Consider the following 265,561-nt stretch of genomic DNA (forward strand, 5'->3'; position numbering starts at 1 on the left):
CTGATGATAGGCAAAATTGCCGTCAATGGGATGAGTTGCAATGTAAAAGGCGGACAAAATTGAAAAGGGTGAATACAGGACTGAAGGTGTTATATTTGAATGCGTGCAGTATACAGAATAAGGTGGATGAATCTATAGCACAGTTTGTGGCATGTATGACATTGTGGGCATCACTGAACTGTGGCTGAAAAAAAGTTACAGCTGGGAGATTAACATACAAGGCATTGTATCGAAAGGACAGGCAGGTAGGTAGAGGGGGTGGTGCGACTGTTGGTAAAAAATGAAATCAAATCTTTAGAAAGAGATGACATAGGATCAGAAAGAGTGGAATCCTTTTGGGTAGAGTGGAGAAACTGCAAGGTTAAAAAGATCCTGATGGGAGTTATATACAGACCTCCGAACAGTAGCCAGGATGTGGGCTACAAATTACAATGGGAGATAGAAAGTGTATGTCAAAAGAGCAATGTTACGATAGTCATGGGGGATTTCAATATGCAGATAGATTGGGAAAATCAGGTTGGGGGTAGAGCCCAAGAGAGGGAATTTGTAGAATGTCTACAAGATGGCTTTTTAGAGCAGCTCGTGGTTGAGCCCACCAAGGGATCAGCTATTCTGGATTGGGTGTTGTGCAATGAACCAGAATTGATTAGAGAGGTTAAGGTAAAAAAAACCCTGAGGAGTTTGTGGTCATAATATGATAGAATTCACCCTGCATCTTGAAAAGGAGAAGCTAAGGTCAGATATATTAGTATTACAGTGGAGTAAAGGGAATTACCGAGGCATTAGAGAGTTGTTGACCAGAATTGATTGGAATGGGACACTAGCAGGGATGACAGCAAAGCAGCAATAGCTAGAGTTGTTGGGAGCAATTCGGAAGACGTGGGATAGATACACTTCCAAGAGGACCACAACCTTGTTGAAGGGTTTAGAGGCCTGCATCCATCAATGACTCAGAGAGCTATGTTGGCTGGAGTCAGGGCCTTGTGCTTTGGCTCTTGGTAGGGTCGCCCATGCCAAACAGGTCAAAGGGTAGAGGCCAGACTAAGAGTGATTCAGCTCAGGGCTAACAACCCTGACAGGTCAAAAACATTGTTATGGAAACAGCAGTGAAGAACCCTCCTACGTCTGTGTGTGACGGTTGGGCAGACAGATGGAGGACCTTCACTGCTGCCCTAAACGCCAGCGGCGTAACAGGCAGTAACTATGACACGTACATCCCAAAGGGGAAGAAGTATTCGAAAGGCAGAATGTCACAACTGTGACTAACAAGAGAAGTCAAAGCCAACCTTAAAGCCAAAGAGAGGACATATAATAGAGAAAAAAATTGGTGGGAAGTTAGAGGATTGGGAAGCTTTTAAAAACCAACAGAACACACCTAAAAAAGTCAGATAGAAGGAAAAGATGGAATACAAAGGTAAGCTAGCCAATAATATTAAAGAGGATACCAAAAGTTTCTTCAGATATATAAAGAGTAAAAGAGAGGCAATGGTACTGTTAGGAATCCGGTCTATTCCAGGTTTGGCCAGCAGGAGCTGTCATAGTTCCCTGAAGGATTTTTCAGAACTGATTGGACTCTCTTGTTATTGATCATTGCTGGCACATGTTCCCAATTAACATCTGTGTATTTAAACCCTGCTTCCTGCACCATACTTTACTCAGTTTTAAAATGTGATCTTGTAAGTAGCAGGAGTTTCTGTGGTTTTGTTTGGGGGTCTTTTCTGTATGTGTTTTTAATACCTGCTTACTCCCTGCCATTTCTGGGTCTTATTTGTGCATTAAGATCTTGGATTATTGACTTTGTGTTTGGATTATTGCATTTTTGAGGTGGGCTTGTTGCCTGTTTTTGCTGATTTTATTTATTTTTGGTCTATCTTGGCTAAAAGGAAATAAAACTTGCTTTTGAATCTGTACATCAACTCCTGTCTGCAATTGGGTTCACTCATGATCTCTGGTGATACAGAGGTAGAGTATTGGATTTTCATTTGAGTGACCTGAGTTTGATTCCTGATCAGGCCTTTCCCCTTACACAGAACATAAACAGCACAGGAATAGGCCTATTGGCCCACAATGTTGTGCTGAACCAGCAAAAAGTTTTCTGTTTTAACAAAAAAAAACAGCAAATCATTCTATACATAGTGTCCATATCCCTCCACCTTCCTCATATTCATGTGTCTGTTTAAATGTTTCTTAATGACCTCTACTATATTTGCCTCTACCACTGTACCAGGCTGTTCATTCCAAGCATCCTTTACTTGCTCCTCACATGCCCTTTGGACCTACCCCCTCTTGCATTCAATGCATGCCCTCTGGTATTACACATTCATTTTTAATCTGGGTGGGGGGTGGGGAGAGAAGATATGCCCTGTCTACTCTCTGCTTCATAATCTTATGACCCTCTATCAGATCTCTCCTTGGCCCCTGCTGCTCCAGAGAAAACAATCTAAGTTTGTCCAGCCTCTCGTGCCAGCACATGCCCTCTAAACCACACAGCATTGTGTAAACCTCATGTGCACCCTCTCCGCACCCTTCCTAGCATAGGGTGAGTGGAACTGTATGCAATACTCCAGATATGGCCTAACCAGAATTTTATAAAGTTGTAACATAACCTTGACTAATTAAAGCAAACATTCTGTAAGTTGCTTAACCACCTTACCAACCTATTGAGCTGCTTTGAAGGAGCTATGAACTTGAATCCCATGATCTCTCTCTGCTCAGCAATACTGTTAAGGATCTTGCCCTTAACACTGTACTGTCTCCTTGCATTTGTCCTACTGAAGTGCAACACCTCACATTTATCTGGGTTAAACTCCATCTGCCATTTCTCTGCCCACATCTGCAACTGATCTATATCACAGTGTATTCTTTGCTAGTCTTCTACACTGTTCACAACTACACCAATCTTGGTATCATCTGCAAACTTACTAACCCACCCATCTACACTTTCATCCAGGTGGCCTGTATACATCACAAACTGCAGAGGTCCCAGCACAGATCCCTGCAGAAGACCATGAATTGCAGACTTCCAGCTTGAATAAGTCCCTGCAAATGCTATTACTTCTATGTGCAAACCAGTTCTGAATCCAAATAGTGAACTCGCTGTGGACACCATGTGTCCAAATCTCCTGGCATAGCCTCCCATGAGGGACTTCATTAAACACCTTACTAAAATCCTTGTAGACAACATCCACTGCTCTACATTCATCTATTTCTCTCATCACCTTGTCAAAAAAAACTTGATCAAGTTGGTCAGATACAACTTGCCCCACACAGCCATTCTGGCTCTCTCTAATTAGGCCATATTTTTCCATGGTAAATTTAGGACTACTGTAAAGTGATGCTGGAGAGGAGGTAATTGAGGACATGGAAATGCCAGATGAACTGAATAAGTATTTTGCATCAATCTTCACTGTGGAGGACACTGGCAGTATGCTTGAAGTTTGAGTGTGTTGGGGGCAGAAGGGAATGAAGTTGCTGGGGAAACTAAGATCTGAAGGTAGGTAAATCACCTGGACCAGATGGTCTGCACCCCAGGGTTCTGAAAGAGGTAGCTGAAGAAGTTGTGGAGGCATTAGTAATGATCTTTCAAGAATCAAGGGATTCTGGCATGATTCCAGATGACTGGAATTTACAAGTGTCACTCCACTCAAGAAGGGAGAGAGGCAGAAGAAAGGAAACTATAGGCTGGTTAGTCTGACATTAGTCTGGTTGGGAAGATGTTGGTCGATTGTTAAGGATGAGGTTTTGGGATACTTGGAGGCACATGATAAAATAGGCTGTAGTCAGCATGGTTTCGTCAAGGGAAAATCTTGCCTGACAAATCTGTTGGAATTCTCTGAGGAAGTGATAGGCAAAGGAGATTCAGTGAATATTGTGTACTTGGATTTTCAGAGGGACGTTGACAAGATGCTGCACATGAAGCTGCTTACCAAGATAAGAGCCCATGGTATTACAGGAAAGGGAAGAGCATTGGCTGATTGTCAGGAGGCAGAGTGGGAATAAAGGGAGCCTTTTCTGGTTGGCTGCCAGTGACGATAGTGGCGGTCCACAGGGGTCTGTGTTGGGACCACTTCTTTTTGTTATATGTCGATGATAGATAATGGAATTGATGGCTTTGTGGCCAGGTTTATGGATGATAGGTGGAGGAGCAGGTAGTGTTGAGAAAGTAGAGAGGCTACAGAAGGACTTGGACCAGGAGATTGGGCAAAGAAGTAGCAGATGGAATACAATGTCTGTAAGTGTATGGTCACGCACTTTGGTAGAAGGAATAAAAACAGACTACTAAATGGAGAGAAAATTCAAAAAAAACTGAGATGCAAAGGGACTTGAGAGTCCTCTTGCAGGATTCCCTAAAGGTTAATTTGCAGGTTGAGTCAGTGGTGAGGAAGGCAAATGTGATGTTATTATTCATTTTGAAAAGACTAGATTATAAAAGCGGAGATGGAATGCTGAGACTTCAGGCACTGAGTATTGTGAGCAGTTTTGGGATTCTGAGAAAGGATGCGCTCACAGCGGAGGGGGTTCAAAGGAGGTTCACGAAAATGATTCTGGATTAGAATGCAGGAGGATATCAAAGGTCCAGTTAGCTGGGCAGAAAGGGATTGAAAGGCTTATCATATGAAGAGCATTTGATGGCTCTGGGCCTGGACTCACTGGAATTCAGAATAATGAGGGGGTATTTCATTGAAACCTATCGAATGGTGGAAGGCCTTGGAAAAGTGGATGTGGAGAGGGTGTTTCCTATGGTAGGATAGTCTAAGATCAGAGGAAACATCCTCAAAATAGAGGGACACGCATTTATAATAGAGAGGAGGAGGGATTTCTTTAGCCAGAGCATGGTGAATCTTGTGTCTTTTTTTTTCCACTGTCTTTTGATGTATTTAAGGCAGAGGTTAATAGATTCTTGATTAGTCAGGGTGTGAAAGATTACGTGAAGATGGCAGGAGATTGGAGCTGTGAGGGAAATGGATCAGCCATGATTAAATAGTGGAGCAGACTCAATGGGCCAAATGGCCTAATTCTGCTCCTTTATCTTATGGTCTTCTCCTTACCCTCCATGCAGTGCACGCTACCTCTTGCATTTATGTCATCAGAAAACTTGGAATTTATACATTTGATCTCCTCCCTTAGTTAGGTCACTAATACAACTGAGACTGCACTCCACAGAAACTCCAGTGTGAACACAAGGAATTCTGCAGAAGCGGGAGATCCAGAGGAAGAAACGCACAACGCTGGAGAAACACAGCAGGTCAGGCAACATCTATGGAAAGGTACAAACAGTTGACTTTTCATGCACAGACCCTTCATCAGGACTGGAAAGGAAGGGGAAAGAAGCCAGAATGAGAAGGTGGGGGGAGGGGAAGGAGTACAGCTGGCAACTTTTTTTCTTCCTTGGTTTTCTGTCCATTATCTGATCCTCAGTGCATGTCAACGTTACTTCCTTTCTTATGCCTTTGTGAAGATTTTTTTTTCTAGCTCCAAATACAACCCACTGTCTGGTTCTCTTAGCTGTTTTGCTGGATACAAACCTCAAATTTCAATACTTACCTTTCATAAATCAATATAAAATCTGCCCAACCAAATGCTCTGTAACTAATTCCTTAATAATTAGACCATAGCACTTTTCAACTATTAATGTTGGTCTATTCTGTTTTTTATTCCTCTCTCCTATTAATAACGGAGTTACTTTAGCTTCCTTCCACTTTTGGACACTTTGGTATTCTAGATTGCTGCCTGTGCCAAGTGCCAGTGACAGTAAGAAAAGGATAAGCTGTGGATGAATGCATTGCTGAAGAATTGCTGCAGGGGGCAGGGTTTCAGATTTCTGGATTACTGTATTGGGATCTCTTCTGGCAAAGGTATGCCCTACAAAAAGGATGGGTTACAACAAGGGGGTTCAATCTTGCGGGCAGGTTTGCTGGCAATGTTGGGGAGGGTTTAAACTAATTTGGCAGGGGTATGAGAACCGGAGTGATAGGGCAGTAGATGGGGCAGTTGGTATACAAGTCAATGCAGTGTGTAGTGAGACTGTGAGGAAGGATAGGCAGTTGATAGGGCAAAATTGCAGTCAGTAGGATGGGATGAAATGTGTCTTTAAACTAAGTAGTAGGTTCAACAATTCAATTGTTTGGAAAAGTGAGGATAAAGTAAAGGAGAAGGAGAGTGCAGGAGAAGTTATGAAGTCCCCCAGATAAATAAAAAAGACAAAGCTGGTAAAGGGATAAAAATTTAACTTTTGGTAACATGGGTGCAAAATTGAAAAGGATAATGAATACAGGCCTGAAGGTGTTATATTTGAATGCACACTGTATACAGGATAAGGTCTTGCAGTGCAGTTTCAGATTTGCATGTATGAATCATGGCTGAAAGATTATAATTGGGAGCTTACCAACGAAGGATACACATTGTATCAGAAGGACAAGCAGGGAGGCAAAGGGAGTGCAGTGGTTCTGTTAAAAAATGACATCAAATCCTCAAAGAAGTGATATAGAATTAGGAGACATATAATTCTTGTGGGCAGTGTTAAAAATCTGCAAGGGTAAAAAGACCCTGATGGGTGTTATATACAGGCCTCCAAACAGTAGCCATGGTGTGAGGTGCAAATTACAATGGGAGATAGAAAATGTGTGTAAAAAGGGCAATGTTACAATAGTCATGGTGGATTTCAACATGCAGGTAGATTGGGAAAGCCAGGTAGGTGCTGTATCCCAAAGGAGGGAATTTGTAGAATGCTTATAAGATGGCTTTATAGAGCAGGGATCTCACCAGGGAATCAGCTATTCTGGGTGGGTGTCATGTACTGAACCAGATTTGATTATGGAAAGTAAGGGAAGGGAAAATGTAAGGGAGACAGTGATCATAATATGATAGAATTCACCCTGCAGTTTGAGGGGGAGAAGCTAAAATCAGATGTATCGATATTACAGTGGAGTAAAGGGAAATATAGAGGCATGAGAGAAGCTGGCCAAAATTGATTGGAAGGGGGCACTAGCAGGGAGCAGCAATGGCTGGAGTATCTGGGAGCTATTCTGAAGGTACAGGATAACTGTATCCCAAGAGTGAAGTACTCTAAAGGGAGGATGACACAACTGTGGCTGACAAGGGAGGTCAAAGATAGCATAAAAGCAAAAGAGAGGGTATATAATAGAGTAAAAATTAGTGGTAAGTTAGAGGATGGGGAATCTTTTAAAAACCAACAAAAAAGCAACTAAAGCACAAAGAAAGAAAGGATGAAATATGAAGATAGCTAGCCAATAAAATCAGAGGATACCAAAAGTTTTTTATGATACCTGTATATCAAGTGTAAAAGGGAGGTGTGAGTGGATATTGGGCTACTGGAAAATGATAATGGAGAGGTAGTAATGGCAGGGGTGGGGGGGGGGAGGAAGAACAAGGAAATGGCAGATAAACTGAATAAATATTTTGCATTGGTCTTCATTGTGGAAGACACCAACAGTATGCCAGAAATTTGAGTGCCAATTTACCACAGTGCACTTTACCCTGCTTTTTTGATTTACCAATTTTTCCACTTGACAGAATGCTTTCCAGGAATGCATCCCTTTCAGGAATTGATTCATCCTGCAGTCTAAATGGTACCATTATGCATAGTTCAAAATGTCACCATAGCAACAAGATATGGCAGAGAGAAATGTTGGATGAGTCAGTCTGGAGGAATTGGATGGCTTGTGGCGCTCTCTGTTGCTCATGCGCACAGGCCATGTGTGTGCTCTGACCATCCCAGACCCCAAGGGACATCTGTCAATGACCATGATGCAGGAGGGGTGAAAGATAGGTTCGGTAGGGCGACCAAGCTGCACACACACAGCCCAGTCCAGAATGTTGCCTGCTGCACCGGAACCCACCAGAGCCTCCTGTGTGCATGGAGCCTTCAGGATGTGGGAGTACAGAGAGAATGATTCAGTCTATGGTGCTGGAATGAGAGGCTGGGGGTAGCTTACCAGATAGAAGGCCCCTTATCTCTACCTGGTGGTGCTGTTTCCTGGATGCTGAAGGCACTTGACGTGTGGGTGATCGGCAGCTCCACAGTAATTTCATGTTATTTCTCCACCAACACTCATGCTCTTGTGGGGTTTAAGGGAGCTTCCCCATCTGTATGGGTTCTGGAGGTGTTAATGATGAGGCTCCTGCAGCCTGAAATGGTTCTGGAAATGGAACTAGTGTTCTAGCTGATGATCTGGAGGGTTGTTCCATAAGACGTGTCAATTCTGAGGGCCAGAGTGATGAGGCTTTCAAGGTTGTTGGGCATCTCCTGGAATAGACAGCTTGTCTTTCAAGCCCTCTGAGAGGCCCTGATTGTAAAGGGCCAGCAGCGCTCTAACAGAATCCTGAATTTCTTGGTGTAATCTAGCACTGAGCATGAGCCTTGATGCAGGTGAAGTATCTCATCTGCTGAAGCGAGAATTTAAAGATATGGGTAAATACCCCAGCCAGTTGATCAGCACAGGTCTTTAATACTCGGCCAGGAACCCCATCTGGGCCAGATGCTTTCCATGGGTTCACCCTCCTGAAGGATACTCTCACATCGGCCTCAGAAACAGAAGTCACAGGGTCATCGGGGCTGTGCAAATCCATGAAGGTTCCTCCATGATTTGATGGTCAAAGTGAGCATCAAAGGCATTGAGCTTATTTGGGAGCGAAGCCTTGTTGTCTCCCATGTCGCTTGGTTTCACTTTGTAGGAGGTGATAACATTCAAGCCTTGTCACAGCTGTCGAGCATCCCCCAGTGATTCAAGTTTGGTCTAGAATTGCCACTTCATATGTGAGATGCTTTCCAGAGATTGTACCTGGGCCTCTTGTATCTTGGTCGCCAGACCTGAATCCCACTGATGTGGCCCTCAGCAGATTGTGGATCTCATGGTTCATTCAAGGCTTCTGGTTGGGGAAGACTCTGAATGATTTTGTGGGGGACACGCTCATCTACAACTGTTTTAATAAAGTCCGTGACAACTATGGTGTATTCATTCAGATCCACAGGTGAGTTCTTGAACACGGTCCAGTCCACCAACTTTCAGCGATCTTGCAGCCACTCCTCTTCCTCCCATGACCACCTCTTTGTTGTCCTAATCTCTGGAGCTTTGGTCTCTAGCCTCTGTCTGTGTGCAGGTAGGAGAAGGACAGGTACAGTGGAATGCAAAAGTTTGGGCACTCTTGGTCAAAATTTCTGTTACTGTGAATAGCTAAGTGAGTAAAAGATGACCTGATTTCCAAAAGGCATAAAGATGACACATTTCTTTAATATTTTAAGCAAGATTACTTTTTTATTTCCATCTTTTACAGTTTCAAAATAACAAAAAAGGAAAAGGGCCCGAAGCAAAAGTTTGGGCCCCTGCATGGTCAGTACTTAGTAACACCCCCTTTGGCAAGTATCACAGCTTGTAAATGCTTTTTGTAGCCAGCTAAGAGTCTTTCAATTCTTGTTTGGGGGATTTTCTCCCATTCTTCCTTGCAAAAGGCTTCTAGTTCTGTGAGATTCTTAGGCTGTCTTGCATGCACTACTCTTTTGAGGTCTATCCAGATTTTCGATGGTGTTTAGGTCAGGGGACTGAGGGCCATGGCAAAACCTTCAACTTGCGCCCCTTGAGGTAGTCCATTGTGGATTTTGAGGTGAGTTTATGATCATTATCCTGCTGTAGAAGTCATCCTCTTTTCATCTTCAGCTTTTTTTACAGATGGTGTGATGTTTGCTTCCAGAATTTGCTGGTATTTAATTGAATTCATTCTTCCCTCTACGAGTGAAATGTTCCCCGTGCCACTGGCTGCAACACAAGCCCAAAGCATGATTGATCCACCTCCGTGCTTAACAGTTGGAGAGGTGTTCTTTCCATGAAATTCTGCACCCTTTTTTTTCTACAAACATACCTTTGCTCATTGCGGCCAAAAAGTTCTATTTTAACTTCAGTCCACAGGACTTGTTTTCAAAATGCATCAGGCTTGTTTAGATGTTCCTTTGCAAACTTCTGATGCTGATTTTGTGGTGAGGGCGCAGGAAAAGTTTTCTTCTGATGACTCTTCCATGAAGGTCATATTTGTGCAGGTGTCACTGCACAGTAGAACAGTGCACCACCTCTCCAGAGTCTGCTAAATCTTCCTGAAGGTATTCTGCAGTCAAGTGGGTGTTTTGATTTGCTTTTCTCGCAATCTTGTGAGCAGTTCTCTCAAAGTTTTCTTGTTCTTCCAGACCTCAACCTGACCTCCACTGTTCCTGTTAACTGCCAATTAATTACATTACAGACTGAGGAAATGGCTACCTGAAAACGCTTTGCTATCTTATAGCCTTCTGCTTTGTGGGCATCATTTATTTTAATTTTTAGAGTGCTAGGCAGCTGTTTAGAGGAGCCCTTGGCTGCTGATTGCTGGGACAAGGTTTGAGGAGTCAAGGTATTTATAAAGCTTTGAAATTTGCATCACCTGGCCTTTCCTAACAATGATTGTGAACAAGCCATAGCCCTAACAAGCTAATTAAGGTCTGACACCTTGGTAAAAGTTGTCTGAGAGCTCAAATCTCTTGGGGTGCCCAAACTTTTGCATGGTGCTCCTTTCCTTTTCACTCTAAAATTGTTCAAAACATAATATACTAATCTTGCTTGCAATGTTGGAAAAATTTCATCTTTAAGTTTGACTTTTGGAGATCAGTTCATCTTCTACCTACTTAACTATTCACAGTAACAGAAATTTTGACCGGGGTGCCCAAACTTTTGCATACCACTGTAAGTGATCAGATTTACTGAAATACAGTTTAGGTATGGAATGGTTGGCATTCCTTATTGTAGTGTAACAATGGTTGAGTGGGTTGGGTCCCTGGTGCTACAGGTTATATGCTGATGTTTAGTGGTCAGAGGTTTCTTCAAACAAGCCTGGTTGAAGTCCTTGACAATGATTTAAAATGCATCAGGGTTTCTTATTTGGAGACGACATCATGCATTAGCTCGAGTGTCTGATTAACATCGGCTTGTGGCAGGATGTAAACTGCATTCAGGGGCATTGAGGAGAACTCTTTTGATAAATAGAATGGTTGGCACTTAATCTTTAGGTGTTCCAGGTTGGGGGATCAAGGGTATGACAAAACTGCCATGTCTAAGCACCACAAAGAATTTATCATGAAACACAGACCCCCACCTTTTGCCTTCCCCCAAATCAGCAGTTGTGTCCATTCTATGTATCAGGAAGCCTTTGGGTCTTACCGACACATCCAGCATGTTTGAAGTGAGCCATGTTTCCATGAACCACAGAACACAGCAATTCCTCATTTCCCTCCGATACAGCCATCTTTCCCTTGGGTCCTCAATCTTGTTTTCCAGCAACTGTACATTTGGTATCAAAATATTCAGTAGAGGAAGTTTCATTCCTTTGTGTTTCAGCCTGGCTTGGAGACCTCTCCCCACCTCCCTCTCTTTCCACTGTGGCAATGTACCTTCGTCCATGAAAAGCTGCCATACCTGCATGCTTAAGAGTTGAGTCTGCTGAGTCCTACAAAAGATCATGAAATTGCAAGTTTATCAAGATGGTTCAAAAGGTCATTGCTTAAGGAAAATTACAGGCTGCACATTGCAGTGACAGTAATAGAAGTATATTTAGAAACTTTATAAGCAGCCTGCAACACATCGCCATGGTTCACAGGTTCCATCTTGCTTGACATAAAAGCAGAGTTGCAGAGATGATTCACTAGATTCAGGAATAGTTCCAGAAGACTTAAAAAAAAATTGCAAATGTCATTCCACTCTTCAAGAAGGCAGAGAAGCAGATGAAAGGAAATTATAGGCCAGTTAATCTGACCTCAGTGGTTGGGAAGATGTTGGAGTTGATTGTTAAGAATGTGGTTTCTGGGTACTTGGAGGCACATGATAAAATAGGCCGTAGTCAGCATGGTTTCCTCAAGGGAAAATATTGCCTGACAAATCTGTTGGGATTCTTCGAAGAAATAATAAGCAGGATAGACAAAGGTAAAACAGTTAATGTTATGCACTTGGATTTTCAGAAGGCTTTTGACAAGGTGTCACACATGAGGCTGCTTAATAAGCTATGAGCCCATGGTATTACAGGAAAGCTTCTAGCATGGATAAAGCAGTGGCTGATTGGCAGGAGGCAAAGAGTGGGAATAAATGGAACCATTTCTGATAGTCTGCTGGTGACTAGTGGTATTCCACAGGGGTCTGTGTTGGGACAGATTCTTTTTACATTATATATCAATGATTTGGATGATGAAATTGATGGATTTGTTGCAAAATTTGCAGATCATATGAAAATAGGTGCAGAGTCAGGTAGTTTTGAGGAAGTAGAGAAACTACAGAAGGACTTGAACAGATTCGGAGAATGGGCAAAGAAGTGGCAGATGGAATACAGTGTAGGGAAGTGTATGGTCATACACTTTGGTCAAAGGAGTGAAAGGGGTGGCTATTTTCTAAATGGAGAGAAAATACAAAAATCTGAAGTTCAAAGGGACTTGGGAGTTCTGGTGCAGGATTCTGTAACGGCTAATTTGCAGGTTGATTCTGTGGTGAGGAGACAAATGAATGTTAGCATTCATTTCCAAGAGGTCCAAAATATAAAAGCAAGGATGTAATGTTGAGACTTTATAAAGTACTGGTGAGCCCTCACTTGGATTTATTGTGAGCAGTTTTAGGCCCCTTATCTTAGAAAGGATGTGCTGAAACTGGAGCGGGTTCATGAAATGATTCCCAGTTTGAATGACTTGTCATATGAAGAGCATTTGATGGCTCTGGCCTTGTATTCACTAGAATTCAAAAGAATGAGGGGTAATCTCATTGAAACCTATCAAATGATGAAAAGCCTTGATAGTGGATGTGGAGAGGATGTTTCCTGTGGTGGGAGAGTCTAAGACCAGAGGACACAACCTCAGAATAGAGAGGCGGTCTTTTAGAACGAAGATGAGGAGGAATTTCTTTCACCAGAGTGGTGAATCTGCGGAATTCTTTGCCACAGGCAGCTGTGGAGGCCAAGTCTGTATGTCTATGTAAGGCAGAAGTTGATAGATGAGGGCTGAAGGGATATAGAGAGAAGACTGGAGATTGGGGCTGAGAGGAAAAATAGATCAGCCATCAGGAAGTGGTGGAGCAGACTCAATGGGCCAAATGGCCTAATTCTGCTCCTATATCTTATGGTCTTTTAAATAATAACTTTAATGATAGATTGCAAAAATAACATGCCACGAGGGGCTGCAAAACAAGGTAGCCTCCACCCTGATAGCATGAACATTGATTTCTCCTTCTGATAAAATGTGTATGTATGTATCTTTTTTCTTTCCCCCTCCACTTCCCTCTTTTTCTATTCTCCTCATACCTCTTCTCCCATCTATCATATCTCCCTGATGCCCTTCCTTCCCTTTCTCCCATGGTTCACCTCCTCTCCTTTCGCATTCTTTCTTCACAGAAGGCTGCAGGCAACTGGTTGAGGCTGGCTGGTTCATATGAGTGAACAAGAACTGTGGATGAAAGTAGGGTTTAAATAGGCTGCAGGTGATAAATTGGAAACAAGTGGCAGGTGACTCCTGTTAGCTTGGCGGAGACTAAGAGGAGCCTGCACGTGCAGTCCTGACAGTATTTAAGTGTGCACACATAGGAGCACTGCATGGTGTACTACATACGGCAGTTCTGACTGAAATTAACTATAGTGTTGTGGATTCAGCCAGCTCCATCACAGGTACAGCTCTCCCCACCATGAAAGATATCTAGAAAAAGTGATTATTGTTGTCAAACAGTCACTGGAGAGAAGTAGCTGGTAGAAATTAAGCAGTCTCTTTACGTGATGAAATGAGGCACAGCAGGAATCGTATTGAGACCCTTTCGGAGGAAGAAGCCTGCTTGAACCAACACTGCACAGCATTTTGTGGCTAAAGATCAAAGGACAAATCCAGATTCTCAATATATCCACAATGCTTTGAACTACACACAACCATCACACCTCCCACTTCGCACCCACACCACAGACACTCAAATAAATTTTAAATCAGCATTGTCTGATCTTCCAATTAACTGTAGTTCAAGGTCCATTGTTCAGAGTTGCATTTTAAAATTTAATCTATAGTTCATATTCAAATCTGGAGATTGGTGGCTGAAGTTAATTGATGATGTTATTTGCTATGTGCTAACCCCAAAAATGCCCTAACAACAATGTCCCAGGAAGGGAACATCTATCATTAAGGACCACACACCCCTCCCCACCCCCACCCCCCCCAATCCAGGTCACATCATCTTGGTGCCGTCATTGGCAGGTAGGAGGTACAAGAGACTGAAGACCCAGACCTTAAGGTTCAAAAACAGCTGCTTCTCCAGTGCCATCAGGTTCCTGAACCGAGCTGAAAGACCCTATCAGTACTTCACACTGCACTTCTTTTTCTTTCTCCTCTCTCAACTTGCACTGGCGTTATTGTTTGTTTTGCTGTGCAATTTTGAGCACATGCAAATTATGCTGTGGTTTCTTATTGCCACATGTATAAAATAGAGAATATTTGTTTTGCAAGCCATCCAATTTATCTTTGTTAACTTGTTTGTAATGTACAGTGCTGCTACAATGAAACATTTTCATGGCATTTATACCCTTATATGTATGCCCATGAAAATAAACTTGAAGCTGACTTGAACAGGAGAGGGGGAAGGGGTGACATTGGTGGAGCAGTTACCCTCTGGCCCTGTAGATTGGCTTCACTCCAGCAGGGAGCTTTCAAGATGAATTGGAAAGCATAGCAAGGATGATTTGAACTGTATTGCACAGACATGTTGGCATCAAGCTATGCTTGCTTGGCAGAAGTCCGTTTTTTCTCCCTCTGCTACACTCAGATCTTTGAAAGACTGCTGTTTGTACTGTAATATACACTCAGTATCTATTTTGAGGTACACCTGCGCACACGCTCATTAATCAGCCAATCGTGGCTCCAACTCGATGCATACAGTGGTGCTAGGAAGTTTGCGAGCCCTGTAGAGTTTTCTCTACTTTTGCATAATTATGACCTAAAATGTGATTAGATCTTCACAAGTCTTAAAACTAGATAGAGAACCCAATTAAATAACACAAAAATGTTATACTTGTTAATTTATTTATTGATAAAAATAGTCCAATATTACATGTATTTGTTGGAAAAAGTAAGTGAACCTCTGGGGTAAGTCTTCTACAAAAGCTGTTTGGAATCAGATGTTCCAATCAATGAGATTGGAGGTGTGGGTTGTAGATCTGTTCTGCTCTATTTATTTAAAAAAAAGTCAGGATACTGTCAGAGCCTGCTCTTCTCAAGAAAGATCTGTTCATGTGCACCGTGCCTCAGTCAAAACAACTTTCAGAGGACCTTAGACGAAGAAGAATTGTAGAGACACATGAAGCTGGAAAAGGCTACAAAAGCATTTCTAAAGACCTGAGTGTTCATCAGTCCACAGTATGAGAAATTGTCTACAAATAGAGGAAACTCAGTACTGTTGTTACTCTTCCTAGCAGGAGTGGGCATCCTGCAAAGATCACACCAAGAGCACAATGTGCAATTGTGAAGGAGGTGAAAAAGAACCCAAGGGTGACAGCAAAAGACCTGCAGAAATCTCTAAACCTGCTGAAGTCTCTGTTAATGTGTCCACTGCAAGAAAAACACTGATCAAGAATGGTGTTTCATGCAAGGACACCACAGAGGAAAGCACTTGTCCAAAAGCAAAATATTGCTGCATGTCTCAAGTTTGCAAAGACCACCTGGATGTTCCACAATGCTTCTGGGACAATGTTCTGTGGACAGATGAGACAAAAGGTGGACTTTCTGGCAGAAATGTATATTGCTATGTTAGGAGGGAAAAGGGTACTGCACACCAACACCAAAACCTCATCCCCAACTGTGAAGCATAGCGGAAGGAGCATCTTGGTTTAGGGCTGCTTTGCTGCCTCAGGGCCTGGACAACTTGCAGCCATTGAGGGAACAATGAATTCAAAAGCGTATCAAGACATTTTACAGGAGAATGTCCAGGCAGTCTGTCACCTGAAGCTTAATAGAAGTTGGATAATGCAACAAGACAATGATCCAAAAGATGAGAGTAAATCAATAAAAAAAATGGTTTAAAAAGAAGAAAATTCTCTTTTCCATAGATGCTGCCTTGTCTGCTGAGTTCCTCCAGCATTTTGTGTTTCTCAGACTTCCAGTATCTGCAGATTTTTTTCTTTGTTTTAGAATGGCTAAGTCAAAATCCTGACCTTAATCCTATAGAAATATTGTCGAAGGACCTGAAGCAAGCAGTTCAGGCAAGGAAGCCCATCAACATCCCAGAGCTGAAGCAGTTTTGTGAGGAGGAATGGCCTAAAATTCCTCCAAGCCGCTGTGCAGGACTGATCAATGGTCACCGGAAACATTTGGTTAAAGTTATTGCTTTACAAGGGGATCATACCATTTACTAAAAACAAATATTCACAAACTTTCTCCAACAAATGCATGTCATATTGGATCATTTTCTCAATAAATGAACAAATATAATGTTTTTGTGTGATTTAATTGGGTTCTCCTAATCTAGTTTTAGGACTTGTGTGAAGATCTGATTGCATAAATATGGCCTAAAATGTAGAAATAGGAAAAAATCTGCATGGTTCACAAACTTTCTAGAACCACTGTAAAAGCATGCAGACATGGTCAAGAGTTCAGTTGTTGTTCAGACCAAACATCAGAATTGGGAAGAAATAAGATCTAAGTGACTTTGTGGAATGATTGTTGGTGCCAGACAGGATGGCTTGTGTATCTCAACTGATCATCTTGGATTTTCATGCAAAACAGTCTCTAATGTTTACAGAATGGTGTGAAAAACAAAAATCCAGTGAGTTGCAGTTCTGTGGATGAAAGTGCCTCGTTAATGAGAGAGGTTAGAGGAGAATGGCCAGACTGGTTCAGTTGAAAGGAAGGCGATAGCAACTGAAATAAACATGCATTATAAACAGTGGTATAGAGAAGAACATCTCGGAATGCACAACTCATTGAACCTTGAAGTGGATGGGATACAACAGCGGAAGATCACAAATGTACATTTAATATCCACTTTTAGAAACAGGAGGTAATAATAAAGTGGCCTCTAACTGTAAACTGCAGCATTAGATGAGATTGAGGACACTCAGTTCACATTTGTTGTCATTTAGAAATGCATGCATTAAGAAATGATACAATCTTCCTCCAGAGTGATATCACAAAAAAGACAAACTAAAGACTAACACTGACAGAACCACATAATTATAACATATAGTTACAGCAGTGCAAAGCAATACCATGATTTGATAGAGAGCGGACCATGGGCACGGTTTAAAAAAAAAGTCTCAAAGTTCCGATCGAGTCTGGATAGTCCTGATAGCTGGTGGCAAAAGGGAGAAACTCTTCCTGCCATGAACCTCCAGGCGCCGCCAACTGCCGATGCATTGGAAGTACCCGACCACAGCGGACTGAGTCCGTCTGAAAACTTTGAGCCTCTGACCAGCGCCCGCTCCCCCATACAGCTTCCTGAGCACCATCCTCTGCCGAGCGCTTCGACCCTGCCCCGGTCGTCGAGTAACAAGCAAAGCCGAGGACTCGGGACCTTCTCTGGAGATTCTGGATCGCACAGTAGCAGCGAAGCAGGCATTTCAACTGGAGAAACTTCTGTTCCTCCGTGCTTTCACATTGGTCTCCATCAAATCAGGATTGTGCATGGCACCCTACTTGACAAATAACAGATGTCATTTACCAGAGTAGCCACTGCGTGCTGTGTCGCGCTTCCATCTTCTCCTCCTCAACATCAGATGCTGCATCATGAGTGGGTCTTGAGATTGCCCTTGTCTTCTAACTGGGACAAATGGAAGCCAGCTGAATGCTCAGTCCATGTCACGTCAGGAGAATCAGAATCAGGTTCATTATCACGGATTACATGTTGTGAAACTTGCAGCAGCAGTGCACTGCAAGATATAAAAAGTTACTATAAGTTACAATAAGAAATTTAAATAAAACTGATAAATAAAGCAGAGTGACGTAGTATTCATGAGTTCAGAAATGCTAAAACATTGAGTGTGTGGCTTCAGGCTCCTGTACTTCCTCCTTGATGGTAGCAATGAGAAGAGGGCATGTCCTGGATGGTGAGGGTCCTTAGCGATGGATGCCACCTTCCTGAGACATTGTCTATTGAAGATGTCTTCAATGGTGGGGAGGCTAGTGCCCCATGATGGAGCTGGCTGAATATACAACCCTCTTTTTCCAATGTGTGTTGGACTCCTTACCAAATGGTGATGTACCCAGTCAGAAGGCTCTCCACGGTACATCTGGTCATTTGCTAGTCTTTGGTGGCAGACTAAATCTCCTCAAGCTTCTAATGAAGTATAACTGCTGGTGTGCCACCTTCATCATTCCATCAATATATTGGGCCTGGGATAGACCTTCAGATGTATTGACACTTAGGAAACTGCTCACTCTTTCCACTGCTGACTCCTCGATGAGGACTGGTACAGTATATGTTCACTTGACTTCCTCTTCCTGAAGTCCATCACCAATTTCTTTGTCTTAATGATATTGAATGCAAGGTTGTTGTTGCAACTCCACTCAACCAGCTGATTTATCTCTCTCCTGTACAACTCATCACCATTTGAGATTCTGCCAACATTAGTTGAGTCATTGGCAAATTTATAGATGGCTGTGCGCTCAGTAATACAGTCATAGGTGTACAGAGAAAGTAGAGTAGTAGGCTAAGCATGCGTCCTTGAGGTGCGCTAGTGTTGATTGTCAGCGAGGTAGAGATGTTATTTTTGATTTGCACTGACAGTGGTCTCCCAATGAGCAAGTTAATAATCCAGTTGCAGAGGCCCAGGTTTGAAGTTCGGTGATTAGTACAGAGGGGATGGTGGTGTTGAACACTGAGCTGTAAACTTGAAGTTGTATCTTGGCTTTCTGTTTGACTTCCAAATGTACCAGGAATTTTATCATCTCAGAAGTTCATGAAAATGATCCTGGGTTTGAAAGGCTTGTCATATGAGGAGAGTTTGATGGCTCTGGGTCTCTACTCTCTGGAATTCAGAGGAATCGGGGGGAGGGGAGTCTCATTGAAACATATCGAATATTGAAAGGCCTCAATAGAGTGGATGTGGAGAGGTTGTTGCCTATGGTGGGAGAGTCTAAGACCGGAAGACACAGCCTCAGAATAGAGGGTCATCCTTTTAGAAAGGAGATGAAGAGGAATGTTTTTTTAGCCAGAGAGTGATGAAACTGTGGAATTATTTGCCACAGGCTACTATGGAGGCCAAGTCTTTATGTATATTTAAGGCAGAGGTTGGTAGATTCTTGACTTGTCAGAGCATGAAGGGATATGGGGAGAAGGCAGGAGATTGGGGCTGTGAGGGGAAAATGGATCAGCCATTATAAAATGGAGCAGTATTAATGGGCCAAATGGCCTAATTCTGCTCCAATATCTTGCAGTCTATAATTCCTTGAAAATGGCATCAAAGGTACTCTTGTTAGGGTCATTACAGCACCAGCAACCCAGGCTCAACTTCATGTCTGTCTGTAAGGAGTTTGTACATTCTCCCCATGACCACGTGGGTTTTCTCCCAGTTCTCCTGTTTCTTCCCCATTCTAAGGACGTACAGGTGAATGGGTTTATTGGTTGCATAGTTGTAATTGGGTGGTGCGGACTCATTGTGCTGGAAGGACTTGTTACCATGCTGTAGCTCTTAAGAAAAAATGGTTAGGGCTATATCCCTGGAGTGTTGGAAAATGAGGGAAAATTTTTAGAAGTATACAAAATTGAGGGACGTAGATATGGTAAATGCAAGCAGGCAGTATCCACTGAGTTTGAGAGAGACTAGAACTAGAGGTCATGGGTTAAGGGTGAAATATGAAATATTTAAGGGGAGCTTCTTCATTCAGAGGGTGGTGAGATTGTGGGAATGAGTTGCCAGTTGAAGTGCAGAATGTAGGTTCGATTGCAACGTTTAGGAGAAATTTGGATAGGTACATGGATGGGAGGAGTATGAAGAATTATGGTCCAGGTGCCGCACAATGGGACTCAGCTGATTAAATGACTCAGCATGGACTAAGTGCTCCTATTATTGTGCTATAGGGCTCTGACTCCAACTAAATACCTCCTTCCTAATCCACATTCTTATCCTGTTCACTAGTTTGTAATTATTTACCTGTCTAAACACAACAGTTTCTTCTGATGCTGTCAGTCCTCCCACTTGTCCTACAAGGACAAGATAACATTTGTTCCAAGTCTTCTGACACATAATTTACATAGTTGATAAGGTAGATTTCAATGGTGACCTTGTAATGTTGGAGAAATGTATACAATACACACGTGGCCGAGTGGTTAAGGCATTGGACTAGCTACCTGAAGGTCGTGAGTTGGAGCACTTAATCACACATTGCTTTGCGATGACACCGGTGCCAAGCTGTGTGGGTCCTAATGCCCTTCCCTTGGACAACATTGGTATCGTGGAGAGGGGAGACCTGCAGCATAGGCAATTGCTGGTCTTCCATACAACCTTGCCCAGGCCTGCGCCCTGGAGAGGAAGACTTTTCAGGTGCAGATCTCGCAAGACTAACGGATGCCTTTATTATTATTATTATTATTATTATTATACATCCTGAAATGCTTTATCTTTGCAACCATCCACAAAAACAGTGCCCCCAAAGAATAAATGACAGTTAAATGTTAGAACCCCAAAGTCCTTCCCGCACATAAGTGACAGCAAGCAATAATCCCCCCCTTCCCCCCCACCCACCAGCAAAAAAAAAGCATTATGGTACCCGCCACCAAGTGCACAAACAGCAAAGGCAGACTTGCAGTACTCCAAAGACTTTGCATTTCACCTGGTATTTGACATACCACAGGTTCTCTCTCTCCCTAATAAGGGAGAAAGTGGTGTCTCCGTTTTCATAGCGAGAGGGGAGACATGACAAACAACTTGCTGGTTTATGATGTTAAAAGTCTGTTGTGTTGCTTTTTCCGAGCTTTGTGCTCAAAGATCTCTGGTCTCTGGGCACAAAGCTGGAAATCTTCCGACTCCCTCGATGACACAGCGATCTCCTGCCGTGACACCGACCTTCAATCTGCTCGTCTCCAGAGCCAAGAGATCTCGGTCCTCCGAAGGCAAGCTGAGCTCTTAGGCCAAGTCCATGACATGCTGAATAACAGCCAGTTGTGAAACCCTGAAAGCGGGTCCCATTCCTGCAAAGAACCGTAGTCAGCGTGTAACTCCAGGTCAGGGTCTTCAAAATAACCCAGAAAGGGAAAAGTAGAGATATTAAAGATGGAAATAGAGCGGTTTCCGAAGATGCAAGCAAAGCTGTTGCCGTTAGGCACCATTACTCCTAAGCTCCTCCCCAGATTCTCATGGTTTTAGCTGATTTCCTTAAACCATGTTTGTGAAGAAGGCTTTTGGTACACTTGGCTTCATGGGTCAGATTACTGAGTACAGGAATTAGGATATTGTGTCACAACTACACAGATTTGGAATACTGTGTGTAGCCCTGGTCACCCAGTTTTAAAAAAAGTCATAAGCTGGAAAGCGTATGTCACGTGATCGGCAACAATGAATACCAATCGAATTGGGTTTTATAAACAAATAAACATTTATTAAACTCTGCTCAATATTAAAAAAAATACAGACAAAAATCTTAACCGGAAGTAAACTGCTATGTGGCCATTTAACAAACCGCCACTCAGTACTAGCTCTTAAAGCGATAAATGTGAAAACAGTTCTTAAAGTGGTAAATTCAGACACAGTTCTTAGAATGGTAAATTCAAAAGTCTAAGAGATTTATACAGTCAATTAGGAGAGACTTTCCTGAAGTAAAGAATTCCTCGAAGGCACGACGTTACGCCAATCCCAGCCGGATCCTGCCTTGTCCGCAGGATTCACGATGACGGAAATAAAACGGTTTAAAGGCACTGACCTTTCCCTCTGGATACTAGATACTGCACAGCCTTTTCTGCTGCTTTTAGCAGAGGCCATCTCATGCAGGTCACTCTTTCTTGAACGAATTTAATAATGGTCGATCCTTTCAACCGTCGAACGACTCCTTCAGGTTCCCGTCTTCACTCTCCGATACTACTGAAAAGGTACATCAATAAATCTGTCAGCTATTGGTTAAACTGCTGGCCCAACACTTTTGTACCTTACAATAGAACGTAAAGCTCCGTTTTAAATCAAAACAGCGTCATAAGGCAAATGCGGAGCGGAGTATCTGGCTAACGTTCTAACTGGGAAAACTGCGTCACCCCAGGGGTCCCCTTTTATACCCGTGGTAAACATGTCATCACATGACCTCACATCGGCAGGAAAATTACATCATGTGACCTCCGCAAGACCATTACATCATCCTCATAAGGTACAGTCACAAGATATCCATGAGGGATGTAACAGGTACCAAAAAAATTGACAAAAAATGTCTCTCCTTATAACTCCACAAAGATTCAAAAACAATGTCTCTCCTTTTAACTCAAACTCTCTTGAAGGTACGGTTTGAGTTATAAGGAGAGACTAGATAAGCTGAGGCTTATTTTTCCCCCCTGGAGTGTAGGAGGCCAAGAGTTGACCTTGTAGAGTAGGATTTCCCAACCTTTTTTCATACCATGGACCTCTATCATTAACCAAGGTGTCCATGGATCCTAGGCTGGCAACCCTTGTTTAGAAGGATATAAAATCGTAAAAAAAGGAATTGGGCCATTTGGCCCATTGAGTCTGCTCCACCACATAATCATGGCTGATTCACTTTCTCCCCTAACCCTATTCTCCTCTGTCTCTCTGTAACCTTTGATACTACTACTAATCAAGAACCTATCAAACTCCACTTTAAGTATACTCAGTGACTTGTCCTCCCAAGTTGTCTGTAGCAATGAATTCCAGAGCTTCATCACCCCCTCACTAAAGAAATTCCTCCTCACCTCTGTTCTAAAGGGATGTGACCTCTGGTCAAGTTTCAAAGTACATTTATTATCAAGGAATGTATAAATTATATAACCTTGAGATTTGTTTGCTTGCAAGCAACCACAAAGCAAGAAAAACAAAAGAACCCAATTAAAGGAAAAATATTAAAATAAAAGCCAACACCTGAGGCACAAGAGAAAGAAAACAACAACATTCTGAACGAAATTAAGTCCTTGGATCCAAATCCTGGAGCAGGACCAATGCCTTGTTTATCAGTTCATCATATTTGCAGGTACGGAGCACAGTAGCAGGGCAGTCTTCATAGTCTCAGCGCCATGGAGAGAGGAGCGACCATCGCAGAGAATGAGTGAAATTGGCTCTCACCTCCAATCTGGGCTGGCGTTTACATTGTTTAAACAGCGGATTGTACTTTGCACTAGTACCTGGTTAACTGAGAAGGACTCGGGTCTAGACCATGCCGCCCAAAGACTCTGTCCAGGCCCAGATTTCGCTGCCCAGCCTGAAGCTGCTCTTGTGCTCTTCAGATCAGCTTAGTGCCCAAAGTGATCCAACCTCACACCTGGGCTGGTTGTACAGACATCAGAACTCCATCTGCAATAATTCTGCAACACACCATCTCACCTGATCCACTGAACTCACCTCGTCATTGCTCACCCCCTTCATTGTTTGCAGCAATAATTTAACACAATTTACCTCAGAAAAGGTATCCTTAGTGATGTTTTTAATTGAATTTCTTAACCTTTTAAATAACAGTGAGCTGTCGCACATGTTCAGTGGCACCATCAAAATGAGACTTTCCCACTATTGGAAGTATCCTCTACACGTCCAAGTGAATGGTCAGTCTTTTTTTGCCCTGAGTAGGGGAGTCTAAAACTAGAGGCCATATATTTATGCTGAAAGGGGAAAATGTTAGAGATCCTGAGGGCAACTTTTTCACACAGAGGGTGATGAGTATGTGGAATGAACTGACCTGTTAAAGGCAGAAAAAATTAGTGTTTAAAATGCAGTCGTGGACAGGGATGATATAGAGCCATATGCAGGCAAATAGGACTGGAATAAGTAGACAACTACCTGTAGGTCAGTATGGACGAGCTGGGCCGAATGGTTTCTTTCCATGTTGTATAGTTCTGTGACTCTGTCACTAAATCGGCTCTTGCCCATTTTTTCCGTGTCTACTATTATGTACCCAGTTATACTAAATTCACCCACAACTATTTGGCCCATAGCCTTCAATGTCTTCTCAAATTAAGTGCACATATGGGTACTTCTTAAACATTGTGCTCCGCCACCAATAGGAAGGAGTTATCCGATCTCCATGGGGTCAGAGGTTTTCTAGACGCACATGCAGAAGGCAATGGGAGCAGAGAGAGAATGGGATCAACATCAGAAGTCAAGCCCCAAACGACTGGATGTTGAATTTCATGTATTTTAGGTGAGAGGGAGTAATTTGAAAGGGGATGTGAGGGGCAAGTTTTATTACAGAGAGTGGTGGATGCCTGGAATGCACTGCTTGGGGTGGTGGTAGAAGCAGATATGTTAGACTTTTGAGAGGTGTTTAGATGGCACATGAATTTGAAGAAATTGGAAGAATATGGCCATTGTGTGGGCAGAGGGGATTGGTTCAGTTGGCCATTGGGTTACTAATTTAATCGGCTCGGCACAACATTGTGCGCTGAAGGGCCTGTTCCTGTGCTGTGCAATTCTGTGTTCTAAGAAATTCAGTGACCTCACGAGGCAATCTAAGGTTAGTAAGTGTGCCTACTAGCTACAGCCCTTGCCTCGAGCTCTGTTCAACTCAGCACACTCCTAACACCCAGCTGCCAATAAATTCAGACAATTTGAGGCAACAAAAGCCAGAAAGAGGCAGACACCCCTGTGAACTGTAAGCCAATAGAAGAGATGGTGTTTGCAGTTCCCTGGGTATCAAACTCAAGAGATCAAATGACTGATACCTGCTCCTATTTCTTACTATGCTGATGCCACAATGGATCTGATACTGAAATTCATAAACACAAGGGATCCTGCAGATGATGGAAACAGAGTAACAGACACAAAATGCTGGAGGATGCGGGTCGGGCTGCATCTATGGAGAGGAATAAACAACTGATGTTTCAGACTGAGACCCTTCATCAGTCCCATTAGCGTACTCAAACCCAGTTCTGCATTAAATTCCACCTGCCATTTTTCAGCCCATTTTTCCAGCTGGTCCAGATCCCACGGCAAGCTTTGATGGTCTTCCTCGCTGTCCACTACACCGCCCCCAATCCTAGTGTCATCCACATATCTGCTGATCCAGTTAACCACAATATCTTCCAAATCATTGGTTTAGATGACAAACAACAACAGACCCAGCACCAGATCCCTGCGACACAGCACTAGTCACAGGCCTCCAGTCAGAGAGGCAACATCTACTACCACTCTCTAGCTTCTCCTACAAAGCCGATGTTGAATCCAAATTACTATTTCATCCTGAATGCTGAGCGATTGAAATTTCTGGACCAGCTTCCCATGTAGATTATTATCAAAGGCCTTGCTAAAGTCCATATGGATGATGCCTACTGCCTTTCCTTCATCAACACTTTTGGTAACCTCCACAAAAACCTCTATAAGATTTGTTAGACATGACCTACCCCACACAAAGCCATGTTGACTATCATTAATCAGGCCCTGTCTAACCAAATACTTGTATATCCTGCCCCTTAGAATACCTTCCAATAACCTACCCAATACTGACATCAGGCTCACCAGTTTATTCATAGTCTTTCTTGGAGAATAGAATAACATTAGCTATCCTCCAGTACTCCAGCTCCTCACTCATGGCTAAGGGCATTTTAAGTGACTCTGCCAGGGCCCCTGAGAATTTTGCACTAGCCACCAATAAGGTCTGAGGGAACATCTTGACAGGCCCTCAGAACTTGCCTACTTTAATTTGCCTCAATGCAGCAAGCGCCTCCCCTTCTGTAAACCAACTACCATGTATGACCTCACAACAACAGGAATTCTGCAGATGCTGGAAATTCAAGCAACACACATCAAAGTTGCTGGTGAACGCAGCAGGCCAAGCAGCATCTGTAGGAAGAGGTACAGTCGACGTTTCAGGCCGAGACCCTCGTCAGGACTAACTGAAGGAAGAGTGAGTAAAGGATTTGAAAGTTGGAGGGGGAGGGGGAGATCCAAAATGATAGGAGAGGACAGGAGGGGGAGGATGGAGCCAAGAGCTGGACAGGTGATAGGCAAAAGGGGATACGAGAGGATCATGGGACAGGAGGTCCGGGAAGAAAGACAAGGGGGGGGGGAACCCAGAGGATGGGCAAGAGGTATATTCAGAGGGACAGAGGGAGAAAAAGGAGAGTGAGAGAAAGAATGTGTGCATAAAAATGAGTAACAGATGGGGTACGAGGGGGAGGTGGGGCCTTAGCGGAAGTTAGAGAAGTCGATGTTCATGCCATCAGGTTGGAGGCTACCCAGACGGAATATAAGGTGTTGTTCCTCCAACCTGAGTGTGGCTTCATCTTTACAGTAGAGGAGGCCGTGGATAGACATGTCAGAATGGGAATGGGATGTGGAATTAAAATGTGTGGCCACTGGGAGATCCTGCTTTCTCTGGCGGACAGAGCGTAGGTGTTCAGCAAAGCGGTCTCCCAGTCTGTGTCGGGTCTCGCCAATATATAAAAGGCCACATCGGGAGCACCGGACGCAGTATATCACCCCAGTCGACTCACAGGTGAAGTGTTGCCTCACCTGGAAGGACTGGGGCCCTGAATGGTGGTAAGGGAGGAAGTGTAAGGGCATGTGTAGCACTTGTTCCGCTTACACGGATAAGTGCCAGGAGGGAGATAAGTGGGGAGGGATGGGGGGGACGAATGGACAAGGGAGTTGTGTAGGGAGCGATCCCTGCAGAATGCAGAGAGAGGGGGGGGAGGGAAAGATGTGCTTAGTGGTGGGATCCCGTTGGAGGTAGTGAAAGTTACGGAGAATAATATGTTGGACCCGGAGGCTGGTGGGGTGGTAGGTGAGGACCAGGGGAACCCTATTCCTAGTGGGGTGACGGGAGGATGAAGTGAGAGCAGATGTACGTGAAATGGGGGAGATGTGTTTAAGAGCAGAGTTGATAGTGGAGGAAGGAAAGCCCCTTTATTTAAAAAAGGAAGACTTCTCCCTCGTCCTAGAATGAAAAGCCTCATCCTGAGAGCAGATGCGGCGGAGACCGAGGAATTGCGAGAAGGGGATGGCGTTTTTGCAAGAGACAGGGTGAGAAGAGGAATAGTTCAGATAGCTGTGAGAGTCAGTAGGCTTATAGTAAACATCAGTGGATAAGCTGTCTCCAGAGACAGAGACAGAAAGATCTGGAAAGGGGAGGGAAGTGTCGGAAATGGACCAGGTAAACTTGAGGGCAGGGTGAAAGTTGGAGGCAAAGTTAATAAAGTCAACGGGTTCTGCATGCGTGCAGGAAGCAGCGCCAATGCAGTCGTCGATGTAGCGAAGGAAAAGTGGGGGACAGATACCAAAATAGGCACGGAACATAGATTGTTCCACAAAGCCGACAAAAAGGCTGGCATAGCTAGGACCCATACGGGTGCCCATAGCTACACCTTTAGTTTGGAGGAAGTGGGAGGAGCCAAAGGAGAGATTATTAAGAGTAAGGACTAATTCCGCTAGATGGAGCAGAGTGGTGGTAGAGGGGAACTGATTAGGTCTGGAATCCAAAAAGAAGCATAGAGCTTTGAGACCTTCCTGATGGGGGATGGAAGTATATAAGGACTGGACATCCATGGTGAAAATAAAGCGGTGGGGGCCAGGGAACTTAAAATCATCGAAAAGTTTAAGAGCGTGAGAAGTGTCACGAACATAGGTCGGAAGGGATTGAACAAGGGGTGATAAAACCGTGTTGAGGTATGCAGAAACGAGTTCGGTGGGGCAGGAGCAAGCTGAGACAATAGGTCGGCCAGGACAGGCAGGTTTGTGGATCTTGGGTAGGAGGTAGAAACGGGAAGTGCGGGGTGTGGGAACTATAAGGTTGGTAGCAGTGGATGGGAGATCCCCTGAGCGGATAAAGTCGGTGATGGTGTGGGAGACAATGGCCTGGTGCTCCTTAGTGGGGTCACGATCGAGGGGTAAATAAGAGGAGGTATCCGCGAGTTGTCGCTGTGCCTCGGCAAGGTAGAGGTCAGTACGCCAGACTACAACAGCACCCCCCTTATCGGCGGGTTTAATAATAAGGTTAGGATTAGTGCGGAGGGAGTGGAGAGCAGAGCGTTCTGAAGGAGTGAGGTTGGAATGGGAACAAGGTGCGGTGAAGTCGAGACGATTGATGTCCCGTCGGCAGTTAGCGATAAAGAGATCCAGAGCAGGCAGAAGACCAGAGCGGGGTGTCCATGAAGAAGAGGAGGGTTGAAGACGGGAGAAGGGGTCATCGGTGGGGGTGGAAGAGTCCTTGCCGAAGAAGTAGGCTCGGAGACGGAGACTGCGGAAGAAGAGTTCCGCATCGTGGCGAACATGGAACTCACTGAAGTGTGGGCGAAGTGGGACAAAGGTGAGGCCCTTACTGAGGACAGAGCGTTCTGCCTCCGACAGTTGAAGGTCGGAGGGGATGGTAAAGACCCGGCACGGATGAGAGCTGGGATCAGAGGGGGGAGGGGGGAGGCTGGGGGTGTCAATGGAGAGGGGAGGGTTGGGGTGAGAGGAAGATGGAGCCTCTGAGGACCCAGGAGCTGATGGTGGGATCTGAGGGAGACGGGGTTGCAGAGTCGTGGTGGGGGAAGGGGAGACGGGAGTCACAATAGCAGCACATAAAGACCCGGCCTGGAGTTCAAGGCTGGAGTCGCAGTTGGTGGTTGCGCAATCGCTGTGAAGGTGTCCATGGTCGTTGCTGGAGTCCGGGTTTGGAATATGCCCTGAGGTGTTGGAGCCGGCGAGATCAGTGGCAGAAGCCGCAATCTGGAGCTCATGCCTGCTAGCGTTGGGGCCGGCAGGCTCTGGAGTCCGTAGATGTAGGATCTCGCGATCTTTGCCTAACATGACAAAGTCAAAAAAACGGCGATTGCAGGCATGAATCCGACGGAGGATGAAATAACGGGTAGGACCATTACAGACAGCGAAGAAAGAATGTATGACCTCACTATTGTTTTGCCTCAGTTGTATAGGGTCTGTGTCAGTCTCCCAAGTAAATACAGATGCAAAAAATCCATTTAAGATCTCCCCCATCTCTTTTGGATGCATGCATAGATGACTGTGTTGATCTTCAAGTGAACCAATTTTGTCCCTTGCAATCCTTTTGACCTAAATATACAGTATCTGAAGAAGCCCTTAGGATTCTCCTTCACCTCCTCCACCAGGGCAACCTCCTTTTAGCCCTCCTGATTTCCCTCTTAAGTGTTCTCATGCATTTCTTGTACTCCTCAGCACCTCCTTTGTTCCTTACTGGCTATACCTGCTAAGAACCTCCTTTTTCTTCACCAGGGTCTCAATATCCTTGAAAAACCAAGGTTCCCTAAACTTGTTATTCTTGCTTTGTATTCTGGCAGGAACATACAAATTTCTCAATACTCTCAAATTTTCATATTAGAAGGCCTCAGATTTATCAAGGTGCTTTTGCCAGAAGCCAAGCTGTCCCAATCCATGTCTGCCAGGTCCTTCAGACTTTGAAACAAGTACCCGAACAGTTAATTAGTTAAAAAAAAACAGGTCTATAATGATGGGTGTGGTCTCGGGTAGCTTCGTAAGCATACAAGCAGGACTGAACAGAAAATTGGTAAGTGTTTAGAAATAGGGGTCTCGAGCTGGTTCTGTCATGCAAATATAGGGCTGACAATCAAGAGAAAGGACTTTGTAATAGCTAATGCTGGCACGGAGTGTAATTGTTTGCCTATCTGATGTTTTAATAAATAATATAGCTTTCATCATTATTAAAGTACTGTTGTCTTGCCCACATACCCATTGGCCTCATAATCATAATCATAACCAAGTCTGTTTTCATGGACAATCCAATTGACCACTGGACAAAGTTGTGTTTGAAAATGTTCTGAAAAGCAAAGAGGGAAAGACTTTTACGGGCAGTCCCCAGGTTTCTGACAGTTCGTAACCCAAACTGTTAGCAGGTCAGAAATGAAGAACAAGAGCGCGATCTTGGGCTTCACGTCAAGGCTCTTAGATACGCACATGGATGACAGAAAAATGGATGGCTATGCGGGGGGAAGGCATTAGATTAATCTTGGAATAGGTCAAAAGGTCGGCACAACATCGAAAACTGCAGGGCCTGTACTGTGTTGTACTGTTGTATGTTTTATGCAACATCTTATGGTAGATGGTGCTAGAAACTGCTCTGATGGAAGAGTGAGCAGATGCAGGAAGAGGCCCTCACTTACAGTTAGGAAAAGGGTGATAGAGTTGGAAAATGCCCTGTGCCTACTGCCCTACATCCACATCTGTTGAGTCATCTGCTTCAGTTTCTCTCTCTCTGCACTTAGGCCGTAACTACACATGTGTCACCAAGCCTTGGCCAACTAAAATGGACCCAGCAGAGCAGATGATCTCAGCCCTAAATTTTGTTGGGCAGGTAGGAAAGAGGGTAAGGTCAGTACAACACACTCAAAATGCAGGAGGATCTCAGCAGGCCAGGCAGCATCTATGGAAAAGAGTAAACAGTCGATGTTTTGGGCCGAGACCCTTCGGCAGGACTGGAGAAGAAAGATGAGTTGATTTAAAAGATGGGGGGAGGTGATGGAGAAACACAAGGTGATAGGTGAAACTGGGGGCGTGGGAGGGGTGAAGTAAAAGGTTGGGAAGTTGACTGGTGAAAGAGATACAGGGCTGGAGAAGGGGGAGTCTGATAGGAGAGAACAGAAGGCCACGGAAAAAAGAAAAGGGAGAAGCAGCACTGGAGGGAGGGAGGCTATGGACAGGCAGAGAGATAAAGTGAGAGAGGGAATGGGGAATGATGATGGGGGTGGGGGGCGCCATTACCGGAAGCTCAAGAAATCGATGTTCATGCCATCAGGTTGGAGGCTACCCAGACGGAATACAAGGTGTGTATGTCTATCCACGGCCTCCTCTACTGTCACGATGAAGCCACACTCAGGTTGGAGGAACAACATCTTATATTCCATCTGGGTAGCCTCCAACCTGATGGCATGAACATTAATTTCTTGAATTTCTGGTAATGCTCCCCACCCACTTCTCTATTTCCCATCCCTATTCCCTTTCTCACCTTATCTGCCCATCACCTCCCTCTGGTGCTCCTACCCCTTTTCTTTCTACCATGGCCTTCTATCCTCTCCTATTAGATTTCTCCCTCCTTCAGTCCTGTATCTCTTCACAATCAACTTCCCAGCTCTTTACTTCAACCCCCCCTCCCGGTTTCACCTATCACCTTGTGTTTTTTCCCCTCTTCCCCCCACCCCACCTTTTAAATCAACTCATCTTTTTTTCTCCATCCCTGCTTGAAGGGTCTTGGCCTGAAATGTCGGCTGTACTTTTTTCCATAGATGCTGCCTGGCCTGCTGAGTTCCTCCAGCATTTTCTGTGTGTTGCTTGTGTAAGGGATTTCTTCTTTCATGTTACTTGCTAAGGCTAATAAAATGGCTTCTCTGTAGTGTTATAATAAAGGGGCTTCTTTGTAATGTTAACTGCTGAGATAAGGGGTTCTCTGTAGCAGCATGTTTGGGTTATAATTACTGATAATGGGACTTGTATTCATTTGCTAACCAATTAGGATAGATGTTATTCTTTCTGTCTGTGTGTCTGTAAGTTGTTTATTTGCGCAGGATTCGGCCAGAATGTGCCATGAGGAAGAAGAGAGAAGACGCACCCAAAGAGATGCTGTGACCCGGTGAGCGGGGGCTCGGGACCCAGCAGAGTTCGGAGGAGATCGAATGGTGGAAAGTGGATATTGCGTGAGCTCCAATGATTTATTTGTGCACAGACTGAATAAAGATATAGTGGTGCCTTTTTTATTTTATATTTTGGTTCTCTACTAACCTCATATTTCAAGTAAGAATTATAAAATCTTAATTATTTATCCGCATCCTGTGTATGGCTTGTCATCACAGGGTACTGATTTGAAATGGGACACATCGCACAGCATTCACCCAAACGAGAGTTCTGAGGTTTGGCCAGGCAAGGGGTTATCACCCCAAGATCATGCCGCGAGGCACAGTGAGTGTTACATTTGGATTTCCAGCATCTGCAGATTCTCTCGTTTCTAACATCAGTACAGGATGATTTGGTTGACACGGCGATAAGCCCTGTGCAAACCGAAGTCTGTTGGTCAGGTGGAGGGGAAGTTAAAGTCAATGGAGTCTGGGTTGGCTGAGATGACTCACACAGAGGAACAATTGCTTTCAGTGTGGTAAGACCAGTCCAAACAAGAAGAACCAGTGTCAGTGTTTCCATTGATGGTTCAGTAGCTCTCCACAGATCCAAAATCAGGTGGCAGCCATTACTATGCTCGCTGCTGCTGTTCAGTAGGTCACTACTGACAGCCAGAATTAGGTGGCAGCCATTACAGCTCTTGCTGCCATAATTCAGGAGTAGCTGCCTTCAGCCATGACAGTACCACTCACAGCATCTCCTACATCTTCCTCTATCAGTCTCAGCCACTAATGCCCCAATTCCCTTAGCAGTTTCTGCATCAGAGCAGAGTATTCCTCCACCAGGCAGATAATCTGATGATCCCAATGGCTGCGGGAACTTTATTACTCAGTGTGCGCTGACTTCCAAACCCTAGGCAGGTCAGATGATGCAGTAAAATGGCTCACATGGTGATTCTCTTAAATAGACCTCTACTCAGACTGTTCGATGCTCTACGGGAACAAGCTTTCCACGCAGCCCAGTCCTGCCAACAATTCACAGTTGTCAGGATGCTGAAGTAGGGACCCAATGACAGACCAAGTATTGTGCACACTGTGGTATATCTTTGGTAGCAAATCCAGAGAGGCAACAAAGTCAGCATCAAAGTTCAGGCAGAGATCAAAACTTCCAGAGAAATCCAAAAACCAGAATCGGGAAACAGGCAGGGTCAATATTCAGACAGACAGAGTTCAGATATGAATGCTGGAAAGGCTCAGGAAAACTCACTGGCACCATCTGGCAATAAACAGGTGAAAACACAGGACTAAAATACACTGAGCAGTAAACAGAGAGGCAAATGATAGGTGGAGCACAATGAGACACAAGTGGCAGTAAAACAGGTAATAATGAGAAACAGGTGAGAGACAGAGTACTCAGTAATACAGGGGCCGGAGTAGAGCAGGAGCGGGAACAGGAGCACATGGGGCATGAAAACAAACAAGAACACATGGCAATACAAAACCACAGAATGACGGCTAGGGGGAAAACATACAAAAAGACAAAGTTCAACTGGAGGTACTGACAGTAGTTGAGTTCAAGAGAGTACGGGGTCAGGATGCAGCCCACCAATTCCTGGACCAGCGCCAAGGGAAAGGGACAGTGAGGGATCACGCAGTAAAGTTCTGCACGCTTGCAGTTGAGGCAGGGTAAAATCCTCATCACTGCTTTCCAGCGTGGGCTGAGCGCAAGGGTTTGGCATGAAATTGAAGTCTGGCATATGTCTTGCTGTTGTCGAGGTGCTCTGAAGCAGACTGGAGAGCCAGTGAGATTGTGTCTGTTGTAGACCTGTTCTGGGGATAGGCAAATTGCAATGAAATTCTTTGCTCATGTGAAGCTCATAAACAGTACGCTTGGTAATAATTAATAGAGTTGAGCACAGAACATCAGAATGGTGTAATGATAGCAGTGCAAGCTGAAGAAGTGCAGAAAGAAATGCTAAAGTGAGAAAACAGGAGAAGCAGAATTAAGGGTTCAAGAACGTGGCTTCACCACCGGGACGTGGATGTGAAAGAGGTGATTGTTCAGAAGCCTAATAGCAGTGAGAAGGTGTTCTTGAGAATGGCCATCTGGGCTTTTAAGATCCTGTACCGTTTCCTACAAGATAGAAGAGAGCCAGTACTACTGGTCTTTCTGGCATTATATTTGCAGACAATATCATAGCTACAATCACCTGTTACCCAACCTAGCTCCCACTGACACCTTGAATCATGAATGCCTGTGTGCTGAACATTTTGGATACGTTAGGAAGATGTGGGTGTATTGTCCTGGCTGATAAGAATTTAAACTGAAACAGGAATTGCTGGAAACACTCAGTGCATTGTTGAACGCTGAGCGCTTCCAGCATTTTCAGATTTTATTTGTAAAGCAGGATCAATTTGTTGGAGCTATGGAAGAGCAAGGGGCAGTAGATATTGCAAGAACTTGGCTACTAGCCCCCCAAGCTATGTAGGACACATAAAACAGGAATCTGGAGACACAATGACAATATTGGACCTTGGCTTTGCTTCTCTTTATATTGGGCAAATCAAATTCTCAGTAATCGTGTATAATCAGGAAAATATAATGATGAATTCATGCAGTGTATAAAGATTATTTTCTAGATCTAGCCCTTCACACCCAGAAGACCAAGGCGATCATTTGTGTAGACATGATCTAGGGTTTTATTTCCCCTTGTGGTGCATGATACATTTTGGTAAAATCTTGATAGCACGGTACATAGGTTACAATGGTTAAAGTCCCCAGCGACAATAAAGGCTCCATGTGGATGCAATGTCTGCAGCTTGATAATAGCGGCACTGAGGTCTTTCATGGCTACTTTAGCATTAGTATCCGGTGGTACATAAACTGTGACAGCAATGATACATGTAAACTCTCGTGGTTGATATACTACCTTGAGATTCATTTTCTTGTAGGCATTTACAGGAAAATAAAGAAATACAAAAGAATTTACAAAAGACTATAAATAACAAAGATCAATGTTCAAAATAAGACAAATTTTGCAAATAATAATAAGTAAATAAATAATACTGAGATCATGAGTTGTAGAGTCTTTCAAAGTGAGTCCATAGGTTGTGGAGTCAGTTCAGCATTGAGGTGAGTGATGATATCCAAGCTGGTTCAGAAGCATGAAGATTGTAAGGTGGCTTTATTCAGATTTAAGACCCTGTCACTTTGACAAGCAAGGGTCATGAGCTGGCAATGGTAGATTGGAAATATGCATTAAGCAACATGACTGTAGACGAGCAGTGGTTAATATTTATCTTTTATAAGTACAATGAAAAACCCAACAGAGCATGTGGTCAACCCATGACTATTGGAAACGACTGTATTCTTTAATATTAGATCAAAAGATAAGCTTTATAACATTTCCAAAAAGAAGCAGATATCCTGAACATTGGAAAACTCTATGACACAGCAAAGGAAGACTTGGAACTTAATAAGGAAAGGAAATGCAGAATATTAGAACACTCTCACACGAAACAATAGACTGTAAAAGCTTCTATACTAATGAAAAAGAAATTTATCTGCTAGAGGTGAAGTTCCCTTACAGGCTGAGACAGGAGAAATTATATTGGGAATTAAGGAAGTGATGGAGAAGTTAAGTAAATGTCAAAGGTCAAAGTTCAAAGTTGAAAGTAAAATTTATTATCAGAGTACATACATGTCACCACATACAACCCTGAGATTCTTTTTCTGCGGGCATACTTAGCAAATCTATAGAACAGTAACTGTAAACAGGATCAATGAACAACAAACTGTGCAAATGCAAATATAAGTAAATAGTGTTAAATGATGAGCATAAAATAACAAGATAACATCTATCAATATAACAGAGTCCTTAAATGAGTGTAGCTATCCCCTCTTGTTCAAGAGCCTGAAGGTTGAGGGGTAGTAACTGTTCTTAAACCTGGTGGTGTGAGTCCTGAGGCTCCTGTACCTTCTACCTGATGGCAGCAGTGAGAAAAGAGCATGGCCTGGGTGGTGAGGATCTTTAATGAAAGATGCTGCTTTTCGACAGCAACATTTCATGTAGATGTGCTCAATGGTTGGGAAGGTTTCACCTGTGATTTACTGGGCTGAATCCACTACCTTTTGTAGGATTTTCCGCTCAAAGCCATTGGTGTTCCCATACCAGGCCGTAATACAGTTAGTCAGCACACTTTCCACCACACATCTATAGAAGTTTACCAAGGTTTTCGATGATATGCCGAACCTCCACAGACTCCTGAGGAAGTAGAGGTGCTGTCATGCTTTCTTCGCAATTATATTTATATGATGGGTCCCGGACAGGTCTCTGAGATCGTGGTACCCAGGAATTTAAAGTTACTGACCTTCTCCACCTCTGATCCTCTGACGAGGACTGGCTCATGGACCTCCGGTTTCCGATTCCTGAAGTTTACATTCAGTTCCGTGGTCTTATTGACATTGAGTGAGAGGTTGTTGTTATGACACCACTCAGCCAAACTTTCAGTCTCCCTCCTGCATGCTGATTCAACACCACCTTTGACACAGTGGTGTCATCAGCAAACTTGCATATGGTGTCGCAGGTGTATTTAGCCTCACAGTCATATGTGTAAACCGAGTAGAGCAGGGGCTAAGCACACAGCCCTGTGGTGCACCTGTGCTGATGGAGATTGAGGAGGAGATGTTTTTGTCAATCCAAACTGACTGGGGTCTACAAGTGAGGAAATTCAGGATCCAATTGCACAATGGGATATTGAGGCCCAGGTCTTAGTGTTTGTTGATTTGTTTTGAGGGGATGATGGTGTTAAACGCTGAGCTGTAATCAATAAAGAGCATCCTGATGTATGCATCTTTGCTGTCCTGATGTTCCAGGGTTGTTTGAAGAGCCAACGAGATGGCATCTGCTGTAGGTCTGTTGCTTAGGCAGGCAAATTGGAACGTATCCAAGTCACCACTCAGACAGGAGCTGACATGCTTCAGCACAAGCCTCTCAAAACACTTCATCATTGTGGATGTAAGTCCCACTGGGTGATAATCATTTAGACAGTTTACCATGCTCTTCTTGGGCACTGGTACGATTGAAGCTGGAGTGAGAGGTTGAAGATATCCGTGAATACACCAGCCACTTGGTTGGCACAGGTCTTCAGGACTTGGATAGGAACTCTGTCTGGACCAGATGCTTTCCTTGTATTCACTCTCTTGAAGGCAGCCCATACGTCCTCTTCAGATACTGAGACCAAAGGATCATCAGGAGACGTGGGGGGTGTGCAATGGTTCCTCCCTGTTCTGGTGGTCAAAGCGAGCACAGAGGCATTGAGCTCAGCTGTCCTCTATGTCGCAAGATTTAGCTTTGAAGGAGGTTATGGCATTCAAACCCTGCCACAGCTGTCGAGCGTTCCTCGTTGATTCCAGTCTAGTCCAGAATCTCCACTTCCCCTGAAAAACGGCTTTCCGGAGATCATACCTGCACCTCGAGTAGCATTCTTGATCTCCAAACTTGAATGCCTCTGATCTGGCTCTCAGTAGATTACAGATTTCATTTTTAATCCAGGGCTTCTGATTGGGGAAAAACCCTGAATGATTTTGTGGGGGGACACACATCTACAGCTGTCTTAGTAAAATCAGTAACAACCCTGGTGTAGTCATTTAGGTCCTCAGATGAGTTCTTCGGTCCAGTCCACTGACTCAAAGCAATCCTGTAACCATTTCTCAGCCTCCTGCGACCACCTTTTGGTTGTCTTGATCTCTGGAGCCTTGCTCTTTAGGCTCTGTCTGTATGCGGGTAGTTGGAGTACAGCCAAATGATCCGACTTGCCAAAATGCAGTCTCGTGAAGGAACGATAGGAATTTCTAATCATAGTGTAGCAGTGGTCTAGTGTGTTGGGACCTCTGGCACAACAAGTTACGTGCTGATGATAGTTGGGCGGGGATTTCTTCCAACAGGCCTGGTTAAGGTCGCCGACTATAATTTGAAATGTGTCGGTATGGGTCATTTCTTGTTTACAGACAGCATCGTGTAATTTCGTGAGTGCTTGCTTATAATTGGCCACTGGTGATATGTAAACTGCGGTCAGGATCATGGATGAGAACTCCCGAGGCAAGTAGGATGGTCTTCATTTAATGATTAGTTGTTCTAAGTTAGGGAAACAAGAAGTTGACATGCAGCAATGAGAATTGACTAAAAAGCACACGCTGCCGCCCCTTTCCTTACCAGAGTTGGGTAGCTGCATTTGACGTGTTTGCTGTTAACCAAGTCTCAATGCAACAGACAGTTGAGATCTGCCTCATCTGCCTCTGATACAGCAGCCTTGCCCTGAGATCATCAATCTTATTGTCAAGTGACTGAATATTCACCAACAAGATGGTGGGCAGAGGAGGCGCATTGACCCTTAAAGGCGCTGCACTTAACTGCTCTGCATTTAACCATCGAATGTGAGATCTGAAGATCATTGATGTAATTTCATAGTCCATTCTTAAGAGGAAATTTGCATGATGCAGATTGCAGTGAAAGTAATTCAAAAGGAGTATATTTAAGAGGAAAACTGGTACAATTTCCTGCAGCCTGCAGAGGGTTGCCAATGTACACCAGCGCCATCTTGTCTTGCATCCATCTTCATAGAAGAATACACAGAAAACATATTGCAAGCAGAGGAGAAAAAAATGAGATAAAGATTAAAGAGATTCGCTTTATTTGTCATATATGCATCAAAATAGACAATGAAATGTGTCATTTTGTGTCAAATCAAATCAGTGAGGATTGTGTTGGGCAGTCCGCAAGTTTTGCCACGCTACCAGCACCAACATACCATGCCCACAACTCACTAACCCCAACTGTACATTTTTGGAATGTGTGAGGAAACCAGAACACCCGAAGGAAAAGCATGCGGTCATGGGGAGAATGCACAAGCTCCTTGCAGGCAGTAGCAGGAATTGAACTCTGACCATATACAATGCTGTAAAGCATTGTGCTAACCACTACACTAATGTGCTACCCTAGCACCACAGGTCTATACCTCAGGTCTCGAATGAATATGGAGCCCAATGAAATTAGCATTGGTGAAAATATTAATGCAGGGGAGATTAATAGGACTGAAGGGGAATAAATCCCTAAGCCTGATGACTTAGGTGGAAAATAAAGATTAGCCTTGGCAACCATGCTAGATCCTGAATAATGAATAAACAACAAAGGAATCTGAGCGAATGTAGGGTCCTTTAGGTTATCCGATGTTCATTCCATTAGGTTGTAGACTACCCAGGTGGAATATGAGGTTTGTTTTCTAGTTTGCATTTAGCCTCATGCCAGCAATGGTCGAGGCTGAGTATTGACAGGTCAGTGTGGAAATCTCAGAGTCAGAATCAGGTTTAATATCATCGGCATATAACGTCAAATGTGAGGTAGTGTTAATGGATTCAATGCCCATTCAGAAATCTGATGGCAGAGGGGAAGAAGCTGTTTCTGAATCATTGAGTGTGTGCCTTCAGGCTCCTGTACCTCTTTCCTGATGGTAGCAATGAGAAGAGGGCATATCCTGGGTGATGGGGCTTTTTGAGGCATCACTCCTTGAAGATGTACTGGATACTAGGGAGGCTGACTAAGTTTACAACTCTCTGCAGCTTATTTCAATCCTGTGCCGTAGCACCCCCCACCCAATACCAGACAGTAATGCAGTCAGTTGGAATGCTCTCCACAGTACATCTGCAGAAATTGTGAATGTCTTAGGTGACATACCAAATCTCCTCAAACTCCTAATGGAACATAGCTATTGTTGTGCCTCTTTGTAGCTGCATTGATATGTTGGGTCCAGGTTAGATCCTCAGAGATATTGACACGCAAGAACTTGAAATTGCTCACTCTTTCCACTTTTGATCCCTCTATGAGGACTGGTTTACGTTCCCTCGCCTTCCCCTTTCTGAAGTCCACAATCAGTTCTTCGGTCTTACTGACGTTGAGTGCCAGGTTGTTGCTGTGACACCACTTAACCAGCTGATATACGTATCTCGCTCATGTATGTCCTCTCATCACCATCTGAGATTCTGCCAACAATAGTTGTGTTGTCAGCAGATTTATTGATGGCATTTGAACTGTGCTGGGCCACACAGTCATGGGTGTAGAGAGCAGAGCAGTGGGCTAAGCACACACCCTTGAGGTGCACCAGTGTTGATTGTCAGCGAGGTGGCGATGCTGTTTCCAGTCTGCACAGATTGTTGTCTTCCTGTTAGGAAGTCGATCCAGTTGCAGAGAGAGGTACAGAAGCCCAGGGTGTGGAGCTTTTCGATCAGGACTGTAGGAATGACTGTGTTAAATGCTGAGCTGTAGTCAATAAACAGCATCCAAACATAGGTATTAGTATTTTCTGGGTGATCCAAGGCCACGTGAAGAGCCAATGAGATTGCATCTGCCATGGACCTATTGTGGCGATGGGCAAATTGCAGTGGGTCCAGGTCCTTGCTGAGACAGGAGTTAATTCTAGCCATGACCAACCTTTCAAAGTACTTCTTCACCATAGATGTGAGTGCTACTGGATGATGGTCATTAAGGCAGCTCACACTGCTCTTCTTGGGCACTGGTATGATTGTTGCCCTTTTGAGGCAGGTGGGAACTTCTGACTGAAGCAATCAGATATCAGAATTGTCTTTGAACAGCTCAGCTAGTTGGTTGGTACAGGTTTTCAGAGAACTACCAGGTGCTCCATTGGGACCTGTCGCCTTGCAAGGGTTCACCCTCTTGAAAGACAGCCTGATGTTGACCTCTGAGACTGAGATCACAGGGTCACCAGTTGCTGCAGGGATCCTCATAGCTGTAGTTTTATTCTCCCTTTCTATCGAGCATAAAAGGCATTGAGCTCATCTGGGAGTGAAGCATCACTGACATTCATGATGTTCAGTTTCGCTTTGTAGGAAGTAATGACCTGCAAGTCCTGCCAGAGTTGACGTGCATCCGATTCCACCTCTAACCTCATTCAGAATTTTTCCTTTGTTCTAGAGTTAGCCCTCTGCAAGTTGTACCTGGTTTTCTTGTACAGACCTGGGTTGCCAGACTTGAATGCCACAGCTCTAGCCCTCAGCAGATGACAAACCTCCTGATTCATCCATGGCTTCTGATTTGGGCATGTACGGTAAGTTCTTGCAGGCACGCACTCATCCACACAGGTTTTAATGAAGTCGGTGAGAGTTGTAGCATACTCATTCACACTCGACAATTAATTGCTGAATACAGTCCAGTCCACTGATTCAAAGCAGTGTTATAAGTGCTCCTGTGCTTCCCTTGTCCCTACCTTCTTGGTCCTCACTACTGGTGCTGCAGTCTTCAGTCTCTGCCTATACTCAGGGAGTAGAAGTACAGCTAGGTGATCAGACATTCCAAAGTGTGGGTGTGGGATAGCACGGTAAGCACTCTTGATGGTGGTGTAACAGTGGTTCAGTGTGTTGGTTCCTCTGGTACTACAAGTGATTTGTTGGGAAAAAATACTTGGAGACTTTTTTCAAGCTGACCTGGTTAAATCCCCTAAAATGATGGGGAAGGCCCCAGGATGCACTGTTTCATGCCTGTTGATCCCATTGCTCAGATTATCTAGAGCCTGTTTGACACTGGCCTGAGGTGGGATGTACCCCTCTCCCGCAGCAGGAAAAATGGTCAGCGCTTGATCACAAGATGTTCCCGGTTGGGTGAGCAGGACTGGGACAGCACTGCCACGTTTGTACATCACACAGAGTTAATCATAAAGCATACTCCACCTCCTCTGCCTTTGAAAGATTCAGCAGTCCTATATTGGTAGTGAATTATGAAGCCATCAAGCTGTATTGTCATGTCTGGAATGGCAGGGGACACCTAAGACTGGTGAAACAAAAAACACAACTGGCTCTGATGTCCCTCTGGTACAGCAATCTAGCTCTGAGATCTTCAATTTTATTTACCAGAGACTGTATGTTTGCCAGCAAGATGGTCAGTATTGGGAGTCAAAAGCCATGCTCCCTTAGACACCCTTATAAACCAGAGCAGTGTCCTCTCTTCCACTGTCTTAAAGGGGAACTGTGCCTGTAACCAGAGTCTGTTTGACTTTTGTCGACTTTGAGTAGCGATAATTTTAATCACCTTAAAACGATGTGCAATCCACAGATGTAGCTGTGATTTTCAGCTGTAGCAGTCTTAAACGGGAATATTTCATTCTTTGCATTGGAGCTGCTTGCATGTATTTTCATGTTTAATTTTGCCTGATCCTCTTGAATTTTTCTCAGTATCCTCCTTAGAAATCTTTGTTCACAGGTTCTAATATTTTCACAGATGTTCAGCTAACTGACTTTAGTTTCTTGTTTTCTCATTCCTTCCCTTATTGAATAAAGGAGTGGTATTTGATATCTTTCAATCCAGCCTAAGGAGTTTCAGAAAATTAAGACCAATGCATCAACTCTCTGATTAGCCACTTATTTTCAAAGCCTAGGATGAAATGCATCAGGACCAAACAACTTGTTAGCCCACATTTCCAACAATCTGCATGGTACCACGGCCCTGGGATTGTAATTTTCCCTAAATTCCTTGCCCCATTCAATTCATGAATTACAGAATGTTATATGTACCCCTTCACTTTCTGTAGGACTAACATTCTGATAACCTTTTAAAACAACTGTATGAAGTCTTAGTATCAATGTTTACATTTTTGACTAGCTTTATCTTGTAGTCATTTTCCTTCCTAATGAATCTTCCAGTCATTCTTTGCAGTTTTTCATACCTTCTGATGTGCTACCTCATTTTGATAAGACTTTATTTATCTAACCGCAGATTCCAGTCCATTGGAAGACCACTGTCTCAATGTGTGTCTGTTTGTGTATTTCGAAACATTCTCCTAAATGTCTGCCACTACATCATGATGAACTAATCCCTTTATCTAATTTGTTAGTTCACTTTAGCTTTCATACCCTCAGTGCTACCTTTATTTTAGTTTACAATTTTTTGGACTTGTTTTTCTTTCACTCAAACTGACTTCAAATGCAATCATATTGAAAGGCTGGCTCTGTTTTAGGAGCCAAACTGGATACACTGGATGATGTGGTAGAACAAAGGACCTTATGGAAAATCCTGGCAATCCTGGACAATGATTCTCACCCTCTACATGCCAGAACAGAGGAGCACTTTTAGTAATAGATTGACAACTGTGTTGCTTCAAAGAGTGCTATACGAGGTCATTCTTACCCTCGGCCATTAGGCTCGATAAGGAGTCAACCTATAGCCAGGGAAGTGATGACCCCCTCCTGTTGGACTGTTTGAGGTAATTTATTTTTGAATCTTTCTTACTTCTCTTCTAATGTTTGTATATCTGTGCACTTGTAATGCTACTGTGACACTGTAATTTCCTTTGCAATCAATAAAATATCAATCTCTCAAACTCTAATCTATCTAGACTGTCACTACAAGGGGCACCTTTATCTGAAGTCATTAATCCCATCTGCTTGCTTTAGTAGTAAACAGATCTTTAGTTAACTTTTAGTTATCTGTTATCTTTAGTAAAGTGAAGGCAAGGGAAAGTGCTAGGGGACATGGAGGGACGGTTGTGGAGGGTTGAGTGAAATTGGCAGCCTGTGCATGATCCATATTCCACCATACCATGAATTTTAATGTGTTTAACAGCCTCTTAAATACCACTATCATATCTATTTGCACCACTCCCTCTGGCAGCCTGTACCAGGAAGCTACCACTCTCTGTGTTTTAAAAAAAAACTTGCCCTGCACACCTCCTTTATATTCTACCCTGCTCTTAAGAGGCGTCTACCCACTCCCACCAGAGATTATTATTTCTAATCTTTCTTCATTGGTTGAAGGCTATTTTGAAGTTTAAGAGTCATTCCTCCATTTCCTGTGCTTCGAAGATATAAATAGCCACGTCTCTGTAATGGTTATGAAATCATATTTGTTACTTTTATTTTTGTTCATTATACAGTTTCCACATTTCTGTCCATATTTCATTGGGTTGGGTGTGAATTCCATGCATATTCATATTCAGAATGTTTAGTTTTGTTCTTTTATCATTGTTTGTAACCTCAAGCCTTATCTACTGATTTACTTTTACATTTTTACTCCTTGCCCCTTCTTGTTACATCCAAGTTTAAGGTCCAACAGATTGTAAACAAAACCTAAAAAACTCGCGGATACCTCCTCTTATTTACCCCTCGGTCGTGACCCCACTAAGGAGCACCAGGCCATTGTCTCCCACACCATCACCGACTTTATCCGCTCAGGGGATCTCCCATCCACTGCTACCAACCTTATAGTTCCCACACCTCGCACTTCCCGTTTCTATCTCCTACCCAAGATCCACAAACCTGCCTGTCCTGGCCGACCTATTGTCTCAGCTTGCTCCTGCCCCACCGAACTCGTTTCTGCATACCTCAACACGGTTTTATCCCCCCTTGTTCAATCCCTTCCTACCTATGTTCGTGACACTTCTCACGCTCTTAAACTTTTCGATGATTTTAAGTTCCCTGGCCCCCACCGCTTTAGTTTCACCATGGATGGCCAGTCCCTATATACTTCCATCCCCCATCAGGAAGGTCTCAAAGCTCTACGCTTCTTTTTGGACTCCAGACCTAATCAGTTCCCCTCTACCACCACCCTGCTCCGTCTAGCGGAATTAGTCCTTACTCTTAATAATTTCTCCTTTGGCTCCTCCCACTTCCTCCAAACTAAAGGTGTAGCTATGGGCACCCGTATGGGTCCTAGCTATGCCCGCCTTTTTGTTGGCTTTGTGGAACAATCTATGTTCCGGCAGTGGAGGGACCCAAGTGAAAACCTCCCTGTACATGGACGACGTCACCGTCTTCTGCTCTGATCTGAGGTCAGTTCGCAGGTTGATTGGGACCTGTGAACAGTTAGAGCTGGCGTCGGGGGCCAGGGTCAACCGCACGAAGAGCGAAGCCATACTCTTCGGCAACTGGCCCGACCGATCCAGCGTCCCCTTCACCATCAGGTCTGACCACGTGAAGGTGTTGGGGATCTGGTTCGGAGGGGCTGAGGCGTGCAACAAGAACTGGCAGGAGCGGACTGCCAAGGTGAAACAGAAACTGGAACTGTGGGGAGGGCGCTCCCTGTCGATAATGGGCAAGAACCTGGTCATCAGGTGTGAGGTGCTCTCAGGGCTGCTGTACTTGGCGCAGGTCTGGCCCGTCTCCCGCTCCTACAGCTCGGAAATCACCCGGGCTGTCTTCAGATTCGTCTGGGGATCCAAGATGGAGCGGGTGAGACGGACCGTCATGCACAAGTCCCTGGACAACGGGGGCAAGAACGTCCCCAATGTCGCCCTCACCCTGATGGCCAGCTTCGTGTGTGGCTGCATCAGGTTGTGTGTGGAACCCAGGTATGTGGGCACCAAGTACCACTATGTGCCCAGGTTCTACCTATCGCCCTGGCTACGAAGGATGGGTCTGGCCCCACTCCTGCGCAATGCCCCAGTCAGCTGGTCGTTGCCGGCATACCTGTCCTACGTAGCAAAGTTCTTCCAGGAGAACGCCTTTGACCACAGGGCCATCAGGCAGTGGTCGGCACGTAGTGTCCTGCAGGCACTGCAGGAGAAGGACGTGATGGACACAGTGGGGTGGTTCTCTGAGCAGACTGTCCAGTTCATCTGGCAAAATGCCTCATCACCAGCTCTCACCAACAGGCACCAAGACCTCGCCTGGCTGGCGGTGAGAGGGGCCCTCCTGTACGCCCGGAACGTCGTCTCCGCACCCCGCTGCCCACGGGAGGACTGCAGTGAGGAGGAGTCTGTGACCCACCTCTTTGCACACTGCCAGTTCGCAAAGAGGGTGTGGAGGAGGATGGACGGGCTAGTGTCACGTTTTATCCCCAGCAGCTGCGTAACAGAGGACTCTCTGATCTACGGGCTGTTCCCGGGGACGCACACGGAGACCAACATCCGGTGCTGCTGGCAGACCATCAACTCGGTGAAGGACGCTCTTTGGTCAGCCCGAAACTTGATGGTCTACCAGCACATGGAGATGTCCGTGGGAGAATGCTGCCGACTGGCACACTCTCGGCTGCAGGAGTACGTGCTGAGGGACGCACTGAAACTTGGTGCAGCCACCGCAAGGACCCGGTGGGGAAGGACCACAGTATAGGTTTCTCCACCCGTGGGAGTGGGAGGGGTCGGTGGGCGGGGAGTATACCCCTCAACAATGATATGCTAAACTGAACTACTGGAGCGCCACGTGGGTGGCTATAAATACGGGTATGTACTGACTATAATGGAAACGTATGTAAAGGATGAAAAGTTATTGAATGGTTTATTGTATATATTTATTTTTGAATAAAGTATATTTTGAAAAAAAAAATTCTGTCCCCCACTTTTCCTTCGCTACATCGACGACTGCATTGGCGCTGCTTCCTGCACGCATGCAGAGCTCGTTGACTTTATTAACTTTGCCTCCAACTTTCACCCTGCCCTCAAGTTTATTTGGTCCATTTCCGACACCTCCCTCCCCTTTCTAGATCTTTCTGTCTCTGTCTCTAGAGACAGCTTATCTACTGATGTCTACTATAAGCCTACTGACTCTCACAGCTATCTGGACTATTCCTCTTCTCACCCTGTCTCTTGCAAAAGCGCCTTCTCGCAATTCCTTCTCGCAATTCCTCCGTCTCCGCTGCATCTGCTCTCAGGATGAGGCTTTTCATTCTAGGACGAGGGAGATGTCTTCCTTTTTTAAATAAAGGGGCTTCCCTTCCTCCACTATCAACTCTGCTCTTAAAAGCATCTTCCCCCATTTCACGTACATCTGCTCTCACTCCATCCTCCCATCACCCCACTAGGAATAGGGTTCCCCTGGTCCTCACCTACCACCCCACCAGCCTCCGGGTCCAACATATTATTCTCCGTAACTTCCGCCACCTCCAACGGGATCCCACCACTAAGCACATCTTTCCCTCCCCCCCTCTCTCTGCATTCCGCAGGGATCGCTCCCTACGCGACTCCCTGGTCCATTCGTCCCCCCCCCCCATCCCTCCCCACTGATCTCCCTCCTGGCACTTATCCGTGTAAGTGGAACAAGTGCTACACATGCCCATACACTTTCTCCCTTACCACCATTCAGGGCCCCAAACAGTCCTTCCGGGTGAGGCAACACTTCACCTGTGAGTCGGCTGGGGTGGTATACTGCGTCCGGTGCTCCCGATGTGGCCTTTTATATATTGGCGAGACCCGACGCAGACTGAGAGACCGCTTTGCTGAACACCTACGCTCTGTCCGCCAGAGAAAGCAGGATCTCCCAGTGGCCACACATTTTAATTCCACATCCCATTCCCATTCTGACATGTCTATCCACGGCCTCCTCTGCTGTAAAGATGAAGTCACACTCAGGTTGGAGGAACAACATCTTATATTCCGTCTGGGTAGCCTCCAACCTGATGGCATGAACATCGACATCTCTAACTTCCGCTAATGCCCCACCTCCCCCTCGTACCCCATCTGTTACTTATTTTTATATACACATTCTTTCTCTCACTCTCCTTTTTCTCCCTCTGTCCCTCTGAATATACCCCTTGCCCATCCTCTGGGTCCCCCCCCACCTTTGTCTTTCTTCCCGGACCTCCCGTCCCATTGTCCTCTCGTATCCCTTTTGCCAATCACCTGTCCAGCTCTTGGCTCTATCCCTCCCCCTCCTGTCTTCTCCTATCATTTTGGATCTCCCCCTCCCCCTTCCACTTTCAAATCTCTTACTCACTCTTCCTTCAGTTAGTCCTGACGAAGGGTCTCGGCCTGAAACGTCGACTGTACCTCTTCCGAGAGATGCTGCCTGGCCTGCTGCGTTCACCAGCAACTTTTATGTGTGTTGCTTGAATTTCCAGCATCTGCAGAATTCCTATTGTAAACAAAACCTGCTGTTTAACTTGAAGGCGGTACACAATATACTGTTGCCAAAGTATAAAGACCGTTCATTGGATCAGAGGCATCAGACAAGGAACGAGCCCTTTAGAAGTTGAATCCTGGCATGGTGATGAAGTGACCAAAGAAATTATTTAGGAATTGAAAATAGAACAGATATGAAATTAAAACAGAGAATGTTGGAAGTACTCAGAAGGTCAGATAGCATCTGCAGAGGGAGATCAATTAATTCTATTTATTTTGCAGCATTGACCAGCATTTCCCATTTTTATTTCACTCTTAGCTACTGCAGCCTTCTGAATTATTTTGCTGCTTTCTATAGTTCTTGAAAAGGTCTTCCATCCTAATCAAAAACATCACCATCTTATTTAGATACCTTATAAACAAAAGCAGGCAATATCTATTTAGTTCATTCTGTCTGCCCTGTCATTGAATAAGATCACAACTGATTTTTTTTTTGAAAAATAAGACATAGGAGCAGAATAAGACCATTTAACCCATCGAGGCTGCTCCACTATTCCACCATGGCTGATCCCGGATACCACTCAACCTCCATACAACTCCTTCTCACCATATCCTTTGATGCCCTGAATGAACAGGAAACGACCAACTTCTGCCTTAAATATATGCATAGACTTGGCCTCCACTGCAGTCTATGGCAGAGCATTCCACAGATTATAACTCAGGTCCCCCAGATCCGGCAACATTCTTGCAAATTTTCTCTGTACTCTTTCAACGTTACTTGCATCCTTCCTGTCGGCAGGTGACCAAAGCTGCACACAATACTCCAAATTAGACCTCACCAGTGTCTTGTACAACTTCAACATAACATCCCATCACCTGTACTCAATATGTTGTCCAATGTGCAAGAAGCTTTCCTTACTACCCTATCTATATGTGAAGCCCCTTTCAATGAATCATGGACCTGTATTCCGAAATCCCTTTGTTCTACATCTCTCCCCAGTACACTGTTCAAGACCTACTACCCTCATTGGTCCTCCCAAAGTGCAACACCTCGCACTTGTCAGCATTAAATTTTATCTGGCATTTTTCAGCCCATTTTTCCAGCTGGTCCAGATCCCGCTGCAAGGTTTGGTCGTCTTCCTTGCTCTCCACTACAATCCCAATCTTGATGCCACCTGCAAATCCACTGATCTATTTTATTACATTATCATCCAGATCGTTGATATAGATGAGAAACAACAACAGACCCAGCAGTGATCCCTGTGGCACTCCACTAGTTACAGACAGTCAGAGAGGTAATCATCTGCTACCATTATCTAGCTCCTCCCACAAAGCCAATGTCCAATCCAATTTACTATCTCATCTTGAATGCTGGGCAACTGAACACTCTTGACCAACCTCCCATGCGGGACCTTATCAAAGGCTTTGCTAAAGTCCATGTAGACAACACCCACTGCCTTGCCTTCATCAACTTTCTTGGTAACTTCCTCAAAGAACTCTATAAGATTTATTAGACATTTACTACCACGCACAAAGCCATGCTGACAATCCCTAATCAGTCTATGTCAATCCAAGTTCTCATATAGAATACCTTCCAATAACTTTCCCACTACTGATATCTTAGAAAGGCTGAATATGTTCTAAACGATGAGAAAATTGGAAATGTTGATGTTCAGAGTGACTTGGGCTGCCCTGAATGTTGACATATTGGTGCAACAGGCATCAGGAAGCCAGTGTGATTACCTCTATTGCAAGATGGTTTGAGGACATGAGGAACACTGGAGCCCTGAGTATAATCCTGGTCTTCTTTCCTATCTGCCGGTGAAAATTCAGCCTGTACATTCTTAAGGGAGTGGTCATGATACATGCTGTTTGGAGATTAAGCCTCTGCTCTCTCTAATATTTTTCATTAGAAAAATAAGAGGCGTGGTGAAGTCCACCGCTGGAGTGGATAGATAACGGGCAGCATGAGGAATTTAGATCTTGGAAGCAGAGACTCGAGTTCTGTTTTCTTAAAAAATGTGTACAATACCTATTAGATTAATGTACCTCCTTCAAACATAAATGCCCGAACACATCCTTGCTGATAGGAATCTATTTTGGCATTGCAAGTGATGTCGTTACCTTGCATTTATACAAGTTGTAGATAGCTAATATAAGAAAAAAACAGTTTGAAGTACGATACGCACCAAAATACAGGAGAACTCGGCAGGCCAGGCAGCATCTATGGGAAAGAGTACAATCGACATTTCGGGCCGAGACCCTTCGGCAGGAATCTACTGCGTTCCTCCTGCATTTGGTGTGCATTGCTAGGATTTCCAGCATCTGCAGATTTTCTTTTGTTTTAGATATTTTGTGGCTGTTATTCGCTACATTTAGGAGTTGGTGTATATATATATATATATATATATATATATATATAAATAATGGTGTGTGTGTATGTGCGCGTGTGTGTGTGTGTATATACACACACACAAATAAATAAAATTTATTTTCCTGATATTTATACACGATGGTTGATCTATCTTCTGCAGGCGGTGTGTTTACGTTTATGTGGGAGGTGACGGAGTGATCGGGTACTACTCCGTGTTAATGATATGATGAATGAAACGGCGTTGGCGTCGGGACTGGCTCCTTGATTCGGAATTGGGTGACTGATTTCGAGGAGAACCCACAGACAACAGGCAGCGGCTGGAGAAGCACCCAGGAAGTGAAGGAGAACAGGCGGTGCGGGAGGTGAGTGCAGAGGCTGGGGGAGGGGTCGATGGGGTCTCCTTTGTTATTGCTGATGCTGCGGAATCGGTCTGGAGCCTTCTGCGTTCGGCGGTGCGGAGGGAAGTTTGATTAAGGAATCACACTTGTAGCCTTCACTGAGGTCCTCGTTATCCACCCCTACCCTCCTATCAAACTTACAGCCCGCCCTTCCCCAACTACCCAACCCTCATACCCCGCCCCCCGCCAAGAATCCGGGCAGCTTTCTGTGGAAATGAGAACAAGCGCAGATCCAGAATCCGCTGCGCTCCTCTAACGGGTTGGGACCAGAGGGTGAGCTGAACGAATGTGTCTGAGACTCAATTGCTTGGCCGTTTTCACGTTATTGAACGCCGTGAGCTTCCAGCGAGCCTGAACTTGACCATATCTGCAGCTCTGGTAAGTCCGGCGGGGCTGTTATTGGGCGGGAACATCTACCCCCTTTATAGGCGGCCTTGAGACGGTTCTCTGGATGCTGAGCTGGCAGTAGGGTGGTCACCACGTCGAGGAGCCGTCATCAAGTCGGTCCAGTTGGCCAGGGGTAGCGAGCCCCGGCTTCGGTAAACCAGGGCTTCCAACGAAGGCTACTTGTATGTGTGTGTGTGTGTGTGTGAGAGAGAGAGAGTCTGTGTTAGACACTGTATTAGAACTGGGTGTGCGCGCGTGAAAGAGGGAGAGATTCTCTATACCTGTGTGACGGAGAAAGCGGGGTTCTGTGTAAGAGAGAGGGAGAGGGACTGCATACCCGTGAGGGAGAGAGAGCGCGGGGGAGTGTAGTGTGAAATAGTCTGCAAAACTGTGTGTGTGTGTGTGTGTGTGTGTGTGTGTGTGTGTGTGTGTGTGTGTGTGTGTGTGTGTGTGTGAGAGTGAGTGAGAGAGAGTTCTGTATACCCGTGTGTATGAGAAAGTGAGGGGTGTCTATATACCCGTGTGTGTGTGTGAGAGAGAGAGTGTGAGGTTCTACATAACTGTGTGTGACCGGGGAGAGTGGGGTTCTCTTTGCCAGATGGCCAAGGGCAATAAGCTCCAGCTTCAGAAAACCGGAGCTTCCAACGACGTTACTTCTATGTGAGAGAGGGTCTGTATACCAGAACTGTCTGTTCTGTCATTCAATCATGGCTGATCCTTTTTTTTCCCCTTCTTCAGCTCCACTCCCTGGCCTTCTCCCCAAAACCATTGATACTGTGTCCAATCAAGAACCTGTCAATCTCTGCACACCCAACGACCTGGTCTCCACAGCTGCCTGTGGTAATAAATTCCACAAATTCATCACCCTCTGGCTAAAAAGATTTCTCTGCATCTCTGTTTTAAATGGACACCTGAGACTGGACCCTCTTGCCCTAGACTCCAGCACCATGGGAAACATCCTTTCCACATCTACTCTGTCTAGGCCTTTCAACATTCAAAAGGTTTCGATGAGAACCCCCCTCATCCTTCTGAATTCCAGTAAGTACAGCCTAGACTCATCAAACGTTCCTCAAATGATAACCTTTTCATTTCCAGATCATCCTTGTGAACCTCCTCTGCATCCTCTCTAATGCTAGAACATCTTTTCTTAGATAAGCAGCCCAAAACTATTCACAATACTCAAGGCGAGGCTTCACCAGTGCCTTATAAAGCCTCAGCATCACATCTCTGCTCTTATATTCAAGACCTCTTGAAATGAGTGCTAACATGGCATTTGCTTTCCTCACCACTGACTCAACTTGCAAGTTAACCTTTAGGATGATCTGCACAAGGACTTTCAAGTCCCTCTGCATCTCAGATTTTTGAATTTTCTCCCTGTTTAGAAAATAGTCTGCACAGTTATTTCTTCTACTAAAGTGTATGACCATACATTTTCCAGCATTGCATTTCATTTGCCACTTACTTGCCCATTTTCCTAATCTGCCTAAGTCCTTCTGCAGCCTTCCTGTTTCGTCAAAAACTACCTGCCCCTCCACCAATCTTCATATCATCTGCAAACTTGGCAACAAAGCCATCTATTCCATCATCTATATCATTTATATAGAGCATAAGAAGAAGCGGTCCCAACACCGACCCCTGCGGAACAACACTAGTCACTGGCAGCCAACCAGAAAAAGATCCTTTTATTCCCAGTCGCTGCCTCCTACCAATCAGTCAATGCTCTAACCATGTTAGTAACTTTCCTGTAATACCAATGGCTCTTAACTTGGTAAGCAGCCTCATGTGTGGCACCTTGTCAAAGGTCCTCTGAAAGTCTGGGCCCATTGTTATTTGTCATCTGTATTAATGATCTAGGTGATAATGTGGTAAATTGGATCAGCAAATTTGTGGATGACATTAAGATTAGGGAGTAATGGACAGCAAAGATGCCTAACAAAGTTTGCAATGGGATCTGGACAGCGGGAAAAATGGGCTGAAAATGGCAGGTAAAATTTAATGCAGACAAGCGTTGATGTGTTGCACTAAGGAGTGTGGTAGAATAGAAGGATATAGGAATACAGATTCATAATTCCTTGTAAGTGGTGTCACAGGCAGATAGGATCACAAAGAGAGCTTTTGGCACATTCACCTTTAAAGTCAAAGTATTGAGGACAAGAGTTGGGATGTTGTGTTGAAGTTAGAGAAGACATTGGCGAGGCCAAAGCGGAGTTATAGCCACCTACTGTACCTACAGGAAAGATCCAAAAGATTGAAAAAGTACAGGGAAAATTTAAAGGACATTGGCAGAACTTGAGGACCTGAGTTATAGGAACAGGTTAAACAGGTTAGGACTTTGTTCCCTGGAGTTAGGAAAATGAGGGGTATAGATAGATTGAGACTAGATCTAAAGGTTAAGTGTGAAAAGTGAAAAGTTTAAGGGAACATGAGGGGAATCTTCTTCACTCAGAAGGTGGTGTGAGTGTGGAACAAGTTGCCAGCAGAGACGCTGGTCAGAACATTTAAGAGAAATTTGTATAAATACGTGGATGGGAGTGGCATGGATGGCTATGGTGCAGGTGGGAGTTGATGGGACTAGGCAGGATCACAGTTGGGCACAGACTAAATGGGCCGAAGGGCTTGTTTCTGTGATTAGTCCTCTATCACTGAGTCTAAGATGACTCCCCAGACTCTGCAGCGGTAGTGTGAACTCCTTTAACCAATGACAAAGCAGGCCTTAACCTTCTAGCTGATGACACCAGCACCCATGAATGTCTAATGCAAGGTGGAAGTAAAAGACCATTGTATGCTGCTTGGTATTACTAAACATGATCTGTCGTCATCATGTTTCAACAGGTCTTACACTTAATATGAGAATTAGAAGTTTGCCTTCAAGTCATTAAAGTCACATTGCATGGTATTCCAGGAAAACAGAGACTGGATATTACATATCTGTCTGTGTTTCAGAGTCAAGTATGTGGAACAGCTTGGCGAACTGGTACTTGGGAGTAATATTCCTGATTAAACCTATTATACTTGCAGATGGTTGATAGCTCCTCAGTGCATACAAAATTATCTCTGGGTTATCACTACAAATTTCACAGCTTCATTTTAAATCATTACCTTGTGATAAGGCATTGTTTGAGGAACAGATGGAATCTGCAAACAAAAGGAAATTATTAAGGAGAGCACCAATGGTGAGTTAAAACTAGTGACCAGGAATGATTCCAATTTTTGGCTAAGTATCATGAACACAATCCTTGCTTATCTGTTGAAATGATTGAGGCATCGATGTATTATCGTGTGTGTGTGAGAGAGGGAGGGAGGAGGTCTGTATTAGCGTGTGATGGAGGAAGGCAGGATGTTTGTATTAGCGTGTGAGGGAGCGAGGGAGGAGGACTGTATTAGTGTGTGAGGGAGGGAGGAGGTTTGTATTTGCGTGTGCGTGAGAGGGAGGGAGGAGTTCTGTATTAATGTGTGAGGGAGCGAGGAGCTCTGTATTAATGTGTGAGGGAGGGAGGAGGTCTGTATTAGGGAGGGAGGAGGTCTGTATTAGCATGTGCGTGAGAGGGAGGGAGGAGGTCTGTGTTAGCGAGTGTGTGAGAGGAAGGGAGCAGGTGTGTATTAGCGTGTGAGGGAGGGAGGATGTCTATTAGTCTGTGAGGGAGAGTGCGAGGGAGAGGGTCTGTCTTAGCGTGTGAGGGAGGAGATCTGTATTAGCGTGTGAGGGAGAGAGGAGGTCTGTATTAGCGTGTGATGGAGGAAGGCAGGATGTCTGTATTAGAGTGTGAGGGAGCGAGGGAGGAGGACTGTAGTGTGTGAGGGAGGGAGGAGGTTTGTATTTGCGTGTGCGTGTGAGGGAGGGAGGAGGTCTGTATTAGCGTGTGAGGGAGGGAGGAAGTCTGTATTAGCGAGTGCATGAGAGAGAGGGAGGGAGGAGATCTGTATTAGCGAGTGTGTGAGAGAGAGGGAGGGAGGAGGTCTGTATTAGCGTGTGAGGGAGGGAGGAGGTCTGTATTAGCATGTGCGTGAGAGGGAGGGAGGAGGTCTGTGTTAGCGCGTGTGTGAGATAGGAAGGGAGCAGGTGTGTATTAGCGTGTGAGGGAGGGAGGAAGTCTGTATTAGCGTGTGAGGGACGGAAGATGTCTGTATTAGTGTGCGAGGGAGAGGGTCTGTAGTAGTGTGTGAGGGAGGGAGGAGGTTTCTATTAGCGTGTGAGGGAAGGAGGTCGTCTGTATTAGCGTGTGAGGGAGGGAGGAGGTCTGTATTAGTGAGTGCGTGAGAGAGGGAGGGAGGAGGTCTGTATTAGTGTGTGAGGGAGGCAGGAGGTCTGTATTAGCGTGTGAGGGAGGGAGGAGGTCTGTATTAGCATGTGCGTGAGAGGGAGGGAGGAGGTCTGTGTTAGTGTGTGTGTGAGAGAGGAAGGGAGCAGGTGTGTATTAGCGTGTGAGGGAGGGAGGAGGTCTGTATTAGCGTGTGAGGGAGGGAGGAGGTCTGTATTAGCGTGTGAGGGAGGGAGGAGGTCAGTATCAGCGTGTGAGGGAGGGAGGAGGTCTGTATCAGCGTCTGAGGGAGTGAGGGAGGAGGTCTGTATCAGCGTGTGAGGGAGGGAGGAGGTCTGTATCAGCGTGTGAGGGAGGAGGTCTGTATCAGCGTGTGAGGGAGGAGGTCTGTATCAGTGTGTGAGGGAGGAGGTCTGTATTAGCGTGTGAGGGAGGAGGTCTGTATCAGCGTGTGGGTGAGGGAGGATGTCTGTATCAGCGTGTGAGGGAGTGAGGGAGGAGGTCTGTATTAGCGTGTGAGGGAGTGAGAGAGGAGGTCTGTATCAGCGTGTGGGTGAGGGAGGAGGTCTGTATCAGCATGTGAGAGAGAGGGAGGAGGTCTGTATCAGCATGTGAGGGAGTGAGGGGGAGGTCTGTATCAGCGTGTGAGGGAGGGAGGAGGTCTGTATCAGCGTGTGAGGGAGTGAGGGAGGAGGTGTGTATTAGCCTGTGAGGGAGGGAGGAAGTCTGTATTAGCGTGTGAGGGACGGAAGATGTCTGTATTAGTGTGTGAAGGAAGGAGGAGGTCTGTATTAGCGTGTGAGGGAGGCAGGAGGTCTGTATTAGCATGTGCGTGAGAGGGAGGGAGGAGGTCTGTGTTAGCGTGTGTGTGAGAGAGGAAGGGAGCAGGTGTGTATTAGCGTGTGAGGGAGGGAAGATGTCTGTATTAGTGTGTGAGGGAGTGCGAGGGAGAGGGTCTGTATTAGTGTGTGAGGGAGGGAGGAGGTCTCTATTAGCGTGTGAGGGAAGGAGGTCTGTATTAGCGTGTGAGGGAGGGAGGAGGTCTGTATTAGCGAGTGCGTGAGGGAGGGAGGAGGTCTGTATTAGTGTGTGAGGGAGGGAGGAGGTCTGTATTAGCGTGTGAGGGAGGGAGGAGGTCTGTATTAGCGTGTGAGGGAGGGAGGAGGTCTGTATTAGCATGTGCGTGAGAGGGAGGGAGGAGGTCTGTGTTAGCGTGTGGGTGAGGGAGGAGGTCTGTTTCAGCGTGTGAGGGAGTGAGGGAGGAGGTCTGTATTAGCGTGTGAGGGAGTGAGGGAGGAGGTCTGTATCAGCGTGTGGGTGAGGGAGGAGGTCTGTTCAGCGTGTGAGAGGGAGGGAGGAGGTCTGTATCAGCGTGTGAGGGAGGGAGGAGGTCTATCAGCGTGTGAGGGAGGGAGGAGGTCTGTATCAGCGTGTGAGGGAGGAGGTCTGTATTAGCGTGTGAGGGAGGGAGGAGGTCTGTATTAGCGTGTGGGTGAGGGAGGAGGTCTGTATCAGCGTGTGAGGGAGGAGGTCTGTATCAGCATGTGAGGGAGGAGGTCTGTATTAGCGTGTGAGGGAGTAATGGAGGAGGTCTGTATTAGTGTGTGAGGGAGGGAGGGAGGAGGTCTGTTTTAGCGTGTGAGAGAGGGATGGAGGAGGTTTGTATCAGCGTGGGAGGGAGGGAGAAGGTCTGTATTAGCGTGTGAGGGAGGGAGGGAGGAGGTCTGTTTTAGCATGTGAACATGGGTGGGAGTCAGGAACAGGAAGGGAGCAGTTACTCTATTGGGGGTATTCTATAGGCCCCCTGGTAGCAGCAGAGATACAAAGGAGCATATTGGGAGGCAGATTTTGGAAAGGTGCAAAAATAACAGGGTTGTTATCATGGGTGACTTTAACTTCCCTAATATTGATTGGCACCTGATTAGTTCCAAGGGCTTAAATGGGGCAGAGTTTATTAAGTGTGTCCAGGATGGATTCCTGTCACAGTATGTGGACAGGCCGACTAGAGGGAATGCCATACTAGATCTAATACTAGGTAATGAACCGGGTCAGGTCACAGATCTCTCAGTGGGTGAGCATCTGGGAGACAGTGACCACCGCTCCCTGGCCTTTGGCATTATCATGGAAAAGGACAGAATCAGAGGACAGGAAAATTTTTAATTGGGGAAGGGCAAATTGTGAGGCTATAAGGCTAGGACTTGCAGGTGTGAATTGGGATGATGTTTTTGCAGGGAAATGTACTATGGACATGTGGTCGATGTTTAGAGATCTCTTGCAGGATGTTAGGGATAAATTTGTCCCGGTGAGGAAGATAAAGAATGGTAGGGTGAAGGAACCATGGGTGACTAGTGAGGTGGAAAATCTAGTCAGGTGGAAGAAGGCAGCATACATGAGGTTTAGGAAGCAAGGATCAGATGGGTCTATTGAGGAATATAGGGAAGCAAGAAAGGAGCTTAAGAAGGGGCTGAGAAGAGCAAGAAGGGGGCATGAGAAGGCCTTGGTGAGTAGGGTAAAGGAAAACCCCAAGGCATTCTTCAATTATGTGAAGAAAAAAAAGGATGACGGGGTGAAGGTAGGACCGCTTGGAGATAAAGGTGGGAAGATGTGCCTGGAGGCTGTGGAAGTGAGTGAGGTCCTCAATGAATACTTCTCTTCGTTATTCACCAATGAGAGGGAACTTGATGACGGTGAGGACAATATGAGTGAGGTTGATGTTCTGGAGCATGTTGATATTAAGGGAGAGGAGGTGTTGGAGTTGTTAAAATACATTAGGATGGATAAGTCCCCGGGGCCTGACGGAATATTCCCCAGGCTGCTCCATGAGGCGAGGGAAGAGATTGCTGAGCCTCTGGCTAGGATTTTTATTTCCTCGTTGTCCACGGGAATGGTACCGGAGGATTGGGGGGAGGTGAATGTTGTCCCCTTGTTCAAAAAAGATAGTAGGGATAGTCCGGGTAATTATAGGCCAGTCAGCCGTACGTCTGTGGTGGGAAAGCTGTTGTAAATGATTCTTAGAGATAGGATCTATGGGCATTTAGAGAATCATGGTCTGATCAGGGACAGTCAGCATGGCTTTGTGAAGGGTAGATCGTGTCTAACAAGCCTGATAGAGTTCTTTGAGGAGGTGACCAGGCATATAGATGAGGGTAGTGCAGTAGATATGATCTATATGGATTTCAGTAAGGCATTTGACAAGGTTCCACACGGTAGGCTTATTCAGAAAGTCAGAAGGCATGGGATCCAGGGAAGTTTGGCCAGGTGGATTCAGAATTGGCTTGCCTGCAGAAGGCAGAGGGTCGTGGTAGAGGGAGTACATTCAGATTGGAGGATTGTGACTAGTGGTGTCCCACAAGGATCTGTTCTGGGACCTCTACTTTTCGTGATTTTTATTAACGACCTGGATGTTGGGGTAGAAGGGTAGGTTGGCAAGTTTGCAGATGACACAAAAGTTGGTGGTGTTGTAGATAGTGTATTGTCAAAGATTGCAGAGAGACATTGATAGGATGCAGAAGTGGGCTGAGAAGTGGCAGATGGAGTTCAACCCGGAGAAGTGTGAGGTGGTACACTTTGGAAGGACAAACTCCAAGGCAGAGTATAAAGTAAATGGCAGGATACTTGGTAGTGTGGAGGAGTAGAGGGATCTGGGGGTACATGTCCACAGATCCCTGAAAGTTGCCTGACAAGTGGATAAGGTAGTTAAGAAAGCTTATGGGGTGTTAGCTTTCATAAGTCGAGGGATAGAGTTTAAGAATCGCGATGTAATGATGCAGCTCCATAAAACTCTGGTTAGGCCACACTTGGAGTACTGTGTCCAGTTCTGGTCGCCTCACTATAGGAAGGATGTGGAAGCATTGGAAAAGGTACAGAGGAGATTTACCAGGATGCTGCCAGTTTAGAGAGTATGCATTGTGATCAGAGATTAAGGGAGCTAGGGCTTTACTCTTTGGAGAGAAGGAAGATGAGAGGAGTCATGATAGAGGTGTACAAGATAATAAGAGGAATAGATAGAGTGGATAGCCAGCGCCTCTTCCCCAGAGCACCACTGCTCAATACAAGAGGACATGGCTTTAAGGTAAGGGGTGGGAATTTCAAGGGGGATATTAGAGGAAGGTTTTTTACTCAGAGAGTGGTTGGTGCGTGGAATGCACTGCCTGAGTCAGTGGTGGAGGCAGATACACTTGTGAAGTTTAAGAGCTGACTGGATAGGTATATGGAGGAATTTAAGGTGGGGGCTTATATGGGAGGCAGGGTTTGAGGGTCGTTACAACATTGTGGGCAGAAGGGCCTGTACTGTCCTGTACTATTCTATGTTCTATGTTCTATATGTTCTATGTGGGAGAGGGAGAAAGGAGGTCTGTATTAGCCTGTGAGGAAGGGACGGAGGACATCTCTATTAGCGTGTGCATGAGAGGGAGGGAGGAGGTCTGTATTAGTGAGTGCGTGAGAGGGAGGGAGGAGGTCTGTATCAGCGAGTGTGTGAGAGAGAGAGGGAGGGAGGAGGTCTGTATTAGTGTGTGCGTGAGAGGGAGGGAGGAGTTCTGTATTAGCTTGTGCGTGAGAGGGGAAGGAGGTCTTTTAGCATGTGATGGAGGGAGGGAGGAGGTCGGTTTTAGCGTGTGATGCAGGGAGGGAGGAGGTCGGTTTTAGCGTGTGATGCAGGGAGGGAGGAGGTCTGTATTAGTGTGTGAGGGAGAGAGGAGGTCTGTATTAGCGAGTGTGTGAGGGAGGGAGGAGGTCTGTATTAGCGTGTAGGTGAGAGAGGGAGGGAGGAGGTCTGTATTAGCGTGTGCGTGAGAGAGGGAGTGAGGAGGTCTGTATTAGTGTGTGTGTGAGAGAGGGAGTGAGGAGGTCTGTATTGTGTGAGAGAGGGAGGGAAGAGGTCTGTATTAGCGTTTGTGTGAGGGAGGGAGGAGGTCTGTATTAGCTTGTGCATGAGGGAGGGAGGAGGTCTGTATTAGCGTGTGGGTGAGAGGGAGGGAGGAGGTCTGTACTTACCAGTGCGTGAGAGAGGGAGGGAGGAGGACTGTATTAGCGAGTGTGTGAGGGAGGGAGGAGGTTTGTATTAGCGAGTGTGTGAGGGAGGGAGGAGGACTGTATTAGCGTGTGGGTGAGAGAGGGAGGGAGGAGGTCTGTATTAGCGTGTGGGTGAGAGAGGGAGGGAGGAGGTCTGTATTAGCATGTGTGTGAGAGGGAGGGAGGAGGTCTGTATTAGCGAGTGTGTGAGGGAGGGAGGAGGTCTGTATTAGCGAGTGTGTGAGGGAGGGAGGAGGTCTGTATTAGCATGTGGGTGAGACAGGGAGGGAGGAGGTCTGTATTAGCGTGTGCATGAGAGGGGAAGGAGGTCTTTTAGCATGTGATGGAGGGAGTGAGGAGGTCTGTATTAGCATGCGATGGAGGGAGGAGGTCTGTATTAGTGTGTGAGGGAGGGAGGAGGTCTGTATTTGCGTGTGCATGAGAGAGGAAGGGAGGAGGTCTGTATTAGCATGTGCGTGAATGTGAGAGAGGGAAGAGGTCTGTATTGTGTGAGGGAGGGAGGAGGTCTGTATTTGCGTGTGCATGAGAGAGGGAGGGAGGTCTGTATTAGCGTGTGTGTGAGAGAGGGAGTGAGGAGGTCTGTATTGTGTGAGAGAGAGAGGGAGGAGGTCTGTATTAGCGTGTGTGTGAGGGAGGGAGGAGGTCTGTATTAGCGTGTGTGTGAGAGAGGGAGGGAGGAGGTCTGTATTAGCGTGTGTGTGAGAGGGAGTGAGGAGGTCTGTATTGTGTGAGAGAGAGAGGGAGGAGGTCTGTATTAGCGTGTGTGTGAGGGAGGGAGTGAGGAGGTCTGTATTGTGTGAGAGAGGGAGGGAGGAGGTCTGTATTAGCGTTTGTGTGAGGGAGGGAGGGAGGAGGTCTGTATTGTGTGAGGGAGGGAGGAGGTCTGTATTAGCGTGTGTGTGTGAGAGAGGGAGGGAGGAGGTCTGTATTAGCGTGTGCGTGAGAGAGGGAGGGAGGAGGTCTGTATTAGGCGAGTGTGTGAGAGGGATGGAGGTGGTCTGTATTAGCGTTTGCATGAGAGGGAGGAGGTCTTTATTAGTGTGTGCATGAGTGCGAGAAGAAGGGAAGAGGTCTGTATTAGCGTGTGCGTGAGTGAAAGAGGGAGGGAGGAGGTTCATACCCCTCCCATCCATGTACCTATCGAAACTTCTCTTTAACATTGAAATTGCATCCATCACTCTCGCTAGAAGCTTATTCCACTCTTTCTCCACCCTCTGATTGAAGAAGTTTCCCCACGTGTTCACCTTAAACATTTTACCTTTCAGCTTTAACCCTTGACCTCTAGTTGTAGTATCACCCAATCCCAGTGGGAAAAAGCCTGCTTGCTTGCATTTACCCTTGCTATACCCTTCATAATTTTGTCTACTTCAATCAAATCTCCCCTTAGTTTTCTATGTTCTGGGGAATAAAGTTCTAACCTATTAAATCTTTTCTTCCAACTCATATCCTCCAGACCCAGCAACATCCTAATAAATTTTCTATGCACTCTTTCAATCTTATAAGACCATAAGATATAGGAGCAGAATTAGGCCATTTGGCCCAGTGAGTCTGCTCCACCATTTCATCATGGCTGATCCCCTCAGCCCCCATCTCCTGCCTTTTCCCCATATCTCTTCATGCCCTGACCAATCAAGAACCTATCAATGTCTGCTTTAAATATATATAAAGACTTGGCCTCCACAGCTGCCTGTGGCAACAAATTCCACAGACTCAGCACACTCTGGCTAAAGAAATTCCTCCTCATCTCCATTCTAACTGGAAACCCCTCTATTCTGAGGTTGTATCCTCTGTTCTTAGATTCCCCCACCATAGGAAACATTCTGTCTGCATCCACTCTATCAGGCCTTTCACCACTTGATAGGTTTCATTGAGGTCACCCCTCATGCTTTTGAATTCTAGTGAATACGGGCTCAGAGCCATCAAACACTCTTCATATGACAAGCCATTCAATTCTGGAATCATTTTCCTGAACCTCCTTAAAACCCTCTCCAGTTTCAGTACATTCTTTCTAAGATAAGGGGCCCAAAACTGCTCACAATACTCCAAATGAGGCCTCACCAGTGCTTTATAAAGTCTCAACATCACATCCTTGCTTTTATATTCTAGTCCTCTTGAAATGAATGCTAACACAGCATTTGCCTTTCTCACCACAGACTCAACCTGCAAATTAACCTTTAGGGAATCCTGCACAAGGACTGGCAAGCCCCTTTGCACATCAGATTTTTGTATTTTCTCTCCATTTAGACAATAGTCAAACCTTTCTTTTCTTCTACCAAAATGCATGACCATACACCTCCTGACACTATTCCATCTGCTATTTCTTTGTCATTCTCCTAATCAAAGTCCTTTTGTAGTCTCTCTACATCCTCGAAACTACCTATCTTCATATCGTCTGCTAACTTTGCAACAAAACCATTAATTCCATCATCCAAATCATTGATCATATAATATAAAAAGAATTGGTCACAACACAGACCCCTGTGGAACACCACTAGTCACTGGCAGCCAAACAGAACAGGCTCCCTTTATTCCTACACTTTGCCTCCTGCCAACCAGCCACTGCTTTATCCATGCTAGAATCTTTCCTGTAATACCATGGGCTCATAGCTTGCTATGTCTTCGTCATATGTGACACCTTGTCAAAGGGCTTCTGAAAATCCAAGTACACTACATCAACCAATTCTCCTTTGTCTATCCTGTGTGTTATTTCTTCAAAGAATTCCAACAGATTTGTCAGGCAAGATTTTCCCTTGACGAAACCATGCTGATCACGGCCTATTTTATTATGTGTCTCCAAGTACCCTGAGACCTCATCCTAAATAATCAACTGCAACAGCTTCCCAACCACTGAGATCAGACTAATTGGCCTCTAGTTTCCTTTCTTCTGTCTCTCTCCCTTCTTGAAGTGTGGAGTGACATTTGCAATTTTCCGGTCTTCCAAAACCATTCCAGACTCTAGTGATTCTTGAAAGATTATTCCTAATGCCTCCACAATCTCCTCAGCCACCACTTTCAGCACCCTGGGGTGTACACCATCTGGTCCCAGTGACCAGACTTTCCAAGAACGTTCCCTCTTATTTATGGTAACGTCACACACTTCATGACCCCTGACACCTGGAACTTCCACCATCCTGCTAGTGTCTTCCACAGTGAAGACAGATGCAAAATTCTTATTCTGTTTGTCCCCCATTACTACCTCTCCAGCATCATTTTCCAGCTGTCTGATATCCACTCTCGCATCTCTTTTACACTTCATGTATCTGAAGAAGCTTTTGATATCCTCTTTAATATTATTGGCTAGCTTACCTTTGTATTCTATCTTTACCTTAATGACTTTTTAGTTGCCTTCTGGTTTCTAAAAGATTCCCAATTCTCTATCTTCCCACTAATTTTTGCTCTATTATATGCCCTCTCTTTGGCTTTTATGTTGGCTATGACTTCTCTTGTTAGCCACAGTTGCGTCATCTTGTTTTTACAATACTTCTTCCTCTATGGGATGTATATATCCTGTGCTTTCCTGAAATTCCATCTGTTGCTGCTCTGTTATCATCCCTGTCAGTGTTCTTTTCCAATCAATTCTGCCCAACTCCTCTCTCATGCCTCTGTAATTCCCTTTACTTCACTGCAATACTGATACATCTGACTTTAGCTTTTCCTTCTCAAATTTTAGGGTGAATTCAACCATATTATGATCACTTGCCCCCAAGAGTTATGTTAGCCTAAGTAATCTCTCTAATCAATTCTGGTTCATTGCACAACACCCAATCCAGAATAGCTGATCCCCTAGTGGGCTCAACCACAAGCTGCTCTAAAAAGCCATCTTGTAGGCACTCTAGAAATTCCCCCTCCTGGAATCCAGCACCAACCTGATTTTCCCAATCTACCTGTATATTGAAGTCCCCCATGACTATTGTAACATTGCCCTTTTGGCACGCATTTTCTATCTCCCATTGTAATTTGTAGACCACATTCTTGGAGGTCTTTATACAACACACATCAAGAGTCTTTTTACCCTCACAGTTCCTTAGCTCTATCCACAATGCTTCAACACCTTCTGACCCTCTGTCACCTCTTTCTAATGATTTGATTTCATTTTTTATCAACAGAGCAACACCGCCCCTCTGCTTTCCTGCTTGTCCTTTCGATACAATGTGTATCCTTGGACATTAAGCTCCCAGCTATAATCGTCTTTCAGCCATGATTCAGTGATGCCTACAACATCATACTTGCCAATGTGCAACTGTGCTGCAAGTTCATCTACCTCATTCCGTATACCGCGTGCATTCAAGTACAGCACCTTCTGGCCTGTATTCACCCATTTCGAGTTTATCTGCCTTTTACGTTGCAACTCATCCTGTTGACCGCAACTTTGCCCTATCATCAACAGCCTCTCCTTTCTACACATTGCTTCTGTTTGTAAACCATCTTCAGCACTGTAACCTGCCTTTCCTGCACTACTTCTTGCATTGAAATATATAATATGCAGCTCAAGACATTTGTCTCACCATGCTCAATCTTTTGATTCCTATCTTTGTCTGAGGTCTTACCAACATCTGCCTCCACAATCTCTCCACTAACTGTTTTGGCACTCTTGTTCCTAGTTCCTGCAACTCTAGTTTAAACCCCACTATGCAACATTAACAAACCTTCCCGCTAGCATATTAGTCCCGTTCCAGTTCAGGTGCAAACTGTCCCTTATGTAACAGTCTCCAGTCTGTTCTGACTGAGCACTGCTGTGACATTTTCCCTGATTAGTAATGCCATCCCTCCTCCTTGAATTCCTCCCACTCTGTTACATATAAAACAATGGAACCCCGGAACACTGAGCCGCCAGTCCTGTCCCTCCTGCAACCCAGTCTCACTAATGGCTACAACATCACAATTCCATCTGTTGATCCATCTGCCTTTCCTACAATACTTTTTGCATTGATATACACTGCCTATAAAAAGTATTCACCCCCCTTGAAAGTTTTCATGTTTTATAGTTTTACAACATTGAATCACAGTGGATTTAATTTGGCTTTTTTGACTCTGATTAACAGAAAAAGACTCTTTCGTGTCAAAAGTGAAAACAGATCTCTACAAATTGATCTAAATTAATTACAAATATAAAACACAAAATAATTGATTGCGTAAGTATCCGCCCCCTTTAATTTGACACAGCAGATCATCACTGGTATAGCTAATTGGTTTTAGAAGTCACATTATTAGTTAAATGGAGATCACCTGTGTGAAGTCAAGGTGTTTCAATTGATTGCAGTAAAAATACATCTGTATCTGGAAGGTGCAACTGCTGGTCAGGTTGGCTTGTGGAGAGGTTGGGCTTGAGGAGTGGCAGTTGGTGGCGCTGGCTGTGAGTGGTATGGGGATGTTGGGAAATAATGTAGGTTCAGGTAGGGGAAGGATCTGGAAAAGGAACCACAAATGGAGGGTTCAGGTGAGGGTGGGTTGGCGGGAGAAAGTTGGAAGGAAGTTGAATCCAGTTCTGGAAAGCAGAAAAAGAAACAAAATATTGGAATGATTTCAAATAATAGAGAAATAATAGGGTTGGATATTTTTTAAAGAAAAAAAGAAAACGATTTCAAGGTATTGTTTAAATTTGAACCGGAACAGCCGCCCTCCATCAATCCCATTAAGTTAACTACGGAGCTAAAATCGGCCACAGGTTGTTCTAGCAGTAGGTCTGATTTACTGCTGGAAGCTCTTCAAACTTTATTTCATATTCAAAGTATTGATCTACATGTCCTCTTATGGGTTCCTGTACTGAGCAAATCAGAAACTAAGGGGTCGGTGGGGCTAAGAATGAGGGGATTATGGCAAGACCTCTGGGATAATAGGCATAAGGGGAGACCCCTTTACAAAATACACAAAACTGTTGGATTGATGGGAGAAGGGGGTAAAACAAGAAGGGAAGGAATCGTATAGACTCGACTTAGAATTGGGCACACTATGCTTAATTATTCCTTGTATTTTGTTGGAAAACATCACTCTGGGGTGTGTAGGTGTTGTCATCATTATGAAACAGTTGAACATATTCTTTTACAATGTGAAAAGTACAAGGTTCAAAGAAAGCAAACGCAGGCTGCACTACTATCTTTGAGGTTGTCAGTTTTCTAAGTTATGGAAGAGACTTTAATTCACAATATTGTCTTTCATTATTTAAAAACTGTAGGGCTTTTTGAGGTAATTTAGGTTTCAGTTGATAAAGAACTAGTAGGGGTTTTATTTCCCAACTCTCTACACCACACTCTAGTCCAGTTAGTGGCGGTAATGCACCTTTAAATTGGACTGGCAACAGCCATTGAAAGTCAGAAGAAGGAGGAGGTGATGCAACTGGTGGTGAGTCAGTATCCTGGCAAAAGCTACACCATGAAGATAAAAGAACATTCCAAGTAACTCCATGAAAAGGTTATTGAAAAGCACAAGTCAGTAGATGAATACAAGAAAATTTCCAAGACACTGAATATCCCTTGGAGTACAATTAAGTCAATTATCAAAAAATGGAAGGAATATAATGAAAGCTGTAAATCTGCCTAGAGCAGGCTGTCTAGAGACAACTGCAAGAAGGGGACTAGTGAGGGAGGCTACCAAGAGACCTATGACAACTCTGGAGGAGCAACAAGCTTCAGTGGCTGAGATGGGAGAGACTGCACATACAACAATTGTTGACTGGGTGATTCACCAGTCACAGCTTTATGGGAGAGTGACAAAGAGAAAGCCACTGTTGGGGGGAAAAAAACTCACATGAAATGTTGGGTAGCATTTGCCAGAAGGCATATGGGAGACTCTAAAGTCAGTTGGAAGAAGGTTCTGTGGTCTAATGAAACAAAAATTGGGCTCTTTGGCTGTCAGATTAAATGTGATGTTTGGTGTAAGCCAAACACCACACATCATCAAAAACACACCATCCCTGCCGTGAAGCATGGTGGTGGTCGCATCATGCTGTGGGGATGCTTCACTGCGGCAGGCCCTGGAAGGCTTGTGAAGGTAGAGCGTAAAATGAATGCAGCAAAATGCAAGGAAAACCTGATGCAGTCTGCAAGAGAACTGCGACTTGGGAGAAGATTTGTTTTCCAGCAAGACAATGACCCCAAGCATAAAGACAAAGCTACACAGGAATGGTTTAAAAACAACAAAGTTAATGTCCTGGAGTGGCCAAGTCAGAGTCCAGACCTCAGTCCAATTGAGAATTTATGGTTGGACTTGAAAAGGGCTGTTTTCACTCATGGTCCCCATGCAATCTGACAGAGCTTGAGCAGTTTTGTAATGAAGAATGGGGAAAAATTGCCCAAAAATGTGCAAAGCTGATAGAGACCTATCCACACAGACTCAAGGGTGTAATTGCTGCCAAAGGCACATTTACAAAACACAGACTTGAAGGGGGTGAATGATTATGCAATCAATTATTTTGTGTTTAATAATTGTAATAAATTTAGACCAATTTGTAGAAATTTGTTTTCGCTTTGACACGAAAGAGTCTTTTCTGTTGACTAGTGTCAATAAAGCCAAATTAAGTCCACTGTGATTCCTTTATTAACTTTGCCTCCTCGTTGACTTTATTAACTTTGCCTCCCATTGACTTTATTAACTTTACCTCCAACTTTCACCCTGCCCTCGAGTTTACCTGGTCCATTTCCGACACCTCCCTCCCCTTTCTAGATCTTTCTGTCTCTATCTCTGGAGACAGCTTATCTACTGATGTCTACTATAAGCCTACTGACTCTCACAGCTATCTGGACTATTCCTCTTCTCACCCTGTCTCTTGCAAAAATGCCATCCCCTTCTCGCAATTCCTCCGTCTCTGCCGCATCTGCTCTCAGGATGAGGCTTTTCATTCCAGGACAAGGGAGATGTCTTCCTTTTTTAAAGAAAGGGGCTTCCCTTCCTCCACCATCAACTCTCCTCTCAAATGCATCTCCCCCATTTCACGCACATCTGCTCTCACTCCATCCTCCCGCCACCCCACTAGGCATAGGGTTCCCCTGGTCCTCACCTACCACCCCACCAGCCTCCGGGTCCAACATATTATTCTCCGTAACTTCTGCCACCTTCAACGGGATCCCACCACTAAGCACATCTTTCCCTCCCCGCCTCTCTCTGCATTCCGCAGGGATCGCTCCCTACGCAACTCCCTTGTCCATTGGTCCCCCCCCATCCCTCCCCACTGATCTCCCTCCTGGCACTTATCCGTGTAAGCAGAACAAGTGCTACACATGCCCTTACACTTCCTCGCTTACCACCATTCAGGGCCCCAGACAGTCCTTCCAGGTGAGGCGACACTTCACCTGTGAGTCGGCTGGGGTGATAAACTGCATCTGATGCTCCCGATGTGGCCTTCTATATATTGGCGAGACCCGACGCAGACTGGGAGATCGTTTTGCTGAACACCTACGCTCTGTCTGCCAGAGAAAGCAGGATCTCTCAGTGGCCACACATTTTAATTCCACATTCCATTCCCATTCTGATATGTCTATCCATGGCCTCCTCTACTGTAAAGATGAAGCCACACTCAGGTTGGAGGAACAACACCTTATATTCTGTCTGGGTAGCCTCCAACCTGATGGCATGAACATTGACTTCTCTAACTTCCGCTAATGCCCCACCTCCCCCTCATACCCCATCCGTTATTTATTTTTATACACACATTGTTCTCTCTCTCCCTCTCTCTCCCTCTCTCTCCCTCTCTCTCCCTCTCTCTCCCTCTCTCTCCCTCTCTCTCCCTCTCTCTCCCTCTCTCTCCCTCTCTCTCCCTCTCTCTCCCTCTCTCTCCCTCTCTCTCCCTCTCTCTCCCTCTCTCTCCCCCTCTCTCCCCCTCTCCCCCTTTTTCTCCCTCTGACTATACCCCTTGCCCATCCTCTGGGTTTCTCTCTCTCCCCCTCTCCCCCCCCCCCTTGTCTTTCTCCCCGGACCTCCTGTCCCATGATCCTCTCATATCCCCTTTGCCAATCACCTGTCCAGCTCTTGGCTCCACCCCCACCCCACCTTAGTTTCTGAGCCACAGAGGCAGACTCAATGTCAGAGACTCGACTGCTGTGACTGTCCTCTGTTAGGTCAACACCCCCAACAGCATCCAATGTGGTATACTTGTTGAGGGGGATGGCCATAGGAGTACTCTGCACTGGATTTAAACCCCTTCACTCTCTTGGCATGGCATAATTACCTCTCTATATGCCCTATATACAACTTCTTAACATTGTCTGTTAGAAGCTGCAGTAAGTGTTGAACAAACTTCCAGTAGAAGTGGTAGAGGCAGGTTCGATATTATCATTTAAAGAAAACTTGGATAGGTATATGGACAGGAAAGGAATGGAGGGTTATGGGCTGAGTGCAGGTCGGTGGGACTAGGAGAGAGTAGCTTTCGGCATGGACTAGAAGGGCAGAGATGGCCTGTTCCGTGCTGTAATTGTTATATGGTTATATAAGTCACTTATAAGTCAATAGCATCATAACATTTTAAGTAACATTTGGATATTAAACACACAGCACATATTTTCCCCGTATGAAAATATAAAATCATTGCAACGCACCAATATTGCTGAATCAGTGGGAGCCCTGGGCTTGTTTCCCTGCAACAAGACGGTCCTATCGAGGGGTGATGGGAGACAGTGATACTCGAAGGGGGTTCCTTATGTCCAGTCTATTCCGCAATTTACTTTTCGTTGCATTCATTGCAGAGATATGTTGGAAATGGAAGCAACGTTTTCAGTGCTTTTGTGGCTATCTCAGGATATTTAGCCTTGACTTTGATCCAGAATGCCGGCAGAGATGTTATGTCAAACATACTTTTCAGCCCGCCGTCTTTTGCAAACTCGAGGAGTTGATCTCCTTCTCGCGCTGACATGGATGACGCGTGGGTAATGACCTTGCGTGCGTTCAAGCTCAACAGTGGGTGTGACAGGGAATGAGGAAAGGTGCAGCTGACTCATATCGCCAAATCATATTGTTTCCTCGCGGCCCGGTAGCGCATGCTTTGCGGCCCGGTACCGGTCCGTGGCCCGGTGGTTGGGACCGCTGGTATATGGTGACATGTATGTACTTTGATAATAAATTTACTTTGCAATATGAATAGATTAGTAGGACTGATGGCCCGTATCAGAAGGTTTTGAAACAACCAGTTTGAATAATGGCAGAGTAAAATACTGGAAACATTCAGGAAGTGGTGACAGGGTACTCAAGAAGATAGGGAAATATCAATGTTCACTTCTAAGATGTAAAGTATACCTGATGAAAATAAAACATGGTGAACTAGTGGATGTGCATCTGGATGCTCTGAAGGCCTTTTATAACAAGCTGTGTCAAGTTACAATGTGGAAATACTGGATTGATCAAAGTGGCAAAAACTGAGGATTGGTAATGGAATGAAATGGTCACTTTTTGCTTGGGAGGCTGCAATAGGACTAGTTTGTGGCACTATCTGTTTGCAATTATATCAGTGACATGGTTGAGGAAACTGTGTAGAGGTTTGACAGCTAGGTTGCAGAGTGGGCTGTGAGGAGAATGCACTGAGGCTTCAGAGACATGTAGATGGACAAAGTGAATGGGCAGAGACATGGCAGGAAGAATATAATGTGGAAATATGGCTTTGACAGACATACAAGCAGAGTAGTGCATGTTTGAGAAGGCAAATGAATGGAAGGTATTGATGATTAAGCAGGGCCTGAGAGCTTGTGTATGTGAATCACTGAAAGTTGACATGCAGGTACAGCAAGCAGTTAGGAAGGCAAATAGTTACTAGGCCTTCATTGCAAGATGATTGCAATGGGTAAAGATGTCTTATTCCAGTTACATCAGGACCTATTGAGACTAGACCTGAACTACTGTGTATAAATCTGGTCTCCTTCTCCAAGGAAGCATCTACTTACACAAAAAGGAGTGCATCAAAGCTTGACTAGGTTGATTCCTGGAGTGCAAAGTTTGTCCCGTGAAGAAAGTTTAAACAGATTTATGTGTTTAAAGGAATGGGAGGTGATCTCATTCAATTGTACAAAATTGTTAGGAACTTGACATGGCACATACAGATGTTGTGTTACCCCTGGCTATTGTCTGGAACCGGGAATCACAGTCTTAAAGTAAAGAGTCAGCTATTCAAGCCTGAGGTGAGAATAAAATCCCTCACTCAGGAAGTCACAAATCTTTGGAATTCTCTATCCAAGCAGACTGTGTAGGCTCCATGGCTGAGTATATTCAGGACTGAGATTGACAGGTTTTTGGATATTAAGAGAATCCAGAGAAATGGAGTTAGTGCGGGAAAGTAGTACAGGATAGATCAGCTGTGACCTCATTAAATGACAGAGTGGGCTCAATGAGGTGGATGGCTACCAAAATGTTTGTTTCTTATGCTACATATTCTGTGGTTTACATAGGTCTTTCTTCCACTCTGGTTTTCTCCCTTGCCTCTTTTTGAGCACATTAGTAACTGTATTAGCTTTCTGTTCTTGTCCGATATCAGAAAAACTCTGAAGCTTGGTCATCATCTGTGCAGAGTGTATTACCAAATGCTTCCTCAACCACCAGCTTTTCTGGTTTGTGAGTGAACCACTGATTGCCACAATGGTGTTGATTGTACACTGCTCCTATAAGGCCTGCATTCTATTCTCGCTGGATCTCTTATCTTGGTTGTAAGTCCTCTGATGTCGACGGCCTTCTGTGCTAGTTCTTCTGTTGGGTCTCTTAACTCAATTGAAGATTCCCCTTCATTATTTTTGGTAGCAGTACAACCAAATAAGTTTGCTTTGCAAATTTCTGCTCTTGTTCCATCTACTCATTTCCTCTTCCTCCCCTCCCCTCCCCCCCTTAACCTCCACCCCAGACCACAACTTAGTAGCCTCTGGTTTCCAGAGATGATCCAATGAGTGTTTCAACAACTCAGTGTGGTCCACCATCTCCTCCTCCCCTCCACTTCCCTTTCATGGACCAAAAGGGGTTGGTTCTTGAAACACTGATCCACTCTCCAGCAACCCCCTCCCTCCCCATAAAAACACACTTTCCCCATGTCATCACAGAGGATGCAACGCTTATTCTTTTACCTCCTCCCATTCCACATTATAGGGAACCAAAGAGATTTAGAGTGAAAATAATGTTTGCTTGAGTTTATTTTACAAACGTTTGTATTTGGAACACTGCACTTCCTGCTCATAATGTGATTTCCTTCATGACAGGCAATCATAAATAAATTAGCTGACTACAATGCTGAGCCTCCAGACATGTGCACTTGGGCAGACACCAACTTTAAATTAAAAGAAACATGTACTTCTGTTGTTATTTCTCATCGCATGATTAGATATATTGCATTCTTCAGAATTGAACAATGATTAACAGTTACACTTACCTCTTATTGTTATTAACATTTTCTGGGCTTTGGATCTCTTTGTTTCTTTACTTGCCATCGTTACCTCTCTTTTCCCTTCAGGTTTTAACCTCTCTTGCTTTTCATCCCATCATGACTGTTGTTCCTGCCTATCTTTCACTGTACCTAAAAACTTGACTGATAATAAGTCCTGACAAGTCCTAGTCATTGCTAGTCGTCTCTCTTTACAGATAGAGCAACAGGCTGTCTTGACCACATAAAGAAATCTGAGAGTTTATTATTATAACATGACTTGGATAAGCTGATGAGTCACCCAGAGGCCAGGAACTGCCGTCTGATAATTAGTATTTCAGTTTTAATCTGTAAATCAGAAAATCCTGACGAAGGGTCTCGGCCTGAAACGTCGACTGTACCTCTTCCTATAGGTGCTGCCTGGTCTGCTGCGTTCCAGCAGCATTTTGTGTGTGTTGCTCTTATTTATAGAGCTCTTACTGTGCAGCCAATGTAGTTCAAAGCGCTTCACACTAGGGTAAAGTACAAAACGTGAAAATAAAAGATGCTGTTTGAATGTGGTGTGACAGTTAGGCTCACCTTGTTCGTTGGGCTTGTGCTGTTTACAAAATAACTGATGTAGTTGTCTGTAAATGTTAACTGCGCTTCACCGTATCATTGTTTGCAAAATACCTTCTGTTTTTTCTGAGTTATGCTATATAGAGTTATTTAGAGCTACATCATTGCAAATTTTTTTTTGGCCTTAATTCTCTCTTATTTTCTGTTGTCTTTTAACCACTGCTCTCTTGAGATTTGGAAAGAGGTTACACTTACTTGGGAGCTTAGTGCAAAACAATTCACACAAAATTGTTTTTAAGAAAGAAAATGCTCAAAAGCTGGTTAAAATCCTCTTGACCCTAAACATTAGCAATAAAGTAATGATAAACAACTTGTTAATTTGTTTCAAATATCAGCTAGTGGTGTAGCATGTTATATGGGGAGATTCAGATCACTGTGGGGACATGGTGTGACTTTCCCTCCTTGTAAACACATTGTGTGATGAAAGAGACAGACACAGACAGTTGGTTAGGTGAAAGTAGACAGGGTTAGCTAGTTTTAGCGTACTTAGGCATTTAATCTGCAAGAGAAGAGTGAGTAATGGTTTCTTGCATCAAATGAGATGACCCTGTGGTTTTGGTCAGTACATAGTAGTCATAGTCATACTTTATTAATCCCGGGGGAAATTGGTTTTCGTTACAGTTGCACCATAAATAATAAATAGTAATAGAACCATAGATAGTTAAATAGTAATATGTAAATTATGTCAGTAAATTATGAAATAAGTCCAGGACCAGCCTATTGGCTCAGGGTGTCTGACCCGCCAAGGGAGGAGTTGTAAAGTTCGATGGCCACAGGCAGGAATGACTTCCTATGACGCTCTGTGTTGCATCTCGGTGGAATGAGTCTCTGGCTGAATGTACTCCTGTGCCCACCCAGTACATTATGTAGTGGATGGGAGACATTGACCAAGATGGCATGCAACTTGGACAGCATTCTCTTTTCAGACACCACCGTCAGAGAGTCCAGTTCCATCCCCACAACATCACTGGCCTTACGAATGAGTCTGTTGATTCTGTTGGTGTCTGCCACCCTCAGCCTGCTGCCCCAGCACACAACAGCAAACATGATAGCACTGGCCAGCACAGACTCGTAGAACATCCTCAGCACCGTCCAACAGATGTTAAAGGACCTCAGTCTCCTCAGGAAATAGAGACGGCTCTGACCCTTCTTGTAGACAGCCTCAGTGTTCTTTGACCAGTCCAGTTTATTGTCAATACTTGGGCAATTTTCCACATTGTTGGGTAGATGCCAGTGTTGTAATTGCATTGGTACAGTTTGGCTGCTATAGGCCTAGTTCTGGTTCTTGTCATTTCTTATTATTGTGGATAGAGCTGATTTGGCTAGAGATTGATTTCTGTGATAGTGGGTATCTTGGGAGAGAGCTGAGGTAGATCATTTATTTGGCTATATATATTGGGAATGTATCAGATTTTCTGTGGTGCTCATGGGTGAAGGATGGGGATATTCTTGGAGACACCATTGTTCACAATCATTCGCTGCCAGATGTACGACTGGAGAGTTTTGATCTGTTCTGTTGGTTATAAGAATGGATAGCTCTCTCAGTTGCATGCTTATTCTGGTGTTTACTACAAGCCTAGTCCTGTCCACAGCCCCACTGGGCTGGCACCTCATCATTTGTCCAGCATGGTTTCCTGTTCTTCTCATTGAACCAGAGTTAATTCTCAAGCTAGAGTGATCATGGGCATAAGTCTCCAGGACCACCATGTGATCGACCTTATCTAGAGTACTGTGGCGCTCCATCCTTGCCATTCCCAGCATACTTTGCTCCCACGAGATTTACAAACTTGCTCTCTGCTCCACGTTGACAAATACAGTACTGTGCAAAAGTCTTGGGCACCCTAACTGTAGATATGTGCTAAAGTGCTGTACATAAAGTCAACCACATGGTGGTCCTGGAGTCTCACGCCCAGGTAAGGATGGCATATTTCCTTCCTTTAGTCAACAAAAGCTCCTTATTATTGCTATGTGGCAACTTATTATTGCTGAAACTAGTTACTTGTTCTTTCTTCCAAATTCCAGGTCATTAAGTGAATTTAAATTCTATAGCTTCTGTGCTGAAATTTGAACAATGAAATGTGTAGGGTCATCTCAAAGTGGCATGAAAGTTCAGGAGAGTGCATTCCTGACATTGGCATTGGGGGGCAAAGACTACACCATGATAAGTCAGAGGAACACATGGTTATTTCTGTAACTGTCTTTTGTCTCCCTGTTGCTAATATGAAGGCAGTCAGACGGTGTAATGTATTTTGCATGAAAAGACAAAGTCAATTTCAAAGACATTTCAATACCAATGACAGAGAGCAGGACCTTTAGGAGCACACCTCCTCTTTGGCAGTACTTTGGGATCACTTGCTTTCACTCCAGTTCTGTTATCCTGAAGTGATGATAAAGGCCAGAGATCAGGATGTACAGTCTCTACCATAGTTGGGGCAGCATGTGCTTCGCAGGACAGGTGGGTGGTTTGGGAGGTGCCATGCATCTTCCACCTTTTGTGCTGGGATTGCATGCTCCTGACAAAACTTCAAAGGTTCTTTTCCAGTCTGATGAGTTGTGGCGACTAGATTTGTTCAGTGTTTTTTGTGCTTGGAAGTCTGGTGTTGGGCATTGGAATGTTTCGTTCTGCCCAATAGAACTGGCAGGGAATAATTAGACCCCGATACTGGCCTGGATAAAAAGCCAATATTATAGCGCCATGGAGAGATACAGTCCTGGAACAGGCCCTTTGTACCAAATCCATGCCAACCGTCAACCGCCATTTACAATAATCCAACATTGAAACCCATTGTTATTCTCCCCTCATTCTCACTGACTTTCCCCAGTTTCTACACTTGCACATTAGGGCAGTTAACAGTGGTCAATTAACCTATCTATCTGCATGTATTTGGGAACTGGAGCACAGAGGAATCCCATGCCGTCATATCGAGAAGTTGCAAACTTCACATGGCACCCAATGTGTTGTTGGCTCATTTACCATAGTTTAGAGCTTTCTGAACAGACTTTGATGTTTTCTTTCAATGCTTCGGGGTACCTGCTATTTGTGATGAATGTCTCAGTAGCACATAGGACAACAGGGACCTTGACCCTGCCTTGTGCAGCTGGATCCTGGACTTCCTGTCAGATTGCCGGCAGGTGGTAAGAGTGGGCTCCCTCACCTCCACCCCTCTGACTCTCAATACAGGAGCCCCTCAGGGCTGTGTACTAAGTCCCCTCCTTTACTCCCTGTATACCCATGACTGTGTCGCCACCCACAGCTCTAATCTGGTAATTAAATTTGCCGACGACACTACATTGATTAGCCTAATCTCAAACAATAATGAGGTGCCCTACAGGGAAGAAGTCATCTCTCTGACACAGTGGTGTCAAGAAAACAACCTCTCCCTCAATGCCGCAAAAACAAAGGAGCTGGTTGTGGATTACTGGAGAAATGGAGACGGGCTAACCCCTATTGACATCAATGGATCTGGGGTTGAGAGGGTAAGCAGCTTTAAGTTCCTCAGCATCCACATCACTGAGGACCTCACGTGGTCTGTACACTCCAGCTGTGTGGTGAAAAAGGCACAACAGCACCTCTTTCACCTCAAACGGTTGAGGAAGTTTGGTATGGGCACCCAAATTGTAAGAACTTTCTACAGGGGCAGAATTGAGAGCATCCTGACTGGCTGCATCACTGCCTGATATGGGAACTGTACCTCCCTTAAACACAGGATTCTGCAGAGAGTGGTGTGGACAGCCCAGCGGATCTGTAGTTGTGAACTTCCCACGATTCAGGATGTTTACAAAGACAGGTGTGTAAGAAGGGCCTGATGGACATTGGGGACCCGAATCACCCCAACCCCACAACCTATTCCAGGTGCCACCATCCAGGAAATGGTACCACAGCATAAAAGCCAGGACAAACAGGCTCCAGGACAGCTTCTTCCACCAGGCCATCAGACTGATTAACTCACGCTGATTTGAGTGTATTTCTATGTTACATTGACCGTTCTATTTATTATAAATTACTATGATTGCACATTGCATATTTAGACGGAGATGTAACATAAAGATTTTTACTCCTCATGTATGTGAAAGATGTAAGAAATAAAGTCAATTCAATTCAGCTCAATTCATATCAGAGTCAGGTTTATCATCACTCACATATGTCATGAAGTTGCTTTTTTTGTGGCAGCAGTACAGTGCAATACATAAAATTACTATATGCTTCACCACACATTCACCACTATTTTCCTGCCCCCCCCAGGAAACCTAAATATTTGCCCCATTTTTGTGTATAGATGTCCAATCTATCAAACTGTTTGTAAGACATGCGTTCAAAAGCTGCTACTTTGGCTATTTCTTTGACCCACTCCTGAAATGATGGTCCCCCCAAGTTCCTCCAACCTCTAAGTACAATTTGTCTTCCTACCATTATACTTGTCTGGATCGAACTTTGAGAGTATTTATCCCCAAGGTTTCCGGCCGCTCGACCATGGTTTTCGGTCGGGCGCCGGGCACTCAGAGAGATTCAGCAGGGGGCCCTGGTCGAGTGGTCGGCGACTTGGGCTGGCTCCCACACCGGACTTAGTCTGGTGAGGAGGGTGTGAGGACACCCAGCAGGACTAAAAAAAACAAGACCTGACAAAGGGCGGATGAGCTCCTTGTGAGCCAATGACCATCTTCCGTGGAAGAGATTAAAGCCTCACCACGTATCTACAATCGTATGCTATGCACCTTGTTAGAAGAGACATGATGAACTTGGGCGCTGCACCGTGTGCCTGGACCTGCCCAAGGCCTCCACCTAAGAAAGGGCCAAGCTTGAAGAAACAGCCGTGGCTGAAGGCCAACACGGCCTTGGGCTCGAGTTCGGTGGGGGTTCGAAGGCGGCCAGCGAGAACAAGCTGGAGGAGAGGCTGTACTCAGTGCTCAGTACTCAGTGCTGTCGCAAGATCGAAGAAGATGGAGGTGCATAGCCACCAACCCCGGATTTGCGACGGCACCCACTGACTGACTGACTGATCCCCAAGTAATCCAAGTGTGTCTCTCAAGACCTTCTGTAAACTTTCCTCGTTTTACTTGCGTGGGTCTGGAGAAGTCCAAGAAGATCATAGCATGATTGTTGTCCCAGGAAAACTTGCCCTTGACCCTCTCCGCTCGCAGCACAAAATCTCGATCCTTTGCCCTGAGGAACCTTGCCAGGATAGGCCGAGGCCTATATCCGGTAATAGGTCTAGGGCCCAGCGCTCTGTGTGTGCGTTCTATTTCAAGCTTTTCCTCCTGATCGCCGACAAGCTCCGAGACCAGTTTATCCATGAACGCAATGATATTCTGCCCCTCCTTTCCCTCTGGAATGCCGATGAATTGGAGACTGTTGCGCCGATTACGGTTTCTCCATGTCCTCCAGTTTATCTGTTAGCTGGTCAATATCTGCTTTGCTAGCCAATGGGTTGACTTCTCGTTCCCTATCTGCTGCTTCTAGATAGTTAACCCACTTCTCGACATCTGCAAGCCTGGTTATCAGTGGTGACAGCTTTGACTCCACTAACTATGTAGGTCGGCGTATATCTTCAAGGCCTACCAGGTCATTTTTTCAAAGGAGGTGTTTTTCAAAGCCGCATATATGTCAGCCAAGTTATGACTCACCTCATGTTGGTCTCCCTCAAGTGATGGTCCTCCGCCATTTTGTTCAGAGGCTTTCTGCCCGGAGCACTGCGACCACAAATGCCTCTTAATACCTCCGGAAGCCTTCATTTTAAGTTGTCTTGGCATCTTACATGGACAGTAACACTTTAGAGCTGCAACAGTGATACATTTTTAAAGAATAATTGTATACCACCGGCGTGGAACACTGTTCTAAGCAGCCGTCTCTGTCATTGTATCACATGATTCCCCTTTAAGCATTTTTCAATGTTGACAGCAGCATTTATTTTGAAAATGTATTTTAAGTGAGGAAAAGTTTGCAAATTTGGCATTCCTTTTAGACTCAATTGAAGGCTCTGTCATGATGAGAAGATGATGTCATTGTCAGAATTGTGAAATATGAGGAAAAGAAAAGTGATTATGGGGGGGGGTGTTGGCAAAAGCCACAGTTTGGCAATCTCAGAAGGATCTGTTTATTTCCACTTTTAGCTGTCTTGTCCATTAGCAATTTGTAGTATATAACAATTATTAAAGCATCTTGTGTTAATTCCTTTGAACTAATCTCTCTTATTAGAGTAAGTTTTGATTTCTTAGAGCAATACAGCACTGATACAAGCCCTTCAGCCCAATCAGTCTATGATGATCACGGTCTACCATTTTCTGCATTTGGCCCATATTCCTTGAAGCCCAACCCCTCCATTACCTGTCTAAATGCTTCTTAAATGATTAGTATAGTACCTGCCTTAACCACTTCCTCTGGCAGCTTCCGATATTCACCATCCTATGTATGAAGAGGGTGCCCCTCTAATCCCTTTTTAAGCCTTTACTCCACCCGCAAAAAGCAAGATTTCTAATTCCAATCCCCTTTCTGACATGTTGGTCCATGGCGTCCTCTAGCCATGATGAGGCCACTCTTAGGTTGGAGGAGCAACACCTTATATTCTGTCTGGGTAGCCTTCAACCTGATGGCATGAACATCAATTTCTCCAAACTTCCAGTAGTTTTTCCCTCTTCCCCCCCCCCTTCAAATCCCCACTTGCTCTTCTTTTACCACCTCTCTTCTCATCTGCCTATAACCTCTCCGTGGTGTCCCTTTCTCTCATGGTCCACTCTCCTGACCTATCAGATTCTTTCTTCAGCCCTTTATCTTTCTGACCTTTTACCTCCCAGCTTTTACTTCCTCTTGAAACCCCCACCCATCTGGCTTCACTTATCACCTTCCAGTTTGTCCAACTCCCTCTCCCCCCACCTTCTTATTCTGGCGTCCTCCCCCTTCCTTTCCAGTCCTGATGAAGGGTCTTGGCCCGAAATGTTGACTGTTAGTCATTTCCATGGATGCTGTCTGACCTCCAGCATTTTGTCTGTGTTCCTATAAACCTCTAGGATTTAGGTCATTGCGTACTTCCAGTAAGATGGCGCCATTGCATGCAGCTCCAGTGGGAATCATCAAATATTCTCATTTATGACGACTACAGCTGAAATCCACAGTCACAGCCATGAGTACTTCAGTAAGCAATATTGTTTTAAGATGTTTAAAAAAAAAAATATCGATACTCAAAGTCAACTAACCTTGGTCGGCAGACTCAGGTTGCGAGTGCCGTTCCTCTTTAAGAAAATGGAAGTGGAGGCGCCACGCTGGGCTACAGGTATGATTGAAATGCAGAGTCCTTAGACTTCCACTCTTGACTATGCTGCAGGTGAATGTACCGTCTCTGGAAAATAAAGTTGAAGGCCTCAGAGCAAGATTACTGTACTCGAGGGACATCAGGGGCTGCTGTGCACTTTGCTTCATGGAAACATGGCTATCCCCCACCATTTCAGACACAGCACTGCAGCTCGATGGCTTCATCGTTCTCCACAAAGACAGGACAGCTCAGTCTTTTAAAGGCAGAGGAGGTGAAGTATGCTTTATGATTAAGCTTATCGTGGTGCACAGATGAGGCAGTTCTGCCTCAGTCCTACTCACTCGATGTGGAACTTCTAACAGTCAAATGTCGTCTATTTTATCTGCCGAGGGAGCTTTCTGCCATCATCCTGGTAGCGGTGTACATTCCACCTTGGGCCAACGTCAGGCAGATAAAGGAGTATTGTGTGCAGTTTTGGTCCCCTAATCTGAGGAAAGACATCCTTGCCATAGAGCGAGTACAAAGAAGGTTCACCAGATTGATTCCTGGGATGGCAGGACTTTCATATGAAGAAAAACTGGATGAACTGGGCTTGTACTCGTTGGAATTTAGAAGATTGAGGGGGGATCTGATTGAAACGTATAAGATCCTAAAGGGATTGGACAGGCTAGATGCAGGAAGATTGTTCCCGATGTTGGGGAGGTCCAGAACGAGGGGCCACAGTTTGAGGATAAAGGGGAAGCCTTTTAGGACCGAGATTAGGAAAAACTTCTTACTCCCTCTTAAATATAGCCAATGAACTGGCCTCAACTGTTTCCTGTGGCAGAGAATTCCACAGATTCACCACTCTCTGTGTGAAGAAGTTTTTCCTAATCTCGGTCCAGGTTCTGAATTGCCAGTCTATCTTAGCTAATTCACGTCTCATACCTTCAAAGTTACCCCTCTTCAAGTTTGCAAAAAACCACCTGGATGTTCTACAACACTTCTGGGACAATGTTCTGTGGACAGATGAGGCAAAGTTGAACTTAATGTGTATTTCTGCCAACGCTATGTTTGAAGGAAAAAGGGCACTGCATACCAACAGCAAAACCTCATCCCAACTGTGAAGCATGGTGGAAGGAGCATCATGGTTTAGGGCTGCTTTGCTGCCTCGGGGCCTGAACAACTTGCAATCGTTGAGGGAACAATGAATTCAAAATTGTATGAAGACATTTTACAGGGGAATGTCAGGGTAGCAGTCCATCACCTGAAGCTTAATAGAAGTTGGATGATGCAACAAGACAATGATCTGAAAGACAAGAGTAAATCAACAACAGAATGGTTTAAAAAGAAGAAAATTCGTGTTTTGGAATAGTTGAGTCAAAGTCCTGACCTTACTCCTGTAGAAATGTTATGGAAGGACCAGAAGCAAACAGTTCATGCAAGGAAGCCCACCAACATTCCAGAGTTGAAGCAGTTTTGTAAGGAGGAATGGCCTAAAATTCCTCCAAGCTGATGTGCAGGACTGATCAACAGTTACCGGAAATGGTTGAAATTATTGCTGTACAAGGGGGTCACACCAGTTACTGAAAGTAAAGGTTTATATTCTTTTTCTAACAAGTACATGTAATATTGGATAATTTTTCTCGATAAACAAATGAACAAGTATAATGTATTTGTATTATTTATTTAATTGGGTTCTCTTTATCTAGTTTTAAGACTTGCATGAAGATCTGATCACATTTTAGGTCATATTTATACAGAAATAGAGAAAATTCAGACATACCCAAACCAAAAGCCATGGATGAACCAGGAGACCCGTAGTCTGCTGAGGGCTAGATCTGTAGCATTCACGATCGGTGATCTGGAACTGTACAGAAAGTCCAGGTATGAACTATGGAAGGCTATTTTAAGGGTGGAAAAACAATTTGATTGAGGTTAGAGCTGGAATCATATGCACAACAGCTCTGGTAAGGTTTGCAGGCTATTACTTCCTATAAAGCGAAAGCTAACATCATGAATGGCTGTGATGCTTCACACCCAGATGAGCCTTTTATGCATGCTTTGAAAGAAAGAATAAAACTACACTTTTGTGCGAATCCCTATCCATCTCTGTCTTGGAGGCCGATGTCAGAACATCTTTCAAGGGGGTGAACCCGCGCAAGGTGTCAGGCCCTGATAGTGTACCTGGTAGGGCTCTGAAAACCTGTGCCAACCAACTGTCAGGAGTGTTCAAGAACATCTTCAATCTCTCACTGCTGCAGGTGGAGGTTCCCGTTGGCTTCAAAAGGGCAAACAATCATATCAGTGCGCAAGACGAGCAGGGTGAGCTGCTTCAATGACTATCACACAGTTGCACTCACATCTATTGTGATGAAGTGCTTTGAGAGTTCAGTGTGGCTAGAATTAACCCCTGCTTAAGCAAGGACCTGGACCCACTACAATTTGCCTATCACCACAATAGGTCTACAGCAGACGCAATCTCACTGGCTCTCCACTCGGCCCTGGATGACGTGGACAATAGTAATACCAACATCCAGCTGTTATTTATTGATTACGTCTTAGTGTTCAACACAATCATACTCCTCAATTCTAATCAAAAAGCTCCAAAACTTGGGCCTCTGGGCCTCTAGACCTCCCTCCACAACTGGATCCTTGATGTCCTTTTCAGGAGACCATAGTCAATGTGGATCGGAAATAACATCTCCTTGCTGACCATCGACATTGACATACAGCGAGGATGTGTACTTACTCCATTGCTCTACTCTCTCTACACCAATGATTGTGTGGCTGGGCACAGCTCAAATGCTATGTGTCAATTTGTTGATAACACAACTATTATTGGCGTAATTTCAGATGATAATGAGGAGGCATACAGGAGTGAAGTAGATCAGCTGGTTGAGTGGTATTGTAGCAACAACCTTGCACTCAACATCAATCAGACCAAGGAATTGATTGTGGACTTCAGGAAGTGGAAGTCAAGGGACCAGACGTTAGTCCTCATTGAGGGATTAGAGGTGGAAAGGCTGAATAGTTTCCAGTTTCTGAGTGTCAATATTTCTGAGGATCTAACCTGGACCCAACATATTGATGCAGTTACAAAGAAGGCATAACAGTGACTATATTTCGTTAGTAGCTTAAGGAGGCTTGATATGTCACCAAAGACACTGGCAAATTTCCATGTACCGTGGAGAGCATTCTAACTGGTTATATCACTGTCTGGTATAGAGGGGTCACTGCACAGGATTGGAAAAAGCTGCAGGAAGTTACAACCTCAGCCAGCTCTATCATGAGCTCTAGCCTCTCTGGCATCGAGGGCAACTTCAAAAGGTGATGCCTCAAAAATGACGGCATTCATCATTAAGGACCCCTATCACCTAGGACATGCCGTCTTCTCATTGTTACTTTCAAGGAGGTGGTACAGGAGCCCGAAGATACACACCCTACATTTCAGGAACAGCTTCTTTCCCTCTGTCATCAGATTTCTGAATGGACATTGAACCCATGAACACCACCTCAGTATTCTTCCCTCTCTTTTTGCACTACTTATTTAATTTCACTTTCTTACCTTAAGATAAACTTATTATGATTTATGGTTTTTATTATTATGTTTTGCAACATACTGCTGCTGCAAAACAACAAATTTCATGACATATGCCAGTGATATACCTGATATGCCTGACGCCGGCTCCCTAGGCCTGAGTCAATGTAGTAGTAGTACCTGATACTATATTCTGAGGTCCTTGACGTAACTTTCAAGCTTACCAAGGTGTCTAGCAACATTTTGTAATAAATAGTTATTTTCTGCAACTCACCTTCACTAGATCTTTAGTTCTGTCATATAAGTGTCATTAAGTGTTCATTGTCTGAGAAAACAGGCGTCAAATAATTTAGTTCCTGAGCCATTTCCTTGTTTCTACATATAAGTGACTCTAGGTGACCTTCATTTGATCTTTTCCTTTTTATTTACAGCTTTGTACTTGTTACAGCTATATAGGACCCTGGTCAGATCCCACTTGGAGTACTGTGCTCAGTTCTGGTCGCCTCACTACAGGAAGGATGTGGAAGCCATAGAAAGGGTGCAGAGGAGATTTACGAGGATGTTGCCTGGATTGGGGAGCATGCCTTATGAAAACAGGTTGAGTGAACTCAGCTTTTTCTCCTTGGAGCGACGGAGGATGAGAGCTGACCTGATAGAGGTGTGTAAGATGATGAGAGGCATTGATCGTGTGGATAGTCAGAGGCTTTTTCCCAGGGCTGAAATGGTTGCCACAAGAGGACACAGGTTTAAAGTACTGGGAAGTTGGTAAAGAGGTGATGTCAGGGGTAAGTTTTTTACTCAGAGTGCTGAGTGCATGGAATGGGCTGCCGGCAACGCAGGTGGAGGCGGATACGATAGGGTCTTTTAAGAGACTTTTGGATAGGTACATGGAACTTGGAAAAATAGGGGGCTATAGGTAACCCTAGTAATATCTAAGGTAGGGACATGTTCGGCACAACTTTGTGGGCCTGTATTCTGCTGTAGGTTTTCTATGTTTCTATTTACTTGTAAAAAGCTTTTATAGTCTAGCTTTTATTTTTCTTAGTAGTCTTCTATCACATTGTTTCTTGCCTTTATCAGTTTCTTAGCTGGCCTTTAGCTGGGCTCTGAAATGCACTTATTCCCCCAGACTACTGCTCCTACTAACAACTTTATAAGCTTCCTTTCACTTAGTGCTTGGTGCAGTTGTGACTGAGTCACACGGAGTCTGGAGCTGTGGATAGAAAAGATCTTTATCCAGCATGACAAGCTAGTTTCCTAGGGTTTCTTTGTCTTTGTCTATAATGCACTTATACTTATTAAATGCAAAGATAACAATAAGAAATCAAATTCAGTTTTGATGATTATTATTGCTATCCTCCAAATGCAAACTAGAATAAGAATACCTCATACCCTGTTGTGCAGCCTTCAGCCCAATTGTGTCAACATTGCACTTTCATATTTCCCATGACTACGAGCTCTGTGGTGCAATGGATAGCGTCTGGGAGTCTAGTGATGTGCGATGAAGTAATTCAAAGGCTTAGAGCTGGTGTTTCATCCGGATTCATTTCGGGATGGCACGGTAGCGTAGTGATTAGCACAACACTTCACAGTACCAGTGACCCAGGTTCAATTCCCATACTGTCTGTAAGGAATTTGTATGTTCTCCCCATGACTATGTGGGTTTACTCTGGGTGCTGTGGTTTCCTTCCACAGTCCAAAGCTGTATTGGTTGGTAGGTTAATTGGTTATGTAAATTGTCCTATAATTAGGCTGGAATTAAATTGCAAGATTTCTGGGTGGTGCGGTTCGAAGGCCTGAAAGGGCCTGCTCCATGCAATATCTCAATAAATAAATAAGCATGTTTCTTTCTTACTCCCACCAGTCTACACAGGTTCTCTCTCCCTCTGCTCACTTTTTCCATTTCCCTTTCATTATTTAGATTAATTCCCTCCTTCACCCACCTGGTTCCATCTGTACATCACCCTTGCATCTATCCACCTGGGTTTCTGCTGCCTTGGCCCACTCATCCACTCCCCCAACTGGTTCCATCTGTCCATCATCCCTCTCTGATGGTCCCATTTAATCCACTTTCTCTACGTTGTCTCTTTCTTCCCCTACTTGGCTTGAACTGCCCAACTTTTTAATCTCCTTGTATGTTTCCACCTAATACCCACTCACCTCTCTCTGAACACTCCTATCCCCATTTGTCTCTATCTCTCAATCACCTACCACTTCACCCAGTTCCACCTCTCATCACTTGAGATTCAGTGTCACGCAACACTGCCACTTTGATCTGGCCCATGCCTTCATTAACCAGGTCCAACACTTGCCTTTATTGTATCTTGCCCCCCCTTACACAAGTCATTGGGTTTGTGGGGGTGTGGCCAGGGTTAATTGGGATGTGCCTTGGGTTAGTGGGGGTGCGTCACCAGCTCCTGTCTTTGTATACTGGCTATCTTCTGTCTACACTGTTACTGCTGACACGGAGTCTTGACGTGAAACACTGCCCATTGCTCTTCCTCCATAGGTACTGGTTAACTTGCATTTCCTCCAACGGTTTGTGGTTGTTTTTGCTCCTGTTTCTATTAACTGGCTGTTACTCCTATCCTACATCTCCTGAACAATATAAATCTATTCTGTACCCTCTCCAGCTTGTCAAAATCTTTGCTGTGCCAGGATGACCAAGTGCTTATAGTACTGGCCTTGGCATAAAGCAGAAAGCCAAAGGTGCTTGTAACAAGGATAATATAGAAATTATAGAGAGTTTAACCTGCATTGAGACGGGAAATCAGATTTACTGTAATGATGAAGATGAATTGCTGAAATGCATACTAGATGCTTTGCTAGATCAGTACGTTGATGGATTAACTGGGGGAAAAGGCAGTTTGGATCTTATTATGTGCAAATAAAAAGGATAAATTGTTGTTAAGGGGCCTTTGGGGAAAGAGTGACCATAATATGACAGGATTTTACACTGTGTTTGAAAGTCAGAATTATACTGTACAGAAATGGGCCCTTCAAACCATGTCCATGCTGACAGTTTTGCCCATCTACTCTAATCCTATTTGCCCAATGTTCACCTCTATTTGTGCCATTGATTAATTTACCTTATTTGGAATGCTATGAGAATTAATCTGCAGTGCCTTTAATTTTTAACATTTTTCTGTGCTATAACTGCCTTCCCTCTTTGATTTAGTTTTTGCTGCCTCTTAACTTCACTCACTGCTTTTCAATCTTCTCTTCCTGTTTTAATTTGATCTTTGCTGAATTCTCTTAGAGGACTTCTAGACATTGAAGTATGATCCAGTTGTCAAAGAGGGTATTTTGGTTTGTTGAAGAATAGGGAGGTACCATGGTATGCTGGCCAAAATATCTCCCTCAATGAGCTCTGCCAAAAATCATTCAGATGGTTCTTCTAGTCACCGGTTTAGGCACTTGCAGTGCTTGAATTGAAAACCTTGAACACTTAGAAAGTAAACCATTAACTCCTGAGCACTGCATTTCAACAAGAAGATGGGAAAAAGGTTAAATACTCTATACACTTTTTATAGTCTTTACTTGAGCTGGAAAATTAACAGCATGCATTATGTTTCTGGCATTTCCCCAACATTTTTGATTGCTGTATAATGTCAAGGATTTTCTGTGAGCGTATTTTGTTACTTAAAAGGTGAAACCCATCTCTTGTATTTATTGTCTGTTTGTTCAGAGTTTGTTTATTTTGGAGTAGTAGTGTTCCTACAGTATTCTCCCACCACAATGTATGGTAGGAGATTCTGCAATTGATCCACCCTTTATCGTGCTCTTTCAAGGTTGCTATAGATCTTCCCCAGAACTATATGTCTTTCCATATTTTCAAATATTTTATCAATTCTCTCCATTAGTTTCTGTCTCAACCTTTTCCTGTGGCAAAGTATTCCAAACTGTGTGGCAAGGAACTGCTTCTGAATGATTTTTTCATTGCCAGTGTTTGAAATTACCCCAGTGACATGCAATTCTTTTAATAGAGTTAATGAAGTTAGGGTAACTTTTAAAAATAATTTTTTCCTTTCAAATTTCTTCAGGTGTTCTGTAAAAGGAAAGATGAAAACATAAGTTATTGCTATTGATTATCAAACTTAATTTTAAAACAGAACTTAAATTTTACCTCTGTGTCTTTTGACTGTTATAGAAATTTTCCTTATATCATGCACAATATTTTATCATCTTAACTCGGAGATGGTGGCATTTTCTTCTGTAATTTTAATCTACTTTCTGCAAAGGGGTTCCCAACTCGGAATTAACTTTGGTAGAATCAGAATGAATCCCCCTTCCCTCTTCTTTTACTCCTTCCCTTTTACTCTTACTCTTCACCTGCCCCTGGTGCCCCTCCTTCCCTTTCTCTTCCTCTATCAAGTTCCTCCTTCTTCAGCGCTTTACCTCCCAGTGTCTCACTTCATTCCACCTTCCCCCTCACCTGGTTTCATTTATCACCTTCTAGATTGTACTCTTTCCCTTACCCACATCTTCTTATTCTGACTTATTTCCCCTTCTTTTCCAGTCCTGAAGAAGGCTCTCAGTCTGAAATGCTGACTGTTTATTCATTTCTTTAGAAGCTGTCTGATCTGCTGTGATGCCCCAGCATTTTATTTGTGTTACTCTGGTAGAGTCAGAGTTTTGTATAAGACTATTATAATTATTTTCCTTTCCATCTGCCATCTTTATAAAGTCATACAGCATGGAAACTGGCCTTTGGCCCATCATGTCTATTCCACAAATCAAGTATTTGTCTATACTAATCCCATTATTCAGCATTTGATGAGGCTAGAGTTCACCCAGATGCTTCTTAAATGTGTGAGAGTTCCTCCCTTTGCCACCACCTCAGGCTCTGCATTTCAGACTTCAGCTTCAAAGTTCTTCCCCAGATCCCTGCTAAACCTCTTCTCATCGCAAACCTAAGCCCTTTGGTCTTGGACATGTCTGCCACAGATACAGCATAGAAGCAGACTATTTGGCTCTCTGAGTTTGTGCCAGTCATCAGCTATTTAACTAATACCATATTAATCCCATATTTATTCTCCTTATATTCTTATCTACGAACCGCTGATTCCATCACACGCCTGAGAGGCAGTTTACCTGCACGTTGTTGGGATGAGGGAGGACACTGGATCACCCAGAGGAAACCTATGTGGAGAATGTGCAAACTCTATTCAGCTCCAGAGGTCAGGACTGAACCTGGGTCACTGGCACTGTGAGGTGGTGTCTGTACCAGCTGTGCCCCTCCAAATGCCATGGGGAAAAAATTCCTTACTACTGTACCCTATCCATTGTGCTTCTGCTATCAGTGCTCAAACTCAGATTGTTTATGTATGCTATGGGTTTGTGAAAGAAGTCAGAGAGGATATAACAGAGGCTGTGATTGTCATAGTGATCCAAGCCTTAAAACATGGACCAACCATGACCAACACTTTTCCAGTCTGAGGGCCATCCTGCTGCAAGTTTTTTTTCCAACAAACATCTTGAGATACAACATTGGACAACAGCATCACAAAGGGGCAATAATTCTGTCCGTCAGGGTCGTTTTGGTGAAGTATAATCTTACTGAATGTTTTCAAAATTATACAACCCTAATTGGCCACAAGCCTTTCATAACTCTAATGTGTCACAAATTGAAAACTGTTTTGTATTCTCTTCCTTTCTTGTGACCTGTTTTCTGCACCTACTGTTCAGAGTGTATGTTTTGTGCCATAGAAGGTGGCCATTTGTCCATCTGGTTTGTGCCAGTTTATTAAGAAATCTCATCAACCTCTTAATTCCCTGTAAACTGGTTGTTGTTTATTAGTTGACCCATCATCTGCCCTGATCCTCCTCCATCTATACATGACAGTATTTGACATAGCGATGCCTCGATTTTTGAGAAAATCCCAAGGGATAGTGTAAGTTACAATGCCTACTTAACGTACCAATCAGCACGCACCTGGGACAAAGGTGGAAATGCATGGTCATGGGGAGAATGTGCAAGCTCCACATGGACATGATCCAGCCTGGGTCATTGGAGCTTTGAGGTGGTAACATGACCTGTTACATCAGTGTGCCTTCTCTTTTCAGTAACTTCGTAGGTACTGTATGAGTATTCTAATACAAAACCATGGCTTTAATGCTGTTCTCTTTACTTTGTTATCTTCCATATGCCCCTCGGTTCTCTTTTAAAGAGAAGGATTTCTTGCCCAAACCTTAGTCACATTTTAACTTAAGTGCAATAAATATTTGGACACATTACTGTTTTAAGGGATTGGACACGTTGGATGCAGGAAGCATGTTCCCGCTGATGGTTGAGTCCAGAACCAGAGGCCACAGATTAAGAATAAGGGGTAGGCTATTTAGAACGGAGTTGAGGAAAAACTTTTTCACCCAGAGAGTGGTGGATATGTGGAATGCTCTGCCCCAGAAGGCAGTGGAGGCCAAGTCTCTGGATGCTTTCAAAAAAGAGATGGATAGAGCTCTTAAAGACAGTGGAATCAAAGGTTATCGGGATAAGGCAGGAACAGGATACTGATTGTGGGTGATCAGCCATGATCACAGTGAATGATGGTGCTGGCTCGAAGGGCCGAATGGCCTACCCCTGCGTCTATTGTCTATTGTCTATAAAATAAAAATTTTAAAAGCGTTTTCTTTGGCTTTTGATCTTGATGTGAGAACTTTGTACTTCTGATAAAGTGTGTCTGAGAACACAACATTGTAGCCCGGATATTGAACTTTTTGCTGTTGGACTCCGGCCATATTATTTGCCAAGGGAAATCTCACATGCAATTGTGGTTGTTGTGTACAACCCTCCCTCTGCCAACCCGACATCGGTGTGTAAAACCATTTTCACCGTTGGGCACAGGAGTACATTCAGCCAGAGACTCATTCCACTGGGATGCAGCACTGAGCGTCATGGGAAGTCATTCCTGCCTGTGGCCAACAAACTTTGCAGCTTCTCCCTTGGAGGGTTGGACACCCTGGGCCAATGGGCTGGTCCTGGACTTATTTCCGTCTGGCATGGTTTACATATTATTATTTGATTGTTTGTGGTTTTGTATTGCTATGTTTGTACTCTGTTCTTGGTTGGTGCAGCTGTAACGAAACCCAATTTCCCTTGGGATCAATAAAGTATGTCTACCTATCTATCTATCTATCATTGGTGCTAATTTGGGATATTTTTGCTTAAGAAAGTGCAGCTCAGTGACTAACTTGAGGGACACAGAAAATAAGTTCTCTAGTTGCAGCTGTGATGAGAGGGGGTCGTGTGTTTGTCAGATTTCTCATTTCCTTGCATGACTTTCAACTTAAGATAGTACTTGGTATAACGATACTTCAACTTTTGAGAAAATCCTAGGGGATAGTGTATATGTACATTTGGAAATGCAGGGGCTGGTCAAGGAAAGTCAGCATAGTTATGTGCAGGGGAAATCGGACATTAATTTTTCTTTTTGAGATGACTAAGAAGATCGATGAAGTCAGGGTGGTAGATTTTCTCTGTGTGCACTTGACAAAGTTACGAGGAAGTCATTTGACTAAGTTTTGCAGAGTAGGCTGGACGAGAATGTTAAACTGCACATGATCGTATGTGGACGTTTGTCTAAAGCCGTGGTAGGATATAGATCAGATGGAAAGTTGGACAGATTGTTGGTAGGTGGATTTTTATTCTAACAAGTATAAGGAGTTGCAGTTTGGGAAGTCACGTAGACATTAGGCATATGCACTAAGTGGTAGGGCATCAACAAGAATTGTTGATGATAAGAGTGACCTTGAGTTTCTAATCTACCTTTCCTTGAAAGTGGTCGTGCAAGTGGACAGGGTGGTGAAGAACGTCCGTGGCATGTTTGCCTTTGTAGATTGAGGCTGAGAATATAAGAGTTGGAATGTTATGTTGCAAATAGTGGTTAGATCACACTTGTGCACAGTTCTGGTTGGCATACTATGAGAAGGATATGAATGCACTGAAGAGCGTGAGATTTGCCGTAATGTTGCCTGGACTGGAGGACTTTTGTTATGCGGAATGATTGGATAGGCTGGGCTTGTTTTCCCTGGAGCAGAGGAGGCTCAGGGCTGACCTGATAGAACTACATAAAATTCTAAGAGGCACAGATAAGGAAGAAAATCAGGCAACACACATCAAAGTTGCTGGTGAACACAGCAGGCCAGGCAGCATCTCTAGGAAGAGGTACAGTTGACGTTTCGGGCCGAGACCCTTCGTCAGGACTAACTGAAAGAAGAGCTAGTAAGAGATTTGAGAGTGGGAGGGGGAGATCCAAAATGATAGGAGAAGGCAGGAGGGGGAGGGATGGAGCCAAGAGCTGGATAGGTGATTGGCAAAAGGGATATGAGAGGATCATGGGACAGGAGGCCCAGAGAGAAGGAAAAGGGGGAGTGGGAGAAACCCAGAGGATGAGCAAGGGGTATAGTGAGAGGAACAGAGGAAGAAAAAGGAGAGAGAGAAAAAGAATGTGTGTAAATAAATAAATAAATAACGGATGGGGTACGAGGAGGAGATGGGGCATTAGCGGAAGTTTGAGAAGTCAATGTTCACGCCATCAGGTTGGAGGCTACCCAGATGGAATATAAGGTGTTGTTCCTCCAACCTGAGTGTGGCTTCATCTTTACAGTAGAGGAGGCCGTGGATAGACATGTCAGAATGGGAATGGGATGTGGAATTAAAATGTGTGGCCACTGGGAGATCCTGCTTTCTCTGGCAGACAGAGCGTAGGTGTTCAGCAAAATGATCTCCCAGTCTGCATCGGGTCTCGCCAATATATAGAAGGCCACATCGGGAGCACCGGACGCAGTATATCACCCCAGCCGTCTCACAGGTGAAGTGTCGCCTCACCTGGAAGGACTGTCTGGGGCCCTGAATGGTGGTAAGGGAGGAAGTGTAAGGCCATGTGTAGCACTTGTTCCACTTACAAGTATAAGTGCCAGGGGGGAGATCAGTGGGGAGGGATGGGGGGGACGAATGGACAAGGGAGTCGCATAGCAGAAAGCAGAGAGAGGTGGGGAGGGAAAGATGTGCTTAGAGGTGGGATCCCGTTTGAGGTGGCGGAAGTTACGGAGAATAATATGTTGGGCCCGGAGGCTGGTGGGGTGCTAGGTGAGGACCAGGGGAACCCTATTCTTAGAGGGGTGGCGGGAGGATGGAGTGAGAGCAGATGTACGTGAAATGGGGGAGATGCGTTTGAGGGCAGAGTTGATGTTGGAGGAAGGGAAGCCCCTTTCTTTAAAAAAAGGCGGACATCTCCCTCGTCCTGTAATGAAAAGCCTCATCCTGAGCGCAGATACGGCGGAGATGGAGGAATTGCGAGAAGGGGATGGCATTTTTGCAAGAGACAGGGTGAAAAGAGGAATAGTCCAGATAGCTGTGAGAGTTGGTAGGTTTATAGTAGACATCAGTAGGTAAGCTTTCTCCAGAGATAGAGACAGAAAGATCTAGAAAGGGGAGGGAGGTGTCGGAAATGGACCAGGTAAACTTGAGGGCAGGGTAAAAGTTGGAGGTAAAGTTAATAAAGTCAACGAGCTCAGCATGCGTGCAGGAAGCAGCGCCAATACAGTCGTCGATGTAGTGAAGGAAAGGTGGGGGACAGATACCAGAATAGGTACGGAACATAGATTGTTTCACAAAGCCAACAAAAAAGCAGGCATAGCTCGAACCCATGCGGGTGACCAAAAAAAGGCAGGCATAGCTCGGACCCATGGGGTCACTATACCCCTTGCTCATCCTCTGGGCTTTCCCCCCCCTCCCCCTTTTCCTTCTCCCTGGGCCTCCTGTCCCATGATCCTCTCATATCCCTTTTGCCAATCACCTGTCCAACTCTTGGCTCCATCCCTCCCCCTCCTGCCTTCTCCTATCATTTTGGATCTTCCCTCCCCCTCCCACTTTTAAATCTCTTACTAGCTCTTTCTTCAGTTAGTCCTGACGAAGGGTCTCGGCCTGAAATGTCGACTGTACCTCTTCCTAGAGATGCTGCCTGGCCTGCTGCGTTCACCAGCAACTTTGATGTCTCTTGCTTGAATTTCCAGCATCTGCAGAATTCCTCGTGTTTGCGAGGAAGAAAGTCAGAGTCATTTTCCAATAGTAGGAGTATTAAAACACAAGGGGTATATTTTTAAATTGAGAAGAAAGAGTTTTAAAAGACATTCGAGAAGAATTTTGTTTACACAAAATGGTTGATGACTGGAATCTGCTGTTTCCAGAGGAGATCTTGTAGTCAGATGTAATCACTACTTCAAAAAAAAACAGAGACAGGCAGTTGTATAGGAAAGGTGCAGAAGGATGTGGCCCTAGTGTGGACAAATGGGATTGGTGTAAATGAGAAAAATGGTTGGCATGGATGTGAGGGGCCAAAAGGCCTGTGTCTGTGCAGCACTACTGAGCATTACACAGAGGCTTAACTGAGAAAAGATCTGGGTGTGGGTTGGGTACTGCAGATGTTGGAAATCTAAGGTTATAAAAGAGAAACTAGGAACACTCAGCAGACCGCCTCTAAAGAAAAACAGAGTTAATGTTTCAGGCCCAAAATGTTTCATTGTGACAAAGACTTGAAAAACGAACTCTTTTTCCTCTACTCAACTGCTGAGTGTTTCCAGCATTTTCTGTTCACATGATGAAATTTGTTGTTTTCAATATATGTTGGTCTGCTGCAGCATACATGAATATTTTGTAGTTCTCTTTTAAAAAAAACTCATTTGCATAACTTTAATTTCATGTGTAATTTCATATTTTAAATTATTGTCTAAACAATTTTGCTAAGCATTGAATGGAAGTGAATTAAAAGCAGGTACCTGTCAGGTTCATTTCATTTGAATATTAGAGTGGTTATTTGCGGATATCAGAAAATGTCATTCCTTCAATTTATTGTAGTGTTTTTGTATGTCAGTGCTGGCTTGGCTTGAGTACTTATTAGAGTTCTGATTCTGTTCCTTTTCATTTTTAGTTAATTTATTGCTATACTGTAGTAAAGTATTTCAATGGAAAACACCCAGATTTGCGGTTTATATTTCCAGCATGGATCATGCTCTTTTTGTAGTTTTGTATTTCTGCATAATCTTCAGCTTTCAATTTGGCTCGTATTTTTTTTCTTTTGCACATTGTATAGAGCTTAGTTTGTTGGCCCATATGAGGGACGTAATTTACTTGTCTCCTTGCAATAGGCCTCAGTGGAAGCATGCCTGGACTATTGTGTACCATTTTGGCCTTTCCAGAGAAAAAGTTGAACTTATTGTGGAGCAATGTTCCTCTGGCTAAGGAGCCTAAAGCCAGGGCTCACAGTCTGAGAATGAGGAATCCTTTGTTTAAGATGGAACTGAGGAGAAGTTTCTTCACTCACAGTATGGTAAACCTTTGGATTTCTTCACTGCAGGTTACAGAGGCTTAATCATGGAGTTGATTTGAAACACAGACTTCTGGATATGAAGGGCGCCAAGGAATATGAGGTAGTGCAGGAACATGCTTCTGGAGAAAATGTAATCTTACTCCAGCAATGTTGGGGCATCTTCACCAATGGTTCAACAAGTGAATACTAGGTCACCAAAATGATTTAAGGATATAGTTAAAGTTGTATACCACATTTGGTACATTACTGGATACCAGAAACTCAGTGACAGATGTCTGTAATTTGATTGCTTCTACTCACACCATCTGGCATCCAGACATGAGCTCCAGCTACATGACTTTTCCTTCTAATATCACAAACTCATCAGTGAGCCCTCCTTTCTGGGTAGTCTGCAGGGCTTTCAATTCTACCAAGACTGTTTTCAATCCTTCTTGTCACACTCAGCTATATAGTATTGGGGTGACATTGGTAAGATTTGCTGTGGCATCTTGTATAAGATCTTGGTAGTTTTGGAACTATCGCTGCATTGTAATGGTTAAAGCATCCATCTCAGTTTGCTGTTGATTTGATCTGTGTAGTAGTTCTGTAAACAATTGTCTCCCTGGAACTTGTGCATACATCTTCTCCATGGCAGACACTATTGGTATTAGCTCTCTGCTTAATCTCATGCTGAGCCTTTTGGATCCCCCCGCTTATTTATGAACTCTTGCAATGACATGGCTGTTATTCTGTAATGCCATACAGCCCAAGTTTTGTGTCAGAAGGACTGATAACATATTACACCTGCGGTGGTTCCAGCACATTACTGACTGTATCTTGGTTACCACAGCCTCCCACGTGAGGAGAGCCACCTGTGCTCATGGTGCTCTCACCAGGGCTGGACCTACTCTCACTGTCTTGTGTGGTTGGGCAGGATCCATTGATGTACAGTTTCCTATGGCTCTCTCACTCAGTCTGAAGACTTAATGTAATGGTCTCCAATGTCCACCAGCTGCAGATTCTTTGGTGCCTCCAAAGCTTGTCTGACCAGCCATCTCTTCAGACAAGGCCAACTGCCTCTGGAATGATTCTTGTCTTTTCAGTGACCCATAAAAATGTGTGGTCCCTCATTCTGACTGACACCATCCCATCAATGCCCAGGACCAGTCTGCTGTGCCTCCTACTTGATGCGAGCTGAGCTCTGTCATCCAGTCTACTTTCAACAAAATTCAATCCACACCTTTCCACCACACATCAACATCAAAGCAAGCTGAGTAAAAATGTTGCCTGTAGTGACAGAGAGATATTGAAGGGTATACTCGGCCACTTGGTCAAAATCACAACTGGTCCTTGATAGGATAAGCATCAGGAATTCTTACCACTGTTCCACTAGTACCTTGTATGAATGTTTAACAAATGACAAATCTTCCTGAATAAATCCACTGGGATCCCACATGGAAGTAAGATTGGTAAAGGTCAGGTACAGCACCCAATATTTGCTTCCTGCGTTTTTCTTGGGGTTGCCCCACAGTGAAGATCATGTCCACTGTGCTTCTAGATGAATGATATCCATATAATTTGAACAGCTCTCTGCAAATGGAGAGGAAGTAGTTCAGGGTGGTTCCGAACCTAGAGGCAACAGGGTCTCCAGTGGTGAACTAGTTGATGTGGCGATGTCTTTGGATGTTAAGAGTGTCTTTTATAAAGTGCTTCATAAGGCATGGTTACAACAAAATCAGAGTGTGTGGTATTGAGGCAGCATACAGGAGAGGACTGAGGATTAGTTAAGGAACAGAAAGTAGAATGCAAGAATAAAAGTTGGAAGGAAGTGGCTGGAAGGATCAGTACTGGAGCCCCAGCTGTTCACATTCTGTATTGGGTGGTTTGAATGAGGGGATGAAGGGTGAGATGTACTTTGTTGGTGATGCTACGAATATGGGTAGAAGCATGGGTTGTGAAGAGGATATGGTGAAGCCTCAGGGGGATGCGGATGAATTAAGTGAATGGGTGAGGATGTAGCAGGTGGGATGCACCGTGGGAAAATGTGAGGTAGGAATAACTGTGGTGCATTTTTAAAATAATGTGTAATACCTTGGTAGAGGTTTTACTGCTAAGGTTGTAGGGTGTGTCATGTCTTTCTGTAGAAGCAGTGTTTGGGTTATTGTTAGAGATAACAGGTGCTTAGGAATGTGGGCCATCCAATCAGGAGAGAAGGCTGGGGGAGCGGGTTTTTTTTGCGCCTGATACCGTTGCAAGCCTTTGTCTTTGCTCGGCGGGAGATGAAGAGAGAAGATGCTGGAGAGAGCTGGTCGTAGGATTCGATCTGGTGGGGACCATGATTCGATGGAGTAATGTGCGGGAGTCTACTGAGGATCAGTGAATATGAATTTTGGAAGATTTGAGCTCCAGCCTGTGCACATTTGACTGATTAATTACAATGGACCCTTTTTGTTTTTTCTTTCTTTTTCTTACCAACTCTTTAGTTAAGTTAATATTTATAACTATACTTTAATTGTATGCAGTCTGCGATGTTATTTCCCATTGACAAGCTGTAACAGGGCAGCAAATCACACAGCATTCACACAAACCGGGGCTTGGGTGGGACAGACATCCCAATCTCTAAGATTTGGTGGGACTGGAGTGTCCAGCCTAGATGTATGAGGCTGGAGAATGGTGGGTTTCTCATGCTGAGTTGGGAGACTGCCAGCAAGGGCTAACGAACTGATTCCTAAGATGCCCGGGAAGAAAGAGGGTTCAAATGAAAGGTTAATAAGTGTTTTTGTTCCAAGAGACCTGGAAAGTTATGTGTAGGTACAGTGAGCAGTTAAGGAGGCACTTTAAAGTTCAGAGTAAAGTTATTATCAAAGTATGTATGTCACCATATACCATATTGAGATTCATTTTCTTGCAGGAATTTACAGGAAAATAAAGAAATAAAATAGGGTTTATGAAATTTTCCTCTGCTGGTCTATGTTCTCCAGCTCCTCTGTCCAGTCTCTCTGCCCTTTCATTGGCTGCAATAATAAGAAGGTGCTGTTGTGAAGAAATCAGAAGATTTCAGGACAGTTTTGACTGAAGTTGATGACATTAAAGAGTAATGTCAAAATTTTAAAGGGGTTTGGCAAAGCCTAATAAGGGAGACTTCAAATACGAGGAAATCAGCAGATGCTGGAATTTCAAGGAACACACATAAAAATCGCTTGTGAGCGCAGCGGGCCAGGCAGTATCTATAGGAAGAGGTACATTCAACGTTTCGGGCCAGGACCCTTCATCAGGACTAACTGAAAGAAGAGATAGTAAGAAATTTGAGAGGGGGAGGGGGAGATCCGAAATGATAGGAGAAGACAGGAGGGGGAAAGGATGGAGCTGAGAGCTGGAAAGATGATTGGCAAAAAGGATATGTGTCATGGTCCAGTCCGTGAAGTCCATATTCCGGTTCACGGTCCGGTCCATCGACCCTTGCTCCAGATTTTCCTGTCTACCCTGTTTCTGTTCCTGTTAAGCATTAATTAAGGCAGCTGATGTCTGTTGGGGCTGGCTGCGTAAATACCTTCAGAGACCAGGGCGTGGCAGCTGGATTGTTCTTGTCCTTACTCCTTGTATCCCTTCCTCTGCCCTCTGTTTCCTCGCCTGAAGCCCCGCTTTGTCTTGCTGGTAACTCTCACCTCGCCTGAAGTTCTCGTCTCGCCTTGCTTTGCCAGAAGCATTGCCTTGTCTTGCTGGTAACTCTCGCCTCGTCCTGCCTGCAGTCTTGTCCTGGAGCCACCCTGTACCTAGCTCCCTTCCTGTCCCTTGCCTCCGCCTAGGTAAGCCAGGCTGTCTTGCCGTTACCTGGGGTTGGTTCTGTCCCTTCCTGTTCCATGCCTCTGTCGGGTGGTGATCCACGCCCTGCCCAGGAGGAGCCTGCCTTCAAGCCTGAGGACTCCAGCCTCCTGCCTCCTTCCAAGCCTCGCCTCAGGTCTCTATCCTCTAGCCTCAAGCCTGAAGACTCCTGTCTCCTGCCTCCTACCAAGCCTCACCTCAAGTCTCTAAGACTCCTGCCTGCCAGCCAAGCCTCGTCCTTGCCTAGCTCTGGGGTCCGAGCAGAGGCAAGACCCAGGTACTGGGTCCTTGTCCAGTCTCTGGCTTGGAGTCCAAGCCTGGGCTCCTGGCTCTTTTGTCCAGTCCTGTTCCAGGTTCCTGGGTTTCCTGTCCATGTCCTTGCCATCGCCCTGTATCCTAGTCCTGTCCCTAGTACTTCAGTGTCTGTGTCTTGCACTTGGGTCCGTTCCCAGCCACTGCCTTATGACAATATGAGAGGATCATGGGACAGGAGGCCTAGGGAGAAAGAAAGGGGGAGGGGGGGAAGCCCAGAGGATGGGCAAGGGGTATAGTGAGAGGGACAGAGGGAGAAAAAGGAGAGAGAGAGAAAAATATATAATAATAAAAGATAAATAAGTAACAGATGGGGTACGAGGGGGAGGTGGGGCATTAATGGAAGTTTGAGAAGTCAATGTTCATGCCATCAGGTTGGAGGCTACCCAGACGGAATATAAGGCGTTGTTCCTCCAACCTGAGTGTGGCTTAATGGTTCCAGTTAACTAATTAGTGATGGGGAAGTTCCATTTTTAATTATTTTAGAAAGCATCAGATTTTGGAAAGAAGAGTTGTCTAATTCACCTGATAAAGCAATAGAGATGAATGATGAAAGAATTCTACTGTGCCTGAGATAGACTTTCAAAAGGCATTTTGTAAGGTTCCATATAGTAGACTTGTCATGGTGATCAAAAGCCAGGGTAAGGAAAAATACTTCGCTGTCATTAGAAGCTGTAGTTCAGTTTTTAAACTGGAGGAAAGTGTACAGTTAAGTTCCCCAGTGGTTGGCGGTGGTGCCACTGTATTACACTTTTAATAAATATGTTGAACAGATTCACAAATTTGCAGATGACATAAAACATATGCTGCATTGAACAGTGAGGAATTTGTAGCTGCCTTCATAAATGTTCAGACAGGCTGATAGATAGATGAAATACATGGCTGAGAGATGTGAGGTGTCACATTTTGGGAGGCAGAATTTGAAGAGTCAATATAAAGTACAGGATTCAGTTCTAAAATGGGTAAAAGAGCAGAACCATCTAGGGATCTATGTGAATAGTTTGTTGAAAGGGTGCAATGTAGATTGAAAAGAGTTAAGCAGAATCATGTATGAGAACTAGGAGGCTAATGATGAACATTTATTAAACACTGGCTTAGTCACAATTGGAATAATGTGACATTACTCTATTCTGGGCGGTACTCCATAGGAAGGATGCAAAGACATTAGAGGAGATGTGGGAGACATTTATCAATATGTTTCCAGGGCTCAGGGGCTTTAGTTTCATGAGCATACTAGAAAAGCAGGGGTTGTGGTTCTCCCTGGAACAGAGAAGGTTGTGAGGAAATTAGATATTTAAAATCATGAAGACTATTGACAGAGTAGATAGAGGGGATCTCCCAATGTCTGTGGGGACAAGAATTGGGATCAGAGGAAGGAAGTGATTGGCAGGATCAAAACTGATGTGCAGAAAAAAACATTTTCCCATGGTGAGTTGTTCTGATCTGGATTGTACTGCAAGGAGGAGTAGCATACACAAGGGAATACAAGGCTGTGGGGAAAGGGTTGGAGGGGCCCTGACATGGCTGGACTGCTCTTGCATGGAAGTAGTACATATTCAACCTGTTGAATGGCTTCCCTTTGTGCTGAAAAATCTGCAGTTCTGCTTCTAAAAAAAGCTTTTAACTTTTCTAGGCTGCCATGACACAGAAGTGAAGACATGACACCGTGATTACTGTGAGCAGACTGCTGAGTGATAACCATGAATTGGAAATCAGGTAGGTAGAAGTGAACGTTTGGCTTGTTGAGGTGCTGCTGATGACTCAGTGCCCTTAGTACCAGGTGGGTTCTGAGTTCCCACCATGGTGACCATTTCTCTCAGCCTCTCTCCCCTTTCTGTCTGTTTTCTCTGTACCAACACTCTATTGCCCCCTTCTCTCTTTCTCTCTCACATTGCCATCCACTTCTCTGTGAATCACCATATCTCATGTCCCTTTCCCACTTTGTCTGTGCTGTCTCCATCTCTATGTCTCTTTTCTGTTGATTTCCCTGCCCCAGCCCAATCTCTTTAACTTTCTTTTTCTTTCTATTTCTCTCTTCTCTGATATGCATCTCTCTTTGTAATCATAGGGGACCTTAATTTAAAGATAGTCTGGGGCACATCAATTTAGAGCAAACAAGTTCAAGAAGATGACTTCCAGTAATGTAAGGATAAAGTCATGGAGAGGTACTGCAAAGAAAGAAGTCCTTCAGCTTACTGAGTCTGCCTCAACCATCAAGTATCCAATTTGACATTAATTCTACACCAGCCCATTTGATTCTCCTCACACTCCCATCATGTCACTTCCAAATTCTTCCACTGATCGACACACTAGAGCCCCCTTAACCTGCCAGCCAGCACATTTTTAGGATGCAGTAGGGAATTGGAGCACCTGGAAGAAAGCCATGTGTTCACAGGAAAAATGAATAAACACACAGATGGTACCGGAGGTCAGAACTGAATGCAGTTAACTGGAATTGTGAGGTGGCTGCTGTAATAGCTGTGTCACTATTTTATCCTCTATCAACCTTGGACCACAGGAGAAATTAAATTAAAGATGGTACTAAATCCAGTATAACGATTTGTAAAATTACTAGAAAAAGCAGTTGGACCAAGGATTAGGAGCATTTTGCAACTCAACAAATGATAGCCAAATAATTGATTAATATAAAAGAAAATGGACCAAGAACTAAACAAGAGATAAGTAGTAGAAAAAAGACTGTAAAGGTTTCAATAGGCATGTAAAAAGGAGGAAAAGAACCAGCAAAGACAAATGAGAGCAACACACATCAAAGTTGCTGGTGAACGCAGCAGGTCAGGCAGCACCTATCGGAAGAGGTACAGTCAACGTTTCGGGCCGAGACCCTTCGTCAGGACTAACTGAAAGAAGAGATAGTAAGAGATTTGAGAGGGGGAGGGGGAGATCCGAAATGATAGAAGAGAGGAGGGGGAGGGATCTGGAAAGTTGATTGACAAAAGGAATATGAGAGGATCATAGAACATAGAACATAAAACAGTACAGCACAGTAAAGGCTCACATTGTTGTGCTGACCCTCGAACCCTGCCTCCCAGATAACCCCCCACCTTTAATTCCTCCATATACCTGTCCAGTAGTCTCTTAAATTTCACTAGTGTATCTGCCTCCACCACTGACTCAGGCAGTGCATTCCACTCACCAACCACTCTCCGAGTAAAAACCTTCCTCTAATATCCCCCTTGAACTTCCCACCCTTTACCTTAAAGCCATGTCCCCTTGTATTGAGCAGTGGTGCCCTGGGGAAGAGGCGCTGGCTATCCACTCTATCTATTCCTCTTATTATCTTGTACACCTCTATCACGTCTCCTGTCATCCTCCTTCTCTCCAAAGAGTAAAGCCCTAGCTCCCTTAATCTTTGATCATAATGCATACTCTCTAAACCAGACAGCATCCTGGTAAATCTCCTCTGTACCCTTTCCAATGCTTCCACATCCTTCCTATAGTGAGGTGACTAGAACTGGACACAATACTCCAAGTGTGGCCTAACCAGAGTTTTATAGAGCTGCATCATTACATTGCGACTCTTAAACTCTGTCCCTCGACTTATGAAAGCTAACACCCCATAAGCTTTCTTAACTACCCTATCTACCTGTGAGTTAAGAAAGCTTATGGGGTGTTAGCTTTCATAAGTCATGGATCGGGATGCCCAGGGAGAAAGAAGGGCGGGGGGGGGGAGCCCAGAGGATGGGCAAGGAGTATAGTGAGAGGGACAGAGAAAAAGGAAAGAGAGAGAAAAAAAATTAATAATAATCTGTACCCCAGCCATTATTTATTCATTTATTATTATTATTAATTTATTATTAATTTTTTTCTCTCTCTCTCCTTTCTCCCCCTCCCCCTCCCACTTTCAAATCTCTTACTATCTCTTCTTTCAGTTAGTCCTGACGAAGGGTCTTGGCCCGAAACGTCGACTGTACCTCTTCCTATAGATGCTGCCTGGCCTGCTGTGTTCACCAGCAACTTTGATGTGTGTTGCTTGAAATTCCAGCATCTGCAGAGTTTTCATGTTTGCACTTTTAAAGACAAATGAGAGACACTTTATAAACAAAAGAAATGAGAGAGTAAAATAAATTAATATGAGATTCTGCGGAAGTTGCAAATCCCAGAGGGCTGAATACAAGATGCTGGAGGAACTCAGCAGGTCAGGTGGCAGCTATAGAAATTAATAAACAGTCAGGACTGGAAAGGAAGTAAGAAGCAAAAATAAGTGGTTTGTGTCTTTCTTCATGGGAGAAACAAAAAAAAAAATCCCCCAACAATATATTAAAACTAGGGAATAAAATAATTATTACAAATGAAACCACTTTCTTCCCGGGCGTCTCATGAACTGACCTGTTAGCCCTCGCTGGCAGTCTCCCAATTCAGTGTGAGAAACCCACCGTTCTCTGGCCTTCTATGTCTAGGGTACACACACTCTGGTCCCACCAAATCCATGAGTTTAGGATGTCTCTCCCATCCAAGCCCCGGTTTGTGTGACTGCTGTATGATTTGCTGCCCTGTTACAGCTTGTCGACAGGAAATAACAAACTGCACACTGCATATAATTAAAGGAAGTATATTTATGGTAATAACTTAACTAAAAATTAAGTAAGGAAAAGAAAGAAAAAAAATAAAAAGGGCCCATTATAATTAAACAGTCAAAGTGCACAGGCTGGAGCTCAACTCTTCCAAAAGTCATATTCACTGATCCTCAGTAGACTCCCACACCTTACTCCATCAAATCACGGTCCCCACCGGGTTGAATCCTATGCCCGGTTCTCTCCAGCGTCTTCTCTCTTCATCTCCTGCTGAACAAAGACAAAGGCTCACACCTTCTCTCTTGATTGGATGGCCCACATTCCTTAGCATGTGTTACTTCTAACAATAACCGAAGCACTGCTTCTGCAGAAAGACCATAACATGAAATACCTAACAACGTTAGCAGTGAAACCTTTACCAGGACGTTATACTCTCCCCCCCACCAAAAATAGTCATGTCCTCATGACTTTGAGATAGTTAATCACCCCTTCAGAAATAACACAAAGTTTCAAAGGAATTTAGTGATGTCAGGACCTCCAATCCATGTGTAAATGGCAGTGACATATGTCACTAAGGGAATAGATGCAGCACTCTGTTCCTTCAGTGCAACATAGACCAGCCTATCTGAGGGTTTTCTGACTTTTTGAGACCTCCTTCCCCATCATCTACTTCTTCAGTTTCTGACACTCCCTGGGATCTTTCCTGCCTAGATGGAGAGGCCTCTTCCTGTCCATTACTTGTGCTTCCTGACAACTCAGGACCCCTTGTCACTTGGCTGAGCTATAGTTTAGAGCCCAGTCTCCAGTCATTGTCTGCCGCAAACCTGCCTGCACACTGCTAGTCACCTCCCCATCCTCATTTCACCCGCATCAGTGTGGGAGGTTTGGGAATCTCTTCGTCAATTAATGGGGAGTTTGGAAAGGGTAGCATATACCACAACCCCATTTCCTCATCCTCTGAGTCCGTACCACATTCAGTGGTTAGATCCCTTCAGGATTTTTCATTGCTTGTCCTTCTGTTCTCCCATGTCGCTGCAGAGTCCTCTTACTAGGTGTAGGGTCTTTGTCAGGCTCTGGATCAACATGTACTAGTCCCAGAGGGAGAAGGTGGTTCTGATGGAGAATCTTGACAGGTCCATTCCCATGCTCTGATTTCAACCAGAAAACCGGTATGTTTGGCATCGGACTCTCCACTACATAGGGCATAGCTGCCCAATGGTCAGCCAACTTATGCTTCCCAGGTAGCCCCAAGTCTGTTGAGATCTCAGGCTCTGGGTCAACATGTATCTTTTCTTCCAGTGGTAGGCTCTCTTCCACTCCTCCCCCTCTCCCCTCCTCCCCCTCTCCCCTCCTCCCCCTCTCCCCTCCTCCCCTCCCTCCCCTCCCTCCCCTCCCTCCACTCTTCTCTCCCCCTCCCCTCTCCCCTCCTCTTCCCCCTCCTCTTCCCCCTCCTCTCCCCCCTCCTCTCCCCCCTCCTCTCCCCCCTCCTCTCCCCCCTCCTCTCCCCCCTCCTCTCCCCCCTTTCCCTGCTCCCCCCTCCTACTCCTCCCCTTGCTGTCATTGTGTGCTTTATGACACTGTTCCATTGTTAATCCCAAATTCAACCTGTCCATTTTCAACTGGCCATCCTGTGCCCATGTGTTCTTTATAAACTTGAATGTTATGATTGTTCTTAATAAACACAAACTTGTGTGTGTTCAAAAACTAACACATTGTTTATTTACAGAATTGCTTCAGATTGACCACATCTTACTTGGGACACTGCAGCCCACCAAGAGTGTGTGTGAACCATTCACCAACATCACTTCCAGTTCTGGGTGAACCACCCACATTGCCCACAACTAAAGTTCTTTATTATGTACACACATAATAACACATCTTCACCCTTTAAAGAAAACAAACACAATAGTATTGCATTCCAGCAAAGATATTTATATTAACTTCTATTGTAATGAGCAGATACAGTCCCTTATTTATTCATCCACTTTCAATCTGCCTTGGTGGTGGTTCAATGATCCCTTTTGGACTGCTATTTGTTTCCACAGATGTATAGCTTTCATTTTCTGTGTTCATTCTCTGTTCTTGTTTTTGCTGTGTGGCCATTATTCACTCCATGTGCCTCATAATGGTGCCTTGGACTACATCCATGTGATTAGTGAGTCTTTGCAAAAGTTCCAACTGATTCTGCCTCAATTCACAGAACTCTTTCTGTTGGTTGTGTATCACAGATAGCAACTCCTCCTGTTGGTTTGTGTTGAACTGTTGCTGTAGTTCTGACCTTTGGGTCTGTGTGGTCTCTCCATCTTCCTTGTTATTTTTCCTCTTCAACTTTGGAAAGGATCATGGAGATATTTCTGATTTCCATTCAATTGGAAGTTTTTGAACAGATTTTGAACTAAAGCTGCACATTGTGGAAGCAAGGCTGGCAACTTCCTCATCATGATCACTCTGTTTATCACTGGCATCCTGACAGTCATGCTGGCGTAGACGGTACAGGTGTCTATGGAAGGTGGAGTTCTTGTGCTTCTCTCACATAACCTCTCTAGAGCTCTCATGGATGCCATTACAAGTTTCTGAAGTTACCTCAGGTAAGCATTTGAGCCCCTCAAAGACATCTGTGTACTCTTCCACAAGTGCTGCATGATCACCTTTGGTTTGTGAGGCCACGACGAAAACTCTTTCCACTAGATTGAGCTTTTCACGTGCACTCAGACTGTACTCACTTTTCAACAATCAGTAGCTGTGCCTTTAGGTGCTGTCCCTTGTGCTTGAAGATCACTATACAGCCCCTTTTTACTGGAACATTCTCTCCAGTATAGCCTGTCACTTTTAACTTGGCAAATCTTGGTCTTTTTGAGAGTCATCTAGTCGTTGATAGACAACAGATTCACCTGGGCTCTCAAAATCAAGCTTGACTGGAAATACTGTCTCATTCACAGTCACTGGAACAATCCATTCTTTCTTAACAGCACCAGCAGTTTGTAGAGAATCTACAAAGACTTCCTCCATTTCCTCAGCAGCTGTGTGCACCTTTCTCTTAATAGCCTCAGCTTTGCAGCACCATGCAAAATGATTCTTCTTCCCACAATTATTGCAGGACTTTCCATTCCTTACATGCCTTTGTGATGTGCCTACCTCCACATTTGCTGTTTGAGCCTACCTCTTTGCTTTGTTGTTGCTTTGGGAAATGCCTTGTGCTCTGGCCCTCTGTTTTCGTGGCATGCACTGTTGTTTTCTGCCCTGTGCAGCCCCTTAGCTTGTTCTCGTGTGATCTCCGTTGCTCTACACATATTCACAGCCTTTTCCAGCGTCAAATATTTTTCATTGAGCAAGCTTTCTCTGAGCCCATTATCTTGGATTCCACAAACTATTTTGTCTTTGACTAATGAGTCTTTCAAATCTCCACACTCACAGGACTTACTTAGTGTGTGAAGCTCAGCTAAATATTGGTCAAAGCTAACATCTTGTTTCTGGTCACAGGAAAAGAACTTGTATCTCTCAAACGTGACATTTTTACTTGGGACAAAATACTCCTCATATTTGTCATCAGAGTGTCCAATGTAAAGGCTGTCTCATCAATTTGAAAGCTGTTGTAGATGTCCAAAGCATCTTTGCCAATTACATGCAGAAAGATAAACACTTTACATTTTTCATCCAGCCCTACTCGCCACTAAATATATATTGAACTGCTGTTCGAAATGTTTCCAGTTATCCGTAAGATTGCTGGTAAACTGCAGAGGTGTGGGAGGACTTAGGTTATCTATAACAGAATTTTTTGGGCTTCTTTCACCTGAATCTCTTGGTGAACTTCTGGACACAACATGTGTTGCCTCCTTGGCCGACCTCACTTGCTGTTTCTTTCTTTTCTCCCTTCAGAACTAGCGTCTTAGTTGCTCGCAGTATTCATTTACGCTCTGTGTTTAGACCTCACGCCGACTCCTGTCACCATGTTATGTTTGTTCTGAATAAAGATAAACTTGCATGGGTAAAAAAAACTAACACGTTGTTTATTTACCAAATGGCTTCAGCTCGACCATGTTTTACTCAGGACACTCCAGCCCACCAAGATCATGTGTGACCCACTCATCAGTGTCACTTCCAGTTCTGGGTAAACCATCCTCATTGCACACTGGGAAATGAAGTTTTTTTTATTATGTATACATATAATAACACACTGAACTCATCTAAAATTCTGCTTTCTATACCTTCACTCCCACAATGTTCGGTTTACCCCTGACCTACATTGGGTCCCTATTCAGAAAGCATCCAGTTTAATTCCTGTGTTCACATTTGTCTCTGGCTTCATTCCAATTTTCTATATCACTTCCAGCCCTGTGGGATCCCCACACTTTTCCATTTCTGGTTTCTGGGACATGCCTAATCTCATTGAGTTAGTTGACTGATAATCGTGCAATTGTCTGTGCCTGAATTTGAGACTTTCCTCACTCAGCTCCTCCCTCTGTACCTCTTTAAGGATTTGCCATAAAACCTTCTTGTCACTTGATTTCTGGCTGTTCATCAGTTTGTGTGATTCACTCCCCAAGTGACTTTGTGTGTTTATCTGCATTGGAGATGCTATATAAATGCAAGGTTCTGTATGTGCTGCTGTTTTATGAAGCTACTATTCTTTTTTGATGCGCCGAGGTTCTCCCAGGTTAAAATCTTTTGGGATCCAAGGCATAGTTTTTTAAAAATTTGTTTTCCTTTCCACACCTTGTGGAGCCTTGGATGGCAACCTTGCTGTTTCTTTAGCATTTGTCTGTTTTTTCACGTGGCTGAGTTGCTAGCTCGATGCTCAACTCAGCACGAATCGAAAGCGTGCGAGGAGCTGGCCAGATTCGAACCCTGATCCACGCACCTTGAAGTCCGGTGTGGATGCCACTACACCACCGGCCAGTTACTTTTTTCTGTATGTCAAAGGTTGTTTGTAAATTGGTCCCTCTTTTCCCAGAGGATATGTTAGGATAAATATAGAGAACCTGTTTAACTGCTAAGGATATACAGAATAAACTGAGATAATCTCAGAGCTAAGCATTCAATAAGTCACAAAGCTTCCTTTTTACAACAAGCTGGGTCACTTTCTCAACAGAGAGAGACTTGTTCCTCTCACTGTATGCAAAAGAAATGAGATATGAATCGCTACCCTAAGTCCTGCATACATGGGAAACGCTGTGCTGCTCTGGTATACTTTCTGCCATGGGCTATAGCTGGGAGTTTAAAAGCAATAAATTTTCTGGAATTCTATGAAATTTTACCACAATGTGTCTCTCTGAAGGTTCAAGAACTGAAAATGTAGCCTTTTGTATTTTGTGTGGTGTGGTGAAATAGGGGTGTTACCTTGAGAATTACATGCACTGTTTCATGAGCCAAGGTAATTAAATGGAAGGCTGTCTGGAAAATGAAACTGGGGAGTTTTTAGCATGGGAATTTTACAACTGTTGCAAATTTTGAAGCTTGTGGAATTGCATAGATTAAGCTAAGTTTTGCAGGTACCAGATAGTACTTACTGTATCTAAGCATTTGGAATGTTGCCATTAAAGCAATTTCTTTCCAGGGCAAGTCAAGTTTACTGTTGTATGTGCATGTACTGTAAGATACGGGTACAATGAAAAATTTGCTAGCAGCGGCATTATAGGCATATAAGTACAGACAACACACACAACATAAATTATACAGAAACTATACAAGGCAGTGAAGAAAAAGAGGAAAGACTGACTTCAAAAGTATGACCTTAGTACAAAAAAAGACACAATCAGAGGCAAGTCCATGGCAGTGCAAAAAGAAGTTTGTATTGTACTGTTTTGAGGTAGTGTTGTTCGTTGTAAACAGAATGATCCAAGATGGCTCCAGACATCTTGTTACTGTTACTTTGCAGCTCCAATGGGAATCATCAGATATTCCCATTTAGGGCTTTTCCAGCTGGAACCTCTAGTCACAGCCATAGGTACTTCAATAAGCAATGTTGTTTTAAGAAGTTTAAAAAATCTTTCAATCCTCAAAATCAGTAGACTCCGGACTGCAGACCATCCAGATCTCGAGTGCAGTTTTGCTTCAAGAAAATGCGAATAATGCTGAAACGCAGTGCCCTGAGGCTCCCAATCCCCACCATCCTCCTGGCGAATGGACAGATTCTGGAAAATAAAATTGAAGACTTCAGAGCAAGATTACAGTATTGGGGGATATCAGGGGCTGCTGTGTACTTTGCTTTACAGAGACATGGCTCACCCCCCAGCACTCTGGACACAGCACTACAACCCGAGGGCTTCCACCTTCTGTTGCATTGATTGGACAGTAGCGTTAGTTAAAAGCAGAGGTGGCAGCATTCTCCTTATGATTAACTAATCATGATGTTCAGACATGGCAGTTCTTTCGTGGTTCTGCTCCCCCGAACTGGAACATCTAGGGGACTGGTGTTATCCACTTTATCTGCTAAGGAGTTTTCTGGCATCATCCTGATTGCAGTGTACATCCTACCCCGGCCAGTGTCAGGCTAGCAATGGAGGTGTTGAGCATCATGGTCAGCGGTCACGAAATAGTGCACCCTGATACCTTCACGATCATTGCAGGGGACTTCAACCAGGTTAGCTTGAAGTAGTCTCTAACCAATTACCACCAACTTGTCACCTATGGAACCAGAGGAGGCAAAACCCTTGACCATTGTTATACCACCATCAACTATGCTTACCATGCCATTCTACACCCACACTTTGGAAAGTCTAATCACCTGGCTGTACTTTTACTCCCAGTGTACAGGCAGAGACTAAGGACTGCAATATCAGTGGTGAGGATCAAGAAGGTATAGTCAAGGGAGGTGGAGAAGCACTTACAGGACTGCTTTGAATCAGTGGACTGGACAATATTTAGGGATTCATCTTCAAATCTAAATGAATATGCCACAGTTGTCATCAACTCTATCAAGACCTGAGTGGATGAGTGTGTGCCTTTGAGAACGTAGCAGACATACCCAAACCAAAAGACGTCGATGAACCAAGAAATTTGTATTCTGGGGGCTACCTGTAGTGTCTAAAACTGGTAATCTAGAACTCCACAAGAAGTTTAGGTACGACATACGAAAGGTTATTCTATGAGCTAAAAAGCAATTTGAGTGAAGTTAGAGACAGAATCGGATGTACATCCGCCTGGCAGGGTTTGCAGGTCATTGCTTCCCACAGGACGAAATCTAACCATCATGAATTTCAGGGTTGTATATGGTGGCATATATGTATTTTGATAATAAAATTTATTTTGAACTTCAAACTTTGGCTGTGATGCTTCACTCCCAGATGAGCTCAACGCCTTTTCTGCATGTTTTGAATGCAACAATAAAACCACACCAGTATGAATCCCTGCAGCACCTGGAGGCCTTGCTATATGTGCCTCTGAGGTGCATCGGAAATAACATCTCTTCCTTGCTGACAATCAACACGGGCACCTCAAAGGTCAGTGATAATCAACCTAATTCTGAAAAGATCTTCACTTGTGACTTGCTCTGTAAATTGTTTTTTTTTCAGTTTACCAGCTGATAACTGTCAGCAGGTGCTGCATAGTTCTTCAGTCTAGCCAGAAGAAAATTGAAGGGTTTCACTTGCTTAAGCAGTGAACAGTACAGAGTCCACTCCTGTGACTACTGCATCTGTAAGGTGAGAGGCTGAGCAAAGATTTATAGAGAAGGGAAAAATGGAACTGTAAATGAAGGATGGAAGCTAATTAGATGTGAAAGGCAGAAAACGAATATTGGAACAGAGATAAAAAGGAGTGTGGTTGACCTTAATGGACTTTGAACAATTATAATAAATGTAATCATTAGATCAGCTGAAAGCAGCTTATAAAGAGTCACTGCACTCCAGTGGCTGTGGAGGCAGATATTGTTAAGTTTTATGAAATATGGTTAACAGAATGTCAACTTTATCTCCATGTAAGAGAGAGAGGATGAAAACAGATGGAGTGGTGAGGAAGGATGGTTGATTTTATAAGGAAGGTATGTAGTGTTGGATGGAAAAATATATAATGAAAGAGGGTATTAAGGGATTTAATGTGGATACGTCAGCTAGACTGTCCAAAGTATATCCCACGCTGTTAAAAAAATCAAGGGAGGATATTATGGGAATGAGAGGCATTGATCCTGTGGATAGTCAGAGGCTTTTGCCCAGGGCTGAAATGGTTAACATGAGAGGGGACAGTTTTATGGTGCTTGGAAGTAAGTACAGAGGTGACGTCAGGGATAAGTTTTTTATGCAGAGCGGTGAGTGCGTGGAATGGGCTGCCGACGACAGTGGTGGAAGCAATACGATAGGGTCTTTTAAGAGAGTCCTGGACAGGTACATGGAGCTCAGAAAAATAGAGGGCTATGGGCAACCCTAGGTAATTTCTAAAGTAAGGACATTTTTGGAACAGCATTGTGAGCCGAAGGGCCTGTATTGTGCTGTAGGTTCTCTATGTTTCTATGTTCTGTGCTCTGTGATAAACTAACTTTTTTTCCTTTTGGCTGTGATGTAGTGCCAATGGGTTGCTAATGTTCTAAGTACTGCTTATAAAAGGAGGGTGTAAAATGAGTTACCATGGGCCAGTTATTTAACATTGGGGATAGATAGGTTTTGATTGAGTAAGTCCTGCTTTAATCAGGAACTGTCAACATAAATCGGTGAGCATCACGTCTCTTGAACATGATTATTTTTGAGAAAGAAATGTAGAGATTGCTAAGGACACTGAGATTCATGCAGTCAACATGGATTTTAGCAAAACTTTGACATGGTTTCACATTGTAGGCCAGCCAAAAATTTCAAAGGAGAGTTGTAAATTGGATCTAATTTATACCTATTACCTCCCAGCTTCTTACTTCATCACCCCTCCCCCACCCACCTTCTAGCTTGTACTCCTTCCCCTCCACCCACCTTCCTATTCCGTCATCTTCCCCCTTTCATTCCAGTCCAGGTGAAGGATCTCGGCCCGAAACATCGGCTGCTTATTCTTCTTCATAGATGCTGCCTGACCTGCCTGACCTGGTGTTTCCCAACCTTTTTTTTTGCCCTAAAGCACTTACATACATGCCAGTGCCCTCCTGAAGCACCTTCATACTTCCCACACCCCTCTTAGGCACAATATACTTACTGGTGTCCCTGTAGTGTAAAAGCATGTCGACCATATACTACCATGAAAAAAATGATTCTGCTTTAAGTTTTTATTTGTCTTTAAACCTAGCTTACACAGTACCTATGCACTGTACAGCAGCTTCAATATCAATGTGATCCTTGAGCTTGATGGTTTTTAGCAAGAGTTGAAATATCTGGTTCAAGTTAGGACAGCAAAAACTTTAAGTCCCCATGCATAACAATGCCCAAGTGGTTTCTACTTTTTTGCGGGTATGTGGTTTACTGCACTGAAGCCTCTTTCAACAAGGTAGGAGGATGAAAATGCAATGAAGAGCAGTTTGGCTCTTCTCCAAAGACTAGGAAACTTCATGTGACAGTGTAGTCACATACCACAAAAGCCAACATTTTTGAAAAGCATTTTTTTTCTTCTTCATTTCGATAATTTCTTCTTCATTTTGATAATTTCTTCTTCCAAGCTCTCTTCCTGTCTTTCCACCTTGCAAAGAAATGGGTTAATTACCCAATCCGGAATTTCCAGATCATTTCAATCCTTGAATCAATTCTGAAAATCCTTCTTCAGTGACTGCAGGTGCAAGCAGTACTCTTGTAAATCACCATCTGTGAAAGAGAGTGTCATACTTTCCATGCAGGGAATCTGTGAGAATATTCTTTTCCCACTGTTTTGCTAATGTATTTCCAATTTTCTGAGAAAAGTGGGCACTGCACTTTTTGTCTGGACTAAATTGAAATTCTCATCCTGCAATTTCATATTTAGAATGTTCATTTTGTCATACAGATTGGCTATGCTACATCTCCATGTAAAAGTTCAATCTTGTTTCCCAAGCTCTTGTTGACTTTGAGCAAAAATTCAACCACAGTGTCAAAAAATCAAAGAAATGTTTTAAGTAGCAGCATTTTGACAGCAAACGCATTTCAGTGTGAAGAAGTGAGCATTCGAACTCTTTGTCATTATCTTGGCCTAACTGGTGAAATATTCTGCTATTTAATAGATGAGCTTTAATTTTGTTGATAGCAGATATTAGAAGAGTCATGCTTGAAAAAAGTCGGCGGCTGAGGTTTTTGGCTGCACGATGTTGACAATTAATTACACAATGGATTGCAAAAAGACTTGGAATTTCTTTTTTCATAAATGCACTAAACCAGCATGGCAACCTATCATATATTGTGCTCCATCTGTTGCACAAGAAATTGTGTTCCTAATTGGAATACTTTCATCCTCAATATACGTTTTGAAATTGTTGTAGGTTGATTCTCTGTTGATATTTGGTTTTAACTTTTTACAAAAAAGAATCTCTTTGAACACCTCAAGAGGAATATTCGGGGTTGGCAGGTTCACTGATTGACCCGACTTCACCATTTGGTTCCAGCGAGCGCTGTATCTTTGTGTGACCCGTTTTCCGTAGATATGTAGAGAAAGTTGAGAGGGTGTTCTTGACAACTGTTAAATTACATGAATTTGTTTCGTACCACGAGTTAAGGGGAACTGTTGGACACCCTAGTTGCTAATTTACTCATCCCCAGTATTGTCTGTTTAGTTGATAAGGTTGGATGAGATTGCTGAGTTTCAAACACATTGTGACAACGAGTGCTCACCGCCTCTAGAGCTATGGTTCTTCCTGTGTTCCAGTTTCTTATCCTTTTTGTTTGGAAGTGCCTGCTCTACTAACGGTCGGTCAGGTCTCGTGCCTCAAGTTAGGGTGCCGTTTACTGCTCCCCCCCCCCCCCCCCCAAGAATCTTGAGTGCCCCTGGCGACTTCTGTTGATGAGGCAAAAACTGGCAGTGTGGTTCATAGAAGGAAGAGTTTAAATTACAGATAACTAGTTAGTAGAGCTGGGTTGCAAAGTAGCAAGTGTAATTTTATCCAATGAAGTATGAAGATGTGCATTCTGGGAGATAAATAAGGCAGTATTAAGTAAATAAGAGAATATTGAATGGTGCAGAGGAGCCAAAAGTGTATGGAGGACACATCAGCAGAATCTAAAGATGGGCGAGCAGATGGTTAAAAAGGTTTTTCTTTGTTGTCCGAAGTATAGAGTATAAGCACAGGGAGGTTATGCTGGAAAACTATACAATGCTAGTTGGGTCACAATTTGGGTATTGTCTGCAGTTTGGGGCACTACATTTTGGGAAAGGTGTGATTGCACTGGCTAAGGTGCAGAGGAGATTTAAAAGATGTTGTCAGAACTGGAAATTGTGGATATGAAGAAAGATTGATTGGCTGGGATTACTTTTGGAACAGAGGCTGTGAGAAGATCTCAGTGTAAAATCATGAAGAGTCTGAGTCCACTGTTTCATGTGCCAAGGGGTCTGGATTTAATGTGATTCAGTAGTATGGAGAGGGGAGAATAATTGTCATCCAGAATGTATCAGGAATCTGGAACTCCTTGTATAAGAGGTGGTTGAGGCAGAAAGAAATTGGATGTGTTCTTGAGTTCTTGTGATCTGGAGGCTTGGGGAGTTAATGCTTGAAAGGTGGCATCAGTTGGACAGCTTTTATTATACAATGGTCTGAATGGCTTGTGTTGTAAATTTTCTATGAATCTTGCGTGAATCGAGATTTTCACAAAAATACAACTTTATAACTGACAACAGTCTTGAAGTACAGGTACGTTCACTGTCAGAGTTATAGAGTTACACTGCAAACTGACCCTCTGGTCCACTAATTCCATACTGACCAGAAACTAGTCATTTCATTACAGTAATTCCACATTAACCCCATTTTCTTCTCCTGGCATTCCCATCAGTTCCCCTCATTCCTACCACTCACCCGCACATGCAGGACGGTATACAGTGATCAAATAATAGAAACACAGAAAACCTACAGCACATTACAGGCCCTTCAGCCCATAGCCCTCTATTTTTCTAAGCTCCATGTACCTATCCAAAAGTCTCTTAAAAGACCCTATTGTATCCACTTCCACCACCGCCGCCGGCAGCCCATTCCATGCAATCACCACTCTGTGCGTAAAAAAACTTACCCCTAACATCTCTGTACCTATTTCCACGCAATTTAAAACTGTGCCCTCTCGTGTTAGTCATTTCAGCCCTGGGAAAAAGCCTCTGACTATCCACACAATCAATGCCTCTCATCATCTTATACACCTCTATCAGTTCACCTCTCATTCTCCATTGCTCCAAGGAGAAAAGGCCAAGTTCACTCAGCCTATTCTCATAAGGCATGCTCCTCAATCCTGGCAACTTCCTTGTAAATCTCATCTGCACCCATTCTATGGTTTCCACATCCTTCCAGTAGTGAGGCGACCAGAACTGAGCACAGTACTCCAAGTGGGATCTGACCAGGGTCCTATATAGCTGCAACATTACCTTTCAGCTCCTAAGCTCAATCCCATGGTTGATGAAGGCCAATGCACCGTATGCCTTCTTAACCAGAGTCAACCTGCGCAGCTTTGAGCGTCCTATGGACTCAGACCCCAAGATCCTTCTGATCCTCCACACTGCCAAGAGTCTTACCATTAATACTATATTCTGCCATCATATTTGACCTACCAAAATGAATCACCTCACACTTATCTGGGTTGAACTCCATCTGCCACTCCTCAGCCCAGTTTTGCATCCTATCAATGTCCCGCTGTAGCCTCCACACTATCCACAACACCTCCAGCCTTTGTGTCATTAGCAAATTTACTAACCCATCCCTCCACTTCTTCATCCAGGTCATTTATAAAAATCACGAAAAGTAGGGGTTCCAGAACAGATCCCTAAGGCACATCACTGGTCACCGACCTCCATGCAGAATATGACCCATCTACAACCACCCTTTGCTTTCTGTGGGCAAGGCAATTCTGGATCCACAAAGCAATGTCCTCTTGGATCCCATGCCTCCTTACTTTCTTGATAAGCCTTGCATGGAGTACCTTATCAAGTGCCTTGCTGAAATCAATATACACAGCATCTACTGCTCTACCTTCATCAGTGTGTTTAGTCACATCCTCAAAAAATTCAATCAGACTCATAAGGCATGACCTGCCTTTGACAAAGCCGTGCTGACTATTCCTAATCATATTATGCCTCTCCAAATGTTCATAAATCCTGCCTCTCAGGATCTTCTCCATCAATTTACCAACCACTGAAGTAAGACTCACTGGTCTATCATTTCCTGGGCTATCTACTCCCTTTCTTGAATAAGGGAACAACATCCGCAACCCTCTAGTCCTTCGGAACCTCTCCCGTCCCCATTGAAGATGCAAAGATCATCGCCGGAGGCTCAGCAATCTACTCGCTTGCCTCCCACAGTAGCCTGGGGTACATCTTGTCCTGTCCTGGTGACTTATCCAACTTGATGCTTTCCAAAAGCTCCAGCATATCCTCTTTCTTAATATCTATATGCTCAAGCTTTTCAGTCCGTTGTAAATCATCCTTACAATCGCCAAGATCTTTTTCCGTAATGAATACTGAAGCAAAGTATTCATTAAGTACCTCTGCTGTCTCCACCAGTTCCATACACACTTTTCAACTGTCAAACTTGATTGGTCCTATTCTCTCATGTCTTATCCTCTTGCTCTTCACGTACTTGTAGAATGCCTTGGGGTTTTCCTTAATTCTGCCCGCCAAGGCCTTCTCATGCCCCCTTCTGGCTCTCCTAATTTCATTCTTAGGCTCCTTCCTGCTAGCCTTATAATCTTCTAGATCTCTATCATTACCTAGTTCTTTGAACCTTTCGTAAGCTTTTCTTCTTGACTAGATTTTCAACAGCCTTTGTACACCACGGTTTCTGTACCTTACCATCCTTTCTATGTCTTATTGGAATGTACCTATGCAGAACTCCACATAAATATCCCCTGAACATTTGCCACATTTCTTCTGTAAATTTCCTTGAGAACATCTTTTCCCAATTTATGCTTCCAAGTTCCTGCCTGATAGACTCATATTTCCCCTTACTCCAATTAAACGTTTTCCTAACTTGTCTGTTCCTATCCCTCTCCAATGCGATTGTAAAGGAGATTGTGATCACTATCTCCAAAATGCTCTCCCACTGAGAGATCTGATATCTGTCCAGGTTCATTTCCCAATACCAGATCAAGTACTACCTCTTGTAGGCATATCTACATATTGTGTCAAGAAACCTTCTTGAACACACCTAACAAACTCCACCCCACCTAAACCCCTTGCTCTCGGGAGATGCCAATCAATATTTGGGAAATTAAAATCTCCCACCATGACAACCCTGTTATTATTACATCTTTCCAAAATCTGTCTCCCTATCTACTCCTCGATGTCCCTGTTACTACTGGGTGATCTATATAAAAAAAATCAACCATATCACCTATCATTGGGATGTGGGCGATAGCAGGAAGACATGGGGAAACTTGCCTGGTATGGAGACCATGCAAACTCCACACAAACAGCAATGAGGTTAGAAGCAAACCAGTGGTTGTGAGGCAGCAGCCTCTACAAGCTGCAGTACTGAACACCGCTGGAATTGAAGCTAAGTTCAACACTCTACATTTTGGATTGCCTGTGTGGTTTCACTGAATATCATGGGAACTTCATTGGAAATGGATGAATGGAACAGCAGAAATTAATTTTCCCTTATCTCTTTTGTCTTTTAGATAGTTCTAAGATCATGCAGTATCTGTTAATTTTTGCAAGTCTGATTACAATGGTGATCCTCTTCAACATGACACTGAAGTCAAATCTTCCGTAAGTCTCTCTCAGAGCTTCCTTGGATTACATCTGCCCTCAGACAGGCTGAGAACTGAAGCACGTCAGCCCTACCAGCTGAAGTTGAGGGAATGGACTGAAGAAACTGTGATTGTTCTCAGAACAGAAGACTCTAAGGGGAGATTAAATCAAGCTTTTCATACAAACGTTGTACTTGGGAAGGGTTTTGGTGGAGAGAGTTTTCAAAACTGAATTCAATGATAGTGGATCAAGAGGCGAGATGTGTTTGTTATTCAGAGATTTATGATTGATTGCTGGAAGTATATTAGTAATAATTTACGTATATTAAGAGGGTAAATGGTTGGAAAGAAATATACAGTATGTGTGGGTAGAGGCAAAGAATGCTCCAAGTAACTCAGTCTTTCAAAGAACTGCAACAAGCAGAATGGTCTGAATGGGATAGATAATTCTATGAAGATATGGCATTGGAGTATGTCCATGACATGCTCTGCTCTGACCAGCACAGATGATGGAAACCTCTGTCAGATTTTAACAAAATACCTGCAATCTGTCATTTTAGAGTTTGTAATGAGAAAGGAAGTAATTGCCATCCCTGTCAATGTTTTATGTTTTGCTTCTGATTTTGTTACAATCTCTTTCAAAAAAAAAGAACAGTGAGTGAAAGTTGGTCATTAGACCTCATGAGCTCGCTCCACTATCCAATTAGATCATGGCTGATCTGATCTTGTCCTCCGTTCCATTTTCTTGCCCAATCTTCGTAATTCTTAACTTCCTGATTGATCAAAGACCTGCTTTTGCTCTTGGATATAAACAATGATGATACCTCCAAGCCTCCCTGGGATAGAGAATTCTAATGATTCACAATCCTCCCAGAGGAAAGCAATCCTATTTCACCCTCACTCCAACCCACTCAGCATCTACCCTGCCAAACTGGTGTGTATCAATTTAATCATCCAAACTTTAAAGTATTTGTGATCATTGTTCTAATAATGCAAGTTCTGGATAACAAGAATCACCCTCATAAAACTTCCTCCCACGAAAGTAAGATCATACGAATAAGATCAAAACCACAGCAGGCTCATATTTCATGCTCCATCCCATTGCGATAAAAGTTAATGTTACATTTGCCTTCCTAATTACTGGGTGAATCTGTTGACTAATCTCCTGCGTTCCATCTCCATGGATACCGATGCCCTTCCATACAGCAGCATTCTGCAGTCTTTCACTATTTAAATTGATAAAATCATTTCAGCAAATATTCTCCAGCCCACCCCAATTCAATCATACTCTGTGCATTAATATTTGCTCATTAACCTGTCTATATCAAAGTTCAAAGTAAATTTATTGTCAAAGATCATATGTCACTAGATACTAACCTGAGATTTATTTTATTGCCAGCCTTCACAGTAGAACAACAAAGTACAATAGAATCAATGGAAAAACTACACACAAAGGCTGACAAATAACGAATGTGCAAAAGAAGACAAACTATGCAAGTAGGGAAAAAATAATAGTAATAATAAATAAGTAAATAAATTAGACTGAGAACATGAGTTGTAGAGTCCTTGAAAGTGAGTCCATAGGTTGTGGAATCAGTTCAGTGTTGAGGTGAGTGAAGTTATTCACACTGGTTCAGAAGCCTGATGTTTGTGGGTTAATAACTTCCTGAATCTGGTGTTGTGGGACCTAAGGCTCCTGTACCTCCTCCCTGATGGCAGCAGCAAGACAAGAACATGGCCTGGATAGTGGGGGTCCTTGATGATGGATGCTGCTTCCTTGTAGATGTGCTGAGTGGTGGGGAGGGCTTTTCCTCTGATGGACTGGACTCTATCCATCACTTTTTTGTAGGCTTTTCTGTTCTTAGGCATGGGTGTCTCCCTTCCAGGCCATGATGTGTCCAATTGGGATATAATCCATCGTGCATCTATAGAAGTTTGTCAAAGTTTTAGTTGACATTGTGAACCTGCACTGCTGTGCATTCTTTGTGATGGTACTGATGTGCTGGTCCCGGGACAGATCCTCTGAAATGATAATGCCAACAAATTTAAAGTTACCTCCAATCCCCTAATGAGGACTTTTCACAGGCTCTTTTCATGGACCTTTCATAGGCTCTTCTTTTTCTTTGTGCTCACATCTTGCTACCTACTGTTGAATCATAAGACATAGGAGCAGAATTAAGCCATTTGGCTCATCAAGCCTGTTCCATTGTTCCATCATGGCTGATTTACTTTCCCTCTCAATGCCATTCTCCTGCTTTCTCCCTATAACCTTCAACACCCTTACTAATCAAGAACCTATCAACCTCCACTTTAAATAAACCCAATGACTCAGCCTCCATAGCCATCGGTGGCAAAGAATTCTGCAGGTTGAAGAAATTCCTCCTCATCCCTGTTCTGAAGGGATATCCTTCTATTCTAATCTTGTCCACTATTGGAGACATACACTCCATACCCACTTGATCAAAGCCTTTCAATATCGTCAGTAAACCTGATGATAATACAATTGATCCCATCATTCAGTAATGTAGATTGCAAATGGCTGCGGCTTAGCCTGATCCCTGTAGCAACACATAGTTACATTTGTTATCTGAAATTAACCCATTTACCCGGACACTGTTTTTCTTAAGTTAGCCAAACTTCAATTTATTTGAGTATAGTACATCCAATGCCATGAGTTTTGTGTAGTAACTTTTACATGGTACCTTTTTGAATAGCTTGGTAATCCAAATTAGTTGCACAGTAATTTTCCAGACATTGATCTTAAAAATCATTAAGAATGGATTCACACATTTTCCCAATGACAGATTTCTATGTAGCCGACCAATAATTTACTACTTTCTGCCTCCCTCCTTTCTTGAATAGAAATGCTACATTTGTAGCCTTCCAGTTCCCCTTCTGGAGTCGAAGTAATTGGAATGTCATCATCCAGGCACACCCCATCTCTGCAGCTACTTTTATTATGAACTTTTCATCCAGAACATTTTGTTCAGGGGACTTATCATTCTGGCATCCCATTGATTTGCTGGCACTATTTGCCTCGCTCCACCCTCTCTTTGCCTCCAGTTTTTGACCAGTAGTTAGGTTCTTCTAGAATGAGACAAAATGTTGGCTCAACATCTTTACTAATTTTGTATTTCCAAGTATTAATTCCTGGTCTTTTTTTCTAATAACCACCATTTACATTAACTGTTCTCTTTCTTTTTATATACTTATAATATGCCTGCTTTATGTGTCTTGCACGTTAACTGTCATTAGATGTTACGTATCATGACAACAACCTTTCATTCAATGTTGTCAACAAAACAAAAGAGCTGAACAATAACTTCAGGAAGGGGGTGGTGAACATGCTCCTGTCTAGATCAATAGTGATAGGGTAGAGGGAGAGCTTCAAGTTCCCAGGTGAGAACATAGAACAGTACAGTTCGGCCCACTATGTTGTGCTTTTAACCTACTTCAAGATCAATCTAACTCTTCCCTCCCAAATAGCACTCCAGTTTTCTTTCATCCATGTGCCTATCTAAGAGTCTCTTAAATGTCTCTAACATGTATACCTCTACCACCATCCTTATTTTCCCACAGTCACCTTAAAAATATGCACTCTTGTATTAGCCCTTGCCTCCCTGGAGAAAAAGGTACTGGCTGGTCACTCTATGCCTCTTATCATCTTACCACCTCTATCAACACACCTCTCATCTTACTTCACTTTATTCCCTATTTTTTGTGTACACATTTTACTAGAGTACTGTTCCCTTCTACAACCATTGCCCCTCCTTTCCTTTCTCAATTGTATGGACTAACAGCCTGTCATTGTCCAACCACATTGATGTTTTGGCCAAGAAAGCTCTAGTTGCAATAGTCTCTACTTCTTCAGCAAGCTAAAGAAATTCAGCGCGTTCCTATCAATCCTCACCAATTTTTGATGGACCATAGAAGGCATTCTGACTAGATGCATAATGGCTCTGCATGTAGTCACAAGAAACTGCAGGATTAAGCCTCCCCTCTATGGACTCTGTCCATACTTCTCATTGTTTCTGTAAAATAGCTATTGTAATTAAAGACCCCTCCCATCCTGGACGATCTCTCTACTCCTCTTTCCCATTGGGCAAAAGATGAAAAAGCATGAAAGCACATACCACCAGGCTCAAGGACAGCTTCTATCTAATTGTTATCAGAATTTTGAACTGACCTCTTATACAATAAGATGGCCTCACAATCTACCTTGTTAAAATCTTGCACTTATTCAGTAGCTTTGACACTTTATTCTGCATTGTTATTGATTTACCTTATTCTAGCTCAATGCACTGTGTAATGATTTGATCTTTGTGAACAGTATACAAGCTTTTCATTGTATTTGGTACATGTGACAATAACACTGGACAGCAATTTTTTAAAAAAAAATTGTTGCTTCCTCAAACTTTCTGTGGTTATGATATGCTGCTTGAAGCTGAACACAAATATAACTTCAGACTACTTGTGTCACGTAGGACCTTGGAGAAGCAAGAGATTTACTTTTATTGAATATATTCTTTTTAATTGCATAACACCACTGATGCTATGCCATAGTTCAACTAAACTAAAAATGTTTTGTTGATGATTTTCTTTTGTACTCAGTGTCTGGGGTTTCTCGCTTAAGTATCCAACAATAATCAGCCAGCATTGATAGATACATAGAACATAGAATAGTACAGCACAGTACAGGCCCTTTGGCCCACAATGTTGTGTCGACCCTCAAACCCTGCCTCCCATATAACCCCACACCTTAAATTCCTCCATATACCTGTCTAGTAGTCTCTTAAACTTCACTAGTGTATCTGCCTCCACCACCGACTCAGGCAGTGCATTCCACGCACCAACCACTCTCTGAGTAAAAAACCTTCCTCTAATATCCCCCTTGAACTTCCCACCCCTTACCTTAAAGCCATGTCCTCTTGTATTGAGCAGTGGTGCTCTGGGGAAGAGGCGCTGGCTATCCACTCGATCTATTCCTCTTATTATCTTGTACACCTCTATCATGTCTCCTCTCATCCTCCTTCTCTCCAAAGAGTAAAGCCCTAGCTCCCTTAATCTCTGATCATAATGCATACTCTCTAAACCATGCAGCATCCTGGTAAATCTCCTCTGTACCTTTTCCAATGCTTCCACATCCTTCCTATAGTGAGGCGACCAGAACTGGACACAGTACTCCAAGTGTGGCCTAACCAGAGTTTTATAGAGCTGCATCATTACATCGTGACTCTTAAACTCTATCCCTCGATTTATGAAAGCTAGCACCCCATAAGCTTTCTTATCTACCCTATCCACCTGTGAGGGAACTTTCAGGGATCTGTGGACATGTACCCCCAGATCCCTCTGCTCCTCCACACTACCAAGTATCCTGCCATTTACTTTATACTCTGCCTTGGAGTTTGTCCTTCCAAAGTGTACCACCTCACACTTCTCCAGGTTGAACTCCATCTGCCACTTCTCAGCCCACTTCTGCATCCTATCAATGTCTGTCTGCAATCTTTGACAATCCTCTACACTATCTACAACACCACCAGCCTTTGTGTTGTCTGAAAACTTGCCAACCAACCCTTCTACCTCCACATCCAGGTCATTAATAAAAATCACGAAAAGTAGAGGTCCCAGAACAGATCCTTGTGGGACACCACTAGTCACAATCCTCCAATCTGAATGTACTCCCTCCACCACGACCCTCTGCCTTCTGCAGGCAAGCCAATTCTGAATCCACCTGGCCAAACTTCCCTGGACCTTCTGACTTTCTGAACCTTGTCAAGTACCAATTGCCCTGATACAGTTTTTCCATGACCGCAATGTCCTGGTGAAATCTTTCACCGTGCTCGTCACTGACAGCACCAAGATTTGCAGGGAAGAATTCTGAATGGGAATGCAGAAAATGAATCTTTAGTGACATGTTGCTTTTCATGGTTTTGCATGCTTGAAGCATGTTGCCAACCAGCTGCACATAGTTTGGTGCCCTGTAGTTGCCAAGAAAAGTTTCAACAATACCCTTGAATGCGTTCCATGTGACTTTCTCCAGTCCCACCAGAAGTTCTTCGAATTGCCTATCATTGATGACCTGTCTGATTTATTGATGAACAAAAATGCCTTTCTTAATCTTGGCATCGGTTATTCTAGAAAACGTCTGTCTCAAATATCGAAATCCTTCTCGGAAATTTTTGTGCCTGGTGACAGCAGATTCCATCCTTGCAGTCTTGAACCCAGTAATTCTGCTTTTGCCTTTGACAAACCCAAGTCTCCGACCAGGTCATTTAACAGATTGGGTTATTAGATGAGGCTCACTTGACATAAAGGGTTCACAATCCCACCAGTAACAGTGTCATTTTCCATTCCTGGCTCGTGTATCATGGCATCTTTGCCTGTCTCCTCTAGTCTCCATGTTTCTGGTGGCTTCATGTGACACAGGTCTCATGACTGAAGGGAGATTGGGGTATTCAATGGATTTCCTGTTTAGCAGAGAAACCAGACACACTGGTCAGACAGAAGTAGCAGTCTGTCTCATGATCCTTCTGCTCTCACCATATCATTGGGGCAGTGAACGGCATTGACTTCTGAGAACCTCTGAGCCAAGCTCTAAGATCGGCTGCGTATGTTGCGCAACAAATGTGAGGAGCACTGGCTTTGTCTTGGTTGCCAATTTTACACCCTAAGTAGAGCTTAAAGGCTTTCTTAATAAGTGGAGTCATGTTCCCTCTTGTATACTCGCCACAAATATAACAGGAAGTATCGCAGCTGTTGCAACATTGGTGAGACATCTTGCTACCACAAGTACTCCTGAAAATACAATTTCTTTGTTATAATGAGTACGCACAATAAGCTACGTGCATAGAGCATGCGCATCAACGCGATCGCAAACCGATATACATGTAAACGCAATGCATGGAACAGTGCGCATGATGCTTTTACACCCGCTCTTAAATCTGTCCTGCCATGCAGTATCTGCCCTGACTAAGCATTCCCAGGCAAACTTGGACAAGATAGAAAACTTTTCAGCTTAATTATGGGCAACATTATAATTGACTTGACTTGAATTATGAACTGAAATAAGAAATATAGGCAATTTTTAAAAATGTTGCATTGATAGGGAGATTTCATGGAGATTTTCATGATCAGCAGCCCAAAATCCAAAAGATACACCCGAAGGTATTCAAGAAGCAAAACTTTTGTTGTCCAGTGTAATGGACCAGATTGATCAGATTAGTTTGTTATCATATACACCAGGATGTTAAGAAATTGGTGAAACTCACTGAGTAAATGGTATACATAGTAATAATAAATACAACCATAAATTCAGTGCTGAGCACAAAACAACACAGTATTGCAAACTGAAGAAGTCAAAAAAGAAATCTAAAGTGATGATAACAGAAGAGGTAGAATTAAGGGCTTGAATACGTGGTAGCACCACTGCTAATGTGTGTGAAACAGTTGATTGGTTCAGAAGCCTTCAGCAGAGGGGAAGAAGCTGTTCTTGAATTTGGTCATCGAAGTCTTCAAGCTCCTCAAAGTTAGAAGAGAGAACGTCCAGGGTGGCAGGCATTCTTGCCCGACACTCCTCACCTTCCCGATGCAATGCTCTGTGGAGATGGACCGATGGAAGGAAATGATGTGCCTGTGATGGACTGGGCAGTGTTTAATACTACCTGCAGGTTCTGTCAGTCCAGAGCAAAGCACTTGCCACACCAGGCTGAGATGCAACTCGTCAGGATAACTTTCTATAGCACATCTGTAGAAGCTTGAGAGAATCCTTGTGGGCAAGCTGAATCTTCTCAGATGCCTTAGAAAGTACATGCACTGATGTGCTTTCTTGATCACTGCATCAGTATGGAGAGAGCAGGTGAGGCTGTTGGTAATATAGACACCTAGAATCTTGAAGCTCTCAAACACTTCTGCAGATAATGAGGACAGGGTTGTGTCCACTACCAATCCCCCATCCACCTGTCCAATTCCTTACATCCACACCACGTTCTCACAGTTCCTAATCTTCTGCCCCGCAAACTATTGCTGTAATGTATCGTCAAAATAGTGTACTCTGTGTTTCACTTTGAAACCAAATTTGATTTAATAGTTAGCTAGGAATACACAAGAATACGCCATAAATTTTATTGGAGATATTCTATTTCTCTTGCTGTTATCTGTGGTATTGCTGGTCTATGGCTCTGTGTGGGTCTTTCAAGTTAACTAACAGGCCAATTGTGTATTTTTTTCTCAAGAACACTTGTTAGTGAAACGCTACTGTGACAAGCACATTTTACACTATGTTCTCATTTCTCATTATCCATTGACTTATCTTCCCGGATCTCATATTCATAAGTTGGCCCCAAGCAGAACTTTACATTTTATGGGGGGGACACCAAAAGATCGGGAATATCTACATGTTCTTCTGAAGTCAGTTAACCGTGTGTGGTAGAAACTGGGGTCTGGAGTTTGTCGCAAGAGCAGGAGCCCAAAATATTGGCTCAGTGTTGGCTTGTTTAGACATTGAAAAATTACTTGCAAACTGATATATCTCTGGAAAGGTTCATTGTCAGCAGCTTTAGTGGTACCTGTGTTTTTTGCTATCTGTTGCTGCAGGCATACATCACTAACACTTAAGAAACATAAGAACGTGGAGCAGGAGTCAGCCATCTGTCTCATTGAGCCTGCTCCATTATTCATCAAAATCATGATCTAGCCATGGACCCAGCTGCACCTACCAACCCTTTTACAAAAACCCTTAATTCTCTGCTGTGCAAAAATCTATCTAGCTGCTTTTTAAACATATTTAATGAGGTAGCTTCCACTGCATCCCTGGGCAGAGAATTCCACAGATTCGCTACTTCCTGGGAAAATACCTAGCAAGAATTAAAGAGCTCCCTATCCCTTGGGAGAATTAAAGGGACCTTATTGTAGTCCCTTTATTATGAGAAACACCATCACTTACAGGTTCAATGTATTATAGAGAACTCCAATATTTAATATTTAGACTTCAAGAAAAGCATTTTGCACATGTTGTTAAATGTCTCTTGCCTTGTTTTGATCATTGGTATGAGTTTGGTAAATCCTTAATGTGCTTCTGTGATGCAGCTTATTGCTACCCATTTTTGAGATGGAAGTGCTTCATACTCAATACTGTTGATTTATCCATACTCAATATCCTGTTCCAAATTTCAATATATACTTTTACATAAAAATTCTAAAGCATATAACAGACATTTTCACAACAAGTAATGTTATTCATTAATTAACATTAACACATCAGCAGTTATCCATTTACAAATTTAAAGTAGCTCAGGTGGTTTTAACACAAAGTAGTTACACTTAAAACCTTATAAATGTGCTTTATGGCACTGATGTCCTACATAGAAACAGAGAACATATGTCCTATCACATAACTCCAAGGCATAAACAGCACGGGGTTGATATGCAGTTAAACTTTATCTATACAGTCAGAGCAAACATTCCCAGAATTGGTGCAACAAGAATTAAATAGTCAGGTTCCCTCCACTCTCCTTCATCAAACTTGCATAGGTAAGGTATGGCAGGGATTTTGGGTTTATCTCTAATTCATCAATGCAATCCTTTGACGAAGTAGCTTTCCATTTTCCATTTCTGGTGATTGCAAAGGATATATTTGCTATTTCAGATCTAAACTATTGGACCTTTAAAGTATCCTGAATATCGCTGGCTTTTGTTCTCTAACGCTAATTGACCTCATAGAAGTTGCATTCTATAGTGACAGCTGCCTGTGTGGTAAAGGTAATACGGAGGTCCTCAATTTAGTCCGACTGTCTATGAAGAGATGTCAGTATATTTCCAGCTTGGCATAGTGTGTGGTTTAGATGAAAACTTTGCCACTTACATTCCTGGGTAAGTGTTCCTCTTGCCATTCTGGTTGGTTTTGGGATGCGCAACAGAAGCAGTCCTGGTGAGTCTCCGCAGTTCATGCCTGACATCTGCAGCATATTGGTGAGGAGGTGAAGGTGGAAGGTCAACTGAATTAGATTGAAAGTAGCCAAAAAATGTAGTAGGTACTCAACAGTTCTGGCAATATCTGTGGAACGACAAACAGAATTAACATTATAGATAAGGAAGGGGTGGATAGGACTGAGGCCAGGTTTGCTTGTGAGAGGAGGTACAGGAGATTGTGAGAGAGACTGAAAATGCTTAGATGATAAGAGAAAAATTGGGGAATGTTACAAATAGAAGCAAAATTGGTCAATCCTGGTAGATAAAGTAGGGAATTCAATGTTGAATCCTGAGGACTGAAAGGATCTTGCTGGAAAATGAGATTCTGTTTCTTGATTGTCTGTTGGGTTTTATGTGAGAGGACAAAGCACAAGAAACCATTGGGAGCAGGATGAAGAATTAAAATGGCAGGCAAATGGAAGCATACTGTAACCCCAGCAGACTGGACATGGGTGCTCCATAAAGCACTAATCCAATCCGTGTGTTTAGTTTCTTCACTATAGGGTACACCATGTCATGATCACCAAATACATGGCACCGGAAAAACTGCAAATGAAGTGATGTTTCCCGTGGAAAGGGTTTCTGGGTTCCTGAATGATGGGAGGGAAGTGGTAATAGGTCACGTGCTGCATCTCCCGTGGTGGTATGGGGAAGTGCTGTGAGATGGGGAGTATTGGGGAGAGATGGAAGATAGACTGAAGCCGTTCAAAGTCACCTGATAAGGACCGTTTGGGCAGCAGCATCAGGAAGGACTTTCTACTGCCAGAAAGAGTGGGATTGACGATCAGAGCTGAGAAACAAGATTCCCTTGTTCTCTGTCAAACAGGTTCTCTTGCTTGTGAAAGGGCAGCAGGTTGGCCTATTAAAATTTGTCTTTGTTTAGTTACAGCATGGAAGAAAAGGACTGCAAAATTGGGTATTCTGAAATGTACAGTCAACGTGTTATATTAAAGTAAGTCATCTCTTTATTTTTCCAAAACACTTCTTTCAGTCATTGCTCTGGAGTTTCTTGGTTATATGCTTGAGCTTTAATTTTTTTGCCTTAACTTTTGTTTCAGTTTCACAAGAAACACAGAGTTATTCTTAAGTTTAAATGATGTTTGGTGGAAGGAGAAAAGCAATCCCATCAATGAATTACCATATGGAATTAAAGGCACTGGTGAGAAGTCTTTCAACATCTTATTCCCTTTAATCATGGTTGAATAAATTGTCCGAGGGTGGGCTGACGGTGAGTGTTAGGGTGAGACGAGGAGGGAGAAGTGGTTGGACATATGAACACTCTGAGTATTTTACTCCTCCTGGTCTGTGTTCAGACATTACTCAATTCATTTCTCATGACAGCTTTCACTCTTTGATGTCCAGAATACTGAGTTCACTATTTCCACTTGAGAGCCCCTTCCCTGCCCCATGTGAAGAAATGGTGGGCAGAGAAGGGATTATTATTTCAAAATATGGCCAATAGATATTTGCAGGTGTATTTTGCAGGTCTAATGCTAGATGCGCTCAAAAAGATCTTAAGAGTCTTACAGACCAGACACCACATTGATACAGATCATTGTGCTCCTATCTGTACTAATTCAATTTTCCAGCACTTTGTCCATAGCCTTCTCTGCCCTGGCAATTCAGTGTTCATCCAGGTGTTTTAATGCTGTGACAATGCTTGCCTTGACCACCCCCTCAGATAGTTCCAACCACAATCTGTGGGGGAAAGAAATCATTCTCAAATCCCCTTTAAACATGTTTTTCCTTGTGCAAAGCCTATTCCCTCTAGGTGTAGACACCTTTGCTGTGGGAAAATGTTTCTCACTGTCTACCCTATTTATACCCCTCTTAATTTTGAATAACTTTATCAGATCCTCCCTCTCTGCCTCCCTCACTCTGAGGAAAAACAAACCAAGCCTATCCAATCTCTCCTTGTTATTAAAACATACTATTTCAGGTAACAACATCTTGGAGAATGTCCTCTATGTCCTCGTCAATGCAATGGCATCCTATCTGTAGTGCAGCAGACACAGCTGTACACAGTACTGTTGTGTACATCTGTGGTTGCTACACTACAGGAGGGGCAAAGCTGTGGCTTAGCTAAGGTTTTAAATAGTCGTATCACAACTTCCCTGCACTTATATTCTGTGCCCTGCTAATGAAAGCAGGTATCCCATATATCTTGTTCATCAGCTTATCTACTTGTCCTGCCATCTTCAGGCTTGTATACAAAAGCCCCTTTGTTTCTCAAAACTCCCCAAGGTCCTACTATTCAATGTGTATGCCCTGCCCATATTTTCCCCTCCCAGGATTAAATTTCTTCTGCTTTGCTTTCCCATCTAACCATCTCATCAGAATTGAAATATCATCTCTAAGCTATCAGCAGCTGTAGCAATTTTCACCTACATATGCCATCCCTGCTAGCACCTGTGTGGATCTGGGTCTGACATAGCCTGCAGACCTCTAGGCAGCACATGGATCTGCAAATGGGCTCACCAGGAGACTCTCTTGTACAGTCGAGGTGGGAGCTAGTCTGTGAAACCAACATGTATGGAGCACTGACTGAAGCATATTTTGTGCAACCTTCTCAATGGGGCTCGTACACCATCTTGGCTTGTTAGCTAACTCAGCTAACAGCCATGTGACTCAGCAGTGAGAAGGCTGTCTTTCATAAGCAATACACATCTAGGGTCAACCAAAGAAGAATGTTGGGAATTCCGATTAAGTGAACCTCGATTTGAGCGAATGCTGTGTAAATACTGCCCATACACTGTTATTGGTAGCCTAGAAATGACAGATCATACACCAGCATAAAATTAAAAAGAAAGTATAATTACCAATTCTCAACTTTATCAAACAGTTAACAGGGAATGAAAAAGAAAGATAAAAGGACCCATTGCAATTAAACTGGTCTAAATGTGCACATAAACATTGGAGCTCGTTTCTCACATAGCTGGGTGTATTGTTTTACTCACAGCGCTGAATTCTCATCACCAACCAGAGGTAGAACTTCCCTTCTTGGAACCCTCCGCCTTGCAAAACACACCTAGCCAAAGGGTCTCTGTGTTTGAATGGGATCCTCCAGGTATCTTCTCTCCGCACCTCCTGCCAAAAGACCCCAAACCAGACTACTGCCCTTCAGGAATATCTTTCTGCTCAGTTCTCTAGAGCCTTTTCTCATATCCCACAATCCTCATTGACTGACACAACATTCCCAAGTTGGGCAACGTGGCTCCTTATCTTTAGCTGAAGCCAAAACACTCTTACCAGCAGGACACACTGCTTTTACAGAAAACTGCTAAAATAAAATACCTCACAACATAGCAGTAGAAATTTTAACCAGGGCATTACATTTGTTTTGTGCATTAATCTTCCTGTCATTTCTTGGCATAGTATTCACATTATTCCGTTTCGAAATACATTATTTATTTATTTTTACAATGATTAATACAGAATTATCTGCATTTTGGAATAGCTCAACATCAGATACTAAGATAAGATGATATCTCTTTTGCGTGGCTGTAAGGGATTGGGTGGTATTATATATAAATTGGGCTAGGGTTGAAGGGCACTCCATCATAATAGTCCCATCTGTATTGTACTGGAGCAGAATATGTGTCTAAAATAAATCTGTCAACATTCATTATTTCGTTTTGTCTGACTAAGCCACAATTAGACTGGTATTAAAATACAATTGCAAAGACGGGGTGAAAGTCTTGTGCATTAGCAATATGGTTTCCAGTAGATGCTCCTGCAGAATAAATGTTCCTAAGCTTGCTGCTACAAGTGAAATCCCAGTTGAGTAGTTGGCCTGGGACAAGATGTGACACTACTGGATTAGATGAGCTGCTTGTTCTGAGTCTAGAATGGAAGCGGTCCGTTACAGTAGCAGAGGGAGCTTCACTTTGAATTGAACTGTTGTATTAACTTGGGAGTTCAGAATCAGGTTTGAGGTTACTGGCATATGTCGTGAAATTTGTTGTTTTGGTGCAATATGTGATAATAAAAAAGCTATAAATTACTATATTTATAAAAAATTGAGTAAGTAGTGCAAAGAGAGAGGGAAAAATGGTGAGGTACTTGGGTTCATTGTCCGTTCAGGAATCTGATGGCAGAGGGGGCACATCCTGGGTGATGGGGTCCTAAATGTTGGATGCCACCATTCTGAGGCATTGTCGTTTGAAGAGTCCTCGATGCTGGGGAAGGTAGTGCCCATGATGGAGTTGGCTATGTTTGCAAGAAGTATTGTGAACAAAGCGGATGAGTTTAGAGTGTGGGTCAGTACTTGGAGCTATGATGTGGTGGCCATTACAGAGACTTGGATGGCTCAGGGGCAGGAACGGTTACTTCGAGTGCCGGGTTTCAGATGTTTCAGAAAGGACAGGGAGGGAGGCAAAAGAGGTGGGGGCGTGGCACTTGATCAGAGATAGTGTCACGGCTGCAGAAAAGGTGGACATCATGGAGGGATTGTCTATGGAGTCTCTGTGGGTGGAGGTTAGGAACAGGAAGGGGTCAATAACTCTACTGGGTGTTTTTTATAGGCTGCCCAATAGTAACAGGGATATCGAGGAGCAGATAGGGAAACAGATCCTGGAAAGGTGTAATAACAGTGTTGTCATGGTGGGAGATTTTAATTTCCCAAATATCGATTGGCATCTCCCTAGAGCAAGGGGTTTAGATGGGGTGGAGTTTGTTAGGTTTGTTCAGGAAGGTTTCTTGACACAATATGTAGATAAGCCTACAACAGGAGAGACTGTACCTGATTTGGTATTGGGAAATAAACCTGGTTTCAGGTGTCAAATCTCACAGTGGGAGAGCATTTTGGAGATAGTGATTATAATTTTATCTCCTTTACAATAGCATTGGAGAGATAGGAACAGCCAAGTTCGAAAAGTGTTTAGTTGGAGTAAGGGGAATTATGAGGCTATCAGGCAGGAAGCTTAAATTGGGAACAGATGTTTTCAGGGAAAAGTACGGAAGAAATGTGGCAAATGTTCAGGGGATATTTATGTGGCGTTCTGCATAGGTACGTTCCAATGAGACAGGGAAGTTATGGTAGGGTACAGGAACCGTGGTGTACAAAGTCTGTAATAAATCTAGTCAAGAAAAGAAAAGCTTACAAAAGGTTTTGAGAGCTAGGTAATGTTAGATGTCTAGAAGATTATAAGGCTAACAGGAAGGAGCTTAAAAAGGAAATTAGGAGAGCCAGAAGGGGCCATGAGAAGGCCTTGGCGGGCAGGATTAAGGAAAACCCCAAGGCATTCTACAATTATGTGAAGAGCAAGAGGATAAGACGTGAAAGAATAGGACCTATCAAGTGTGGCAGTGGGTAAGTGTGTATGGAATCGGAGGAAGTAGCAGAGGTACTTAATGAGTACTTTACTTCAGTATTCACTATGGAAAAGGATCTTGGTGATTGTAGTCGCAAACACGAGGAATTCTGCAGATGCTGGAAATTCAAGCAACACACATCAAAGTTGCTGGTGAACGCAGCAGGCCAGGCAGCATCTCTAGGAAGAGGTACAGTCAACGTTTCGGGCCGAGACCCTTCGTCAGGACTAACTAAAGGAGGAGCTAGTAAGAGATTTGAGAGGGGGAGGGGGAGATCCAAAATGATAGGAGAAGACAAGAGGGGGAGGGATGGAGCCAAGAGCTGGACAGGTGATTGGCAAAAGGGATATGAGAGGATCATGGGACAGGAGGTCCGGGAAGAAAGAAATGGGGGAGGGGGGGAAACCCAGAGGATGGGCAGGGGGTATAGTCAGAGGGACAGAGGGAGAAAAAGGAGAGAGAGAGAGAGAGAAACAATGTGTGTATATAAGTAAATAACGGATCGGGTACGAGGGGGAGGTGGGGCATTAGCGGAAGTTGGAGAAGTCAATGTTCATGCCATCAGGTTGGAGTTACCCAGACGGAATATAAGGTGTTGTTCCTCCAACCTGAGTGTGGCTTCATCTTTACAGTAGAGGAGGCCGTGGATAGACATATCAGAATGGGAATGGGATGTGGAATTAAAATGTGTGGCCACTGGGAGATCCTGCTTTCTCTGGCGGACAGAGCGTAAGTGAATTAAAATGTGTGGCCACTGGGAGATCCTGCTTTCTTATATTGGCGAGACCTGACCACTGATCTCCCTCCCTCGTAAGCGGAACAAGTGCTACACATGCCCTTACACTTCCTCCCTTACCACCATTCATGGCCCCAGACAGTCCTTCCAGGTGAGGCAACACTTCACCTGTGAGTCGGCTGGGGTGATATACTGTGTCCGATGCTCCTGATGTGGCCTTCTATATATTGGAGAGACCCGACGCAGACTGGGAGATCATTTTGCTGAACACCTACGCTCCGTCCGCCAGAGAAAGCAGGATCTCCCAGTGGCCACACATTTTAATTCCACATCCCATTCCTATTCTGATATGTCTATCCACGGCCTCCTCTACTGTAAAGATGAAGCCACACTCAGGTTGGAGGAACAACACCTTATATTCCGTCTGGGTAGCCTCCAACCTGATGGCATGAACATCGACTTCTCTAACTTCCGCTAATGCCCCACCTCCCCCTCGTACCCCATCTGTTATTTATTTTTATACACACATTGTTTCTCTCTCTCTCTCTTTTTTCTCCCCCTGTCCCTCTGACTATACCCCTTGCCCACCCTCTGGGTTCCCCCCCGTCTTTCTCCCCGGACCTCCTGTCCCATGATCCTCTTGTGTCCCTTTTGCCAATCACCTGTCCAGCTCTTGGCTCTATCCCTCCCCCTCCTGTCTTCTCCTATCATTTTGGATCTCCCCTCCCCCTCCCACTTTCAAATCTATTACTATCTCTTCCTTCAGTTAGTCCTGACGAAGGGTCTCGGCCTGAAACGTCAACTGTACCGCTTCCTAGAGATGCTGCCTGGCCTGCTGCGTTCACCAGCAACTTTGATGTGTGTTGGTGATTGTTGTGATGACTTGCAGCGGACTGAAAAGCTTGAGCATGTAGATATTAATGAGCATGTAAAACTAAAACCACAAGGCTACTAAACAGCTTCCTCCCACAGGCAGTCAGACTGCTAAATAGCTGCTCTACCTGACTCTGCTTTGGACACTTTTAACTTGCACTGGACACTTATAACTGATTTAACAGACATGTGGCTGTTGTATTTTCCTATTTATTGTTATGTTTATTATTTAGTGTTGCGTTTGTTATGTTATGATTGCACTGCTCCTGAGAAACGCTGTCTCATTCTGCCCTGCAGAGCTGATGTACGGTTAGAATGACAATAAAGTTTTTGAATCTTGAATCTTGAATATTAAGAAAGAGGATATGCTGGAGCTTTTGGAAAGCATCAAGTTGGATAAGTCACCAGGACTGGACAAGGTGTACCCCAGGCTACTGTGGAAGGCGAGGGAGGAGATTGCTGAGCCTCTGGCGATGATCTTTGCATCTTCAATAAGGACGAGAGAGGTTCCGAAGGACTGGAGGGTTGCGGATGTTGTTCCCTTATTCAAGAAAGGGAGTAGGTAACCCAGGAAATGATAGACCAATGAGTCTTACTTCAGTGGTTCGTAAGCTGATGGAGAAGATCCTGAGAGACAGGATTTATGAACATTTGGAGAGGTATAATATGATTAGGAATAGTCAGCATGGCTTTGTCAAAGGCAGTTCATGCCTTACGAGCCTGATTGAATTTTTTGAGGATGTGACTAAACACATTGATGAAGGAAGAGCAGTAGATGTAGTGTATATGGATTTCAGCAAGGCATTTGATAAGGTACCCCATGCAAGGCTTATTGAGAAAGTAAGGAGGCATGGGATCCAAGGGGACATTGCTTTGTGGATCCAGAACTGGCTTACCCACAGAAGGCAAAGAGTGGTTGTAGACAAGTCATATTCTGCATGGAGGTTGGTGACCAGTGGTGAGAGATCTGTTCTGGGAGCCTTACTCTTTGTGATTTTTATAAATGACCTAGATGAGGACGTGGAGGGATGGGTTAGTAAGTTTGCTGATGACACAAAGGTTGGAGGTGTTGTGGATAGTGTGGAGGGCTGTCAGAGGTTACAGCGGGACATTGATAGGATGCAAAACTGGGCTGAGAAGTGGCAGATGGAGTTCAACCCAGATAAGTGTGAAGTGGTTCATTTTGGTAGGTCAAATATGATGGCAGAATATAGTATTAATGGTAAGACTCTTGGCAGTGTGGAGGATCAGAGGGATCTTGGGGTCTGAGTCCATAGGACGCTCAAAGCAGCTGTGCAGGTTGACTCTGTGGTTAAGAAGGCATATGGCATATTGGCCTTCATCAATTGTGGAATTGAATTTAGGAGCCGACAGGTAATGTTGCAGCTATATAGGATCCTGGTCAGACCCCACTTGGAGTACTGTGCTCAGTTCTGGTGACCTCACTACAGGAAGGATGTGGAAACCATAGAAAGGGTGCAGAGGAGATTTACAAGGATGTTGCCTGGATTGGGGAGCATGCCTTATGAAAACAGGTTGAGTGAACTCGGCCTTTTCTCCATGGAGCGATGGAGGATGAGAGGTGACCTGATAGAGGTGTGTAAGGTGATGAGAGGCATTGATCGTGTGGATAGTCAGAGGCTTTTTCCCAGGGCTGAACTGGCTGCCACAAGAAGGCACAGGTTTAAGGTACTGGGGAGTAGGTACAGAGGAGATGTCAGGGGTAAGTTTTTTACACAGAGAGTGGTGAGTGCGTGGAATGGGCTGCCGGCAATGGTGGTGGAGGCGGATATGATAGGGTCTTTTAAGAGACTTTTGGATAGGTACATGGAGCTTAGAAAAATAGAGGGCTATGGGTAAGCCTAGTAATTTCTTTCTTTCTTTTTCAATCTTTTTATTAATTTCAAAATATAGAAACAAAACATAGCAATAATACAGATAATATGAGATACATTGTTATATTTAAAAAAGAGTAATTGCAAAACCAAATAGTGGAAATTACCAAAACTCCCATACATTTAGAACTGATCACGGATAATATAAAGCAAAAAAAAAGGAAAAAGAAAGAAAAAGAGAGAAAAAAAACAAGAAAAAAAACCCCAGCCCAAAAGAAAAAAAAAACAACTAAACTAAACTAAAAGACTTGGGCAAAGCTAACAACTTAAAAATGGAAAAGAAGAAAACCTCAGTGTCGACGACTCCATTCCCCTCCAACAACAGTACAGAGAAATAAAACAAGTTTGGAAATGATCAAATTACATCAAATGAAAATGCTGAATAAATGGCCTCCAAATTTTTTCAAACTTAATAGAAGGGTCATAAACTGCACTTCTAATTTTCTCTAGATTCAAACACACCATAGTTTGTGAAAACCAATGAAATACAGTAGGAGGGTTGATCTCTTTCCAATTCAACAAAATGGACCTTCTAGCTATTAAAGTAAGAAATGCAATCATCCTTCGTGATAAAGAGGTTAAATAGTAATTTCTAAGGTAGGGACATTTTTGGCACAACTTTGTAGTTGCTGTAGGTTTTCTATGTTTCTATGTTACCTAGCTACAGCCTTTTTTCCAATCCTGTGCAGTGGCCATTCCATACCAGGTGGTGATGCAACCAGTTAGAATGCTCTCCGTGGTACATCTGTAGAAATTTGCTCAAGTTCCTGAGGCAGACAAATGGTTATCTAAAATGGGAGAATGATTTGAACTCAATATTTATTATACATTGAATTTTCAATACTGCAGCTGTGAGAAGCATCTGATAATGTGGAGTGGTCTGTAGACCACAAGCAAAACACTGCTTTATTTCTAATTAATTTAAGGATCAAGGGTAGAAGTTGTTGCTCATCCTTGGCTGCCGTTGGGTTGATGGTGTTCAGCTGCTGTTTGTTCAGCAGCCTAACTCTTCCAGTGATGGAAGCCCTGTAGTGCTGCTGGAGCAGAACTTCCAGAACTTAGACTGAGTGACAGTGAAAGGACAGCAATGTATTTGAAGAATGGTTTGGAAGGGAACCTGCAGCTAGTATTTCCTCTGTTTGCACGCTAGGTTTGAAAGGTACTGAGAAAGAGATTTTTATGAGTAACGGCACTGTTTTCTGTAGGTAATACACACTGTAGCCAAGAGTGGCTGTGGTGGGAGCAAATGTTTACAGTGCTGTTAGGAGTGCTATTCAAGTACACTGCCTTTTCCTAGATGATGCTAAACTTCTTAAATGTCATCATAGAGCTCCACTTGTCTAGGGAAATGGTGAGTATGCTATCTTACTCCTGAGCTGTACTGCCTAGGCAGTGAAAAGCCTTTGGGGTGGTCAGAAGGAAATCCAGCCTCTGCTCTGCTCTTTTGCCACAATTTATCTGGTCTGGTCCAGTTCAGTTGTTGGTCAGTGGCAATCCCCAGAATACTGATGGTGGGCTGTGTGGGTCAGGAGGTGAGTCAATCATTGAGTCATTATAAACCTTTCACTTTCCTTCCAGAACAATCAATTAACAGGATATTGGCCAAAATACATTATGACATGCCCGAAAATATAAAGAGGTAAGTTGTTTATCAGTGAGGGGTCACATGTGTAGTCAATAGCTGCTGCCCTTAAGTGCCTTGGTATCCACTTTTATTGGTGCCTTTGCCTATGTCTAGCTGGATTGATTGATAAGAAACTGATAACAACATTTCAAGAAGCAGTCAAAAGATAATGGATGCCAAAAATGGCATATAGATTTCAATGAAGCTATAATTTGATGTTTGCTCAACATAAGCTTTAACAAGGCAGATTAATAACGTGCAGCTATTGCATTAAGGGGAAGAATTTATAAATGGCTGTAGTAGTGGAAAATTCAAGGTGATGGGATACGATTGGCATTGCATTAGCAGAGGCATCACATACTGCAGTCTCTGTAGAGGCTTCAGTTGTTTAGTTACTGTACTGAGGGGAACAAATTTTTATTGTAGGTCTTGTGTCTTTTGTTCAGGTTGGCTTGTAAAAGATGCGCTATCATTGGTAATGGATACACTCTGAGGAACAGCTCCCTCGGAGAAACAATCAACAAATACGATGTTGTCATTCGGTGAGGTGCAACTCTTGTGGTTCTTCTCGAGATAATATTTCCTTCTGGCTCTATGCATAAATGAGCTGGCAGGCTACCTGCTCACTTGGCTGCTAACTAGTACAAGTGTCCTTGGTCACAGTTCCAGTTTTTTGCTTGCCTTTGCTCCTAAGGTAGCCTTCATATGTTACTTTAGTTACCCAAACTACAGCAGCAGTTTCTGTTATCACAGCACCTTAATAAAAATGTCCCAAAGCATCTGATAGGACATAATTTGTGTAATGGGACATAACTTGACACCAAGCCATAAGCAGAGATCAGGAGAGGAGATTGAAAGTTTGGCCAGAGCCATAAAGGTTTTAGAAGTATCTTAAAGGGTTGAAAAATGTTGGTAGAGGGGCTATTAGAAGAGGGATTTTCACAGTTTACAGCTCTGATGACTGAAGGCACTGGTGCCAATAGTGATGAAATAATGAAAACTGGGTTTCAGTATCAGGTTTATTAGCACTGACTTATAAAATGTTCTTGTAGTAGCATTATGGTGCAAAGTCTTTAAAATAACTATAAATGGAGTGTGGATCTTCAGGCTCCTGTATGTCCTCCCAAGAGATCAGAACTGGATGAATATAGCACTCCAATAAGGATTGGGAAAATGTACAGAAATATGCTAAGGGTTCTGGACATGAGGCAAAAAAGTGTGAGGTTATATAGAGAGCCAGTGAAGATAAGAAAATGTGAGGGCGTTGTTAGATAGCACCTTGCCACCAAAGCATTAGTATGCCTGCCATTTTTAGCTGCTAATCTATCTTAATCCAAATTGAGCCCAATCAGTCCTTCATCTTTCAGGATAGGCAATGGATTGTGAGGGAAGGGGTGTGAGTGGGGTGGGGGATTACAGAGGTGAGTGTGCTGGCTATTCTCACCAACTTCAACTTGATTGTCACTGATCAGGGAATGGTTGCTCCCTGGTCATGTGAACTCTGAAACGAGGGGCAGTAGAGAAACATGGTGAAGAAGCTTGTGGAGCACATACATGATAACAGGAGGTACTGCACTTTCTGGGGGTGAGGACATGGGTGGATAAATTGCCCTTTTTTTTCATTGTTGCAGAATAAATGATGCTCCCGTCCGAGGCTACGAGAAGGACGTTGGCAACAAAACCACGCTGCGTTTCTTTTACCCTGAATCAGCAGGTTTCATGCCCGAGATTGAAAACAATCCCAACACACTTCTTGTGTTTTTACCCTTCAAGCAAGTGGATGCTCGTTGGCTCAGTGCAATCCTGTATAACGAGAAAAGAGTTGAGTGAGAACTATTGTGAAGAAGATCCGGTTGTTGGCGGGCTTAATCAATTGAAAGCATCAAGTTTCTTTCTCCTTTCACGAATATGTCCCATAAGCCAAGGGAAACTGTCAGATAGAAACCATAGAGTAATGATCTTTATCCTCTGAGTTTTGTGCCTTTGGTATTGTTTGCCCCACGACTTGTAATGACATCTTGAAGTCAGCACATCATAGAGCACAGAAACAGGCCCTTTGCCCCATAAAGAATCCATCTATTCTTTACCCATTTACCCACACTTGGTCTGTAGCCATCTGTGCTTAGAAATCTAAATGCACGTCCAGATACTTCTCAAATGTTGTAAGAGTACTTTCTGATGAAACTTTCCAACCGTTATCTGAAATGTGCCCATTTATTTCCCTTGCTGATGGCATTGACAATAGCTGCCTTTCATGAAGTCCCCACGATGTGGCAGTTTTGCATTGCTTGTACTGGCTTTGTAATGCAAAGTTTGGGAGGTTTGATTCTCAAAAGGCAAGGAATGAAGTGATCAAGTTAATTCAAGTTTATTATCATGACACAAACAAGAGAAAATCTGTAGATGATGGAAACCCGAGTAACACACACAAAATGCTGGAGGAACTCAGCAGGCCAGGCAGCATCTATGGAAAAAAAAAGTAGTCAATGTTTTGGGCTGAAACCCTTCGGCAGGACTGGATAAAAAAAGCGGAGGAGTAGATTTGAAAGGTGGGGGAAGGGAGAGAGAAGCACCAGGTGATAGGTGAAACTTGGAGGGGGAGGGATGAAATAGAGAGCTGGGAAGTTGATTGGAAGAGACAGAAGGCCAAGGAAGAAAGAAAAGGGTGGGAGGGGGGAGGAGCACCAGAGGAGGTGATAGATGAGGAAGGAGATAACATGAGAGAGGGAAAAAGGCTGGGAAATGGTGAGGCAGTGGGGGTGAGGTGGAAGAACATTACCAGAAGTTTGAGAAATAGATATTCATGCCATCAGGTTGGAGGCTACCCAAACAGAATACAAGATGTTGTTCATGCTCAGGTTGGAGGCTACCCCGTGCGGCTAAAGAAATTTCTCCACATCTTTGTTTAGAAAGGGCACCCCTCTATCCTGAGGCTGTGCCCGCTTGTCCTAGACTCCCCCATCATGGGAAGCATCCTTTCCACATCTACTCTGTGTGGGCCTTTCAACATTCGAAAGGTTTCAATGAGATCCCCCCTTATCCTTCTGAATTCCAGCGAGTACAGACCCAGAGCCATCAAACGTTCCTCATGTGATAACCCTTTAATTCCTGGAATCATCCTTGTGAACCTCCTCTGGAACCTCATCAATGCCAGCACATCTTTTCTAAGATAAGGAGCCCAAAACTGTTCACAATACTCAAGGTGAGGCCTTACCAGAGCCTTATAAAGCTACTGCATCTCAGATTTCTGGATTTTCTCCCCATTTAGAAAATAGTCCACATATTTATTTCTACTACCAAAGTGCATGACCACGCATTTTCCAACATTGTTTTTCATTTGCCACTTTCTTGCCCAGTCTCGTAATTTGTCTAAATCCTTCTGCAACAGTACCTGCCCCTCCACCAATCTTCATATCATCTTGTCAGAGCACTGAAGCAGGGACCCAATCACAAACCAAATACTGTGTGCACTGTGATATTTACTGAGTAGCAAATCCAGAGGGGCAAACAAAGTTTGCATCAAAGTTCAGGCAGAGACCAAAAATTCCAGAGAAATCCAAAAACCAGAATCGGGAAACAGGCAGAGTTCCGATACAAATGCTGGAAAGGCTCAGGAAAACTCACTGGCGCAATCTGGCGACAAACAGGTGAAAACACAGGACTAAAATACACTGAGCAATGAACAGAGAGGCAGATGATAGGTGGAGCACAATGAGACACAGGTGGCAGCAAAACAGGTAATAATGAGAAACAGGTGAGAGACAGACTACTCAGTAATATAGGGGCCGGAGTAGAGCAGGAGCAGGGACAGGGGTACATGGGGCACGAAAACAAACAAGAGCACATGGCAATACAAAACCACAGACTGATGGCTAGGGGGAAAACACACAAAAAGACAAAGTTCAGCTGGAGGTACTGACACATCTGCAAACTTGGCAACAAAGCCATGTATTCCATCATCTAAATCATTTATGTACAGCATAAAAAGAAGTGGTCCCAACACCGACCCTGTGGAACACAACTAGTCACTGGCAGCCAGCCAGAAAAGGATCCTACCAATCAGCCAATGCTCTAACCATTTTAGTAACTTTCCTGTAATACCATGGGCTCCTAAGTTGGTAAGCAGCCTTATGTGTGGTACCATGTCAAAGGCCTTCTGAAATTCCAAATCGACAACATGCACTGCATTCCCTTTATCTATCCTACTTGTAATCTTCTCAAAGAATTCCAATAGGTTTGTTAAGCAGGAATTTCCCTGAAGGAAACCATGCCAACTCTATACTATCTTGTCCTATGTCACCAAGTACTCCATCACCTCATCATTAACAATTGACTTTTAACATCTTCCCAACATCTGAGGTCAGGCTAACTGGTCGATAATTTTCTTTCTGTTGCCTTCCTCCTTTCTTAAAGAGTGGAGTAATATTTGTAATTTCTCGGTCCTCTGGCACCATGCCAGAGTCCAATGATTTTTGAAAGATCATTACTAATGCCACCACAATCTCTTACGCTACCTCTTACAGAACCCTAGGGTGCAGTTCCTCTGGTCTGGGTGACTTATGTACCTTTAGCCTTTCAGCTTTTTGAGCACCTTCTCTCTTGTAACAGTAACTGCACCCACTTCTCTTCCTTCACACATTACAACATAGACATAGAACAGTACAGCACAGTACAGGCCCTTTGGCCCACAATGTTGTGCCAACCCTCAAACCCTGCCTCCCATATAAGCCCCCACCTTAAATTCCTCCGTATACCTGTCTAGTAGTCCCTTAAACTTCACTAGTGTATCTGCCTCCACCACTGACTCAGGCAGTGCATTCCACGCACCAACCACTCTCTGAGTAAAAAACCTTCCTCTAATATCCCCCTTGAACTTCCCACCCCTTACCTTAAAGCCACGTCCTCTTGCATTGAGCAGTGGTGCCCTGGGGAAGAGGTGCTGGCTATCCACTCTATCTATTCCTCTTATTATCTTGTACACCTCTATCATGTCTCCTCTCATCCTCCTTCTCTCCAAAGAGTAAAGCCCGAGCTCCCTTAATCTCTGATCATAATGCATACTTTCTAAACCAGGCAGCATCCTGGTAAATCTCCTCTGTACCCTTTCCAATGCTTCCACATCCTTCCTATAGTGAGGTGACCAGAACTGGACACAGTACTCCAAGTGTGGCTGAACCAGAGTTTTATAGAGCTGCATCATTACATCGTGACTCTTAAACTCTATCCCTCGACTTATGAAAGCTAACGCCCCATAAGCTTTCTTAACTACCCTATCCACCTGTGAGGCAACTTTCAGGGATCTGTGGACATGTACCCTGAGATCCCTCTGCTCCTCCACACTACCAAGTATCCTGCCATTTACTTTGTACTCTGCCTTGGAGTTTGTCCTTCCAAAGTGTACCACCTCACACTTCTCCGGGTTGAACTCCATCTGCCACTTCTCAGCCCACTCCTGCATCCTATCAATGTCTCTCTGCAATCTTTGACAATCCTCTACACTATCCACTACACCACCAACCTTTGTGTCGTCTACAAACTTGCCAACTAACCCTTCTACCCCCCACATCCAGGTCATCAATAAAAATCACGAAAAGTAGAGGTCCCAGAACTGATCCTTGTGGGACACCACTAGTCACAATCCTCCAATCTGAATGTATTCCCTCCACCACGACCCTCTGCCTTGTGTAGGCAAGCCAATTCTGAATCCACCTGGCCAAACTTCCCTGGATCCCATGCCTTCTAACTTTCTGAATAAGCGTACCGTGTGGAACCTTGTCAAATGCCTTACTAAAATCCATATAGATCACATCCACTGCACTATCCTCATCTATATGCCTGGTCACCTCCTCAAAGAACTCTGTCAGGCTTGTTAGACACGATCTGCCCTTCACAAAGCCGTGCTGACTGTCCCTGATCAGACCGTGATTCTCTAAATGCCTATGGATCCTATCTCTAAGAATCTTTTCCAACAGCTTTCCCACCACAGACGTAAGGCTCACTGGTCTGTAATTACCCGGACTATCCCTACTACATGTTTTGAATAAGGAGACAACATTCGCCTCCCTCCAATCCTCCGGTACCATTCCTGTGGACAACGAGGACATAAAGATCCTAGCCAGAGACTCCGCAATCTCTTCCCTCGCCTCATGGAGCAGCCTGGGAAATATTCCATCAGGCCCTGGGGACTTATCTGTCCTAATGTATTTTAACAACTCCAACACCTCCTCTCCCTTAATATTAACATGCTCCAGAACATCAACCTCACTCATATTGTCCTCACCATCATCAAGTTCCCTCTCATTGGTGAATACTGAAGAGAAGTATTCATTGAGGACCTCGCTCACTTCCACAGCCTCCAGGCACATCTTCCCACCTTTATCTCTAATCGGTCCTACCCTCACTCCTGTCATCCTTTTTTTCTTCACATAATTGAAGAATGCCTTGGGGTTTTCCTTTACCCTACTTGCCAGGGCCTTCTCATGCCCCCTTCTTGCTCTTCTCAGCCCCTTCTTAAGCTCCTTTCTTGCTTCCCTATATTCCTCAATAGACCCATCTGATCCTTGCTTCCTAAACCTCATGTATGCTGCCTTCTTCCACCTGGCATCAGGCATACTGCTAGTATTTTCCACAGTGAAGGCGAACGCAAAATATTCATTTACTTCATCAGCCATCTCCGTGTTCCCCATTATTATTTCTCCTGCCTCATTTTCTAGCGGTCCTATATCCACTCTCATTTCTCTTTTATTTTTAACATACCTGAAAAAACATTTACTATCCACTTTGATATTATTTGCGAGCTTGCTTTCATATTTCATCTTCTTCCTTCTAACGATTTTTAGTTGCTCTCTGTAGGTTTTTAAAAAGTTCCCAATCCTCTATCTTCCCACTAATTTTTGCTTTGTTTTGTGCTCTTTCTTTTGCTTTTACAATAGCTTTGACTTGTCAGCCACACGGGAGTATTGGTCCCTCTTGGGTTCAGGTGCAACCCTTCACTTTTGACCAGGTCATACCTCCCCCAGAGGAGATCCCAATGATCCAAGAACCTGAAGCCCTACCCCCTGCACCAGCTTCTCACACTCACATTTATCTGTAAAGTCACCCTCTTTCTACCCTCACTGGCGCATGGCATAGTCGGCAATCTAGACATTACTACCCGGGCAGTCCTGCTTCTCAGCTTTCTATCTAGCTCTCTAAATTCTCTTTTCAGGATCTCATTGTTTTTCCTTTCTATGTCATTGGTACCAATAGGTACCAAGACATCTGGCTGCTTCCTCTCCATCTCCAAAATGTTGTGGATGCGATCTGAGACGTCCCTGACCCTGGCACCTGGGAGGCAGCATACCATCCGGGTGTCCTTTTCACATCCACAGAATCTCCTGTCTGTCATGTATACATGAAATATACATTATTTACATAAGACAGTGAAGAGAAAAAAATTCAGTTGGTTTAAGGTCGCTAGTTGGAATTCAAAAGCATAGAGTGGGCGTGGATGTTTCCAATAGTGGGAAAGTCTACAACCAGAGGCATTGCCTCAGAATACAAGTACGTTCCTTTAGAACTGAGAATGGAAGGAATTTCTTTAGTCAGAAGTTGGTGAATCTGGAATTCATTGCCACATTCAGTTGTAGAGGCCAAGTCATTTGATATATTTAAAGCAAAGATTGATTGGTTCTTGATTAGGAAATGTGTCAAAAGTTACGGGGAGAAGGCAGAAGAATGGAGTTGAGGGAAAAGAAATTAGCCATGATTGAATGTGGAGAAGACTTGATGGGCCGAATGGTCTAGTTCTGCTCTGTGTCTTATGGTCTTATGCATTTAGCCAATGCCTTCACTCTGCTTGCAGTTTGGACAGAATCACTTGGAGCTGCCAGTTTTTGTCAGGCAGATTGCGAGTGTGGTGTACTGAGCCACCTGTAAACATGGATTTTGTACTTGGAGTTGTTCAGTTGCCATTGAGCTAATCTGGATTGGGTTCGATACCATACTGTACTCAAGAAGTCAGTGAAATCCACTTCTTACGAAGGGGTTGGTCCACTTTAGTTAAAGCACATTAGGCGGCCACTCAGCCTTTTGAGTTGGCCTTCGCTGTTTTGAAGAAAGATCCAGTTAGTTTGCCTTCACTCCTTCCACATTTAATTGGAATTTTTCCCCCTTCAAATTGTTTTCTAATTTCCTCTGAAAATGGTGTTGAGCTTCCATTTATTTCCCTGCTATTTGGTTTAAACCCCAACCAATTGGTGCATAAAATATGTTATCTGAACCAGCAGCATCAATTGATCTACCTTAAATCTGTGGCCTCTCTTCTACAATTGTTGTGTTGCTTACCGAGTGTTTTGTAAAAATACTTTGATTGGCCAACACTGATGGCAGGGCACCCAGCCCCAGCCTATGGTCTCCTTGCATCTTTGAAATGGTCCAGATATGGAGAATTGGCAGCTCCTCCAAGCAACAGGTGTGGAGAACTCGGGCAAGTCTGGTTCCTCCTTCAAGCTCCTGGTTGAGCTCAGACTTGGCTCAGGATAAATTATGGGACTGTGGAGATCTGGGCTGAACTCCACACCATCTGACAGATGCAAATGTTTATTCTATCCCATCATTAAGTACATCACCTCCCCAAACTGAAAAAATGGAAGGAATGAGAAGGCAGCCACTCTGTGCAGATGTCAAGGATGGTGGAAAGGCTAAGTAGGGGGTAGTTGCTGACTTAAGTCAGACTTGGCCAGTTATCACAGCTGTCCATCAGATGAGGACCCAGCAGCGTGGTTGCTCTTTGAAATGGCCAGAAACCATTCAGTTCAAGGGCAACCAGGGATTGGTATTAAATACTGATCTTGCCTGTATGTGTCTCACGGAAACCTGATGCTTGTCCTTACCTTCAGTGAATTAATCACCTTCTATTGACTGCTGGTCTCCCAGTTATTACTGATCCCCAAGGATGCAGGGATTTGTGAGCATTCACTCTGACCCTCTCCATTACAGCTTTCTGACAGCACTTATCATCAATCATTTATAAACACTTAACTAATTTCAAAACAAATATGAACGAAAAATTAACATTAATTCATTGAAAACCTATTTTCAATGTGGTATCTTAAATATGATTAATTGGAAGAATGAGGGTTGATCTTGCATAAATGTACAAACTAATAAGCTAGTATGATGGGTAAATGTTTTTCCTAGTGGCTCAGTCTTAAAAGCAGTTTCAAGGCAAGGGCCCGGTCATTTGAAATAAAAGTATGTAGAATTTTTTTCTCACAGAAAGTGGTGAAAATCTCTACCCCAGAGGTTGTGGAGAACAAATCACTGGAGGTATTTAAAGTGGAATTAGATAGATTTTTGCAAGATTGGATGATTGACGGTTACAGGAGTCCGACACAGGAGGAGTTGAGGGCTGGGTTGGATCAGCCATGATTGCATTAAATGGTAGGGCAGGCTTGAGGGGCTGGTCAGTCTACTCCTGTGCCATTCTTCCTCTGAAATTGGAATAAGTAAAATTAAACAGATCACTTGCCTTCCCTTAAATCTTCAGTGAAGGTTGACATCCATGGGGCAGCACTAGATGTGCCAGTAATGGCTAGTGTAGAGCTGAAAGGCCAGTGATGGTGTACCTTTTTCTTGCTTTGGTACGTTATGGAACCACCACTGGTCTTGGTGCTGAGTTCAGTAGAGGAACAGGCCAGATGTGATGCCAGGTGTGGCTGGTAGAGCCACAGGTCAGCTAATTTGCTGCTATGTTGTGTAGTCTACCATCATTCAAACCTTCCCTGTTCCTCCTGTGTACTGTGCTGGTTTGCCTGTTGCTGTGGTGCTGGTGGCACTCACTGGCACCACTGGATGAGCATAATCTAGCCTATTACAAAGGACCTCTTCAATGGAATCCATACAGATGGAAACTTAATTCCCCTCAATCAATAAATATGACTTTCCACAATTTTGTTAACTTATAATATTATGGGACATGTAAACACATTGGTAACTGGAAGACAGATGCAGGTCTACTATAATCTTATACATTGGGGTAGTCTCAATGAGCTGAATAGTTTCATCCTATTCCTATATTCCAGTCCAAGTTGGTATTTCTATGCTTTCTCCTTGTACCTCCACACTTGCGAGGAAGACCTTCAAATTCTGACTTAATCAATTAATTAGCTAATTATCGGCCATCTGTGCCTTCAGCTCTTTAAATTTGCACAATTTCTTTCTGTTCCAGACAAGCAAAGGATTCTGGAAGCCTCCACCCTTAGTATGGGAAGCAAATCCTTCTAATATCCGAATCCTCAACCCATATTACATACACCAAGCTGCGACCAAATTATTGAAAATCCCATTGAAGGTACCTCCCAGGTCCAAACAGGTAAGGACATCATTTTACAATTTTTGAATGAAATTGCTCAAGAAGAATAAGTGTAGTTCATTGTCCCTTAGTTTTTTTTTGGTGTGGAATTGCACCAAGATTTTATCATTTACCTCTTGGGTGGCACAGCTAGTAGAGCCACTGCCTCACAGCGCTAGGGCCTTGGGTTCAATCCTGAGCTTGAGTGTTCTCTGTGCGCAGTTGAGCATGTTCTTCGTGTGACTGCATGGGTGTCCTCCAGGCTTCCTTCCATATCCCAAAGATAGACAACTTGGTAGGTTAATTTCTTACCGTAAATGCCTCTCGGTGTGTAGGTGAATGTTATAATCCAGGGGTGGGTGAGGGGGGAGGGGTTGATAAGAAAAAAATAGGATTAATAAAGATGAGTGTAAATGGGTGGTTAATGATTGACATGGACTGAAGAACATTTTTAAAATCTCTCTCTATGTCATCAGTCTTTTAGTCACCTGCCCCTGTATCATCTTACATTGCTTGGTAACAAATGTCTTACAATTTGGTGAAGTGGCTGACAAGAGAAGTCAAAGCCAAAGTTAAAGCAAAGGAGAGGGCATACAAGGAAGCAAAAATTAGTGGGAAGACAGGATTAGGAAGTTTTTAAAAGCTTACAAAAGGAAACTAAGAAGGTCATTAAGAGGGAAAAGATTAACTATGAAAGGAAGCTAGCAAATAATATCAAAGAGGATACTAAAAGCTTTTTCAAGTATATAAAGAGTAAAAGACAGGTGAGAGTAGATATAGGACCATTAGAAAATGATGCTGGAGAAATTGTAATGGGAAATAAGGAGATGGCAGAGGAACTGAATGAGTATTTTGCATCAGTCTTCACGGAGGAAGACATCAGCAGTATACCGGACACTCAAGGGTGGCAGGGAAGAGAAGTGTGCGCAGTCACAATTACGACAGAGGAAGTACTCAGGAAGCTGAATAGTCTAAAGGTACAAACGTTTGTAGATAAATCTCCTGGACCAGATGGAATGCACCCTTGTGTTCTGAAGGAAGTAGCTGTGGAGATTGCGGAGGCATTAGCGATGATCTTTCAAAAGTCAATAGATTCTGGCATGGTTCCGGAGGACTGGAAGATTGCAAATGTCACTCCGCTATTTAAGAAGGAGGCAAAGAAACAAAAAGGAAATTATAGACCTGTTAGCTTGACATCGGTGGTTGGGAAGTTGTTAGAGTGATTGTCAAGGATGAGGTTATGGAGTACCTGGAGGCATATGACAAGATAGGCAGAACTCAGCATGGATTCCTTAAAGGAAAATCCTGCCTGACAAACCTATTACAATTTTTTGAGGAAATTACAAGTAGGCTAGACAAGTGGATGTTGTATATTTAGATTTTCAGAAGGCCTTTGACAAGGTGCCACACATGAGGCTACTTAACAAGATAAGAGCCCATGGAATTATGGGAAATTTACATACGTGGATAGAGCGTTGGCTGATTGGCAGGAAACAGAGAGTGGGAATAAAGGGATCCTATTCTTGTTGGCTGCTGGTTACCAGTGGTGTTCCACAGGGATCAGTGTTGGGGCCGCTTCTTTTTACATTGTACATCAATGATTTGGATTATGGAATAGATGGCTTTGTGGCTAAGTTTGCTGATGATACAAAGATAGGTGGAGGGGTCGGTAGTGCTGATGAAACAGAGAGTCTGCAGAGAGACTTGGATAGATTGGAAGAATGGGCAAAGAAGTGGCAAATGAAATACGATGTTGGAAAGTATATGGTTATGCACTTTGGCAGAAGAAATAAACGGACAGACTATTATTTAAATGGGGAAAGAATTCAAAGTTCTGAGATGCAACGGGACTTGGGAGTCCTCGTACAGGATTCCCTTAAAGTTAACCTCCAGGTTGAGTTGGTGGTGAAGAAGGCGAATGTAATGTTGGCATTCATTTCTAGAGGAATAGAGTATAGGAGCAGGGATGTGATGTTGAGGCTCTATAAGGCGCTGGTGAGGCCTCACTTGGAGTACTGTGGGCAGTTTTGGTCTCCTTATTTAAGAAAGGATGTGCTGACCTTGGAGAGGGTACAGAGAAGATTCACTAGAATGATTCCAGGAATGAGAGGATTAACATATGAGGAATGTTTATCTGCTCTTGGACCGTATTCCTTGGAGTTTAGAAGAATGAGGGGAGACCTCATAGAAACATTTCGAATGTTGAAAGACATGGACAGAGTGGATGTGGCAAAGTTGTTTCCCATGGTGGGGGAGTCTAGTACGAGAGGGCATGACTTAAGGATTGAAGGGCGCCCATTCAGAACAGAGATGCGAAGAAATTTTTTTAGCCAGATGTTGATGAATCTATGGAATTTGTTGCCATGGGCGGCAGTGGAGGCCAAGTCATTGGGTGTATTTAAGGCAGAGATTGATAGATATCTGAGTAGCCAGGGCATCAAAGGTTATGGTGAGAAGGCGGGGGAGTGGGACTAAATGGGAGAATGGATCAGCTCATGATAAAATGGCGGAGCAGACTCGATGGGCCGAATGGCCGACTTCTGCTCCTTTGTCTTATGGTCTTAAGTCCTAGGGACAATTTATTATGTGAAAGATACGAACAGTTGAAAGTTTTCAGTGTTGTCGATTGCAGCACTGAGACAACAGCACAGCCTTCGCTAAGAGAAGGACAAGGGTAGCTGATGCATGGGAACACCAGCATTAGAGTCTTCCCTACAAAATGCACACCAGTCTTTCATTGCTGCTGTGTTTAAATCCTGAAAGTCTCTCAAAGTTCAAAGCGAACATTCACACTAACTACAAAGAAACACAATTGAATCAATGAGAAACTGCACGCAACAAAAACGGACAAACAACAAATATGCAAAAGTCAGTAAACTGCAAGTAGAAAAAGATAAAAAAAATAAAATAAAAATAAATAAATAAGCAATAGATATTGAGAGCATGAGTTGCAAAGTCTTTGAAAGTGAGTTCATGAGTTGTGAAATTAGTTCAAAATTGGTGTTGAGTGAAGTTGAACGATGTTATCCTCTTTGATTCAAGAGCCTGATGGTTGAGGGGTAATAACTGCTCCTGAACCTAGTGGTGTGAGTCCTGAAGCTCCTCTACCTTCTTCCTGATGGCGGCAGCGAGAAGAGAGCATGTTATGGTTGGTGGGCACCCTGATGATAGATGCTGCTTTCCTGTGACATGCTCCGTGTAGATGTACTTAATGGTGGGGAGGGTTTTACCTGTGATGGACTGAGCTGTATCCAGTACTTTTTGTAGGATTTTCCATTCAAGGGCATTAGTATTTCCATACCAGGCCATGAGTCAATATACTCTGTACCGCACATCTATAGAAGTTTGTCAAAATCTTAGATGACATGCCGAAAAAGGATCTAGTGCTTTGCTGGTGTATATGATGAACAAACTCTTCTCAGGCATCTAGCCAGGTACAGGTATTGATTACATTAGATCCATTTTGGACATCAACGTGAACAGACAACTGTCTCTTCACCTGGAATTCTCAGCCCTCTTGTCTCCTAGTGATTAGGAATACATCGACAGGTCCACTGCTGCCCAAGGTGAATTAGTTTCATGAAGGAACACTGTGAGGCAGGTCAGGAAATACAATAATCTATCCAAACAAAATGCAGCCACCCCACCACTGGACCCAGAAAAGTCTGTCATCAATCAAAGTGGGCAAAGCATCAATGAGGCGACTAGATTGGTTCTTGCTCTCAAAAAACCTGGTTTGTTGAAACTGAACATTACAAAAGGAGAGTGATTGGCCCTCCAGGCATTATGGCGAAACCCAGCCATCACGGTTTTACCAGCTGGCAAAGGAAATGCGATGGTCCTGATGTCCTCGAAGGAATACCACAGGAAAGTCCAACAGATGCCGGGCAATCTCAGATCTACAGGGTTCTGCAGTGGGATCCCATGGATCCAACTGTGAGGATGATCTCAGCTCTACTGAAGAAATCTGGACAGTCAGCAGACATATGCAAGACACTTCTGCCTCAGGCGCCGGTACCACCAAGACTTTATGGACTCCCTAACGTACACAAGGAGGTCCCCGAGGCCTATAGATTCTCCAACTTACTACCTTGCTAAGCATTTAGCAACCATGCTATTTCCCTTTGTTGGGGGCTGTGAGCATCACATCACGAATTTGACTGACTTCGTAACAATGTTAACCAACATCCAGCTGACCTTGGAGGACATAGTGGTAACTTTCGACATGGTGTCCCTGTTTATGAGGGTTCCCATTAAGGACAGCTTGGTCCTCCTGCAGTCAATGTTTGATAAGGGTGCCATTGTCCTTTTTGAACATACCCTTACATCAACATACTTCCTCTATAAGGGGAACTACTATGAACAAACGGACTGGGTGGCCATGGGATCACCCTTGTTGCTGGCTATTACTAATTTCTACATGGAGGACTTTGAAAAGAGGGCACTGAGCTCATCTCCCTTATGTCCCAAATGTTTCTTCAGATATGTCGATGGCACCTTCATAGTGTGGCCTCATGGACTCCAGGCACTCCAACGGTTCCACGAACATACTAACAGCATACATCCAAACATTCAATTTACTATGGTGATGGAGAAAAATGGTTGGCTCCCATTCCTGGATATTCTAATACAATGGAAACCGGATGGTAGCCTCGGACATGGCGTCTATCGGAGACCCACTCACACAGACTTGTTACTCAACAATAACAGCCAAAATCATACCTCCCAATATAGAGCGGTTCTTTCTACTTTGATTAACCGTGCAAAAACTATTTCAGACCTGGAGTGTCTCCCCGAGGAAATAAGGCAATTATGCACGGCGTTCCTACAGAATGGCTACAAGGTGAAGGAAATCAATCTGACCCTTAAAAGGGTCAACAGAAAAAAACAGGAATCCTAACAACGAGGAGGAACCCATCGCTACTGCCTGTCTTCTCTTTATTTCCACAGTTTCTGGAAGGATTGTCAAGAGCTTGAAGAAATACCAAATTAATATCATTCACAAATCCATAAGGAAGCTCAAATCACAGTTTATGTGGGTCAAAGATGACCTGGGACTCAGGACAGCTGGCATTTACAGGATTCCCTGTGAGTGCGGAGCAGCGTATATCAGCCAGACGGGACACACGGTGGAAACCAGCATCAAGGAACATAGGGGATGTATCCATTTGTGTTACCAGGAGAAATTGTTGGTAGCAGAACATTGCATTCGCAATGGCCATAGGATTGACTTTGATAGCACAGAACTACTGTGCCACACCAATGGCTTTTGGGACCGCCTGGTAAAGAAAGCCATTGAAATAAGACTAGAGGAAAAGAGTTTTAACAAAGATGAAGGTCTCGCTCTAAGTTAGAACTGGAATTTGATTAACAAGGTGGGACAGTGGAAACCTGATTGGATGAGGACTAACCAATCAGGAGGGACGGACGACGGGGGTAGAAACACCACCAAACTAGACATGCCCAGGCATCATCCCTGATGAAGATGGCAGAGTTGGTCATGAAACGTCGCTAATAATTGATAGCTGTACCCGGCTGGAAGCCCAAGAAGAGTTTATTCGACATGCTGAAACTTCATAAAGTTTTAAGAAAATAGAGGCACTGCAGCACCTTCACTAGAAGGATTGCAATGGTTCAAGAAGAAAGCTTAACACTACCATATCCTCAAGGCAACTAGGGATGAGTAATACATAGTAACACTAATATTCTGTAAAGAAGTAGAGTTCATACAAAACCTCATCTCCCTATCATTTAATTTACCACCTACAGGGAAACTATAAGTATGATTGGTATGAGAAACAGGAATGTCAAAGTATGAATGGATTACTCCTCTTTAGGGAAGATGCAGTGAACCCTCTCTGTCTTGTACTTTACTCTTTACTGTGCCTGGTTGAGCAGAAGAGTTTAGCTTTCCTAGTTGATAAATTTTGAGAGAGAGAGTGAGTCATACAGCATAAAAACAGGCCCTTCAGCCCTTTGAGCCCATGCTGGCCATTAACCACCGATTTACACTAATCCCATTTAAAAAATTCTCCCTGCATTCTCACAGATTCCCCATGATTCTATGAAGCCAGGAGACTTGGATGTGTTGTCATGGAGTTGCTATCTGCGCACAGGAGGGATCGCTTATCTTCTGGAGGATCTATGAAGTTTGAGACATAGAATATGTGCAGTTCCTTGACCAACAAATCAGTGCTGCCATATCAAGCTCTATGACATAAATACAGTGCTGCACAGTGCAGATGACAAAGTCCTGCTCTTTTCTATTTCAATTAATGTAGGTAATGAAGACTGTACTCATTGGAGACTCTTGGCCATTTTTGCACATGACCACAGAGGCAGATTGGGATGTTGAACTTGGTAGTTCATCATCAATTTAATTGGAATAAGGGGAAATATGAGGCTATCAGGCAGGAACTTAGAAGCATAAATTGGAAACAGATGTTCTCTGGGAAACGTACGGAAGAAATGTGGCAAATGTTCAGGGGATATTTGCGTGAGGTTCTGAGTAGGTACGTTCCAATGAGACAGGGAAAGGATGGCAGGGTACAAGATCCGTGGTGCACAAAGGTTGTTATAGTAGTCAAAGGTAGTCAAGAAGAAAAGAAGAGTTTATGAAAGGTTCAAAAAACTAGGTAAGGATATGAATCTAGAAGATTATAAGACTACCAGGAAGGAGTTTAAGAATGAAATTAGGAGAGCCAGAAGGGGCCATGAGAAGGCCTTGGCGGACAGGATTAAGGAAAACCCCAAAGCATTCTACAACTATCTGAAGAGCAAGAGGATAAGACGTGAGAAAATGGGACCAATCAAGTGTGACAATGGAAAAGTGTGTATGGAACAGGAGGAAATAGCAGAGGTACTTAATGAATAATTTGCTTCAGTATTCACTACAGAAAAGGATCTTGGCGATTGTAGGGATGACTTGCAGTGGACTGAAAAGCTTGAGAATATAGATATTAAGAAAGAGGATGTGCTAGGGCTTTTGGAATGCATCAAGTTGGATAAGTCACCGGGACCGGATGAGATGTACCCCAGGCTACTGTGGGAAGTGAGGGAGGAGATTGTTGAGCCTCAATGAGGATGGGAGAGGTTCCGGAGGATTGGAGGGTTGCGGATGTTGTTCCCTTATTCAAGCAAGGGAGTAGGGATAGCCCAGGGAATTATAGGCCAGTGAGTCTTACTTCAGTGGTTGGTAAGTTGATGGAGAAAATCCTGAGAGGCAGGATTTATGAACATTTGGAGAGGCGTAATGTGATTAGGAATAGGCAGCATGGCTTTGTCAAAGGCAGGTCATGCCTTACGAGCCTGATTGAATTCTTTGAGGATTTGACCAAGCACATTGATGAAGGTATAGCTGTAGATGTAGTGTATATGGATTTCAACAAGGCATTTGATAAGGTACCCCATGCAAGGTTTATTGAGAAAGTAAGGAGGCATAGAGTCCAAGGGGACATTGCTTGGCGGATCCAGAACTGGCTTGCCCACAGAAGACAAAGAGTGGTTGTAGATGGGTCATATTCTGCATGGAGGACGGTGACCAGTGGTGTGCCTCAGGGATCTGTTCTGGGACCCCTACTCTTTGTGATTTTTATAAATGACCTGGATGAGGAAGTGGAGGGATGGGTTAGTAAATTTGCTGATGACACAAAGGTTGGGAGTGTTGTGGATAGCATGGAGGGCTGTCAGAGGTTACAGCGGGACATTGATAGGATGCAAACCTGGGCTGAGAAGTGGCAGATGGAGTTCAACCCAGTTAAGTGTGAGGTGGTTCATTTTGGTAGGTCAAATATGATGGCAGAATATAACATTAATGGCAAGACTCTTGCCAGTGTGGATGATCAGAGGGATCTTGGGGTCCAAGTCCATAGGACACTCAAAGCAGCTGCGCAGGTTGACTCTGTGGTTAAGAAGGCATATGGTGCATTGGCCTTCATCAATCGTGGGATTGAGTTGAAGAGCCGAGAGGTAATGTTGCAGCTGTATAGTACCCTGGTGAGACCCCAAAAACTTGTGTGCTCAATTGAAGTACCGCGCTCAATTCTGTTCGCCTCACTACAGGAAGGATGTGGAAACTATAGAAAGGATGCAGAGGAGATTTACAATGATGTTGCCTGGATTGGGGAGCATGACTTATGAGAATAGGTTGAGTGAACTCGGCCTTTTCTCCTTGGAGCGACGGAGGATGAGAGGTGACCTGATAGAGGTGTATAAGATGATGAGAGGCATTGATCATGTGGATACTCAGAGGCTTTTCCCCAGGGCAGAAATGGCTAACACGAGACTGCATGGTTTTAAGGTGCCTGGAAGTAGGTACAGAGGAGATGTCGGGGGTAAGTTTTTTACACAGAGAGTGGTGAGTGTGTGGAATGGGCTGCCGGCGGCAGCGGAGGTGGAAACGATAGGGTCTTTTAAGATACTGCTGGAGCTTAGTAAAATAGAGGGCTATGGGTAAAGCCTAGACAGTTCTAAGGTAGGGACATGTTTGGCACAGCTTTGTGGGCCGAAGGGCCTGTATTGTGCTGTATGTTTTCTACGTTTCTATCAGTTTCTGTTGGGAGTCTGAAGGGAGGACCAACAAAGAAACTTGCAAATTCGATTGAACATTCTATATTTCAGTATTTGATTTTACTTGCTTGCGTGTCCAATGGGAAAAGAGACTCAGCAAATAGCCTGGCCTTAAGGTCCTCCATATCTAATTGCTTTGAGTTTCTGTACTAGTCATGACTGATTACTTGGCCTTCATTATACCTTCATACCTGGGGCTCTATTCCACTATTGTCTATCTCTTACTAACTGAATAGCGAAAATCCAAGTGGACATCCTGCATAGGGTTCTCCATTGAATGGAATGGCTCCTGTAAAAGCAAAGAGCAGAAATTCCTCTGGCTCATGTAGATAATGATGACCACTCTTCCTGAAGATTATCTCTTTGCAAACATCTGCTAGAAAGTTTTGGTTTAAGATGGTGCTGGTGAAGCCCAGCAACTACTTGCCAGTTGCAAACAAAACAAAGAAAACTATTAACTACTTTATTAATCACACTTCTTCTGGTAAATGATCACTGGAATCAATAGCCTGTAACTTCCCTTTTGGAGTTGAGCTTTTGAACTGCCCGTAAGACACCTTTGATAAAGTGCCACACATGAGACTGCTTAACAAGGTATGAGCCCATGGTATTACAGGAAAGATTCTAGCATGGATAAAGCAATGGCTGATAGGCAGGAGGCAAAGAGTGGGAGTAAAAGAAACCCTTTCTGGTTGGCTGCCGGTGACTTGTGGTGTTCCACAGGGGTCTGTGTTAGGACCGATTCTTTTTTATGTTATATGTCAATGATTTGGATGATGGAATTGATGGCTTTGTTGCAAAGTTTGCAGATGATGTGAAGATAGGTGGAGGGGCAGGTTGTTTCGAGGAAGTAGTGAAGCTACAGATGGACTTAGGTTAGGAGAATGGGCAAAGATATGGCAGGTGCAATACAGTCAGGAAGTGTATGGTCATGCATTTCGGTAGAAGAAATGAAAGGGTAGACTATTTTCTAAGTTGGGAGAAAATACAAAAACTGAGGTGCAAAGGGATTTGGGAGTCCTTGTGCAGGATTCCCTAAAGGTTAACTTGCAGGTTAAGTCTGTGATGAGGTAGGCAAATGCAATGTTAGCATTCATTTCAAGAGGAAATGCTAATCCCTCTCCAGTTTCAACACGTCCTATGATATAATGGACGTGCTGAAATTGGAGAGGGTTCAAAGGTAGGTTAAAAAAATGATTCCAGGATTGAATGGCTTGTCATGCAAAAAGTATTTGATGGCTCTAGGACAGTATTCAGAAGAATGAGGAGTGACCCCATTGAAACCTATCGAATGGTGAAAGGCCTTGATAGAGTGGATGTGGAGAGAATGTTTCCTATGGTGGGAGAGTCTAAGACCAGAGGACACAGCCTCAGAATAGAAGGCTGTCCTTTTAGAACAGAGATAAGGAGGAATATCTTTAGCCAGAGGGTGGTGAATCTGTGGAATTCATTGTCATAGGTAGCTGCGGAGGCCAAGTCTTTATGTATATTTAAGGCAGAGGTTGATAAATTCTTGATTGGTTAGGGCATGAAGGGATACGGGGGGGAAGGCATTAGACTGGGGCTGAGAGGAAAACTGGATCAGCTGTAATGAAATGGTGGAGCAGTCTTGATGGGCCAAATGGCCTAATTTTGCTCCTATAACTTATGGTCTTATGATCTGGCATTATTGTGGTGTGAACTGAAGTCTCGAAGACGCAGGACAGTTGCGGTGTGGCACATACAGGCCGACTTGAAGCGGCTTCGCCGGGGCACAAGAGCAGGGAATAAGCCAATGTTTGTCCATAGCTGGAATGGATTTGCAGGCAATTCAATGAGGCAGAGTCGAGGTGGAACCTGGGCCTGAGAGTAAGATCAGACCCAAGGTTTGATCGATTTAAACACTGGGCTGAATCAAGATGGTGGAGCCCAGGGCTGGAGTGCGTATGGAACTGACACTGCCCAGTTCTGAGGGAAGGAACGACCCGAGGATTGGATGATTTAAGCGGTGAGCCAGATTGAAAAGGTTGGGGCTAGAGGAGTGGGTCAGGCCGATTCAGCTTGCTGCTCTGCCAGGTTTACTTGTCTCTGCACTGACTGAGTCTGTGGCCTGCTTTTAATGTGCTGCTGAATTGGCTGGCTGCTGCCTTCATGTCTGTGACTCACTTTTCTGAATGCTGTATGCTTACTTGTATTGTTTGCACAATTAATTTTATTTCTCCCTGCACATTGGGACTTTGACAGTCTTCTTTTTTTTCAATGGGTTCTATTGTGCTTCTTTGTTTTGCTGCTCCCTGTAAGGAGGTGAATCTCAAGGTTGTAGGTAGTATACATACTTTGATAATAAATGTTCTTTAAACCTTGAAAGTTCAGCACACCTTACACTGTTGAAGAGAAATGCCAAGACTCTCCCTGAATTTGTATGTGCTGAACCAAATAGTGGTCTCTACAAGATGTCTGCATTCAAACATAGTAATGAGTAAAGGAGAAAAAGCATTTCACCATGGGCTATCTTTGTAAACCTTCCCTCATTGCCCCCTCTACACATGAAGTAGTTAAAATAGAATGACCTGAACAAGAGATTTTAATGAATGAACATCCCAGAGCATCAGTGTTAAAGCTAGGAACTATATATCCTTGTGCTTCCCCTCAAAGTTCAAAGTAAAATTTATTATCAAAGTATGCATATGTCAGAAAATTTTCTTGCAGGCATTCAAAGTGGAACAAAGAAGTCCAATAGAATCAATGAAAAACTGCATGCAAAGACTGACAAATTGTGCAAATGCAAAAAGAAACAAGTAACAATAATAATAAATAAATAAAACTGAGAATATGAGTTGTAGAGTCCTTGAAAATGTAGCCAACTGAAAGCAAATTAAGAAAGGTAAAACCGCTGCTGGAAAGCATATTGGCCTAAGGAAGGACTATGCTGCTCAAATGAGTCATGAAGATGATGAAAGCAGTGATCCGACTACAATAGTTTTTATAAGGAACCTGTCAGTTACTTGTGACGCATGGCTTGGTTTTAATCTAGAAGAGATTTCACGGAGCTTCAGGAAAGTTACAAGCATTAGCTTTTTGTGAGTATAAAGAACCAGAATCTACTCTGTGTGCGTTAAGGTTATGGCATGAATTTCAAGTGGGAGACAAAAAGCTGCTTGTAAAAGTAGATGCAAAGACCGAATCCCAACTGGAGGAATGGAAGAGCAAAAAGAAAGGAGTCAATGGAGATAAGAAAACAGAGGATTCATCAGATGATGTTGTGGATGAATTGAATGAGTTGAATTGACTTTATTTCTTACATCCTTCACATACATGAGTAAAAATCTTTATGTCTCTGTCTAAATGTGCAATATGCAATCATAGTAATTTATAATAATCTATAATAAATAGAACAGTCATTTTAACATGGAAATACACTCAGTCAGTGTGAGTTAATCAGTCTGATGGCCTGGTGGAAGAAGCTGTCCCGGAGCCTGTTAGTCCTAGCTTTTATGCTGCGGTACCGTTTCCTGGATGGTAGCAGCTGGAACAGTTTGTGGTTGGGGTGACAGCAATTTAAAGCTGTTTACCCTCTCAACCCCAGATCCATTGATGTCAATAGGGGTAAACCCGTTTCCATTCCTCCCGTAATCCACAACCAGCTCCTTTGTTTTTGCGACATTGTTTTCTTGACACCACTGTGTCAGAGAGATAACCTCTTCTTATTGTTTGAGATTAGGCCAATCAATGTAGTGTCATTGGCAAATTTAATTAGCATATTAACCAAGAGGAGAGATCATTTTGTAAAGGGAGTAAAAAATTAGTAAGAGAATACTCCAGTGAAATGCACTTTCCCAAGATCAAGATGCACAAACTAGAAGAAGATTAGATTATTAGATTAGATTGAGGACACACAGTCCTCTTTTATTGTCATTTAGTAATGCATGCATTAAGAAATGATACAATATTACAATATTCCTCCAGTGTGATATCATAGAAACACAGGACAGACCAAGACTGAAAAACTGACAAAAACCACATAATAAAACCACATAACTTGATGAAGAACAGGCCGTGAGCACAGTAAAAAAAGTTCAAAGTCTCTCGAAAGTCCCACATCTCACACAGACGGGAGAAGGAAGAAAACTCTCCCTGCCATGCCCGACCACAGTCTGACTCTGAGTCGTCCGAAAACTTCGAGCCTCCGACCAGCCCTCCGGCACCGAGCACCATCTCTGCCGAGCGCTTTGACCCCAGCCCCGGCCGCCAGCAGCAGGCAAAGCCGAGGATTTTGGGGCCTTCCCTCCGGAGATTCTTGATCACACAATAGCAGTGGCAGCGAACTGGGCATTTCAGAAATTTCTCCAGATGTTCTTCCGTGCTTCTCACGTCTGTCTCCATCAAATCAGAATTGTGCACGGCATCCTACTTACAAATACGATATCATTTCACCAGAGAGATGCACTCGCTGCATTGCGCCGCCATCTTCTCCTCCCGCTGAATGGTAACTACCACTGTCAGAATCACTTCCTGCAATCTCCGTCAACTCTACAATCACAACAGAGGAGACCACAGATCCTGAGATTGTTTCCACAGCCACAAGTCTTTCCTGCCAAGCAGAAGGATCCCCCGGTCATGAAGGATGTTATTTCACAAGAGTAAGTCTCCACAGTGATGAAATCTTTAGGCCTGAATGGGACAATTTAAAATTTACTATGCCGTGTTTGTCTGTATATAGTAGTTGTAATATATAATTTTCTGTGTATATAGTTGAGATGCATTCTCTATTGAGTTGGATTTTATAGCTAAGCAGGTGTTGTGAATTTAATATTTCAGTAATATTTGAGTAATCCTGTGTGTGTATATATATATTGGTTAATTACATATTCTTGTTTGTTTAATTCATTACTGGTTATATGTAAGAATACATTAATTGCACATGTTATCATGCCGCCACATGATACACGCGTGGGTCACTTAAAGATGAAGTAACACCCACATTCTTTGGACCCCTGTGTATTTCTTTGAATTAGTTTTGAAGTTAGAAAACATAACAGTAGCAGTGAGAAGAGGCCATGGTCTGGATGGTGGAGGTCCTTGATGATGGATGCTGCTTTCTTGTGGCAGCACTCCTTGTAGATGTGCTCACTCGTGGAGAGGGCTTTTCCTGTGATGGACTGGTTGTGTGTCCATCACTTTTTGTTGGCTTTTCTGTTCTTGGGCATTGGTATTTCCATACCAGGCCTTGATGCAGTCAGTCAGGATGCTCCTTCCATCCTTCAATAACACTGCATCTTGCTTTGTTCATCCTACTATTTCACATGTTCTACCTGTCCTCATGATAAGGGTGCTTCTTGTAAGTGTACAGAATTGTTTTTCACTTGACTAAGGATTACTTACTCTGGAACCCAAGGTTTCCAGTTTTGTTAGGAGTCTGTGTTTTTCTTTACTGCCTATGGTGGGTTGCTTACGTTGGGTATGTATTTTGCAGAGTAGTAATTCAAGCTGACTGGGGTGGTAAAGAACTCATCCGAAGCAGTCCCAGCCTAGCTCCTGCTTGTCAATTGCAAAATTTCAACTTCTTATTTTAATGTCTGCAGAAACCAGTGCACCCCACCAGTGGCTTTCTAGCTATTACAGTGGCCTTGAACTATTGTGATGAAGTCCATGTCGCTGGCTTTGGATATCCAATAGCTCAACAAGATACTCCCATACACTACTATGACAAAACTACAATGAAAGCAATGACTGTAAGTATCTGAGGATTTAAATTCTACCGGGATATTTACATTTTATATCTCTAATTTTAAAGTGAATGGCTGCTAATTCCAGGCATTGTATTTTTATTTACACAATCCTTTCAAAGGCACGGAGTTAATGGTGAATTGTGGATTCATTGCTCATTTATAATGCTCTTCGACCTTGTTATTATGGGAGTCATTGAGACCCAGTCCTAAAATATTTTAGGGAATGAGATGCATTTTAATGTCTGTTGTTAGTTTCAAGTCCCCATTACAAGTGACAATTTTGGGTTTATTTAAATAATTAAATTTCAGTATCTTGGCTGGTTTCCTTGGTTCAGTCCCTTCCCACCTACATCCGTGGCACTTCTCATGCCCCCGACCTTCTTAATAACTTTCAATTCCCTGGTCCTGACCGCCTCATTTTCACCATGGATGTTCAATCCCTATACACCTCTATCCCCATCAGGAAGGCCTCAAAGCTCTCTGCTTTTTTCTGAATGAAAGAACCAACCAATCCCCCTCCACCACCACCACCCTCCTCTGTCTGGCAGAACTGGTCCTCCTTGACGCTTAACAATATTTCCTTTGGCTCCTCCCACTTTCTCCAAACCCAAGGTGTAGCCATGGCATTTGCATGGGCTCAAGCTATGCCTACCTCTTTGTCAGCAATGTAGAACAGTCGATGCATGAAGCTTTCCCCGGCCATACTCCCCAAACTCTTCTTCTGCTACATTGATGATTGCATTGGTGCTGCTTCATGCACCCGTGCTGAGCTCATCAATTTCATCAACTTTGCCTCCAACTTCCACCCTGCCCTTAAATTCCCTTGGTCCATTTCTGACACCTCCCTTCCCTTTTTTGATCTCCCTGTCTTCATCTCTGGAGACAAACTGTCAAGCAACATCTTTTATAAACCTACTGATTTCTATAGTAATCTCGACTATACCTCTTCCCACCCTATCTCCTGTAAAGATGCTATTCCCTTCTCTCATTTCCTTTGCCTTTGCCACATCTGTTCTCAGGATGTGGCTTACCGTTCCAGGACATCAGAGATGTGTCTTCCTTTTTTTAAAGAACTGTGTTTCCCTCCCTCTACTATTGATGCTGCCCTCATCTGCATCTCATCCATTTCCCATACATCCGCACTCACCCCATCTTCTCGCCATTGTAACAGTGATAGAGTTCCCCTTGTCCTTACCTACCACCCCATCAGCCTCCACATCCAACACATTATCCTCCGCAACTTCCGCCATCTCCAGACCCTACCGCTAATATATCTTTATCTCCCCTGCCCCCCCCTACTCAGCTTTCCACAGGGATTGCTCTCTCTGTGATTCTGTTGTCCCTCCCCACTAATCTCTCTCCCGGTACTTATCCCTGCAAGTGGCCAAAGTGGCAATTCACCTGCCCATTCACCTCCTCCCTCACCTCCATTCAGGGCCCCAAACAGTCCTTCCAGGTGAGGCAACACTTCACCCGTGAATCTGCTGGGCTTGTCTATTATGTCCGGTGCTCCCGATGCAGCCTCCTCTACATTGGTGAGATTCCTTAATAAATTGGGGGACAGCTTCATTGAGCACCTCCGCAACATCCGCCAGAAGTGGGACTTCCTGGTGGCCAAACATTTTAATTCCGATTTCCATTCTCGTTCTGACGTGTCGGTCCATGGGCTCCTCTTGTGCCAAGCGGAGGCCATGCTCAGGGTGGAGGAGCAATACCTGATATTCTGTCTGGGTAGTCTCCAACCTGATAGTATGAATATTGATTTCTCCTTCTGGTGACTCAAATGGACCTCCCCCCTGTATTCCCCTCTCTGACCTTTTACTACTTCTCACCTGCCGACTACTCCCCCCTGGGTCCCCTCCCTTTCCCCTTTCTCCTATTGGTCACTCTCCCCTCCTATCAGATTATTTCCTCTCCAGCCCTTGATCTTTCCCACCCACCTGACTTCACCTATCACCTTCCAGTTATCCTCCTTCCCCTCTCCTCACCTTCTAATCAAGCATCTCGTCCCATTCCCTCTCAGTCCTGAAGAAGGATCTTGACCTGAAACATCAACTGTTTACTCTTTTCCAGAGATACTACCTAACTGTTGAGTTCCTCCAAAATTTTATGTGTGTTGTCTTGCCTGGTATTGTGGGAAATGAAATTATGTTTCTGAATTTGTCCCTACAAGTCTCTGCAGGTCTGGCACAAAAACACCATGCTGAATGCTGTGTGTGTTACTTGAATTTCCAGCATCTGCAGATTTTCTCTTGTTTATAGTAGCATGGTGTTTTTATGCCAGACATCCAGAGACTTGTAGGGACAAATTCAGTATCGCCTCACCTGGGAAAACTGTTTGGGGCCCTGAATGGTAGTGAGGGAGAAGGTGTAGGGGCAGGTGTAGCACTTGTTCCGCTTGCAAGGATAAGTGCCAGAAGAGAGATCAGTGGGGAGGGATGAATGAATGAAGGAGTCACATAGGGAGTGATCCTTGTGGAAAGCAGAAAGTGGGGGGGAGTGAAAGATGTGCTTGGTGGTGGGATCCTGTTGAAGATGGCGGAAGTTCCGGAGAATTATATGCTGGACATGGAGGCAAGTGGGGTGGTAGGTGAGGACAAGAGGCACCTTATACATAGACTTTTCCACATAGATAACAAAAGGCAGGCATAGCTAGGACCTATGTAAGGGCCCATGGCTGCACCTTGGCTTTGAAGGAAGTGAGAGGAGCCGAAGGAGATATTATTGAGAGTGAGACCCAGTTCCGCCAGACAGAGGAGAGTGCTGCTGGAGGGGAGCAGGTTGGATCTGTTATCTAGAAAGAAGCAGAGAGCTTTAAGGCCCTCCTGATGGGAGATGTAAGTGTACAGGGACTGGACGCTCATGGTGAAAATGAGGCAATCGGGGCCAGGGAACTTGAGGTCACTGAAAAGATTCAGAGTGTGTGAAGTGTCGTGGATGTAGGTTGGAAGGGTTTGAACCAGGGGAATAAAACAGGATCGAGGTATCTTCAGGGAAGTCTATACACCATTGTTTTCTCTTATAGGTCTATTACATTGGCTTTATTTCTATAGCTTTAATGATTATACATTTACAGAATTTTTTTTTAATGTCTGGCAATCCCAGCTTTTCATCCACCCATTTTAAGGGCTTGAAGGGCATTTATGCCCAATAAACCGGCAATGGACCTATTGCAATTTGCCTATCGCCATGATAGGTCAATGGCAGATGCAATCTCAATGGCTCTTCACATGGCTTTAGACCACTAGGACAACACAAACACCTATGTCAGGATGCTGTTCATCGACTATAGCTCAGCATTTAATACCATCATTCCCACAATTCTGATTGAGAAGTTGTAGAACCTGGTCCTCTGTACCTCCCTCTGCAATTAGATCCTCGACTTCCTAACTGGAAGACAACAATCTTTGCGGATTGGTGATAACATATCCTCCTCGCTGACGAGCAACACTGGTGCATAGGGGAGGGGGGGGCGGGGCGCCTGTCTGCAAATGGAGTAGCAGCAATCTTGTGCTGCTCTTAGTTTTGTTTCTCTCCTCCTAGTTTAAACTTCGAATTTAAAATTTTTATTTGCTAATTCTTGAGGGGGAACAATATGTCTATGTCTATGAGGAGTGGGAAGTACTTGTCTGAACCTAGTGATAATGTAATGGGAAAGGAAAGGTGCAAAAGGAAAGATCTGATGAAATGCCACCATGGGCTGAAGATATCGTTCGGACACTGAATTCAATTAAAGATCAGAATGGGTCAATTAAAGACCAACTGGAAAAGAATAGTAATGAAATGAAGTCATTTCTGGGAAAACTTAAAGACTTGGAAACTCAAGTTATTACACACAAAGAGGAATTGAAGGTAACTAAGCAAAAAATTTTTGAAGCTACAACCCGATTGGATAGATATCAAAATAAGATTATAGACCTGGAAACTAGGTCTCGCCGAAGGAATATATGAATTGTTGGGCTGCAAGAAGGAGCTGAAGTTGGAGATTTAACGGCTTGCTTTGGTAAGCTTTTTCATACTTTATTTCCTACCATATTATCACAGCCGCCTGCTGTAGAAAGAGCACACAGAGCTTTTACTTCGAAATTTAAAGATCCAAATAAACCAAGATCTGTTTTGGTTTGTTTTCATCACTTTAAAATTAAAGATCAAATAATGCGACAGGCAAGAAAACAGAGTTTTTAGATCTAAGGAATCTGAGCTCCGTTTTTATGAGGGTTATCGGAAGGAGGTAATGGAACAAAGATCAAGATTTGCTCTGGTAATGAAACAGGCATATGATAAGAAACTGCTTCCTTCTTTGCGTTACCCGACAAGAATTAAAGATTTTCCTCCTAACTCTCCTTGTACATTTTTTGATCCAAAAGCCGCACTGGACTTCGTTCAAACTATACCTGCAGCCACTACCAAATGAACTATCTGAAAGGTTGTTTGGTTATCTGTATATTATTTGCACTTCAGAAAGAAGATTTATGAAGGTTACTTGGATATTCCATTGAGAGACTAATAAAAGAAGATTAAGGAGATTTGTTCATTATTGCATATTATTGGTTTTCTTTTGGAAAGAAGATCTATGGTTCAAGTATGACTGTTTAAATGGTTACTCAGACATTCGACTGAGAAAAGAAGATAAAGGGACTTGTTTCTTTAACCTAATATTTGGTTTGATGTTTTCTTTTGTTCCTTTCTTAATTAACTAATTGGTAGTTTTTTCCTACTAATGAGGCTTCTTTTTATATATATATTTGGGAAGGTTCAATTTCTTATGATATTATTAATTAGTATTTTTGAAAATTTAGCTGGGTTAAATATGCTATTAACTTTTTTTCTGCTTTATTATAGCATCTTATAACTGAATTTAGTTATTTTTAGGGATTTAATGTTAAACTTAAAAATGGCGCTGGTTTTTCCTTTTAAGAGATAACATTATTTTAGTTCTTGCTTGTTTAATAGATGCTAGAATGTAAATACTTCCCTTTGTTGAGACTTTATAGTTTTTCTAACAAGGTCACTTGTTTTTTTTTACTAATTAGGGGGAGGGAAAGAAAATCTTAAAAATTTTTTTTTTCCTTTACAGACAGAGCGGTTCCTGGCTTCGTATTCTATCATAGGTTGCTTGCCTTTTTTTCAGGCTTTCGGGGAGGTGGGTGGGGTTAGAGTTCGGAGTTTTTTCCCATCGGGTGGTTCCAGAGCATGCGTGTTTTCTATGTGGTTGAATTCTTCAACGCCGCCATTTTTGATCATCCCGTATTGGTATGTGCTCTGCACATGTATAAAGTAGAATAAAATTATAGTAGGTATTTAAATGGATTAATGTAATAAGTTGGAATGTACGTGGTTGGAATCATCCTATCAAACGAAAAAAGACTTTTAAAATTATTAACCGATTCCAACCTGATATAATTTTTGCTCAAGAGACACATATCAGGGCGGGAGATTTTCTGGATGGTGGAGAGGTTTGCAGTTTCACTCTGCTTCTCAGAGTAAAACTAAAAGCGTGTCCATCTTTATTAAATCCAATATATTTATTCAAGACGATATTGAGTCAGATTCTAATGGTAGATTTTTAATTGTTAAAGGAGTGATTTGTAACAGAAAGGTTGTTTCCGTCAATCTGTACAGTCCTAACTTAGATGATCCTTTTTTAAAAAAAGTATTTGCTTTACTGCCTGATTTAAATGAATATATGTTGATAATAGGCAGGGATTTTAACTGATGTTTAAATCCTGTGATTGACAAGAGCTCAACCAATCAGCGACTTCCAAATCACTCCACGTCACTTATTAACTCCTTTTTGATCGATTTTGGATTGATCAAATTATGGAGGTTCCTGCACCCCGATAACAGAAAATATTCTTTCTTTTCGTGTGTTTATAAAAAATATCCGAGGATTGATTATATTATAATCGATTGTTGTTTCTTGCCTAGTGTTAAAAATTGTGAATATGATGCTATTGCCTATGAGTTTGTCTTTTGAATTTGATGATGCCATTCTTGCTCACCCACCATGACGCATGTCTCAGACATTATTGCAAAACTCTGACTTTGTCAGTTTCATTGAAACCCAGATAAAAGATTCTTTTCTTTTTAATGATACAGGGGGTACGTCCAAATTAATTATATGGGATACATTTAAAGCATTTTTACGTGGTCAGATCATTTCTTATTCAGCTAAGCTTAAAAAACAGACTAAAGCAGAATTAGATAAGATTTCAAAACAAATTAAAGACTTAGATAATATTTATGCAATTTCCCCTAATATCGATTTATTCAAATGAAGGGTGGAACTTCAATCACAATATAACCTATTACTAACTCATCCCATTGAAGACTATTTGCTTAAGTTAAAGAGCCAATTTTATATGTTTGGAGATGAAAATAACAAACTGCTTGCATCTCAATTAAAAATGGCTAGAGCCAAAAGGCAAATTTTGAAAATTCGTAGGAAAGATGGTACCCTGGCTTGGGAATATGAAGAAATTAATAAGATTTCTCAAGATTTTTATACTGAACTTTATAAATCTCAATGTCCAGTAGATTCTTCTGAAATGAATGCTTTCTTATGAAAGATTGCTTTTCCTAGGATTTCTGTTGAGGATCAAAAAACTCTTGATGCCCAAATTACTGAAGCCAAAATTCATAAAGCTGTTTTTTCATTAAGTCCTTTGTTATTTAATTTAATATTAGAACCCCTTGCTATTGCTCTTCGTGAAGCTAAAAATATTCATGGGATTTTTGTGAATGAGACCATTCATAAGATTTCTCTTTACGCTGATGATTTATTGGTTTATATATCTAATCCTGAAGAGTCTATTCCTGCCTTGTTAAAATTGTTCAATAAATTTGGAGATTTTTCAGGATATAAAATAAATTTTAGTAAAAGTGAATTGTTTCCTTTAAATGAATCTATCTCTATTTATGATAATACTCCTTTCAAAGTCACGGATTCTTTTAGATATTTAGGTGTTATAATCACTAAAAAATATAAGGATCTTTATAAAGCCAATTTCATTTCCTTGGTAGACTGTATGAAGTATTTATTTAGCAGATGGAGTCCACTTACATTTTCACTTGTTGGTCGTATCCATATAGTTAAAATGATAATTTTACCAAAATTTTTATATTTATTTCAGAATATCCCTGTTTTTTTGACTATGAAGCTTTTTGATCGGATTGATTCTATTATTTTATCTTTTATTTGGAATAATAAAAGACCAAGAATTAGTAAATGTCATTTACAGAAGTTGAAAAAGGGTGGAGGTCTCGCTTTGCCTAATTTAAGAATATATTACTGGGCTGTTAATGTGCGATACATGTCCTTTTGGTTATATTGGGTTGATAAGAATGATTGGCCAATTTGGGTAGACCTGGAACTGAAAGCTGTGAAACAGTTTTATTTAACCACATTATTGGGAGTTGCTTTACCTATACAATTAGCTAAAGTTGCTAATTTAAACCTATACCCTGTGATTAAGCATTCTTTACAATTTGGCTCCAGTTCCGCAATTTTTTTAATCTTAAAAAATTTAAGCTTTGTAGTTTAATTTATCAAAATTACTTTTTTAAGCCTTCTTTGAGTGATCCAATTTTTTTACTTCGGAAAAATAAAGGTATTAATTCTTTTTTGGATTTATTTAAAGAAGATAGGTTGATGTCTTTTGAACAATTAGTTGATAAATATTCTCTTTCATACTCACACTTTTTACAATACCTTCAAGTTAGAAATTTCTTACAAAAATATTTAAGTAATTTTCCTTAAATATTGGAGGCTGACCTGTTAGATACTATTATGAGTATGAACCTTTCGACGAAGGGCTCCATTGGAAGAATTGATAATTTATTATTACAATGGGATAAGAGTCCTTTATTTAAGATTAAACAAGATTGGAAAAAGGAACACAATTTGACTTTTATGACGGAGGATTGGACGCGGATTCTGAAGCTGGTTAACTCTTCTTCGATCTGTGCTAGTCATTCACTGATTCAATTTAAAATTGTACATCTTTACCATTTGGCGAAGGAGAGACTGTCTAAAATATTTCCTAATGTTGATAGTTATTGTGATAGATGTAAAACTGAGACAGCTACACTGACACACAGATTTTGGTCTTGTTCTATACTGGAACAGTTCTGGAAGTCAGTTTTTTTGACAATTTCTAAAGCACTTTAAAATTAATTTACAACCTAACAAATTAACGGTGCTTTTTGGAATAATTCCTCAAAATATCCATGGTATCTCTGTGTCTGACCAACATGTTATTGCATTTGTTACATTGATAGCTAGGAGGGCCATTTTGTTGAAGTGGAAGGATACACCAGCTCCCACTTTGTCACAGTGGTTCTCTCAAGTGATGCTATGTCTTAGTTTGGAGAAAATTAGAAGTCGAACCTTTGAACCTTCATTTGATTTTGAGAAAAGATGGGGATCATTTGCTCACTATTATCATTTGAGTTAATTGATAGATTTCCTCCTCGATCTAATTGTAAATCTTTGGTATATTTCTTTTTCTTGCTGGCAGTTTGATGTTTATCTTTAGAAGCTTTTTGTATGTCACATGGCTCCAGGGTTGTACACCTAATGGTTTTTCCCCCCGCTTTTTCTGCTTAGTAGGGTTTTTTTCATTATCACCAAAATTTTTCAATCTTTAAAATAATGTTTTTTTTTCCTTGAGACATTGTAAGTGTTGTTTACTTCGATGTACTTGTGTTATTTTTGAATAATATAATAATAATAAAAAGATTTGAAAAGAAAGAAAGAAACACTGGTGCACCTCAGGGGTGTGAGCTTAGCCCACTGCTCTACCCTCTCTATACCCATGACTGTGTGGCGAGGCATAACTCAAATAACATCTATAAATTTGCTGATGATACAACTATTGTTGGTAGAATCTCAGATGGTGACAAGAGAGTGTACAGGAGCAAGATATGCCAACTAGTGGAGTGGTGTCACAGAAGAACCTGCCACTCAATGTCAGTAAGATGAAAGAGCTGATTGTGGGCTTCAGGAAGGGTAAGACGAAGGAGCACATACCAATCCTCATAGAGGGATCAGAAGTGGAGAGAGTGAGGAGTTTCAAGTTCCTGGGTGTCAAGCTCTCTGAGGATCTAACCTGGTCCCACCCAACATATCCATACAGTTATAAAGAAGGCAAGACAATGGCTATACTTTATTAGGAGTTTGAAGAGATTTGGTATGTCAACAAATACACTCAAAAACTTCGATAGATGTACCGTGGAGAGCATTCTGACAGGCTGCATCACTGTCTGGTATGGTGGGGGTGGGGGGGGGGGGCTACTGCATAGGACTGAAAAAAGCTGCAGAGATGTCAGTACTTCCAGCTGAACTTTGTCTTTTTGTGTGTTTTCTCCCTAGCCATCAGTCTGTGGTTTTGTATTGCCATGTGCTCTTGTTTGTTTTCATGCCCCATCTGCTCCTGTCCCCGCTCCTGCTCTACTCTGGCCCCTGTATTACTGAGTACTCTGTCTCTCACCTGTTTCTCATTATTACCTGTATTGCTGCCACTTCTGTCTCATTGTGCTCCACCTATCATCTGCCTCTCTGTTTATTGCTCAGTGTATTTCAGTCCTGTGTTTTCACCTGTTTGCTGCTAGATTGTGCCAATAAATTTTCCTGAGCCTTTCCTGCATTCATACCTGTACTCTATTTGAATATTGACTCTGCCTGGTTCCCCATGCTGGTTTTTGGATTTGTCTGGATGTTTTGATCTCTGTCTGAACTTTGACGCTGACTTTGTTTGCACCTTGGGATTTGTTACTCAATTAATATCACTGTGTGCACAGTACTGGGTCTGTGATTGGATCCCTGCTCCAGCGTCCTGATGAGAGGGTTGTAAATTTACTCAGCTCCATCTTGGGTACTAGCCTACAAAGTACCCAGGACATCTTCAAGGAGTGGTGTCTCAGAAAGGCAGCCTCCATTATTAAAGACCTCCAACACCCAGGGCATGCCCTTTTCTTACTGTTACCATCGGGTAGGAGGTACAGAAGCCTGAAGGCACACACTCAACGATTCAGGAACAGCTTCTTCCCTCTGCCATCGGATTTTTAAATGGGCATTGAACCCTTGGACACTACCTCACTTTTTAAATATATTATTTCTGTTTTTTGCATGATTTTTGATCTATTCAATTCAATACTGTAATTGATTTATTTCCTATTATTACTGTTTTATTTTTATTTTTTTCTTGTATATTATGTATTGCATTGAACTGCTGCTGCTAAGTTAACAAATTTCATGACACGTGCTGGTGATAATAAACCTGATTCTGATTCTGAACCATCATCAACTCCATGCCTGTGAAAGGATTGTGTAAATAAAAACACATCTTAAATATTTAAATGCACACTTTGGCCCTTTGCTTTCCTTATGCATCTTTCTGCCTGTGTATGTTAATCAGTAAAGCCGATAGAAAACACTAGACAGCAAATTTTTTCAAAGGTGTTGTTTCCTCAGAGTTTTTCTGGTTATGTTAGGCCACTTGAAGCAGAGTACAGATATAATTTCAGACTACAGGTATCACACAGGAATTTGGAGTAACAAAAAATTAACTTTTATTGTATATTATGTGTTTAATTGCATAATGGTGCTGATGCTTGGCAATAATTCAACTGAGATAAAAAAAAAAGATCTGTTGATTATTTTCATTTGTGCTCGGTGTCTGAGACTTCTCGCTTAAATGTCCAACAATTATCAGTCAGCATTGATGGATTTCAGTTACCTTGATAATGTTTCTCCATGACAGCAATGTCCTGGTGAAACCTTTCACCATGCTCGTCACTGACAGCATCAGGATTTGAGGGAAGAAGTCTAAATGGGAATGCAGAAAATGAATTTTTAGTGACATGTTGCACTTCATGGTTTTGTACGCTTGAAGCATGTTTTCAACCAGCTGCATGTAGTTTGGTGCTCTGTACTTGCCAAGAAAATTTTCAACAACATCTTTGAATGCCTTCAATGTGATTTTCTCTGGTCCCACTAGAAATTCTTTGAATTACCTGCCTTTGATGATCCGTCTGATTTGTGGACCAACAAAAATGTCTTCCTTAATCTTGGCATCATTTATTCTGAGGAAGCATCTGTCTCCAATATCGAAATCCTTTGTGGAAATTGTTGTTCCTCGTGACAGCAGATTCCATTCTTGCAGTCTTGAACCCATTAATTTTGCTTTTGCCTTTGACAAACCCAAGTCTCTGACCAGGTCATTTAACTCAGATTGAGTTATCAGATGAGGCTCAGTCAATAGAAAGAATTCAAAATCTGTATCAGTATCAATATTGTTTTTCACTCCTGTCTCGTGACATCTTCGCCTGCTTCCTCTAGTCTCTATGTCTCTAGTGGCTTCAGTACTGGAAGACTATCGTCATGTGACACAGGTCTCATAGCTGAAGGGAGATTGGGGTATTCGATGGACTACTTGTTTTTAGCAGAGAAATCACTCGTACTGGTCAGACAGAAGTAGCAGTCCGCTATATGATCCTTTTGCTTTCACTATATCATTGGGACAATGAACAGCATTGACTTATTAGTATCTCTGAGCCAAGATCAAAGATTGACGGTGCATGTTGCGCAACAAATGTGAGGAGCCCAAGCTTTGTCTTTGTTGCCAATTTTACACCCTAAGTAGAGCTCATAGGCTTTTTTAATAAGAGTCATGCACTGTCTTTGAGATTTAAGTGCATATTTGCCACAAATATAACAATGTTTTATCTGTCGCAACATTGGTGAGACATTTTGCTATCACAGATACTCTTGAGAATACAATTACTTTGTTATAATGAGTACACACAATATGCTATGTGCATAGAGCATGTGCATCAACATGATCGCAAACCGATATACATGTAAATGCAATGCAGAGAACAGCGTGTGCGTAATGCTTTAATAACCTTTCTAAAACCTGTCCTGCCACGCAGCATCCACCCTGACTAAACACACCCAGGCAAGCCTGGACAAGGTCGCAAACTTTTCACCATACATTGTGGGCAACATTTTAATTGACTTGAATTTTGATTAGAAATAACAAATATAGGTGATTTTTTAAAAAGAAAAAAGCGTGTGATAGGGAAATTTCATGGTGATTTTTATGATCAGCAATCTGAAATGCATATGATACACTCAAAAGTATTCAGGAAGCAAAATCTTTGTTGTTGGGTGTAATCAACACATTTTCTACTGTCTGGTGAAGACTTTTTTTTATAGTATTGTGGTCCCTTCTTTACACTGAAAGATACTTGATGGAATTTTAGTAATTTGACATCAGACTCTATTTTTTGGGAGGGGGGAGAGGTGAATGGATTCTATTTAAGGGAATGGTAGATGGAGTGAGACTAACTGGATACTAGTCGTCAGAAGACACATATGTGGCCTTAGTGTGAGCATGTGATTTTGTGACACCTCTTTTTGTGCAATATTTATAATCTATGTATGACCATGAACCAGAACTGTTTTTGCTTGTCTGCCCTCTTGTCATTACTACAACAAATGCCTTTGCCACTTCCTTTAGAGTGGAACATCCTTCACTGTCTGACAGCGGCTGTAATTTTGGCTTTGTCTCATTGAAACATGTCATAAGCCATTCAGTTTACTAGGTCAGAAATGGGACAATTAAAATGAGAAATGAGAGCTGTAGATTACTGCCAACAAGTAATTCTCTGGAAGGATTCTGTTAACTTGACCCTACGAGGATATTTGTTTACTACCTGTTACAACCATGGACTCTGCTGTGGGATCTAGATGCCCCCACAGGCATATTGTGAAGCAGGTTCAGCAATTGAGTTTATGAATACGCATTTTCCAACTAATTGCTGTCTCATTATGGTGATATTTAACTCCCTTCTTTCACAGGTCAGTGCCCACTGGAAACCCAGCTAAAGGTTAAGCAGGGAGTATAAACATTGTTGTGCTTTAGGTCAAGCCTGAACAAGACTAGAATGAAAAGGAGAAAGTTAAATGCCACCATAGTGACACTGTAATTAGTTGGAATGCGCATACTCACAAGAGCATTGGTGAACTTGTTACACAATCCGCTTGCAGGGGCACATAGACCCCACCTCATGAACCAAGTATGAATGTGACAAATGAAAATTGTCTTACGACAAAAAGATCTAAGGGAAATAAGTATGTGTTTTCTTCTGCTTCATAATTGTTTTCTTTACTTTTACAGAACTCTGAGCACAATATCACACATGAGCAGCTGTTTCTGAAGAAACTGGTGGAAGTTGGAGCAATAAAATACCTCACTGTTTTGCTGTAGATTACTGTTTTGGACAGAGTGACGGGTTTGATTTTTATTCATTTTTAAATGATTGAGGTTCCTCCTCAGTTGCTAATGTGGTATGTTGCCAGAATCAGCTTGATTTCTCTTCTGATGTATACTGGACAGTATATGAGGTGAATGCTGCCCTCTGCACTGCTAAAATTACTGCAATAAAAGCAGAAGGTTCTACCTTGTCCAGTATGACACTGAATATGAATGGGAGGAATGGGGCAGCATTTAAGTATTGATTTGAAAGAAGGATATTCCATTGTTTTCGTCATGCAGGAACTCATTTCACTACAGAATGATTGGTTTACATTGGTTGTAATTGGGAAAGTGATGCACAATGTAACTGAAGTAATACAGATGTCCACTGTGATTCCTTTTTCCATGTGCATTCAGCTGTGGCTATCTTAATAATCTTGTTGCCTCCCTTTCTTATATTGATTCACCAGAGAAAGCTGTGATTCAAATGATTCCAACTTGTTTGTGTTTGTTCCATTGGAGTAAGATTGCTCTGACCAATTTTCCCATTTGTTCTGCTCACGTTGAGAGTTTTGAAACCCTTCACATCTTTTGTATCGTGGAATGCTGGTCTGAGCTGTGGTCTGACCAATTTCATGCTGGGGAATTTTCCTTCTGATCTCCTGGTGTTATACTGAGGATCTGGTTCTGACAGCCAAATCTTGGAGTGATGTGGTATTGACTGATGCTGCTGCTCTGTGCTCTGTTAATTTGTCACTGTAATCCTTGACTCCAGGTAAGGGAAGCATTTCAAGAGTTCTGGTAGAGATGTTCAGTTAAGAGCTGCATGTAATATCCTGATATCACCTGGCAGCAGAATTCTACCCAGTGCTGTAAACTGGCAGCTTTTTCCATGTGAATTAGCTGTGGATTTGTGTTTGAAAAGTCAAAAACTACAGATGCTGGAAAACTGAAGTAAAACAAAAAATGCTGGCAACACTCAGCTGGCCAGTAGCAGCTGTGGACAGAGAAATAGAATTCAAGATGAAGACCTTTCCTCAGAATCGATGAAAAGTCTTCAACCTGAAGCATTCACTCTGTCCCTCTTTCCACAGATGTTCCCTGACCTGTGGAGTGTTTCCACCATTACCTGTTTTTGTTTTCGGGTACACTGCACAGCATTGCTGTTAATTTAATGTTTTGAGTGGAAATTTCTATTCTATTTCTATCTGTGAATGTATTTTGAAATTCTCCATTAAAAAAAATAAAGACAGACTTTCATGGTACGGACATTTTCCAAAGTAGAACTCAGTTTTAAAAAAATGACAGATTTTCTTCAATCAGCTTTCTTTTGGGTATGCTGTAGAAAATTGTAGAAATCCCTCAGCTTTTCAGGATGAATTCTGCTGTTCTGGGAGAATACTCATTGTGGATGTAAGATAGTGAACTTGGAGGCACAAAGTGACTTCCTGTGGTTTTTTGCCCAGGGTTTGGTATCGTGCTACAAGAACTTTCATTTGGCATGGGGTTTGGAAGCACCCAAATGTATTTTGAAGGAGTAATCTGATTTTTCAATGTTGTATTCTCTTCACCAATTTCATCCCATCAATGATCCCTCAGTTCATGAGTGTCTTTTTATTTTTTAAGACATTTGTAAAACGGTCCTCCTGACCATTAACAGTTCCTAGTTCTCCCACCTTTCCACCTAGGTATCCCCCTGATGATTCAAATCTCGCTGCTGGATTTAAGAGGCAAGATTCCTCCTGACTGCTGAAGACCAATATCTTGTAAGCTTTTGCCCAAGTTTCCTAGGCACACAACTGAGGGTTTCATAGGCCACATACAAAATTGATTTCCCTCCACCACAAGCATGTTCCTTTAGAGGAATTTCTTTGGCCAGAGGGTGGTGAATCTGTGGAATTCATTCAATGGGTGGCTGTAGAGGCCAAGTATTGTGTGTATTTAAGGTGGAGGTTGATGGGTTCTTGATTAGTAAGGATGTGAAAGATTACAGGAGAAGGCAGGAGAATAAGGTTGAGAAGGATGATAAATCAGCCATGATTGATTGGCAAAGGAGACTCGATAGGTGGAATGACTTAATTCTGCTCCTATGTCTTATGGTTTGTTTGTTGAAACTGGTGGTGCTGTGATCTTGAATATATGACCCAAAAAGCTGGGTAGGTGAAGTTGGTACTAGCCTTCAAGAATTGGTTGATCGGTGAAAGACTTTGATCTTATGGATCAGGGGAAAAAAACTCTGAAAAATTGAAAAGTGGAGATGGAGTGGGCTGTTCTTCACCACTTCAATGAGTCAAGCCTGACCTGTGATCTAACACCATCTCTATTAATCTCTCTTGATATTTTAATTTAACAGAAATATATTAATGTCAGATTAACTTTTATCCCTCTATGCTCATAGATATATTCAGAATCAGCTTTAATATCATTGACCTATGTCATGAAATTTGTTAACTTCATGGCAGCAGTACAATGAAAAACATGATAGATAAATATGGAGTAAAATACTAAGTTACATTAAGTATATATATGTATGTCTATTAAATAGTTAAGTTAAAATAAGTATTACAAAAAACACAAATGAAAAAAGTAGGTCATGTTCATAGGTTCAATGTCCATGTAGAAATTGGGTGGCAGAGGGAAAGAAGCTGTTCTTGAATCGCTGAGTGTGTGCCTTCAGGCTTTTTTTTAACCTTTCTGTTGGTAAAAACGAGAAGGGGGCATGTTCTGGGTGGTGGGGATCCTTAACGATAGACGCTGTCTTTCTGAGGCACCACTACTTGAAGGTATCTTGGATACTACGGAGGCTAGTACCAATGATGATATATCTTCCTGTTATATACTGAAAGTCAATGACCAAAAACCTTAACACTCCAATAAGGTGCTTCCTTCCATCTCTCCTATAATGCCTCCTTAATACCTGGAAAACTTAAGTTATTGCTAAGCTTCTAAATTCCAAAAGCTACACCTGGAATAGTTCATATCCAAGACATGATTTCAGCCAGTGGGAAGATTTCTCTGCAGTTCCCACCAAGTCCAATTTTATTGCATAATTTTTAAATTTTCTCTCTACAAACTTTGCTTTGGGCTATTTTCCTTTGTACAATCCAGCTACAATCTTTACTGTGCCTTCCATATCAAACCATCTCATTTTCTTGCTTCCCTAGTTCAAAGTAAATTTATTATCAAAGTATACATATATCACCATATACAACCATAGAGATTCATTTTCTTGTGGGCCTACTCAATCAACAAGTTTTGAATCATATTCATCTACCCCATCTCCCCATGCAAATTGAACCAGTACTCAGTTGGATCATTCCTGGCAGTAAGCAGACTGTTTCTTCTTTAGAACACAAGATACAAGAGAAGAATTAGGCTATTTGGTCCATTTAATGTGCTCCGTCATTCAATCATGGCTGACATTTTTTCGCCCCATTTTTCCACCTCCTCTCCATAACCCTTTACCCCCTTTCAGCAGTATTCTGAAGAACGGTCTTTAGTCTCAGTAAGTCAAAGGTTAGCTCTGGCTGCATGTTGTTGCCAGTTGAAGGATTCAAATTATTGGCATGTTACAACAGCTTTGGTTTTGCAATTCAACTTCATTTTGGTCAATATTCTTTGCAGCCTCTGGGTCTGTGAAGTCCCATGATGTTCATCCCAGAAGAAAATATGGCCTTTGAATCAGGGTAGGAATGATGTCCATTATTACGTTACTGTCTATACTATCAATAATCTTAATTATAGAATAAACAATGCATTAACAATATCCCATTTAGTAGACACCAGCGCCAAAATTGGTCCCCTTTACACTGTAGTAGTCTTGTTGAAAGTGACCATCAATATCCCTTTTGAATTTCATCCGTAACATCCTGCTCGAGTCAAAGGCTGTCCATCACGTGAACTGAAGGATACAAGCATGGGATCATTGGAGAAGTGCTTTTGATTCTTTGTAAAAGAAAAACAATTTTTCAGCAGCTGGAGGAGTAAATTTGTACACATTAAGAATTGGTGAATTCTTAATGAGCAAGTAAGAGCAAGCAAGTTCTGAGGATGGTCTGAAAATAATTTCTTATTATCTGTATCATTGTTCGCTACTTACACAGAAATATTTTTGTGATGTAATGGTAGAAGCAATATTTAGATGTTAACCAAAGCCGCTCATTTATAAATAGACTGGATCAGTGGTTTTGCTTTTACCCATCTTTGTCAATTCAATGTCAGTATTGGCAAGACGTAAAATCAGCCATGCATCCAATGTAACAGATAAAAATTACACGTGTGACCATTTGTTGTGAGCCGCACATTTTACCTTCTGGCTCAAAGTTTTTATTCAACAGCTGAGATGCAGAGAGCTGAGGGGACCCCATGTTTAGATCCCATCTAAAGGGATGTGGAGTTCACTTTGCTATGATGATATATGGGTAATAAAAGTGTGAGCTTTAAAACACAAGCCAGCCAAGTAGATACCCCTCAAGGTCTTGAAAGCTTGCAATGAAGAGTGGAATACCAGAATTGAAGCAGTGCCCATGGGAGTACAATTACACCGTCCTGTGACTAAGGATTAGCAGAGTTCAATTAATGCAGGAAGAATTGCCCTTTAGGTGCTTAGAGCACTGACATAGCTCCAATGAATCTTAAAAATACAATCATTGAATACAATTGAACTGAACTAAAAAGTTTATTTGATATCATTCAGAAAGTTTCTGTGTAGTCTATATGGTGCTGGTGATTAAATGTTAAAGAGTGCTTCCAACTATTTGGATGGGTAGAAGTTGATTTTGACTTCAGTTGAACTGAACTACGTGTTTTTCTTTTTATAATTAAATACTGATGATAGTTTGCACTTATAATTGAAAATATTAGAAATTTACCAATTGACTGTATTTAATAACTGCCAAACAGTAAAGTCTATGAATCATACTGATTCTCTGTGCTTCATTTATTTGGCTCCTCTGTTTCCAAGAGTGGGAACAGATAGACTTAAGGTTATGTCTCTGGCCAATAAGGAAATACAAGGACATTAAATATTTTGTGGCAGGCTTCACAAAAAGAGTAACATGGAAACAAAGTTCAAAATTCAAAGTAAACTTATTATCGAAGTACATATGTCACCATATGCTACTCTGAGATTCATTTTCTTGTGGGCATTCACAGTAGAACAGAGAAACGCAATAGAATTCATGAAGAACTGCATACAATGATTGACAAACAACCAATGTGTTAAAGAAGACAAATTGTGCAAAAATAAAAAAACAAATGAATAAATAAGTTAATTATACTGAGAACCTGAGTTGTAGATGTGTCTGTGCGCAACTACATATCAATTAAATAAAAGCACACACGAGAGATGGTTTTAACTGGTGTATTCACATCGCAGTGAGAGAGAGAGAGAGCAATGTACAGCCAACAGATCAACTGGGGGGGGGGGGTCATTGCTCTGAAAAAGATAGATCTATAGAAACATAGAAAATAGGTGCAGGAGTAGGCCGTTTGGCCCTTCGAGCCTGCATCGCCATTTATTATGATCATGGCTGATCATCCAACTCAGAACCCTGCACCAGCCTTCCCTCCATACCTCCTGATCCCTGTAGCCACAAGGGCCATATCTAACTCCCTCTTAAATATAGCCAGTGAACTGGCCTCAACTGTTTCCTGTGGCAGAGAATTCCACAGATCCACCACTCTCTGTGTGAAGAAGTTTTTCCTAATCTCGGTCCTAAAAGGCTTCCCCTCTATCCTCAAACTGTGACCCCTCGTTCTGGACTTCCCCAATATCGGGAACAATCTTCCTGCATCTAGCCTGTCCAATCCCTTTAGGATTTTATACGTTTCAATCAGATCCCCCCTCAATCTTCTAAATTCCAACGAGTACAAGCCTAGTTCATCCAGCCTTTCTTCATATGAAAGTCCTGCCATCCCAGGAATCAATCTGGTGAACCTTCTTTGTACTCCCTCTATGGCAAGGATGTCTTTCCTCAGATTAGGGGACCAAAACTGCACACAATACTCCAGGTGTGGTCTCACCAAGGCCTTGTACAACTGCAGTAGTACCTCCCTGCTCCTGTACTCGAATCCTCTCGCTATAAATGCCAGCATACCATTCGCCTTTTTCACCGCCTGCTGTACCTGCATGCCCACTTTCAATGACTGGTGTATAATGACACCCAGGTCTCGTTGCACCTCCTCTGTTCCTAATCGGCCACCATTCAGATAATAATCTGTTTTCCTGTTTTTGCCACCAAAGTGGATAACTTCACATTTATCCACATTAAATTGTATCTGCCATGAACTTGCCCACTCACCCAACCTATCCAAGTCACCCTGCATCCTCTTAGCATCCTCCTCACAGCTAACACTGCCCCCCAGCTTCGTGTCATCCGCAAACTTGGAGATGCTGCATTTAATTCCCTCATCCAAGTCATTAATATATATTGTAAACAACTGGGGTCCCAGCACTGAGCCTTGCGGTACCCCACTAGTCACCGCCTGCCATTCTGAAAAGGTCCCGTTTATTCCCACTCTTTGCTTCCTGTCTGCCAACCAATTCTCTATCCATATCAATACCTTACCCCCAATACAGTGTGCTTTAAGTTTGCACACTAATCTCCTGTGTAGGACCTTGTCAAAAGCCTTTTGAAAATCCAAATATACCACATCCACTGGTTCTCCCCTATCCACTCCACTAGTTACATCCTCAAAAAAATTCTATGAGATTCATCAGACATGATTTTCCTTTCACAAATCCATGCTGACTTTGTCCGATGATTTCACCGCTTTCCAAATGTGCTGTTCTCACATCTTTGATAACTGACTCCAGCAGTTTCCCCACCACCGACGTTAGGCTAACCGGTCTATAATTCCCCGGTTTCTCTCTCCCTCCTTTTTTAAAAAGTGGGGTTACATTAGCCACCCTCCAATCCTCAGGAACTAGTCCAGGATCTAACGAGTTTTGAAAAATTATCACTAATGCATCCACTATTTCTTGGGCTACTTCCTTAAGCACTCTGGGATGCAGACCATCTGGCCTTGGGGATTTATCTGCCTTTAATCCCTTCAATTTACCTAACACCACTTCCCTACTAACATGTATTTCGCTCAGTTCCTCCATCTCACTGGACCCTCTGTCCCCTACTATTTCGGGAAGATTATTTATGTCCTCCTCAGTGAAGACAGAACCAAAGTAATTATTCAATTGGTCTGTCATGTCCTTGCTCCCCATAATCAATTCACCTGTTTCTGTCTGTAGGGGACCTACATTTGTCTTTACCAGTCTTTTCCTTTTTACATATCTATAAAAGCTTTTACAGTCAGTTTTTATGTTCCCTGCCAGTTTTCTCTCATAATCCTTTTTCCCCTTCCTAATTAAGCCCTTTGTCCTCCTCTGCTGAACTCTGAATTTCTCCCAGTCCTCAGGTGAGCCACTTTTTCTGGCTAATTTGTATGCTTCTTCTTTGGAATTGATACTATCCCTAATTTCTCTTGTCAGCCACGGGTGCACTACCTTCCTTGATTTATTCTTTTGCCAAACTGGGATGAACAATTGTTGTAGTTCATCCATGCAACCTTTAAATGCTTGCCATTGCATATCCACCGTCAATCCTTTAAGTGTCATTTGCCAGTCTATCTTAGCTAATTCACGTCTCATACCTTCACAGTTACCCCTCTTTAAGTTCAGAACCTTTGTTTCTGAATTAACTATGTCATTCTCCATCTTAATGAAGAATTCCACCATATTATGGTCACTCTTACCCAAGGTGCCTCTCATGACAAGATTGCTAATTAACCCTTCCTCATTGCTCAAAACCCAGTCCAGAATAGCCTGCTCTCTAGTTGGTTCCTTGACATGTTGGTTCAAAAAACCATCCCGCATACATTCCAAGAAATCCTCTTCCTCAGCACCTTTACCAATTTGGTTCACCCAATCTACATGTAGATTGAAGTCACCCATTATAACTGCTGTTCCTTTATTGCATACATTTCTAATTTCCTGTTTAATACCATCTCCGACCTCACTACTACTGTTAGGTGGCCTGTACACAGCTCCCACCAGCGTCTTCTGCCCCTTAGTGTTACGCAGCTCTACCCATATCGATTCCACATCTTCCCGGCTTATGTCCTTCCTTTCTATTGCGTTAATCTCATCTTTAACCAGCAACGCCACCCCACCTCCCTTTCTTTCATGTCGATCCCTCCTGAATATTGAATATCCCTGAACGTTGAGCTCCCATCCTTGGTCACCCTGGAGCCATGTCTCTGTGATCACAACTATATCATAATCATTAATAACAATCTGCACTTTCAATTCATCCACCTTGTTACAAATGCTCCTTGCATTGACACACAAAGCCTTCAGGCGCTCTTTTACAACTCTCTTAGCCCTTATAAAATAATGTTGAAAAGTGGCCCTTTTTGATGCTTGCCCTGGATTTGTCGGCCTGCCACTTTTACTTTTCTCCTTATTACTTTTTGCTTCTACCCTCACTTTACACCCCTCTGTCTCTCTGCACTGGTTCCCATCCCCCTGTTGTGAACTAACCTCCTCTCGCCTAGCCTCTTTAATTTGATTCCCACCCCCCAACCATTCTAGTTTAAGGTCACCTCAGTAGCCCTCGCTAATCTCCCTGCCAGGATATTGGTCCCCCTAGGATTCAAGTGTAACCCGTCCTATTTGTACAGGTCACGCCTGTGCCAAAAGAGGTCCCAATGATCCAAAAACTTGAATCCAATTGCCTCCTACTCCAATCCCTCAGCCACGCATTTATCCTCCACCTCATCGCATTCCTACTCTCACTGTCGCGTGGCACAGGCAGTAATCCCGAGATTACTACCTTTGCGGTCCTTTTTCTCAACTCCCTTCCTAGCTCCCTATATTCTCCTTTCAGGACCTCATCCCTTTTCCTACCTATGTCATTGGTACCTATATGTACCACGACCTCTGGCTCCTCACCCTCCCACTTCAGGATATCTTGGACACGATCAGAAATATCCTGGACCCTGGCACCAGGGAGGCAGACTACCATCCGGGTCTCTGGACTGCGTCCACAGAATCACCTATCTAACCCCCTTACTATCAAGTCCCCTATCACAACTGCCCTCCTCTTCCTTTCCCTACTCTTCTGAGCTACAGGGCCGGACTCTGTGCCAGAGGCACGGCCACTGTCGCTTCGCCCAGATAAGCTGTCCCCCCCAACAGTACTCAAACAGGAGTACCTATTGTCGAGGGGCACAGCCACCGGGGTACTCTCTATTACCTGACCTTTCCCCTTCCCCCTCCTAACCGTGACCCACTTGTCTGCCTCCCGTGGCCCCGGTGTGACCACCTGCCTATAACTCCTCTCTATCAACTCCTCACTCTCCCTGACCAGACGAAGGTCATCGAGCTGCAGCTCCAGTTCCGTAACGCGGTCCCTTAGGAGCTGCATCTCGATGCACTTGGCACAGATGTAGACGAAGTGTATATATTACACTTGAGTCCTTGAAAGTGAGTCCATAGCTTGTGGAATCAGTTTAGTGTTGAGGTGAGTGAAGATGCCAATGCTGTTTCAGGAGCCTGATAGTTGAAGGATAACAACTGTTCCTGAACCTGGTAATTTGGGACCCAAAGCTCAACATCATCTTCAAGATGGCAGCAGCAAGAAGAGGGGATGGTATGGATGGTGGATATCCTTGATGCTGGATGCTTTCCTGTGGCAGCATTACTCGTACTTGTGTTCAATGACAGGGAGGGCTTTTCCTGTGATGGACTGGGCTATATTTACCACTTTTGTAGGCTTTTCTGTTCTTGGACATTGGTGTTTCCATATCAGGCCGTGATGCAACCAGTCAGGATACTCTACACTGCATCTATATAAGATTGCAAGGTTTTAGATGACATGCCAAATCTGTGCAAAATTCTAAGAAAGTAGAGGCACTGCTATGCCTTCTTTGTAATGAGACTTGCGTGCTGGTCCTAGGACAGATTTTGTGAAATGATAATGCTAAGGAATTTTAGGTTACTGACCCTCTCCACCTCCATTCACCTAAAGAGGACGGGCACTTGCATCTTTGGATTTGGATTCTTCTCCATGTAGTCAATAATCAACTCTTTGAATTTGCTGCTGTTGAGTGAGAGGTTTTTGTTGTGGCACTATTCAACCAGATGTTCAATCCCCCTCCAAGATTCCAGTTTGTCTCCACCTTTGATTTGGCCAACAACAGTGGTGTCACCAGCAGATTTAAATGTGGTGTTGGAGCTGAGTAGAGCAGGGATCTAAGCACACAGCCTGTGGTGCACCTGTGTTGATGTTGATTGTGGAGGAGATGTTGTTGCCAACCTGAACTGACTGGGGTCTGCAAGTGAGGAAATCGAGGGTCCAGTTGCACAGGGAGGTATCAAGGCCTAGGTATTGGAGCGTATTGATTAGCTTTGAGGGGATGATAGTGTTGAATGCTGAAGTATAGTCAACGAAGAACATTCTGGTGTATGCATCTTCACTGTCCAAATGTTCCAGAGCTGAATGAAGAGCTAATGGAAATAGTAGGGGACAGAGGGTCCACTGAGATGGAGGAACTGAGGGAAATACATGTTAGTAGGGAAGTGGTGTTAGGTAAATTGAAGGGATTAAAGGCAGATAAATCCCCAGGGCCAGATGGTCTGCATCCCAGAGTGCTTAAGGAAGTAGCCCAAGAAATAGTGGATGCATTAGTGATAATTTTTCAAAACTCGTTAGATTCTGGACTAGTTCCTGAGAATTGGAGGGTGGCTAATGTAACCCCACTTTTTAAAAAAGGAGGGAGAGAGAAACCAGGGAATTGTAGACCGGTTAGCCTGGCATTGGTGGTGGGGAGGATGCTAGAGTCAGTTATCAAAGATGTGATAACAGCACATTTGGAAAGCGCTGAAATCATCGGACAAAGTTAGCATGGATTTGTGAAAGGAAAATCATGTCTGACGAATCTCATGGAATTTTTTGAGGATGTAACTAGTAGAGTGGATAGGGGAGAACCAGTGGGTGTGGTATATTTGGATTTTCAGGAGGCTTTTGACAAGGTCCCACACAGGAGATTAGTGTGCAAACTTAAAGCACACGGTATTGGGGGTAAGGTATTGATATGGATAGAGAATTTTGTTGGCAGACAGGAGGCAAAGAGTGGGAATAAACGGGACCTTTTCAGAATGGCAGGCAGTGACTAGTGGGGTACCGCAAGGCTCAGTGCTGGGACCCCAGTTGTTTACAATATATAATAGTGACTTGACAAAATACTTCAAGCATGCAAAACCATGAAGAGCAACATGTCACTAAAGGTTCATTTTCTGCATTCCCATTTAGACTTCTTTCCTGCAAATCTTAGCGCTGTCAGTACCGAGCATGGTGAAAGGTTTCACTAGGACATTGTAGTCATGGAGAAACAGTATCAGGGCAACTCCAATCCATCAATGCTGACTGATTATTGTTGCACACTTCAGTGAGAAACCCCAAAATGAAAATCATCAACAAAATTTTCTTTAGCTCAGTTGAACTATTGCAAAGTATCAGCACGGTTATGCAATTAAACGCATAATATTCAATAAAAGTTAATTTTTTTCTCCAAATTCCTGCGTGATACAAGTAGTCTGAAATTATATTTATGTTCAGTTTCAAGCGGTCTATCATAACCAAAAGAAAAATTCTGAGGAAGCAACACTTACCCAGTGTAATCATTCCTTCACATCCCAAGAGAACCAAGGCCCTGTGTGAACAAAGTGACGGAGAGGAAGGTATATGCATCTGATCATGTGTGGTTCTTGACTGTACACAGATCGAAAGAGTCATACAGCACAAAAACAGGCTCAACCACTTCATGCCACCCAAGATACTCATTTAAGCAAGAACCATTTTCATGCATTTGGCCCATATCCCTCGAAACCTTTCCTATTCATGTGCCTGTCCCAGTGTCTTTTGGAAACTAGATTGAACAGTAAACGTGATTTGAGAGAGAGCTGGGAGAGAGGCCACACTGGAAATAGAGAGGAAATGGATGAGTTCCTCCCTCCTTTACAACATGACTGTTGCAGTATCTGGTCTACACCACATGGTGGCACTCATCAACCTCATTGATGCCACCCTGTTGTATACACTGAATATCTACAGCGCAACCTATCTCCCATTGTATTGAGTGGTCCAAGACCTACTTCCAGCTCTCTTTCTTCTGTAGATTAACTTAAAATAAAGGCATCCGTTAGTCTTGCGAGACCTTGGATCTGCGCCTGGAAAGTCTTCACTCTCCAGGGTGCAAGCCTGGGCAAGGTTGTATGGAAGACCAGCAGTTGCCCATACTGCAAGTCTCCCCTCTCCACACCACCAATGTTGTCCAAGGGAAGGGCATTAGGACCCGTACAGCTTGGCACCAGTGTCATCGCAGAGCGATGTGTGATTAAGTGCCTTGCTCAAGGACACAACACGTTCCCTCAGCTGGGGCTCCAACTCACGACCTTCAGGTCGCTAGTCCAATGCCTTAACCACTTGGCCACGTGCTACGTTAATAAGTTGTTTATCCTGGTATCATTTCAATGTTGTCAGTGTCTTAATCTCCCATCCCTTCAGGCAGTGAAGTTACAGAGCCCATCATTATTTGAGCCACAACAAGCAAACACAAGATATCTGCAGCAACTGCCAGAGGAACTCAGAGGGTCAGGCAGCAGCTATGGAGAGAAGTGGACAGTCAACTTCTTGGACCAAAGCTTTTCATTTGGATCAGATGGAGGGTCTCAACCTGAAACATTGTCCATTCCCCTCCATAGATGCTGCTTGACCTGCTGAGTTCCTCCAATATTTTGTATGTTGCACATGATTTCCAGTATCTGTAGAATCTCTTGTGTTTATGACTTGCTGCTCAAAGTCTACAGTTCGCATTTTAAGCTCTTCTGTTTGGCTCTGCATCTTGCATGTAGTAGTCCAGAGTGTGGGAAGCATTTTGAATTGCCACATAGCACAGGATATGCATTCTGTTGAAGTGAGGAGCTTGCTCTGCTTTTACTCATTAAAACAGGGTTAAATGTTCCATTACTCTCTCAGATCAGCACTTAATATTTATCTGCTTCACAGATTTTGTTTAACTAAATTATCTTGTACTTCCAACCTCCTCAAGGTGGTGGGATCCTAGGTACTGCTTGGAAATGCAGTGCATCTGACTGTACGTGTTTGTGATGCTGCTGCGAGTAATTTTCTTATTGGACCTGTGTACACATATACTTGTGCACATGACAATAAACTTGACTTTGACTTCTGCAGGTTTCTTGTGATCACTGCCAACTGTCCATTCCACTCAATGCCCATTAATGGCCCCCCATTAATAACTTGGAACTTTTAATCACAAGAGAAACTTTACATTCCAGTGTACAGGTTGTTGTGGACCTTCAGAAGACTTCCTCCCAGCAAGTGCCATATTTTTAGGAAACCTCCATATTTATTCAGCCTGTACTGAATTGGATGTGGATGTCATAGTCACATGACATCGAAACAGGACCTTTGGCTCAATTTTTTCCATGCTGTCCAAGATATCCATCTAAACTAATCCCCTTTACTTGTGTCTGGCCTATATACCTCCAAACCTTGCCTACTCATGTACCTATCCAAATATCTTTCAATAATATTATTGTACCTGGCTCAACCACTTTGACAGCTTGTTCAAAAAGTAAGGATGCATACATGGATGACATTGAAGATGGGTGGAGTTGTTGATTGTACAACAGAGAGCCTTAGGCTGCAGAGACATATCAATGTGTTGATGAAATGGGTGAAACTGGCAGTGTAATTCAAATGTGAGGTGATGCATTTTAGAAGTACTTATGAGGTTAGCACATACTGTACACCATAAAGAAAAGGATCTTAGTAATGAATGAGTGTTGTAAGGGAAAGAATAGTGAGGGTTAATAAAGAGTAAATAGGAATGTGGATTATGCCAATGAAGTACCAGGGAACTGCTGACAACACTCAACCTTCAGGGACTTCACTAATTCTGTTACAACAAACACCCATTTGTCTTTTTTGATCAAAGTATTTTTATTAACAAAGAAAAATAGCATAACATATGTTATAATACAACCAACCAGGAGGAGGAGAAGATGGCGGCGTGATGGCAGCGCGCGCAGCCTCCCCGCTGAATGATATTTGTTATCTGTCAAGTAGGGGACCGTGCACAATTCTGATTTGATGGAGACAGACGTGAGAGTACGCGGAACATCTGGAAAACTTCTGAAATGCCCGCTTCACTGCCGCTGCTACTGTGTGGTAACCAGAATCTCTGGAGCAGAAGGCCCCAAAATACTTGGCTTTGCTTGTTTCAGCGGCCAGGGCGAGGTCGAAGGCACTCGGCAGAGGATGGCACTCGGGAGGCTGAATCGGAGGGGCTGGTCGGAGGCTCGAAGTTTTTGGATGGATGGACTTGGTGTCAGCTGCTTCCAAGGCATCGGCAAGTTGATGGTACCTGGAGGTTTATGGCAGGGAGTTACTCCCTTTTGCCGCCTGCTATCAGGGACTCGGGAGTCGATTGACTGGGGGACTTCTGAGATTTTTTTTTACCGTGCCCATTGTTTGTTCTTTATCAAATTATGGTATTGCTTTGCACCGCTGTAACTATATGTTATAATTATGTGGTTCTGTTAGTGTTAATCTTTGGTTTGTCCTGTTTTCTGTGATATCACCCCGGAGGAACATTGTATCATCTCTTAATGTACGTATGCATTTCTAAATGACAATAAAAGAGGACTGAGTGTTCTCATAATCTAAAAAAAAATCTAACCATTTTATACCTGTAGCCCCCTGGTAAGCCTCAGGCTCACTCAGCTCGCTTCTGAAGCACTTAGTCTGGGCTGCCTCTGCAGCCTCTTCAGCCTCCTGCAGTCAAGACGTCAGCTTCTTCTCTGACTCCTCCAACCCTCGCCCCAGTCTCAGCAGTTCTGACCCACGCTTCATGTCCATCTCCATCTGAGACGCAATTACACCACCAGCTTCTTCCAATCTGTTCTGGATCTATTTCTTGAGTTTCTGCTGATCCTTTCAAAGCTTGGTCATTGGTTTGTCTCTCTGGATTAATTCATCAGTAAATAACCACAGTTTCGGCTCGGAATTCCGTTTCCCCGTCTCCACTTTGATGAGCAAGAACTCCAATGGTTGTCCCAGGCTCCGGCACTTGCCTCACATCATCGTCCCCCAAGGCGAATCCAAACTCTAGGCGATCATCCACATAAGCCAAAACTCCAAACACCTCCACATCCCCCATGGTCTTCCCCATGCCCCGTGGGAAGGTTGCAGGGGCTCCAGATATGCCCTGTGACATCTTTTCGGACCGGAAGGATCCTAGGGGACCTATAACGGCCATCTTCTCCTTGTCAGCCTCACTCATCGGGATCTGGCAACATCCACTCCTCAGATCCAGCACATTCAACCACGTCACACCACACAAACAGACCATTGCGTCTTCGGCCCTCAGGACCATATTGTGGTCAATAACAGTGTGCCTGTTCAAAGTCCTATAATCCACAAACACGCTGCCTATGTCTTCCACGGCTGCAGGGTTCAGTTGCCGTGACCTCTCTCTCACCGAGGTGTCTTCAGTGGTCAACTCCCCTCCCTTGTGGTATTTCAGAGCTGTTACATAAGCGGCAACAATGAATATCAATCGAGTCAGGTTGTATAAAAACAACCAAACATTTATTAAACACAGATAAACAATTAAAAAAACCAAACAAAAACCTTAACTGGAAGTTAACCGCTATGCGGCCATTCAACAAATTGCCACTTGGTACTGGTTCTTAAAGCGATAAATGCGAAAACAGTTCTTAAAGCAGTAAAGTCAAATACAGTTCTTAAAATGGTAAATTCGAAAGTCCAACAGATTTATACATTCAATTGGGAGAGACTTCCCTGGAGAAAGATTCCTTCATAGACGTGACTTTCCTACTGGTTCTGTCCAAAAGGATCCACAATGAAGGAAATAAACAGCTTAAAACAACTGACCTTTCTTCTGGTGAGCAAATCCTGCATAAACTACCTTGCTCTTTTGGCAGGAATTATCTTCGATGCAGGTCGCTACTTCTTCAACCAAGACTCAATAAGGTCGATCCTTTATTAAACTGCCGAACATTCCCGACTTCTCTTAATCCTTCATATCCTGTACTTCGATAAAGTCTTCACTCTCCAATACTACTGAAAAGGTACATCAACAAATCTGGCAGAAATGGGTAAACTGTCAATCCAGCACTATTGTACCTTACAATAGAATGTAACACTTCGTTTTAAAAATGAAACTGCATCATAAAACAAATACGCAATGGAGCGGAGACACTGACTAACGTTCTAGCTGGAAAACTAACTGTGTCTTCCCTTTTATACCTGTGGTGAACATGTCCTCACGTGACCTCACATCGGTGGGAAAATTACATCAGGTGACCTCCAAAAGACCATTACATCATTCTCACAAGAAAGTCGCAAGATCACCTTGAGGTATGTAACACCTCCCTCCCAAAAAAATTTTGGTCTCTTAAGGAACAACATTTTAACAATTAACAATTTACACAAAAAAGTACAAAGGTATAAAATTTACAACATACACAATATACACAGTATTATCTTTCAGCACTTTACAAAGTAATATACAGTAGGAGTGTTACAAATGTTAAAATACCACTCCATAAAAAAATTTCATTGTACATTTAATATCTAGATAGACAATCAGCGATCATATTATCTTTACCTTTAATATGAGTGATCAAAATATTGTACTCCTGTAACATTAAACTCCAATTTAATAATCTTCTATTTTTGTTTTTCATCTTACTCAAAAACACTAACGGATTATGATCTGTATAAACTGTGAGTGGTTTATGATTAGTACTAACATACACTCCAAAATGTTGTAAAGCCAAAACAAGGGATAATAATTCCTTTTCTATTGTTGAATAATTTCTTTGATGGGCATTAAATTTCTTAGAAAATAAGCTACCAGACGATCAACTTCATCACCATCATCTCTTTGAAGTAACACTGCTCCTGCAGCTTCATCAATAGCATCTACAGCTAACAAAAATGGTTTTTCAAAGTCAGGAGATTTGAGTACAGGTTGACCACATATTATAGTTTTTAATTTATCAAATGCTTCCTGACAAGACTATGTCCAAACAAACTTTTCATTTTTCTTCAAGAGATTAGTTAATGGAAGAGCAATACTCGCAAAATTCTTACAAAACTTTCTGTAATATCTTACCATACCCAAGAATCTTCTGAGAGTTTTCTTACCAGTTGGAGTGGGTACTTCTAAAATTGCCTGAACTTTTGCTTGAACAAGAGCTAACTTTCCTTGACCCACAACATAACCCAGGTAAGTCACTGTGGCATGACCAAATTCACTTTTAGCTAAGTTAATATTTGTTAGCTTTTGAAAGTCTCTCAAATAGTTTCTCCACCGCAGTAAAATGTGCTTTCCACGTATTATTTCCGGTAACTAAATCATCAATATAGGCATCTGTATCTTTTAATCCATGAATCACACTATTAATCATCCTCTGAAAAGTACCTGGTGCATTCTTCATCCCAAATGGAAGAACATTATATTCATATAACCCAGATGCGGTTACAAATGCAGAAATCTCTCTACCTCTATCCGTCAATGGAACACACCAAGAACCTTTTAACAAATCAATCTTTGTAAGGAATTTGGCCTGTCCAACTTTATCCACACAATCATCTACCCTAGGGATTGGATATGCATCAGTTTTTGTCACAGCATTCACCTTCCTGTACTCTGTACGAAACCTAATACTGTTGTCTGGCTTAGGCACCATAACACACGGTGAACTTCAATTCGAATTAGAATGTCTAATAATATCATTCTCTAACATATACTTAATTTCTTGTTTGGCAAATTCACATTTTCCCCTGTTCATTCGATACAGATGTTGTTTTATGGGTTTTGCATCTCCAACATCCACATCATGTGAAGCTACGGTGGTTCTTCCAGGAACGTCTGGAGATAAATCTCTATATTTAAAAATTAACTGTTTCATTTGCTCGCTCTGCTCTGGCTGTAAATGAGCTAATTTCTCATCAATATTTTCTAGAATTTTTGAATTTGGTAACCTGGCTGAAATAATGTTGGGTTTAAAATGAGTTTCAGATGAATCATCCATTAAGTTTTTATAAAGATCAGACTCATTATTGACCACAACAGTCACAGTAGCAGCTTCTCTCTCATAATACGGTTTTATCATATTTATATGACACAGCTGTGTTGGCTTTCTTCAATCTGGGGTTTTTATCACGTAATCCACATCATTTACATTAGACTTAATCTCATAAGGACCATGAAATTTAGCTTGTAATGGGTTCGTTTGCACCGGGAAAAGAACCAACACCTTACCTTCAGGCTTAAATAACCCCATTCTAGCTTCCTTATCATACCAAGTCTTCATCTTCTCTTGAGCCAATTTTAAATTTTCCCTTGCTATGCTGCAAGCTTTATATAACCTTTCTTTAAATTTTGAAACATAATCTAGCAAATTAGCGTGTACCTCTTTATTAATCCAGTTCCTTCAACAAGGTCAAAGGTCCTCGAACTCTATGCCCAAACACAAGTTCAAAAGGACTAAAAGCTAATGATTCCTGTACTGCCTCCTTTACTGCAAAAAGTAGTAAATGTACACCTTCATCCCAGTCCTTTTCATTTTCCACACAATATGTCCTAATCATAGTTTTTAATGTAGAATGGAATCTCTCCAAGGCTCCTTGCAATTCTGGATGATAGGCTGATGAGATAATCTGTTTTGCTCCCAGTTTATAAACTATCTGCTGAAACAATCCCAACATAAAATTACTACCTTGATCCGATTGTATTTCCTTAGGCAACCCAAAATAAGCAAAGAATTTTATAAGAGCCTTTGTCACAGTTTTGGCTGTTATATTCCTAAGAGGTGTTGCCTCTGGAAACCTAGATGCAGTGCACATAATAGTTAACAAATATTGATGTCCAGTTTTAGTTTTTGGCAAAGGACCTACACAGTCTACAATGATTTTTGAGAACGGCTCACCAAATACTGGAATTGGTTGCAGTGGGGCCACTGGAGTTTACCCACAATTTGACACGTATGACACATTCTGCAAAATGTCACCACATCCTTTCTTAAACTAGGCCAATAAAAATGTTTAACAACCTTGTTCATAGTTTTCTTTACACCTAAATGACCACCCAAAGGAATACTATGAGCCATAGTTAAAATCTCATTTCGATAAACTTTAGGAACTACTACCTGGTGATTAACTTCCCATTCCTCACTAGCAGGAATTATAGGCGATTTCCACTTTCTCATTAATACTCCGTTTTCAAAATAATATCCTACTGCCACCTTCTTAATTTCACTATCTGGAAGAACTTGTTCCTTTAATTTAACTATCTCAGGATCTCTACCCTGCTCTGCTATCATCTCCTTCCGAGGTAAAGACAAATCTTCATGGTCAGACTTACTACCAAAATCCTGATCAAATAATGTAGGTAAGAAAGTTTCTGATACATCTTCAAAATTCGAATCTTGAGTTGAACAGTCATGGGTAACAACCTGATCGTGTACATCAGTCTTTTTAGAGATAGCTCTTGTTACAACACAGGAAGAATCTGTTTTAGAGTCCCTTTGTGGTTCCTCAGAAATAGGATTTATTGTTAAATGCACTTCAGGAAAAACTTGTCCACCTGCTAAGTCATTCCCTAACAAAAGAGAAACATCATTCACAGGTAAACTGGATTGTAATCCTACCTTAACAACCCCGGTAACTAATCGTGACCTTAAGTTTACTCTATGTAAATGTGCTGGCATAAGGGCGCTTCCAACTCCTCTTATATAGTTTACCTCACCAATGTCAGACTCATCACTAAACTTTAGCACACTGTCTAATATCAGTGATTGAGAAGCTCCAGTATCTCTAAGTATTCTTATTGATACTGAATTGGAACTTCTTTCAAGGATACAAAATTAATGAAATAACTGCTTGTGGGAGGTAGGGAGCGGGATAAAAAAGACTCTTCAAAAACAGATAATAGTAATGGAGAAAGTTGAGTGGAAAATGTTTTAAAAAATTCAGAACGATATCCATCTGGGCCTGGGGATTTTCCACTCTGCATACTCCTACTTGCTGGGTCTATCTCCAGAGTCGTGATTGCCTTCTCCAGATCAGCAGCTACATGCGGATCTATATATTAGATTATGAGAGCACTCAGTCCTCTTTTATTGTCATTTAGAAATGCATACATGCATTAAGAAGTGACACAATGTTTCTCCGGAGTCATATCACAGAAAACAGGACAAACCAAAGACTAACACTGACAGAACCACATAATTATAACATATAGTTACAGCGGTGCAAAGCAATATCATAATTTGATAAAGAACAAACAATGGGCACGGTTAAAAAAAAGTCTCAAAAGTCCCCGAGTCGATCGACTCCCGAGTCCCCGATAGCGGTGGCAAAAGGGAGAAACCCCCTACCATAAACCTCCAGGCACCGTCAACTTGCCGATGCCTTGGAAGCAGCTGACCACAGACGACCCTGAGTCCATCCGTCCGAAAACTTGGAGCTTCCGACCAGCCCCTCCGATACAGCCTCCTGAGTGCCATCCTCTGCCGAGTGCCTTCGACCTAGCCCTGGCCGCTGAAACAAGCAAAGCCGAGGATTTGGGGCCTTCTGCTCCGGAGATTCCGGTTACCACACAGTAGCAGCGGCAGCGAAGCGGCATTTCAGAAGTTTTCCAAATGTTCCTCCATACTCTCACGTTCCTCTCCATCAAATCAGAATTGTGCACAGTCCCCTACTTGACAGATAACAGATATTCATCACCGGAGAGGCTGCACGTGCTGCCGTCGCGGCGCCATCTTCGCCTCCTTGTATATGGGATGTTCAGCTTTAGAAATCTAGATCTGATGGGGTGGTGGATAAATCTGAGGAGTACAGTGATGGTTAAAAGCCATGGAAGCATAAGTTAATTTCTACATTATCTGTTTGCTTTATGCCCTGTGCATTCCGTATCTCAGGTACACCGTGACTAGCCGCTTTTTGACACAGTTGATGGGCTAGCAGCCCCCTTGCTTTTTTTCCACGTCCATAAAACTCACATTGCAACTTGGAGATAAGATAGTCAGCCTCTTGAGTTGTTAATAGACTGTATTCGGTCTGAAGTAATAAACATTGTTTGAACAAAGCTGATGAGGGCGCTTGGCTATGCAAGAGGTCTAATTCCAGTATCTGATCTGTCAGTTGTTTAATACGTTCAGTCCTTATTTTTCTCCGAGTCGTGCAGCGTGAGATTATTTGGCCTCTTAAATATGCCTTTAGTGCCTCCCACACAATTGATGGAGACATCCCTGGTGTTTGATTAATTCTCAGAAAAGATTCTATTTCGGAGTACATATACTTCACAAAACATTCATCTGGGTTATGAAACCGCCATACATCAGCCACTCCGTATGTTTTAAGAAAATGTCTGATAGACTGTACTGACTTAGAGATAGGGACATTCCTCACAGCACGGCGGTCCAAAATTGGAGAGAGGACACAATTAAAATCACCTCCGAGGATGAGCTTATGTGTGACCACGTTTGGCAACTTGGAGAAGAAATCACTGAAAAACATATGGTCATCTCAGTTCGATGCATAAACACTGGCAAGAATAACAGGCAGCCCATATAGCCGCCCAGTTACAGATAAAAACCTTCCAGCTGGATCAGGTTCAACACTCATTGCCACGAACTGTTATTATAGCTACTCCTCTGGCCTTTGAATTAAAATTAGAGTGAAATACTAGACCAACCTATTCCTCTCTTAGTCGACAATGATCAGAGATACGCAAGTGGGTCTCCTGTAGGAATGCTATATTAGTCTTAAGGTGTTTCAAATGAGTAAATACCTTTTTATGTTTTACAGGGTGATTAAGAGATTTAACATTCCAGCTCACTAATTTAACAGAGCAACCATTTGTCTGAGATGAAATATTATTATTAACCATATGGAACTGAAGGAAGTAGAACATCAGACAGGTATCTCCCAATATACATAGATTGAAACAACAATAGGCCTAAGTATGAAACAAAAAGTAGTCTGGCAATTTCCCTACCCTCATCACCTATACAAACACGGTGAACCCAAAACCCTTTATTACCATATCCACACATTAAGTGTTTACTTGGGTGCCTCCTGAGCTAAATCAGGTTGAGCTCCTGCCTAACCCACCCTAAATTAAGAAACCAGAAAAAGTGAATAGCACTAGAAATTCCCCCAGCTTATAAATATCAACATTGTTTGGGATTTTAATATAGTGTATATATACATACTTACAGCTAGTATTATGAATTTGCTAAACACTCATTTTCTAATAGAAAAAATGGACCAAGTAGAGACACGGAATGCAACAGTGACAATGCCTAAGCTTCAGAAACATCACTAGTTTTGTTACAGTGAGCACACATTGTTGCAATAGAAAATTGGATTTGCTGATAGACCTGTGAATAATCTGTAATCAGAACCTAATTTGTTACTTGTTTACATCTTTCTGTAGCCACTATTTTGTTATCAAGATGTGTTTTTACTGGTAATTCATCAACTAATGTCATAGGAGGGGTGCTGGGAGCGGACCCAAATGCAAGACACAGACACTGAAGTACTAGGAACAGGACAGGACTAGAGAATAGAGTTAGGGGCGTGACTGGATGCAGACTAGGAGCTGGGACAAGAACACAGACTTGGGCTAGGACATTGGCTAGGCAAGCAGGACCAGGACTAGGAACTAGGAACTTGGAACCTGGACAAGGACTCCGAGCCAGAGACTGGACAAGGACCCGAAACCTGGGTCTCGACTCGGGCTCAGACCCCAGATCTAGGCGAGGACATGACAAGGCTTGGGTTCCTCGAGGCGAGGACATGACGAGGCTTGGGTTTGGACTCCAAGCCAGAGACTGGACAAGGACCCAGAACCTGGGTCTTGACTCGGGCTCGGACTCCAGAACTAGGCGAAGACATGACGTGGTCTTGGGAAACAGGAACCTCGGGACACAAAGCCGGAAGCCTTGACTTGGTCAAGGGAGGGACAGGAACACAGAACCTTGGTCGAGGGGCAGACAGGAACGCAGAGCCTTGGTCGAGGGGCAGACAGGAACGCAGAGCCTTGGTCGAGGGGCAGACAGGAACGCAGGGACATGGAACACAGAGCCAGGACCCCTCCTTGGGAACAGGACATAGGGCTGGGACTCATACACAGAATGCTGAACACAACGAGACAGTTCCTAACACTAGGTAGTGGCAAATGGCCAGACCCACCTAGCGAAGGCATGGATACAGAGACGGATCCCAACACTAGGTAACGGCAAATGGCCAGACCTACCTAGTGAAGGTGTGGACACAGAGACAGTTCAAAACAATGATAGACAAGTGTCGTTCCTTATCTTGCTCCAGCAGTTGAACTTGACAGCGGTGCAGTCAAGGGTTACAGGCTCAGCTCAGCTCAGCTCAGCTCAGCTTCAGGCAGGGCTCCGGGGGGATGGGGATGGGGATGGGGATGGGGATGGGGATGGGGATGGGGATGGGGATGGGGATGGGGATGGGGATGGGGATGGGGATGGGGATGGGGATGGGGATGGGGATGGGGATGGGGATGGGGATGGGGATGGGGATGGGGATGGGGATGGGGATCAGACAGAGGTTTGGACAGGAGCAATCCAGCAACTGAAGCTGAACCAAGGAACTATTTATGTAGCCAGCCCAAAATGTGAATCAGCTGCCTCAATTAGAGCACCCAACAGAAAAAAAAGGGAAAACCAGAAAACCTGGAATAAAGAACAATTGGACTGGACTGTGAACCGGAATCCAGACTTCATGGACCGGACCATGACAACTAAGGTTGTAAAAGTTCTATCAAACTCATGCTCCAGTAGATAAGCTTTGACTATAGGTGAGTTTCTAATGTGGCAGGAATGAAGTTTTTGTTATGTGCCATTATCACCTGTTCAAAGCACTTCATGATGATTGACATCAGTGCCACTGAGCAGTAGTCATTTAATTCTGAAGGTGTGAAGTTCGTTCGCAGAGGGATGATAGTGGCTGATTTGTAGCATGTGGGGACAGCACCCTGAGTGAGTGAAGTGTTGCAGATGTTTGTGAAGATGTCAGTGAGATGGTGTGCACACTCCTTGAGTACTTGGCCTTGGATGTTGTTTGGCCCCGCCTCTTTACGGGGGTTGACACTCTGTAGAGTCCTCACGTCTGCTGCTGTTACAGACGGTGGCTGCTCACTTGGGGGGGGGGGTAGCTTTAGTGGCGAACATTGTGTTGCATGCCTCGAAATGAGCATAAATGTTGTTTCACGCCCCGGTAATGATTTTACTGCTAATGTTGTAGGGTATTTCATATAATGATTTTTTTGTAGAAGCAGTGTGTTCTACTGGCAGTGTTTGGGTTAATGGACAGTGGCATGCAAAAGTTTGGGCACCACTGGTCAAAATTTCTGTTACTATGAATAGCTAAGTGAGTAAAAGATGAACTGATTTCCAAAAGGCATAAAGTTAAAGATGACACATTTGTTTAATATTTTAAGCAAGATCACTTTTTTATTTCCATCTTTTACAGTTTCAAAATAACAAAAAAGGAAAAGGGCCCAAAGCAAAAGTTTGGGCACCCTGCATGGTCAGTACTTAGTAACACCCCCTTTGGCAAGTATCACAGCTTGTAAATTAAGAGTCTTTCAATTCTTGTTTGGGGGATTTTCGCCCATTCTTCCTTGCAAAAGGCTTCTAGTTCTGTGAGATTCTTGGGCCGTCTTGCATGCACTGTTCTTTTGAGGTCTATCCACAGATTTTCGATGATGTTTAGGTCGGGGGACTGTGAGGGCCATGGGAAAACCTTCAGCTTGCGCCTCTTGAGGTAGTCCATTGTGGATTTTGAGGTGTGCTTAGGATCATTATCCTGTTGTAGAAGCCATCTACACGACTAGCGCGCATGCGCCGGTCGTGCATGCAGCCTGTTACAGCCGTTCCGATCAGTATTCTTACTTTTCTCTTCTTGCTTTTTAACTTACGTTATTTTTTGTATTTTTTTTTACATGGTAACACGTCGAAGCTGCACCCTCTCTAACATGCTGGTCGAGAGTTTTATCTGGGCTTTTAGCGCTGGAAATAGTTACATTCCGACATGTCTCATTAGCGGGACAGAAGCATGGTCGCATTGTTCATTCCAGGGACCAGCTGCTTGCACTTATGCCGGCCGGTTTAGCGAGCAGAGCGGCGGACACCCCTGCTGAAATCTGGAGGAAAACACACAGAGGATGCGGAGGGGGATCACAAAGTCGAGGAAAGAGGACCGGGTCGAGACAACAAAGACTTATGGAGAAGAGGAGTTCGGTGTGTAATAAAATGGACGAGTTCACGGCATTGGCCAGGCATCAGAGAACATTTCGGGAGTGCAGCGTGATGTGTTTCACTGGAACGGGGCTGCACGAGGGCATACCCGATCAAACCTTTTCCATGGATGGCTTCCAGACCGTTCGGGCTGACCGGAAGTGCACTGAGAGCGGTAAGCGTAAAGGAGTTGGGTGCTTATTGTTCTGGTTAACAACAGATGGTACAATCGGGGTCATATTACGATCGAGGAACGTGTTTGTAGACCGGATATTGAACTTTTTACTGTTGGACTTTGGCCATATTCCACCGAGATACAACACTGGGTGGCACGAGAGTTTGTTCCTGACTGTGGCCATCGAACTTTGCAGCTCCTCCCGTGGAGGGTCAGACACCCTGAGCCAATAGACTGGTCCTGGATTTATTTTCCATCTGGCATAGTTTGCATTTTGTTGTTTGATTGTTTGTGGTTTTTGTATTGCTATATTTATGCTCTATTCTTGGTTGGTGCAGCTGTAATGAAACCCAGTTTCCCTCGGGATCAATAAAGTATATCTATCTATCTATCCTCTTTTCATCTTCAGCTTTTTTACAGACGGTGTGATGTTTGCTTCAAGAATTTGCTAGTATTTAATTGAATTCATTCTTCCCTCTGCCAGTGAAATGTTCCCCATGCCACTGGCTGCAACACAAGCCCAAAGCATGATTGATCCACTCCCGTGCGAGGGGTTCTTTTCATGAAATTCTGCACCCTTTTTTCTCCAAACATTTGCTCATTGTGGCCAAAAAGTTCTATTTTAACTTCATCAGTCCACAGGACTTGTTTCCAAAATGCATCAGGCTTGCTTAGATGTTCCTTTGCAAACTTCTGACACTGAATTTTGTGGTGAGAAATTCATGAATTTTTTGGAGAAAAAAGGGTGCAGAATTTTATGAAAAGAACACCTCTCCAACTGTGCAATTTCAGGGAAAGCATTTCAGGATGTATATTGTATACATTTCTCTGACATTAAATGTGACCTTTGAATTAGCGTCAAAGCGTGGAAGGTGGTTGGCAGTGGCAATAGGGTTGAAAATGATGTTACCTCTGATACGGGAGGAAGGTGGACCATGGAACAATGTAAGGGAGGTGTACCCAGTTGCACTCAGATTAGCCCTGTTTCCTTCCCTTCTTCCACGTACTCCTTTTGCCCATCATTCACATGCTCCTCCCATTGGTTCCTCTCCCCAAAATAGACACCATCTCCCTGGCCCTACCGTCTACTTTGAAGCATCTGTACAACAAAGACACCAACGTCAGATACACTGACAAAGCACTGCCTTCAACATCATATGTCTAAACAACACAAACATGAGAGGTCACAACACACAAAATGCTGGAGGAACTCAGCAGGTCAGGCAACATCTATGGAAAGGAACAGTTGACATTTCAGGCCAAGACCCTTCATTGGGACATTCCTGATGAAGGGTCTTGGCCTGAAACATTGACTGCATATTCCTTTCCAAAGATGCTGCCTGACCTGCTGAATTCCTCTAGCATTTTGTGTATGTTGCCTTATAATCCTAAACACACTCATCTCTAAACTCCAGGACCTTGGATTCAGCACCTTCTTCTGCAACTGGATCATCAACTTATTGATCAAAAGTACACAACTAGTAAGGATAAGCAGCAATACCTCTGCCACAATTATCCTCAGTACTGGTGCCCCATAGGGCTCTGTCCTCAGGCTTCTACTTTACTCCCTGTGTATTCATAAATGTGTGGCCTGATGCTGCTTTAACTCCACCTACAAGTTTGCAGATGACACTCTTGTAGTGGGCGAAATCCCAAATAATTACAAAATGGAGTACAGGAAGGTAATAGCCCAGTGGCATGGTGACATTGCAAAAATCTTACGTCAGTTTCAGTAAAAGATCTATTCATTCACTTCAGTTAGTGGAGTGGAGCACACATCCCTGTCATTCTCAATGGTGCTGAGGTGGAGTTAGTTGAAAGCTTCAAGTTCCTTAGTTTTAACATCACCAATAATCTAAGATAGGGAGCCTAGTGACCTGGTGTCACAGGAACAATTTTCCCTCAACGTCAGCAAATGAAATAGTTGATCATTGACTTCAAGAATTGGAGTGGAGCACATGCCCTATCTGCCTCAATGGTGCTGAGGTGGAGGTGGTTGAGTGCTTCAAGTTGCTAGGTGTAAATATCACCAACAACCTGTTATGGTCCAATGATTCAGGTGCTATGACCAAAAAAGCCCACCAATATCTCTATTTCCTCAGAAGGTCAAGGACATTCAGCATGTCCCTGTTGACCCTCACCAAATTTTATAGATGCACCATTGTAAGTAGCCTTTTCAGATGCATCACAACTTGGTATGGCAACTGCTCTTCCCACGACCACAAGATAAAAAGAAATACCATGTGACAGTAGTAAACCAATTGCCAATTGCAAGGATTCTCTGTGGAGTCAAGCTTCTCTGACGTTTATGCTTTTTCATGTGAAAGGGCTGATGCGGTGTTGTGAAACACACACCAAAAATTACTTTAGTAACATCAAAATTAGGGCAAACCCAGCATTTTGGCAATGTTCCTTGTGGGTCACAACCATCACTGTCTTCTGATCCCTTCTGTTTTGCCTGACATACTTGGATAGAAAGTCAGATATACAGTTGAAGTCAAAAGTTTACATACATCTTAGCCAAATACATTTAAGCTCAGTTTTTCACAATTCCTGACATTGAATCCTAGAAAACATTCCCTGTTTTAGGTCAGTTAGGATCACTACTTTATTTTAAGAATGTGAAATGCCAGAATGATAGTAGAGAGAATGATTTATTTCAGCTTTTATTTCTTTCATCACTTTCCCATTGGGTCAGAAGTTTACATACACTTTGTTAGTATTTGGTAGCATTGCCTTTAAATTGTTTAGCTTGGGTCAAACGTTTTAGCTAGCCTTCCACAAGCTTCTAACAGTAAGTTGCTGGAATTTTGTTCCATTCCTCCAGACAGAACTGGTGTAACTGAGTCAGGTTTGTAGGCCTCCTTGCTCGCACACGCTTTTTCAGTTCTGCCCACAAATTTTCTATTGGATTGAGGCCAGGGCTGTGTGATGGCAACTCCAATACCTTGACTTTGTTGTCCTTAAGCAATTTTGCCACAACTTTGGAGGTATGCTTGGGGTCATTGTCCATTTGGAAGACCTATTTGCGACCAAGCTTTAACTTCCTGGCTGATGTCTTGAAATGTTGCTTCAATATATCCACATAATTTTCCTTCCTCATGATGCCATCTATTTTGTGAAGTGCACCAGTCCCTCCTGCAGCAAATCACCCCCACAACATGATGCTGCCACCCCCGTGCTTCACGGTTGGGATGGTGTTCTTCGGCTTACAAGCCTCACCCTTTTGCCTCCAAACATAACGATGGTCATTTTGGCCAAATAGTTCAATTTTTGTTTCATCAGACCAGAAGAAATTACTCCAAAAATTAAGATCTTTGTCCCCATGTGTACTTGCAAACTGTAGTCTGGCTTTTTTATGGTGGTTTTGGAGCACTGGCTTCTTCCTTGCTGAGCAGCCTTTAAGGTTATGTTGATATAGGACTCATTTTACTGTGGATATAGATATTTGTCTACCTGCTTCCTCCAGCATCTTCACAAGGTCCTTTGCTGTTTTTCTGGGATTGATTTGCACTTTTTGCACCAAAGTACATTCATCTCTAGGAGACAGAAAGCGTCTCCTTCCTGAGCGGTATGACGGCTGCGTGGTCCCATGGTGTTTACACTTGCGTACTATTGTTTGTACAGATGAACATGGTACCTTCAGGCATTAGGAAATTGCTCCCAAGGATGAACCAGACTTGACAAAATTTTCTGACCTCAATCCGATAGAAAATTTGTGGGCAGAAGTGAAAAAGCGTGTGCGAGCAAGGAGGCTAAGGTGTATGTAAACTTCTGACTTCAACTGTAAGTGGCGAAGGGTAAAATTTTGAGGACATTGGATTGGGGAGTTAAGGTCAATGTACTTTAATCTCTATAGCTTGTAAATGGGAAGAACTTGTTTGAAGTGATAGTAATCTATTCAATTAAAGTTTAATTGCCATTTACCCATATAGGAACACTCATGAATACAGCCAAATGAGACAGCATTACTACAGGATCAAGATGCAAAGACACATTAACAGCAGTCACACACTATAAGCACACACGCGATCACAATCATGTAATAGGAGCCCCAAGGCCCACCTCCCCCCTCCCCCCACCCCATGACTTGATGCACACAAGTCAATTAACCCACATAGAATATCATTACAAATACAATGACCCAGAACATGCATGTGTATCTATAGTCCGGACACCCACCCAAGCCAACTGATATAATCTGTCGACTGGCCCCTAACACCCGCTAGGCAACATCCGAGCTTCATGGCCCATTCCTCGCCCCGACGCTCGACTCCCACTAGATGAATCTGTGGCTCTGAGGCCCAGCCCTCACATATACAAGCACATGGAGAATATGAGAAAAACACAACCAGACAAATATGTATGTACATAGTCCAGACCTCAGCCCATTTTAAATCTACAGTCGCCACAGCTGTGCTACGCCGCCCCTGGTAGAGCACAATGCTAAAAAGCAAGTGACCCCACAGCCTGGGGGCCATGTCCATTGAGTGCCACTAAAAAAATCTGTATGCGGCCACAACAGAGCTTGTCTTCTGTTAAGTGAAACTCTGGGAGAGCAGGTCCGACTCCGTTCTGGACACTGTGCCACACCATCCCCGGGAAAGCGCAACGACCTCGCCCCCTCACTTCAGATGACTGCAAACAGTCAACACCGTGGCTTCAGGGCTAATCCTCGGTACGACCAAGGACTCAGCCCCCTCCATCCACCCCTGATCGCGTCCAATAAATCAGCAAATTGAATTTGCAGTGTACCAGATTAACAAAGTCCAAAGGGGTCTTGCGATAAGTAGGAAAGTGCATGAGAGAAAGAGCTGAAGGATGGACTTAGGAGAGCTATAAAGGAGGATGAGAAAGCCTTGGCAAGTAGGATTAAGGAAAACCCCAAGGTGTGCTACACATATGAGAAGAACAGGAGGATAATGAGAGTGAAAGTGTACTGTTCAGGGATAAAAGACGAAACATGGAGTCGGAGGAGGTATGGGAAGTAGTTAATGAATACTTTGCTTCAGTATTCACTAATGAAAAGGACCTTGCCATTTCTGACCATAATGTAAAACAGGTTGGTATGCTAGAAGATTTGATATTATGAAAGAGGATGAGCTGGAACTTTCAAAAACCATTAGGATAACTACATTCCTGGGGCCAGACACAATATACCCCAGGTTACTGGGGTAAGTAAGGGAAGAGATTGTTGTGGTCTTTAGCGATGATCTTTGCATCCTTGCTGGTAGCAGGGGTAGTATTAGATGGTTGGAGGGTGGCAGATGTTATTCCTTTGTTCAAAAAAGGGAGTAGGGAAAACCCTGGGAATTATAGACCAGTGAGTCTTCAATGGTGGGCAAATTATTGGAGAAGATTCTTAGAGACAGGATTTATGAGCATTTGGAAAAACATAGTTTGATTAGGGATAATCAGCATGGCTTTGTCAGGGCCTCGTGAATGAATTCTTTGAGGATGTGACAAAGCATGTTGATGAAGGTCAATTAGTGGATGTGGTGCAGATGCATTTTAGGAAGGTGTTTGTTAAGGTTTCCCTTGGATGTGGGGGTCCTTGATGATAGATGCTGCTTTGTATTAGGGTGTCCAGTGGTGGGGAGGGCTTTTCCTGTGATGCAGTTGCTATATCCAGCGGTCCATTCTCAGCCAGTAGTATCCTCAGACTGCACTCTCAGGTGTCTTTAATCTCGCAATAAAATAGGTAATGAATATCCCCCTTTTTCTGGTGGTCCAAGTGGCTTCTCCAAAGTCGCTATGCTGACTAGCTCCAGCAAGAATGACATCCTTTACTCTTTTCTTGCCATTTGTTTCTTTCCTCAGTGAGTTTCTCTACATCCGTATCCCCATTCCTATTACCCCCTGCCGCGGGGCCCAATCCCCTCGCGGTCTATTGGGCTTCTCCTAAATCTACTCTTTACCTCCTGTTACAGGGTCCCAAGCGCCACCTTTTAACAGTGCTTGAATGTCTCCCGGCAAAGGTTTAAAAATTTGATAGGTGTAGCTGGTCAGGACTTTATTTACCTCAGCTGGCGTCCAGCGTTTTAATATTCCCACATCTCTGCTATAATACGGGGATGCTAGCCCATCCCCTCATCTGTGGAGTAGGCGGCCATTTCTTCCTCCTTTGTCTTGGATGGAGTTCCGGGGCGGAGGACCCGACCATATCTGGTTTCTCCCTGCCTGTCCCAGGGTCGTGTGGTTCTGACGCTTGCTCCTGTTCTGAGCTCCGCCCCCCTTGCGGCAGCTGTTGCTGCTGACGGTAAGGGTACTGAGACTCATCCACAGCCATCCCTGTGTCACTGGGGAGCTCCAGATAAGCCGGGGGGGGGGCAAGGCAGTCGGAGCCGAGGGGGATACCTCCGCCTTCGGAGAGATCTGGTTCTCTTCTTGGGTTTAACCTTTGGTGGCTGATGTCGTCTTGGCACCTCGCCGTTTATTAAAACATCACATCATATATTTTAAGTCTCAGTTTGGATCCCCATTTCCAACTTCTGTTTCGTATTTCCAGCACTGAATTCTCTTTGGATCGAAAGACTCACCATATAGCCAATCACCACAACTCCACCCATACAACTCACTAGTTACAGGGTACCTGTCCGCTGTCTGGTTTCCAATCAAACCTTGTCGGCGGGGGAACCAACGGGTCACCCAGGAGTTGTTTCGTCATCTTATAATCATATATATATATATATATATATATATATATACACACACACATATATATATATATCAAACTTAGCATTTTGCTAAGAGAAACTCAGCATTTTGTGTGTGTTGCTTGGATGTCCAGCTTCTGCAAATTTTCTCTTGTTTGTTTTGTATACGTATATCATATACAGTGGCATGCAAAAGTTTGGGCACCCCTGGTCAAAATTTCTGTTACTGTGAATAGCTAAGCGAGTAAAAGATGAACTGATTTCCAAAAGGCAGAAAGTTAAAGATGACATGTTTCTTTAATATTTTAAGTAAGAAAACTTTTTTTATTTCCAAACACAAAATAATCTGCAGATGTTGGGGTCAAAGCAACACTCGCAACACGCTGCAGGAACTCAGCAGGTTGGGCAGCATCCTTGGAAAAGATCGGTCGACGTTTTGGGCCGGAACCCTTCGTCCTGATCTTTTCCACGGATGCTGCCCAACCTGCTGAGTTCCTCCAGCGTGTTGTGAGTGTTTTTTTATTTCCATCTTTTACAGTTTCAAAATAACAAAAAAGGAAAAGGGTCCAAAGCAAAAGTTTGGGCACCCTGCATGGTCAGTACTTAGTAATATCCCTTTTGGCAAGTATCACAGCTTGTAAATGCTTTTTACAACCAGCTAAGAGTCTTTCAATTCTTGTTTGGGGGATTTTCACCCATTCTTCCTTGCAAAAGGCTTCTAGTTCTGTGAGAGTGAGAGTGCTTCTAGTGCTGTCTTGCATGCACTGCTCTTTTGAGGTCTATCCACAGATTCTCGATTATGTTTAGGTCAGGGGACTGTGAGGGCCATGGCAAAACCTTCAGCCTCTTGAGGTAGTCCATTGTGGATTTTGAGGTGTGTTTAGTTTCATTATCCTGTTGTAGAAACCATCCTCTTTTCATTGTTGGCTTTTTTTTTTACAGATGGTGTGATGTTTGCTTCCAGAATTTGCTGGTATTTAATTGAATTCATTCTTCCCTCTACCAGTAAATGTTCCCCGTGCCACTGGCTGCAACACAAGCCCAAAGCGTGATCGATCCACCCCCGTGCTTAACAGTTGGAGAGGGGTTCTTTTCATGAAATTCTGTACCTTTTTTTCTCCAAACATACCTTTGCTCATTGCGGCCAAAAAGTTCTATTTTAACTTCATCAGTCCACAGGACTTGTTTCCAAGGTGCATCAGGCTTGCTTAGACGTTCCTTTAAACCTTTTGAATAGAACGTTTCATGTGCCCTTCTAGCTCTCCTATCCATTCTTCATCTCCTTCCTGGCTACCTTCTAACTCTCCAAAGTCCTTGTCTGATCCTTGCTTCCTAAATCTTAAGTGAACTTCTTTCTTCCTCTTGACTAGATGTTCCACATCTCTCATCAACCATAGTTCCTTCACCCTACCATCATTTCCCTGCCTCAATGGGATGAACCTGTCCAGAATCCCATACAAATGCTCCCTGAACAACCTCCACATCTCCATTGTGCACTTCCCTAAGTACATGGATTCCCAATTTATGCTCCCACATTCCTGCTTAATAGCATCATACTTCCTCTCTCCCAATTAAATACTTTCTCATACCATCTGTTCTTTTCCTTGTTCAAGGCCATGTTAAAAGTTAGTGAGTCACTGTCTCCGAAATGTTTTCCCACCAAGAGATCTGATACCTGACCCTGTTCAGTGCCTAGCACTAGATCCAGAGTTGCCTCTCCTCTATTTGGCCTGTCTACATATTGCCTCAGGAGCTTTCTGAACATCCTGCCTATTCTCTTTCCATCTCCCAGTCACACAGCTATCTGCCTCCTGCAACTTTGGAGTGACAACCTCCATGAAGCTCTTACCTATCACATCCTCATTTTCCCATTTGAGCCACAGATCATCAAGCTGCAGCTCCAGTTCCTTAATGCCGTCTGTAAGGAGCTACACTGGATGCACTTCACGTAGATCTAGATATCCAGGAGACTGGAGGTCACCCAGAATTCCCACGTCTGACATGAAGTACATACCACTGACTCCAGATCTATTCCCATTAGCCAGGCCTAATAGACAATGAAAGAAACAAAACTGACCAGAATCTTACCTTATTCGTCGCCTCTTTTTGCCGAAGCCTCTTGAACCAAAGCCTGAGCTCCCCACTCTAACGCTGTCTACTCCCATAATGGCTGCTCCGCTTATACCTCACTTCTTTTGATAGGCCTATTCCAAGTGCCTAATAAATCATGGTATCTCAAACCTGCTGAAATGTTCTGAAAGGTTCCACTCACGTTTTAATTCTTACGCTCACTCACCTCCAACCAAGTGACTAGTTGTGTTGTTTTTGTTTGTGTACAGAGATTGAAGAGCATGGCACTGGTGAAGAGGATTACAACGAGCTGGATAGCAGTGGTGGAGAAGCAAATTCAGGAGTTCTTCCAGTTGGTGGATTGGATGGCGTTCAAGGAATCATCAGTGGACCTAGGTCAAGTTTCTGGGCTTTAAAAACTCAGAGGATCTGTAGGGTGTTTAAGAAGACATATGACATGCTTGTTGAGGCATTCAGTTCAAAGTCAGGAAGTTATGTTGCAGCTTTATACAACTCTAGTTAGACCACGTCTGGAATATTGCATACAGGTCTGTTCGACCCATTATAGGAAGGATATTGACGCTTTGGAGAGTGTGCTGAAGAGGTTTACCAGGATGCTGCCTAGCTTAGAGGGTATGAACTATAATGAGAGGTTGGACAAACTTGGGTTTTCTTTTCTAGAGCGGAGGAGGCTGAGGGGTGATCTGATAGGGGTTTATAAGATTATGGGAGACACAGATAGAGTGGACAGACAGTATCTTTTTCCCAACATTGAAATGTCTAATACTAGAGGGTATGCATTTAAGGTGAGAGGGTGTAAGTTCAAAGGAGATGTGTGGTGCAAGGTTTTTACACAGAGAATGGTGGATGTCTGGAACGTGCTGCCTGGGGTAGCAGTAGAAGCAGATATATTCGAGACTCTTAAGAGATGTTTACGTAGGCATATGAATGTGAAGGAAATGGAAGAATATGGACATTGTGTAGGCAGAAGGGATTATTTCAGTTGGGCATTGGATTACTAATTTAATTGATTTGGCACAACATTGCGGGCTGAAGGGCCTGTTCCTCTGCCATACTGCTCTATGTTCTATGTGCATGGCATGGGCTGCCGGTGGAAGTGGAAACAATAGGGCATTTTAAGAGACTCCTGGATGGCTACATGGAGTTTAGAAAAATAGAGGGCTATGGGTAAAGCCTAGGTAGTTCTAAGGTAGGGACAGGTTGTCATAAGGAGGTGGCCAGGAACGGACCCAAGTGCAAGACACAGACACTGAAGTACTAGGGACAGGACTAGGTTACAGGGTGAGGGTAAGGACATGGACACGAAAACCGGGAACCTGGAACAGGACTGGACCAGAGAGCTAGGAGCCCGGGCTTGGACTCCGAGCCAGAGACTGGACAAGGACCCAGTACCTGGGTCTTGCCTCTGGCTCGGACCCCAGAACTAGGCAAGGACGAGGCTTGGCTGGCAGGCAGGACAAGGCTGGAATCTTCAGACTTCAGGCTAGAGGCCAGAGACTTGAGGCGAGGCTTGGCAGGAGGCAGGAGGCTGGAGTCTTCAGGCTTGAGGCTAGAGGCCAGAGTCCTGAGGTGAAGCTTAGCAGGAGGCAGGAGGCTGGAGTCTTCAGGCTTGAGGCTAGAGGCCAGAGACCTGAGGTGAGGCTTGGCTGGAGGCCAGAGACTTGAGGCGAGGCTTGGCAGGGGGCTGGAGGCTGGAGACTTGAGGTGAGGCTTGGCAAGAGGCTGGAGGCTGGATGCTTGAGGCAAGGCTTGGCAGGAGGCTGGAGGCTTGAGGCGAGGCTTGGCAGGAGGTTGGAGGCTAGAGACTTAAGGCGAGGCTAGAGGCTCCTCCTGGGCAGGGCGTGGTACTCCACCCAATGGAGGCAAGGAACAGGAAGGGACAGAACCAACCGCAGGTAACGGCAAGACGGCCTGGCTTACCCGACGGAGGCAAGGGCTAGGAAGGTACAGAACCAACAAGAGGTAACGGCAATACGGCCTGGTTTACCCGATGGAGGCTACGGACAGGAAGGGACAGAATCAACCGCAGGGTAATGGCAAGACAGCCAGACTTACCCAGTGGAGGCAAGGGACAGGAAGGGAGCTAGGTACGGGGTGGCTCCAGGACAAGACTGCAGGCGAGATGAGGCAAGAGTTACCAGCAAGACCAAGCAAGGCTTCAGGCAATGCAAGGTGAAATGAGAACTTCAGGCAAGGCAAGAGTTACCGGCAAGGCTCCAGGTGAGGAAACAGAAGGCAGAGGAAGGGATACAAGGAGTAAGGACAAGAACAATCCAGCAGCCACACCCTGGTCTCTGAAGGTATTTACGCAGCCAGCCCCAACAGACATCAGCTGCCTTAATTAGTGCTTAACAGGAACAGAAACAGGGTAGACAGGAAAACCTGGAGCAAGGGTCAATGGACCGGACTGTGAACTGGGATACGGACTTCACGGACCAGACCATGACACAGGTTCCACACAGCTTCGTAGGACGAAGGGCCTGTATTGTGTTGTAGGTTTTCTATGTTCTATGTTCTATCTATCTTGGTCTAGAACATGGAAGCAACCATGAAGAAAGTGCATCAGCATCTTCAAATTCCTTCTAATTTTATGGAGACTCAGCATGTCACTGAATTATCCGATAAACTTCTACAGACGCACAGTGGAAATCATTTTGGTTGCATTATGGCCTCGTGTGGGAATTTCAAGGCACAGGAATGTAAGAGGTTACACAGAGAGGTGGACTCAGCCAATTCTATCGTGGGGTTTGTCCCTCCCCAACATTGAGGCAAATTCAACAGGCGATGTCTCAGGATGGTGACAGACATTGTTTAACGCCCTCACCATCTGAGCCATGCTCTCTTCTTGATGCTGTCATCAGTCAGGAGATACAGAAGCTTAAAGACTCACACTTCAAAGTTCAACAACAGCTCTTCCCCACTGCATCAGGTTCTTGAACTGATCTGAAAAACTGTTATTCAACCTTGGACTATATTACCCTCAGCTTGCACAAGTGCCATTATGTAAGTTTTGTTTATTGAATTGTGTAACTTATGTATAATTCAGGTTAATTTAGGTTTATGCAATTTATGTTCGTCTTGTTAGTACTGCTGCTACAAAAAGCTAATTTTGTGGTATTACAGTATACGATGGATGTGTATGCTCATGACAATGAACTTAAATAACATTAGGTTTTAAAAAAGTTTTTTTGAGCCATTGGCTTACCTTCATATTGTTGCTATTGATGTATGAAGAATGGACACAGAGTCACTGAGTAAAAAATTCACAGGCAAAAAGAGCAGGGACATGGCATATCCAAGTGAAAGTTACCAATATGTTGTCTCTTTCACCCTTTGATATTCTCTGAAATATATTTGTGTGCACTCCTCCACATCTTCCAATTACTAGGTCTAGTAATAAGAGGACAAAAGAGACTGCAGACACCAAAATCTAGAACAAAAAACAGAACACTGGAGAACTCAATGGATCAAGTAACATCTGTGGAAACACAAGGAGTAAGTCGAAGCTTTGGATTGAGACTTTGAGGGTCCTGATGCAGGATTTTGACTCAAAATACAGACCTTTTCAATCCAATGTTCCTGTGCAACCGTGTTTTGAAAATTGTTATTTGACCTGCTTCAGCCACTTGCCCTGCCAGCTCATTCCACATACGTATATACCACTCATCGTGTTAAAAAAGTTGCTCCTCATTTTGCTATTAAATCTTTCCATTCTCACTTTAATCCTTTGCCCTCTAGTTCTTGATTCACCAACCCTGGGAAAAACACTGAGTTTATCAAACACCCTATCTATCGTATGTGTGTGTGCGTGCGCGCGTGCACCCTTAACTCCTGGTGGAGTTGTCGGGGAGCCATCATGACAAGCTTTTTTTTTGGTATGCTCATCGTACGGTGTGTCTTGGGCATCTGAAACCTGGCGGAGCCCATCCCTCTCCAGGTTTTTTTTTATGAGGTCAAGTTGTTAGCTCGACACTCAACCCAGACACGGATGGAGAGCGTGCAAAGGTGCTGGCCGGATTCGAGCTCGGGACCTCTCGCCCCGAAGTCCAGTGCTGATGCTACTACGCCACCAGCTGGTGTCCGCCCTATCTATTGCAACACTTAAAAGAAGTTTGGATAAATACATGTATGGGAAGGGCATGGCGAGCCATGGTCCAGCTGCAGATCAATGGGAATAGGTAATAACAGTCCAGCATGGACTAGTTGGGCCAAACAGCCTGTTTCTGTGCTGAGTGCTCTATGACTCTATGATTCTGTGACTTAGTGACTCACTATTGGGGGAAATAGATTTTACCTGTTTCCCTTTTCTCCCTTTAAAATCTACTAATTTTGAACATCTTCTTTAGATTTGCTCTTAACAAGGTTGATTACAGAGTTTTAGTACCCCTGAGAAAGCCAAAGCTTCTCCTCCTTAGTGACATCTTAGGAGACAGCTTTCACACCCTCTCCGTGCTTGGGCCATCTTTCCTAAAGCAAGTTATTCACCAGCAAATACAAACTCAACTGTAGCTAAGCCAATGCAAGTCAGCATGAGGATTCCTGTCACTTTTCATCTAAGACTTCTACTAATGCTCTTGGGAGCATTGACATGTTACAGTTACAGGCTAAATAGAAGCTGTTTTTTCTGTATATCCTGTGACGAGAATACACATAGATTAAGATGTTAGCTGTCCTGTGCTGGCACCAGTGGAATCAGCAGTTGGTCTGCCACCTGTCTTCAGGAGAGAGAGAGATAAGGAAAACAATGGAGCAGCATTTGGAGATGTTAATGAAGGGACGGGAGAGTAACGGAAGGAGAGCTGTCAAGATCGGCTCCCCCTTTGAACCCTGAACTGTTTGAAGTGATGGACAGGCGATACCCCAGCAGGGGGATAAAAAGGGACAGGTTCGCTAAGGCAAGGCACACACGACACTCCGAGGTAACAAGACCCTGGAAGCAGTGCGTCTCCCACAAATCGGTGGGAAGTTTTGGATGGCTGGTCGTGGGACAAGCCATAGACGCACAGGGTGGAAAGGCACGATCGGCGGGAACCTGGTGTGTGTCCACCCTTGCCTAGGTGCCAGGTTTACCGCAGAGAAACGATCGTATCTGGAAACGGAGGGGTCACGGTCGGTGACCTCAGATGACATCACAAAGGACTCGCACGAAAGCTGACTGCGAAGAATATCGAAGGTCTGTGTGGAAGCCGTTTGAATATTCATTTGTTTTGCTCTCTCTCTCCTTCCCCCCACTGTCCATCGCCACGGCAACGATTACTGCGAACTGAACTGAACTAAATTGAACTGAACTTTGCGTCACTTTGAAACTGGTCATTTACTCCTAGACAACGATAGAGCTTGATTTATCCTGTTATCTTAATTCTGTGTACATGTGTGTTTATCATTGCTGAACTGTTGCATTTATTATCCTTTTGATTAGAGTACTGTGTTGCTTGTTTCTTTAATAAAACTTTCTTAGTTCTAGTAATCCAGACTCCAACTGAGTGATCCATTTCTGCTGGTTTGGCAACCCAGTTACGGGGTACGTAACAATCCAGAGATATTTAACTTTGGGCCTAGGCCGTTTTCTAATGTGGGAATGGTCCTAGTGATAGTTCTGGTTTTGGGCCAATATAGTCTACAACGTCTCCAAGACTGGGTGTGCCATTCCATGCTCAATCTATTCCTCCTGCTGTACTCAGCTATCCAATTACCAGGTATCATTTCATTCACCTAAATCATTTAATAATATAATAGTTGTCATTTAGGAATGAAGTCTATTATTGCTGGTCTTCCTCTCTATTTAAATAATATTGTTGCTTAACCATCTAAGAATTGCCAGCAACAGTCTTGGTACATAACAATTTTGTCTTCCATTCAAGAACCTGTAGATTTCTTTCTGCTCCATCTTAGTAACATTAGAGGAGGCACAGTACAATTCTTTCAAAGGTACATTTAATTTCAGAAAAATGCATAATAAAATGCTTCTTCTTCACAATTGTGTAAATAAAGTCTTCACTGTACAGTCAGAACTAAAGAAATTCACCCTTTCCATCCTCATTGTGTCATGTTAGAGCATTCTTCAATTCACCACCACCCTCTGTTCTCACAGTTCAGTTCTTGCTAACCTCCCATGCTCAACTGGTTATTCTGCTATTGTTGATCTTTATTGAAGTTTACTCTCATGACTTCCATCTCCCTGGAGTCAATACAGTGATTATCGCTTGTTGAGGTGAAATTTAACACTTTCCCTGCTCCAAACAAACACTGACTAGTACTAATGGTAAAATATTCAGTTGATTTCCCTTTCTAATCCCCAGGATACAATTCACACTTTATTTATCCTCTTTTGTGACTGCAAAGGTAACACTTAACAAGACCCTATTATTCACTAAAATATTAACTGCATTTGACTTTAAAGGAACCTCACTTCCCCTGAGTTACTGAGACAATTATCTCTTCATGTGTCTACCTTCAAGGGGTCTCCTAACCTTTTTTTATGCCAATGATCCTTGCCGTTAACCGAAGGGTCCGAGGACCCTGGGTTGCGAACTCCCAGACCCTGTCTGATTTCCCCTGGAATAAATGGTCATCTAGACCTTTTCAGACAGCATTTAATAATTTTGCTGTGGTTATACTTATAATCACACTGAGGTTCTTGACTTTTCCTGCATTTGTGAATGTATCTCCTCAGAGTCTGATCATGCGTAATTTTCCTTATTTGTTGTCTATGGTTGCTTATCTTTTTAAAAGCTCTTTCAAGTATGTAAAAAATAAAAGGGAGATGAGGGTGGTTATAAGACCGCTAGAAAGTGATGCCGGAGAAATAATAATGGGGGACAAGGAGATGGCAGATCAACTAAATGAGTATTTTGCATCAGCCTTCACTGTGGAAGACACTAGCAGTGTGCCAGGTGTTGAAGAGTGTGAGGGAAGAGAAGTGAGTGCAGTTACTATTACAAGGGAGGAGTTGCTCAGAAAGCTGAAAGACCTAAGGGTACGTAAGTCACCCGGACCAGATGAACTGCACCCGAGGGTTCTGAAAGATGTAGCAGTAGAGATTGTGGAGGCTTTAGTAATGATCTTTCAAAAATCATTGGACTCTGGCATAGTGTCAGAGGAGCTGAAAGTTGCAAATGTCACTCATATCTTTAAGAAAGGATAAAGACAGCAAAAAAGAAATTACAGACCAGTTAGCTGACCTCAGTGGTTGGGAAGATGTTAAAAGTCAATAGTTAAGGTTGAGTTTCTGGAGTACTTAGTGACACTGGACAAGATAGGACAAAGTCAGCATGGTTTCCTTAAGGGAATTCTTTGAAGAGATTACATGTGGGATAGTTAAAGGGGATGCAGTGGATGTTGTATATTTGGACTTTCAGAAGGCCTTTGACAATGTGTCACACCTGAGGCTGCTTACCAAGTTAAGAGCCCAAGGTATTACAGGAAAGTTATTGGCATGGTTAGAGCATTAGCTGATCGGTAGGAGGCAGTGAGTAGGAATAAAAGGATCCTTTTCTGGTTGGCTGCCAGTGACTAGTGGTGTTCCGCAGGGGTCAGTGTTGGGACCACTTCTTTTTATGCTGTATATAAATGATTTAGATGATGGAATAAATGGTTTTCTTGCCAAGTTTGTAGATGATACAAAGATTGGTGGAGGGGCAGGTCGTGTTGAGGAAATGGGGGGGGCTGCAGAAGGACTTAGAAGGATTAGGAGAATGGGCAAGAAAGTGGCAAATGAAATACAATGTTGAAAAATGCATGGCCATGCACTTTGGCAGAAAAAATAAATGTGTAGACTATTTTCTAAACGGGGAGAAAGTACGAAAATCTGAGAGGCAAAGGGACTTGGTAGGTGGAGTTGGTGGTGAGGAAGGCAAATGCAATGTTAGCATTCATTTCAAGAGGTCTAGAATACAAGAGCGGGGATGTGATACTGAGGCTTTATAAGGCACTGGTGAGGCCTCACCTTGTGTATTGTGACCAGTTTTGGGCTCCTTATCTAAGAAAAGATGCGCTAGACTTGGAGAGGGTTCAGAGGAGGTTCACAAGGATGATTTCGGGAATGAAAAGGTTATCATATGAGAAACGTTTGATAGCTCTGGGTGTATACTCACAGGAATTTAGAAGGATGAGGGGGAATCTCGTTGAAATCTTTTGAATGTTGAAAGGCCTAGACAGAGTAATGTGGAAAGGGTGTTTCCCATGGTGGGGGAGTCTAGGACAAGAGGACACAGCCTCAGGATAGAGGGGTGTCCATTTAAAACAGAGATGTGGGGAAATTTCTTTCGCCAAAGGGTGGTGAATTTGTGGAAGGGCAGCTGTGGAGGCCAGGTCGTTGGCTGTATTTAAAGCGGAGCTTGATAGGTTCTTGATTGGACACGGCATCAAAGGTTATGGGAAGAAGGCCGGGGAGTGGGACTGAGAAGGGAAAAAAAGTATCAGCCACAATTAAATAGCGGAGCAGACTTGATGGGCCATATGGCCTAATTCTACTCCTATGTCTTATGTTATTAACTAGGTATGCCTTTTGGAAGGGGTTCTCAGAAACACACTTTGATAGTAGCAATTACCATAAGACATAACTCACACATCTTCACAATTTACCCTATAATTAGTTTCTAATATTAATATAAGCAGGCCAGAATGTAAGAGCACAACATAATGTCAGAGTGGACTGTTAGAAACTTTGAGTTTAGTCACTATTCAGTGTGATGGCCTCAACTCCAGCCTAAGGAGTGCCTATAGCAGATGCCATTTCATTGGCTCCTTACTCAGCTCTGGGGCGTTTAGACAACAAAGGTGCATACATCGGGATGCTCTTCATTAACTACAGCTCAGAATTCAACACTATCATCTTCTCCAACCGCATCACTAAACTCCAAGACCTAGGTCTCGATATCTCCCTGTACAACTGGCTCTGCTATTTCCTGACCTGCAGATCCCCATCAGTTCAGATTGGCAACAATATCTCCTCGTCAATCTCCATCACCACAGATATACCACAAGGCTGAGTGCTTGGCCCTCTGTTCTACTTGCTTTATACCCATGAACGTACAGCTACAATGCCATATTTAAGTTCGCTGATGACATCACTGATGCTGGCTGAATCAAAGGTGGTGATAAATCAGCATATAGGAGGGAGACTAAAAACCTGGTTGAATAGTGCCATAACAAGAACCTCTCACTAAACATCAGCAAAACCAAAAGAGCTGTCTGTATTAAGTTCCATCTGGCATTTTTTCCAGCTGGTCCAGATCTCACTGCAACTTTTGATAGCCTTCATCCTTATCCACTACGTCATCAATTATGGTGTCATCCACAAATATGCTGATTAGAGGCAACCATCTACTATCACTCTCTGGGTTATCCCATGAAGCCAATTTTGAATCCAATTTACTTCCTTTTAACTTGCATTTTGATGTTCAGAATGTATCGTCAGAAGTTTTTCATTAATGATCAGAGGGAGTTTTGAACCCTTGGCCTATCTTCATGTTCATTGCTGTTGCTGTGTGAGGAATGGACAGTTACCTTATGCAGTTCTTGTAGAGTTTTTTTTAAAGTTCACAGGCAAGAGATAAGGGCATGGCATATCCAAGCGAAAGTTACCAATTACATAGTGTCTGTCACCATTCTTTTGACATTCTTTGAAATATACAGTATTTGTGTGTGTACCCCCAGATCTTCCAATCACCGGGTCCAAATATAAGAAGCAACAGAATCTAGAACAAAACACAGAATGCTGAAGAACTCAGTGGGCTAAGAAGCATCTGTGGAAACAAAGTGCAAAGTTCAACAGTTCAAAGTGAATTTATTATCAAAGTACATATTTGTTACCATATAGAACCCTGAGATTCATTTTCTTGCGGGCAAACTCAATAAATCCATAATAGAGCAATAACCATAATAGCAAAAGTCAATGAAAGATCGCACCAACATGGGCGTTCAACCAGTGTGCAAAAAAAAAAACAACAAACTGTACAAATACAAAAATAAATAATAATAATAAATAAATAAGCAATAAATATCAAGAACATGAGATGAAGAGTCCTTGAAAGAGAGTCCATATGTTGCAGAAACATTTCTATAATGGAGCAGGTGAAGTTGAGTCAAGTTAACCTCTTTGGTTCAAGAGCCTAATGATTGAACCTGGGGATGAGAGTATGTCGAAGTTTCAGGTAGAGACCTGAGCGTATTTGTGCTACATATGCCCCTCTTGATTTTGTTTACCTTTATAATATCACCTCTCACTCTCCTACGCTCCTAGGAATTAAGTCCTGGCCTGTCCAACCTCTCCCTATAACTCAGTCCCTCAAGTCCTGGCAGCATCCTTATAAATCTTTTCTGTACTCTTTCCAGTTTAATAACATCTTTTCTAAAGCAAGGTGACTGAAACTGAACACAGTACTCTAAGTGTAGCCTCTCTAGCATCCTGTACAACTAAACGTTAGCCTAGTCTTTAGATTTATCCAATTATTTGTTAAAGTTGCTTGTTCTCTCCATTTTGGGATAGTTCCTACAGATGTGACTGTTGACTCCTAATATTCCATTCTGGTTGATTTAACATGCTGTCATGGAGGCCTTTGAGAGAAGATTATGATGGAAATTGTTTCAAAGTTTAGAGTTTGGGGAATAAATCTCTCATTGGATCCGAATAATCATCATAGATATCAGTGGCATGGTCCTTATTAGTGAGTGGAAATTGAAAAGTTTCCTGGGCAGTCAGGAGGCTCTCAAGATGGCCTCTTTTCTATGCATTGTATTCGGTCCATCAGACAGTCCACAGGAAAGTAGAGGGTAAAGAGGGTTAATGCTCCCAGGCAGTTGAGTAATTCGGGCCAAATCCTCTCTGAACACAGATGACATCGGCACTCAGAGGTGGATCTGGTAGAGCCACTGCCACACAACTCCAGACACCAAGGTTTAATCCTGATGCCTACTGCTGTCTGTGTGCAGTTTGTGTATTCTTATTGTAAACCTGAGAGTTTCTTTTGAGTGCTCTGGACTCCTCCTTTATCCCAAAGATGTACAAGCTGGTAGGTCAACTGCTTGCCGTAAATTGCCCCTAGTGCATGGGTGAGTAGTAGAATTCGGGGTAGGGGTCGCATGGTGGAGCTGAAGAGAATGCAGGAGAATAAAAGATGTGGTGAATGTAGGATTGATAGTAACGGTTGGTTGATGGTTAGCATGGATGCTGTGGGCCAAAGGACCTACTAAAATGCTGTTTCCCTCTGCAATTCCATGATCACTCTCTCCTACCTGGATTTTCTGTCAGAACATTTGTGAACTGGCTTATGATTCATGGGTTAATCACAGTAAAAGTGATCCCACATTCAACAGCCATCCCTTTGTTCCTTTTCCTTTCAGGTCTGGTTAAGTAATGGGAAGCTGGTTCAGAGGAGTCAAGCAACATGAACCTGGGTCTGTGGGATCAGCTCCTGCTCTCATCTTTGCATGAAAGAATGCAGCCGTTAGTTGCAAGGTGCTGTCTGAGATGATGGTCAGTCAGACAAAAATGGCCCAAACTCACAGTTGGCAAACTATTACACAAGGAAATCTGCAGATGCTGGAATTTCAAGCAACACACATAAAAAATGCAGGTGAACGCATTTGGGTCTTGGCCCGAAACGTCGACTGTACCTCTTCCTATAGATACTGCCTGGCCTGCTGCGTTCACCAGCATTTTTTATGTTGACGAACTATTATCCAGTTTATCTAGCTCACTTTTGGAAACTATCCAATTTAATTTCCTTGGTCATTTTACTGAAGGATAGATATATTTGCCCTAAAGTGGGGTATATTAAATGTTCACAGAAGACATAAGAAACTTCAGATGCTGGGATCTGTGGCAAGGAGAAAAGTGCTGGGGGAGCTCACTGGCTCTCTGTCTTGATGCAGGGTCTCGAATCAAAATGTGGACATCCTTTTGCCTCCACAGATGCTGCCAGGCACACGAAGGTGCCCAGCAGTAATTTTTTTTACTGATTTAAAATATTCTGGGAAGACAGAATATAGGAAGAAATTTGGTACATTAGACATTTACTGAAAATTCTGAAATATCTTAGAGGATAGAGGCTGCTATGGTGTTGCCAAGGTTGGAGATGCTATGACTAAATGTTTCAGCTTCAAAATAGGACTGAGATGAGGAAAATATTTTTCACAGAGTTGGGAATTGTCAGAATTCGGACCCCAGGGGCCAGGTGATGCTTATGCAGGCTTGAGATCTATCATATTTTTGGATACTAAAGGAATTAATGTGGAAGTTGAGTTGAGTCAACAACAATCGTGATCAAAGTTCAAAGTAAATTTATTATCGTGTTAAAGTGTAGGTCACTATATATTCACAAACTCAAGAAAATCTGCCAATGCTGGAAATCGTCTATGTATGCGTTGCCTTGTCACCATATACTGCCTTGAGATTTATTCTCTTGCAGGCTTTACAGGAAAATAAGTTTATGAAAAACTATACAGAGCAAAGCCACATCTCTCAATAAAAATCAAAGTCAAATAAAAAAAATAAAAGTCTGACAAACAAGTTAGAAAAGCGTTTAATTGGAGTAAGGGGAATTATGAGGCTATTGGGCAGGAACTTGGAAGCTTAATTTGGGAACAGATGTTCTCAGGGAAACATATGGAAGAAATGTGGCAAATGTTCAGGGGATATTTGTGTGGAGTTCTACATAGGTACGTTCCAATGAGACAGGGAAGTTATGGTAGGGTGCAGGAACCGTGGTGTACAGAGGCTGTAGTAAGTCTAGTCAAGAAGAAAAGAAAAGCTTACAAAAGGTTCAGAGAGCTAGGTAATGTTAGAGATCTAGAATATTATAAGGCTAACAGGAAGGAGCTTAAGAAGGAAATTAGGAGAGTCAGAAGGGGCCACGAGAAGGCCTTGGTGGGCAGGATTAAGGAAAACCCCAAGGCATTCTACAAGTATGTGAAGAGCCAGAGGGTAAGACGTGAAAGATTAGGACCTATCAAGTCTGACAGTGGGAAAGTGTGTATGGAACCGGAGGAAATAGCAGAGGTACTTAATGAATACTTTTCTTCGGTATTCACTATGGAAAAGGATCTTGGTGATTGTAGTGATGACTTGCAGCGGACTGAAAAGCTTGAGCATGTAGATATTAAGAAAGAGGATGTGCTGGAGCTTTTGGAAAGCATCAAGTTGGATAAGTCACCAGGATCGGATGAGATGTACCCCAGGCTAATGTGGGAGGCGAGGGAGGAGATTGCTGAGCCTCTGGTGATGATCTTTGCATCATCAATGGGGACGGGTGAATTTCCGGAGGATTGGAGGGTTGCGGATGTTGTTCCTTTATTCAAGAAAGGGAGTAAAGATAGCCCAGGAAATTATAGACCAGTTAGTCTTACTTCAGTGGTTAGTAAGTTGATGGAGAAGATCCTGAGAGGCAGGATTTATGAACATTTGGAGAGGTAAAATATGATCAGGAATAGTCAGCATGGCTTTGTCAAGGGCAGGTTGTGCCTTACGAGCCTGATTGAATGTTTTGAGGATGTGACTAAACACATTGATGAAGGAAGAGCAGTAGATGTAGTGTATATGGATTTCAGCAAGGCATTTGATAAGGTACCCCATGCAAGGCTTATTGAGAAAGTAAGGAGGCATGGGATCCAAGGGGACATTGCTTTGTGGATCCAGAACTGGCTTGCCCACAGAAGGCAAAGAGTGGTTGTAGACGGGTCATATTCTGCATGGAGGTCGGTGACCAGTGGTGTGCCTCAGGAATCTGTTCTGTGACCCTTACTCTTTGTGATTTTTATATATATCCTGGATGAGGCAGCGGAGGGATGGATTAGTAAGTTTGCCGATGACACAAAGATTAGAGGTGTTGTGGATAGTGTGGCGGGCTATCAGAGGTTACAGTGGGACATTGATAGGATGCAAAACTGGGCTGAGAAGTGGCAGATGGAGTTCAACCCAGAATAGTGTGAAATGGTTCATTTTGGTAGGTCAAATATGATGGCAGAATATAGTATTAATGGTAAGACTCTTGGCAGTGTGGAGAATTAGAGGGATCTTGGGGTCCGAATCCATAGGACGCTCAAAGCAGCTGCCCAGGTTGACTTTGTGGTTAAGAAGGCATATGGTATATTGGCCCTCATCAATTGTGGAATTGAATTTAGGAGCCGAGAGGCAATGTTGCAGCTATATAGGACTCTAGTCAGACTCCACTTGGAGTACTGTGCTCAGTTCTGGTCACCTCACTACAGGAAGGATGTGGAAACCATAGAAAGGGTGCAGAAGAGATTTACAAGGATGTTGCCTGGATTGGGGAGCATGCCTTATGAAAACAGGTTGAGTGAACTCGGACTTTTCTCCTTGGAGCGACGGAGGATGAGAGGTGACCTGATAGAGGTGTATAAGATAATGAGAGGCATTGATCGTGTGGGTAGTCAGAGGCTTTTTCCCAGGGCTGAAATGGTTGCCGCAAGAGGACACAGGTTTAAGGTGCTGGTGAGTAGGTACAGAGGAGATGTGATGGGTAAATTTTTTATGCAGAGAGTGGTGAGTGTGTGGAATGGGCTGCTGGCAACAGTGGTGGAAATGGATACAATAGGGTCTTTTAAGAGATTTTTGGATAGGTACATGGAGCTTAGAAAAATAGAGGGCTATGGGTAACCCTTGTAATTTTTAAGATAGGGACATGTTCTGCACAACTTTGTGGGCCTAAGGGCCTGTATTGTGCTGTAGGTTTTCTATGTTTCTAACATCCAAAAGAGAACAAATAGAGCCAATAATAAATAAAACTGAGAACATGAGTTGTAGAGCCCTTGAAAATAATTCCATAGGTTGTGGAACCAGTTCTGCATTGAGGTGAGTGAAGTTATCCACAATGGTCTAGGAGCCTGAAGGTGAAGGGTAATAACTCTTCCAGAACTTGATGATGTGGGAACTCAGGCTCCTGTACCTTCTGCCCAATGGCAGCAGTGAGAAGAGATATTGGCCTGGATGATGGATGCTACTTTCATAAGGCATAGCTTTTAAATGTGCTCTTTGATGGGGTGGGCTGTATACATGACTTATGTACACTTCTCCATTCCTGAGCACTGGCGTCTCCATACCAGGCCATGATGCAACCAGGCAGGATACTCTCCACTGTGCATCTATAAAAGTTTAGATGACGTGACTAATCCATGCAAACTTCTAAGAAAGTAGAGGCGCTGTGTGCCTTTCTTGTGATGGCAGTTACGTACTGCTCCCAGGACAGATTGCTTGATATGGTAATGCCAAGGAATTAAAATTTACTGACCCTCTCCCCTGAATAGGTCAGACTCATGGACCTCCGTCTTCTTCCTGCTATAGTCAATAACCAGCTCTTCAATTTTGCTGACGTTGAGTGAGAGGTTGTTGTTAGGGCACCATTCTATCAGATTTTCAATTTCCCTCCAAATGCTGATTCATCACCACCTTTGATTTGGTTATCAATAATAGTGTCAACAGCAAATTTAAATAGGCCAATGGCGTTGTACTTAGCCACACAATCATGCGTATAAAGTGAGCAGAACAAAGGACTAAGCACACAGCCTTGTTGTGCATCTCTGCTAATGGCAGTTGTGGAGGAGATGCTGTTGCCAATCCATACAGCCTGCGGTCTGCAGGTGAGGAAATGGAGGATCCCCAGTTGCACAGGAAGGTATTGAAACATAGTGTAGGTCTTGGAGCTTAGTGATTAGTTTGGGGATGATGATAGCATTGAATGTTGAGCTGTAGTCAATGAAAAGCTTCCTGAAGTATGCATCTTCATTCAACACACATCAAAGTTGCTGGTGAACGCAGCAGGCCAGGCAGCATCTGTAGGAAGAGGTGCAGTCGACGTTTCAGGCCGAGACCCTTCGTCAGGACCTGCATCTTCATTGTCTAGATGTTCCCGAACTGAGTGACTAGCCAATGAAATAGCATCTACAGTTGACCTGTTGTGACAGTAGGCAATTGGAGCAGATCCAAATCACTACTCAGACTTGAGTTGAGGAGATCACACTTAATGGTGACCAGACTTGCGTTTCTAACAGGCACCTCCTACACTATGCTGTGCCGTAATATTCCTACGTTCTGATAATGTTGTAAGAAACTAACTGCAGAGTTATTTGTCAGCTGTGTGAGTAATGTCGTTTGGTAACACCTACCATTCAATGCATTTTTCTATGAAACAACCCTTTAAGATTCAAAAGCCCACATCATTAAGCAACCATAGTCAATCAATAAGGAATATGGCACATGATCAGACTCTGAGGAGATACATTCACAAATGCAGGAAAAGTCAAGAACCTCAGTGTGATTATAAGTATAACCACAGCAATATTATTAAATGCTGTCTGAAAAGGTGTAGATGACCATTTATTCCAGGGGAAATCAGAAAGGGTCTAGAGTGAAGAAGGTAGATACATAAAGAGACGATTGTCTGAGTAACTCAGGGGAAGTGAGGTTCTCTGAGATAAATGCAGTTAATATTTTAGTGAACAATAGGGTCTTGTTAAGTGCTACCTTTGCAATCACATTAGAGGATAAAGTGCTAATTGTATCCTGAGGACTAGAAAGGGAAATCAACCTAATATTTTACCATTAGTACTAGTCAGTGTTTGTTTGGAGCAGGGAAAGTGTTACATTTCACCACAACAAGCGATAATCACTGTATTGACTCCAGGGAGACGGAAGTCATGAGAGTAAACTTCAATAAAGATCAACAAAAGCAGAATAACCAGTTGAGAGCATGGGAGGTTAGCAAGAACTGAACTGTGTGAACAGAGGGTGGTGGTGAATTGAAGAATGCTCCAACATGACAAAATGAGGGTGGAGAGGGTGAATTTCTTCAGTTCCGACTGTATAACTAGTGGAGACTTTATTTACACAAATGTACTGTGCTTGCTCTAATGTTATCAAGATGGAGCAGAAAGAAATCTACAGCAGTTTCTTGAATGGAAGACAGAATTGTTATGTACCAAGACTGTTGCTGACAATTCTTAGATGGTTAAGCAAGAACAATATTATTTAAATAGAGAGGGAGACCAGCAGTAATACAGAGTTCATTCCTAAATGACAACTATTAAATTATTTATAGGAAATAATCATGGTAGTGTAGCAGTTAGCACGACTCTATTACAGCCTCGGGCATCAGGGTTCAGAGTTCAATTCTGGCACAATCTATAAGACTGTGTGTTCTCCCCATGACTGCGTGGGTTTCCTCTGGGTGTTCCTCTTTCCTCCCACAGTCTAAAGAATACTGATTAGTAGGTTTATTTGTCTTGTAAGTTGTTCTGTGATTCGGCCAGTGTTGAATAGGTGGGTTGCTCTGCACGCTATCTATTGGATAAATAATCAGATGAGTTCCTCAACAAACAATCTGCTGCAGGTCAAGCAGCATCTGTCGAGAGAATGGAATCCTCCACACTGACTTGAATTGGCCCAGCTACAGTTGAGTTTTGTATTTGCTTTAGGAAAGATAGCCCATGCATGGAGAGGGTATGGTCAGGGTGTGGAAACAGTCCCTTAAGATGGTAATATGGATTTGAAGCTTTGGCTTTATCAGAGGCACTGAAACTGTGTTTTCCAGAATGTTAAGAGCAAATCTGAAGATGATGTTCAAAATTAGGAGTAGATTTCATGGAGAGAAAGCAAAACATATAAAATTATAGTCTCATAGAGCACTACAGCACAGAATTAGGACTTTTGGCCCATCTATTCCATGCTGAACTGTTATTCTGCTTATTCTCATTGATTTGCATTTGGACCACACCCTTCCTATCCATGTATTTATCCAAACTTCTCTTAAATGTTGTAATCAAACACACATCCATCACTTACACTCTTACCACCCTCTGAGTGAAGAAGTTCCCCTTCAGGTGCTCCTTAAATATTTAAATATTTCACCTTTCACCCTAGTTCTAGTCTCAGTGGAAAAGGCCTACTTGCGTTTACCCCATTTTTAGCCCTTATTTTGCATACCTCTCTCAAATCTTTCCTCATTCGCCTACGCTTCAGGGTATAGTTATAACCTTTTCAATCTTACCCAAATACTCAGGTCCTCATGTCCAGCCAACATCTTTTAAATTTTTCTTTGTACTCTTTCAATATTATTGATATATTTCCTGCAGGATACTGTAAAGTCAGCCTCACCAGTGTCATATACAATATAGCATCCCAACTCCGGTAATCAATATTCTGATTTATGTAGGCCAACGTGCCTAAAGCTCTCTTTACAACCATATCGGCCTGCAACAACACTTTCAAGGTATTATGGATCTGCATTCTCAGATCCCTTTGCTCTGCTGCACTTTTCAGTGCCTTACCACTCACTGCACAAGTTCTACCCTGGCTTGTCCCACTAAATTACATCACTTCACACCTGTCTGCATTAAGTTCAGTCTGCCATTTTTCCAGCTGGTCCATATCTTGCTGTAAGTTTTAATAGCCTTCCTCACAATCCACAATGTGCCAGTCTGAGTGTCATCTGCAAACTTGCTGATCCATTTTACCACATTATTATCATTCAGATTGTTGATATAGATGACAAACAACAATGGACCCAGCATCGATCACTAGTCACAAGCCTCCAATCTTAGAGGTAACCATCTCCTACCACTCTCTGGCTTGTCCTACAAAGCCAATGCTGAATACAGTCTAATCCCTCATCCTGAATGCCCAGTGATTGAACCTTCTTGACCATCCTCCAAAGAAGGACCTTGTCAAATACCTTGCTAAAGTCCATGTAGACAATATCCATTGACTTTCATTCATCAACTTTCCTGGTAATCTCTTTGAAAATCTCCATATGTTTGGTTAGACACAACCTACCATGCACAGTCATGTTGACTATCCTTAATCGCACCCTGTCATGTATACTTAAATATCCTGTCCCTTAGAATACTTTCCAATAAGATATCCACTACTGATGTTAGGCTCATTAGCCCATAATTTCCCAGCTTATTTTTAGAGCCTTCCTTGAACAATGGATCAATGTTAGCTATCCAAGTTGACTAGTACCTTGACCATAGTTAAGGATGTTTTAATCACCCCTGCGATTTCTGCAAAAGCCTCTCACAGGGTCTGAAGGGACAGCTTGTCAGGTCCTGGGTATTTATGTCTAATTTCCCTTAAGACAGCAAACAACTCCTTCTGCATAGAACAACAGGAATTCTGCAGATGCTGGAAATTCAAGCAACACACATCAAAGTTGCTGGTGAACGCAGCAGGCCAGGCAGCATCTCTAGGAAGAGGTGCAGTCGACGTTTCAGGCCAAGACCCTTCGTCAGGACTAACTGAAGGAAGAGTGAGTAAGGGATTTGAAAGTTGGAGGAGGAGGGGGAGATCCAAAATGATAGGAGAAGACAGGAGGGGGAGGGATGGAGCCAAGAGCTGGACAGGTGATTGGCAAAAGGGATACGAGAGGATCATGGGACAGGAGGTCCGAGAAGAAAGACAAGGGGGAGGACCCAGAGGATGGGCAAGAGGTATATTCAGAGGGACAGAGGGAGAAAAAGGAGAGTGAGAGAAAGAATGTGTGTATAAAAATAAGTAACAGATGGGGTACGAGGGGGAGGTGGGGCCTAGCGGAAGTTAGAGAAGTCGATGTTCATGCCATCAGGTTGGAGGCTACCCAGACGGAATATAAGGTGCTGTTCCTCCAGCCTGAGTGTGGCTTCATCTTTACAGTAGAGGAGGCCGTGGATAGACATGTCAGAATGGGAATGGGATGTGGAATTAAAATGTGTGGCCACTGGGAGATCCTGCTTTCTCTGGCGGACAGAGCGTAGATGTTCAGCAAAGTGGTCTCCCAGTCTGCGTCGGGTCTCGCCAATATATAAAAGGCCACATCGGGAGCACCGGACGCAGAATATCACCCCAGTCGACTCACAGGTGAAGTGTTGCCTCACCTGGAAGGACTGTTTGGGGCCCTGAATGGTGGTAAGGGAGGAAGTGTAAGGGCATGTGTAGCACTTGTTCCACTTACACGGATAAGTGCCAGGAGGGAGATCAGTTGGGAGGGATGGGGGGGGACGTATGGACAAGGGAGTTGTGTAGGGAGCAATCCCTGCGGAATGCAGAGTGGTGGGGGGAGGGAAAGATGTGCTTAGGGGTGGGATCCCGTTGGAGGTGGCGGAAGTTACGGAGTTACTCACTCACTCTTCCTTCAGTTAGTCCTGACGAAGGGTCTCGTCCTTCTGCATAGACTGTATCTGGTCCAAGATATCACTGCGCCTCACTTCTCTTGACTCTGTGTCCACCTCACAAGAATATACAGTTGAAGAAAGTCCATTTAAGATCTCCCCCATCTCTTTTGGCTCCGTGCACAGATGACTAGACTGATCTTCAAGTGGACCAGATTTTTTTTCCTTCCTACCTTTACCTTTAATATATCTGTCGAAGCCCTTAGGAATTTCTATATACCTTGTCTGCTAGAGGAACCTTGTGCCTTATTTTAGCCCTCCTGGATTCCCTTTAATTGCTCGCTTGCATGTTTTATACTCCTCGAGTACCTCATGTGCTCCTTGGTCTCTGTTACGAGACGCACCCTACCGCTTTGGGCGAGGGGGGGCGCGGTGGTTAGATGCTCTAACTCCCCGGAGAATGGATAGCTGGCGCGGCCCCTTTAAAGGCTCAGTACAGTCCGCTACTCGGCAAACCGTTTTGGGCGCCAAGAATTGAGTAGTTAAAGAACACCTGGGTCCAAACCATTCTCGTCACATGTCTTCGCACCTTGTATGCGCCTCTCTTTCGTTAACCAGTGCCTCGATGCAACTAAGAAAAACAAGTTTACCAAAACCTGTTCGTTTTGCTTTTTATTATGACAGGAACTTCAAGCGGCGAGCACCCAGTCCACGATGACAGACGAAGAGAACTCGTTTCATTTAACTGATGTTGTCATTGCGACAAAGCACAATAACGGTCAGAGCGTCATCGCTAGGTGAGAACCACTCGGCGGGGGAGATGGGGGGGTGATGCTCAATCACCCCGGTTACAGCCAGGGTGATCCACAAACTGTACAATCCGGGCTAAAATGTAACAACAAATGAACTTGAACATCCCACCATTATCCCACAAACGCGTTTTAAAACATGAACAATAAATAGTGCCAGCCGCCAGGGATGCTGGGTGGGGCGGGCTGTTAACCCCCCCCCCCGAGTTCGACAATACAAACCCTGTTCTCCTAACTCATAAATCAAAGATAAACAACCACAAATGTGTTACAAGAGTATACAAGGTGCGAAGACGTGTGACGAGAATGGTTTGGACTAATTACTGGCTAATTGCAGACTGCTTTAATGTTCGAACGAAAAGAGATTATTATCAAGATACTTCTCTCAATAGCAAATAAAGGGACTTTGTAGTGCCTAATTTAATTGGGGATTGTTTGCTGGTGGAGGCAGTGTTTGCAGTGTTGAGGCATTGGATGATGCTTTAAGTTTTGGAGAGTTTGTAGGGTTGGTGCTGTTGACTGGTGTGGTAGATGGTGTCCTAAATGTTGAAAGGGTATTGGTGGTCCTGGATGGTGTAGTGGGTTTACATAGTTATATTGTTATGATGTTGGATGTGGTATGGTTACAGTGGTGTTGAATGTTATTGGATGATTTTATATGATATTAGATGTTGGAGTTGCTGTTTTGTGCTGGAGGTTTGGATGATGCTTTGATGTACTGAGGTGTAGATATCATCCCTTGCTACTATTTTGTTTGAGTTCAGTTTCAACCCTAGTGGGGGAAAAATATCAGAGAACAGCACAACCTTCTTTACTTGTGTGACTACTTTCAGGGATTTATGGATTTGGACCCTAAGATCCCTCTGTACATCAATACTTGCCACTAGCTGTGTACTTTCCCTTTATATTTGACCTTCCAAAGTGCAACACCTTGCACTTGCTTGGATTAAGTTCCATCTGTTATTTTTCTACTTGTATCTGTAACTAATCTATGTTCCACTACACATTTTGTCAGCCCTCTAGCACTGACCACAGCTCCAACAATCTTTGTGTTATCTGCAAACTTATTAACCTACCCACCCACATGTTTATCCAAGTCATTTGTATATATTACCAATAACAGAGGACCCAGCATCAATTCCTGTCGAACACCACTGATCATGGACCGCCAACTACATATACCCTTCCACCACTACCATCTGTCATCTTTGGCTGAGCCACCTCTGAATCCAAACTACCAAGTCACCTTGGATCCCATGTTCCTAATCAGTCTAACATGAGAGACTTTGTCAAACTCCTTATTAAAATGCTTATAGGCAGCATCCATAAGTCTACACTTATCAATCACTTTTATCACCTCCTCAAAGCACTCAATTTTTCAATGATGGCATCCGTCTGTCTTGAAGGGCGATGGAGTCTGTACTGGAATGACCTTTCCGGGGCACAAGGTGGGTGGAAGGTGTGGAGATCTTGAGGTGCCCAGTCGTTGAGATCCCCCTCTCGGCTTCACCGGTGTAGTCCAAAGGAAAGCGAAGCAATATGTTTGGCACCACCTTGACTGCAGGAGCTGCTGGGAGGATGTTCAATGATGTTCAATGACGTTCAGCTGCCTTAGGGGCTCCACTCTGGGTTTTCTGTCTGGGTTTACTCCTGTAGCCTTTGTCTCTCCTGAGGTTGCCTACAAGGCAGTGGGGCTATTTATCCAGAGCTAGGGATTTGGTTCATGAGCACCAGCACATGTCCACACACTGGTGGGCCTGCATGCTACGAGTGTGGGGACCAGACTTCCTCCCCGTCCACTGTAGGTCAGCCTGAGTCTGAAAGGAGATCACTTTCCGTGTGTCGCCAGCGAGGAAGTACTACATGAGGCTTGCTGTTGGAGAGGATGTGTACTGCAGGAAGAGACTTACACATTCAGCTCTCCTTTTCACCAGACTGCTAGCCAATCTTTCAATAACCTGAAATATATCCTATTGGGGCCATAGGACTTGTCTATGCAGCTGCTCTTCAAAAGACTCAGCGTCACCTCCTTCTTGATTTTAAAATGCCCAAGCATATTAGCATGCATCACACTAATCTCACAGTCATTTCCTATAGTAAATTCAGATTTAATACCTCACCCACATCATTTGATTCCAAGAATAGTCCCTCTTTTATGCTTGCATTGACCTGCAAATTATAAGGTATGATGTAAAAGGTTGTTACCTACTGTATTCTAATGTCTTCAGTGTACTTTATACACATTAACCCTTAAGGTTGTGGCAAATTCTTCAAAGTACTGTTTTCTCCTTTGAAGATCTGAATTATGGGACCTATCCCTCTTTCTTATAACATTCTTCATTTTATAGTTAATAATTTATAGTTAAGCACTTATTCAAGCTAACTTCTGGTTTCGTATGATATAGTATTCCTTCTTGTCTCTTTTCCATTGAAGTCAAGTCAAGTCAAATTTATTGTCTTTTAACTATATACATGTATATAACCATATAGAAGTGAGACAAGGTTTCTCCGAAACATGGTGTAGTACACATAATACACATAACACCTGATAACATCTGCAGATGATAAGTTGATAAGGATAAAATCTACAGATGAATTACCCATAAATAACAAACTAAAGGGCAGTAATATTAAATATTGTAAGGTACGGAACAGGTTAACCAGTGCCACTTTGAATATGATGCAGCCAGGATTTCAGAAGCCTGGGGGGAAAAGGACTGGTTTTCATCCTGACCGTTCTTGTTTTTGTGCATCGTAGTCTCCTGCCTGATGGTAGAAAGTCAAAGAGGATGCCGGATGGATGGGTGGGATCATTAATAATACTAAGGGCCCTGCATATGCAGCACTGTTGATAAATGTCCTGATGGATGGCAGAGAGACCCCTATGATCCTCTTGGCTGTTCTCACAGTTCTTTGTAGGGACTTCTGGTCTGATGCTCGACTGCTCCCATACCAGATGGAGATGCAACTTGTCAGAACACTGTCATTGTTGCTCCTGTAAAATGCAGTTAAGGTGGTGGGAGAGAGTCTTGCTTGCCTCAATCTTCTAAGGAAGTGGAGACACTGCTGTGCCTTCTTGTTCAGGGAGGTGATATTAAGGGACCAGGTGAGGTCATCTGTGATGTGAACTCCCACTGAACTTAGTGCAGTTAACTCTCTCTATGGAGGTGCCACGTATTCACACAGGGGGATGGTTCATCTGCACCTTCCAGAAGTCCATAATGACTTCCTTTTCCTTCTCCACATTCAGGCTTAGGTTGTTCTTCTCAGATTAATGTACCAGCCACTCCACGTCCTCTCTATGCTCCTGTCTCGTCATTGTTCTTGATAAGGCTAACCACTGTTGTGTCATCCACAAACTTGATGAGACGGTTTGAGCTGGATCCTGTGGCATAATCATGCGTCAGCAGTGTGAACAGCAGCGGGCTGAGCGCATGGCCTTGGGGAGTGCCGGTGCTCAGCGTGATGGGACCTGCTGCCCACACGGACTGACTGTGGCCTTGCTGTTAACAGGTCCAGTATCCAATTGCAGAGGGAGGTGTTGAGACCCAGCGAGGACAGTTTCCCCACCAGGTTCTGGGGTATGATTGGTTGAATGCTGAACTGAAGTTTATAAGCACCAGCCTGGCATATGAGACCCCAGTTTCCAGGTGGGACAGGACAGAGTGGAGGACAGAGGCTATTGCATCATCAGTGGATCGGTTTAAGCGATAAGCGAACTGGAAGGGGTTCAGTGTAGCTGGGAGAAAGGCTTTAATGTGCTCCATGATCAGCTGCTCAAAGCATTACTCTATCCTTGGTTTTAAGATAACTCCTGATGATTGCATTACTTCGACTTTGATGCTGCTTTTGGCCATCTGTACAATTTCCTTCCCTGCCATCCATCTGTTTGTACCAGTCTGAACTTTGTACTTTGTAAATCCATTATTACTCATCCTAAATGCAAGTTGTACAGTGCTGTGCAAAAGTCTTTAGTATGTATATGTAGCTAGGATGCCTAAGATTTTTCCACAGTAAAGTAGTAATTTTATGTATTGCACTGTACTGCAAAAATAAAAATGAATTTCATGACATATGTGAGTGATGATAAACCTGATTCTAATATAGGTCTGTATTGCAGACTGAGACTGGGAAGTGGGTAGGGAGAGGGGAATCAAGGTTGGGAAAAAGGGGAAGGGAGAGGGGAGAGAGCAGGAAGCACCAGAGAGACATTTTGTAATGATCAATAAACCAGCTATTTGGAATCAAATGACCTTGTCTGGTGTCTCAGGGCTGGGAGTGTGTGTTTGCACCAGGCTCCAGGACCACCCCCTGACCCTGCAACTCCTTCTCTGCCACCTGTCCAACACCCCTCCTGCGATGCACCACCCTCACCATTCCCAATAGACATTGCTCCCGCTAGACTTACAAACTTGCAGCTGTTCCAAGTTGACAAATACAGTAGTCTGTCTCTAAATAGATACACACAAAATGCTGGAGGGAATCTTCAGGTCAGGCAGCATCTTTGGAGGGAAATGAACAGTAAACACATCAGGCATTTTGTGTGTGTTGCTTCAGACACTACAGTGTCAATTGTGTCTCCATGACTGAAGACTCTGGTGGGTGTAGTACTTGGTAACTTGCCTCCAGTATCATCCAGCAGCACTTATGTCCACTCTGATCAAGCATTTTGATATGTTGATGAATTAGAATCAGGTCTAATATCACCGGCATATATCGTGAAATTTGTTAACTGCGGCAGCAGTACAATGCAATCAATACGTGATAAATACAGAAAAAAATGAACTACAGTAAGTAATATATTTATATTAAAAGTTAAATTAAAAATAGTAGTGCAAAAACAGAAACAATAAAAAGTGAGGTAGTGTTCCTGGGTTTGATAATCAAGGACCCCCACCATTTAAGACGTGCTCTCTTCTCACTGCTGAAGAAGGTGCAGGAGCCTCAGGATCCATAGCACTGGGTTCAGGAACAGTTATTACCCCTCTACCATCAGACTCTCCTTTCTTTATTTTTCAATCTTTTTATTAGTTTCATAATAATAAACATACCATAGTATTGATACAAAGTTATTGGGAATACATTGTTGTAGTTAACATAGTTAAATATAAGCCCAGTTGACACATGAGTGTTAGATCTCCCAATCATACAGGATACAGATGAACAATATAAAACAAAAAAAATCTAAAAAAAAATGAAAAAGGAAAAAAAAAATATCCCCCCAAAAAACTAACCTAAACAGTGTTAATCAACTAAGCTAAGAAGAAAAAAAAGACATGGGCTGTTATGTAACATCATAAAAAAAGGAACCATTAGTTTCGTCGACTCCGTTCCTCTCAACATAAATTACAAAGAAATAGAATAAGTTTGGAAAAGATCAAATTACATCATATGAAAATGTTGAATTTAAGTCTTTTCAAATTTAATAAAGGGATTATAAGCAACACTTCTAATTTTTTCCAAGTTTAAACACAACATAGTTTGAGAGAACCAATGAAATGTGGTGGGAGGATTAATCTCTTTCCAGTGCAGCAAAATGGATCTTCCAGCCATTAAAGTAAGAAATGCAATCATCTGACGAGCTGAAGAGGTTAAATGATTTGATTTTATCATTGGTAACCCAAAAGTAGCAGTAATAGGGTGAGGTTGTAAGTCTATATTCAAAACAGTTGAGATAATATCAAAAATATCTTTCCAATATTTTTTCAACAAAGGACATGACCAAAGCTATCTCGGAGTGACATCTATCACATACAGGATTTATATGAAAATAATAACGAGATAATTTATCCTTAGACATATGAGCCCTATGCACTAATTTAAACTGTATCAACGCATGTTTAGCACATATAGAGGATGAATTAACTAATTGAAGAATTTTTTCCTATTTCTTAATCGGTACAATAATCTTAAGTTCCCTTTCCCAATCAGTCTTTTATTCGATACGTCTGGACATATTTTCATAATTGTATTATAAATAATTGCTATTACACCTTTCTGAAGGAGATTTAAATCTAAAATATTTACAAAAATATCAATTTAATATAAATTACCATCAGACTCTTGAACCAGAGGGGATAACTTCACTCACCCCATCTCACAACCCATGGACTCTTCATCTCATGTTCTTAATATTTATTGCTTATTTATTTTGTTTGTTGTCTTTTGCATGTTGGTTGTTTGTCCATCCTGCTGGGTGTGGTCTTTCATTGATTCTATTGTGTTTCTTGGATTTACTCTGCATGGTCACAAGAAAATGAATCTCAGGGTTGTATATGGTGACGTATACGTACTTCAATCATAAACTTGCTTTGAACTTTGAAAGCAGAGGTTTCCCAGTTAGCCTAGGAAAATATGGAAATACATTATTAAAGTAATAATAACAAATCTTAAGATTAGATTAGATTCAACTCTATTGTCATTGTACCGAGTACAGATACAAAGCCAATGAAATGCAGTTAGCATCTGACCAGAAATGCAAATGAACAGTGTTATTTACAAAATAACTGCGAATAAAAAGTAAGTGCTACAGCACACAAATATAAAAGTACGGAGACAGTACAATATGGGTGCAATACTGTTTAGCGCTGTGATGTGAGGTTCAGCAGGGTCACAGCCTCAGGGAAGAAGCTCTTCCTGTGCCTGCTTGTTCGTGAGCGGAGGCTCCTGTAGCGCCTACCGGATGGGAGGAGAGTAAAAAGTCCATGGTTAGGGTGAGATGCATCCTTGATAATGCTTTTCGCCCTGCCCAGGCAGTGTTTATGGAGTGTTTTGCGGTCCGACACGGGACAATTACCATACCACACTGAGATGCAGTTGGTGAGTATGCTCTCAATGGTACAGTGGTAAAAGTCCGTCAGTATCCTGGGACAGAGGTGAGCTTTCTTGATGCTCCGCAGGAAATTAAAGCGCTGTTGAACCTTTTTGATCAGGATGGAGGAGTTCAGGGACCAGGTGAGATCCTCGGAAATGTGGACACCAAGGAATTTGAAGCTTGATACACTCTCCACAACAGCTCCGTTGATGTAGATGGGGACGTGAGTGTGGCCCCTAGCATGCCTGAAGTCCACAATGATCTCCTTGGTCTTCTGGGTGTTAAGGGCCAGGTTGTTGTTGGCACACCACGCGACCAGGTGCTGGACCTCGTCCCTGTAGGCCTTCTCGTCATCCCTTCTGATCAGGCCAACCACTGTGGTGTCGTCTGCGAACTTGATTATGGAGTTAGAACCATGTACAGGAATGCAGTCATAGGTGAAAAGGGAATACAGAAGAGGGCTCAGCACACAGCCTTGAGGCACGCCGGTGTTCAGGGTGAGAGTGGAGGAGGAGAGGTTGTCTAACTTAACTGATTGGGGTCTGTTAGTCAGAAAGTCTAAGGTCCAATTGCAGAGGGATGAGCTGATACCAAGCTGGCGAAGTTTGGCGATCAGCTTGGAGGGGATCACAGTATTGAATGCCGAGCTAAAGTCAATGAACAGCATTCTGACGTAAGAGTTGGGGCAGTCCAGGTGGGTCAGGGTAGAGTCAAGTGCCATGGAGATGGCGTCCTCTGTAGACCTTTTGCTGCGATAGGCAAATTGATGGGGGTCCAGGGTAGTGGGCGGACAGGATTTCAGATGTGATAGAACCAGTCTCTCAAAGCACTTTGCAATGCTGGGGGTGAGCGCAACTGGGCGGAAGTCATTCAGTCGGATAAGCAGCTTCAAAATGATTTTATGATATTGTTAGACATGTTTGTTCAAGTTCTTTGAAGATTTATCAAACAGAGTAGGAAGAAATTGTTTCTGACCCAAAATGTCAACAACCCCTCCCCGCTCCCCCCACCCCCAACAGATGTCTCTTGACCCACTGAGTTCCTCCAGCAGATTGTTGGTCCATAATCCTGCATCTGCAGTCTTTCGTATCTCCAGGAAGAAATTAATTTCTGAATTGCTAGTAACCAGGACTACAATGATCAGTGCTGAGACCTCAACTATTTACAGTCTACAGAGTACACGGTCACATTTGTGATGGCATAAAAGTAAGTGGGTTATGACAATATGAGGAGGACACAAACAGCCTGACAAGGGAAAGAGATAGATTAAATGAGGGGGCAGGAACTTGTCACATAGTGTATAATGAGGGCTAGCCACTTTAGAGGAAAAGGAAATCAAATTGTAATTTAAATGGAGAAAACAAAAGGAAATTTTTTAAACCCTGCAGATTCTGGAAATCTGAAATGAGCAGAAACTGCTGGAAACACTCAGCAGCTGAAAAGGTGGAGGAGGGATGTGTGGAACAGAGGGAATATAACTGGGGTGATTTAATGTGCCAATTAGAAGGCAACTGTGCTTCTTTGTGTTGTGTTGGCAAGGGTGATGCTGTGGGGCATGCCTGGTAGGTGAAGCTACCTGAGACAGAAAACCTGAGCCAAAATGATGCCAGTCAGAAATGGCCAGCTCCAGTGCAGACAGGAAGGAGAGTGTTACTGATAGTTGGAAAATTCAATATCGAGTCCATTGAGAAAAACTTAAATATTCTCATAATCCTGGGTGGGGTGGATGCAATGTCAATTTATCCAATGACATCAAATGCTTCACCTCAATGTAAGTGAACATGCAAGTGAAACAGGCTATTAAAGGAAGCAAACAGTATGCTTGCTTTTAAAAGCAAAAGGATTTAAATAGAGTAAAGATGTGTTACCACAATTTATAGGGCTTTCACGGCACCACACCTGGAGTATTGTATATCAGTTTGTGTCTTTAATCCAAGGAAGCATTTCCTGCTACAGGAGGAATGTGGCAAAGGTTCACCTGACTAGGTTTGTGGGATGGTTGGTACATCACATGTAGATTGAATAGGCTGCTCCTTCATTCTCTAGAAGAATAATGAGCAATAACCTTACTGAAATAGACTAACTTCTGAGGGAGTTTGACAATTCCCTCCAACATTGTACAGATTGGTTCAGTAATTGGTTGATAATTATTAGCTTTTCCCTTCTTGATCTTATTTTCTTTTTCTTTCTGTATTTTGCTCTCTATGTAGCTCTCAATAAAGTAGCTTGTCATAACCTTGAATGTGTACAACACCTCCTTTGTTTCTGGATACCTCTTGCTGCTGAATCAGGAAAAAAGGAATGAATTTCAAAATATTTTCATTACAATTCTCAACAGCAGTGAGCAAATAGACCTGCAATTAATGGCATATTTCACTGTACCACATCTCCAACCAGAATACAATTAAAGAAATATAAATGCTGAGTCGGGACAATTTGGATTTGAAGTGAGTCTTGGATTATTGTGTAAACCACGGAACTATATCTGGAGCCGGCCTGGCGGTAAACAGATATTCTATCCAATTATTCCCCAGGACCCTCAGAACTGCAGCAGTCAGAGAGATGTCAAGTGTCCCAACAGGCACTGGGACAACACTGGTAGCTGAAGAGGGAGGAGCAAAGCTGCAGAGGGAAGGCCAGGTGTTGTACACCTGGCCTGGGTCAACACAAAAACTTTGCTGAATCAGTTTCACAGTATCCCACTGACCTGGAGAAGAGAACAAGCAGATGAGGCTAGCTTGGGAACTGATAGCTTGTGAGAGGGAGTCTGATGAACCACAAAAGACCAGACACACTGATAATTAAGGAAATAATGGTTGAACAGCAGCAGCAACAAAGGGTGACAGAAACGTGTACTTATGCCTAGACTTACAGCTATATATTGGCTATAAAGAACTAAGCAATATATGAAAGGTAGATAAAGATAAAAGTCAGCTTTATTTATCACATGTACAAAGAAACATACGGTGAAATGCATCATTTGCGTCAACAACTGATAGGCTGAGCATGTCACCATGCTTCTGCCGCCAACATAGCATGCCCACCGCTCACGAGCTGTAAATCTTTGGAAAGTGAAACGCATGTGGAAACAGGGAGAACGTACAGACCCCTTACAGGCAGCAGTGGGAACTGAGCCCAGGTCTTACAGGTAGCACCATACAGCATTGTGCTAACTGCTACACCACTGTGGTGCCCTTACACAAAGAAATGCATAAATACGGGATGACCAGCAGCAGCGACACTGCAGACCAACCGCTGAAGACAACCCTGAGTCAGAATCAGAATCACATGTCATGACATTTGTTGCTTTGCATCACCAGTACAGTGCAATACATAAAATACTAATGTAGAGGTAGAGGTAGAGAGATAAAGTCATGCAAAAAGAGAACAAAAATACTGAGGTAGTTTTAATGGTTTCATTATCCATTCAGAAATCTGGTGGGGAAGAAGCTGTTCCTGAAGTGTTGAGAGTGTCTCTTGCTGTGCCTCCTCTCAGATGATACGAATGAGAAAAGATGATGTCCAGAGTGATGGGAGTCCTTAATGATGGATGCTGCCTTTCTGAGGCATCGCCCTTTGAAGATGCTCTCGATGCTTGAGAGGCCAGTGGCCATGATGGAGCTGGCTGAGGTTTACAACCTTCTGCAGCTTTTTCCAATCCTGTACAGTGGCCCCTCTATACCTGCCAGAGATGCAACCTGTTAGAATGCTTTCTACAGTACATCTGCAGAAATACTAGAGTCTTTGGTGACATTCCAAATCTCCTGAAACTCCTAATGAAATATAGCCACTGGCATGCCCTCTTCATAACTGTATCAATATGTTGGACCCACAGTAGATCTTCAGAAATGTTGTCTTGAAGCTGGTCAGCCTTTCCACTGCTGACCACTCAATTCAATAGGATTCATCTGTGTTTCCTCAACTTCCCTTCCCTGAAGGCCACAACCAGTTCCTTGGTCTTGCTGTCATTGAGAACAAGAATGTTGCAGCCACACCACTCAACCAGCTGATCTATCTCACTCCTGTATGCCTCCTCTTCATCATCTGAAATTCTGCCAACAAAAGTTATCAGCGAATTTATAGATGGTGTTTGAGCTGTGCCTAGCCACGGTCGTGGGTGCAGAGAGAGTAAAGTCACAGGCTAAGCGCACAGTTGAGATGCGACAGTTTTGATTGTCAATTAGGAGGAGATGTTACTTCTGATTCACACAGACTGGTCTCCCAATGGGGAGGTCAAGGATCCAGTTGCAGAGGCCCAGGTTTTGGACTCAGAAGAACTCACCCGCTCTTGATGAATGTTGTAATATCTACATATGGGCTGTATGTCTTGGAAATTATGGAGATAAACTAAGAAGATGTGGAACTACAAGAGCTGTGGAACTATGAAGTTCATTAACTTTTTGAACTCTGTAGTGAATCTTTGAGTTTGATAAGTAAAGTACATCTATTAGGCGGTGTCATAGTCTGCTGTGTTTTATCTGATCCATTTAATTGACAACAGATCTCAAGGCCAAAATACAGAATATGAAAGTAATTATTATTTCTCCATAAACAGAAGGAAGTTGTTATGACAACTTGCATGGATGGAATCAATCTTAACTATTTCTGGGTGTGACTGACAGGTGAATTTGCCAATCATTTACTTTGTAGCACCAATAACTCCAATCATAAGACCATTGTAGAAAAATAAAATTTCTCTTTGATCACAACGTGACTGCCTACTTGTCAATGCCCTTTCACAACTTTGGAAATGTGAGGGAAAACTCCATTTAAAAAAAACATAGCTTGAAAGGTCCAACCATATACGTCACCTTGCCTCAGCGTAGACAAGAAATCCAGAGCCAAGATCAACTTGTGTCAGTTCTCAATTAATATCTGTAATCCTGGGAGAACCACTCAAAAGACATAAAATATTAGAGTAAGCACCCACATACGGTCCTGTGCAAAGGTCTTAGGCGCATTATACAGCTAGGGTGCCTAAGACTTTTACACACTACTGTAGTAATTTTATGTATTGCACTGTACTGCTGCCACAAAAAAAAACAGATTTTATGACATACGTGAGTGATGATAAACCTGATTTTGATATGGGTCTCTGTTGTGGACTGAGAGTGGGAAGGGGGCAGGGAGAGGGGAATCATGGTTGGAAAAAGGGGAAGGGAGAGGGAGGGAGTGGGAAGTAGCAGAGAGACATTCTGCAATGATCAATAAACCAATTGTTTGGATTCAAATAACTTTGCCTGGTGACTCAGGGCTGGATGTGTCTGTGCGCATGCACCCAGTCGCATTCCTGGCACTCCTTCTCTGCCACCTTTCCCACACCCCTCCACCCTCATCATTCCCAATATCCTTTGCTCTTTCCAGATTTACAGACTCATTCTCCGCTGCACGTTAACAAATACAATACTGTGAAAAAGCCTTAGGCACCCTAGCTATATCTACCTAAAGACATTTTGCACAGTACTGAACCTGGACTGTAAAAACAGAATCAGGCACAGAAAGACACAAATAGCCAGATGCACATACACACAGAGACAGATACGAATACCGTACACACACACACGCTTACAAAGACTTAGACTCAGATTTATTTATCACATGTACATTGAAACATAGAGTGAAATGCGCCATTTGCATTAATAAACGACACACCCAAGGATGTGCTGGGGGCAGCCTGCAAGTGTTGGCATACACTCGGGCACCAACAGAGCACGCTCGCAATGCTCAGCAGAACCACACAGAACACAACAGGCAACAAAGCAAGCTCCAGGGCAGGCTTCCAGCCTGCAGTATCCAGGCCTCAGCCATCGGGCTTCGTCGTCTGATTGACCTTCGGGCTTCAATCCTCAGTACCAACACCTGGGTTAGCCGATGATGGGACCCCGAATCCCAGGGTCAATCTCTGGGAAATAGACAAATCCACACTGACAGTTATGTACACCACGACAGAAACCGACACGTGTATGCTCTTGATTTTAAATATTAGGATTAAATCCTCTGTCTCCAGTGTCCCAACTCAGCGATGGTGGAATTGTGCGCATTCGCCTTCACATGTTCAGCAAGTCCTGCTCGAGTCTGTTGTGCTGCTGACAGTGTCCACACAGCTCTCAATGTCCCTTCGTCGCTGCTCCTCTCTATCCTTCCTGCAGAGCTCCTCAAGATCTGCAGACAAAGAGACACATATCAATGTCCAGTCTGCATGCCAGAGGAACACTGGCAGCAAGGGACTGGGCCACGTACAGGACTGGTACAGCACTGCCAGCAGCACGTGCTGCAGACGTTTCAATTTCATTGCATTTGTTCTGTGTATTATACACGTGAATATTATTAGCGGTGGGAGCGGTAGGAGCTAGACTTGTGTTCTCACTGGCCACTCAACTCTGTGCACAGCCCCAGAGACATTGCTCTTCAAGCACTCAGTAATTCCCCCACAGGTCTAGCTTGTCTCTGTATTCACTCTGCATGTAGGGCCGCTTTGTTGCTGCACCTCTCTCTCCTTCCCAGTGCCTCGAGATCTGCTGCCAAGCAGCTTTCAATTTAACTCGCTCACTGGATAAATGTGGAAAAAATCTGCAAAAGGTTCAATCAGTAATTTTGCAGAGAACTTAGTACAGACTCTTCAGCCCACTATGTTGTGCCGACCTTTTAACCTCCCCCGAGACCAATCTAGCCATTTCCTCCTACAAAGCCCTCCATTTTCCTATCATCCATGTGCCTACTTAAGAATTTCTTAGTTGCCCGTAACATATCTGCTTCTTCCACCCTCCCTAGCAGGGTCTTTCATGCACCCACCACTCTGAGCAAAAAAAAAAAACAATTACCTCAGACATCTCCCCTATACTTCCCACAAAACACCTTGAAATTATGTCCCCTCATAATAGCCCTTTCCACTCTGGGAAAAAGTCTCTGGCTATCTACTCTATTTATTCCTCTTACCATGAACTGTGCACCTCCATCCAGTTATCTCTCATTCTCCTTCAATAGAGAAAAGCCCAAGCTCTCTCAACCTATCTCCATAAAACATGCTCTCTAATCCAGTCAGCATCCTGGAAAATCTCCTCTACACCCTTTCTAAAGCTTCCACATCCTTCCTATAATGAGGCGACTAGAGAACTGCCTGTTTGCTTCCGAATCCAATGCTAACCTTTAAATTTCTGCTCAGGTATTTTTAACTCACATCACCAGTGGCATGAGGGAGGGGCCTGACAGTGTGAATGCACACTGTCTTTTCTCCCAGGGTTAGCGAATCGAGAACTAGAGGGCATAGGTTTCGGGTATGAGGGGAAGAGATAGAACAGGAACCTGAGAGGCCACTTTTTCACCCAGAGGGTGGTCAATAAATGGAATAAGCTGCTAGAGTAAGAGGTTAAAGCAGGAACATTAACAACATTAAAAGGCACTTGGACAGGTACATCGAAGGGAAAGGTTCAGAGGGAAGTGGGTCAAACACGGGCAATATGACTAGATTAGATTGGCACCTTGGTCAGAATGAACCAGTTGGGCTAGAGGGCTGGTTTCTGTGCTGTATGTCTCTGTACTTACATTGGCTTTCTGGGCTCCAATACTTCAACCTTGAATACCTGGCCTCAGCCGCCACTCTAACCTCCTCCAGCTCCGTAGTATTCGGAGAAATGCGCATTGTTCCAAGCGGCCGTTTGCCAGGTCAATGTCCCATGACTGCTCAATCACCAAGACCACAACCTCCTCCCTAAATGTCGCCATTTGTTTCTTTCCCCTATGCATTCTGCAATTAAGTTTTGTTTTAATCAAGTCTTCAATCATTGGGTTTGTCAATCACACTCCAGTAATAGCCAGGCCTGCTCTCCCTGGAGCTGAGGAATCAAGTGGGCATGTGACTGAGGTGGTGGTTCTAACATGTGGAGACTACATGAGTAACTGTAATTTATTTATTTATTGGGATACAGTGGGGAACAGACCCTTTGGGCCCTTTGAGAAGCACTGCCCAGCAACCCACTGATTTAACCCTGGCCTCAACAATTTACAATGACCTGCTGAGGGATACAACTGTTTACATGCAAGCTTGAAAGGACCTGCCTGGTCAGCTTGGGCCAGAAGAAGACCTTTGACAGAATATATCACAGTCATGTCATCGGGATATTTGGGGAGGAGATGCAGCTTGTCTCTGGAAACCATAAGAAATAGGAATTAGGCCATTTGGCCCATCGAGTCTGCTCTGCCATTTCATCATGGCTGATCCAATTTTCCTCTCAGCCCCAACTCCTGCCTTTCCCTTGTATTCGTTCATGCCCTGACCAATCAAGAACCTATCAACCTCTGCCTTAAATATACATAAAGACTTGGACTCTACAGCGGCCTGTGGCAACGTATTCCACAGATTCACCGTTTTCTGGCTAAGGAAATTCCTTCTCATCTCTAGTCTAAAAGGACACCCCTCTATTCTGAGGCTGTGTCCTCTGGTCTTAGAATCTCTCATCATAGGAAACATCCTCTCCACGTCCACTCTAACAAGGCTTTTCATCATTTGATAGGTTTCAATAAGGTCACCTCTCATTCTTCTAAATTCTAGCGTATACAGGCCCAGAACCACCAAATGCTCTTCTTATGACAAGCCATTCAATCCTGGAGTCATATTCATGAACCTCCTTTGACCCCTCTCCAGTTTCAGCACATCCTTTCTAAGATAAGGGGCCCAAAACTGCTCACAATACTCTAAGTGAGGCCTCACCAGTGCTTAATAAAGTCTCAACGTTACATCCTTGCTTTTATATTCTAGTCCTCTTGAAATGAATGCTAACATTGCATTTGTCTTCCTCACCACAGACTCAACCTGCAAATTAACCTTTAGGGAATCCTGCACAAGAACTCCCAAGTCCCTTTGAACCTCAGATTTTTACATTTTCCTTTCATTTAGAAAATGGGCTACCCTTTCATTTCTTCTATAAAACTGCATAACCATACACTTTCTGACACTACATTCCGTTTGCCATTTCTTTGTCCATTCTCCTAATCTGCCTCAGTCCTTCTGTAGCCTCTCTACTTCTGCAAAACTACCTGCCCTTCTACATATCTTCGTATTGTCTGCAAACTTTGAAACAAAGCCATCAATTCCATCATCCAAGTCATTGAGATGTAATGTAAAAAGAATCGGCCCCAACACAGACCCCTGTGGAACATTACTAGTCATTGGCAGCCAACCAGAAAATGCTCCCTTTATTCCTTCTTTTTGCCTCCTGTCATTCAGCCACTGCTTTGACCATGCTAGAATCTTTCCTGTAATACCATGTGCTCGTAGTTTGTTAAGCAGACTCATGTGTGGACCTTGTCAAAGGCCTTCTGAAAATCCAAGTGTATAACATCACTGATTCTCCTTTGTCTACCCTGCTTGTTATTTCTTCAAAGAATGCCAACAGATTTGTCAAGCAAGATTTTCCCTTGGGAAACCATGCTGACTATGGCCTATTTTATCATGTGCCTCCAAGTACCCTGAGACCTCATCCTTAATAATCGACTCCAACATCTTCCCAACCACTGAGGTCAGACTAACTGGCCGGTAGTTTCCTTTCTTCTGCCTGTCTCCCTTCTTGAAGAGTGGAGTGACATTTGTAATTTTCCAGTCTTCTGGAGCCATTCCAAAATCTAGTGATTGTTGAAAGATCATTACTAACACCACCACTGGAAATGTCCAAAATAATGGCTAGGGTACAGAAAGTTTGCTCATCAATTCTGGGGTCAAGGAAGATGTTTGTGCAATGTATTGTATTGAAATTTTTGTCGAATCTATCAGGAAGGTGAGTGCTGTTAATATTGAAGAGGTTGGTACCATAGCTACTTCTGTTGTGTTTTTTTTAAATTTCCATGTGATTTGACTCTATATCTCCTCCCTTTCTGAGGTCAGTAGTATATCCCCAGCCAAGTGATCGCCCTCTTTCTCTTTCTAAGTTCTGTTCATAAGGCCTCAATTGAATCACATTTTAGGAAATCCTCCATGCTGCAACAATGAACTTCTGGATTAATACTGCCATGCACCCTCCTCTTTTACATTCTCCAGCCCGACCCACATTCCCCCGCACCACACTGCCTTCACCATCCTCAAATCCACGAATACATCTGTACCCTGGAATGCAGATTTACCATTGCTGCCTTTCATTCAATCATGTACCTATGAGTGCAGCTACCATATACAGTATCATATTCCCATGTGTTGAATAATGTCCTCAGCTGTTTTATTTGTCAGGCTTCTTGCATTAAAATTGATGCAATCCAGCCATCTAATCCTGCACGTAGCAGCTGCAATCAATCTGAATTGGCCTCATGGGGTTATCACAGCAAAGGTACTCTATTTGTTTCTCTTTGTTGTCAAATTACCAGAAGTTGATAAAAATCTAACTCAGAGGAGCCTGTGCATGCAGCAGGGACTGTCAGGAGCAAACAGCCAAGGTAAAACTGAAACTGGGAATGTGGGAACAGTGCTGCTACTTAATCATGGGAGTGAACCTGATGTCTTGCGCAAAATACTCTCAGTGTTGCTGTATGTGGCTCAGGTGTGGTGTATACCCCGCTTCTGAGCTGTGACAGTCAAGCAAGCTAATTTCCGTTTCGTCCGTAGGAACAAAATAGATTTTTGTTTGCAGAGAAGCATGATGTACGCATCTCCAGAGAAAGGTATTAAATTTGCCTTATCTGCTTCAAGCAGGCTTCCATCATACCAGTGCCCAAGAAGAATGAGATAACCTGTTTCAATGCCTATCATCCAGTCACACTTGCATCGACTGTGATGAAGTGCTTTGAGAGCATGGTCATGAAGCATATCAATTCCTGCCTGAGGAGTGACTTCAGTTTGACTCCCTTCACAATAGGTCAACAGCTGATGCCATTTCAATGGCTCCTCACTCCGCTCTGGAACATCCTGACATTGAAGATGCATACATCAGGATGCTCTTCATAGACTACAGCTCAGCATTCAACAATATCAACCTCTTAAAGCTAATCACAAACTCCAAGATCTAGGCCTTGATAGCTCCTTATGCAATTGGATCTTTGACTTTTATCAATTGCAGACCCCAGTCAGTATGGATTGGCAACATCTCCTCAATCACCAGCAACACAACTGCACCACAAGGCTAATGTGCTTAGCCCCTTGCTCTACTCACTTTACTGTGAGGCTAAGTACAGCTCCAATGCCATATTTAAATTTGCTGACGATTCCACTGTTGTTGACTGAATCAAAGGTGCTGACAGATCAGTATATAGGAGGGAGATTGAAAATCTGATTGAATGGTGCCGTAACAATAACCTCTCACTCAACACCAGCAAAGCCAAAAAGCTGATTATTGACTACAGGAGGAAGAAACCAAAGGTCATGAGCCAGTTCTCATCAGGGGATCAGAGGTGGAGAGGGTCAGCAATGTTAAATTATTTGGTGTTGTCATATTAGAGGATCTGTCCTGGGACCAGCACAAAGAAGACATGGCAATGCTTCTACTTTCTTTGAAGTTTGTACTGACTTGACATGTCATCTAAAACCTTGACAGACTTCTGTAGATGCACAGTGGAGAGTATCCTAACTGGTTGCATCCTGGCCTGGTATGGAAGTTCCAAGAATGGAAAAGCTTCTGGTTCCCAAGAATGGAAAAGCCTACAAAAAGGGGTGGACACAATCTAGCACATAACAGGCAAAGCTGCCCCCAGTATTGAGCACATTTACAAGGAGCTCCATCACACGAAAGCAGCATCCATCTTCAAGGACTCCCATTAACCAGGCCATGCTCTCTTCTTTGCAGCCATCGGGAAGAAGGTATAGGAGCCTTAGGTCCCACACCAACAGGTTATTTATGTTATTTGGTTATGTATAGTTTTTCACAAATTCTATTGATTATCTTTATTTTTTCTGGTAAATGCCTGCAGGAAAATGAATTTCTAGGTAGTCTATGGTAACATATATGTGCTTTCATAATCAATTTACTTTGAACTTTTAACTTGGAAGTGCAGTCCTCTCCACAGTATGCAATTAGTTCTAGTTGTCAGCATCCTTTCCATGTTTTAGCCATATTTCCACAGTATACCAGCTATGTGCTTTTGGTTTTTTTTTTGCTTTCCTCAAATTATGATTGCTGATGTTTTTGGGAGCTCTATTAAGTGTGACAATTTTTTAGTGACCCTGTTAAAGATATTAAATGTTTTTCTGTGTTTCCTGTTTCTAATAAAATTGTCCATGTTTAGAAATTGAGTTGTAAAAGTTCCTCATAAAAGAAGAAATGCTAATACTGAATCAGTAGTTATTGGAAGAGCAGTGGGACTCATTCGAGATAACTTGGACATCTCTTGATGAACTGTGAGGAGAAGGCTGAGCTGCTAAGTTAGTTTTTTTATTTGGCAGTTACCAAAGGGAGAGAACTTTGTCAACGGCATGGCAGTGTATATATATATATATATATATATATATATATATATGCTGCTTAAGAATTTTGCACAGTATTGTATTTGTCAACATAGAGCAGAGCGAGTTTGTAAATCAGGCAGGAGCAAGGGATGTTGGGAATGGCAAGTGTGGAGCACCATGGGAGGGGTGTGGGACAGGTGGCAGATGGCACAGGTGCAGCCCTGACACACCAGATGAGGTCATTTGATTCCAAACAATTGGTTTATTGATCATTACAGAATGTTTCTCTGGTGCTTCCTGCTCCCTCCCCTCTCCTTTTCCCTACCATGATGCCCCTCTCCGGGACCTCCTCCCACTCAGACCACAACAGAGCCCCATATCAGAATGGGGTTTATCATCACTCACATGTCATGAAATTTGTTTTTTTTATTTGTGGCAACAGTCCAGTGCAATACATAAAATTATAGTACTATACAAAAGTCTTGGGCACCCTAGCTATTTACAGTATATGATATATTATCCAAATTTATATTAAATGTTGCAATTAAACCTGCATCTAACACTGCCACTGGCAGCTCTTTCTACACTCACACCACCCTCTGAATGAAGAAGTTTCCCCTCAGGTTCTCTCAAATATTTTATCTTTCACCCTAAACCTATGACTTCTAGTTCTAGTCTCATCCAACCTAAGTGGAAAATCAACTGCATGCATTAACCATATCTATATCCTTTTTAATTTTGCATATTTCTGTAAGATCTCCCGTTCTCCTGGGCTCCAGGAAGTAAAGTTCTAACCTATTCAACCTTTCCGTATTACTCAGGTCCTCAAGTCCTGGCAGCACCCTTGTAAATTTTCTCTACACTTTTTCAAACTTATTGGTATCTCTCCTGTACGTAGGTGATCAGAATTGCATATGGTACTCCAAATTCTGTTGTAGGGAGTCCAGAACAGATAAAACTGGAGATGAACTACTCAATAGGCTGACAGTATCTTAAGTGGCTAAACCATCCAGTGGGGGTTGGTGAATTCTTGGTTCTTGTAGGAAGGGTTGTGGCCATAGCGAGTAGCTACTAGATTATTATTTAAAAATCATCATCCTCATTTTGTGCCATGTCGTAGGACGTGCGCGATCATGGTCTTGAACATGATTGTTCTTGGCAATTTTTTCCATGGAAGTGGTTTGCCATTGCCTTCTTCTGGACAGTGTCTTCACAAGACAGGTGACCACGGCCATTATCAATACTCCTCAGAGTTTGTCTGCCTGGCATCTGTGGTCGCATAACCAGGACTTGTGATTTGCACCGGCTGCTCATACGACCATCCACCACCTGCTCCCATGGCTTCTCTGGCCCTGATTTTGGTGGGGGGGTGATAAGCAGGTGCTATCCCTTGCCTGAGCGTGACCTGCAGGCCTGCAGGCTAGCAGAGGGAAGGAGCACCATACACCTCCTTAAGTAGAGATGTATTTAAAAATAGAGGGATAAATTTGGTCTTGCCAGATTGCTTTAACTTTAGCTGTTGCCACAAATGTTGCCATCAAGATATGTCAAAGTCAAGGTAAATTTATTATCAAAGTACATATATTTAACCATATACTACCTTGAGATTCATTTTCTTGCAGGCATGCACAATAGAACAAGGAAACACAATAGAATCAATGAAAAACTACACACTGAAGACTGACGACACGCTGGAGAAACTCAGCAGGTCGGGCAGCATCCGTGGAAATGATCAGTCAACATTTCAGGCCGGAACCTTTCATCAGGACTTTCGTCAGGGTTCCGGCCCGAAACGTTGACTGATCGTTTCCACGGATGCTGCCCGACCTGCTGAGTTTCTCCAGCGTGTTGTGAGTGTTGCTTTGACCCCAGCATCGGCAGAGTATTTTGTGTTTACACTGAAGACTGACAAGCAACTAATGAGCAAAAAGAAGGCAAACTGTGCAAATAAAAAATAATACTGAGAACATGAGTTGTAAAGAGTCCTTGAAAGTGAGTCTGTAGGTCATAGAATCAGTTCAGAGTTGAGGTGAATGAAGTTATCCATGCTGGTTCAGGAGCCTGATACTTGTAGGGTAATAACTGTTCCTGAACCTGGTGGTGTGGGACTTAGGACTTCTATACCTCCTGCCCGATAGTAGTTATGAGAAACAAGTATGGCCTGGGTGGTGGGGTCTTTGACAACGAATGCTGTTTTCTTGTGGCAACACTCCATGTAAACGTACTCAGTGGTGGGTAGGGCTTTGCCTGTGATGGATTGGGATGTACTGTATCCACCACTTACTGTATAATTCTCCATTCCTGAACACTGGTATTTCCATACCAGGCTGTGAAGCAACCAGTGAGGATACTCTCCGCTGTGTATCTATAGAAGTTTTTGGTGACATGCCCAATCTATGCAAACTTCTGAGAAAGTAGAAGTGCTATCATGGTTGGCATGAATTTACCTATCACTTTCATTACAAGCTTGAATTTATCCAGGTCTTGTGCCTGTATCCGTGAATAAGGTCTTTATTTTAATAGTTCCTAATGAAGCTACAATCAAAAGCAAACACCATCATTTTTGACATGATGGACAAATGTGTTATGGTTATTACATTATTATAGATTTATTGCATATGCCCACAAGAAAATGAATCTCAGGGTTGTATAATATGACATATATGTACTTTGATAATAAATTTTCATTGAACTTGAACTATGAACTCCTTGATTTCATTGTTTAAAAACTCCAAGTAGCACAGTTTGTGGATCTGGTAGCAAATTATTGACAACAACTATGGGAATTCTGTCTTAAACTGCACATGTGGAAAATTCTCAAATTTGCTCTCAGTCATGTAGGCATATAGACTTCAAGGTGAGCTGGCTAATTGGATCAAAAATTGACTTGGTGATAGGAGGCAGAAGGTACTTGTGCAAGGAAACTTTCCATATTGTAAGTCTGTGACCAGTGGTGCTCCAGCTGGATTGGAGCAGGGTCCCTGTTGTTTACGATAAGTACTAATGACTTGAATGTGAAAATAGAAGGAATGATTAGTAAGTTTGCAGATGAATCAAAATTTGGTGGTGTTGTGTATATCGAGGAAGGTTGTCTAAATCCATAGCAGACTATGGATTGGATGGAAAGCTGGGCAGATGGAATTTAACCTCAACAGTGTAAAAGAGGTCAAATAAATGTCAGAAATATACAGTAAATAAACTGGCAGCAAAGACCATTGATGAATAAAATAGTCCTGGAGTCCTTCATTCCCTGAAAGTGGCAACACAGATAACATGGTGGTGAAGAAGACATAAAGTATGTTTGCCTTCAGAAGTCAAAGCACACTACTGTATTTGCCAACGTTGAGCGGAGAACGAGTTTGTAAATCTGGTAGGAGCAAAGCATGTTGGGAATAGCGAGGGTGGAATACCCTGGGAGGGTTGTGGGATAGGTGGCAGAGAAAGAGTACCAGGGGTGGGTGGTGTTGCAGGTGCAGACACACCCAGCCCTGAGACACCAGGCAAGGACATTTGATTCCAAACAATTGGTTTATTGATCATTACAGAAGGTCTCTCTGGTGTTTCCTGCTCCCTCCCCTCTCCTTTCCCCTTTTTCCCAACCTTGATTTCCCTCTCCCTACCTCCTTCCCACTCTCAGTCCACAATAGAGACCCATATCAGAATCAGGTTTATCATTACTCACATACACCATGAAATTTGCTGTTTTTTGTGGCAGCAGAATATAAAATTACTATGGTACTGTGCAAAAGTCTTAGGCACCCTAGCTATATATATGTGCCTAAGTCTTTTGCACAGTCCTATATATTTTAAGAGTTGGGATGTTATGTTGCAAATTTACAAAATATTGGTTAGACTGTACTTGGAGTATTGTTTGCTGTCCTGATCACCATGTTATGGGAAGGATATGGTTGTTTAGGAGAGGCTGCCAAGGAAAGTCACCTTGGAACTGTGAGGTGTTGCACTTTGGCAGGACACAGCAGGGTAAGGCTTACACAGTGAATGGCTTTTAAAAGTAAAACCACAACTCAACAAGGGCATACTGGTATGGAAATAGCAATGCCCTTGAATGGAAAATCCTGCAAAATGTAGTGGATATGGCCCAGTACATCATGGAGAAAGTCCTCCCCACCATTAAGCACATCTACAAGGAGCATTGTTGCAGGAAACCAGCATTCATCAGTAGGGACCCCCGCCACACAGCTCGTGTTTTCTTCTCACCGCTGCCTTCAGGACCCACATCACCAGGTTCAGGAACAGTTATTGCCCCTCAACCATCAGGCTCTTGAACCAGAGGGGATGACTTCACTCAACTTCACTTGCCCCATCACTGAACTCTTCCTACAATGTATGGACTCACTTTCAAGGACTCTTCATCTCATGTTCTCGATATTTCTTGCTTGTTTATTTCCTTATTTTCCATTCTTTCTTTTGGTATTTGTACAGTTTGTTATCTTTTGCACACTGGTTTTCTACCCTGTTGATGTGGTCTTTCATTCATTCTATTATGGTTATTGGATTTATTGAATATGCTTGCAAAATGAATCTCAGGGGTGTATATGGCAACATATATGTGCTTCAATTGTAAATTTACTTTGAACTTTGAAATTTATTTAGAAGTCTCTTAATGTAGCTGACTCTACCACCACATCAGGCAGTGTTCCATGCATTTACCACTCTATGTAAAAATTCTACTTCTGACATCCCCCCTATAAAGTGTAGCAAATATGGTACTCAAGGAGTTGTATCTCAATGTGCGGAGTATAAAAAATAAAGTGGATGATCTTGTTGCACTATTACAGATTGCCAGGTATGATGTTGTGGCCATCACTGAATTGAGGTTGAAGGATGGTTGTAGTTGGGAGCTGAATGTCCAAGGTTACATGTTGTATCGGAGGGATAGGAAGGTAGGCAGAGGGGGAGGCGTGACTCTACTGGTAAAGAATGGTATCAAATCAGTAGAAAGACGTGACATGGGATTGGAAGATTTTGGATCCTTGTGGGTTGAGTTAAGAAACAGCAAGGGTAAAAGGATCCTGAAGCAGTTATATACAGATATGCCAACAGTACCTGGGATGTGGACAACAGACTACAATGGGAAATAGGAAGGGTGTCTCAAAAGGGCAATGTTATGATAGTCATGGGAGATTTCAACATGCAGGTCGATTGGGAAAATTAGGTTGGTAATGGATCTCAAGAGAACGAGTTTGTTGAATGGCTTTTTAGAGTAGCTTGTTGCTGAGCCTACTAGGGGATCAGCTATACTGGATTGGGTGTAATGTAATGAACCGGAAGCAATTAGGGAGCTTAAGGTAAAAGAACCCTTAGGAACCAGCGATCACAATATGACTGAATTCAACTTGAAATTTAATAAGGAGAAAGTAAAGTCTGACGTAGCAGTATTTAAGTGGAGCAAGGGAAATTACAGTGGTATGAGAGAGGAGTAGGCCAAAATAAATTGGGAGGAGCTGTTGACAGAGATATCAGCAGAGCAGCAATGGCGGGCATTTCTGGGAACATTGAAGAAGGCACAAGACGTGTATTACAAAAATGAAGAAATACTCAAATGGCAAAATAGTACAATGGTGGCTGACAAGGGAAATCAGATCTAACGTAAAAACAAAAGAGAGGGCATACAACAAAGCAAAAATTAGTAGGAAGATAGAAGATTGGGAAGTTTTTTAAAAAAACCTACAGAGAGCAACCAAAAGAATCATTAGAAGGGAAAAGATGCAATATGAAAGCAAGCTAGCAAATCATCTCAAAGTGGATAGTAAAAGCTTGTTCAAGTATGTAAAAAAAATTGACAGTGTTAACCACTGCTTAATTAGAGTTTTACAATAAATATGGTAGGTACTTAGAATTTATTCCCATAGTATGATTATCAAAAGCAAGATGCATAGGTTTAAGGGGAGAAGAAGGAGTTTTAAAGGGGAATTTAGAGGAAGGCATCTTGCATTGCAACTGGCTTTTATCTAGAAATTGTTGTCAGAGGTGGTGGTGAAATCAGATACAATCACTATGTTTAAGAGGCATTTAGCCCAGCACTTGAATAGACAAGACATAATGGTCGAGAGCTAATTGCGAGCAAAAGGAATTAGTGTAGATGGGTGAAAATGTCAACAAGAAGGTGATGGGATGAAGCGTCCACTTCTGTGCTGTTTGATATTGTGAATTTATGACTCTGTGGTTTCTGAGGAATGACTATGAGCTTGCCAATAATTTTGTTGGCATTTCTACTGTAAAATCTAGAACTGTAGTGTTTGTAGGACCATGCTGCAGAGTATGTGAGAATATTGAAGCTGTATTGGTTTACAATTAATTCTATTCTTGATCAAAGCTTATTTTAGTTGTATTATATGCTTGATTTTACTATCTTCAAGATCAAAGCTAACCTTAGTTAATAGCTACACAGATTAGCCACTTCTTTCAGCACACCGGCTGGGTAATGCAAATATGTATTCAATTAATCAGGTGGCAACAGCTCACTGCATAAAAGCATGCAGATATGATTGAGAGGTTCAGTTGTTGTTCAGACCAAACATCAGAATGGGGGAAGAAATATGATCTAAGTGACTTTGACTATGGAATGACTGTTGGTGCCAGATGGGGTGGCTTGAGTACCTCAGAAACCGCTGACCTTGGATTCTCACACCAACAGTTCTCTTGATTTTACAGAGGATGGTGTGAAAATGAAAAGAACATTCAGTGAGTGGCAGTTCTGTGGGTAAAAGCCTCTTGTTAATAGAGAGGTCAGAGGAGAATGGCCAGGCTGGTTCAAACTGACAGCAAAGCGACAGTAACTCAAATAATCATGCACTCAAACAGTAGTGAGCATCTCTGAATGCATAACACATCGAATGTTGAAGTGGACGTACACTTAGTGGCCACTTTATTAGATACAGGAGGTACCAGATAAAATGGCCACTGAGTGTATATTAACAGAAAGAAAACTTTAAATTTTAGGTTTATTATGAAGTTATAAAATGGAATAGCAGCTGAAAAGGATGTCCTTCTTCTATTACAGGATAAATCTTCTAGGAAGCACAGATTCTAAAATTTGAGAATTCTCTTCCAGCAAAGATGAAGTGCAAAACAAGTAGGCATGTTTTCTTGTATTCCATGATCTCTGATCACTTCATTAGTCACTACTGTTTTTTCTATGAATGTAGAAATTCACAGAGAATAAAATGTTGGCTGTTATGGAGTCTGTTGTAAATATACTGCAATAAATTTACGGGACATCAAGGCCAACAGAGGAATTATATAAAGAACATATTTACATTTAAAGTTTTTCTTATCTTTACAATGAATGGAGTGTAAGCAGTCACAAATTTATTGTAGTTAATATTGAGCCATTAACTTGAATAAAGCAAGTACTTGGAAAACACTAATGTGGGAATTATTAGATTGTTTGTTCATTCTGATCCAGCCATAGTTATGGATCAGGACACTGATGATAACTTCTAGCAATGTCTCAGATATTATCTTTCTTGATACAAAAGGATTTAAGAAGTCAGTCAATGAAGGGGTTATAGCCTTTAAAAATAAAACTGCAACTGAATGAGGGCATGCTGACGGTTTCCTGGAAGATTATTTCTTTTAAGTGTTCACAGAGAACTTGCGAGAAACCCAACCCCCATTGTACTATGCTGGTTGTGATTTGACTCCACAGGTTTCAATAAGTGCATTTAATGTCAGAAAAATGTATATAATATACATCCTGAAATTCGTTTTATTTGCAAGCATCTACAAAAACAGAGGAGTGCCCCAAAGAATGAATGACAGTTAAATGTTAGAGCCTCAAAGCCTCCCCCCCAGCTCCCCCCTCCCATGCACAAGCAGCAGCAAAGCAACGACACTCCCACCCCACACCCACTGGCAAAAAAGTATTCACACCCTCCACCAAGCACTCAAGCGTGCAGTAAAACATCAATAAAGACTTATCTTTACAATGAATGGAGTTAAGCAGTCACAAAGACAACTTGTTCACCTGGTAATTCAACATACCACAGGCTTTCTCTTTCCCTAATAAGGGAAAAAAGAGATGTCCCTGTTTTACAGCGAGAGGGGAGACATAACAAACAACTCGCAAACAACTCGGTGAATACCTGATCTTTCATTACATGACCTTCCTCCCTTAAACAACACTAACCCATACTCCTGTCATTGGTCTATCCTTCAACTGCAGTTCTGTCCTGTCCCCAAACTTTTCACGATCAGTAAATAAAGCATACAAAGAGATCAGGCAAAAGGATGATATTGTTTAACATCCCTATCCTTTTCCTTTGGAATGAAAGCAGTGTCCTGGATATTAATATGAAATTCCTGGATCCTCAATTGTTTTCCTGGAGGACTGACAATGCCACTAAGTTGTGTCAGCCAAAGTAGAATGAATGACCATCATGAAAAATAGATACAGTGAAAGAATTCAAAGGCAATAATGGATTATCATCAGAAAACAAAGAGAGATAATAGAAAATGTGTCCGATTTATGAAGAACAATGAAGTGTCGTGGGGGCGGTGGTGGAAGAAACACTGAATGAAGACAAGTAAAAGTACTGTTCACTAAAGATAAATCATAAAGTACTTCTCAACAACAGAAGAATCATTTATTTCAGTCCCTTACAAAACAATGGATTTTAATATTGGTGTATAGTTGACCTTCTAAACTTCCCAATCTCTAGTTCGTCCACTTAATTTCTTAAAGCTTGTAAACATTATTCACCAAACCTCCAAAGGGGATTTGAGAACTTTCTGCATGAGGCTATTTTCAAGTCAATGCTATGGACCTTCAGGGAGCATTGGGTGGGATTAAAAATTTGGATGCAGTGTGCAAAGAGGGATAGAAGAGTAATGCTAGGTTAGGACATGTGTCCAAGAGATTGGTGTCAGGACTGCTCTAGTGTCTACATTACAGCGACAAGCTAGATTCAGGCACTTTGCTATTTGAACACAGTTGCTAAGAATATAATGAAGACATGATTAGAAAAATACAAAATGCTCCAAACTGACTAAATTAGTCACTACTGCACTGAAACAGGCACTTTGGCCCATCTAGTCTATGCCAAATTATTAATCTGCAATTGACCTGCACCCGGTCTATAGACTTTGGCCCGTCTAGTCTGTGCCAAATTATTAATCTGTAATCAACCTGCACCTGGACTATAAACGTTCATGCCTCTCCCATCAATATAACCAATCCAAATTTCTTGTAAGTGTTGAAATCAAACTTGCATCCTCCACCTTCCATTGGCAGTTCATTCCACACTCCCATCACCCTCTGAGTGAAGAAGCTTATCCTTGTATTCCCCTTAGGCATTTCACCTTTCACCCTTAACCCATGACCTCTAGTTCTAGTCTCTCCAAACCTCCATGGAAAAAGCCTGCTTGCATTTACCCTATATACCCCTGTCAAATTTCCACATTGTGGAAATTTAATTAAAACTAAGTCCTGCAGATTTTAAATAACTGAAATAAAAATATCAAGGGTTCATTTCTTGTCAGCCCATTATAGAAAGGATGTGGAAGCTATAGAGAGGGCAAAGAAGAGATTTAACAGGATGCTGTCTGGATCATATAGCATGTCTTGTGAGAAAAGGCTGAGCGAACTAGAGTTTTTCTCTTTGGAGCGAAGGACGGTGAGAGGAGACTTGAAAGAGATGTACAAGATGATAAGAGGCATAGATAGAATGGATAGCCAGAGACCTTCTCCCAGGGTAGAAATAGCCTATACGAGGGGGCATGATTTTAAGGTGATTGGAGAAAAGTATAGGGGGGATGTCAGAAGTAAGATTTTTACAGGGAGTGGTAAATGCATGGAACACTGCCAGATGTGGTGGTAGAGTCAGCTACATGAAGAGACTTTTAAATAAATGTCAAAGTTCAAAGTAAATTTACAATTGAAGTACACGTATGTCACCATATACAACTCTGAGATTTATTTTCTTGTGGGCATTTTCAATAAATCCAATAACCATAACAGTGTGGCGGCTCGCCCACACGGCAAGCGAACCGGCTCCAGCAGTCGCGGGCAAGTCTGCAGGCAGCGGCAACCGAGAGGGCTCTGAGTGCGGGGCAGACCTCGGCCTGGAAGCCGACGTCACTTCCGCCCCGCAAAGAGCGGGGGATGCTGGGAGCGGGCACTTAAGTGCACGCGGATTGAAACAGTAAACAGTTCAACCAGAGCCCGCTCGACTCAGTGTGTTGCTTTCACTCGTTGCGTATCAGCGCGACCACATTGGTGACCCCGACGGTCCAACGGCATTTGGACCCAGCATGAACGACTCGGCTCTGCAGAATGCAGTTTCCCTTAAACTGCCAACCTTCTGGACCACTCTGTCATGGTCCGGTCCATGAAGTATGCATTCCGGTTCACGGTCCAGTCCATGGACTTAGGACTCCGGGTCTTCCAGCTGTCCCTTGTTTTGTTTGAGTTAATCAGAGGCACCTGATTCCCATCTTGGGGCTTGGAATATAAGTAGCCTTGGGGTTGAGTGTGGGTTGCTGGTTTGTCTTGTCAAGATTCTCTGAGAGCAACCTGCTGGTGGAAGGCTAGAGCAGCCACTTGCCATCTTTAGGCCGTGTTGAGGATCCATCCCCTCCTGGAGCCTTGCTGTCAGTAGTTGGAGCTGTCTTTGCGGTATGGATTCGGCCGTTTCCTGGGCCAGCTGAGTGGCTGTCAGCCACTCCGAGCTAGGTAGGGATCCAGCTGTTTCCGTAGCCAGCTGAGGTTGCTGGCCGTAGCTGCTACTCGGAGCAGCCCCCATGCAGAGATGGAACTGTCTGTTGTTCTTTGGTGTTAGTCTCTTCTTGTCCTCACCTCCGTGGGGTAAGTCAGGCTGTTCTGCCGTTGCCCTGTGGGGGGGACTTGTCTTGTCTTTGCCTCTGTTGGGTAAGTCTGGCTGTTCTGCCATTACCTGACAGATGGGCCTGTCCCACCTTGGTGTGGAGATAAAGTTGAGTTACGGCTTGTCTAAGGATAAGTCCCGGCTCAATGTCTATGTATTGGCCAGTTTCGTGTTAGTGTCATGTTAAAGATGAGTCCTGGCTTTTCGAAGGATAAGTCCCGGCTCTATATTGATGTACAGTTCCCAGTCTGTCTCTGAGCTCCAGCCTCTGAGTTATCAGCCTCCGCATTCCAAGACCCCAGCTCCCAGCCTGCAAGCCTCAAGAGCCAAGACCCCAGCCTGTCTCTAAGCTCAGGCCTCTAGACCCCAACCACGTCCTGTCCTGAAGCCATGTCATGTCCTTACCTGGTTTTGGGGTCTGAGCCCGAGGCAAGACCTAGGTTCTGGGTCCTTGTCCAGTCTCTGGCTTGGAGTCCAAGCCTTGTCTCCTAGTCCATGGTTTCTAGTCCTGGTCCCGCTCTCCCTAGTCCGGGTTCCTAGTTCTTAGTTCCTTGTTCGGGTTCCCTGTCTAGTTCTTGTCCTAGCCCAAGTCTGTGTTCTTGTCTCTGCTCCTTGTCTGTATCCTCTCACATCCCTACTCTAGTCAAGTCCTGTTCCTTGTACTTCAGTGTCTGTGTCTTGCATTTGGGTCCATTCCCATTGTGACACACTCAACCCCTGGTCTGGTTTGAGCAAGCAGAGGCCCAGTTCCAGGTCAGGCAAATTGCCTCAGTCACCACCAGGTATTGCTACGTGGTGGGCGCCCTTGACCAGAAGACAGCGGGCCGTGTTATCGACTTTCTGCATCAGCCCCCGGCAACAGACAGGTACGAAGCACTCAAGGCCCTGTTAATCTGCACATTTGGCCTCTCCCACTGCGAATGGGCCGCACGGTGACTACATATGGACGGCCTGGGTGACTGCTCACCATCTGCCCTGATGAGCAATATGCTAGCACTGGCAGACGGCCATAAGCCTTGTCTGCTGTTTGAACAGATTTTCTTGGAGCAAATGCCAGAAGACATCTGCCTCCTGCTAGCAGATGAAGACTTCAGAGATCTGCACAGGGTGGCTGCCTGCGCGGACGTGCTTTGGCGCACCAAACAAAATAGCGGAACCACCATCAAAATTAGTGCTGCGGCACGGCCAAAAGTCCAGCCCTCCCGCACCCCAGCAGCGGAGCACGTAACACTCACATCAAGGGACGACACCACTTCTGAGTCTTGGTTTTCTTATCATCAAAGGTGGGGTTCCGGGGCCAGCTGCTGCCGACCGCCATGCTTGTTCCAGGGAATCGCCAGGACCAGCCGTCGCTGATGGCTACGGCGGCTGGTCACCATGATAGCCTCCTCTACGTTTGGGACAAGCACTCCGGGAGAAGATTCCTGGTGGACACGGGGGCGGAAATGTGTCCTACCCCCCTCGAGCCACGATACCCGAACTAGAAGAACAGGACCGGAACTTATGGCAGCCAACAGCAGCACCATCCGCACCTACGGCACAAGAACCAGCCCCTTGCAGTTCGGTTCCAGCCGCTTTACATGGACATTTACGCTGGCCACAGTATCATAGCCATTGCTGGGTGTGGACTTCCTCCGCGTGCATTGCCTGCTTGTGGATTTGAAGGGACAACGATTGGTTGATGCGAAGACGTTCCAGTCTTTCTCCCTCAGTGAGGCCTGGTTACCGGCCCTGCACCTGGACTCCATCACTTATTCCGACAATGAGCTCGCCAGAGTGTTATCGGAGTTCCCATCTATCATCATGTCGCAGTTTTCCTCAACAAACCCCAAGCACGGCATGATGCACCACATCCCCACACAGGGACCTCCCCTTCATGCCCGGGCCTGCAGGCTACCGCCCGACAAGCTCCACCTCGTGAAAGAGGAATTCAAGAAGATGGAGGAGATGGGGATTGTGCGGCATTCCGACAGTCCATGGGCCTCCCCACTCCATATGGTGCCCAAGTCCGTGGGAGGGTGGAGACCGTGCGGCGACTATTGGAGGCTGAACGACACCACCACGTCTGATTGCTGTCCGGTACCGCACATCCAGCACTTTACGGCCAACCTGCACATCTTTTTGAAGATTGACCTGGTCCGAGGGTATCATCAGATCCCAGTCCACCCAGACAATGTACCCAAGACGGCCCTCATTACCCCCTTTGGCCTGTTCGAGTTCCTCAGGATGCCATTCGGGCTCAAAAACATAGCACAGACGTTCTAGCACCTGATGGACGCAGTAGGGTCAGACTTGGATTTTCTGTCCATCTACCTGGATGACATACTTATCACCAGCCGCTCCTGCCAGGAACATCTAGCACATTTACGTCTGCTCTGCCGCTGCTTAAGCGACTACAGCCTGGCTATCAACCTCGCCAAGTGCTAGTTCTGCCTACCCGCCATCGACTTCTTGGGACACTGGATCGACCGCCATGGAGCTGTGCTCCTGCCGGTGAAAGTTGAGGCCATCCGCCAATTCACCAGACCCAGCACTGTTAAAGGCCTGCAGGAATTTGTTGGGATGGTTAACTTTTATCACCATTTCCTGCCCTCAGCGGCTCGGATCACGCGGCCCCTTTTCGGCTTGATGTCTGGCAAGGTCAAAGAGGTCACCTGGACAGAGGAGGCGAAGGCGGCTTTTGAACAAGCCAAGAACATACTATCAAATGCCATGCTCCTGGTCCACCCCCGGGTCGACGTCCCCACTGCCCGGACTGGATGCCTCCGACGCGGCAGCTGGCGGCGTGCTCGAGCAGCTCATTGAAGGCCAGTGGAAGCCACTCGCTTTTTTCAGTCGGCACCTACGACCCCCAGAACTTAAGTACAGCGCTTTCGACCGGGAGCTGCTGGCCCTGTACCTTGCCATCCGGCACTTCAGATACTTCCTGGAGGGGAGAGAGTACACGGTCTTCACAGACCACAAGCCCCTCACTTTCACGTTTGCCAAGGTATCGGGCCCGTGGTCGGGCCGCCAACAACGCCACCTGTCGTACATCTCAGAGTTTACCACCACGATCAAGCACATCTCCGGGAAGAACAACGTGGTAGCCGACGCTCTGTCACGCACCTCCGTCCAATCAGTGCACTCTGTCTCCGGGGGTGGGTTATGCGGCGTTAGCTAAGCACAACAACTGGACAGCGAGATGCCGGTATACCGAACCACAGTCTCAGGACTCCGCCTCGAAGACATACCCATTGGGCCCGAAGGTAATGAGCTCCTTTGCGATGTGTCCAACGGGCAACCTTGGCCCATTGTTCCGACCGCTTGGAGGTGCCGCGTTTTCGACACCTTGCACAGTTTAGCCCACCCTTCCATCCGGGCGACCATCCAGCTGATCGCAGACAGGTTTGTGTGGCATGGCCTATGCAAGCAGGTCGGGCACTGGGCCAGGACATGCACGCACTGTCAAACTTCCAAAATCCAGAGGCACGTGAGGGCCCCACTGCAACCCTTCCAGCCGACACATAGGAGGTTCGAACAAGTCCATGTGGACATCGTTGGCCCACTGCCAGTTTCGAGAGGAGCGAGATACCTGTTCGCCATGGTGGACAGGTTCACAAGGTGGCCGGAAGCTATCCCACTCGCTGACACGGCC

The 265,561-nt window shown here is 43.4% G+C and overlaps 1 protein-coding gene across 8 annotated transcripts; it reads left to right on the plus strand.

Annotated features, from left to right (window-relative positions):
- Positions 1-49,772: 49,772 nt before the first annotated feature.
- On the plus strand, positions 49,773-181,607 carry st3gal4 (ST3 beta-galactoside alpha-2,3-sialyltransferase 4). 8 transcript variants are annotated; one of them, XM_072238427.1, is made up of 12 exons: positions 49,773-49,830; positions 50,066-50,267; positions 100,758-100,840; positions 118,338-118,428; positions 129,259-129,327; positions 129,434-129,534; positions 138,771-138,831; positions 139,263-139,358; positions 140,448-140,637; positions 149,027-149,170; positions 163,279-163,428; positions 176,610-181,607. In XM_072238427.1, the coding sequence occupies exons 3-12, from the start codon at positions 100,825-100,827 to the stop codon at positions 176,697-176,699; spliced, it is 1,008 nt and encodes a 335-aa protein (XP_072094528.1). In that variant the 5' UTR covers positions 49,773-49,830; positions 50,066-50,267; positions 100,758-100,824; the 3' UTR covers positions 176,700-181,607. The 8 variants fall into 8 exon arrangements, with proteins under 8 accessions (XP_072094528.1, XP_072094534.1, XP_072094533.1 ...); XM_072238426.1 differs by lacking the exons at positions 49,773-49,830; positions 50,066-50,267 and adding an exon at positions 50,347-50,681; XM_072238428.1 differs by lacking the exons at positions 49,773-49,830; positions 50,066-50,267 and adding an exon at positions 51,501-51,728.
- The last annotated feature ends 83,954 nt before the right edge of the window (positions 181,608-265,561 follow it).

Source organism: Mobula birostris, chromosome 20 (genome assembly GCF_030028105.1).
Source record: "Mobula birostris isolate sMobBir1 chromosome 20, sMobBir1.hap1, whole genome shotgun sequence".
In the NCBI taxonomy this organism is placed as follows: domain Eukaryota; kingdom Metazoa; phylum Chordata; class Chondrichthyes; order Myliobatiformes; family Myliobatidae; genus Mobula; species Mobula birostris.

What these genes read in the sequence shown, in the direction of transcription:
- st3gal4 (XM_072238427.1), top strand. An exon ending in AGTCAACGTGTTATATTAAA is followed by an intron (nt 129,328 to 129,433) that starts GTAAGTCATCTC and finishes CTTTTGTTTCAG; the next exon opens with TTTCACAAGAAACACAGAGT. An exon ending in AAATACGATGTTGTCATTCG is followed by an intron (nt 139,359 to 140,447) that starts GTGAGGTGCAAC and finishes TCATTGTTGCAG; the next exon opens with AATAAATGATGCTCCCGTCC.